The sequence below is a fragment of the Xiphophorus maculatus genome, chromosome 24, assembly GCF_002775205.1.
Source record: "Xiphophorus maculatus strain JP 163 A chromosome 24, X_maculatus-5.0-male, whole genome shotgun sequence".
NCBI classification, from domain to species: Eukaryota; Metazoa; Chordata; class Actinopteri; order Cyprinodontiformes; family Poeciliidae; genus Xiphophorus; species Xiphophorus maculatus.
The window spans coordinates 5,676,486-5,962,955 of NC_036466.1; the positions used below are offsets into that span (position 1 = coordinate 5,676,486).

At 38.1% G+C, this 286,470-nt stretch overlaps 13 protein-coding genes and 1 long non-coding RNA gene across 36 annotated transcripts in view; 6 read left to right on the forward strand and 8 right to left on the reverse strand.

Annotated features, from left to right (window-relative positions):
* Nucleotides 1-2,956: 2,956 nt before the first annotated feature.
* LOC111607680 (ETS translocation variant 5-like) lies at nt 2,957-6,626 on the forward strand. The gene is made up of 5 exons (XM_023329929.1): nt 2,957-2,974; nt 4,330-4,395; nt 4,484-4,565; nt 4,653-4,700; nt 4,875-6,626. Exons 1-5 carry the CDS (start codon nt 2,972-2,974, stop codon nt 4,982-4,984), a joined length of 309 nt encoding a protein of 102 aa, XP_023185697.1. The 5' UTR covers nt 2,957-2,971; the 3' UTR covers nt 4,985-6,626.
* A 2,188-nt stretch (nt 6,627-8,814) lies between these two features.
* On the reverse strand, nt 8,815-28,702 carry LOC102233017 (voltage-dependent L-type calcium channel subunit beta-4-like). 2 transcript variants are annotated; one of them, XM_023329912.1, is made up of 14 exons: nt 28,504-28,702; nt 27,373-27,456; nt 21,193-21,363; nt 20,449-20,571; nt 20,202-20,329; nt 17,801-17,877; nt 17,335-17,354; nt 16,240-16,320; nt 15,498-15,556; nt 14,471-14,580; nt 14,206-14,357; nt 13,703-13,798; nt 13,328-13,513; nt 8,815-13,112 (listed from the first exon to the last, which is right to left on the reverse strand). In XM_023329912.1, the coding sequence occupies exons 1-14, from the start codon at nt 28,564-28,566 to the stop codon at nt 12,852-12,854; spliced, it is 1,611 nt and encodes a 536-aa protein (XP_023185680.1). In that variant the 5' UTR covers nt 28,567-28,702; the 3' UTR covers nt 8,815-12,851. The 2 variants fall into 2 exon arrangements, with proteins under 2 accessions (XP_023185680.1, XP_023185681.1); XM_023329913.1 differs by lacking the exons at nt 27,373-27,456; nt 28,504-28,702 and adding an exon at nt 24,545-24,986.
* A 4,551-nt stretch (nt 28,703-33,253) lies between these two features.
* On the reverse strand, nt 33,254-55,649 carry LOC102236687 (semaphorin-5B-like). The gene is made up of 22 exons (XM_023329979.1): nt 55,526-55,649; nt 47,045-47,233; nt 46,064-46,163; nt 45,947-45,992; nt 45,514-45,576; nt 45,326-45,424; nt 45,016-45,229; nt 44,572-44,857; nt 44,301-44,436; nt 43,242-43,449; nt 42,940-43,147; nt 42,507-42,624; nt 42,241-42,425; nt 41,950-42,093; nt 41,710-41,857; nt 41,315-41,540; nt 40,435-40,656; nt 39,814-39,984; nt 38,978-39,127; nt 38,836-38,871; nt 37,947-38,158; nt 33,254-37,157 (listed from the first exon to the last, which is right to left on the reverse strand). Exons 2-22 carry the CDS (start codon nt 47,187-47,189, stop codon nt 36,996-36,998), a joined length of 3,279 nt encoding a protein of 1,092 aa, XP_023185747.1. The 5' UTR covers nt 47,190-47,233; nt 55,526-55,649; the 3' UTR covers nt 33,254-36,995.
* A 5,779-nt stretch (nt 55,650-61,428) lies between these two features.
* ipo5 (importin 5) lies at nt 61,429-73,953 on the forward strand. Its single transcript, XM_005811374.3, has 26 exons — nt 61,429-61,602; nt 64,145-64,225; nt 64,707-64,899; nt 65,026-65,128; nt 65,206-65,302; nt 65,385-65,489; nt 66,463-66,585; nt 66,667-66,787; nt 67,225-67,312; nt 67,386-67,492; nt 67,582-67,706; nt 68,410-68,499; nt 68,584-68,757; nt 68,834-69,052; nt 69,133-69,216; nt 69,291-69,423; nt 69,529-69,650; nt 69,761-69,857; nt 70,077-70,249; nt 71,005-71,116; nt 71,218-71,273; nt 71,366-71,488; nt 71,571-71,790; nt 71,867-72,095; nt 72,251-72,392; nt 73,003-73,953. The coding sequence occupies exons 1-26, from the start codon at nt 61,525-61,527 to the stop codon at nt 73,087-73,089; spliced, it is 3,282 nt and encodes a 1,093-aa protein (XP_005811431.2). The 5' UTR covers nt 61,429-61,524; the 3' UTR covers nt 73,090-73,953.
* A 1,625-nt stretch (nt 73,954-75,578) lies between these two features.
* On the reverse strand, nt 75,579-82,211 carry atg13 (autophagy related 13). 2 transcript variants are annotated; one of them, XM_005811375.2, is made up of 18 exons: nt 82,056-82,211; nt 81,039-81,119; nt 80,792-80,872; nt 80,566-80,685; nt 80,422-80,468; nt 80,210-80,350; nt 80,085-80,125; nt 79,708-79,804; nt 79,514-79,621; nt 79,336-79,429; nt 79,127-79,225; nt 78,743-78,811; nt 78,092-78,207; nt 77,873-78,014; nt 77,714-77,791; nt 77,513-77,620; nt 77,191-77,319; nt 75,579-76,569 (listed from the first exon to the last, which is right to left on the reverse strand). In XM_005811375.2, exons 2-18 carry the CDS (start codon nt 81,105-81,107, stop codon nt 76,492-76,494), a joined length of 1,617 nt encoding a protein of 538 aa, XP_005811432.1. In that variant the 5' UTR covers nt 81,108-81,119; nt 82,056-82,211; the 3' UTR covers nt 75,579-76,491. The 2 variants fall into 2 exon arrangements, with proteins under 2 accessions (XP_005811432.1, XP_005811433.1); XM_005811376.2 differs by lacking the exon at nt 79,127-79,225 and having other exon boundaries at nt 82,056-82,210.
* On the forward strand, nt 77,615-85,648 carry harbi1 (harbinger transposase derived 1). 4 transcript variants are annotated; one of them, XM_023329479.1, is made up of 8 exons: nt 82,337-82,455; nt 83,048-83,128; nt 83,678-83,843; nt 83,936-84,138; nt 84,215-84,302; nt 84,803-85,007; nt 85,090-85,265; nt 85,340-85,648. In XM_023329479.1, exons 3-8 carry the CDS (start codon nt 83,679-83,681, stop codon nt 85,538-85,540), a joined length of 1,038 nt encoding a protein of 345 aa, XP_023185247.1. In that variant the 5' UTR covers nt 82,337-82,455; nt 83,048-83,128; nt 83,678; the 3' UTR covers nt 85,541-85,648. The 4 variants fall into 4 exon arrangements, with proteins under 4 accessions (XP_023185246.1, XP_023185247.1, XP_005811444.1 ...); XM_023329478.1 differs by lacking the exons at nt 82,337-82,455; nt 83,048-83,128 and adding an exon at nt 77,615-77,686; XM_005811387.2 differs by lacking the exon at nt 83,048-83,128.
* Nucleotides 85,649-85,794: 146 nt separating this feature from the next.
* Nucleotides 85,795-117,960, reverse strand: creb3l1 (cAMP responsive element binding protein 3 like 1). 2 transcript variants are annotated; one of them, XM_014473439.2, is made up of 13 exons: nt 117,591-117,960; nt 106,272-106,404; nt 104,621-104,707; nt 97,956-98,110; nt 97,761-97,842; nt 97,209-97,402; nt 96,753-96,899; nt 95,895-95,953; nt 93,656-93,724; nt 91,098-91,200; nt 90,693-90,852; nt 88,492-88,660; nt 85,795-88,405 (listed from the first exon to the last, which is right to left on the reverse strand). In XM_014473439.2, the coding sequence occupies exons 1-13, from the start codon at nt 117,696-117,698 to the stop codon at nt 88,396-88,398; spliced, it is 1,476 nt and encodes a 491-aa protein (XP_014328925.1). In that variant the 5' UTR covers nt 117,699-117,960; the 3' UTR covers nt 85,795-88,395. The 2 variants fall into 2 exon arrangements, with proteins under 2 accessions (XP_014328925.1, XP_023185244.1); XM_023329476.1 differs by lacking the exon at nt 104,621-104,707.
* Nucleotides 117,961-123,576: 5,616 nt separating this feature from the next.
* Nucleotides 123,577-127,282, reverse strand: LOC102237470 (ras-related and estrogen-regulated growth inhibitor-like). Of its 9 annotated transcripts, none has more exons than XM_023329306.1 (7): nt 126,970-127,282; nt 125,877-125,933; nt 125,733-125,806; nt 125,124-125,187; nt 124,721-124,814; nt 124,556-124,627; nt 123,577-123,859 (listed from the first exon to the last, which is right to left on the reverse strand). In XM_023329306.1, the coding sequence occupies exons 1-7, from the start codon at nt 127,019-127,021 to the stop codon at nt 123,751-123,753; spliced, it is 522 nt and encodes a 173-aa protein (XP_023185074.1). In that variant the 5' UTR covers nt 127,022-127,282; the 3' UTR covers nt 123,577-123,750. The 9 variants fall into 9 exon arrangements, with proteins under 9 accessions (XP_023185074.1, XP_023185075.1, XP_023185073.1 ...); XM_023329307.1 differs by having other exon boundaries at nt 123,577-123,900; nt 124,721-124,802; nt 125,124-125,259; XM_023329305.1 differs by having other exon boundaries at nt 123,577-123,900; nt 125,124-125,259; nt 126,970-127,281.
* Nucleotides 127,283-128,323: 1,041 nt separating this feature from the next.
* Nucleotides 128,324-133,322, reverse strand: LOC102234132 (NADH-ubiquinone oxidoreductase 75 kDa subunit, mitochondrial-like). Its single transcript, XM_005811377.3, has 19 exons — nt 133,235-133,322; nt 132,286-132,362; nt 131,992-132,083; nt 131,702-131,809; nt 131,521-131,597; nt 131,345-131,426; nt 131,134-131,264; nt 130,868-131,053; nt 130,659-130,793; nt 130,466-130,580; nt 130,247-130,392; nt 130,040-130,168; nt 129,730-129,859; nt 129,478-129,638; nt 129,251-129,405; nt 128,999-129,174; nt 128,793-128,927; nt 128,638-128,710; nt 128,324-128,562 (listed from the first exon to the last, which is right to left on the reverse strand). Exons 2-19 carry the CDS (start codon nt 132,356-132,358, stop codon nt 128,471-128,473), a joined length of 2,196 nt encoding a protein of 731 aa, XP_005811434.1. The 5' UTR covers nt 132,359-132,362; nt 133,235-133,322; the 3' UTR covers nt 128,324-128,470.
* A 1,472-nt stretch (nt 133,323-134,794) lies between these two features.
* On the forward strand, nt 134,795-137,698 carry unc50 (unc-50 inner nuclear membrane RNA binding protein). 2 transcript variants are annotated; one of them, XM_023329942.1, is made up of 6 exons: nt 134,795-134,893; nt 135,608-135,880; nt 135,963-136,083; nt 136,158-136,297; nt 136,391-136,498; nt 136,615-137,698. In XM_023329942.1, exons 2-6 carry the CDS (start codon nt 135,613-135,615, stop codon nt 136,749-136,751), a joined length of 774 nt encoding a protein of 257 aa, XP_023185710.1. In that variant the 5' UTR covers nt 134,795-134,893; nt 135,608-135,612; the 3' UTR covers nt 136,752-137,698. The 2 variants fall into 2 exon arrangements, with proteins under 2 accessions (XP_023185710.1, XP_005811435.1); XM_005811378.2 differs by having other exon boundaries at nt 134,795-134,889.
* Nucleotides 137,699-138,027: 329 nt separating this feature from the next.
* LOC102234645 (inosine-uridine preferring nucleoside hydrolase-like) lies at nt 138,028-142,137 on the reverse strand. The gene is made up of 8 exons (XM_005811379.3): nt 142,064-142,137; nt 140,404-140,581; nt 140,145-140,324; nt 139,923-140,034; nt 139,707-139,843; nt 138,823-138,900; nt 138,633-138,749; nt 138,028-138,562 (listed from the first exon to the last, which is right to left on the reverse strand). The coding sequence occupies exons 2-8, from the start codon at nt 140,578-140,580 to the stop codon at nt 138,410-138,412; spliced, it is 954 nt and encodes a 317-aa protein (XP_005811436.1). The 5' UTR covers nt 140,581; nt 142,064-142,137; the 3' UTR covers nt 138,028-138,409.
* A 1,691-nt stretch (nt 142,138-143,828) lies between these two features.
* LOC102237728 (protein-tyrosine kinase 2-beta-like) lies at nt 143,829-161,804 on the reverse strand. Of its 5 annotated transcripts, none has more exons than XM_023329868.1 (31): nt 161,682-161,804; nt 161,536-161,580; nt 161,116-161,355; nt 158,792-158,970; nt 157,002-157,089; nt 156,780-156,859; nt 156,630-156,692; nt 156,435-156,489; nt 156,205-156,345; nt 155,918-155,989; nt 155,253-155,354; nt 154,347-154,464; nt 154,156-154,195; nt 153,853-153,884; nt 153,649-153,696; nt 152,925-153,019; nt 152,133-152,214; nt 150,280-150,380; nt 150,034-150,149; nt 149,627-149,727; nt 149,415-149,504; nt 147,804-148,008; nt 147,632-147,722; nt 147,213-147,251; nt 146,874-146,993; nt 146,683-146,715; nt 145,545-145,569; nt 144,908-144,948; nt 144,692-144,826; nt 144,507-144,587; nt 143,829-144,353 (listed from the first exon to the last, which is right to left on the reverse strand). In XM_023329868.1, exons 3-31 carry the CDS (start codon nt 161,317-161,319, stop codon nt 144,105-144,107), a joined length of 2,826 nt encoding a protein of 941 aa, XP_023185636.1. In that variant the 5' UTR covers nt 161,320-161,355; nt 161,536-161,580; nt 161,682-161,804; the 3' UTR covers nt 143,829-144,104. The 5 variants fall into 5 exon arrangements, with proteins under 5 accessions (XP_023185636.1, XP_023185635.1, XP_014328920.1 ...); XM_023329867.1 differs by having other exon boundaries at nt 161,116-161,441; nt 161,523-161,580; XM_014473434.2 differs by having other exon boundaries at nt 161,536-161,804.
* Nucleotides 161,805-165,068: 3,264 nt separating this feature from the next.
* LOC102234903 (rho guanine nucleotide exchange factor 7-like) lies at nt 165,069-179,895 on the forward strand. Of its 2 annotated transcripts, XM_023329817.1 has the most exons (22): nt 165,069-165,404; nt 166,916-166,999; nt 170,152-170,236; nt 170,329-170,453; nt 170,542-170,746; nt 171,910-172,001; nt 173,941-174,035; nt 174,122-174,217; nt 174,460-174,582; nt 174,659-174,797; nt 174,872-174,931; nt 175,030-175,176; nt 175,298-175,384; nt 175,514-175,592; nt 175,729-175,859; nt 175,958-176,173; nt 176,697-176,793; nt 177,175-177,264; nt 177,632-177,790; nt 177,984-178,080; nt 178,602-178,656; nt 178,999-179,895. In XM_023329817.1, the coding sequence occupies exons 1-22, from the start codon at nt 165,240-165,242 to the stop codon at nt 179,119-179,121; spliced, it is 2,550 nt and encodes an 849-aa protein (XP_023185585.1). In that variant the 5' UTR covers nt 165,069-165,239; the 3' UTR covers nt 179,122-179,895. The 2 variants fall into 2 exon arrangements, with proteins under 2 accessions (XP_023185585.1, XP_023185587.1); XM_023329819.1 differs by lacking the exon at nt 177,632-177,790 and having other exon boundaries at nt 165,070-165,404.
* Nucleotides 179,896-186,860: 6,965 nt separating this feature from the next.
* LOC111607682 overlaps nt 186,861-286,470 on the forward strand; it is a 113,338-nt gene continuing 13,728 nt past the window's right edge. For all 3 annotated transcript variants that reach the window (XR_002752416.1, XR_002752417.1, XR_002752418.1), the window contains exons 1-3: nt 186,861-187,357; nt 279,301-279,339; nt 280,098-280,171. This is a non-coding gene — a long non-coding RNA (uncharacterized LOC111607682). The remainder of the gene's footprint in view (nt 187,358-279,300; nt 279,340-280,097; nt 280,172-286,470) is intronic.

Below are 286,470 nucleotides of genomic sequence, written 5' to 3' on the forward strand. Positions count from 1 at the left end.
ACTTCCCGCATTCTCATAATCTTAAGGATATAATAAAAGGTAAGTTTAATAATAACAGCTTTAAGTGTTAGATAGCTGTTACTAATCATTGTAAATTCACCATTCTCTATCTGTGTATAAAATAAACAGCCTCCGATCGGAGAGTAAACCACCTAGCAGCAGCTTTAGCCACATTTAGGAAAAATATACTCTCTGTCAGCGCTGTAACGTTTAGAGGTTCATTTTCTGTATTAATGGAAAATAAAAACAAGACAAAAGCCACAAATAACAGTTGGGCTTGACGATATTTCTGTTTTTCCAGCAACAAAATGCGCATCTCCATGCACTGTTCATGTTTCTGTCACTGCTAACTGTCACAGAGTCTCTCCCAAAGACGCAAAGAAGGAATAAAAATAAATACACAAGAAAATATTAATGTGCAATGATTTGGATAAATAACTTTAATCTGATTACTGGATTTGAAATACGAACTCGTTAGATTATTCGTTACCGAAAAAGTGGTCCGATTAAAGGCATTACAAAGCAGCGGCGGCACCGGACATCTCTGCTTATAACAAACAAATCCCTATTTTATGGGATGAGTGGCAACTCCAGTCTATAATTTAATAATCTGATCAAGATTAGAGCCTAAAACGTTATAGTTCAAAAACAGTAAAAAGTTCTGGTTAAGGAACAGTTATGTCACGTAGTTAGCTAGCTAACAAAATTCACTAATGCTAAGCTAACGGTTACGCAAAACAAAAATACCTACCTTCATAGTCAAACAGGTATTGTTCGGTGAAGAATTTGTAGCCTTTGTCTAATTTAGATTTTTTTGTCAGAGAGAACTGGTTTGCAAATCGTGATATATCTTCAAATCTTATTTTAGGCAAATGTTTTAGAGACTGTGTAAACTCCATGCTCCGGTGATCTGTCTGATCAACATATGCTGTCAGATTTATACATCTCTCTCTCTCTCTCTCTCTCTCTCTCTCTCTCTCTCTCTCTCTCTCTCTCTCTCTCTCTCTCTCTCTCTCTCTCTATATATATATATATATATATATATATATATATATTTATATATATATATATATATATATATATATATATATATATATATATATATATATATATATATATATGAAATAGACAACTTTATCATTACTTACTATGTACACCGGAACTAAGGATACACAGCTTCGAGCCAAAACGGAAGTTGTGTGACGTCATGTGAAAAGGGTCTATAAAATGTTGGTTGGAAATGAGCAGAAAACTGAGAAAAACCTGAAAAAGTTCAAATCTGACCTAAAGTTTTACAGCTCAACTCATACAAAGGAAAACATGAAAATAAAGGTGTTAATTGTCACCTGGAAGGAGGCGGAGCCTCAGCTGGGTCAGGGGGCGGAGCCTCAGGTGTGTCAGCTCTAGTCAGGTTTGGATCAGAACCGGTTCAGACTCCATGCAGCAGCAGAGCAGAGTCTGTATATTTTTTGTTATTTAATAAATTATCTTAAGAAAACGAAATTGATAGAAAGCATATAAGGTTTCTTTTATTTTTCTTTTTTGGGGGGGTTGGGGGGAAATATATGTAGCATCCCGATCCACACTCCATTCCAGTTCATGGCGGTAATGCACATCAATAAGTTGCTTGCCAACCGCCAAAAAAGAAGAAGAAGAAGAAGAGCAGCGTCTGGATCAGGTGAGTGTTCACTTCTTGTTTTGCTGATGTTTTATTTACAATGTGAAATTAATCCACAGCATAAACAACTAAGCAGGTGTAAGTGAACCAGGGTGTGATATTATTTAAAACAATGTGGTTGCAAGGAAGTAAGTTTGGTAAGACTTTATTTGAAGGGGTGCACGTAAAAAGGACATAGGATTCTTTATAAATGTTGAATTAGGTTTGAATTAGGTCCGCTGTATTTTATATTTCTGTTTTTTTGTCAATGTTTTGGTAGCGATCTGGACAGGTAATGTCCTGTTCTGCAGTGCCGGGGGGCCAGACGGGTGTAAAGATAATTTTCTGGACCCGGACTCAGACCTCAGAGACGCAGAGTGATGGATCCTCTGGGGAGTCAGAGGCAGGAGGCTTAAATGAAGTGAGCTCTGCTACGTGAGCGCTGAGGATTAGAACAAGCAGAAACTATTATTAGTGGTTTATTGTGTTGCTGAGCAGAAACTTGGTGCAGCTTTGGCTATTTTATAAAAGTCTTGTGGAATAAAATTATTATTTACAGTGTGTTTACTTTTATTAGAAGTTTATTTAATATTAATCTTACAATGTTTAATTAGTTTATTATGTCTCACTCAGTCTTACAGAGTCATTGTTTCTCTTTTTAGCCTTCACAGTTTGCCTCAGTGTGTCAGAAGCTTAGCAACAGGCGATAAGTAAATAGTTGTCATACCTTGAGGAGGGACAAGACCAGACCGACGGCGGAGAGATTATTATTAGGCACAGAATATTCTGTCTGAAACCCATTTTTAACTGAAAGTTGCATTTTTCTCTGTGTGTGTATTAATCTGATTAGCTCCTTGGGAATGTTGTTGGTGACACTCTGTCTGCGGGAGAAGGACGGTATACAGTATATGTAGAGAGGTGATTCCTTTGTCTAGTTAGATCTCTTCTGAGTTCTCCATCTGTGCAGATGTAAAATAAAGCTGTGTTTTGTTCTTTCTCTTTAACAAGGTTTGGACTTTGTTAATTTTTCTCGCTCCACAATTTGGCGTCACGAACAGGATTCTTCCCGGTTCGTCCTTCCGGTGGACAGCCAGGAGAGGGCTGATCACCAAGACCCTCATCTCCATAGCAGGCCTGTCAGAGAGTGAGGGGATCCATTCATTTGATCAACTTTGGTGGAATTCCTGTTCCTCTTGAAGAAAGGCATCCCCACAGCATGATGCTGCCCCCACCGTGGATTAGAGATGAGACCATGACTAGTTGTGCCTATTCTCCCTCCTGAGCTGTAATATTTTCAGCTCCTCCAAAGTTACCATGGTAATTTTTGGCTTGGTCATAGGGCCAGTCCTGAAATTCTGAATCGGACGTCCCCAAAATCACAGTTTTTCTTTTTTAAATTACTTTTTAAATCAAACACAGATGCAGTATTGTTTCTTTTCCTAATACTTTTCTGCTTTGTCCTCCACTTTATGTTGCAGTATGTCAAGTTTTGCCTATAGTCCTTTTTTTTTTTCTTTCTCCAGGCTTTGAGCTCGTGAAATGTCAAAGCAAAGGGTAAATCTGGCTCCCAACAGCGCTCCACATCCATTTCTGATGTCATCATTAGACATGTGTGTCACAGATTAGACTGTCGGCCTCATCCGGCACACCAGCCTACAGCTTTTTATTCGGCAGGTGGGCTACGTGGGCCGCTTTCGCTGCCTCGTTGAGCAATTAAGATAAGCAATTCGTATCCAGTCTTGCTGCTATTTCTTTTTCTTTTCCTGCGGACAATTTTGTATTATTTGAACAATTTCAGTGAGTGTGTAATGGGTTCTGCTCTGCACAACCAGCCTGCTGAATCAAGCAACGCAAAGATCATGACTCAACTCTATGGAAATAGCCCTAGGCTTTCAAAGGGAAGATTTGCACATTTATTTGTATTTGCAGTCTGAGGATTCAGGAGGAATTTAAAAGGACAGCAACAATGATGGGGCTTTGTGTGGTGGTCTCCATCCAGTGCAACCCCCGTCTGTCCTCATCCCCATCGCTATTATGTCGATGTGAGCTTTTTTTTTTTATTTACGCGCGAGAAGAGAGTCCTAATAAGAACATGGCCGTGTGTTTGCAGGTGGTAGCGAGGCGCACTGTGAATAAGAACCAATCTGAAAAGTGTGGTGTGCGTTTGTTCTCCCTTCAGAAGTCGTCTTGTTAGTTAATGGCGATCATGTGGGTACTTCCATTTCAGTGTTAATGCAACTGTTCTGTTTATTGGGGAGAAACTGTACCATGAAGAACAATATTCATGTGTTCAAATGGCCTAGTCAAAGTTTACACCCAAGTCCTTTCCTAAAGGAAAGGGAAAACGCCTCATGTGCTGTCTGGATATGATTTTGCCCATTGACAGTGAGCACTTCAAGGCCATTGTGAACAAAACCGAAACACATCATGTTTTCCTGCTCTCTCTCGTGCTCATAACTCATGACGTCACACAGCTTTTGTTTGCAATGAGGCTACTAGAGCCACAGCTAAGCCCTACTGTCTGGTCGCAGAGGTCAGAACAACATAAACCAATTGAGTCACTTTAAGGGGATGATTGTTGTGTGAATGGAGGGTTAAATCAGGTGGAAACAGCCGCAGATCTGATGCATTGAAGTGTTTATCTAACAGCTCCCGCTTGTCCTGCCCTCCAGGGTGAACACCGCTGCAACATGGACGGCTTTTATGATCAGCAGGTTCCCTTTATGGTTCCCGAGAGTGTGAGTTTTTAACCTGCCAATTTTATGTCCCGTTATTTATTGGTGTGTGCGTTGCAATCTGATTTGTTTCTGCCGCTGCCGGCTGCAGAAATGCCACACAGAGGAGGAGAGGAGTCTCGGCGACAGGCGGAGGAGGTTCTTGGACACAGAGCTGGCTCAGGACACAGAAGGTATATCAGCTTGGTTTACTCTGTCTGGTGTTGACGTTTCCAAACGCAGCAGTTCACCTGTAAATTTACTCCGTGTTTGTCTTTCAGAGCTTTTTCAGGATCTGATCCAGCTCCAGGAAATATGGATTGCAGAAGGTAAAAAAAACAAAGGGGGTAAAAAAAAAAAAAAAGCAAAGCAAACATTTATTTAAAAATAGCAGCTACAAAAGCTACCTGCTATTAATAAGACCAAACACGCTGCATGTATTGATTATTTTTGGCTCGGCGTTTAGCAAGTCCTTAATCATCCCGTCTTCTGCCGTCTGACAGCTCAGGTTCCTGATGACGAGCAGTTTGTTACTGTATTTTACAAAACGAGGCGACGCGTAAAATTACTGAGCAACATTTCAGATAAGAATTTATTTATTTTTTTGTCTTGACAAGAAGTTTTGTTTTTTAAAAATTTCAATGCAACCAGAAAAGCTGGAAATCGGAGTCACTGAGACTGTTAAACCTGCTTCTTCAGCGAAGAAAACAAACTTTAGTTCCCATTCAGATGTCTGTGTTTAAAGGCATTTCAAGGATAAGTGTTTGAGCCGGCATGGGAAAGGTTTCGTTTTTAGAGGAAAAGTCGGTCGTTTTTTAATTGTTACACGTTGCTTTACGTTATGCAGAAAATAACTGCAAGAAATCTTAACATTGAAGAGGAAAACGCTGACTAGAAGATGTCCCAACGTTTAAAGATATGGTTTTAATTTTATACAAAAGAATTGCAAGTTTTGCCCCATAAACAAATATTCAGTGGCGTTTCTTGATTACTCAGTGGGCCAGCATGCATGCATTCATTGTCATTGTTTTTTTTTGTTCTCAAATAGAATATTACTTGACTTTCAGAAATCATTTTAAATAATGTTATCAGTATTTCACTTTTCAGTTAAACTTTGTATGTACTGCGGTTTTCACACTTGTCTCAATCTCAAACGTCAGCAGTTTTTTTTTGTGTGTTTTTTTTTACTCTTCTCTAACTGTCGCAGCACTAAGTTGGTTGAGGGCACAGTGGACTTAATTTTATTTTTGTTGCTGTTGCCTCCCCCTAATAGATTGACACCCTGGATGGTAAGCCACATTTTTCATATCAAAAGCCGCCACTGCTGCTAAGGAATCTGAACAAGTAAGGTCAGATTCTGGGAAAGAACGTTCTTTCAGCAATTTCTCTTGATTACATAATTGAAGCTGTAACTCTACGGCTAATGTCTGTAGCATTTTCTTCTAAAGTGGCATCTGCACTTAAGCACAGATATGCAGTTGTTTTGTCCCTCGCAAACCTTGTCATCAACTTTTTCTTAGTGTTTCAGTTGCAGCTTTTTCTTTTTCGTCGGTTTCTCAGTCCGTCTTTTTTTTCGATGGTGGCAATTTTGTAGCATGGCCACCGCTTTTGTTCTCAAATTTGTAAACTCTGGGACCCGTTTGGCAGCCAAAAACAAGAACCTTGAAGCCATGGCACTCCTTTTGTTAATTTAGTAAGCATATTACCCAGACTGCTCGAAAGGGACGCTCTTGTATTTTCTGGACCGTATAATCCTGAAACATCTATGTTGAAAATGTCTTTTTGTGTACATTTTTTTCCCCTTGGGTTTTAAAGCTAATATTTTTAGCATTATATGGACTTGTATGTATTTCCTATAACGGCTTATGATGAAAGTATTGCTTCTATTTTTTTGGATTCTGTACGACTGCCACTCATGCTTATGAAAGGCAAGTTTTTTTTTTCTTCGAAACGCCTCACCACTTAATGTACCGAGATAGGTTTCTGCATTTTTGTATAATTTGTTTGCTTCAGTGTGTAGAGAAAAAAAAAGTGTATAATTATATATGGATATATTTTTGCAAAAGGCTGTATTTGCTTGCAAATATGTTGCATCAGCTCTCCAAGGAGGAAGAACTCTCTGAATCCTTCAGGCAGAAGATGTTCCTCATATATTTTACTATAGATCCTGACGCTGGTGTGACCTTTACCCTCAGATACTGTATGTGTGCCTTCTGTTTATCTTTACTGATAAAATAAACTATTTTACTCTTTTATTTTTGCCTCAGTGTAGATCACAAAAAACATTACGCAAGCCCAATGAGGAGGAAGTTCTTGCATTCTCTGGACATCCTCTAGGGGGCGCAGCTGCTGGGTCAGAGGCTACAAAGACCGCAGGAGGTGCATCTCAAATTTTTAAATACAGCAGTTAATTCAACTTATTCAATTAAGCTCAAATTTCAAGCCTTTACTTAACCTAATTTAGATAATTATTAACTATTAAAGGATGCAACAACTAGATGTGGAAGCAATAGAGGCCTTTGTCCACTAGAGGGCAACCAAACAACCATACAAACGCCCATTCCCTGAAAATATGCTATTAACATTAAACAGGCTATTTATCCAGAAGCATCCCTCTTCTGTGTTTATTACTATTATTATTGTTATTACCATTATGATTATTATTATTATTATTAATTTCCACTAATTACAGTAAAAGAAAACAACAGTGAATACAACTGCAGAATAACTCCTTTATTTTGGAAAAAAGAAAGCCAAATGTTTTAAATCACTTGTTTTGAATGGAATACGTGGATCTCAGGTATTTTCCTTCTTCTTTTTCTTTTTTTTAATAATTACAATGGTACGTTATGCATGCAATACCGCATTAGCAGCTGAAGTTTTCATTTTTCACAGAAAAAAGCAAAGTAACACCACAAAATTCCCTCATGTCCAGATGAAGCTGCATGGAAAAGGGTGTCTTGGAGAAGCCACATCATGAGGCGATGTACACAGTTTGCGGTTGTACAGTACACGAAGTTCCTAATTTTTAAAACAGCATGCTGTTTTGTATTGCACATTACTGAAACTTTGTATACTGAACCTCGTCGTTGACTCACGTGGATTTTAGTCTCATTTTGGCACATGTACACAACAAATAGCAGCTCTTAGAGACATTATGTACATTTATTTGTTGTAAAAATAATCGCCAGGAATCAAGATTAGGGTTTATTTAGTCTGAACAAAAACATCCTGTTAATACAAAGATATTTGAGGCACTTTAACTAACCATTTGAGTCAAAAGAAACAAGTTAAAACGGTATTCAGGCAGTAATTAAAGCAAATAGTTATATTTCCTATTTCCGGTGTATTATTTTGAAGGAACTCGCAGGAAGCGTATTTATAATTTTACCAGCTTTATTATTGGCTGTAATTACCACTTGCAGCCACCAGAGGGCATAAACCCGCCGCTCAAAATGCGGTTGTAGCCGTAGACAGGCTGGAGCGCAGTAGTTGGTTCGTTTCCAGCTGGACAGCAGCGATTTAAGTGGGGACCCGGTTACATAAATTAACACGGATATTTATCCTGGGCTCATTTCAATGTCCAATGTTTTTATGAAATTCTTATATGTTTTGTTTTTCTGTACCCTGATTCTCATATTTCTCATTTCACTTTTGTCATTTTTACTTAAATCAATTTTAAAGTCATGAATTTATTTGTAAGAAAATATATTTCTATTTATGCACCTGTTTTACACCTGCACTTGAGTAATTATTAGTGAACAGAATGACTGATGACGCTCTGTGGATCTGCTTCTAATTCATACTTACAAAGAAAACATTAATTTAAGATTAAAAGAGACAGAAGAGTTAGGAAATAACATTAAAGAGCAACAAAATCTTCATTAGCCAATCAGGAACAGGAAACCAGCTAACTGCTGACCTCTGCCATCTAGTGGACACAAACAGGAACTGCCACACAATTTACATTATCTGCATTTCCTTCTACTTGAATTCATCTGTATATTAAATTTCTACACACACATAACTCACTACAACTCCTGCTGTTCACATAACACATTTAATTTTCTAATTATTTGATCAGAAAATAATTTAAGGGACCAAAGACTGCCTGACTCGTTAGTGGTTGTTAAGGTGTAATTTTGTGAAGAATACTTACCATTCACTTTCTGTGTCCTGTCACCGGAGCGAAGCAGTTCGGGACAGAGTTCTGCGATAGCAGGGAGTCAGAGTCATTCACTTTACTCAGTGCTAACAATCAGGAAAAACGTCTTACATCGTCTTACATTGTGAAACAAATTTAACACCAAAGCAAAACTTTGATTCGCAAACAAAAACCTAGATTCACAAGCAAAAGTTTGAGAAGCGCAAATAAAAGTTTATATAGTTCCAAAAAAATGTTATCACAATTTTATTTTTATTTTTTTAATTGACAGGTTTTTTTTTTTTTTTTTGATTGAATAATTGTGAAACAAATGTAACTCCACAGTTTCTGCTGCAGTGACTCAATAACGATGTCGTGGTACATTAACCACATCTTCCCTCTGCCGCCACCTAGAGGATAAAAGAGCTCCTACACTGCTACTTCAGTGACCCATTGGCCATACCTCGAAACTTCTGAAGCGAGGGACTTTTAACATTTTAAAAGCAAAGTTAATTTTTTATACGATATAAATTAACATCTTTCTTTAGTATAAGTCCAGGGCGAAGACCAAAGACTACTCCTGAGCATTTTACGTGGAAAACACAGGAGAGAGAAAGACAGGACACGTGACCTGTGTCAAGGTTCACTCAGTCGCGCGGCGCTTCTTTCTCACACAGCTGACTGCTAGTTTATCATTTGTATTTATTCATTTATTTTTGGTAATTAGGTTTTAGCTACAAACGGAACAAAAATAATAATAAAAAATCAGGACCCTGAAGTTTTCGAGGACCGGGTCTGACCATGAACTGTTTGCGAAGTGATAAATACAAAGTTCCACATCTGCCGACTGCTTGCGCTGCTTCCAATTAGCGACTCCGTGACTGGAGCCTCTGACTCTGGTAACAGGATCCGTCTTACACGCTGCAGACGATGCTGTATTTACCATCATTGCTGCTGTTTTGTTCTCCACCGACTCTGTTGTTTACTTGCCCCTTTGGGAAACATTTCCAGGTAATTGTCGTGACAGACTATTCTACAACACCTCAACCTATTTTTGGAGGTATTTCTGATTCCTCCGTGTATTAAAACGTTTTTCCGGGTTAACAGTTTTTAAGAAAACACGGAAGACTGATGTCCCACAGCAAGCAGAGAGCTCGGTGACGGTGGTCTTTGGACAGTAGGACAGCACTGGTGAGTTTGACTTGTTCTTAATTTAAAAGGTGTGGTGTCTATGTTAGTCATGTGCATTAATACCCAGCAGTTTTCAAGCGATAACCTCGTGGTGCGTTAAAGTACGCCTCGTACATTATAACGTTTTAAAATAATGTTGCTTAAACGATTTAATCCGCCACATTGTTATTTAAAACTTCTTAACTAACATGATTAATAATGTTTATTCTGACCAAAATTGCAATTACTTCTACATTTATTAGTGTTTTGAAAAAACCTGAAAAATATAAAGTCAAATCATCAAGAAATGTTCTTTTAGATATGACTAAAAGGAAATGTTGCGGACCTATTAATGATGCTGAAGAACACTGAATTCCACAGCCTTTCAGATTAAGTTTTATGTGACGTGTTAATTATATATGGGAAGATAGAAAACACCATAACAACTCTGTGACTGCCATTTCCTGCATGTCATGTCTTTTACACGTTCCATCTTTGCATATGTTTCACACAGGAAGATAATTGGTGGTGCGCCATCTGCTAGTTAAGACATTAACTGCTTCTGATCATTTTAACTTTGTGTCTTTTTAACTTCCCCTTTAATAACTTGAACACGTTAGCCTATATTTTGTGCCGCTGCTTCTCCAACTCAGATCCACTAAATGCAGGAAGATGAGGAGAATGTCTGGGCTTTGATTCTTTTGAGCTGCTTAGCAACAGCTAATTTGCTTTAAAATAGGGTTTAAAAAAATATTTCTTGAGCTTTACTCTTTTGTTGCTGGAGCATGTTGTCATTGGTCCTCTTGGGCTCATTAATTTCAATGAATGTTGAGTTGGAATAGATGAATTTTTGAACTCAAATATTCTTTACAGGTGCATGCTTGACATCTGTAATATGTGCACAAAAAATATATATTCTGCCACACTAGTACATTTCTTCAACCAGCTGCATGCAGACATTTGTCAGAAGAAATAAAGACAAAGTAAAAAGTACAAAAGCTCAAATAAAGTCTAAAGAATGTGCAATTAATCTGATTCATATTTTAATTTAAACGTTGTACTTTGTACACATATGTTAAAATAATTTTTGCCACATTCTGCTTTGCAGAATGTTGTTCAAGTGCAATAAATCCAAACTCAATAAGTAATCATGTTAAATAATCAGGATTTTTGTGTTCTTTTTTTCATAATCGGGCAGTTCTACTACATCCATATTGCATGCAACACCAGACTACAGTCAACCGTGGTTTAGTTTGGACAACCTTCTGAGCTGTGCAGTCCAAAATCCTCATCTAAAATCATGAAGGTGCCGTCCTTAAATGCAACTGATCTTTTTCTCTTTAAGTGAAGTTTGTGATTATCAAATGAGATCTTCATTTAGAAATCACTCCGTATAGACATCAGACAAAAAAAGTCAATTATAATGAAAAGAGAAGTTCAAAAATGTGAGCACATCCCTTCATTAAGGAGAATAACCAAGGAAGTGTTAATTTGACACATTTCTGTGAAAATTCATAAACCTCCTCGAGCGGTCATTTGAATAAATAATTTCCATATAATTATTCTTATAGGCAAATGATCTGTAGGACAAATGGGGAAAAACAGGATACTGAACATAATCAGAAACAGCAGCAGCTCTCTGTATTTATACAAAGCACCATATGGGGGTTCAGTAAACTCAGACTGCATGTGATGCCTTTGTGAATTTTCTGACATGGCTGAAAAGACAAAACTATGATTGCAGTGGCTCCAGTTTTACATCATGCAACATCCACATATATTTGTCCAGTATGCCATTTTTATCAGCTGGGACAATAACCTCATACATCTTGTTAAAGGTTTTCACCTGTTCTGCAGTTTGGGTCTGTATTTTTAATTGTTCTTTACTTTTTTTCCCCTTTTTTTCCAGTCAGAGAAGCTCCATAGTTAAAAAAAAAAATATCGGGTTGAGTACATTGGGGTTCTTATTGTACATCTGTAGGGAGCATGCTCTGCAGTCATGTTGTCATGCCAGCTACAAAAGTGAAATAAATGCAATGTAATGCCACTGATCCTGATATGGTTATTTTAACCCCATTTCAAGAAAGAATAATAGGGACAAACTGATAGGTGTGTGGTTAAGTGAAAAATAGCCACAAAAAATCTCCATATATGCTGATGATACTGTAATTGTAAAAGATTAAGGGAAATAAAACCAAACAAACATCCTGACTTGCTTCAGAGGGTCTCACCCTTTTACAAACAACACTAAAAACATATCACGTAGCATCTTAATATTGCAATTTACGTACTATCCTAGACACACAGAGATAGTGCTTCCTTTGTGCTACCTGTTCAGAGTAGAAGCTCCAAAGCGTAGCTCAGATCTGATCCCAACACCTTCAGCATCTTGTCCGTCTCTGACCGTGAGGGTCTTCACCTTAATGAGATGCTAAAGCTATGCTACAGAAAAGCTGGCCTTGCTCAAAGTGACTTGCAAATAGCAAAGAAATGTTGAGGGATATGGGGATAGGGAATGTGAAGCACCAGTTTTCATAGCTATCTGCACACCAGACCACAATCTCCACCATTAACTGCTGATCCACAACCGGATGATGTAGAAAATTGGACCTAAACCTTATCCAGAATGCTAGGTACAAAATATTAGCTAAGTGGATGCGGAGGTTGACCAACTATTGGCATGCAATAAGCTAAATGGTGAGAGGATTTATACATGGCCCAGGTTAGGGGCAGCAGCCTTTCAGTCAGCAGTTTATGTGCAGTGGACGTCCCTCCAGTTTGATGTGATACTCCAGGTACACAATGCCTTTATATCACCATCTGACCAGTATCCAAAACTAGCTTGTTGACAGACGCAACAAGCACAATCCGTGCTGCACATCTGCTGAGCATTGTGTTAGTACAATCCAAGAAGATCCTCCAAAGATAAATGAAAGTAATTTTAGTGTTAATTATTGTTGGCAATCAGAATCTTCTGACTTCTTCATGCTTTTGATTGACAGTTTGATTAAAAACAAATACCTGGTCAGTATTCTAAGAGAAAAATTGCCAGGCAGGCCAGAAAAGAAAAAAAAAGGTACAATTTGGGGACCATCTAGGCTCTATTGCAGGATTTATTTTCAGCGGAACCTGGGTCTGTAGGGTCCTGGTGGCAGCAGAAGTGGGCTCAGAGCCGCTGCCTGGAGTCATGGCTGTAGCTGCCCGGTGAACTTCGATTGCGATGGGGCTTGTAGGCGTCCTGATAGGGGTCCTGGTAGTCCTGGTAGGGGTCCTGCTGCTCTCGGCTGTGCTGCGAGCCTGAAGACATGCGGTTGCGTCCCTTATGCGCTCGCTCATTGTGGTAATTTTCGTCCGATGTCATCAGGTTGCGCCGCTCATTTGCGGTGGAATGGTCTCCTGTGTGGTTGCTTTGTCGCATTCTTTGGCTCTGATGATCACATGAATGTACCAAAGAGACAGATGAGCCACCAAAAAGAAAAGACTAGACAGTATTGCAGAGCCAATGTAGATAATATATGTACAACAGAAGCTCAAGGCACAAAGAGTTTCCTTTTCTGAGAATCAAAAATCCCCACAAGAGGACATTCAATTGTACTGTGGATACAATCCAATGGTGTTTCACCTCAAATGCACTGGATTTACCTGCAGACCAGAGATGCTGGTGGAATAAGGGGTGAGAGTAGTGGGCCCCAGGTTCCGTCCCATCAGAGGGTTTAGAGGTGTTGCCATCGAGGTATGAGTTGCTTTCCAGTAGGCCTCAAGGTATTCAGCAAGGTGTTCACAGGCGTCCTCCAGCTGGTTTTCATCCAGGATGATGTCAAACATTTCCTGTCGGTAACAGATGGCAGTAGAGGAAAATGTGCAGACCCTTTTTTTCAAGATAAACTTGCAATCAGGTGTCATTTAAGAAGATCTCATACAATCCATACTTGCGTCTAATATTTCATGACTGTTTTCCCATTGCTTGATTTAGACATATGAAAAGGGACCTTTTAAAGTCAAAGGCTGGATGCTTACCGGTGGACACTGAGACAGTTTTTCTGCTGCCACAAGCTGGACATTTAGGTGTTTGCTCTGTGACTTCCCTCTGGACTTCACTAACCTCTGAAGAACCTGGATGAGGGAACAGTGAAAGAGGTCCTTGAATAAGAAGAATGCAGAATCTAATCCATGACGAATAAGGAAACAAATACAAGTTTTCAGAGATCTAATTTAAGTACCCACTGCTGGTCTTTAACTGCATTTCTATCCTGGATGCAAATATTGGCAGAGTAAAGCCTGCCATTGACTTGATGTACTCTTTGTTGTCCATAGAAAGCACTCCTGGCTCAAAACTTTGACTTTTTCTTTCCAAATGTAGCGAGTGCAGTGAGTAACTCTGGTTTTTCCTTTTCTATAGAAAGTACTTCTGACCCAGTGTTTCCGTTTACCTGTGTCTCTTCCTTTGGATTAAGCCATTACTTTTTAAATTATAGGCAAAACAATTTTACTTTCCAGACTGTATTCTAGTCTCACTTTACCTTTGGTGAGGAGACTTTGACATGGACAATGATGGGCGCCAGTGAAGTCTTGAGGAGCTGGGCCGGGTGGTTAATGGTGTCAGCGTCCAAGACAACCAACTGAAGGGAGCGCGCCAACTCAAAGATTCTTTCAATCTCACTTTGCACCTCAGCTGTAGACAAACATTTCTCATTTGGCAGCGTTTTCTCAAGTGTAAACCATCATTTAGTTTTCTTGTGCTTATTAAGATGTTCTACTTGTATTAATAGCCAGAGAAAATCTTACCTAAGCTGGAACGAGTGTTGGATCTTTCAATAATGGCTCGTTTACTGGGGTTGTTCAGAACGGACCTTTTGGCCAATGAGATGTCTGCAGTTACTCGTGTTATAGTTATCCTAAAAAAAGGGGAGAGATATGGATGTTGGCACATATCTTCTAATGTTTTGGCACCTTTTATCTGAAAGCAGATGGTAGTGAAGCTTTTTAAGCACCCTTTATCTTAGATTGTGACTGAACAGTGACTTCCAATTTTCCCATGGTAAAAACATGCAACGGTGACACTTGTGCAGAATATTTCAATATCAGTTACTGTTTTATTTTTTTATATATGTAGGTTTTGTTGGCTCTAGTGACCTTTATTTGAAAGTAGTTCGATAGGAAACAGGGTAGTGAGAGAGGGGGAAGACATGTGGCAAATGTCACCAGGCCGGGAATTGAACCTGCGACCACCGCCAAGAGGACTAAGGCCTCGATACATGGATCGTGCTTTGCCCCTGCGCCCAGCACCCAATATCAGCTACTATTAAGAAAGATTTTCCTTTCTTTCATTTCAAAACAACTTCGCTGCTATTTGGAGCTTTAGCATCACACTCAAAGTATCAGTATTTGTATGCATGGCACTTCAAAAACAATATCCAACCTGATATTGCACCCATGTAGTCCAATTCCAATTCAGTATTTTGTGCAGCTCTCTGTCCATTTGTCCATTTTTGGACCAAACATTACCGGTTTATCACCCCCTAGTGGCCCAGCATTGGAACTTCACTGTATTTACAAATTTCTGCCTGAATCGCTCTAATCTGATTCCTTTTTGTTGTTGTTGAAGAAAGCAAAACTTTAGCAGTGCAGAAAAGACTTCACCAAACATTTTCATTTTATTTTCAATATAAATACTGTATGTTCAATTTCAAAACTGAGATGTCTTTTGGATTTTGCAGATGTTTTGCATCCATTTTTAAATTTTTTTAAATTTTCTCTTCAAAGTGGTGGGGACATGCAGCTATTCCAAATTATTCTTATATCTTTTTCTCACCTGCCATCAAATCTGTGCTTGAGGAAGTCAAATAGGGCTTTCTGCATCATGTCTGTCACCTGCAACAGAGAGGATTATGTCCAAGTCAGGCAACTCCTGAAGGCAAGCTGATGCACAGCAGCAAAGGGAGCTAAAAAATAAAAAGGACTCCACACAAATTTTTATGTGTGGAAAAAAAGAACAATAATATTTTTTGCACTGCACTGTATAAGTTTGCAGTCATACACTGACATCACATCAAAGACCTGAGGTCAGGTCACCAGAACCATCAGGAACTTCTACATAGAAATTTGAGACAATTTTAGTTTGCCATTACATTTTTTTCTTGTTTTAGGGTTGTTGAGATAAACCTCAACTTTACATAGGCAGGAGGACAGTGCAGTGGAGCTGTGTAGATGTTTAGCTCATATAGCAACATGAACTAACATCAAATCCAAATCAGTCCAGTTACTCAACATATTTTTATTTGACCTCCTGTTTTCCTCATTAGTCAGGCTCCAATCAGTTCATTACACGGCCAATAACACACTTGTAATTATCTTGACCAGCGGAAAGCTATTTTTAGGGATTGAGGGAAAGACCTGCAAGGCCTTATCTCCTTTCCTGCACTCTAATGCCGGTGAAGGCACATTGAAAACGGCCAGATCAGCGTTAATTTTCGCTTGTATTTGGTGGCAGAAGTGAGGAGTTGCAAAGTACAAAATTCCAATTTTAGATCCTGCCATAAGGAGATCCAGCTTACCTCGTAACCTTTGAGCGAGGGTCCCACCAGCACCACGGGCCTCATGGAGGGCACCACATCATACGGGGGTATGTGCTCCGTCTGTCAACACAGAGTGGCAGCAGCAGATTCGTCACAAACACTGAAAGCAGCCCAGAATAACTCCACAGAAGATTCACACAGCAGATGGTTCTAATCAGACGAAGCCAAGGAACAGTCACACATAAAAGTGGGAAATATGAGGCCATGCTGGCGCACGAAGCAAATGAAGTAATTTGCCTGTAAAACAAGCTGAAGCTGATCCACTTATAGGTGAAAATAAATGCGTATTAGATATTTATTGATCCGAAGCACAAATATTATATTTGACCCCTGAACATTTTTGGATCATCAAGCAAACCTTAATAAAGACAATAAGGGAGAAAAGTTACACAAATCTGCAGGGCTAAATGTGAAAATATAACTGTTCCTTTTACGTCATGAATGAGCTGAATTATTATAATTCTGCAAGGAAAAGTGGGCCAGAATTCCCATGGTGATTTAGACACACTGATTTTAATCTCTATCTTGCAGAAGCAGATATATTGGCACCAGGTATTAGCTTTTGGGAGAAATTTATGTTGTTTGGAGTGTTTCCCTCCACCCCTTTAATAAATAAATAAATCTCTCTCTAAATTCTTATCATTATATACTAAAATGTGAAGGTTAATTGAATGTCATGTTCTCTCGTCTTTACTTATAATTTACTATTCAAATATTCTGAGACATTCTAATCAAGATAAAAAGTAGAGTACTCAATATAGTACAAGTTTCTTATGTCCTTAAATCAACATTTAAAGTATAAGTAAATCAAAAACTATAATTTAAGATGAACAATTAGTTTAAACATTCAACTAAATATATTTTAAGGCTTATTATGCATTTTTGCCATTTTACCAGAGTCATCAGTAACTGAATCTGGTGCTGTATTGATAATTGTGATGATTTGGCTCGGTATGCGTCGCTATATTGCTCAGTGTGAGCTTGCCGTCAGTGCTACCAGCGCCTGTCACGTTACTATGATGCCGGCAAAAGTCGAGGAATGGTGAATGGATGAGTTTGCAGCCACCAACTTACCACTTTCTGTTTCTGCTTTCCTGCGGGAGGGGAGAGAAGACAAGGAGGAGACAATCAGCTGCAGCAACGTCTTAGAAACATTTAAACATGCCTCACATCAGCTGGTAGTTGTAACAGTTCATAAAAAATTAAACATGTCAATAATGTCTACAATGTATAAAATAAAACAAGAAGTATATCTACAGTCCTAAGGTTATATTCACAAAGTGCAGTTCAGAGGGGGGGGTCATAGTCTTGTCGTTGGTTAGCCCCAGTCTCAGAGCGCCTGCAGTCCTCAACTGGAGGAAGAGGAGGATCATGGGATAATGTACCAGCGACTCTATGCAGTAGCCTTAAGCTTTATGTGGAGACATGGGAAGGCTTTAGATTCGTATGCTATCTATGATTTTTGAGGTTCAGGGTGTTTGGCTGTAAGCTCGCAGGTGGGTTATTAACACCCTTCTCTCCCCCTGTCCGATGTTCTCACCTGCTGAGGATATGAGTGGTCGGATAGAGGCTGAGACCTCATCCTCCACACTGGAAGAGGAGTTTCCTCCAGACTTACTGAAAAACACAAGAAGGGATAAAAAAAAAAGACAGAAAAACATGGTGGCATTAATGTAAAAAAAAAAAAGAAATTACTAATTTTTTTATCTCAAAAGAATTGAGAATGTATATTGGTGTTCAATTAATCATCTTAAAGCTGTTTTTTTTTATAACCCAAGAAACCTACTTAAAAACTACCTACATTTTGAATTTGTCAAGAGTTTTAGTTAACTCAAGCAAACATTGTACACTTGTTATTTCAATTAACAAGGAATTTAAATGAGTTCAATGCAAAACAGACATTCTCATTGCTTTCTGCTGGAGGTAATTATTAATATCTTATCTATCTGAAGCACTGGAAAAAAATATTTCTGAGCTATATTGTTTCATGCCTAATCAAGTCACTTGTCATGTATCAACTTGTAGAGATGTTAACTTTGAAATCATCACCTTCCTAAAATAATGGCCTAAGTCATTTTTTTGCCAACCGTGACTCATTTTTTTGCCTAAATCATATTTTGGCAAAAAAAATAAATAAAAAGATTTATGCCATTATTTAGATGATCATTTGAAAGTTAACATCTACAAGTTGCTAAATGATAAGTGACTTGTTTAGGGCATAAAGAAATATAGCTAACCTATACTTTAGCTTATCTAAAAGTGAAAGGTCTGTTCAGTAACTTGCAAAATGTCCAGTATTTAATAATTAATCTGTCCACAGCTAACTCTGAATCTGATTCAAACTAAAACAAACCAGTAGGTGATTAAATAATTAAGGCTACCAACATAAAATGAACTCAGAAATCTGAAAGACTGAAGACCCCAATTCTGCTGGTTCTACAACACCAAGCAATCCCCTGGATTATTAATATTTTGCTCAACCAAATTTTACAGATATGAATCTTCATACATCTGAGTCAGCAAACACCACATCAGATTGACCATCTTACTCAGCAAACATGTCAATCAAACCTTAACAAATATAACAGTAGCAGCAGAAACTCAAAAAAAGCAACAGGAACAAACATATTGTTTATAGAGAAATTATCTACTGTAGCTTTAACTACTTTAGAGCATTTTGCATAATTGCAAAACTTTAAACTTATTTCTAGTAAAGTTTAAAGCAATACCCTATCAAAAGAAGACTAATTTTGAAAATAATGCAAAACACTTTTTTCTCCTGTTTAACTTTAACGTGAGACGTGCTTATAAGTATTTGTGTCCATCACTATCTGCCTCCCTTTTAAGCAAGACGCTGAAGCACTCCATTCCACTAAGATTACTATTACCCCGACCTGCACGGCTAGAGAATGTGAGTGAGTTATTGCATTAACTGCAGATGACAGAACATTCAAGAGCAATTATGCACACATGGAAATGGAAAGTGGTGATAGGAGTGCTAAGTACAGCTAATTGGAACAAAGCCATGAATAGAAGAAACAACGCACAAGGGTGAGTCGCAGTCAGGCCAAGATTGAGGATCACTTGAACAGACAGGCGCTGACGAACGAAGGTGATTACTGGTTGAAAAAAAATTCATTTGAAATTATCCTAAATTTGTATGTTGAACTCAATCTGTTCAGGAGCGCTATGGAGAGCAGAAACCAAAAGCATCCAGAGCTAAATACGCTAATGTTTTTTTCTTCCTGTTTAACATAATGTAAAAAAAAATAAAATCACATATAGCAAAACCTAAATACATTTAACTAGTCTATGCATTCATTTATGTTACTTTGTCAGTGTAATGTTTATAGATGGTGATGTGCTTAACTCAAAGTGTGGCCCCAAATCAATTTCTGCTCAGGGCCCCATGCATTGTTTGACCGGCACTGTTCCCAAAACCATCCAGGAAAAATAATTAAACTCAAACCAAGGAGAAATGAAAAAATGTAAAATTTAAATATAACAGATTTTACAAACAAATAAAAATAAAATGGATTTATATTTCATGAAGACTATTCTTAAATACAATAGAATATGTTGAATGTAAATATAATTGTTTTACATTATAGTTCAGGAAATATAAAATGCCTCATAAAGAGGATTTATTTCTGTTTTGTGTTTTAGAGATCTGGATAAATGAAAATCAAATTCTGAGATTTTTTAGTTAATTGCTAAACATTTTATGTAATGTTATCTTGCCATTTGTGATTTTTTTCCCCTCCTAATCTAAACAAAGAAACTGATTTTAAATTATAGCAATGTATTTTTTCCCTGCAAATGTTTTAACCTAAGGAGCTTTTCCTTTAAGAGCAACAAAGCTCCTATCACATTTAGATTTTTCTTTTGTGTGACCTTTTGTGGCATTGTTAGAGAGCGAGTGTGTGTTTTCTGTTGCCTACCCTTGGACTCGTCCTCTCTTTTGCTCCTGCTGGAGCCGGATGTTCTCGAGCTTCAGAGGGCTGGGAATGAAGCCGATCTCACAGCCCTCTTTTACCAAGCGCCCGATCCACCAGTCATTGTTGAACTTCTGAACACAGCAGAGCAACTCGTGAACAACACCTTTTCAAAATCTATTAGAGATAATCTGTATGACAGAAGTTTAGAATGATGTCAGGATACTTCTGGTGTTGGAATTTACAGACGTGCCTCTTTTATGTGGAGGAAGTCCTTGGCATCAAAGGAGATGGCTGTTGCCGGTACTGGAACATCCTCATCCAGTGCGCCACAGTAGCTGACATTGGTCCTTACAGCAAACGCCACAGGTTTACCCTGGAGGACAAAGGCACAACTAGATTCAATTGAAATCTATTCAGTTTTATACATCTAAACAACTGGTTGGAGACTCTGGGGGAGCTGTTGCTACCATCAAGTTTGGGTACTTTACCATAAAAAGTTGTCCTGGCCTTGTTGTTCACTGCTTAACTGGGTTTTTCTTGAACAGTCATTCATAGAAGCCTATTGTCATAAAGACCTCTTCTTGCATGGATCTATTGCTGCTAACACCTTTGTGTTTTCTTTCTGTTTTTCTCTCGCATAGAGAGTAGTCTTAGCTCAGAGTTTTTGTGTTTAGCTGTTTCAGCTTTAGATGGAGTCATTGATGGAGCTATCCTTCCAATAACCTTGTGGTTTCTGTTGAACTTTCCCATGGAAAGTAATCCTGACCCAGTTCTGACTCTCTGTTTAGCTGACTCTTTTCTAGATGTAGCCAATGATTTGTTTGTATTTTTCCAGTTGAAAGTACCCTCTGCCCAGTGCTTCGCTGTTTAGTGGCATTGCTGTATGTTTGAATTTCTTTATACTGGATTAAAATTTTTCCATAAATGATCTGGAACAATAACAAAATAAAGCATATCTTCTGAATATCAGCGATTTTTGTTTGAGGGTCACAACCTTGGCCCTCTCCAGTTGAACGGCAGCCTGCTGCTCCCTCTCCTGACGGCTCTGTCCCGGTCCTTGGCTCTGGCTGGGGCTCTGGCTCTGGACCTGGGCCTGCACCTCACGCTCCTCCTCCAGAGATACATCTGAGTCTGATGGTCTGCTAGTATACGAATCAGCTGAGCCCTACAAACAGAAATTGCACAAGTTAGTGAAACTATTAGACATATTTTAGATATCTTAGAGATGCACATATTTCTTAACATTGTTGAGACGTTTACAAAACCTAAAATTAATTTCTTACCCAGCCTTTGGTATCAGATCAAACTATGAAGCAAGGAAGCTAAAATTAGAGATGACTAGAGTTTTTTAAGACCGATGAGCATAAAAAAGCACAAAAGCATAAAATTCTTTAAATACATCATCACCTGTCTTGCCGATTTATAAAAGAAAGTTGCTAAGATAAGTGGTCTTTCTTGTTGGACAAAACGTATCCACAAGCAAAAGAGCCAACATCTATATAACAAAGGCACCAAGGGCCAAGAATTTACTCAGTTTTACATAAGGCACATCAATAAGATCATTAATGGAGGTTTTGAGGTTTGCAGATTGCCAAGTTTACAGTCTAATTTGGTTTAGTTACATAAAATCTGAAGTTACCATTTTTAAAACGGATTCAAAATGATTTTACCAGTGACTGACATACTGAAAAAGTTCTAAGAGGTTGTGCCACGCCTTCATGCATTTGTGATAACTGGGAATGAGTCCTTTTACTCCACTGTGGAGGAATTTCAACCCACTCTTCTTTGCAGAATTGCTTTAATTTAGCCACAGTGCAGGGTTTTAGTCAGATGAAAGTCCATTTCAAAGCCTTTAAATGGTCTTGTTTTTGAGGCTGCTAGTGTGCTGAAAATTGTCCTGACATGTAACGCAAATGAGGTCAATGTCGCAAACTGATTATACTCTAGAAATTTTTCCAGAGAGCAAAATTTATATGTTCGTTTTTCAGATCTGAAAGCAGCAAAGCAGCCTTAAGACCTGACGTAACTTCACACAGAATATTTCCCGACAGTCTTGATCATCATCTGTATGTTCTGTGACAAATATGTCAAAGGACTTGATGTTCTTTTTGGTCAGCTGTGGTTTTAGCTACTTCTACTGTTGAATCACAAACTTTGACAGTAAGGCAAGAAAGGCCTGCAAAGATTTGAGTGTTGTTCCTTTTGTGACCTCCTGCGTGAGTGTCATGCAGGAGTTCTCACTTTTGTTCTCTGGCGTTTGGAAAACTTTTCCTTTTAAGAGATAAAATCTTCATTTGGAAGCTGAATTTTGTAGGAAAAAATATAAGAAAAGAAAATAACTCTGCTTTTTCATCACACTGTATGCAGTTGCTGTAACAGAAAATACAACTGCAGATCCCGTCAGTAAGAGTGAATCTTGCTGAACTCCGTTCAGTTTGTCTTGTAGTGTCTCACACACAGTCAGGTAATTTCTTGAGGGATGCAAGCTTGCAGTCCCTTCATTCTGCATCCCAGTCAGAACCTCTTTATTGCCCCGTTTTAATGCTGGTACACGACTGGATCAAGTGCTTCCTTCTGCTGTTTTAATCTAAACAATCAGCCACTAATGATGATTCAATTAAGGAGGACCATTAGTCTCGAGATGATCAATCAAGTTAGTCATCACAGCTAAGCAGTTTTTTTTTTTTAGGCTAGCAAGCAGTAGAGGAAAACCTGACTTCAGCACACTGCTTCTCTGGATTGCAAGCATCCTGTCTCAGAAAGTTTCTGGGCATGTGGAGGATTTCCCCCCCCAAAAACCCAACTAAACGAAATGAGGGGCTGAAATGTTTCCGCTGGCTTTTTTTGGTTTCAGTTCTGTTAAATAGGACGTTATAACTCAGCACTGTCCATTTGTGTCTTTACAGTTTTGGTTATCTTAAATAAAGACAGTGCTTTTACAGTCGCAAACCTATCTCTTTTTTTTATTGGGATTTTGAGTGATAGAATATGTAGTAGAACCTATTTTAATTTGTAGGTAAATTAAATAATCTGAAAAGTAAATCTTAGTCAGTGCAATTACAGGTATGTCTCTATCAGCTTTGCATATTTAAGTCAATATTTTTGCCCTCTCCTCTTTATAATACACTTCAAGATCATCAGATTGGATAAAAAAAAAACATTTTTTGAATGTCAATTGTCAAGTCTTGTCAAATTGGTCTGGACTATAAGTACACCATTCAGACATGTGAATTACTTTGATCTAACCTATTCTATTGCAGCTCTTTCTATATGATTTTATACCTTACTGGGCAAAGGGTTTGTTGCTCTCTTACTAGAGGGTAAACGTTTAGTAAGCCCTATATTTAGCTACATAAATCATAAATTGTTTTTGGTAAAAGTTCAGTTTTGATCTCATTTTATCATAGCACCTTTGCTCACATGTTTGCTGGCAAAATGGACTTCTTATGGCTTTCGTCTTCACATTCTTCCATGAAGACTTGAGTTAATGGAAGGTGAAATTTAACACATATTCACTAATTTGTCGATCATCAAAAGAAGTTCAATTGGATTGTATTTTAATGTATACGAGCAAAAAGGGATGAAAACAAATGTGTGACGTATTTTTACTTGCTACTTTGCATTGATTGAGCTCATTATATGTTAAAGAAATGCTTTCAAGTTTGTGGATCCAGTGTGTCAAAACGTGAAGACCCCTACTGATATTTGTTCACCCTTCTCAATTGAGGTTCTTGTGGCATTACTCTTTAGTGCCAAGGAATGCACACAGAAGAGCTGAGGGAGCACTGTAGCATCCAAGCTATTATCCAATGGAGTAGCTTCGGCATGTGACTCATCAGCATCAGAGTCCACTTAATGACATCACGATGCATGTTTCTGCAAGACTCGTCAGAGCCAGAACACGGCGCAGCAGCTCGGCCGGATGAGAAATACTCTTCAGGAAAGTGACGGATGCAGGAATGTGACACACGATTTGTCGTCTCAGTGACGGCCCTTGACGGGGATGGCGAGGGGGTCATTTGCATCTTTCGGTTCTCCTCTGAGAAGCAAAGCACGGTTCTTCTCTTGCATGGGGAAATGTGGTGACTCCTCCTGGTTTCCTTCGCTTTACAGTCAGATTGCAGCCACATACTCAACCAATAAATAAGGATATATGCAGAAATCATCTAGCCATCTGCCTAATATGCATCCCCCTCCCCTCCTTTACACACCCACCCAACCCCCTTCCAGCCAAGCATAGCCCAGGATCACAGTACACTGGCTAACCCATCAAAGGCCTCTTACGTGTGTATGTGTGCCATCAATAAGCAAACAGCAGGAGAACACATAAGCAGATTTACACTCACCGCCTCCGAGTCTTCAAATCCATGCAGGTACAAATTGTCATACATGGAGGTTTGATATTCTAACGAGCTCCTCTAGAAAAATGAGGGGGGAAAAATGTGAGTGGAGGCGGAGGAAAAAGGAGGGGGCACCGGAGGAAAAAAAAAAGATGGTTGGGGAGGGGGGGATGACGACAATTCCTTTTCTCTACAGCAGAGACTAATTAAAAAATAAATATCCCCTCCTGTTGGATCACGCCTGGTCCTTTGGAGGCACCTCTCTAAGACGGATGCAGCTTCTCCCCGGTCTCCTCGCGCTGCTGACTGCCTCACATTACAGGATGGAGACGGTATCCCTGGAGGAAGCCCGATCCTGGCATTTCATCTCTATCAAGCGTCCGTACGTACAAAACCTACACACAGAGGCAGAGAGAGCAGCAGAGGCAGCAGCAGAGGGGCTGTGAATCCTTCCTCAATATCCAAGCCTGATGACAGAATCAGAATGCAAGGAGCCGATTGGCTGGATGGTTGTCCACTCAGCCTGGATGAGCACTTTTTTTTTTTTCTTCAGTGCAGTAAGGTAGACGGATTTGGGGAGAGGGAGCAGCATCCTCTTGTTCTTATTTTACCTTATTTATACCAAATCTGTTCAAAAATCAGAATTCTATACACAGTGGCATAAAAAGTATTTCTTCCTATTTCATTTTGCTTTTTAGCTACATTTCAATGTTTGATATCATCAAACAAAAGACAGCTTTCAAATGTTGATTTAATTAATAAGGGATTAAAAACTATTCAAACCAGCCATACCCTGTGTGAAACAGTAAATATCCTTTAGCCTAATAACTAGGTGTGCACTAACAAATCTAATCAAGCTTTTGTGATAACAGGCAATAAATTTGAACATCACTGTGGAGGAAATTCGGCCCACTCTTTGCAGGTTTGTTTTAATTCGAATTCATTGAACAGTTTTCCACTATGCCACAACATCTTAATCGGATTTCAATCCAGGCTTTTGACCAGGCCTCTCCTAGTCTTTCATTTAGCTTTTTTTGTCCATTTGGTGTCCCTTGACTCATCGTCCTGCTGCAGAGCCGTTTCTCTTGAGCTTGAGGTCACAAACTGCTTCTCTATCAGTACTTTCAGACAATGATGCAGGGTTGTATCAGTAATGGCAAGTTATGGATAGTGAGGGAAAGGAGTGAGGGCGTGTGGGGGGTGTTTTCTGAAAGTTAACCATCTGGACAGCAGTCTAGAATGGGTTAAATTCCAGGTATTTCTGATCTGTGGACCAGCTCATCGACCTCCTTCTGTTTGACTTTGGATGTTTGACTCCAGACACAAACCGTCCAAAAAGGTTCTCTTTTTTAAAATCAACAATCAAAATGATTACTCTGCGAATTTTAGGATGTTTTTGGAGCACTACATTCGCATTGTTTCTTCCTATATGAAGTTGACTGAGTTCACGGCGTTTTTTTTTTTCTTCTTGTGTGTACACCCTCACATTTTCTGTGATACTCTCCCAAAAACACCTGTCACTTGAATTGCAGTTTAGATGAAAGATTCTGTGGACAGAAACTCTCTCTCATACAATCCAATAATCTGCCTATTAAGGAAGAATGGTGATGAAACATTATGAAAGCCACTAGAAGTCCTGTTTGCCACAAAGGGAGCAAAGCAAACATTTTCATGAAAATCAAAGCATATTCAAAGCCATTGTTCAAGTGTGTTGAAGCTAGTTAAATGAATACACCCATCGCACTATTGCTTATATGCATTGCTTTTCAGTGGGTATATTTATATAACACTGTACCATACACAATATAATCACCACATGTTCTTTATGTTGAAAGACCCAACATTATGACCAACACAGCTGCCACCCCAGGGAAATCTTCAAACTGAGGAAGAGATTACAGGTATTTGTCTTTTGTGCTGATGGAACATAGTTTAGCTGTTTGCTTCGAAATGCAAAGTTAAGAAACATCACCTGACAGACGATATAAGGCGAGGGAAAATGCTGAGATCTGAATTTAAGCATATTCTTCCCGACTTCGTTAATAGACATCTAGCCTATAAAGGTTTATGCCTGAAGCAACAAACCTGCGTCGTCTTTGAGTGATCAAGAGCATGCATGTTGCAAAAATTGCATCTTTGACCCAATAATATTACATAATCCCATCAAACAATATAAATGCTCATTCTAATGAACATTTGCTCACCTCAGGATGTGAGATGCATGAAACTGAAAGTGAAATCTTTTTTCTTAGAGATCTGGCTAATGACCTGTCCACCTGGGGGCACTCATTGAGAATTGCCATTTAATTCCCAGACACCGAGGGACTTCGTAAATATGGAAAAACCACTCACCTAGATACCGAACAGTTGGACACGCTTGATCCAAATATACATACACTATTCAAGCTGGGCCTGCATCAAAAATGATACACACTCCCTTACTTCCTCTAGCGTAACATCCATATCCATTGTCTATACCCTCGGGGGAGATGCTGCCTACCTCCAGCGCCAATGGGTAGTAGGCATGGTACATCTTGGACAGGTTGCCAGTCCATCCCAGGGCAACACAGAGATACACATGAGAGGCAACCATGCATACACACACCTAGGGGCAATTTAGAAAGACCAAGTAACATAACAGTCATAGTTTTGGACTGTGGGAGGAAGCCGGAGCACCCAGAGAACATGCAAACTCCATGCAGAAAGACCCTATCTTTAAACCAAGGACCTTCTTACTGCAAGACAACAATGCTACCAACTGTGCCTTTGTGCAGCAAAAGGCAAGGAAACGGTATGACAGATTTACTTCCCAGGATTCCCTTGTGGTTCAGTACCTGTCTGAGGATGAAGCTCGTGGATGTGGTGCTTCCATCAGACCTCTTGAGCCGGCTTCTCCTGGAATAAGTCCCTCGGTTTACCTGAATGAAAAAACCAAATCGTAACCTGAATCCAGAGGTTTTCTCACCACATCTGGAGATGCGGTGCTAATAAATATCCAGATAGATTACTTCATGGTGCTGTTTTCTAACTAAGTCAAATACACAAGCAAAATAGTTGTGATGCATATAAAACCCCCAAGCAAATAAGACTTCATCCAACTTATTAATGTCTTTACCTTTGAATGTCTTTCTTTACCTCCTAAATGATCTAAATATACCAGCAGAGTTGATCTCAGGGGGACAAACTTAATTATCTGCCTGTGATTTGTCCCATTTCTCTTTAATTCTCCAGAGTTAGTGACAATGTCCCCTTTAAAAAGTCTGAGCCTACTTCCCTGTATCTGTGAAACGGGGCCACTAATCTGGGTCAACATCTTTCTTTGGCCCCCCAAGTAAAACAAAGTGAAGAATGAAGTCTGGTAATACAGTATGTTTCTATTAATATGTGCATATTACCCCAAAGAGAAAACAGTTATCTAGCAAGGAATGAGGCATTTCTTTCACTTTGACAGCAAGAATCTACTAATTTTAGATATACGCATAAGTAAGATGCTGTTGAGGAGTTTCTGCTGCATAAGCTATGCATTTAAATATATTTAAAAAATAGAGAAACAATATGTGAAAGAAGACTGATACATGTATAAACAAAGTCAAGATTCAGTTTTCTCTACAGTAGTTCTGCGCCGAAAAATATGTTTAATAAACTAATCAATAGTTGTTCAACCGAATACTTTGAAATAAAGTTTGGATGTGAGACTCATTTAAGTTAAAAAATATATTGAAATACTATCTTTTAAGCCATCGATTGAATGTTGTGAATATAATTATCAGTTATAAATTAATATTATTAGGTGTAAACATCCATGGAGATGCAAACATAGTATCAGCAACACTGTCAAAGTTGGAATGAATTATGTTAATGTTAAAAATAGTTTTCATCAAATAAGGTCTAATTTAAGATGACTCCTGGCCCTACTTTGAATCTGAAAACCCTATTTCTACAAAAACATAAAACTTAAAACCCACCTGAAAGATGGGCGCTTGGATGCCCTCTCCTATTTTGTTCCGGATGTAGATGTGTCGGGACATTTCGGCCAGAACATCGGTCCAGAGAGCGGGCTGCTCCGGCCCAGCCCAGCGCAGGGGAGGCGGGTTCCTGGCTGCGTGCTCCAGCTTCACTCTGCGTGGCAGAACATGAACGCTCCACGGCCGCTGCTTCCTCCACTGTCCGCCGGCAGACAGGCGCTCAGAGCCAGCTGCGCTCCACACTGGACGGGTCCACTACAGCAACACGAGGGGAGGAGGGGACGAGGGGCGCACAGTGGGACGCTCCAAATAACTGATTTGCTTCTCAAAGGAAGATATTTTCTGCTTGAAAGGAGCTTTTTGGTAACCACCATTATGATTTGACCTGTTTCTTTTGTCAAAATGGGATCCCGTAAAGTGCATAAAAGATGTAAAAGTCGTGGTTACTGGCCACTTTTTGAGGTATAACCGGGAAATGTTTGATTGAGAAATGTGGACTGTGGATACCATTGAACAGTGGATTCATTGTCATGCTCAAGGAACCAGTTTGAGATTATCTTAGCTTTGTGACAGGACTAGTTTAGCAGATAAATGTGTTGTTAGTTCTTAATGTTTCTGATAAGTTTAATTAAAAGGCACCAGCAGCCTGAGCTGTTGCTACAAAGCAGTATACATTTTTGCTTTCATGTTTATGCCCAAATTTTGACCCTGCACTCTCACTGTTGCTGCTGAAATTGAGACTAATCACTCCAGGCACCAATTTTTAGTCTGCTATCCAATTTTGGTGAGCCAAATCATAAAATTCAGTTTATTGACACAGGTTACAGGTCAAATCTTAAAGTAGTGACAAAAACACAAAATCAGGATGTTTTTGTTCCCATTTTTTGCAACCAATAATTGCATGCATTTCAATGATTTATATGTTGATCAAAGTAAGGAATTGTCACTGTTCAGAAAATATTGATAAAACGATCCTTCCCTTGTAATGCATATTTTTTTGTATGCTTTGTTGATGTTTTTCAACGTTAATAGCTTGCTACAGTCATCCCTTGACTGAGGGAGTGTTGTTTCTGGTTTTGTCCAGCAGATGGCAGTATTACCAAAATAAATGCAGCTGCAGAAATGCGCTGTATACTCAGTGTGTGCAGGGTGATAATTTTACAGAAGAAATAACATGTCTTCTTAGCAGACAGATTGGCATGTGTCATGCTTTATGCACTGATAAATTTCAACCATGCTTTAAATCCTAATAATTGTTAGTTGCGGTCCTGGTTATTAGCATGGGTAATTGTCGCAATTGTAGCATCATCCATTGTTCAGTTATCAATTGCTCATTCTTTTTGGAGGATTTAAAGCAAATATATAATTACAAATAATACTGCTCTCTATGTCTGTAGAGTCAGGTCATTATAATATGACTTGTTTTTTATGGCATCTGAACTCAAAATCTCCCCTGTCAGGTGGTGAGTCCAAGGAGCCAATCCCCAGGTGATCACTGGCAAGATCCCCAACAAAGACAAGCCAGGCAAGGTACGCCAATACAGCCCTGTACATAAGTCACAAGAACAGAAAATTGTTTTTGTAATACTCAATTTACACATGCATTATTTATGTTTTAAAACATGTAACAATTTAGTTACCAACAGTTGAGATTAATTAAGTGTTTTGTTCCTGTTACAATACTTTCAGTACAATTTACTTTGTGTGCTAGCAGTGTTAGTACACAAAAGTGGAAACGAACGTTACCAGTATCCCGTTTACACAGAACACTTGGGTGTTGCAGGTTTTTAATTACTTACAGGTAGCTCAGATGCTAACATAAACAAGGCTAACTTTCAGCAAAGCTCCATTTTTGGCTGCTTGTTTATTCTATCCAGGAAACAAAAAATATATTGAAACTTTAGGCATTGTTTAGTTAAAGTGAACACATCTGTTTTAGAACTGAAAAGGTCTGTTTTTTGATGGGAGTGATTATCACTGGCTTGTGCTTAATTTTGCAGATCTTCACCACTGCACATTAAGAGGCTGTTTGCATTTTGAAAATGCTTCATGTTTGTCAACAAACTTCTTTACTCCACAGAAACAACACTTGAGCTAGATGTTATAAGTACTTTAATAACGTATTGTACGTGAACAGTAGCATTGTTGGTGCATTTAGATTTTGAGGAGACTCTCGGGTGGACCCAGAACTCTCAACTGGGACCATTTCCCTTTTGAACTCCTTCGTACACCGGGAGAGGGATGTTTGTGCTTTCCTCTTGAACTTGTGATCTCTGCAATCTGGGTAGTAGATGAGTGGACAAAATATATATTGACAGATGTATTATGTCATTTTCATCTTTCAGGATGACGGTGTGAGGACAGTGTTGTAGGCTTTATGTTTTAAGAAAAAGTTGGTTAAAGTTGGGACTTAATCTTTAACAATCTGTTTGAAACGAGACCTTAAAACTTTAGAAAGTCCAGCAGGAAGCTCTTCCATTACTCAAACGTCTAAATTTTTGAGTGGCACTTATCTCCAGTTGCTTTTTTAGTAAAGTACCTTGCTGCATACACTCACCTGAACAAAACTGCAGTCACATATCACAGGTTTCAAGCTGTATTTTCACTTTGCTTTAAATAGCTACCTCTGTTTTCATGAAGGACCACATAGAAACCCCCCTGTTACTCAACACTGCACGAATCCATTTAGGAAGACCCAAAGATGTAAACATGCTGGTCCAGTGGCACAGATAACAAAACTAAGTGCAAACTTTATTTTTGGCTTGTACCGGTGAAGCATGTGATGTACAGCGTCCCAGAGGCAACACGTGTTATGTTAGCGGCTGGGCACTTCATATCATCCACTGAACAAGTGAAAAGGAGCCAATTTATCTCTCAGACTTATGTCAGCACATGTCCAGTCTTGCTTTGATCAGACTAATCTAACTAATGTGTGTGGTGGATTTTGGGACTTAAAACTGGAAGGATTAAGTTGCTCTTTCTGGAGCAGGTCAGAAAGAGCAACTTAGACCAATAATTAGGTCTTACTGACCTAATTTGTTGCTGGCAAAAATAATGATGGATGGAAACTTGTTTTGTATTGAAACTGTTGAATTGTTAGGTTTGTGTTACCGTAAGTTTAGGAATGATTAAGTAAGCAAAGATTTTCATGCTATTGCAAACAAACAATAAAAGAAGCCATCTTTTACACTCCCTTCTCCAGTAAGAAACTTAAATATAGAAATTAATAGGTGTACATACTTTAGTCTGTTTGGGCAAGCTGGTGGATTTGCAGGCATTTTAAATGGTCAGACAGTAGTGTGTCGCTGCTTGGTGGACTGTGAGCTAAAAACACTGCAGAGCTGTCTGTTTGAAGCCGTTATGTGGGAATTGTTTGGGGAGGAAGGGATAGTCAGTGGTGTAACTGTACAAAAAATGTGGCATAATCTGACTAGTGATATCCATGGAGTTATTGAAATGATCTAAAAGTTCAGTTGAAGTAATGTCCAGACCAAGGAGGAGTTCATTTAACCATGTTGTCTGGTAAAGTCTGAGCCTACCAAGTGTAGGTCTTTAGGCAGGAACTGGTTGGTACCATTGTGATTAAATGGCTGAACTGTCAGTGAAATATAAACAGGATTAAAATGGGTGTAGTGACCATGAAGACTTTTGACAAGAATTTCCCCATGTTTTTTTTTCCGCTTTCAAAGCTTTCACAACTCTAAAACTTTTGTTTTCAGTTCCAGTGGGAACTGAAAACATTTTTGAGAAATATACAAAGTCTAGAGATATGATTTTTCCTTTAAAGAGATTTTTAAGGGATCATGATGAAGCAATTTTCTCTTTGGCCTCCACAGTATTTCCTGGACAACATCTTGTTGGTGTTTTTTCATCTGACTTAAACAGTCATCCCACTAATTCAAACTATTTCCCAATCATCTTCTGCAGAAAGCATTCTCATTTAAGGCGTCCATTGTGTGTATGTTCACGTTCCTCATGTTTGGATAAAGACTTCAAGAGGAACCACTCAACTAGTTCTGTCTACTTTTATAATTCATCACTTCAGCACTTCTTACCTGCTTCTGGAAAGCGTAGCAACACAGTCAATATGCAGCACTAGACAAAAAAAAAGCCTAACAAACTAAAGCTCCATGTCTACCTGCATTTCTCGTCTCTTACATGTAGCATTAAATATTTAAGACATCATCTAATGGAAAAGAAGGAAGACAGATCACTAAATTTGAGTAGTTTGTTTCTTTTATGTTCATCCACACATTTCTTACTTTTCACCTTTCCCCTCTGGAGACTATTTGCTCTCCTGCCTGCCTAAGCTGGTCCGCTGGATTTTATGATTCAGATTAAAGTGACCTTGAGCTGACCTATAAGGGTCACTCTCTAGACAATATGCTGCTTTTAAAACCAGTACGCACTCTTAAAACTGTGTTCGTTCCATTTTACTTTTACATATTATGACTAAGATCATCGTTTATACTTTACTCTGCACAAATTATGTCTCTCAGAGCTGTTAAGAAAATCAAAATTTGGAAATATTTCCCAGTTTTATGTGGTGATACCAATGATATAGCTGTTTTAAAAGCCTCATGGCGTTATTGCGGTATAACGCTATGGCCCATGTTTTTGAAATGGGCCATTATTGACAGTTGCCCAGGGTGGCATTAGAAGGGGGGAGCACACAAAATAACACCTGTCTGTCTAAGAGATATGACAGTTTTCTGTATCGCACAAATAATACAAAATACTGGCATCATAATTCATTTATTCACCTGGATTTTTTTTTCACAGTATACATAATACAAAAATATAGAGTACCAAAAGTTTACAGTGTCCAAAAAAGGCAGTGTTCAGTCAAATTCACATCAAGCAAGTTTTTTTTAGGGCAAGAAAATTACTTTTAGGGCTCTTTGAGCAAAGTGTGAGGACGATACTGAATTAAGTGTTCAACAGTTCTCTATCCAAATTGGGTGTTTTCTGCTTCTTTTCTCAACACTTGCAAAAGTATTCACTCCTCTTGAACCTTTTTCACATTTATGAGGTTGTAACCACAAACTCCAGTTTACACAATAGACCGATACAAAGTAGTGTTCACTTGGGAAGTGAAAAGGATATATGTGGTTTCCAATGTTTTTATACATAAAAAACTTTAAAGTGTACCATGTATGTATGGTATTTATGCCTAACACGATAGAGATATGGTGCTTTACCTTAACTGGCAGCTTAAGGAGATTTTTAGTGACTACAGGGTGAAAACCTTTGCATGGCTCTATCTCTGAGAGGGTGTCTCATTATAGTCAGATTTCTGATTCAGACATACACAGTAATATAAACATGGCACAGAAATAAACAAAACAAACACAATTTCTTTTTCTCATTTTGATTTAGATAAAGGACACAAAAATTAAAAAAAAATTCAGTTAAGGGCAGGTATAGTACATGTAGGGGTTTTGCTACGTCAGCAAGAAGTGAACAGAATTTGTCACCAACTCAATTGTACTATGTTTTTTGCTATTTTACAATATGATGTAATTTCTAACATATTCGGAAAAGATATCTGTCAAAGAAACATTGTCATTTGGCACCAGATACAGAGAAAAATGTGTAATTTCAGCTAAAAGTGTGGAAATGTTCAGTCCAGAATATCTCTGGTGTTATTAATGACGTCTTTGCTTAATGAGTGCTAACGCAGAAATCCTAGGATAAATTCATACTTTATGAAAATTATATGATAATAATACAGAATGTTACAACCTTGAGTAAGGCACATTGCACTGAAACCATTTTTACCTCCTTTCAAATGTCTTCTGTTTATACTTTAAACCTTCCAGCACTTTAACCTTTTGTGGCAAATCTGCTACTAATGCCTGTTGATGCATATTCTCAACATACCAAGGATCATATTTTGCATCTTTCTAATTAAACCTAGAATGCTATTTGTAGTAGCTCTACTGTATTACTTTTCTTATGCTGTAATTTTGGCCTTACTGTACCATCTCTGGTTTTTATATTTACATTTAATTTTTTTAACCTTAGTCTGAATGTGCATGGGTCTATTTACCTTTAATTTGATGGTGGCACGCCTCAATTTCACTTTTATGGGAAATTAAAGAATTTTTCTATTATATTCTGTTTGATATAAAGTTTAAGCATTTTGCAGCAATTGAGTGGTCAGTATAGTTAGCAAATAATTTTTTTAATTTGCTAACTAAGGACTTGAAAATGTTTTTATTGTCTAAAAACAACAACAAAATGAAGCATTAAAGCAAGTTTCACTGAAAAAGCAAGAAAAGAGAAAATCTGAATGCGGCAAATACTTTTTCAGAACACTGTATCGAAAGGATGTAAAACTTTTGTTTAAATTAACATATGTTTGTGGTTGTTTCTCATTAATCGAACAATGAATGATCTCTAAGAAATAGCTTCAAATGTTTGAACATTATGCCCAAAAATGTATTAAGAGGCAGTACATAAAAACAATATTTACGCACAACAGATTAACTTGATTGCTTTTTTATTTATGACTTGATTATATTATTGATTTGTATCTACTCAGTTTGAGAAACAAAAGGTGAATTGTTTGTAATTTAAGAAAACGTGTGATTCATATTAAAAAAACAAAAAAAAAATCTTGAATGTGTCTAAATTTTGCTTTATCATCAGAGATATTGCTCGGAACCACAGATGGGGAAACGTCCTTAACCAAATAAATATTCTATATACAGTACAGTATCATTCAGAAGTTTATATGTACATTTACTGTAATAAATGTCAATAACTTGGGGTTTATGCAGATTTATTTGACCCGTTGTTTCGTAAATAAGTATAAAACCTGCAACTGCAACAGTATTTAAAATCTTTTCAATTTGCTATAGATTTTACCATTAACATTTGGTCTTCTTGAACAAGCTGCAGACAAACCACTACTGCTTTTGCTTTTAGCGTGTAAGTTGGATTCTCTGTGGATTAAAAGCACAATAAATTCAAACCTTACTCAGGATGTTTGTTGTATAACCCCTGTATTCTGGAAGGACATGTCAAATCCATTTTTAAAACCTTGAATCAAAGAAGTATGTAAACTTCTGACCAGGACTGGAAATACCTCAGATATAACTTGATTGAATTTTATGTTCACTTCCCCGAATATTCAACCACTGAACACCTGGGAGATAATTTATACATTCTGCTGATAAAAACAACATTTAAGTTTTCTATTTCGTCTTCTTTTCATTGCAGTTTTGACACAAAAATTAAAGCAAGTGAGCCACAGATCTGCACGTCAAAGCAGAAATCCATTCAGAGAGTCTGTGGCTCAGCAGGGTGTAAGAAATCCTGATGGTTCCTATTAAGATGTAGTCAATCCCCTTGTGTGGAGAGTTGAAACCGCTCTCTCACTCCGACAGAACATCAGTGCAGAACGTCAGAAGCCATTTTTAGTTTTCAGAGAGTTCATAAAACAACACATCCGGCTTGTGGAGTTCAAGGCTAGAGCATTTTTGTTTTGATTCCCCTGAGCCTCTGGCAATGACCTCTGGGTGGCTCATGGGTCAACCTGACCAAAGGCAGCTCTTTGTTTATGATTGACTTGGTGTCTGAGACCAGAGGAAGGTCTTCTTCTTCTTCTTCTTCTTCTTCTTTCTATGGGTGGATCTCTATGAATTTGGATATCAAAACCTTTGCTTCAGGAATTCCATTCAAAAAGTGAAAGTCATATTTTATATAGACTTATTATGCGCTGAATGTTTTTGAGAGTAGATTTCTGTTATTTGTGATGACTGTGGTTTACAGCTGATGAAAAACCAAAAAAAAAATTCTATTGAAGAGTATTTAAGATGGGGTTTTTTTGTTTTGTTTTTTTAAATACAAAAATGTCACCCAACTGAGAAGTATTCCCACATACTATTTGGTCAGGGCTCCTTTTGCATGAATTACTACATCAGTGCAATTTAGGCTGCTGAGGTGTCCAGGAAGCCCAGACTGCTTTGATAGAACTCACAATGTTCTCATGACTGCCATTTATTATGCCTTTTTTTTTAGTTGAACGTTTTCCTTCCACTCAACTTTCCAATAATATGTGGTGAAATATATAGTGAATAGGCAGCCAGATTTCCCTTGTTTCATAGGAATTATTTCATATCCTTATGAAATAATTATTTTTATTGGTCTAACGTAACAATCAAGTTTTCCGAAACTTTTGGATATTCTTTACATCTAGTATTATCAAATTTAAAAGAAAGAAATATTATCGTGCCTGTAGTGCCTCAAGATATCCACTTTTTGAATTGAATTTCTGAAATAAATAACATTTATTTTCAATGTTGTTCTTTATAATTCATAATAGTAGATTTTTCTGAAAACTGTTTGGATATTTGTCCTTAATTAGAATATTTCTGGTGACTGGGGAGAAACTGCACCTTGAATAAAAAAATTCCAATGGCCAGAAAAATGTTTTTAACTTTCAGGAAGGTTTTCCGGTTATGTTGGCATAGAAACGGCTCCTCTCAGCTGTGCATGTAGGACCTGCAGGGCGAGTCGGGGTGGAAGTCGTACTTGCTCACACAGGGAGGGTAGTAGGTGGCGGTGAACATGTTGCTGGACGCCATCGGGGAGGAGAAGTGGTTGCACGTATCGTCGTTCACATGGAGGTTGTTCTTGTTTAGCGTCTGCAGCATAAAGAGAGCATTTAAAAAACTTTCTCTAAATTAATATATAGTATACAGTGATGTGAAAAGTTGTGTGCCCTCTCATAGATTTGTGTTCTTGCTTTTTAGTCACAATTGAATGTTTCAATTGTAATATTAAAAGGGTAATCTCAGGAAAGCTACATAACTCAGTCTGGCCTGATGTGGAAATATTTTCTCCTCCTTGTTGAATCGTGAATTAACTGTAAGTAGCCACTTTGGTTCAATTTAACCAACCACACGCTTACCTGATTACCTGCAGGTTAGAGAAATCACTTGAGTAGAAACACTTTGACACCATGAAGTAGGCTAAAGGATCTACGACATGAACACATTAAAACTGAATCTAAAGAAATTCAAGAACAGTAATGGACATTTGTCAGACCCTTTTAGGGCTTTGTGTGCGAAATCGACGGAAAATTCCTGAAGCAATCCCAAGTTTGCTTGAGTTACCAGTCAAAGCCAGGACCTAAATCCAATTGATAAGATGATCTTTGATATGTTTAAAAATGCTCTAATGTAGCTAAATTATAATTCTGCAACAAATAGTGGGCTAAGCATCATCCATTGATGTAAGACTCACTGCAAGTTGTAACAAACACGTGATGGCAAATGTTGGTTGGTTTGGACAGCTTTTATTATTGTTCAAAAACTACTTTTTCCATTCACTAAGGCGATTTTTCTTAATTTGACAAAAAGTGACAAAAGCTCCAAAGCAGAACAAATCTGTAAGTGAGGGAAGTGCTAATCACAACACAGCAGCGGGCCCACCTTGAACTCCATGGGTATGTACTTCTCGTTCTTTGGCGCGACATTGCCCTGCTTGTTGTACGTCAGGTGGTTGGGTGTGCTGGGGTGGATAACGGCGGACTCTGCCGACGGCCGGTTCAGGTGGTGGCAGTATGAGTACGCCAACCCTGAGAGGAGAGCTGCAGCAAAGAAGCTGGCTAGGCCCACTGCCACCAACTGGAACAATGTGAAATCTGGAAATAAAAAGTGTAGCCCAGTGTGGGTGAAATCTCATGTCTCGTTTCAAAGCTATTTAGATAATATATAAATTAGGACGTGTAAAAATGTGGAATGACATAAGAAGTAAGTACTGAAGACATGGAAGCAAAGAAGTTGCCAAAATATCTAGAAGGCTAAGAAAATGAATTAAATCTATTTGTATTTAAATAGCGATACAGCCACTGTTTTCAGGGAATAGCATAATAAGTAACTTATGGTGGGCAAAAGCAAACAAGTCTCTCTGGACATAACTTCGAAACGTCTACGTTTTCCTGTCAGCATCGTTTGTGGCCATAATCCAGAAGTACAAATAACACAATTTCACCTTAAAACTACCATGACTGCATGATTTCTGACCAAGGAGTCTAAGATACTTTACTAGAAAAATCTGAGCAATTCATGCAGTTAGTTTCTCCATACAGAAAGCAACTTTTCTACTAAGTATTGAAGAAATCTCAGTAGGCCTGTTAAATTTTTATTTCCTGTCTCATTTCATTGTATCACAGAATTTATTTTTTTTTAAATTATTTTTTTACAGACATCTGGTTCAAATTATATGTCAAATATATTTAGAAATACATGACCTGAGAAAAATATGTTCGCTGCTTATTTTTCCCCAACATACATTTTTCTAATGTAACAACCGACTTACTTCCACAGCTCTGGTTCTCCTGCCCGGGTAAAATCACTGAAAACAGACAGAGTTAAAGGAAGAACACTGGTCACATTGATTGGGTCTCTGCAGAAATTTGGCATCTTTCTAAAGCAGTGTACTGGTAGAAATGCCTGCGTACCTGGTACCTCATGCGGCTGACATGGCCTGGACTGAGTGAGGTTTCCCTGGCAGAGGCTGGCCTCAGCCTCCTGCTCCTCCCGACAGCGTCGGCTGCGATGCTGCACACCCTCGTCGTCGCACTCGCCCCAGTCCGTCCATTCACCCCAGCCTGCAGAGCAGTGTAAAGAAACAATTTTTAAAAATCCCTTTTTTGCACAAAATACAGTGCTAGACCTGTTTTTCCCCTCTGTGTGTTTGTCCAGGCTCACACACCCAAATTATTTTCCTTCTCACTGCAAATATTGATCTGTTTGTGGTGAATTTCCCAGCAATGTTCATTCAAGCACCGTTTTTATATCCTTTGATGACATGTTGAAAAATGTGAAAAACCTTAGGTTATTTAAGGTCATATTAATTCCTCAAAGGCAGTTCCAGTTTTAATTGAATGAAAAGATAAATGTAGGTATTCATAGGGAAGAACTAGTGTGTAAATAATTTAAGAAATCATAAACTGACAAAACATAGATGATAAATTACTTGCTTTTATTTGATCTGGCAATAAAGATGAATTTTAAATAATATATGTGCAGTTTCACTGAAGAACTTAATCGATTTGAAAGAAATGAATTTGCAAAAGTTTTTTAAAGCATTCACAGCCTTTCAGTTGACTCTTATCCCTTTATCCTCTTCACATTCTGTCATGTAAAAACAAACTTCAGTGTATCTTATCTGAAAAGAGTCGTGTGCATTTGTTTTCAACCTCTTTGATTTAAATGTTGTCGAACCGCGTTCTTCTTGAATTCCGGCTGCAGGATCATTGAGGTACATCTTTTGCATTGCATATGCAGTGGATACCTTCACAGGGGTGTATGTTACAGAGGGCCTCCTCTGTATGCAGGCCAATGCAGATGTCCCCTCCGTTTGCAGGGGCCGGGCTGCTGCACGTCCGAGTTCGCTGATAGTGGCCGCCTCCACAGCTGGAGGAACACTGGGTCCAGGCAGACCAGCATGACCAGGCTCCACTCACTGCAAAGCATGCATATGAAGAAGTGGGGCTGCAGCTAACGATCGTTTTAGGAATCGAATATTCCATCGAATCGGATCAAGAAAACTCTGCAAATTTCTCATTCAACCACTTTTCCTTTTTTCATATAATATTAAAAACACTTTCTGTTGTTAAATAAGAAAGTAAACATTTTATTGCCTAAAATTCAATAATATAGCATTCCTTTAGTGAATTTGAACTTGAGGCATTTTGGCTAAAACAGATTTATAGACAAAAATGTTTTTTATCTTAAATGGCTTAATTACTGCTGAGAATGTTTTTTTCAGCAAATGACCTTTTTAATGGTCCAGTTAACAATTAATAAATTACTAAAAAAAGAAATTACTAAATATTATTTCAATAATTGATTCATCATGATTACTCTGCTCACTATGGCAAACTAGTGAACAGTGACTGAACTGCGGTGTTACCTGGGCAGGGGTGAGCGTTACAGTCCTGATACTCCACTGGAGATCCAGCACAAGCCGCCAGGTTGGTCCTTCCTTCTGACGTGGAGCAGCTACGTTTTCTGGTCCGAAAACCTCTGGAACACTGCTGGGAGCAGCTGGACCACGTTTCCCATGGTCCCCATCGGGCACCTTGGGGCTGGGACGTAGTTCTGCCACTAGTCCGCACCAGCTCTTCAACCAGAGCTACAAATCCGGGGAAAGTACTTTTACTTACAGTCAATTGAATTCCTAAGCTCTAAATGCAAAAAAACAAGTTCAATTCTTGTTATGAGCAGCGTCCAAACGTCATACGAGTTCAGAGAATCCAAGTGGTCCATGAGTTCAAATAAAGGGCCAGTATTTTCCCTGGCAGAGTCAGCAGACAGTGTTATGAAACATTAATTAATGAGGCGCGATATGGGTCAAACTGAAAGCACGAACAGGCACCCACAATCACAAATTATTTACATATGAATCTGAAGCGTTCAGGGTTTCAAATTTGAATTCACTTCTTTACTGCAGCCAAAGTAAGAAGAAAAACTGAGGAAGCAATGTAAAAATGAACAAAGAGAAGGAAATAAAGGAAAAGGGAATCATTTTCCAAAGATTCCCTTGGAAAAGGGAAAAGTCTCGATATACAAATATGTCTCCATAATTGTTTTTTTCTATACTTTTCCAGACCTGGAAAATCCAGGTTTTTCCACAAAAAGTGTCCAAGTGTCGGATAGAAACAACCCCAACAAGTAAACTGGCATCTGGATACGCCATCATTAAGGGACATAAAGGCCATGAGCTCACAGTCAGTACCAAATGTGTTTTACAGCTTCATCAGCATCGATTTGCTGTCGTGTCCAGTACTCACTGTCAGTCTGGCAAGCTCCGGAGCCGTCGTTTGGGCAGAAGCGGGTCTCCAGCTTCTTCTTGCCCAGCTGGAGCTGCTGGAGGTCATGAAGTGGCGCCCGGCAGGTGTACCTGAATCTCTGCTCCTGGCGGGACCCTTCGTGGCTGACGTTGACCGGCATCCAGGGTGTCCAGGGGGTGTTGCGGCGCACCTCAGGGCAGCTCTCCAGGTTGCAGACTTTATACTCCTGGAAATCAGTATAAAGGAATCTCAAAAGTATTTAGTTACACTTCACACTCCCTACACAAAGCTAACATAAAAGAAACAGCATTTTTTCAAAAGATTTTTTAAGTAATCTGTATTTTCTACAGATTTCTTCCCACAAACATCTGATTTTATTCAAAGCACGCCTGTACCATTGCACATCCAGGGCAGGTGTTCCCATTCTCACAGGATCTAGTCCTGGACTGGACCCCTCCACCGCATTCAGCGCTGCAATGAGCCCAGGGACCCCAGGCTGTCCACAACACAGGCAGGGGACACAGCTTTTTCTCATTGCACAGCCTGCAAAAAAAAAAAAAATCACAAAAACGAGCGGTTTCTTCACTGTCAGTGCTGACACATTTGTAGCAGCCGCAGCAGGGCGTGTTCCTCACCTCTCCTCCCGACCCTGGCCGACACATATTCGACCCCCGTGGCGAGGCGAGGGGTTGTTGCAGGACCGCTGCCTCACCTCAAATCCAATGCCGCAGCTGCTGCTACACTGACCCCAAGAGGACCAGGGAGTCCAGCCACCGTTTCTAGGTGAAGATTGGGATAATGTAAGCATTTTCGGATTTATTGGAGTTGATCTTGTGATCAATTTTTTTTTAATCCTGAAGTTGTTTTAATGGATATTTAGAGATTAGTGTTGAAATCCTGAAGATCTTCATGAAAATCACCTTTACCTGGAGCAGTTCGCCACTTGGATGGTTGGACCTTTGCATTCAACCCCTCCACATCTGGCCACCGGTCCATCACACGAGCGGGACCGACACTTGCAGCTGCTGAAAGTGCCCTCGCCATCGTCATGGTTACAAGGCTGCCACATTGCCCAGGGACCAAACCCACCATCCTGTGTCAAGTTCCTCACCTCCAAGGGAGTCACATGAGTTTTAGTCGCTATCATCCAGGAATGTACTGGGTTACTATAATATCTAGAACTTGTTCTTACTGGGCATTCGGTGATGTTTTGGATCCAATGGTTCATGTTAGAGCTTCCCTCAATGGTGGTGCATAGTTTCTGCTCCAGATCCCATCCGCAGTAAGGATCCCGAGCCTCCAAACAGCTCCTAATGCAGACAGAAGCCTCATCTTTGTTTTGTGGTTTGCACAAACATTCTCTTTAAATCTGAGAACTTAAGCGATTAAATTCTGGTGTAAATGGATATCTCAGTACACCGTTACACAATGCAGATAGTCCTACGATGGATTTGTTTAGCTCAAAGCATGTTGATGAAGGTGGTCTAGCCCCAAATCTAATTGAAATGTTATTGTCAGTCAGTTTACAGATGTCTTCAGCTGGTAACACTTTTCCACTTTTCCAAGGTACTCTACAACCTGGTAATGCAGAGTCTCATTTAGAAGGCAGGTGCTCAGCTTCGTACCGTTCGGTTTGATAACTTGAACAGCGTTCCAACGGGATCTTCACCAGTCTGTCATCGAGTCCCACGAACAGCGACCTGTCCTTCTGCAGGATTTTCAGACTCTTTATTGTTCCCCTTTGCCCCTCTGGGAGGATCCGGAGCTCTTCAAGGTAGCAACCATGAAGGCTTTTGTTGGTTGTGGCCAGAGCCTTCAGGATGCTGCCATACTCTGATTGGATCAGGCCACATGAAATTTAAAGTGAGAAACGTAGCTAGAGAATTATCACATTTATTTTACTGAGGAATAAATCTCCCTTTGTCACCTGTGCCAATGTACATGACGTGGTAGAGAGCGCTCTGGCCTTGCACGATGTCCACCACCAGCTTGGAGAAGCGGACATTGTCCTGGGTAAGAAAGGGGTCAGTGGTAATTGGCTGGACGACGTCGCTCATGAGGAAGAGCCGCTGTGCATCCTGAAGACTACGCTCTGTTAGGTTCCCACCGGGGCCGTCTTCCTCCAGTGTGCCGCACTGAAGACCAATAGTATGCAAACAGGTCAAAGAACACTTTCTCCTTCCACTCAACCTTACCATTGGTAAGATTAAGTTTTTACTTTTGTGCTACAAAAATAATAACTTAAAATATTTCACTCCATGTGTAATGAGTCTATATAATATTTGGTCTTCACTTTCTGGAATGGATATTGGACATTTTCAGAATATGAACATTTTTAAGCTGTACTTGTAAATACAAGAGTTCATCATGAATTCACAACAAACATTTCTGCAAAGGTTTGTGTAAAACTAAAGACCAAAGAGATGCTTTTTTCTCTTCTGTAAAAGATGATGTTACTATCTGTATTTTAAGATTTGGGAAATTGTTACATTTCTATTTTTTGCTGAAATATTTTACTTTTATGGTTTACTGCTTCAACAATTTCAACACTTATGAAATACCAGCAACGGTAAAGCTGTTTGTCTGACCATTGACCATTGTTTTAGTTGCTCATAGCTGAGGCTTTGTATGTAGAAGCTATCTAGTTGTGATTGGTTGTTTTCTGTGACTGGTTGAATTTATCACTTTGAGAAACACTCACTGTTTTCTTTAACTGTACACCAAAAAAATTCAGCAGTTTCATCCTTGTAACCCCGTGCTTATCACAACTAATATAGTTTTGTTTTGTTTTTTCACGAGCTGAGTGCTGCTTTTTAGTCAGAAACTTATTTATGAGGATTCAGGTATTAACATGTGGATAAAATGACAGGAATTCCTAAAATTGCTTATGGGAAATAATTGGTTTTGTAGAAATGAGGAGGGCGAAGCAAACAGCTGTCGTTTGGATTCAACATGAAATAGATTATCTTTGCTTTGGGGATTATACCTGGAAATTGGGAATAGGGTTTGGAGTAGAGAGCCAGGCAGTGCGGGGGTTCTCCTGGAAGCGAAAGGGTCCATTGAAAGTCAAAGTGATGGAGCTCAGATTGAAGGCACAAACAGCCGAAGCTGATATGCTGTTTCTAAAGGAAACAGGGAAGTGTTAATTATGGTTTTATCTGAGCAGCTTGACAAGAAAGAGAAGGAAAAGAGTCAAGATGTGAATCCAAAATTCACAGACTCAAAGTAAAACATGTCAAAAAATGAATAATCCTCACACATTTGTGGTAAAGATGCCATAAATGATGTCTTGCTCCGGCAAGTGGAACGTGCTCTGCAGCTCGTTGAAGTAGAAGGGGATTTCACCTGAGCGTGAGCAGTTCAGGCGAGCCTTCATGAAGGTGGTCCAGGTGTCTTCCAACAAGAAACGTCCCCCGACATCGTTCTTACAGACCCGCGCCACCCGAGAGAACACCATCTTCCCACAGTCGTTTTCCACGGCAGTCTCTCTCAGGAAGAAGTAGGCAAACCGGCCGATTTCGTAGGCAGACACGAAATGAGGCTCTGGTGAAAAATCAAACAAATTTTGTCAAAGTTGGCAAATGAACATGGTAAGCTAATTTGGACATTACTTAGGGCACTTTCAAGAGTCATATATTAGTAGTTAGAAAGAGAGTATTGTCAACTGGGAAACATCTAAACAGGTGTGGTTCTGTTCTAACCATTGAGCCACTTGGAGTTGTACTGGGCAGTCCGAAGAGGCGGCATGTTCCCCAGGCTTCTGTAGATGACCGGGTCGCGTCCGGAGAAATCGATCACCGTGGCGGCGTACAGTTCCCCCCTCTGCGTCACCATGGCAGTGGAGTTGTGACGGGGGTCATAGGGACAGCGTGCGACACCGTTCACTGTGTCCAAAATTTGACTGATGTTGGAAATCTAACAGAACGGAATAAACATTTCTATAAATATACAAACAAAACAATCTAGAAATGAAATATAGGAAACTGTTCAGAAAAGGCCATGAGTACCAACCTGCCTAGATACGCAGACGGGTGTGAAAGCATTTGTTCCACATGTGAAGAGCATTCTCCCATTGATAAGCAAAACCCGGATGTAGTTTTGACATTCGTCCTGCATGTCATTGAAGAGTGAAAAGTTTGTAGTGTTTGAGTTTGCTTGAGTGAAAGTGATCGACTCGGCCAGATTTTGTAACATATCACCTCAGATTTCCCCTTGCTTTGACACGAGCGCTTTGTGTCTTCATCAGGAGACCATTCTGTTGCCTGAGTAAAAAAAATAAAATATGTATGAATTTTGAGTATTTATATTATAAGTACTGGTTGCAATGTATGGAGCAGTTTTTGCAGTTTAGATTTTAAACATTCAATTGCAAGACTATGAATGAGGGGTGGACAATAGAGCAGGCAAGCCTTAATTCGAGGCTTTTTTAAATTTTAAGAGTGCATTCATGTACAAAAAAAAATCCATGTTGGAATTTCTTTCTCAGATTTTCTATGAGTTTCTATAATCTATAATCTTTTCAGCCCTAATATAGATCCTCATCTTAACCCAGAGATTTCTATATTTGGTATGTCGCACGGAATAAAACCTAAAAGGTTAAAACAGAGGAATTATTCTGCACTTCCTGCTTACCTGTATGAGGGAGGTGTTGCTTAAACTCAGCCGGAAGAGGAAGTTTCTGGAAAATAAAACTTCTGATTAGAAAACAGATTGTAAACAGTGGGGAAGCTGTGTAATGGTTGTACTGACCTTGCCCCTACAATGAGCTGGTTTCTGCTCATGTCCATGGCCAGCTGGGAGAAATCCTTCACTCCTGGAAAGGAGAACTCAAACATCCTCGTCCTCAAATCTGGAAATTGGAAGACATATCTCAGACGTAAATAGTTTTTAAAGACTAACATGTTTAAGTAAAAAAGAAATGTATCAAAATATAAAAATTTGAAAGGGGTTTCGGGAGATTTTCTTTTTCAGTAGAGAAAAAAAACATTGTGGTTTTGAAGAATCTCTTAAGGGTTCACAAGAGCACAAAATAAAACAGTGTTTTAGTCATTTTAACCTATTACATGAACTTTCTGCATTCAAAAATATCTGGTGTGTGTTTCAGAGCAGATTACTGCTACTGCACTGAAAGGAATGCACACATCTCACATTTGAAACGGGTAGAAAAAGAAACTAGAGAAAAAGTTATTTCGGACACCACTGACAACTGCAATCTAAATGAATTAGTTTATTATGTATTATGTAAATAAATAAAATATTGAAATATTATCCAATTTGATTCTCAGTTTCACTTTATTCCAAAAATACAAACAGCCCCTTATTATCATTTATTAAATGCAGCTCTTGATTTCTGTGAAAGCTTTTTATGAGATCGTGTCCATCAGGCAAAGTTGTGGCCCAGCTCTGATAGTTTCCAGTTTTCAAGAGAGTTGATCGCATAATGCTTTAGTGAACTTGGCTGCGAAGCAACCAAATGCGGAGTCCAAGCACACGCTCACATTCACAACACTAATCCTGCAGCTCAGACAGAAAAGTCATTTGTTTTCCAGACACAGACTTCTTCTAAGTCCTCGGACTTTGACCTCCGCAGTGCCAACACGGTGTGAGACTTTCAGATTGTGCTGCTGTAATACATCAATGCATCAAAAAGCCTTGCAGAAAAGCGCACAATGCATTTTGTCAGCTAATCTAAGCTTGAGGACTTTTAATGAGTAAAAAGGAAGAACTTACCTTGATAGGAGACAACGGGATGCTCCTTCCTGCTGCAGTCTGCAAGACTGACGTTCTGGCGCTGGGACAAACTCACAGACCAACCAATGACCAGCATGAGTCCACAAGGGGAGAGGGCCCATACCCTCCACCCTGTCGTTACCATAGTTACAACCACATTCAGTCCCAATTCAGGTCCGCAAGAATCACCTGCCGAAGACAAAAATGAAGAATTAAAACTCTTTTGTAAAATGTAGATGGTAAAATAATATAAAAAACATCTATCATGTAGCAGCAACACAGGTTTTTTTCTGCTCCATTCGGCATTCATCTAAATCAGCCTTGAGTCCCCATGCTGCCTCTGTTTGTCTGCTCCGACAGTCCGGCCTCTCACTGTCAGCGGGACACAGTCATGGCCAATTCACCTCAAAAGGGCCAGAACCGCCAATCTCTTTAAAGCCACCTCTAAAAACCGAAGGTGCCATTTCTGACTGAGGGCCTCCTCTGAGAGATTCGTCTGGGCTCACAGCCAAACGGGGGGCATGAACTCTTATCAAAATCCATTTATGCACATCAAATCTGCTCACTGATGATGACTTAAGGTTCACAAGGGGACTGGTTTGTATCAGCCGTGCCTGTTGGGAGCCGACAAACAGCTTCAGAAGTTTTAAAGCTGCAGTAAACCAACAAGGCGGAGTATTTTATGTGGATGTTTGCTTGTGTGCTTCTGGAAGAATAGTTTAGGATGCAGAAGTTTATCCAAGGAAATCATAACAAATGTGCAACTGTGTACATATGTAGACATGATAGAAATTTCTGAAAAAAAATGCACATCTTCAACAAACAGAAATTGTAATGGCTTTAAATTGCATCATTTCACACGTAAAACACAAATAAAGCTGAAACATTTACACATAATTAAATCTGAGAAAATGCAACAAAAAACAATTGACACCAGAACAAAACGTCTGACAATTAAATATCGAATTAAAATTGATTGATTTTAAAGTTAGAAAACAGGAATAATAACTTTGAAGAAGTTTGAATTAATTTGAGTTAACATTTAATTTCCCTTTGGGACCAGTAAAGTACTGTTTCAATTTGAATTTAAATTTGACATGACGGAAGATGACCGAAAGAACGAGATCGCGGATACAAGCGGCCGAAATGGGTTTTCTCCGTAGGGTGGCTGGGCTCTCCCTTAGAGATAGGGTGAGAAGCTCAGTCATCCGGGAGGGACTCAGAGTAGAGCCGCTGCTCCTTCACATCCAGAGGAGCCAGTTGAGGCTCGGGCATCTGGTCAGGATGCCTCCTGGACGCCTCCCTGGTGAGGTGTTCCGGGCACGTCCCACCGGGAGGAGGCCCCGGGGAAGACCCAGGACACGCTGGAGAGACTATGTCTCTCGGCTGGCCTGGGAACGCCTCGGGATTCCCCCGGAAGAGCTGGAAGAAGTGGCCGGGGAGAGGGAAGTCTGGGCCTCCCTTCTGAAGCTGCTACCCCCGCGACCCGACCTCGGATAAGCGGAAGAAGATGGATGGATGGATGGATGACGGAAGACAAATTAAGCTAAGACCAGTCACAGAGGAAAACATGAGAGACCAAACAAGCACACCAAACACCCTAAACATTGAGACCAGAAGTATATTATAATGGTTCAGCGTATTGAACTGGCCTAGTTAAAGTCCAAGGATAATTCTTGAGCTACATTTTGAAGACGAATTTGCAAAATATCAATCGAAACTGGTAGACCCACCAGATAAAACACTCACAATGAAAGTTGTTTTAGCTTGAATGTAAATTCACACCACACTTTTCATATTTGTATTATAAAGAATTTTGAAAACTATGTATCCTTTTCTTTCCACTTCGCAGCTATGCACTACTTTAGATTGCATAAAATCCCAACAATATGCACTGAAGTTTGTGATTGGAAGACGGCGAAACGTGAAAAAGTTCAAGCGATACGAATAACTTCACCAGACACTGGAATCAGTTGGGTTACGTTCCCCGTTATTGAACCATCAGAATGCCATTTATTTTACAGAGACGGCAACTCTCACAGCTTGTTGCAAACTATTGTTTTGCAACAGCACAATCTTTAAAAGAGTGACACATGACTCTACATGCAGTGAATGACCTACAATCTACAGGGAATATTTCCAAACTATGAAGTTTGTCTTTTTTAACAAGAGTAGCATTTTGTTGTCGTATTTGTGTCTGCCTGATCACCAAAGACTTTTTAAACCTGTACCTAAATTTGTGGTGATGTGTGTGATATGAAAACAGCTGAAATGGCTTGCAGCATGCTGTCAGTTTTCATCTTTAGTTGGCCACCAGCCATGGGAATGAAGGCAGTGAAGATCTGTCCGTCTGTTGCTCGCTGCGAGAACTGCGTGTGTGTGGAGGCAGAGGCTTTTGAACCTGCTGGTTTTTACATTGTTGCTCAATGAAGTGGGGAGGGAAACGCAGCTTCCACCGCTGGCCTCACTTTTGTGCTGCGGCTTTGCAAATGAGACGGTGCACGGCCCAGCAACAGAGAGGCCTGATGTTCTGGGATTTGTCTGTTTGGGAACAATGCATGTGTCATACCGATTCTCCAGGGCTGCACAGAAACATACTCATACGAACAATCAGTCTGTGTCTAGTGAAAGTAAATGACGGTCGACACATTTTTCATGTAAAAATCACAGACTTTTGAGGACTCAAAGCTGTAGAAGTTTTGGTATCCATTTTAGAACGAGGCTTTGAATTTGGAGTTTGGAAAAAACTGAAATAAGGAAGGATTGAATGAAAGAGGAAATGAAGGACACAAGAAAGGAAAGAAATGGAGGAAGGGGGAAGTGACTAAGGACTTTTTTACGAACCAGAAAGAAAAGACATGCACAGGGAAGGACTGAACAAAAAATACAGAAAGAAATGATTCAAGGAAGGATGTTAAGGAAAGAAGGACAGAAAGGATAAAGGAAGGAATTAAACAATGACATGAAAAGGAAAGACAGAGGGACACAAGGTGCAAAAGAAAGGGAACAAAGAGCACAAGAAAAGAAAGACATGACGAATGAACCAAATCAAGGTAAGGAAACCATAAATTAAAATTACATGAGACTTCTGCTATCCATTCTTGCAGAAACTCTGCATTTGATGTCTGTCTTGGACAACAGCGGCTGGAGCCTCTTGGTTGTCCAGAACCCTTCTTGACTCCAACAATCACTCTCACACTTTGAAGTTCTTGGTGATCTGGAAACCTGTTCGTAATGCTAATATGTCTACCAGCAACTTTTAGGCTATTTTGAAACAAAGCGATGATAGTTACACACATATCTTTGCAGAAACCCATTGCTAACATGAGACAGCAGTTATTTCAAGCACATTTGTGCTTTTTCATTAAATGAAGTTAGGTAAAAATTCTTGTGCCGTGGGAAAAGTGGAGTTTTGTTGATGTTGTAAACTACAATCTCTCTGCACAGTCCTTTTAAAAGACTCATGGAGGACAAATCTCATCCTCAAGGAATTGAAATATCTTTATGTCAATAAATGGATTGAGGGCTCATCCTGAGTAATGTGGACATTACTCCAAACTCAGCCACAAGGCAAAGTTTTCGATTGTATGGTCAATCTGTGTTCAGTCGTTTGTGGTTATGAAGTATGGATTATGAGGTAAAGAAAATCTGATTCACATGTTGCTAACATGAGCTTCCTCCATTGGATTGGTCACAATTGCAAAAAAACAAAATTACAATAATACACAGTGTAAAACAGAACAGTTATATCACTGTCAAAAGTTGGTGCCATGACGGTCCACCCGACATGGCCCAGCTGATCAGACTGTGTTTGGAGCAAAAAACACATTTTGCTGCCAGACCTGAATCAGCCTTGAGCTATTTTGGATTGACTATGCAACCAGAATCGAGGCGAAATAGGAAGTACGGCAGGAGAAATTCAGGCTCAGCACTGTTTCCAAAACCCACCGGCCCGTCAGAGGATTTATTTATGATGCTGCCCGTGCTGGAAAAACACCACAAAGCCATACCAGCTTGTGTGGAGATTAGAAATACAGACTCTTCAATTCATGTGACTTGTTTTGTGTTTGCATTGAGGAGGGAAAAAAATCCCACAGGACCTCAAAGTAAAACATGTGACCTCCTCATACAAGAAACCATGCCAAGGTCTTAATTGAGGAACCAGTTGCTGTAAGGTATAGTAAATAACACTAGTGAAAGACAGCTCTATGTTTCGGCATCTAATACAGCTCTGTATGCCTGCTGTTTTACTCAGTCGGGACTAATCTCGCTTCTTAAATACCTGGATTTCCACGGGGAGAGATTAAAACTCAGTCACACAGAGCAAAACCCAGATTAAGCAGTAATGTTAGCACTCACTGCTTTGATAAAATCAATGCTCACCAGACCAAAACAATCGACAGTGGTAGAACTTTACACTGAGAACAAGCTTAACTGGATTGTGAAATACATACTGTTGACCAAAACTAATGTGGACCGCAGGTCATTAGGCTGAGGCCTGTTGTCCATCATCTCCTCTGATGTTAACAGTTTCCTACACCAGAAACACCTCTGCTTGCTTCCTCTTTAAACCCAATGCCTATATATGGGCAATCCCTTTGTTCTTGTACTTCACCCTAACATTTGTTACTGCCACATCATTTGGATAAGTTCTTTAAATACTCATTTCTCTTTGGAGAAAAGATTAAACCCTTTCTTCAACCGTAGAGGTTGATGTCTTTACTTTGTAAATTAAATACTTGGATCAATATTTTAACTTTAATTTGCAAAAAAGCATTGATCTGGGAGGATGTGTGTGTGCAATGTAAACCTGGTTTTGCTGAGCAATAACACAGAGTCACTCTAGAGTCTGATAAATCACAAAGAAGCTCACATCTCCAGACCTCCGGGCTTCAAAAGGACTTGTACTTTTGAAGTTTACTAAATAAGTCTCCCAGCTGTGGAAATACCGGGAAATAATACTGTCCATCCCTTTATGCTCATAACCTATTCTGTTACATCAGTAATTAAAATTTGTCTGGCCATGAAAATTTGGTGTTATTGTAAATGGCTTGTGTAATCATTTCCCTTTGCATCAAAGCAAAGACAGACTGACTTTGGTGAATTTGTATAGATTTTTTTTTTTTTGTATATTGCCAATTCTCACCAGATGGGGGGAAATTTCACATCAACAACCAACAATTTAAAGCAATTTTCTATATCTTTCTCATAGTTTACTGTACGGAAACTTGGCTGTGTGACTCCATTAGATACCATGCACCAGAAGGTGGTTGCTTAGTGTATGTTTTTTTTTTATTTGGGGTTTTCTTACGTTGGGGGGTCCATTATTTGATGCAAGTATGAAATGATTTGATGGAAGTGGCAAGGAGCAAAATGGTAAGCCAGAGGTGTGAATTGAGTGTTCATATTGATCCGGAGCGACTCGTGTTTTGGAGTCTCAGTCTCATTTACTCACAAGAACTTTCTATCAAGTACCCTTGCCTTTGTCTTCAGAAGAAACTGTAGCGGAGAACATTTCACTCTTCTCATAAGCCAAAAGGATGGCCCTCCCTCAGTGCGTCTCACTTGAATACTTTCAGCCCACTGCTTGATTCTGCTTGATTATGAATGAAGGCGGGGAGAGTAAGGCATGGATGAACCTCTTTTGTGACTAGATGACAAGCTTCAATACATCAAACAAGCACCTACTGATGCAAAGTCGGCGCTATTCTTCTTTTTTTTCTTCCTCAGGATGAATTAGGCCGCTTCCCTCATTTCTTGCAGAACCGCCATTAAAGATAATCATACATGTCGCATGATGTCCACAAAAGATGGAGCAATTTTCAAACGGACAATCGCAGGGTCTAGAAAACGAGCCTGCTGAGACGCAGGGAGAACACGCTGAGGCGTGCTTCAATCAAATCCAAATGCTTTTCATTGTGGGGATGTATGACAGGGAAATTAATTACAAGTAATTATTTGTTCATTCAGCTGCCCTGTAATTTGTTCCTTGCAAGCATTGAAAATAAAAGCTGGGGGTCCCGCATCTGACCCTCGTATATCAGACTCTTGTTGAAACCAACCGAGTACTTGGACTCAGTCCAGATATCTTGAAAGGAAACAGTGAATCAACCCACTCCTCCTTACTACCAGAAAACCTGGGATTCCTACTCCAGATTCCTCCTTAATCTGAAAAAAGATTCACACGAAACCCTAAAAGCAGATTCCTGAAATTCTTTCAAAGCAAGCAACCCCTCAACCGTGACCAGCAGTAGTATTGATCACCACTGGAGTCGTTTTGTGGAGATTTTCGACTTAGAGCAAATGGATATTGAGAGGGCACCCGAAGTCTCTCCATCAAAATATTCAGAGAGGACCATTTCCGAGGCAGTGTTCTCAGCTCCTTCCTAGTGGGGTGAATGGCCTCTCTGTGCAACCTGCCAACTTTCTGCCAATGGCTGCTCTCTTTTACAAGTGAATAGACTGAGTTTAGCCACAGTTAAAAAGACACACTAACGTGCCATGGCTGCCCCAACAATGGATGCTCGGGTTGTGTGCCAAACCTAATGATGGCGGTTTGGCCCCGGCAAGAGGAGGTAGAGAGGAGGAATCCTAAAGAGGCGCACAGCTGCACGGATCATCTCATCTCTGCTCCTGCTGCCTTATCAGTAAACTCCTTTCCTTTTGCTTTTCTGGAAGAAACGGTCCAGCCAGGACGGTTGAAGAAGTGTTTCACAACTTTGTGGGAATACATCTTGGGGAAAATCTCTATAAGTCTCGTGCATGACTCCCAGAATATCTTAAAACAACTTGTTTTAGAAAAAAAAGTTCAGAGTCTTTGCAGTAACTTTGCAATAATCAGCAATGCATATTTCATATCACTGTAGAGGGATTTTGGCAGAATTATTTATGTTCAGTCACTTTAGAGCATGAAATTAGTCTATTTTAACAGGTGTTTGTCAACAAAATTCACATATTTGTGCAGAAACTTGTTTCAAAATAATTCTTCATTGTAAGAATTTTACTTCTGTGTATTCTAAGAAAGTATTCTTGATCTGGTTTTTTACTATTCCTTTTTACGTGGCTCCTTCCATTCCTTCTGGTTGCAGCAGGTGGCTGGTTACACAGAATCGGGTTCTCCTGTTGGTTTCTTTTTTGTTTAAAGGAACAATTTTCTCTCCACTGTTGTCACATACTTGCTCAGGATGCTGCAGAGTCAGTGGTTTCCGTGGATAACTGTGTACTAGTTGACATTTAAGTGATCAGCTGGATTGGACTGAATTTTTTAATAATTTGGATTCAACTGAGCTTTATGTAATTGGATCTGATTCTCATAATATCATTGGATTGCACTGGGGTACATTTCATCTCAACCTTGAGATGGCAGTTATTTTTTTAAATTGGGGATATATGAATAATCTATACTGAAGTAATGTTGAAGAAGAGGGTTAATCTAGACATAAGTCATCAACAAAGATGCATTTTCTGTCTTTTTTTGAAAAATTAAACTATCTTGTAACAGTATCACCAGCTGGAGTTGCTCAAATGTATCCTGACCAAACACCTCACTAGTTTGTAATCACAACTGCTTCACATACCGGACTGTCGTCGCCAAACACAGAGCAGGGACCGACAACATTGAGGAGCGCCACAAAAAAAGACAGAATAATCCATTCAAAGCCACCTCACATGACCAGTGTTTGGGTCACATGATGAGACATGACAACTGAGCAAACTTTGTCCATTCAGGAGGACCACAGGAAAGCAAACAGGTGCAGGGCTGCTTCCCAACCCCAGAATGAAGAGTTGTGTTTAGTTTGGTGATTTTATCCTTCTCAGCACTATGATGTTCAGATGTTTCAGTAGATTTTCTGTTATATCCAAGTAAAGTAAACATTTAAAGATGTCCATAGAAATTAATTTTGGCCTCATCTGACCAGAGTCTATTCTACTGGTATTTTATTGATCTGTCCAGGCGTTTTGCAGCAAACATTAAACAAGTTTAGCAACCTTTTTCTTCAGAAGTGGAGTCTTGTGCAGTGAGGTCATTGCAATTGAATGCACTATGTTGAATTACATAGTGTTTTCTTTAAAACAACAATACCTTATAACCCCAGGCCTCTCTGAAATGTCTTTTTTTTTATCCTCTGCTAAAATCTTGTAGAGCGTACCTGGTCATGGCTGGTTAATAGATAAATACCTACTTTGAATACCTGTTTCATTTAACTGCCTATGAGGAGGAAAATAATTAACAAAAACATCCACCACACATCACCTGATGTCTTAACAAACAGGTATCCGTGCTGAACGCAGCACATGGAGACACCGATAAGTTGAAGGCAAAGAGCTTGCAGGAAATGCGGTCATGCACAACAAGGAGAATTACATGAACGGACAGAAAAACACAGCATTTGAACAGCCAGTTTCTCATGGACCACGTGCCTGCTTAGACACTGCATATTTATAATAAAAAAATAACAATAAAAAAAAATCCTTACTTACTTGCTCATCGTTACATCCAGAGTCTGCAGAAAAAAAGATAAGCGGTGCAGATCCCGGTGCCTCACATGGCAGGAGGGAAAGAGAGAGGTATGAAAACCACGAGGGGAAACTTGGTACACATCGACACACAGCCGCACGCTGACCAGAGAGGGAGCGGGGAGGTGGAGGAAGGTAGCAGTGTGTGTGTATGTGTGGGAGAGAGATGAAGGGGGCAACTGGGAGGACTGGGCATTTCTGTTTGTGCTCAGCAAACTGCAAAGTTCCTCCAAAAACTGAGCAACCAGGTTTAGATTTAGTTGAAGATTTTGTGTTAAAAAAAGAACTAAATTCATGAGATTTGCAGAAAACGGATTCTCATGTAAATCCATACTTTCCATATCCATACATGTATCCATACATAAGATCATTGTGTGCATTGTTTTCTAAATGCCATTATAGTTTAGAGAAAGAATGAATGGAGACTGATTATGTCTGATTCCATGAACTTATCAAGATAATTAATCTATAGATGTACAATCTCTGCAGCCGCTGCCTCCTGCTGGAGTAAAATGTCTCTGCTTCAGGCTTTAGTTTTCAGAACAACATATTTATTTTCTTATTCTAAATACCACACTCTGTACTCAAGAAGCTGAATTTCTGCTTTCATTTCTGAGTTGGCTTTCTTGTGCAGTGCACACCTGAGATTTGACCTTTCATCTGCAACAACTATGCTTTTCACCCAAAAGATTTACTCCAAATAATTTGCAAAGTTGTGGGTTGAGCACATCTAAGATATTTCAAAGAAAATGCAGGTTAAGAAGCTGAAATACCTTGCCTCAATGCTATCTGATCCACTATTGTTGGCATTTGCAAAAGAGCCAATGCAGAAGCTCTATTTATTTTCCTTAGCGCCAATTGGCTGAACCAAGAGTGGAGATAAGGAAGACTGTACATGTTAGCTTCGGCTTTAGTGATAACTGTTCGCATTGACTCATGTCAAGGTAAATTTAGTGTTTGAACAATTCAAATATTTAGCCATTGTGGATTTCATCTATTTCCAAATGGATTAGGTACCTATCCCTATCCACTCATTTTACATTAAAAGCTAATAAAAATTAAAGTGAAACATTAATGTTCAGAGATTTTTACTGCCATAATTGGTTAGCTTCAAAAAGACGCCATTGTTGACAGTTGGTACGCCTGAAAGCCACTCTCTGTATCCACCAGTCTGAAGCCAATATAACTTATTGACAAATTGAACATGAGATTTATTATGACAGATCCATCTTTCCAATGTCACCATGAGAAGTCTCGATACACATTCTCTCATTCCTGGAGGCTTCTTTTGCTTTGTTGCACATTCGAAATATTTACCTAAGTAACTCAAGCCTATGCAAAAACCATAAGGAACCCAATTCCACCTAATTACTGCCAGAGAACTGTCACCTCTTTGACATAATGCGGTTCTTTGGAGCGTTGCATTGGACAGTGATGTTCCAAAGATTAGAAACCAAGCTTTAGGAATCCAAAATGTAAATTAGGATTAAAATTACATGTAGCATGTCAAAACTTAGCAGTTCGAGGGATATGACAACTTTTGCAGGGCACTGCATGCTAGATTTGCAATACTGCATCTTTACGCTGACATATTCATCAACCTGTGTCAACAAGCAGAAAATATGACACTTTGTCTGAGACATCAGTCGGGCCTGGCTGCAAAATTGGCTGTCAATCTGATAAGGGGAACAGCGGTGACCTACAATTCAGAAATTAATGACAGCAATAAATCATGTGGCAGGCTCGTTTGGCTCAACATGTGCGCAGTAGAGCATGAAAGACAAATAAGACTTCCTGGCCTCATCCTCCGCTTTCACAGGGTGGACATCCATCTCTCTCAGCCTCAGCCTCGCCACACCAGAGTCATCCCCATCCCCACTCCTCCACCTTTGAGGATGAATGGCTCGTTTCTGTGTAAACTTCAGGATGACCTCCTATGTTTCTACGGCGCGCCTGTCACCACAGAGGCTAAAGGATTACAAGCATGGTGAGAGCTGAGCGAAAGTCATGCTTTGACCAAAACTTCTCACTGGACTTAAATGAACCCGACAGTTTTTCACTTAAGCGAGTGAAAGTAATCATGGGCAACCACAGTTGTCCAAGAATAGATGAAATACATGAATACTTGAGACCTTCTCTAAAAACACTTGTAACTGCATATTTTAATAGTTCAAACACCAAACATACCTTAATATGCATTAATACGCACAATGGAAACCGTCTTAACACTACTGCAAATGTCTTCCTTACCTTTGCTCTTTAGAATACAACCAATCAGCACCAATGAAAATGAATTTTCATTGGTGCTACACGCACCAATGAAGTAAAGTAGCTACTAAGTGTAGCTACTTTACACGCTACTGCGTGTAAAGCAACCTCGGTCCTATCTTCCCAAGCCACATTTTCTACAAAAAGATCTGCAAGGCTAATTTTAAACAAATAATATGGAGTCACGTTCCACAGCAAAATCCATGATGACTGAGCTGTGTAGCTATAGCCGTAGTTTGTTAAATTATTGCTGGGACTATAAATAGGGACACATTCAATTGATTTTAGCTGTTTCCTGACTTTTAAGGAGCAACTCACATCTGCCTTATTTGACATGTTCTTATCTCTTTCCTATGTTGAAAAGCTGCGAAGGAAAATGGTCCTCTGCATCACATTTATACCTCAGTGAAACTGGAAGCCATCCATCTGAAAAGCACAAAACCTCTAGCTGGTTTTTGAGACCATAGGGCTGGAACAAGTCATCAATTAACCTGTCGATTATTCTGACGATTAATCGGATACAAAATATTGACACACTACAGATTTTTTCATTTAACCCTTCTTTATACAATGTAAAAGACACATTAAAATACTAAAATATTCATTGTTGTATGGAAAAAGCCCATCGATCTTACACAGCCTCATTAATCTATGATCGGGAGCACTGGAGGCATGAAGTGGCAACCCAACAACCCGTAACCCCCCACGTCAGCCCCCCTCACTTCCCAGCTTTCAATGGACGCCTTGTGCTGTACATAGAGCCGCACTGTGAAGCAGATCTGTGTGTCACAGAGAAATATTGACTTTTAATACTTCAAACATGCAGCTTACTTCGCGCTGAAGACTGGTTGTGTTGATCTTTGAAAACCTGACGGCCACTGAGGTCCACCTTTCCGCGGGAGCTGTTAAAACCCAGCTAGCAAGAGTCACACACCCACAATCTTTCACACATTCAGGGGGTTTCCACCAGCACAACAATATGCACAGTGAATCATAAATAAAAACTACATGAAATTCTGGAGAATGTTACGAGAAGCAAGCCAAAACCTTTACGTGAAGTCGTCAAAACAAAACATCTGCTCTGCATCTGCCAGTATATCTTTAGATTTTATATGTTGCTCTTCTCCTGGTTTGGAAATAAACATGCAAAATGGGGCAACTGTGGTTTTCGAGAGCAGGTAGTTTGAGCTATTTTTTGACTTTGGTTGGGATCTCATGCAGTTCCACTCGCTGCCTATTAACCCTTAAAAGGTTTCAGAGGCTGCAGAGAAAGCAGTCATACATTTTGTCTTCACATCATTAGATTATATTTATGTGAAAATACGTCATGAACAGTGATACACATTGAGACTTGACACACTTACATGTTTAAATCATTAAACACATTTTCAAACAATCTGTTTAACCTCATTCCACAACTTCTTAACGTTCTTACTTTTACTAGGCCACTCCAGAATCTTTCCTGGTCATTTTACAGGCGCTCCAGATTTTCTGTCCTTTTAAGGGGTGAATGCAGATTCAACGTGCTGAGAATTTCTTTAATCATATCTGCTGCTTCCCAAACACTCATTTCTATGTTCACATGCTGACATCAAAACTCTTGTTTCCTACAAGACTTACAAGAAAAAGTTTCAACATGTTTACTTAAACAAATAAAGGTCAAGCACCCCCTATTTGTTTTGGCCTTAGTGACCTAGAAAAGCTAAACACTCAGCTTCCTGTGAATTACAAAAAACAACTTCAGGCTTCCGTTTTTTCACCTCAGCTCGGTGTGATGCCAGCGTCCAGCTGTGCTTCTGCAAACACCGAGGCAGGACTCAACAGGAGGTTAAATAAACCCCATTCATGAATGGATTAATTTCAACTTTTATTGATTTATTTACCAACTGTCAAGCAAATACTTGCAGGATTCTATGTTCATATCTGAGGCAATATTTATACTTTTAGCTCGAAAAGATTAGAGAAACAACACAATAAATTCAAACCTGCTCACCTGGTTCTTGTTTTTAGAATCATTGAGTTTTACGTGGCATAATTATACACCATTTTCTATGATGAACCACAGCAGTTGCAGCATCATGCTGTGGCGATGCTTTTCTTCAGCAGGGATCAAAACTCGATCCAGTCAGAGGTGCAGTGGATACTTTAGATCTAGAATGTTCTAGTCAAAGCCCAGATCTGAATCAGATTAAGAATCTGTTGCATGTCTTGAAAATGGATCTTTACAGATGCTTCACGTCTATATTTGTTGTGGAAGATACAAAGGATTGACTCATGATGCGAAATAAAAATGCACACCACACTTTTCAGATTTTGTTTAATTGATTAAAAATTCAGATAAAATACTGCAAGGTTTATATTTCAGACTGACAAAATGACTGATAATTTAACCTGTCTGCTCTCTGCAACCCTGACAGTGGATTTTAGACTCTGCCACTAGAGGGTGCTGTAGAGTGAGGCTGAATTATTAAATAACACATTTTATAGACAGACCTTTTGATATGTTTCACCTTTCTCTTGTTAGAGATGATTAAAATGCTCATAGTGACAGTAGATAATGTTAAATACTGTTAAGCTTTACACATGTGGTTTTCAAAATCAGAAATATCCTAGACACCTAAACAAACTAAGAAATTTAAGATCTATTGGAATGTTTAGCAAAGAAGGGAGTTTATAAGTTGTTTGTTTTTTCTTGGACCAGGCAATCGGTTTTGAAAAACAATTGCAGGTAAGTGGCATAATTGAAGCATGATTTGCTACCATCTAGTGGATAAAAATATATAACATCATCTCCAAAAACCCTACAGATAAAATTAAATATAGAATGTTATCTAACCCAAAATTGAGTTTCTCACAACATTACAATGTTACATAAGACCATTAAGAAAATTGTCACTTCCTCCAGTCATTAGGATTGTAGATTATCTTCCTGTATTCAAAACACACCTGTTCAAAATTAAATTTTCACTTTACACATAGATTTGAACTGTTGTTAAATCTTGTTTCCTGATTTGCTTTTTAAAATCAACAGTTTTTGTTGATAATTTGTTTATTTGTTCTTCGTAAGGTGGCCTTGGGTTTTAGCAAAGCACCCAACAATAAAATGTATTATTGGTATTATTAGTCTTGAGACGGTCTTACAGCAACAATCTTCAGTCAGAGGCCTCTTCAGATGTGCTGAAAGACTGACCTCTACCTGAAGTCCCTGAAGTCCTTCTTGCCTACAATGACTGAAAATAATTTGATGATATGAGTTAGATAACTTTTAATTTTCTTTAAGGTTGAAAAATGATTTTTTTTTTTAATTGAAATAACAGATTCTACTATTTTGTTGTGATTTCTATGTGTCTATTGGAGTCCTGGAGACAAATAACCAAGTTATTATATTAACACCATTACATTCATGTTTTTATTCTCTTAGCATTGACGTAATAAACTCCCGCGCTTTGACAGTTCACTGGTAGCCAATGCAAACAATATATTCACGTTTCTGTGTCGCATCAGCCAATAAGGACATAGAGTCCCTATTGGCCAATAGCGAGCGCCCGCTGCTAAGTCCGTGGTCCAATAGCCGGTGCGTAGAGTTGCTAAAGCCAGCCAATGGTGCGGTCTCTAAATTGTGCGGCCAAAGCTGAGTCTGCCGGGTTCATTTCGCCGCTTCTCCACCCGGCTGGTCTTTTTTGGATCTAACCGCAATGGCGGAACAGCAGCAGTTCTACCTCTTGCTGGGGAACCTTATGAACGCTGACAACAATGTCAGGAAACAGTCAGAGGTAAGACGAGACACGATTTTCCTTCTGGAAGAGTGTAGAAAACAAGCTAGCTGCCGATAGCCGTTGAGCTTGGCCGCGCGCAGAGAGCTCTCGCGGCAGACTCAGTAGCCCACGTGTGATGTGAACCCGAGCAACGGCCAGCTAATGGCTAACTACTACCGTGTTGCGTAGTTAATGTGGACCTAAACATGTCTGGCACAGCATACTAGATATTTTATGCTGTGCTGGGAACGCGTCCGTGTTTCTTAGTGGCGCTAAGGAGCGCAGGTAGAAAGCGAAAGGAGCCCGTTTCTTACGTCCTAATCTCAAATCTCCAGCTGACAGGAAGTAGCGTGGAGCTAAGCGGCTACCACATCGCTTCTGCTAGCTTCGGTTAGCTCCAAGCACACTATTTACAAGCTGAACATGGATATTAAAGCTTGGTGTGACCCCATAGGTTAAAATAGGTTTATCATGATACACCACAAACCCACACATGAATGCCGTGATAATAGTCAGATTATTCAAAGGGTGACATATGCTGGCAATAATTAAGTAAACGGCCTTTGGTGTTTTTAGCTAAGAACTTTAAGTTTCAGGACGTATCCTCGCTTTTCACTTCATTGCAATGCTACTCATGAAGTCAGTGTGTTTCTACCCAGACCCGGTAGATTAGTTTGACTGAGGATTTTGCTGTGCCTGTGACTAAGCTGGCCTGTTCCCTTTCTCCCCCCACACACAGGCCATCACCATGAACCTCTTTACCGCGGCAAAGCATTGTTATGTTTCCCTCCCTGATAGCCGACTTTTGGATGAGGTAGTTGAATCTTATCACCCTCCCCCGTCACTGGGAGTCAGCGCTTTCCTTTATAAAGCACAGCCAGCCTGTCGCAATACTAAGCTCATTGGTATTCATCCCGGATGGAAACTTCCCCGTTCTGTCCTGCACACCATAATGGGGAATTGATCCAGATGTTAAAACACTAAAACATATTTTAATAGATGTAAACTAACTACTTAATATTTAGGTTTTAATCCTGTAGGTGAATGGGAATTGAATTATTTTTAATGTGCCTTTCATTTTTTATTTAAGCATGTTTGCTGAATGAAGCCTTTTTCATTTTTTTCAAAGAGGATATGCAAAAGTTTAGTTGGTGTGATATTTTGACCTTTACTCCAGACAAACGAATCTCTATAATAAAAAATTCAAAATATAATGGTACAGAAATGTTGAGTTGTTCAAAGAAAAGATTTGTAACCCAAATTAACCATTCATGGAAAATGTGAAAAAGTCTGCAAGAATGTTAACAGAAAACCAAATTTGTCCTACTTGTAACTAAGGCTGCTGCAATAAGAAACTAATCAATCGCATAATAAATTTAACTTGAGCTCAATAATTAACTTTTTCAATACTTTTTAATGGGATTGATTGTTTTTGATTGTCATGTTTATTTTCTTCTGTACAGAATTTAATTAGTCTTTGAGAGGGCGACCTTTATCATGCCATTTTTATCATTGTATTACTTGAAAATGGTCACAGAACAATCGCAGTAATTACCGGGACACTTAATCGTCCAGCAAAATTGATTGTGAGAGGCTTAATTGTAACAAAGAGAAGTGACGGGCATTGTGCAGCTCATTGAATGTCGACTGCACTTCTTCAAGGATGCAGACATTAAAAGAGTTTAACATGAAAACTCTTTGGTATCTTGTAACACTCTAACTTGTCTGGCAACCAAAAATCATGTGTTTTTTACTGCCGTTGTCCATTGTTTATGCGCGCTGTGATGGATGCTCACTTCAAAAACATTGCTTTTGAAATTCCATCTGCTTAGTAAGGAATCTGATTTCAACACAAAAGTGTCGTCACACTGGTGCCTCTCCCTGTTTGCAATGCAAACATATTCACTCTGCTGCATCTAGAAGTTAATCTTGTTTTTGTGTTTTTGTTTTTTTTTATCAGATAAAGTTGATTGAATTTACCTTAAACTCCACCCATATCTTAACTGCATCTTTAAAGCACTCATTCAAGGTACCACTGCATCCCCAAAGAGCCTCCAGTGTGCCTGCAATTCACATTTGTTTTTAATCAGGCTAACTGCTTGAAGTTCAAGCTAAACATGATCTAAATACAAAATCTAATCATATAAATGGCTCTTAAAGTTCAGGATCTGACTTATAAATATTTAGAATATTGTTCCATCCCTTAAGTACAAAAGAGAACAGAGCTCTACTAACTTGAGGGAGAAATTGAGCAAAAGAGGCCTACAGTTGATTATATTATGAATAAATACGGTCAAGTGGAATTTGGTTATCAAAGTAATTTCATGTCTGCATTTTTCCTGTTAAACAGCTTGTATTTTTTTTGTTTTTTAAACATTGTTTCAAAACACCAGTGATTGATGAAGCTTTCGTCTGGCATCCAAGCAATGAAAGAAACTGGATTTTTCTTTCCCCAAAGAGTTCAAAGGAAATATGTCCGACTTATCATTGTCGGGCATATTTCCGACAGTGAAATATGTCTGACAGTTTATATTGTGCACTTTCTTCTTTTTCTTCGCAGGAAACTTATGACAATATCCCAGGCCAGAACAAAATCACATTCCTGCTGCAGGCCATCAGAGATGCATCAGCTGCAGAGGAGGTTTGTACATCAAATCCAAATATGTCGAGTTGTTTCAGTCTGCAGCAGTGAGGACAAACCGCTGCTGTCTACAATCAAACTTGGTTATTAAAGTGTTCGGGGAGCACTAAGGGCATCTAAAGAATCCAGTTGTCACATGTGGGACCTCACCACAGCCTGACAGCGATGCCGCCTCATGACTCATCGTGTTACCATTTGGTTAAGTTGACTGTGACTCCACCAGCTGCTCGGCCCTTCATGCTTCCTCCCTTTTCCTTTACCTCAAGGCTGATATTTTTAGATTTTTTAGAAACGGGAGCAGGCAGCGAAGTGCTGGGGGAAGTGACTCTGCTTTTTAAGATGCTGGAGCTTCTCTCAACCTTGACGTTTTATGTTGAATGTATTCATTCCAGCTGTGTTCTAAATGAATTTACAAGTGTTGGTTTTTGGGTGGAGTTTTTGTTTGGTTTTTTTAGGTTGAGCTTTGTTTTTCTCTCTTCAGGTCAGGCAAATGGCGGCGGTGCTGCTGCGGCGGCTGCTGTCGTCCTCCTTTGAGGAAATCTATCCAGGTTTGACGCTGGCGATGCAGACGGCCATCAAGACGGAGCTTCTGTCCAGCATCCAGCAGGAGGCGTCGCCAAACATTCGCAAGAAGGTCTGCGACATCGCAGCTGAGCTCTGCCGCAACCTCATTGGTACAGTCAGACGTTTCAACACCTTTTTAAATTTTACTCCACAAGCCAGTTTGTCGTACATCTCAGTGGTCTGTTGATCAAATATTTTATCTTCTTACTGTGTCTCTTGGTAATTTTCAACTCTAGATGATGATGGGAATAACCAGTGGCCAGAAGTACTCAAGTTCCTCTTTGACTCCGTGAATTCTGATGACATTGGCCTGCGAGAAGCCGCCCTTCACATATTCTGGTGAGCTCCAGCTGCCTTCGCCTGCCCGTCCGTCTAGTAGGACGTCCCGGTGTCTGACGCTCTTCCCTGTGCTTTAGGAACTTCCCAGGAATCTTCGGCAACCAGCAGCAGCACTACCTGGAAGTTATCAAGCGCATGCTTGTTCAGTGCATGCAGGACCAAGCAAACTCGCATGTAAAAATCCAGCAACATGTCTGCTGCCCTTACAGTTTGACCAACAAGAGAGAACATGAGGGTTTTTGTTCTGTGCCTCCAGATTCGCACCCTGGCAGCTCGGGCAGCGGCATCGTTTGTTCTGTCCAACGAAAGCAACACAGCTCTGCTGAAGCATTTTGCCGACTTGTTGCCTGGAATCCTGCAGGTAGTATTCTACACTCCATGTTGATGCATTTTTTTCCTTAATTTTAGAGCAGCACAATATTTCTTATTGCAAACTTTTTCATAGGTCTGCTAGTATCCTTGAAAATGCTTAACTTTCAATAAGGTGTTTTCAAGGTTTGTAAACTGTTTGATTTCTGTATGAAATCCTTGAAAGTGGTCAATATTCAAACTGCACAGTTTTATAATAAAGTGAAATCTGAACATTTACAGTTGTCACCAGATATTTTAAGATGAATAAGAAGATACATTTTTTCTCACTGAAGTTGAACCAGACCAAATTTCTCTCGTTTTAGGTTAGTTAAAACAATTATAAAATTAAAAAGATTTGCTAATTGGCAGAGAACTTTGCTAAAAATTATTTCAAGATTGTTTTGTTGTCCCTGCTGTAGAATATGATAACAAGATATTAATAATGGATACCAGAAAATAGTGAGTTGAAGCTGTTTTCTTCAGTTCATTTGTATTTTTATTGCCAAAGTTTGGTGCTGTAAAACCTTTAAAAAACTTGCCTTGAAAAGTGCTTGAATTTGTGGGAACCCTGCAGTCAGTCTTCCAACTAATCTGAAGAGGCCTCTGACAGAAGACTTTTTATATTTTTATTTTGGGGTCATAGTTCAGGTTCATGCCCATAGTTCATCAACTGCTCCCAGTTGTAAAAACGCCTTGTTGCCATGGCTGTGCATCTACAAAAGTAAAGGGCAAAAAAAAAAATCATTCCAGCTGCACAGCATCCTAATAATATAATAATAATTGTAACATTAAACGCCTCAACCAAAAAAACTGAGCTAAAATCTGCAAAAAAAAATTAAAAAGAGCAAACAGAACAAACTAAAATGCTGCCACCAGACAAAACGTGTCAAAATTGCAGCTGCATCAATGCAGTGGTCTCACTATTAAATATTTTCCTGATAGCATGAAGCTCAAACTAGAATCTCTCTTTTTTTTATGGTCAGGCAGTGAATGAGTCATGTTACCAAGGAGACGACTCTGTGCTGAAGTCTTTGGTGGAGATCGCAGATACGGCCCCCAAGTACCTGAGACCCAACCTGGAGGCGACGCTGCAGCTCTGCCTGAAGGTGCGTTCAATTTGGTCGCCCTGACCAGAAACCACATCAGACCTCGATCCGTTTGCTTAACCCGTTGTCCTGTTCTCTCAGCTGTGTGCTGACGCAAACCTGACCAACATGCAGAGGCAGCTGTCCTTGGAGGTCATCGTCACGCTATCGGAGACGGCGGCGGCCATGCTGAGGAAACACACGGCTATCGTAGCGCAGAGCGGTGAGGATGCGGCTCATCGTCCAGAAGCAGTTTTTTTTTTTTTTTTGTCTAGTTTCTAGTGGAAATATCTTTGTACACTTGGAATAAGAAAAAACTAACTTGCAATTAACTTTTCAACAAGTAATTGATTATTTTAAGCCAATCATTCCTTAATATTGATGCAGATTATTTTATTTAAAATATTATTTCCTCCCTGCAATATTATTAATGCAGGGAGGAAATGTTTTGTTTGAAGTAAAATGTCAGTTGAAGTAGAACCTTTTAATCAATGTCAAGGAATTAATGACTTAAAATAATAATCTTCTTGCTCAAAAGCTACTTGAAAGTTATTTTTGTATACCAAGATACTAGACAAAAACACTTTGTAAGAATTTCAGTTTTTTTTGTTGTTGTTGCACTGGTCTTATTTTCTTGTTTCTAAAATCCTTTAATCTCAGTTCCCCAGATGCTGACCATGATGGTGGATCTCGAAGACGACGATGAGTGGGCCATGGCTGACGAACTAGAGGATGATGACTTTGACAGGTAGGCTGCAGCGCCACCTGCTGTGCAGGAACTGTAAATGGCTCATTTCTGACCATTTGTTGTTGCTCATCAGCAACGCTGTGGCTGGGGAGAGCGCCCTCGACAGAATTGCCTGCGGTTTGGGAGGGAAGATCATTTTGCCCATGATCAAACAGCACATCATGCAGATGCTGCAGAACCGTAAGTAAACCTACTCAATATAGATTTATTTTTTAAATTTGACATCTTAGTCTTGGCCTTAAGTTTTATTTATCTCCATCTGTCGACAGCTGACTGGAAGTACCGTCACGCTGGGTTGATGGCTCTGTCTGCTATCGGAGAAGGTTGCCACCAGCAGATGGAGGCCATTCTTCAAGAGATAGTCAGCTTCGTCCTCCTGTTCTGCTCCGATCCAGTAAGAAACAGCTGCATTCAAGTCTCCATACATTTGCCATGTGCAGATTGATGTTAAGTTAAAGGTGCTTCTTTTAGGGGTTAAATTGTGGGTTTCCCACTATAATGTAGGACAAATATTGTCTCAACTATGGTCCATTTAATTTTTAAATGGTGGTAATATTTATTGGTGGTTTAATTTGTTCTGACTGCAAACTGTGATTTTCTTAAAGCGAAAAACTTTGCTGCACACTTTGTTTTTGGCAAGAGACTCAAGACAAATCTAGAGTCAAACCTGCTCATATTTTTTAAAATATGAAAAATTAAATGCTAAAGGATTTTTTAAAAATGTAGTAGTTTGAACTCTGTACAAACTATACACAAAACCAAACGTTTTGGCTTGCAGGCAAAAACCGGCCACAAATGAGATTTCTTTTGTTTAGTTTTTTTTTTGTTTCACCTACAGTAAACAAAGCACACAATGTTTTAATTTTGTTGAAATGCCTTATCAAAACATTGTTCTAGTTTTCAGTTTTGAAATCTTGACAAGAATTATATTTGCATCACTCTTCAAAAGCGTAAGCGTATTGTCTTTTGCAGAGATAAATACTTGTAACTTAAAATTTTCCATTTCAATTGGTCTGAAAAATCTTGCCCAATTAAAAGTTAGTCTCCATCAACCACCTTGCTTCCTGTTGAGTTTGTCGTCTTTTCCCCATTGTCAGCACCCAAGAGTCCGCTACGCTGCCTGCAACGCCATTGGACAGATGGCCACAGACTTCGCTCCAACCTTTCAAAAGAAGTTCCACGATAAGGTATCTGGGAAGATGATTAACTTCTGCAAATGTTTGTTCCCGGAGGAATAAAAAGTGAATTTTAACAACTGTAACTCGTGGCAGGTTATCTCGGCTCTGCTGCAGACGATGGAGGATCAGAGTAACCCGCGGGTCCAGGCGCACGCAGCTGCTGCGCTCATCAACTTCACAGAAGACTGCCCCAAATCTCTGCTGATTCCGTACCTGGACAGCCTGGTGCAGCACCTTCATGTCATCATGGTGGCCAAGCTGCAGGAGGTAGTAAACAGCCCCACTTAGTGAGGACTGTTCAAACTGTTTGAAGTCTTAACGTTTTTACTCTTTGCGTTGCCAGCTGATCCAGAAAGGAACTAAGCTGGTCCTGGAGCAGGTGGTGACGTCCATCGCCTCGGTGGCCGACACGGCCGAGGAGAAGTTTGTGCCGTACTATGATCTCTTCATGCCCTCGCTCAAGCACATCGTGGAGAACGGCGTGCAGAAAGAGCTGCGGCTGCTGCGGGGGAAGACGATAGAGTGCATCAGTCTGATCGGTCTGGCTGTTGGCAAGGAGAAGGTATGTTTCGGGGCCTGAATGTGTGATCAAACTGCTTTCCATACAGCTTCAGACAATCCCGTTCATTTGTGCTTTGCTAGTTCATGCCGGACGCCTCTGCAGTGATGCAGCTGCTCCTTAAAACCCAGACGGACTTTAACGACCTCGAAGACGACGATCCTCAGGTGGGATAGTTCAGTGATTAATGTTTGGCGTTTTTATTTTTAAGCCATTCTGACATAATCTGTATGTGCTTTAGATTTCCTACATGATATCAGCCTGGGCCAGGATGTGCAAGATCCTGGGGAAGGAGTTTCAGCAGTATCTTCCTGTGGTGATGGGGCCCTTAATGAAAACCGCCTCCATCAAACCCGAAGTGGCTCTCCTCGACAGTAAGCAACCCAAAAAAATTTTGTTTGTTCCCTTTGGAGACGAGTTCTACTTTTATATTTCATTTCCAAAATGAAGAGGCATAACTGATGATACGTTCACTGTAGCTCAGGACATGGAGAACATATCTGAGGAGGAGGGATGGGAGTTTGTGAACCTGGGAGACCAGCAGAGTTTTGGAATAAAGACAGCTGGCCTGGAGGAGAAGGCCACTGCCTGCCAGATGCTGGTGAGCAGAAAACTATTTATGATTCATGCATGATGAGAAATTGTTGTTTTGATCAGCTTGATGGTTTCTAGTTTTCAGTTCTGCTAATAAGCTTCTTCTTCTTCTTCTAGGTGTGTTATGCCAAAGAGCTGAAGGAGGGTTTTGTGGAGTACACAGAGCAGGTGGTGAAGCTCATGGTTCCTCTGCTGAAGTTTTACTTTCACGATGATATCCTTTTTTGACCTTTAAAATTTCAAGTAATGTTGTTTCTTGTTTTTTTATTAGATGACTAGACTTGGAAAACTTGATTTCGTGGCTCCATTTTTGTTTATATTATCAACTAAATTAATAGTAAATATGTCTTTGCTTCAAAAATCGGACTAAAATGAGATCAGAAATGTTGAGAACATAAAAATGGACGATTTTATTTTTCTTTAACCGTATAACGTGTGAGAGTGGCTGCGGCCGAGTCCATGCCACTGCTGCTGGAGTGCGCCCGGGTTCGGGGACCAGAGTACCTCACCCAGATGTGGCACTTCATGTGCGACGCGCTCATCAAGGCCATCGGCACGGAGCCCGACTCGGACGTCCTTTCTGAAATCATGCATTCTTTTGCCAAGGTGAGTCCCAATGCCTCTGTTCCACTGACATGCATCAAAGAAACAAGTCAGGCTTTACCAACCTGGATGGTTACAGCTTTTTGCTGCTAAATTATCCAGTAATTTAGCAACGTCAAATATATTTCTCTTTAATCGATTTAAAAAAAAATTTTTTTTTAAAGATTTTTCAGCCGTTGATTGGTGCAAGGTTTCAGGTTTTGGAGAAAAAAAATTTTAACCACCTTTTCCAGCATCCCACAAATATGTTTTTTTTTAAACCAAAATTAACCAAGAGTTGCTTTGTTATCCATTTCTGGCACGCCCCTAGATTTGATGCACAAGTGACATTTGGAAACAGTACAAAGGTTCCAGACAAAAATGTGTAAAACCTAAGTTTGTGATGAATTGCATTACCATTTTTACACATTAAAGTTCCGACCCCAGTTTTAAAGTGATACTCGCTTATTGTTTTTATTCTGGAAAATCACTGCTTTTGTATATTTTACAGCTGGAATTTCTCTTCTCTCATTGCCAGATAAACTGCTGTTAGAAATCCTTCCAGTTACACATTTCCACAAATTTTGGCTTTTTAAGCCCTAAACTGCTATAAAACAGAGTAATTCTTTTGGATGGGTATTCCTATTTTTAATCGCATACTAATTCCTCCTTTTGCCTTGAAGTGGAAATAAACACAACTAACTTTAGGGGAAAGTTCTATAAGATCAAATATGCAGAGATGTTTGTGTGTTGTTTTGATGGGTATTTTGTCTGTTCAGTGTGTTGAGCTGATGGGAGACGGCTGTTTGAACAATGAGCATTTTGAGGAGCTGGGTGGCATCCTTAAAGGGAAACTGGAAGAGCACTTTAAAAACCAGGAGCTCAGGCAAGGTGAGGCTGAACCAACCAGATACAGTCTCCTGTTTTTAAAGTGTAGCTTGCGCTCCGGACGCCGTATCCGTATGTGATGTGAAAATGTTTTTGCTTCACAGCCAAAAGACAAGATGAAGACTACGATGAGCAGGTGGAGGAAACCCTACAGGATGAGGTTAATATAACATTTATAATTGTTTTTTTTATTTGTGAGAAAGTGTAAAAGATTTTCTTTCTGAACTGTTTATTTTTCGACTTGATTTTCAGGATGAGAACGATGTGTATATCCTGACCAAAGTGTCGGACGTCCTGCACTCTGTGTTCAGCAGCTACAAGGAGAAGATCTTGCCTTGGTTCGAGCAGCTGCTGCAGCTCATCGTCCAGCTAATAGTGAGTCCTTTGTTGTTTCTGTTGAGCGTTAAATGATCTAGACCTCAGCTGATTGGCTCTGACACGTTTTGCATCACTTTAGTGTCCCAACAGGCCATGGGCCGACAGGCAGTGGGGTCTGTGCATCTTTGACGATGTGATCGAACACTGCAGCCCCTCCTCTTTCAAGTACGCAGAGTATTTCCTGCGGCCGATGCTTCAGTCGCTTTGCGACACGAGCGCCGAGGTTCGGCAGGCCGCTGCTTATGGCGTCGGTGTCATGGCTCAGTATGGCGGCGACAGCTATCGTCCTTTCTGCACAGGTAAGGAGATGCCAGCAGATCTCGACTTGTTGCTGCCTCTACAGCTTTTAGTTTAATGTTCGGCTTGTTGTTGCAGAGGCCCTCCCCCTGCTGGTCGCCGTCATCCAGGCGGCTGATTCTCGGTCAAAGGAGAACGTAAACGCCACAGAGAACTGTATCTCGGCGGTCGGGAAGCTCATGAGGTTCCGACCGGAGTGTGTGAACGCCAACGAGGTTCTTCCCCATTGGCTTAGCTGGCTGCCGCTCAAAGAAGACAAGGAAGAGGCCGTTCACACGTTTGACTTCCTGTGCGACCTCATTGAAAGGTAGGCCTGTTGTCCATCATCCATCCACGTCTAGGTCCATTTTCCACATGTTTACCTTTTAAAACGGCCTAAAAGAAAAAGGCTAGAAAACTTGGGTTTGGAAAAATTTGGACTGTTTGAGGTTATCGGGTCAACCTATGGACTTCTCTTCACAGCAACAACCCAATTGTCCTCGGGCCAGAAAACTCCAACCTCCCTAAAATTTTCCTCATCATAGCCGATGGCGTCGCAAATGAATCTGTTAAAACTGAAGATGCCTGCACCAAACGGCTCGCAAACGTCATCCGTCAAGTACAGGTAAGGAAGAGCAATGTTCCTATGATATCTGAGGGTTTTTTTGCTTTCCTTTCTGGAAAAAAAAAAGAAAACTAATTGGAAATGACAAAAATATTTTCAAAAAGTAGCTTTCATTATCCTTTCCATGAGTGGTGCAATGTAGCATTAAATCCAGGCTACAAAAATTGTTTAATTACAAGAATATAGTCATCATACTAATAAAGATGCACTTTTACCAGAAGATTGTTGTAAAATTACAAGATAATCAATTTAATAAAAAAGGTTCATGTAAGGTTAACTAGCTTAGTTGTGTGGCTGGTTCTTTGAAATGCTCAGTTGTTGGCACAATTGTTTCAAGGTTCTGTTACTAAAAATATTTTAATGCTGGTGCGTTAAAAGATGAAGTATTTCCTCATCTGTAAACTCGATACCAATGTATAACTTCAATTTTTATTTTTCATCTTACGTTCTATTATTACAGCTTAAAACTTCATTCTCTCATATCATTTAAAATTTCTAGTTTCATTCTTGTAATATTGCCCGGCCCTACGTTCCTAAATGTTTGTGCGGTTCACGTCTAACGGGGAGCTTAAATGTCATCTGAAGTTGTTTGATTTTTTTCCCTCTCCAGGTATCTGCAGGATTATGGACGCAGTGCGTTTCCACCCTGAACGAGACGCAGCAGAAAGCCATCCAGGACCTCCTGAACACTGCCTGAAGCTGGACCTGTCGCCCTGTCATCTTCCTTTCCGTTCTCCAAAATGCCCATGAAGAAACGTAGAGCTCCTGGATCTCTTCCATACACTCCCCGACCTCCCTTCTGCTCTGTAGTGTATGGATGCCAGATTCACCCTCATCTTCACCTTCGCCTGACTAACATAAAAAAACCGAAGCTCAGCTAACTGGTGGGGGGGAGCAGGTTAGATCTTTGCGATGGGAGGACATTGGCCACCAACCTTAAAGACTTTCTTCCTCTACTCAAGGAAGTGAGAATAAAAGTTAAGCTGTTGCCCCGTCTCTTATCTGGATCCTTCTTTTCCAGCCATTCCCCAACTTGTCTTGCTTCTCCACCCAGGGGGGTCTCAAAGTCACCCAACTCATTGGACTGCAGACACGAGGGTGGCAGGACATTATTCTGGACTGAGCTGCTCAAAGAGGTGGAAATGCACACTGGGCAACCACTGCCTGTGTCCTGTGAAATTTCTTTTTGTATTTCTTTTTCTCGTTCCGTGTTCAGTCGCCTGAAAGGTGGAGGAATGGCCTCCGTCTCCCATGGTTGACCAGATGTATTTGAAACCGGCATGTTAAGTGGCTAGCTCAAGAAAATACAAATGGTTAGGTTATTTGCATCATTTGACGTCTGGGAAGCGGTTTTCCTTAATTGAACTGTTCTCGGACCCTTCGGGTAGCAGACGAAAGACGGGGGTGGTTCTTCAGAGACTCGTTCTGTAGTTGGTTGACGCCTCGAAGCAAGTTGACTGTAAAAAGAGTGCGACCTTAACTCCTGACCTTCTGGTTTTGACCCTTTGCAGTCCTGCAGATGTGAAATGGAAACTACCAATAAAATTATATTGAGGACTTCTGAGATTGTTTTATTTAAAGTCTTAGTGTGCACATACTCTGCAAAAAATAGTGCATATTATTAATATAAGGTTGTTGTTTTTTAAACACAGGCAACCATGATTTGTTTTTACAAAAAGAGGCACTGTATTTCAACATTTTTCAGGTTTAAATAAGTACTGAAAGCTTTTATTCCAGAATATTCAATTGCCAACAAGTTATCCATTCTTCTGTATGTTCAATGTCTCATTTATTTGGTTTATTTATATTTTTCCACTCTAAATTGTATTTCATGTTTTTCTGGTGCCTTTCATTTAATCTTTGGTGCTTAAAAGTAAGCATTTCTGCCGTAAATGCATGGTGAGCTTTAGTTTTTATATTAAAATTGGCCTAGGAATGAAGTCAGTCTAGCATTTTTACTGATATGTTGGAACCTTGAGCTGATGAGTGCCTGAAATCGACATTTTTGAATTTTACTAATACTAATAAAAATAGAAATGGGATTGGCCAAACAGTGGGCGTTGATATTTGAGGGTTACCCTAAGCTAAGCAAAATAATTTACATAGCGGGGATAAAACGCTTACAGATTTCAATTAAAATGTTAAAGTATTGTTTCAAAACAAAATTAACTGTATTCTCTTACTCTTTTAAAAACTTATTTTTTAATTGTCCCTTGAATGCATCATGTCAGACACGTCAAAATGAACCTGAAGTAGAAAGGAGTGGAAGTAAAGCGAAGATTACTTGACTTCAAAATTTGTGATAATTGGATATGTCATAGTTTGGCTTTTTTTTTGGTCAAGGAATCTTTCAGAAGATATTTTGTTCTCACTACACTTAGAAGCCATCTACCAGTTGAGTAAGTTAACTTTTCAGCTACCGTTTTGTTGCTAGCTTTACCTGCGGTGTGAGCATTAGCTGAAGGTCAATTAGCCTATTTCTTAGACACCTGGCGAAAGAACTGGGTCATCTTTCCATCACTTTCTCAACAAGGGGGTTCAGCGTTTTGTTTAAACACTGTGAAGCTAATTAAAACATCAGCGTTAAAGATGTTTTAAAGCTAAGCTAGCACGCTATACGTAGCACCGACGCTAGGTGGTGCTATAGCTCATTCTGGAGGAGACTCAGCACCTCCAACCAAATAGTATTTTCTATTTCAGTTTTATGTAATTCCGTTTCATTGTGAATATATTTAACCTAAAAATAAAAATAACAGGCTAAGAATATTTGAAAAAAACTAACAAAAAAAACTTTCACTGTCCATAAGAAATAAAATTCTCTTGCTGGAAAGTTAGGTGGAAGGAAACAAGTATTTTATTGGTCATGTAGCTTAAATTTACACATTTTAACCTCAAAAACACTAGTTTCACAGTATTTACTATGTAAAATGATCCTGTAACAATTCTGATCCTGCTGCCTGAATACAGTTTCCAGAGATTTTATGTAACCTTTTTAATTTGTATGCATAGATTTAAAAAAACATGCTACGTTTACTACGGGAGTCAAGTTATTTCAAAAATGTTAATGCAATTTTGTTTGTCTGGTATGAAATGGTAACTTTACCCCTGTGTAGTAATCATCCACTCTTTAATTAGAAAAGGATTTGAGTTTATTTCGAGCGAAAACCGAAGAAAAGACGCACAGTAGACGGAGCAGCCATGCTTTATTAGGACATCTACTTCAACAGAATGCTTTAAATTAAAGCTTTCGACCAACTCGACCATGAATGCTGTGGATAGTGGGGAATTCCTTATCCTTTTTACATATTTCACACAATATACATGAATGTGTTGGAACGGTTCTTAATTTAGTCCCAACGCAACCAGCCTGGGGTCAATCAGAGCTTCAGGGAGGTTATGTTTGAGCTGTTTCGAGGGTACCTGTTATGTTGAGTGTTTATTTCCATTTCTGAGTCAACGGGTTGAGCTTTCCGGCTGCAGTCTGACATGTGGGCTCTGCTCACAGAGAAACTGCAGCTTCTTCACTGTTAAATATGTCTGGGATCATCTGGTGCAATTCACAGTGGTCGTTTAAATCCCCAGACCAGCTGGGAACGCCAAGCTTTGCACAACGAATGAGTCTTTTCATTTCTAAGAAAAACACAGTGAGACAATGCTCTGCAGGGTTGTGAAAAAAAATACCCTTCTTAGACGTGTTAAAAATCTGTTGTGTTTTTTGTGTGTTTTTTTTTACATTTACAGGTTAAGAGAAAGGGAGAAAGGATTTATAATGAGGGCATTACTAGCAGAACCTGTCTGTGGATTTGCATGGCTGCCCCATGATCGTTTGACTACAAGAGCAGAATTATGCAACACATAAATTAAAGCTGTCAGTTTGATCGCAGCCACCAGACAGCAATGGTAAGTGAGCAAGTGTCACCAGATATTACAGTATTTACAGTGAAGCAGACTATAAGTGAACAGGTAAGAAGTTTTCAGACACAAACAGCTTTAAACATGATGTATTCTGAGTAATTCTCACACGACACACAGAGAGACCTCCCCCCTTCTTCTGATTAATTCAGCTTTTAGTCGCAGGTTGACTTTTCCTTCATTCGTCCTACTGAAGCATGTCCACAAACGCGTCAAATTCGTCAATGTTCTTCTCGTACACGCGCAGTTTCTCTGGCAGAGAGTCCTGCAAACGAACCAGTTCACATCAGTCCTTTGTTTAATGTTCTTTAACTAAAAATGTAGAGCAAAATTATGATGCCGTATTAGGGCGGTTGTAGTAAGAAGAAAGAGGTTTATCTCTGAAATTTTCGAGAAAAAGAAAGGTGGAATTTTTTGAGCTTCAAAAGTGAAGTTTGCTTAAAAAAACCCAAAACATTTTGAGACTAATCTGAGATTTTCTATAAAAAAAAAAAAGAACTGAGTTTCAAAAGTCAAATTTTTGACTTTTCAAAAAAATTCTTGGGATCTCAAAATTTGTGTTTTCTTCTAGAAATTTTCAACGTTTGTTTCTAGAAAATTAGATTCCTCTCAAAATTTGGGAATTTTACTAGAAAATTGTTGACTTCACACTCAAATTTTCTGATTTTTTTTCTTTCGTTTAATTTCTGAGATTAATGAAAAAATTTCAGTGTTTTTTTTTTAATTTATTTTTATTTTCAAACTCAAATTTCCAAGTTTTCTTTTCTAGAAAATGTCCAGTTTTTTGGTAGAAATAAACTTTTTTTTCTCTTTTGTTTTTTCCTTACAATCTACAATGTCCCCAATACGCCATCGGACAAAACAAAAGGGGAGAGGACGCGTTTACCAGGTCGTCAGCCATCGACTGGGAGCTGGTGTGCAGCGAGAGGCTGGCCAGCTGTGGAGGGTTCTGAAACTCTCGATAGAAAGTGCCCAGATCCATTGGCAAAAGGTCGTCTTTAGAGAAAGCTGGACGCTGCACACAGGTACAGATGAAAAAAAATTAATTTTAAAAAGAAAAAATCAAGACCATGATTAGCATCTTCGTCCTTTAATGTTACATCTGTAGTACAGAATAAATGACAAAAAACATATTTATTTAAAACTGGTCACTCTCTCAGTGGTTTGTGTGTTTTACGCTGATAGTTTTGAAGTCAGAAACCACTCACAAAGTCGACCATGACGAAGTCGTCCTGCGGTCCCGATCCGTCCGAGCCCTGAGAGTGAAGGCTGGCCTGCAGGGGCGACTGAGAGGGAGGAGAGTCCGGAGGACGCACCTGAACGCAAAAAAAAACACACGGTCACCTTCCAGAAGCAGGACACATGAGACTAAAGGCGCTGAGGTACGTTTAAAAACCAGATAAAATCACCATGGGATCGTTCTCCTCAGAGTCCAGGCCACGAGGAGCAAATGCAGCGAATGGGAGGTCCAGACTGGCAGCTGTTATCTACACAGGCACACAGAAACAAAAAAACTTATTTTTGCCAACTTTCATGGAGAGGATGGTGAGAGGAGACACATTAATTACCTGAGTGTTGGGTTTATTCACAAAAGCCCCAACCTTCCTTGTGAACGCGCTGAGTGACTCCACTGGGTCGGAGGGAGAGACGCTCCTCCTCCCATCCTCCCTTCTTCCCTCACCACTCTGCAGCAGGCCGTCTTCATCGCCACTGTTAGACAACGCCGTAAGAGTTTCCTTATCGATATTTTCCAAATTAAACTGAAGATGCTTGTGTGAAGAACTTACCTGCTGCTCGGTGTGTTTGGAGCGTTTTCTACCGTCAGATGGACATCCGCTCCATGAGGAGGCTGAGGCTGAGGCTGAGGCTGAGCCGGAACCAGAACGTTCCCGCCTTCTTTAACCTGGAAGAGAGAACGTCACTGAACAGAAGCTGAGGGACTCGAGTACTGATCCCTGGGGTTCTCTTTTTGTGACCTAGAATGAGAGTTTCCGCTTAAGTTTGGGGTTTCCAAAATTTGACCCATTGATGCTTATTTGTAAAAAGGGTAAAATGATATCTGATGTGATTTTCTGAGAATAGAAAGTGTTGATTACAACACAAAATATAAATCTTTTTACAACCAATCTCTTATAATAAATAGGGCCTCGTCTATCCAGAGACTTCTACTGAAAAATCTATATTACTGCACCCACGTCAGGCTTTGTCTAATTTATTAAACTTGACTAAATATAGCAAAAGTTTCAAAAGAAAGTCACCCAAACCCTGTTTTAATAACTGAGAATAAATCTGTTCAAGTAAACCCCACAAAATTTCTTTTAATCTTAATACTTATGACTCAAGGATTTTGAAAAACTCCTGGCTTAAGCTTTCATACCTCTTTAACTTTATTATTTCCCTGAGTAAACATCAGTTTGTCCATGAATACGTCTACGTACCTGGATTACGTTGAACTCAGCAGCTCCGCCTGTAGGTGCAGGCTGGTAGGAGAACCTGGAAGCATAGAGCTGCAGAGACAAAAAAAAACAAAACAGGAAATAATAACTAAGTAGCAAACACTAAGGTTCCTGTTGGTGCTGAAGGGATGTGAGAAGGTGTGTGTCAAGCATTATGAGTTAACTACGTTTCTACAAGTAACAGCGAACCACAACAAACTGAAGCTACAGGGATGCAAACTCTGCTAGAAGCTAGCTGCAAGGATTCCAGAGGTCAAGTGATGGAGAAGGTTGTGATGAACACAAAACTAGAGAGGTGAAGTCTGGCGGATGAGCTTCAGCGCTTCTCACACAAAAACACACCATCAAACACCACTGGAGACTCACATTGTGAGTGACAAGTCCTGGAGCCAATGGGAGCTGGAGACTGTCCAGTGGGAGGGGCTTGGACAGTTTGGAAGGGGACGGACTCAGAGTGCAGACACACTGAGTCCACATGAACAACAAAAGTTAAAGAAAACGGACGAGAGAAGAAAGTGAAATGATAATCAGGAGTGAGAATTGACAGACAGAGAGAGAGAGGAGTGTGGGCTCACCTGAGAGGGAGGGGAGGTGGAGAAGGAGGTGGTGCAGACCTCCTGAGAGTCCTGAACTCCAGCAAATGCTCTGCCGTCGTCCTCATCTGGGGCTCTGAAAATGCATAGACAGGAAGTGGTTTCGTTGAAGCACAGGAAGCTAGAGGATGACTAAAAAAAAGTAACCGTGAAGGTCTACCTGAAGTTGCAGGGCTGCCCCATTGTGATTGGACGCTGATTGCCGCAGGGCGCGTCCACAAAGTGATCCACGATGATCCCCATGATGGGAGCCGACCGTTCAAACTGCCTGCAGAGGAAATCCAGACCATTGTTAGCCTGTTGAGCTGACGGAAGGAAGGACAGACTGAGCTGCAGTGGGAATGTGCTGGTTACCTGCTGGACATGAACGCCAGGTTGGTGCGGTAGGCACATGACAGTGTTACCGTGCCGACCGGGGTGCCGACAACACCGACGCGCACCGTTTGGAAACCTTGATTAAAAAAAAAAGAAAAATAATCTAGAACTTAAGCAATTTGATATTTTCAGATGGATTAATTGATGAAGGACAAAGGGATGGGTGGACTAAGAAGAAAAAGATAGATGGATAGACAAATGAATGAAAAAAAATAAAGGGACGGATGAATCCATAAGTAGTAATAGTACATAGTTATTGACGGATGCACAAAAAATAGATGGACGGACGGACAAATTGATTGACCAAGGACAATCACACATTAAACAGATGCCACCCAGACCAGAACTAAAGTTACCTTCTCCTAATCCACCCAGCTGGACTTCCCCAAAGTAGATCCTACACAAGAGACAGCATTGAGATGGATATCTTAGTTTTATGTGGCTGAATTCAAGAGATCGGCGTCAGCGCTGATCAGGACACCTGTATAATATGACGTAGTCGTGGCCCTGCTTTCTGGACAGCTTATAGGCGGGAGTCACTCTGGTGATGGCCAGCAGAGATTTTAGGAGGACAGACAGCCGGTTATAGACAGTGTACGACACTTTAATGTCCTTATCGCACCTGCAGGAGAGCCAGAAATCACACAGGTTAAACGTGAAACGGTAGCTAAGCTGATTCTGAACGCTGCTTACTTCTCATTCATCTCCAGGCACCAAGTCTCTAACTCCATGGAGTCTCCCTAAGCAATGAAGATGGAGACAAAAAAGATCAACTTAGCAACAAAAACTCTTCTTGGTTATGAGGAGCTAACACTAAAGTGACTTTATGAGTTCTACCTCTGAGGTCTTTAGGGAGATCTCCACACACATGGATCGGCCGATGCCTGGAAGTTGGCCGGCCAGCGCCTTCTTGGCCTCATGAGTGACCTCTGGGATGTCTTTGATGGCCAAATTAAACTATACAGAATGTGGAACAGGGGGACAAAATGCTTCACATCAGAAGACCAACAAGGTAGAGATATAAAATGATTAAAAAAACATTTAAACGGAGCTTTAGTTTTACCCAGTCTGAGCCAGTGGGTGACGAAGACGAGCGAGTGCAGATCTTCTCCCCCAGACGAGCTTGAACGATCACCTGAACAGTCTACAGATAAAAACAAACAGTGGTGTGGGAATGAATCGGGGGAAAGTTGCTGAAAACAGGGATGTGGAGGTCTAAATGGATAATAACAAAAATCTGGAAAACTTTTGGATCAAGTGAAAAAGCCTTTAGATACAACATAAACGCAAGCCTTAGGCTGCCCTCTGACCTTTAAGGCAAAAAACTTGATGAACTTGTCCAAGTCTTTCTTATCCTGTGGACTCAGGTCACCGTCCATGTTGTCACGACCCTGCGGATCACAGGAGACACAATCTATTAGGAAATTTTTCTAAATCATTCATTTAAAAAAAAAAATATATGTATATATATACATATAAATGTAAAAGAATGTGAAATACGTAAAAATAATGTGCAAAGTAAGTCATAAAGCAATGTTTATCTTTTAAGTGTCAAATAAGAGCAATGTTAAGGCGAAAACATAGAAAAGTAAGAAACACACACAAAAGTGTTGCAAAAATAAAAGCATAAAATATTCCAATCTAAATTAATAGAATGTTCACAGTAAAACAGCAAATCGTGTAATTATTACAAATATATTACATTTTTAATACACAAAAGATGATGCACAAATAATTAAATGCAAAACCAAATGTACATTTTTGGATTTTGCACTATCTGTTCTATGCTCATCATGCTTAACAAGAATTATCAGAATAACTAAATTAGGTGCAAAACTTAGCTTTTTGCCGTAAAAAGCATCTAAAAATTTTGAACTACTTAAAATCCACAAACCAAAGCAAAGTTTGACCTACATAAACAATTTTGACTTAAACCTGATTTTGCTGCGTACTAATTTATTGTGTTTCTAAAGGAAATGAATGTAGAGAGAAAATGTTTGACATAACAGCGACATCCGTTGTCAACAAAGGCAGCTTTTAAACCTTACACAATCACTAGTTCTGGAAAACAAATGGGGCCTCCACGCTTATTAGAAATTAACCTGATTAAATATGGAGGTCATTCATAGTACAAAGACTGACTGAAACATTTTATCATCTACAGCGACCGTTGTATGAAAAGCGAAAACATAACAGGAGGATTTCTGGAATAATTACTGCTTGTTTTTCTGACAGAACAGTGAGTCACTGCTACACCAGCGTTAGCATGTTGCTAATGCTAGCCGACTGGCTGAATAACGAAGACTTTATAAAACACTAAAACTTACATTAGCCGTTTCCTTATCGATGGTCGTTCAGTATAATAGACATGAGCTTAAACACTTAACAGAATTAGTATTTTCTATAAACATTCATAGGCCATTTTCGGACACACATAACGTCAGCAGCTGCTGTGCCACTTTTCTGTTTATCTTCTCCATGTCGACGTGTTTATGTAGCAGCGATCTCCAACTCGCACTTTCGCTACGTCCTTCTTCTATAATATTTATTCACTTGAACAGCTGAAACATACAATTACACTATGCATCACTCTGAGGACACCTTTCGTGAACTACAAAATATTTATATATATAAATACTAAATTTGCTGTGTCGAATCTGCGATTGGATACCGCAAACGAAGTTTCCTTTGGCTTATTTTGGTTGCCAGATAATAGCTTATCTGAAGGTAAACTATGTTTTTTAAAGTTATTGAAAAGGCTTAGAGGTTGGTTTGAAGTCACATAGTTTCACCGAGTCTGCAGAGTTGTTAGGCGGACCATACTGAGCTGAGATTAGACCCAGTGGAACGAAGCTAGCTAAAAACTAGATAGAAAATTGGGTTAGCACTTGTGTTTATGTGCCTCTTTATGCTTAACATAGCTTTTCTTTGCCTGTTTAAAAAGCACATATCACGATGTTCATGCTGTATTGTACCAAAATGAATGCATATGCGTAATGCATACATTTAAAGCGTTTTGAGCAATGTAGAATCATGACAAAGCCTTAATGGAGCATCCTGAAGAGAAGTAGCTAACCCAGACACAGTACCTGTAAAAGGATTCATACTCTTTGAACTTCACATTTTGTCACATTAGAGCCAGAAGCCTCGCTTGATTTTATTGGGATTTTTTGTGATAGGCCAGACAAAGTAGTGCATAGTTGTAATGTAGAAGAAAAATTATGCCTTGTGTTCAGTTTGCAAGTGTTTTGAGTTATGTCTTAACCAGCTTTTTATGTTTAGAGACCCAATGTTTGACTCTTTCTTCTTTTCGAAATAGATCAAGCTCTGTCAGTTTGAATGGAAAACCTCTATGAACATCAACTTTCAAGTTTTGTCACAGATTTTTATCAGAATTTAGGTTTGTACTTTAACTAGGACATTTTAAAACGTGTATATGCTTTGATTTAAACCATGTTTAGCTTCATTGTTGTGCTGGAAGGTGGACCTCCTGTCCAGTCTCAAGTAATTTCCACCCTTCAACAAAAGATCTCCGCTTCCCTGTGTCTGCTGAAGAAAAGCAGCCCCACAGCATGCTGCTACCACCACCGTGTTTCATTGTGGTCAGTGTGACGAAGATACCAGTGCGGTGTTACTTTACTGCCTCACACAGCTTTTTGCATTTTGCCCAAAAAAGTTATGTTTTGGCCTTATCTGTGTCATATGTTGTCCTTTTGACATTTTTATTTCATTTATAAAAATACATTTTTCTTTTCATTTTACTTATTGTTGGGGTTTTGTTTTTTTTGTCTTTCCTTGTAACCTGTTAGTGCATGGCAACACAAACGCTTAAAGCTCATTTCTTCTGCAGGAAAACTGAAAATGACTCATCAATGTTTCACAAAAATATTTCACTTGGCATAAAATTAAGATTTTCTGCATGGTGCTTCTTCTTCTTCTGTTCCCTCAGCATGGCCATCCCCATAGCCATCTTAGACTGCGATCTTCTTCTGCACGGACGAGGCCATAAGACTCTGGAGCGCTTTGACCTGGACACCGTTTCAAACAGCGTTCTCCTCTCAAACTTTGGGTTTCCAAGAGACTTCATCTTGTATCTGGTGGAATTACTCAGAGAGGTGCGCACTTGATAATTATTGCTTTCCGTCTTAAAAAGAAGTGATGTTTGCATTTCCATGTTGCGCCACCTCTCGTAATTTCCATTCGGCAGACTCTTTCCAGGAGAACCCTGAGATCCAGAGCAATCAGTCCTGAGGTTCAGGTGTTGGCAGCGTTGGGCTTCTATACATCTGGCTCATTCCAGACGTCCATGGGGGATATAATAGGGATCAGCCAGGCGTCCATGTCCAGATGTGTGACCAATGTGACTAAAGCTCTGGTGGAAAAAGCTCCACAGTTCATCACTTTCAATAAGTACATATGTTACACTTTGATTTAATGCTCACCACCTTTATGGGAAATCTTAAAGTAATACATGCTGTTCAAACAGAGACCCTTCCAACAGAGAGTACTCCTTCCAGGAGTTTCAGAGGGTGGCAGGATTTCCAGCAGTCCTGGGCGTTCTCGACTGTGTTCAGGTTAGATCAAAACAAAAAACTCTCACCTTCACTTTTCTTTTAGCAATGCCTGGAAAATTGTGTCATATGGAAAAGATGAGCACAAAGTAGGGAATAAATCTAAAGCAGCAGGAGAGCAAGTTTTAGAACGGTTTAAATGTGATTTGCCTTTTCTATTCAGCTACCTCAGTTATTCTCTATATTCAGTTAAGCTATATTTAGTTATCCTCAATATACAGACGCATCAAAAAAATTACAGTATGAAAAAATAAAATTTTTGTTCTATTTTTCATTTCAGAAATTGAAACTCGCATATTATATAGATTCACTACACAGAGAGTGAAATATTTCAAGCCTTTATTTCTTGAAATTTTGATAACAGATGATGAAAACAGCGAAACTGACACCCTCAGTAAGAAGGGTAAAACATAAAAAGATAATTGCGAAAGAAGCTAGGTTTTCACTCAATGCAAAATTCAGAATAAAGTAGGAGGACATTTGTCTTGACCCTTCCTCAACAGGTGGCCATCAAAGCCCCGAACAGCGACGCCTCCTCTTACGTGAACAAGAAGGGCTTTCACTCTATAGCCTGCCAGCTGGTCTGTAACGCCCGGGGGCTTTTACTCAGCGCTGAAACGTGGCCCGGCGGCCTGCAGGACACCAAGATTCTGCAGAGGTCAGCCATTTCCAAACAGCTGCAGGACAACGAGGAGGGCTGGCTGCTGGGTGAGGCGCGCTCTCAGGAGCAGTCGCACGTTTGACGTTCAGACGTTCAGTCCGACGGTAATGCGGGTCTGCTCTTTGAAAGGCGATGGACGTTATCCTTTGAAGAAGTGGCTGATGACACCAGTGGAGAGCCCAGGAACAGCTGCAGAGTTTCAGTATAACCTGGCCCACACCGTGACGCATGAGATAGTGGACAGAACTTTCAGGGCCATTCAGACCAGATTCAGATGTTTAGACGGCATCAAAGGGAACCTGCAGGTAGGATTTTAATAAAGCCTCTATGTTCCTGTGTTAGCAAAATGACATAAAAGGTTTCTCTCCATCATGAGCAGTATTCTCCTGAGAGGAGCTCGTCCATCCTCCTGGCCTGCTGCGTTCTGCACAACGCCTCCCTGCATTCCGGCCTGGACGCCTGGACTCTGGAGAGGACAGAGCCACTGGAGCAGCCCAAGGGCCCTGAGCAGACGCTGGAGGACCGGGACAGCGAGGCGGAGGAGCTCCGGAAACACATCATACTGAAACACTTCAGCTAGAGACTCCACAGAGGACAGAGACCAGAAAAAGACTGGATGGATGGATCAATCAATGAATGGATGGATGAATGATTGGATGGATGGCTCAATGGATAGATGGATGAATGATTGGATGGATGGTAAGTAGACATCATGGATGGATAAATGGATGGATGGATGATGGATGGGTAAATGGATGGAAAACAAATTATGGATGAATCTCTCTCCATTCTTTTGCGTTAGACACAGAGAGGAATGAAGTCCACAGGCACAGAGTTGCTGATGCAGATTTTTAATATTTTGCTCATTTCTACTCTACTGACTACACTACGATAACATAGATATATATATGTATATATATGTGGAGGAACATGCAGGACGCTATACAACAAACAGAGACAACAACACATCCAAACACATTTCAAACAGCCTGGCGCCCCCTAGAGGCTCCTGACTGCTTTCTCAGGACAGTCAGGTAACTTTGCAATAATCAATCGCCTCCTGGAGTTTTTAGACTAATCAAACTGTGTGTAGTTGCCGTGTCATCTCAGTTAATTACAAATGGACCCCGCCCCCCAAGCCCTAAATCATAATTTCTTTTATTTTGATGCCCCTCACCCCCTTTTGTTTTCTTCCCCACAGGACGTTCCACAGGCTAAAATCTGGGATTATGACAGTACAAAAACAAGGCCCACTATTTACAACAACTATGCTGGAAGTTGTTATTAATTATGTACATTTGATATTTGGTCCCAGACAAATAAGAGAGAGAAAGAGAAAGAGACAGAGAGTGGATCTGGCTGCAGTCACATAATGCGTTTCTGTTCATTTCCGATGACAAAATGGAGACAAAATCAATGAACTAGACGGAAGAAAAGAAAGGAGGAAACCCGTGATGAAGTGAAATGCGTTATACACAGCTTTTGGAATAAAATGACTTGTTTGGGGTTTTCAGAACGCCATTGTGTTATAGATAGTGGTGATGAAATCTACAGATTTCTTTATAGTGTTCAATCAAACTGAAATTAGTGGTGCTTTTTCTCCTGGAATGCTTCTTCAATATTTACACACTTTCTACAAGCAATCAATAAATACAACAAACACTGCTGCTGCATGATAATTGGTCATCTATTTTTCTTTTCTTTTTTTTAAACTTTTTTTTTTAATTTGTTGCCAAGAAATAAAAGTTAGAAATGTAGAAAAGAATAATTTTTAAATTCTGAAGCACCCAATTCATGCGACAGCAGTTTTACGCCACGAAACGTCACCTCTTCTGAAATGCCAAATCATCTCCTTTTTTATTTTGCATATAATAAATATGCAAATTTTTCAATGCTCGTAATATATTAAAAGTTTTCTTTTTGTATTTTTTTTTATTATTTAAAAAACAATAAGATAAACTAACTTAAAAAAATCAGTACATGTATTTTTTTTCGCATAAATTAAATATGCATTTTTTTGATGCTGCAAATATATTACATATACAATTTATATTTTCCAAAAAAAAAAAACTTTATGTGTTGCTTCCTAGCCTCGGAACGGCCCCGTTTTATGAAAGAAAAGAACACGCCTCCCCAGAAATACCAAAATCTAAGAAAAAATTAGACATTTGGTCAGAATTAGAAGTAAAAAAAAATGCTTATTAAATGATCAAGTTGCAGAAATAACCTATAATTTGTGTTTTATTTTGAAAATCTAAAAAAGTGCTAGGACCTTTTAATAAATGCATGCTGCAGTTCTCCACACTTACTGGCACCTCTGGTAGACGTGCAAAAAGCCTTAAAATAAATACATTTTATTATTCAGAAAAAATCCCAAATTTTATTCTTCAGTACATTTCAACTTTTTAAATTTGATCTACATGTAAAATAATGTTTTATTTAATAATCCTGGGCTTCCTGTTACCCTGGGGTATGAATAAATATGACATGATGGAGTGGCTAGTTTCTCTTAGACACTTCAAAATGAGAAAGACAAGAGAACGTGCCACGTAGGAAGGCTAATTGGGCTTACCATGGCAGCTACTTATTTTAAGGCATTTTGCACATCTTTATCATAGATAGTTATGTGCGGTCAAATGGGCCATACTGGACCGCAGAACAAGGAAGGCACTTTAAAATGGCTCTGCTTCAATATCTGTAGCATTAGGTAAATAAACCTGGTTACTTCTAGACTTTAGCTGATTTTTCTGTTTATTTTATTATTTCTAAATGATCTTTTTTTGAGTTGAAATTTGAAAGCATACTTTGCAGCTTTGTAATACTGGCTATCCGTAATTCTAAAAATCAAGCATCGAATCATTATTGATGACTAATATAAGCCAACAATGACCCCTTTCTTATTAGGTGATGTCTTACAGTTAAAGCTCTGAAAACCATAAACATCACTTTGAAGGTTAATGCCACAATTTAATCTTTCAGATTTTGCTGTTTATGCTTAATTGTTCTTAAAAATGGGATTTTGAGAATTAAGTTTTTTTAACTGAATGTTTTAGTAAAAAAAACATTAAAATCAGATAGTAAAGATTGACTAAGACAACTTTGTGCTGGCCTATCATATAAAATAATGATGTGCCAAAATGTGGAGAAGTATTTTTGCAAGGCAATGTGTAGGTAAACTGATTCAGTGAAATGAGTTGCTTACTTTAAATTAGACTGTTAGTGCATTAAAGCAACAATAAAGTTGATGTTTACATCCAGAGTGTTCAAATACAACGTAAAGATGAAGGGTGCTTGACGTGGGTGTTGAAGCTGGGCTGATTTGTAGCCGGGGCGATGTGGCAACAGGAGGATGGTCGCTGGTTTCGGACCAGCGGGTGGAGCACTTCAAGCAGGAAGAGGATATAAGAGTCAGAAAACCTCCGAGACTCCGCCTGGTTAGGTATCTCTGAGGAGATGGAAGGGGCAGCAGTAGTTTAAGACCCGACACGGAGCCTGGGTGGAATCACTGCAGCTTTCGGGATTTGTTTGTACCTTTGGTCTAATTTGGGCCCGGTTGTCTGGTTGCTGTGGGCGTCGGCTGTATGCCGACGGGTCTGAATGTGAGAGTGGATCTCTGACTGCAGCCTCTCTCCTTCTGACGGTACCGAACTCTCCTCCAGGGGAGCCTGTTCATCGTAGAAGAGCAGGCTTCGGGAGCGGACTGCGACACACAAACACACTGCAGTTCAATCTGAGGGTTACCTTTGACCTCTAAAACATCCGTATGTAGCTGAAAAACTCATTACATTTCCCATTTAAATCCTTTTAATGAATTTTAATGGATTTGTGTGATAGAGCAACACAAAGTATGTTGAATGGAAAAGGATATATGTATTTATTTACCCTGTTTTACTCTAATACCCATAAATAAAGCTTAGAACAATATTAGGTTGTATAGAAGGATGATGGTGCAACAGCAAACCTACTAAATGGCTTCACACAAGGGTGGGGCGATGCAGGTCAATGCTTTTGGTCATAAGCACAAGTTTAGTTACTTTCTTTAAGATTCCAAAAAAGGAAAAATCAAATTATAAATATTTAGTTAGCAATACAGTTTCAAAATGAAAATTAACATTAAATCTGTACTATAATGAAGAGGATTAGGACCCCTTAAAAATAATTTTTACTTTTAGTTTTAATTTGGACCCTTTAGAGATCTTTGTTTGTTTTGTTTTCCTGAAAAAGTCAGAATTGGGACAGTTTTCTTAAGAATTTTAACAAAAAAAATCAGAATTCTGAGAATAAGCATTTCAGAATTATAAAATTTGTAAAAAAAAACAAATCAGAATTCTGAGATTAAACTAAATTCTTTTTTATTCTTTGTCACCCTTCCTAATCCGCCTCCATTCGCTTACAACGCTTTTAATAATTCCTTTTTCTAATAGTCCCTTAAACGCATCATCTCAGGTGCGTCCAAACAGACGTGAAGGAGAAAGCCGTTAAGGTAAACTGTCAACCTCCAAATAGCACAAAATAATGCATATATATATACACACATATATAAATGTCTGTGTTTTAGACTTTATATTCGACCAAGGAAGGTGTTTTGTCCTCGCTCAACTCAGAAGAAACGACACTTCAGCCTCCAGCCGCCTACCAGCTAATGATAAGGTAGCTTCCAGTTCCTGTTTCTCTGTTGAATTTGTTGCTAGCTTGGGTTGTGAGTATTCGCTGACGGTCTAATTCTAATTAGGAAATGAGAATTGCTTTTCTAATTAATATAAGCTATAAAATAAACAGAAGTCCTGTTTTTCGCTAACATAGTCATTGTCGTATTGGCGAAAACACTGAGCCAACTTCCTTTAGACCTTCAAAATAAGACAATTCGGGATCTATAACGCGCTCTTAAATTAAAATAACGTATTTTCTTTAAAAGCAGTTAATTTAAATGGTTATAAATCATCACAGTGTGAACGTTTGTTCATATTTGCTCTTGATATGGAATGTCATATCATCCCATATCCATGTAATTCTGAATGTCAGCTCAGAATTACTACTGTAAACAAGGACTTCCTGGTCCACAGGAAGTCCTTGTTTGCTTTAATTAAACTTCTACAAACTTTAGTCACTAAATTGCATATAGAACTAGTCAAATTATTCTTTAACTATTTACAATTAGTAAATGTATATTGTTTTTTAAAATGCAATTTTAAAATAATGTCAAAATCTTTTTAAATATTATAATTTTTTTTTCTAAAGAGAATTTGAAAGTATGGTTAAGAAAGGTGGCCCTTTGTTACTTTGTAGCCTCCTGAATATGTGGTGTGTAATCTGAGAGTAGCTCAATTCCAGGTTGTATTTAAAAGATTTATCATCGTGTCTTACTTTTTAAAAAAATGTCAATTTTGTCTTGGTTTTTTGTTTGCTTTGTTAGATTGTGGGCCTTGTGTTGGATTGTAATGTAACCTTTGCTCCAAAGGTCACAATCAAATATCACAAACTGGTACTTATGATAATATTTGCCATCCTGTAACCATAGCAACCATTAGAGACCTTCTACATGCCAACCAGCCTTCTTTTGTACAATCGTCGCAAACATAAATGTGGAATTTGCTAAATGCTATTGGGACTTTAACTGGATGTAGAAAAGCAGCTTAATGTTCGGTAGAGACACTATGTTGCTTTGGGAGTTTATCTCGGTGGCCTCTGGCAGGACCGTAGACTGAAACGGTTGAGCATGTTTATCTACCTACCCTGACTGGTCGTGTAGAGGTCCGCCGATGGTGAAGGAAGAGAAGAAGGTGGGGAGTGAGAGGATGATGAGGATAAAGAGGAGGAATGAGAGAAAAAAGACAGAGGAGAGAGACAAGGGGAGAAGGAGCCCAACACCAGGACGAAACACAGCGCCATCATCTGCGTAGAAACAGAACCAAAACCCCTACATTAACAAATAATGAGTAAAACTTAATCAGACCTGACTCTATTTGCAACCAAATTATTTGCTAACTAGTGTAGTGCTTTACTCTGTACAAAGATAAAATTAAGATAAGTATTTATCCCCTTGCCGATTTCTTTTGTTTTTGTTTTTTTATTAATTACTCGGGTTATCTGAGGAAGATAATATTTGTTAAACACATGTTAACAGCAATAACATTTACCATGAGGCACGTTCCTGTCTGAGTTGAGGCCATTTTACATGAACGGGGGATGACTTTCCCTGAAATTAGAGACTGAAGCTTCTGCAGCTGCTGTAGAAGAGACCTGGGCATAAAACAGACAAAAGGGATATAAACAAGTAGTAAGAAAGGAAATTTTACATAGAAAGTTATACTTGTTCTTTGTTGTCATAGCTATGTCTATGCAGTAAATTTCAGTCCATTTTATTTTATGCTAAAGGACATGAGAGCATGAATCTGGAGAGCAGGGCTCTGATGGTATCAATCATCCATAGCTGTGAGGACGCACTCCAACCACTAGGTGGAGACAGAGAACCGGATTACATGACTTTAAATGACTTTAAATACATAAAAAAAAGAAAATCAAAGCACTCACTCAGGTGTAAAATTGAAACAATGAGACAAAATTTAAAACTTGCCATTTTCCTATTGTCAGCTGTAACATGCAGCTCAAATTTAATGGACTTTGAAGTCCTTTCATTGTGAGTTACAGCTAACGTTATTGCTTCTTGAAGTAAATATCCAGCACTGTGATGCAAATCTTTCTTTGGCAACCTCAAATTTTGGTTTACTTAGGTTGGTTTTAGCTCTTGGTGCTAGGCTAAACCACACATTTCCTGAACTTTCCTCCATCTTTTCCCAGTCCTAGACACAAACAATAACTTTCATTTATGATTCATAGAGAAATCACCACATTCTCTTTGTCGCTATTGAAGAGACGGCACCCAGAGTTGATGTGCAGCACTTTCCAAAGAAATTGCACATGGGAAGAAAATGACCACTAATGGGTGCATTTTGGGACGTTTTTAGCTTGAATCAGGTTTGCTCATTTAGACCCTCTTTTTAGAGCTGCACACTGTTTGGATTTTAATGAGAGTGTGCGTGCTGACTCATGTTTCCTCGCTTTGTGCCAGCTCATTGTTCCACCGTGTGGTTGTTAAACATATTCATCAGCGTGTATAGTGGGAAGAGGCGGAGGCTGTGGGGGGTACCTTCCATGATGAAAGCTGCTTTAATGACAGACTCGGCGTTCAGACAGACAGAGACAGACCCTCTACCTCCTCCACACCCACCCACCCAACTAACCACCCACTCCAGGATAAAAGTAGACTGGTTTCATATCGTTATAATAACAGAGGACAGAGCAGAGGCTGGTTTAGCACATCTGAGCTCAATTTGAGTTTATACTCTTTTATATCTTGCAGTCACACTCTCAATATAAAATCTCAAATGATCTACAAAAGCCCTGATTCCTACTACATAAACCTATCAGATGCATTTGACGTGTCTTCGAACCTTCAGTAAATAATCCATGACTTTGTGTTTGCCTGGTGTATAGAAACACCATGAAAATGAGCCCTATTTCTTTGAAAACTAAAGTAAATGTGCGGAGATATTTATTGAACCAGGAAATGTCTATAAGCAACCACCATATACAGAGGAGGAGGTTAAAAAAATATCCAGAGCTCAAATTTATAGACTTACAGTGAAAAGTATCTCCACCTAGTCCCCTTAAAAATAATTAGATGCTATCTATATGTTAACGGATTGTTTTAGAAGTACAGAAAAAAAAAGATTTTCATCCCACTATCAAAACGTAAATGTTTTGGGTTTGCTAAACTCTACTGAGACGGTAATTCAGGTTTTCTGCAGGATTCACCACCTCACATTTAAGGATTTTTAAGACCATTATGAATGAGATTTAAGATCTGTATCACAACAGAAATGAAAAGGGAATTGCATATTTATAAGATGCACTGAAAATATTTGTAAGCATGGAAAACTATTGAGGAAGTAATGGTAATCCTTGTGAGATTAACTATAGCTATGTTGTCCAGGTAACCAGCAATAAATTTGCACTTACCCATACAGAGGCAAAAACACAAGCTAGCTAGCTATTAGCAGATAGTTGCCTCTCACAGAACTGCTTAAAATGGCCACAGAACATTTTAAGGCTCTTTTCACGCTCTGTAATTGGAATTGCGCTTTACTCAGACGAGACCAAACTTGAGCTTTACAGCAACAAGCACCCCAGGTGTGATTTGCACAAAACACAGGATGATTATGCAGAAAAGCAGCTTAAGCGTAGAGGAAGTCTGATACTGTGAGAAACCTAAACCCCCAACTTTATGAATATTTTACCCTTCTCTCATCATATTTTACCATTCACTTTGACCGTTTATGGTCAAAACTGTCCTCTTTTGCTTTTATTTTAAGTTACCAAATTTTCTTGTTATCCTCTTATTTGTTTTGGTTGTTTTCTGTGTTTCTCTGGAATATGCTGTATTGTGCTCTACTTCCAGGATTCTTTCACCATCACTAACGTGATAAACACAGTGTACCCACAGAGCAAGGTGTAGCTCTTGCATCCCTAGAGCAAAACATCATGCAGCTCTTGTTTTATCTGCCACGCAGTTGCTGATGATAATCCAAACATCATTACATAAATGGATAACCCATGTCACAGTTGTTTGGAGCACACAAGACACCTCTTGATGAATTGCGGTAATATCTGCAAGCCAAAGTGTGTAAAAGCTCACCTGTTGGCAGTCTCCAGGTTTTCTACTTTTCTCCACAGGTCGCTGTTTTCTGATGTGTAATTCTCCACCCTGATGGACACGCAGACAGATTATTGTAATATCTCTGCACATGTATTTGTTTGTTGTCGCCCTAAAAGATGCAGTCATTTATTAGCGCGGTAGTTATCCTAAAAGGGGAACAAAAATTGCTGCAAGACTTGCAATAAGCAGTAATAAAGTTTAAATTTGAACTTTCCAACGAATACATGAATAATTCTGCAAATACTTGAGCCCAAATCATTTTAATTAAAGTAAAGAGCATTACGTAAGTGTGGATGAACAATTTGGATTGAAACCTTTGTGCCTAAGATATCTGTTCAGTGTAGCATCAGCTGTAATAATCTTCCTTATTTCAAAAAGTGCTGAAATCAATCAGCAGAACACACAATTTCCTTTCTCCAATACCAAGAAATATTTGTTCGTGGATTTAAAAAAAATCAGTGAAGTCTTTTTTTTCTGCAGCACCCTTACAGATGTAAAAGTTCAAATCGGACCTTTTAATTCTATAGGGGCTTGAATCAAACAAATTCAACATGTGAAAAAAGCACAAAAATAAGCTTAATTCCAACAGCACATAGTTCTGTATTTTGTTGCACATAATGACATTTCATTCAGGGCACTTTATTTGTTTCTTTGCGTTAATCCCTGCTAAATCTGTTCCCTTGATCGATAAATTGCAGTTCTCTTGTGTATGCATGAGAGTTTTTCTAACAAATTGATCAGAGAACGCAGAACATTTTAAACTTATAAATGTTTCTGTGAAATAGTCTTGATAATATTTGTCATATCTGACATTGCAATTACAAGAAATATACATTTGCATAAAAGAAACATATTTGTCCATCCCAATGCTTATAAGAATAGAAACATAAAAAATATTCTACTACAGTACATTAAAAACATTTTTGTGAATAATCGTGATTAAATAGTTTAATTAATTGACAGCCCTAAAAAAAACTTTGTTTTGTGGTTTTCAGTTTTAAAAATTCTTTGGGTTATTGGCCTTGTGTCATATTCTAATATCTGAAAACTGAATTCTGGAGTTTAAAAGTATAATTTAACTGATATGCATTTGCAAATGGACATTAGAATGGACTTAAGCAAGTCTTGACAGAATCATGAATCACTCCTCACTCCCTTTTTTCCTGATCGCCTCTTTGCTGCAATCTCATTCTAATCTTATTGATCAGAATTATCAACCTAAATTCATCTCTTACACTTTCTAATCCTTATCTACCATGCCTGGTTTGACGCATTCGCTCAGATTTCATCTGGTAATTGTCTTTTTTTTTTTTTTTTTCTGAAGAGCTCGCAAAGAAGAAACTGTAATGTAGCAGGATAATAGAGTTGAACTGATTGAGTAAAGCGAAGCAGCGCTCTGATTCATACCACGTCTGTATTTATTCTGACGGGATTAATAAGACATTTTGCAACCATCTGCTTCAACTGTTCAGTGTTATTATTGTTCCATATTGTGATGAAGGGGTTATAAAATCAAATCCATATTTTCAGTTATTTTCCATGACAGGAGATTGAGTGAACCTGGGCCATGTGTTCAGAAAGTTACTGGAGCCTGGCCATCATTAGTACTGGCCAGAGTAAAGTCCAGCAAATTTGCATTGGGAAGTTCCGATTAATATTCTATCTTTTGCTATGAATCACAAAGTAGATAAAACGACTCTGTGGGTATCAAAAAGTAACATTGTTGACCTCAGGAGAACCTGAGGTTGCCTGCAGTTTAGTCCTCTCACTCCGCTCCACTTTACAGCAGCTGGGAAAACCTCTAAATACAAAAACTGGCTCCTGTCTGAGCGATCGCTGCCAAGTTCACTTTAGCATTACACAACTCGCTCTCTCTTTGGTCGGGTTGGATTTTTTCCTCCCCCCCTCATCAAGAGCAAGCAAATGCTTGTAAATATAAAAAGGCTCATGGGTGGAGTGAGCTGAGGGAAAACCTCGATATCTAAAGAAAGTGGCTTTTGGATTGAAGACAGAAGGAAAGGTTATGAATTCACTTCTCTGAAACCTCATTGGCTACGAAGATCTTTTCAGGATGTTTTTGGGTGTAAAATGTAAGAGGGCTGGCCTCACTTTTCTAGACAGCTATAGCGGATGATTTATAAGTTATGTAATTTGAGTAAGCTATAATGAAAAAAGGAGGGCTAAAAGGGGAAAAATCATGGAAAAAGGGAAGTCTTACTTCTTTTCCAGACATTCCACATACTCTTTCTTCTTTCTCCGACTCTCCTGAGCTGAAATCTAAACAAACACAGAGTATGCTTTTAATTTTCTACCTCAGTTACAGCAGAGAAGCTATAAAAGTCCGAACAAAATGAAAGGTGTTGAGTCGTGAGTCATTCCCACTCATCTGTCTATCCCCTTATCTTGCCACTCATCACCAATCCCTGTTTCCTTTTATCCCTCACAACTACCCTTTCAAATTCCCTTCATCCAACATTACCACACATTTTTATAATCAACCTTCATCTACCGTTCATTCAACTACTCATCCCGCTCATCCTCCATCACCTTGTAATCTGTCATTCTTATTTTCCATCCCTTTTTATCCTTTAATACTATCTTCTCCCCACATATACTTTTCATCCATCACAACTACCCTTTTTATCTATTTTCCTTTTATTAGAGTAATTTTTTTCTTTTTATTCCCATTATACTTGATAGCATTTATTACTCCTCCAATTTTCATCATTCTTTATCTGCAACCCACTCATCCAACTATTCAACTCAGTCCCACTCATCCTTCTTGTCTCACTTTACTACACATTTTATTCCCAACGTCATTCCATTCTCCTTTTCCCCAATTCTCATTTTTAATCTTCTCTTTATCCCCCTCATCGCTCACTTTTAATGTTTGAGTTATCCTTCTTGTCGTTCACTACTACTCCCTTTTATTCCACTCCTCCCTCTCCTTTATTACACCCCACTCATTTTCCTCTTACTTACTGGGATATTCTAGTCATTCTCCTCATCCAACATTTCCACAAATTTCTATCCCACCCATCCTTCTTCTCACTTAGCACCAAAATTCAGATTTCACCTTATTTTTAATCTTCCGTCGAACTCTCTTCAGTGCTTTCTCCTCGCTCTTGGTGAGGGGAAGTTTGTTTGGCACAGGGTAACCCTCGGCTACCAGGGTCCTCTTCTCTTCCTCTGTCAGCATGAGGGGTCCTGAGCCCTGCAGCTTCTGCATAATGCCGCCAAGAAAGATAGTAAACATTTCAAAAGCGAATGTTCCTTTATATATTTAGGGCAATCCAAATTTCCAACCTTTATTACAGCTTCACTCATGGTGAAGAACGTCTACTGGCATTAAATCACTACATATGTTTTATTTGATCTTAGAAATTCAGCCCAGCGAGTTGGACAATAGACAGAGAGACTTATTGAGCACGCTCCATACAGGCAGAAACCCAGAAGCGAATCTCAACCCGGCGTTCATCATCTATACAATGACGGAGACGTAACGGGGCGCAGACGATGTGACTGAACTCACATGTGGTGCCGTGAGGAGAGGTGAGGAGGAGATGGCTGTCGAGGAAGAGGAGGAAGACCCGCGACCTCCTGGCCTCTGTTGTGGCTGGGGTGAGGGCGGTGGGAGAGGGAGGTGTGGGGAGGACGGCGGTAGTGAGCCGTCACTGTCGCCATGGTTACTGCTGGGTGGGGTGGGCGGGAGCTGGAGAGCGTCATCTAAAAGAGAGGAAAGGGTTGCATGAATGCTTCTGCTTGGGGATGACTAATCATGGGATATATATTAATTTTAAAGGTGGGCAGAAGACAAACATGATGTGCAGTTAGTGAGTTTTTCTGTTTAGGATGTCTGTGGCTGTTTTTTATTTTATTTTTTGGTAGAAGTTATTCTCTTCATATCCCCTCACCAACAACCAAGAACTAATTTCTGATTGTTTGGCTATCATGGAAATGATGTGTAGTTGTGTGCATTTGCCTATTTTAAAGTTCTGCTTCACCGATTTTGTTGAAGTTATTTAATTCTTGCCTTGTGTGCATAAGTATCTAGTTTTAACTATATTTGAGTTGTTCTGAGTACCGTTGGGCAGGCTGAGATACTGTCCATTTTCTCTGGGTTCGTCCTTTATAGCTACTGACTTCACATCATCTAGACGGCGCTCCTAAAGGAAACACAAACACCCGAGAGTAGCAAAAAGCACTTATGAACATTTTAAACAAAGAATTATTTGTATTTTATATAGTGGCAGAAAATGTTGACCAGATGGATGCTTACTGTGCGTTTCCACGGTGACCCTGTGCGGGGAGGGGCAGGGCTTAATATGAGAGGCGGGCTTTCGAGAGGCTGAGGATCTAACCTTTGGCCAATTTCAGGCTCCTCCTGTTTCACCAGGATGGAGGACAGGTCCTGGCTGAAGTTCCAGTCAAATTCTGGAGAAAACACAAGGAAATAGCAGATTTTTTATGACAAATTTTTAGTTTGATATGTAAGACACAGTTTAGAGCTGCTCAAGTCTTAAACTACCTTGAAGGTTTTAACCACCCTTTCACCCCAGAAAATTGTCCCATCCTTCCAATACGGTAAATTGAAATTCTACAAGGAACCTAGGTAAAGATCCTCACATTTCCCCTTAGCGAGGCTTTGCTGTAGGTCTGCCAATGGGAAATAACAAGCAGCTTTTAAATCCTGCTTTGGGAGCGCTTCCCCAGAATATTCTAGCACTTCCTGTCGGGGCTGCTTATTACAGACTGCTGGACAACATTGCTTTGGCAACTGTGGTGCATAATTTGTTTCTCGTGAAGGAGTATTGACCCTGAAATAAAAGATGGGCTGAACCAGCAACTCGTCTTCATTATCCTTCATGGGAAAAAGAAACAGTTGTCGCCTTTAAACACTGTAGAAAATATGCATAATTGAGTGAACCAACTATAAGGTTCCATTGCAGTTCAGGCGTAGGCCACCAAAGCACAATGTGAGTGTAATGCTAAGGAGAATCTCACAGGTACTTCACTGTTTAGTCTACTCCACATAGCAAGAGGTATTTTAGTGTTGGTGTTTGAGCTTTCCATCACTCCAGAGACATCCAATCTCCTGAGGAGCCAAAACTGAAAGGGGAAGAGGCTAATTGTGTCAAAATCCCACAACTGCCACCTAAGTGAGAGCATCTAGCAAACACCAAAGGGATGGAGGAAAGTCCATGCAGAAAGAGAAACTTTAAGGAGTTATGAGGAAATAACCAGGATAGCTTCAAAGTAGCACAAGATTGGACACTTAGACAATTGCCCATCTATGCTCTCAGATTGGTTATGTGCAGAGTTTCATGGTCAGCCAATTTTCCAACTTATATCATCTGTCTCTGTTATCACAAGGCTATAAGGAGGGTAACATGCAAGTTAAAAGATTTGAAGGTCTCTTCCATTGTAACTATTCTTTAAAGAGATTATATTAAAATTACTTCTCCAGCTTTTTTACACTTTGTAGCATAGTACGGTGAACCTTATCTCAGTCACGAGTCTTTAGCTGCATCAACAGTCATTTTGTTTTAGCACTGTATTTATTACGCAAAATCCCATCAACTCTGACCATCGTTCCTTGCTGACATATTAAGGAGTAGCAGACCTCCGATTTAGGCCATTTTTGATTTAACTTATCAGTACGTTGATCTTCTGCTTATTTACTTTGTCCTCTGCAAGGTTTTTAGTATAAACAGGGGTGTCTTATCAGGAATCAACTCTTTCATTTCTTGATAATCTTCCATATAGATCAGATTTGTGAAGTGCAAGTGTCAACAGATTTCTCAACCTGTGGATTTCTGTAGCTCCTCCAGAGTAACCATTGGTCTCTTGACTGCTTCTGTGTATAATCTTAAGACTTTTTGTTGGCCTTTCACATAAAATCTGAATACCTTTTTGTTTTATTGTGACAGAATTAGGAAAAGTTGCATGGTACTTTATGAAAGGGCAGATAGTATTGACCACAAGGAAATTTAGTCATAAATGGCATCTGCCTTGAATCAAACCTCTTTAAAGGTGAGAGCCTCCAAAAGAACCTTGTTAGGACAGCAACATAAATCATTTTAAACTTTGCCTTTAAAAGTGAAACTGTGATAAGTTGTAAAGAGTAAAAAGTGACTTCTGGTAGAAAGGGAGGAGTGTTTTATCCTTGTAACATTTAAGACACCAGGTCAGATACTTTGATGTTTGTAATAGCAAACACGCACACACACAGACAACAAACATGCTCCCAAGGTGCAAGCAGTTCCTGAACGTCACGTTAATTGCCTCCTCGTTTCCTAGCAACATTTTGCTGGTAAAACGCTGTCAAGTTTACAAGCTTTGTGTATACGCGTGCATGTGTGCGGTGTGCGTCAACGTTAACGCTGTCCATCACTACCGCAGGGATCAGCGATGTGAGGATCCATCTTAAAAATGAGTCCCTGTGGATACTTCCTGCTGACATGAAGTCAATAGCCGCGAGCTCAGCGTTGCAATGTTTGGTGTCAGTATCAGAAAGGAACACTGTCCTCAAGCCTGCCAAAACAATAACTGGATTTAGGAGATGCATACTGGAAACAATTGAGGGGTTTTATTACCATCAGCTGCATTAATTCCACATCTGTTGTTTATTTCAGGCATAAAGATTGAGAACATCAGGCTCAAATATGACAAGTCATGTACAGTTAAAATCAAAGCAACTCATCAGGTTTATGTTATTGTGTCCATAAACCCACTGGATTATGACCGAAGGGAAATTCTGAACAAAATGTTGAGTTAGTAGAATTAGTGCTGTCAGACAGGTTATATGTCTCCTTCTAAGTGACGCCTAGCCTACCTAGAACCATGAAATCTGTGGTGTCTTTAGAGCCATTATATTGTCTTCACACACATTATTTCTAATGTATCTGAAGCTTATTGAGTGTTGATGCCAATACTAAGAAAAACACTTGATGCTCAATATTATTTTCATTTTTAATAAATGTATATTTTTGGAGGCACCTGATTCTTCTTAGTTAGGATTCTAATATGGCAACATTTTGGCCTCATTAATTTGGCCAAAACCATTTTATAGGGATAAAATTCAACCCTGTCTGAGAAGCTAGTATTTAGCAGTTCCCTATGATAATTGTATTGATAATAACTAAATCTTAATATTATATTAAGCAAATTGCTTCTTTCAATTTGCTATTAAGGTAATGCAATGGGAAGCAAAATAATTTCTGACATTCAGAGGTATTTCTTTTTTGGTGGCAGTGCACCACTACCTGCTGCCTGCGTGCTCTTTATCAGAGGTCGCCACAGAAGCCTTTGCTAATGAGGCCAATCCTGCTGTTAGCCTCAGCCTTGTTAAGCTCTCTGCCCTTGTTAAGCCAGGGCCAGATTGGAAACTCACTATGACATTTTTAATGAGTAGTAGAGGCTTCATGCAGAAGAAAACTCATTTTCCATGCAAGGCACCTATTGCACAATGAGAAACAACTTCCATCACTAAGGTCAAGAAGTTGGATTAAAACAAAAAAGATTACTACTAGAGAAGGAAAAGACTGTATTTAAATAAACATCTCCTGCTTTAGTAGTTCTGTCCAGTGTTAGGCGATTGTAAAAGGAGCTGCTGGTGATTAAAACTGCAGCTTAAACTTCCCTCTAACTAGTTTATGGGACTCCTTTGTGGGTACAAGGAGCTTTTTGTGCCGGTAAAAAGCTGAAAGCAAAGGTAAGAAAACTGTTAATAAGCAAAGCTCCAGGCAGTCATCACAGGGGGCTAATAGAGGAGAGGTGGTGACTTTGTTTGATCTCAGCTGGGAGACTGTAGTATTAAAACATTATATGGATCAGCGCAATGGGAGCTCAGCGTCTCCTTGACTGGATGAGAGAAATGCCTACTACGACTAAAGCCTGAGAGGAGAAAATAGCTATTAGAAAAAATAATTAATATTATAGGATATCACTGAGAAGAGGAATGCTACCAAATATACAAGATTATATTGGTGAAAAGTCTTTCCATTTATCCATCACATCTATCAACCCTGTGATACTCCAGCTCTTCATGGGGAATGCCAGGATGCTTTAAGGCCAAAAGGGATATACAGTCTCTCCAGGATGGTTCCGGATCTGTCCAGGGGCCTCTTTCGACTGGGAGGTTTAGTCAGACGTCCAAATGACCTTAACTACTTGCTTTTGATGTGGAAAAGCAATAACTCTTCTTCGAGCTTATCCAGAGCCCGAAGAAGCGCTCTGGATGAGCCTGGTAAACCTAGAGAGATCTTTTCAGCTGCTTGTTTGCTTTTGGTTATGATCCAAAATTCATGGTCATTGGTCAGAATTTAGGCAGAGCAGTAAATCAATCCTTGTTAGACTCAGGAACTGCTTGTTTACTACAGACAAGACTTCAGTTCAACTAGCTCCTACTCCATCCTCCTACGTGTTGTAAACAAGACACCAAGATAGTTGAGCTCTTCTGCTTGAGGCAGCATTCCACGTTTTTCTGATTGAGACCCGTGACTTCAGACTCCTCTCCTAGCCGCTTCACATACTTGGATGATATTCAATGCATGCTGAGGGTCATCCTGATGATGCCACCAGAAAAACATGATTTGCAAAAAGTACTGGGAACCCTCTTCTCCACAATTACACCCTCAGATCAGCCATGATGAAACCCAGTGCACATTGGGAACAAGCTTGACTTTATCCCTTGAATGTGCACACAACTCTTGCTCTTGCTTGGTCATTCAGAGTTTTTCTAGATTGATGCTGCTCATAATAGCAGCATGTTGAAGCAGTTCTGTTGGGTTAGCGCTGATTTATTATTTTTATAGACTTTTGTTCATAATTCTTTTTGTTGAGGCGTTGATTTTGGATGTTGTGCCATTGGAATAATTTTTAATTTTTTTTAATTTTTTACTTCATACAGTTGTGATTTGCTACCATAGTGTTTTTACAATTGGGAGCAGCTGATTAGCATACCAAAAGCTCAAATAATTTCTGAACTACAACCCCAAATCCCAGAGGAGTTGAATAGGAAGATCCATGGATCCAGAGAGATCACAATGGGCAGGAATTATATCCCCTTCTTCAACATCTTTCTGCCCGACTTTCTAACCATACGGCCAGACAGAGATTCTTATGCCTTTGAAGGTACTTGGATGATATGAGTTTTGACAACATTTAGCTTTCCTTTGAGATAAATAAAGTATTATTGAATTGAATTGAACAAGGACTGAATAACCTTTTAAGTGTCCCAGATACTCCATACTCCCCCATAATGCCTTGTCAGGGACAGAGTCATAATCCTTCTGCAGATCTACAAAACAGATGTGGACTGGACAACAAGTGCTATGACTCCCTTAGCAGTTCCAACTGGGTAAAGATCTGGATGCATTTTCCATAAGCCACACGGCTCCTCCTGAATCAATGGTCTGAAAATCCTTTCCAACACTCCAAAGTAAATGCTGCGATGTTAAGCAGTTAGAATCATTTTGTAAAATACAAACAAGAAGGATTTAACAATCTAATCAAATTTGCAGAATTTTATCCGTTGCCGTTTTGTCCGTGTGTGAGGAAGGTAACTTACTTCTTTCAAAACTGAATCCTTGTTAAACAGCACCACAACCCGCTGTCAGATCTCTTATCTCCAATGCATAATGAATCCCTTTTGCTCAGAGCGGACTGGGCTTCTGAAAGGTCAAGATCTTCTACCATCCGTAGGTGTCTAATTAATCTGATTCATCCTCACTAATAAGCAGCAGCTCCTGCTTTTAGTACTCTTGCTACATGCAAGTCTGGCAACAAAAACAGGACAAGGATCCTTAACTCCTCTCAAGCTCGGACCGAGCTTTTCAAGAGATTAAGTTCTCCAAAACTGGCAGCAACTTGAACATGTTAAGTTTACAGGCTGACACAAATCTGGAGTGGAATGCTTTTTTCATTTTAGGATGCAAAATGCTTTTGATGCCAATGCAAAGTTGATTTAAATCACAAATCTAACAAAAACGTTTAAGTGCCTTGCAAAGTGATCATACCCTTAGGAACCTTGGAAACACAAACTGCATGGACCACCTCTAAGTAGTGCATAATGTGATGAAGTATTGACTCAGGGAGACTGGAAACAAATACACACTTTTCAAATTTTTATTTGCACAAGTTTTCACTTTTTCTCTTATTGGTAATATAAAATCCAAATAAAATTCCTTGGAGTTGCTGTCAAGAGGTACTAAAATATTGTTTTATGTGATTTGTGGAGCCGTCTGTCATGCATCTGCACACTTGAGCACCAAACTAAAAAAAACATACTAAATATTATCTTTAAATCTTTTTATACTTAACTACAAGCTGATGTTTTACCAAGCTACCCATTTCTTAGCTAAATGCGGTCTTTTTGACTGAGCAGATAACAGATACTCGAACCAAAAACGTGGATTTAGTTGGATTAAGGGTGAGTAAGAAGTCCAGAAGAGCTGGAAAACAGTGAGATAACCTGACAGAGAAGAGAAAGAGAGTTTCCTTTGGCAACAGCTACAGCTGCAGACTTAAAACCACATGCTTGTCGTAGTATTGTGTCTGTCTGTGTGTGTTTATGCGCGCGTGTGTGTTAGGTGGGCAGGGCTTAGCTGGAGGAGAGCTGCTCAGACTGGGATCGTGCTGCTCAGACAGCTGGATCCCCAGGACAAACGGAGAAACAGACAAAAACACGGCGACAAAGACATGTGGGTAGAGAGACACACAAAAGATGACCGCAGGAGATGTTGAAGATGACTCAGAAAAGGGAAAGAAGCACCTACAAAGATGAATCTACAGTGTGTTTCTCTTGCTTTTCCCTTTAAAAGGCAGGCATTGCTTTAAATTTGATCTAAGTCGGACCCAGATAAGCTGGATCAGCATGAAGCTTTGGAGCTTTATCTGAATCTACAGGCACAAATTCTGAAAATATCAAAGTCATTGACCCACCAGACTCTTGGTCCATTTTGATTGACAGGGCTGGACTCTGGGGGGCGGAGTCTTCACTCAAAGAGTAGCTGTGCTCTGCTTGGATATCTGTGAGATTAAAAAGGCCCTCTCAGAAGGATGGAAAATGGAACAGCGTTCAGTACATCTACTGACATTAATGAAGATTTAATTCAGGAGTCGTGACATTATGCGCTTGTGTTGGACCCACTAATGACGGCCAAACAGAACGAAGCAGGCGCACAGCACAAACGGAGCCTTCAAAATTATTCATACACCTTGAACTTTTCCACATTTAGTCACATCACAACCTCAACCTTCATGTTTTATGAGGATTTAATGTGACAGACCAACTGGAAGAAGGTCATAATTATGAATCTGAGGGAAAATGATGTTTGATTTGAACATTAAAAAAAAAAAAAAAATCTGTGCAAAGCACAAGAATTGTCATTATAGACCCACATTTTACTAAAAAGTTTGTTGTGTGTAATTGCAAAATGGCTAAAGAGTATTTATGAACATCAATTTTCAAATTCAGACATTCTTATTTCTGTCTGGAAGGCGAACGTTTGGATAAAAACTTTGGATAAAAACATTCTCCAAATTTCATTCAGCTCAATTAAAAAATACTTTTGTCATCCAAAGGTAAACTAAGTGTTGTCATAACTCATGTCATCCAAGTATTTTCAAAGAGAAAGAAGGATCTCCAGTAGCAGTAATTAATCTGAAGAGGCCTCTGACTGAAGACTGTGGTTGTATGCTAACATCTAAATACTCAGGCAGCAGAGATGACATTCCACGTTTTTTAGGTTTTTAATTCACAATAATGTACAGCTTTGCTGGCCTGTCACATAAAATCCCAATCAGATCCAATTATGTTTTAGCATATGAAAGTGGAAGAGGTATAAATACTTTTGCAAGGCACTTTATAACACTATAGTGTCACTTTTACAGCCCCCCAAAGCAAGACTCTTATAGCTGCTAGCATGCTGTATGTAAGACATGTTTCATTGACATTTATAAATGCGTCCATGCGTCCGGTGTGAAAGATAATTATTTAAGAGGAATGCATCACAGAACTTTTGACAGGATGCTCATTTAAATTCAGCTCAAGCAAATTTGTTCTCATCTGAGGAAGCGTTCATGCTCATCTGGCAGTGTTTGATTCCAAGTTTTGCAGTGAGGTTTTGTTTTGTTCAGACATATTACAGTGATCTTATTTGTTTCGGGTATTTTTATCTTTTTTTTCCCTCTCGTTGTGACCATGGCAACACCTGACAGGGACACTGATTTGAAATGATCAGCTTGGATCGCAGAGCAGTGGGATGATGACAGCTTCAACAAACTGAGAGGACCTGTGGTACAATAAATGAGCAGATAAACCAGTAACAAAGGAAATGAATGTGGTTGAGAGTTTCAAAATCTGCCTTAAAGAGGTGGCTTTTTTAAAATTATGATTGTGGATTTTTACACAAAATGTTGACTGTAATGTGAGGCAACTGGATGCTGCATCATCCAAAGAAACAAAGATGTGTTTTTAGCAGATTACAACATACACTGGGGAGATTTGTGAGTCATTAAGCTGCTACGTTTTTATATCTGACATGTTTTTTTGTTGTAGTGATGTGCAAATTTTTGATTACACTGAACTCACCTGGGTTGCTGTCCATGTCGATATTTAGAGGTGAGGGTCTATCTGTCAACAGGGGGCGCTCTAGCAGATGGTCGTCGAAGAAACTGTTAAATAATTCACTGCTGAAGTCGTCCATTTGGTCACCTGAAAAAGGCTGGAACACACAAACGGCAAAGTTTGGCATAGAGGATTTTATCTCAACATATCAAAAACACAGCATGATCCTCCCACTGCCATGTTCCACAGTGAACATGGTGTGTTCATGGTGATGTGCAGTGTTGGTTTTCTGGCGTACAGCTTTTTCTATATAGACCAAGAAGTTAAATTTAATCTCAGCTGAGTACCTACATGGTTTTTTGCCAAATAAAACAATGGCTGTTGAAAATCCCTTTGCGGTATTTGTTGAAAAATACTTCAATAATCCTAAACTGAAATCAGATGTTGTTGTAGCTTATTTTACATAGGTATTCACGAGGGTTAGAGACCACTACTGCCTGCAAATATTTGGCGTCCACAGTTAAAATGCTTGTTACCACCAATTTTAGTAGTTCAAAATACCAAATATACCTTAATATGAATTAATACACACAGTGAAAGTTGTCTTAGCACTACGGCAGCAGCTAATATATACAGTCTTCCTTATCTTCATTGCTCTTCGGGGTTCAACCAGTCAGCATCAAGGAAAATGAATGCATGCCACTCACATGCCACTTTATCCTGATGGAACATATATTTATGCTTATATTTCAACCATAGTCACTACATGTAATTAAATATCCCCCCATCATGATGCTACCACCCCTTAGAATACCACACCTTTTTTAATTTAAACATTAACTGTGGGCACTGCTAGCTAAAAAGTTAGTTGCGGTAACTTTTTAGCAATGGAACCGCAGCATAAACAGTCTTCACCGACTTCAAAATAAGAGCATGAGTATAAATGCCTGCCTACTTGTAGAACTCTTAACATTAACCAATATTGATGTTCTAATAGTTTCCAGCTTATGACAGACTTCACCCTTGGTGTTTCCAATCTTTCTCTCCACCCTGACCTCGCGCCGCAACACAATTTCCATTCATCTAACAGAGACAGTTACGGTTTTCTTTCCCAACGTGAAAAACTGCTGAATAACTTGTACTTCCAAATCAGCTGTCAGAGCTGATGTTGTTGGAGTCTGAAGTTGTTTAGAAATTACTCAAAAATACTTTCCCAGCTTGTGTAAATATACAATTCCCTAGATCTAAATTAAATCCACTTAGGACTGTCAAACAAATCATTTTTATTCTGGAAAAAATATGTGTTATTGTTGCATGATCAATAAGCTTTTGAAAAAAGAACAGTTAGAAAACAGTAATAAAGAACCTAAAATAACATTAAATTCATTCCCATCATTACTTAAACTTCTGGAAGGTTATATTTATTGATGATCTTTAGTATTTATTCTTATTTGGGTTATTGTCTAGGTTTAATTAAAGAGTTGTATGACATTTAAAGAGAAACATATCATTTATTTTGTCTGCTTTTTAAAACTACAAGACAAAATCTATTATCTTTTAATGAAAAACAGTAGAATCAGTAAAACAGTACTTAAAAATCAACGTATGTTTTCAGTTCTGTAACATTTTATGTCTAAGTGCCAGAAAAATGACAATCTAGACGGCGTTGAAGCTATGAAGAGTCAATCAATTGGCAAAAAACAGCATCAACAGATTAATCCTCTGTTCTGATGAATGAGTCACTGAGCTGGGAGATGGTGCTTTGGAAGCTCAGGACGACATGGTGTTCTGGTTAACACACACACAGATCAGCACACACACAATATGAGTCACCCTGCTCTTGAGAAAACATGCAGAAAGCAGAACCAAAGCAGACACATGGGTTTTTTGGAACCCAAACACCCTCTGCTTAGAGGCTCTTTAGACAGACAGTGACAAAAATAACTTGATTTAATTAGCAGCATGTACAAAAAAAATATTTACATGCTTCATTCCTGGAAGACAGCTTAATCTCTTCACCAAGGAGAACCAGAAGTGTCAGAGCAGGAGAGCTTTTCTCCAGAGACGATGATAAAACTTAATCAGGGATAATAAATACAGATCTTTGTTTAGTGGTTTTTACTGCTTGTGTAAAGTTAAAGGGCTTTGTCACACAAACAAACCAGAGTCAGAAAGCTCTGTTGCTGGCTTTCACTCCCAAAATTCAATTTAGCTACATTTATTTAAAACAGTATAATTATTGGTAGTCTTTAAAAACCCTTTAAGTAAGTCTGACTCAATATTTTGAATTACTCTTTTTTTCTTTTTCTTTAACTTCTAATTAATCTAAAGGTTTTTGTTTCCAGTGATGTGAGTATTGGGTTCACTGCAGATTAAAGACAAAAAATAATGTGGGAATGGAGTGCAAACAAATTCACATTTATAGATTGATTTCACATATTTAATAGAAAGACGAGGATAGTCACTGATGTCGAACAGTACATTTGCAAGAAAGCCATAATGTTTCGCGGTTAAAAGCATACATTTACGATGTTTTCTAATATTGTAAATTTAGACATTTGTATGAAAAGAACTCATTTGCATTTGTAACATTTGTGACAAAAAAATGACAAATGTCCTCTTAAAGCTTGAGTGGGGAAAGCGCACCTGGATATTGCATAATAAACACCTCAGATGGTGAAGAAGGCTGAAACCTCCTGAGATTTAAAAAATGTTTTTTTTTGCACATTTCTGGCTTATAGATGTAAGAGGACATCTAATCTTTAATATTGTAAATTTATGCCTTTCATAAAAGAAAAATATATTTTTCCTTTGTCAAATTTACGACTTCTCGAGATTAGAGAATGTTTTTCTCCTAAATATCTGAAATTAAAGTAAAAATTTCTAAATTTTTTGTCTTCGTCCATAGCCACATTATTATTTTATTAATTTTTTAACACTCAGTGATAGTTTCCTTAAACAAAACAGAGACTTATTTGTCCATTTTCTGTGAGCTGTGCTTTAATTTACCATTTACGTCTCGTAAGGTACAGTATTCACTCCACCTATTGGACCATTTGTAAAGATGTATAAAAAGCCTCAAAGTAAATTAATTCTTTATAGCAATTAAATGGATTTAAAAACTAGACTAAAGCATTATTGTGATGGATTTTAAAAGCATCTCTTCGTCAACCCCTAGACTATAGCTTGTCATCAACAAGAAAAAAAGGAAAGACTTGTAAATGTGGTATTTAATTAAGATCTTCATAAATCAGAAAATGACTACGAGAAATTTTTTTTTAGTTTTGATGCTTTCATGCTTTCATTAACGGAAAATAAATATTTATGCTGTTGATTATAGATTGTAGCCAATCAATTGAAAATGGTTTCTTTCTGATCTGATTGACTGGTGCATCTACCAATAAAAGCTCTCTACATGTATTAAAGCTGCACCAACATGTGTCAATGTTTTCAGGAAGGCCATCCTGACAACATTTACACATTATCACATTGTGTGTGTGTGTGTGACTATACCACCATGTCATGGGTGTTTGTGGTGAAACTCTGGGACACATCCAGCTGCCTTTGGAAAACATGCGGAGCCAGTTCAGACACCAGGGGAGAAAAGCCACAGATGCTCAGTTAAATAATCAAAACGTGACCCCAGAGGGTCACTGAGGAGCTCAGAAGTGAGCCTGAGGAATTAGTTTGCGTTAAGCTGCTTCTATTTACACATTTTGCTGACGCGAAAGTGTGCTCATTCATAAACAGTCGCCCACATAAAAGAGTAGTGTGTTTATCCCGACAGAGCTGCCTTGTAATCCTGCTGCTCTAAATGTGCAGAAAAAGGTGTGTGACCTTAAACCGTGCTCTTCTGGGAATGTGGGTCACTTAAGGACAGCTTGGACTCAAAAATAAACAGTGGAAAGTTTCCTAATTGGGGCCATAATAAGAGAAAGGGAGAAAAGGCAGAGTAAGTTTCTATAAGTGGAACAATTATTTGGTCTAAAATTAGCTTTAAAAAGGCTGAATGAGTCCAACAGTGTCAGCCCCTGTGTAGAGCTCAAATGACTGTACTTAACTTTGTAGTATAAAGTTAAGTACTTTAACTTAACTTTATGCTGCTCAGCAGTATTTGGAGCTCCTACTATTAGCTAAATTCACCTGGGTTCAAAAGGTCCATTCAATCCATCTGCTGAGTTTGCATATTCAGGTTCACCTGCAGCGAAGCCTACGCCTGCTCAGGCCTGGACATGTGCAAGGCGAGCGCTAACCTTCAAAACTATTTACATTTTTCACATTAAGACCTTCAATCTGTTTCACTGCGATTCAAAGGGACGGGTAAACAAAAAGAAAGAAAAACATGGCGCATAAGTGTTGGGTGGAGGACAAAGGATGTGTGGGTTTTATAATTTACTGATGGTGAAGCATGGTGGCAGCATCATGCTCTGTAGGTGCTGAAACATTGAACAATTAATGAATAGTGACTGTAAAATAGCAGACACTGGGTCAGTTGTTTTCCTTCCTGCAGGATATTGATCCTAACAACAAACAAGGGAATGTTTGTTCCCTTGCTGAATTTTTTTTAATGATGGAACAGCCTAGTCAAAGGCCTTTACAATTCAAAGAGCCATTTTCACCTTTGGTGAGGCTTATAAAATCTTGTATAGAGCTGAAAATGTAACATAACTTAATATTTGACTAACATTCACTCCTAGAAATGTGTTGGCTTTCTTAAATAACTATTTTATTTATATTTCTGGGCTTTAAAATAAAGAAAAGCATAAAACTTTAGCTATTTTTAATGGAAATATTAAAGAGACACAGATTTTAACTTATACAGACAAGAAAATTTGATTTAAAAATATGTTTGTTGCTGGTACTTTTAGTGACATTCTCTTATGCAAAACCAATGCAATTATTCGATGAAAAAAAATAACTTGCTAAAACATGCATTTCTTACAATATATTTAAAAATATTGCGGAAGGTCCAGCGAGTTCCAAACTGAGAACGTTGTGAGAAAATGTTAACAAGTTCAAGGGGTCTAAACGAGTTACGTGTGAGGTCCTGGGTGTCGGGCTCCAGCTGCAACACTGATAGATGTGATTACGGTTCACGTTGTGGTAAAGCAGACATGCACCGTCACACTGCTGTGAAGCAATGGTTAAAAATGACCCCAACATTCCTCAGATCTTATAATTAGTGCAGCAGCATAAGGGCTTCCTCTGCAGTCTGCAAGGCTACATTTGTAGCCAAGTGCGAATATTTTTCTTTAGGAAGTCATTTTTACCACTTTAGTGACTTGCTTTCTGAATTGCATCAAAACATCTAATTATTTATCTTGTAAGGTCAACAAGCTGAAGATTGTTTTACATTCAATGTTGGGAAATGCAACAGGAAGATGTCTTCAGTGTCTTTCTTGTAACTGTTTGCTTATCTGCAGTGTAAACCATTCTGAGAAGTCTGTCAGTGTGAGCAGATGCAGTTCAAACTGGACCCACTATTACCTGAAACACCTCCTTTCTCCACAGGAGAGGGAGAAAATTGGTGTTGAATGGTGTATTTTTTTGTAGCTTACTTCAGCATGGGTGTCATTATAGATGAGGGATGTGATATGTAAAACCGCACAAAGGGACCTAGAGAAGATATACGCGGGAGGTAATTATGAATGCAGAGAGTGACTCTTTTAGGCCTGTAATTAACCATGTTCAACCCTCTCCTTTCATTTAGCTGCTTCTTACAGGCTCAGGTAAAGAAAAAGAAAAGATATGTTGAGTTTTAATCCATGAAGACCAACAGAAATGAGCAAAGCGTTCCTCCAGCATGTCTATACCCATACAGTAACAGATTTATATGTGCCCAGACTTCAGAAAATTTGATTTTTCTTATGAAGAAAAGGATGAATAAAATAAATTACTGAGACATTAGTAGAGATGCGTAGTTCAGAGTGATATCAGCATACTCAGGGCGGCCATCTTGTCTGATAAGCGTGTTTTACAGCTTCTATTTATTTTGACTTTGAATTCAGCTCAACTCTACGACAAAAATATAAGGCTCAGGCTATGATTTTTCAAATTTTTACAAGAATAAAATCACTGTTACCATAATACAGTCGCAGTAATACAATAATAAAGTCTTATTACCAGAATAAAGTCGTAATATTAAAATGACGAAGTAGTAAAAACCGGGATCGATGTCAGTTTGGATGTATGCCTCTAGAGGAAAAATAAAAAAGCCATATTTTAGATTTGAGCTGTTGATTATGTAAAAAATTGGCCAATTTTTTTTCCTCCCCCCTCCTGACTTCAGCATGAAATATAACCTGGAAACACGAGATCCAGGACTCAAGGCATCTAACGTAGTGATTGCTCAACAGTATTATGAAGCATTCGTTCTTTTTCTGTGGAACTATTTTCTTCGTTGTGATATCTTTCTGCAGCATCACTCCGAGCCACAGTTCAAGCAATACGTCATTTCATCTAATCATCACACTTGAGAACAATTGTACATGCTAAATAAGCTCTATTGATGAGAAATATTCATTCATATAAAATTACTCACAGTAATCTTGGTAGAATTACTCAAACCAGATTTGATCTGTCGGGGTTATTTTAGGTTATGAGTCAAAGATGACAAATTTTTTTTACCGTGCCAACAATGTATTGCTTTTACAAACATAAGTAACTGTTTAGCTTATCAATAGCTCAAATAATGCCTGAATTGCAACCCCAAGTCCCAGAGTTGAAGAAAAGGAGGCAAAGTATCGAGAGCGAAGAAGAAAGAGCAAAAAAATTTCTTCCATCGATTATGACATGCAAGAATCATATCCCCGACTCGCTGCTCAGCTGTTTAAGTCAAGATAACAAAAGGTGCAGCAAAATCAAATGAGGTGGATTATCAGTGCTTGCCTACATACAGGACATTACTGTGGAATATCTCTGCTTCCAGGACCCCATTGAAAAAGAGATTCTCAATCTCAATTGTGACTTCCTGACTAAAGAGCTGTTAGCATGTCATGCAACTGTCATACACCAACAGTCTTTAGTCAGAGGCCTCATCCGATTCGTTGCAAGACTGACTGCTATCGGAGACCTTCCTGCCCACAACATCACCGTCACCATACTGAAACCTTTTCTTTTGAAATCTAATATAGATCAGTCAGTGTAGCTGCAATTCTTTTTTCCAATTTACTCCTAGATTGTGTCATTGTTTTAAGCTTTGGAAAACCATTTGGAACATTCCCTGCTTTCTGTCAAAAGTTTTTCTTACAGATAAAAGTATTTCTGAACAAGAATAGAGCGACTAATATTGGTTGTTGGTCCACAAAGGCACTCCAAACGCCAGGTGTTTGTCACTTAAAATCAATTATTCTCTAACTTGAAATGTTTTTCACAACCCAAATCCCTTGAATGATATTGTAATTTCTTTCTGCACTCAAAGGAATTCATATGTATTTAAAAACCTATGATTGGTTGATCTTTTTGCCAGTTTATAACAACATTCACACCTCTTTGAATGCTGAAAACATCATGTCATTATCTGTAACCCTGGCTGCCAGATTTAAGACTAAAAAGGCAATGTTCTCGGCCTCATGTTGTGGTGTATGGCTGCTTTTGCTTCAACTTAAGCTACACACTCTAACTTGTGTGTGACCCAGAAGTGAATGGTTATAGCTCCCAGTAAAAGAGCAGAAGGGTATTTTTCCTTCTCTCACACACCAGTGCTGCAGGCCGGCACACATTCCTTCTGGCAGCTGAGCAGCCAATCGGATACGGGCATGCAAATGAGGGGGACGTGGTTCTTGACAGCTGGAGTGCAGGGTCTGAATGGAGAGTAGAATTAAATAAAATAGAGTAAAAATAGAGTAGAGGTGGAAAATGAGAGGAAAACTTTGGAGATGGAGCAAACTAATGAAGTTAAAGGGATGAAGTGTAAAGGGGTGTGTGGCCAACTGTGGAGAAAACCGGCTCTGTATTTCTATGCAACAGTGAGCGAGAGCAGAACAGAGTGTCCGCTTGACAGCTTGAATCTCCTGCGGCTCCAGCTGATTAAAATCAGACGTATATCATGACCTAAAGACAGATGATTTTCCAGCTAAAAAGTAATCATTCTCAAGTGTCATCTGCGCAAAACGTGAGCACACGCTGCATAACTCTGAAAAAGGAAAGAGGATTAAGAGGATTTTCAGGAAGTTCTGGAAATTTTTGAGGATTATTTTCTCCTCAATTTCTTTCCTATGCAAAACAACACATCAAATGTCTACTAATGAAGGCATTAACACGTTTCCAACTTAGAATTCACATACTTAATAAAAAAAGCTCTAACCTTGAAGAACTTTCATTGAAATTTCTGAGAGATTATGACATAAATAAGATAAATTTGCTTTTTTTTATTTAAACTCCACAAATTCCATCTTACTGCATATTTATTCCCACTAGGCATACAGGCACACCTTGTACTGGGAAAAGGTAAGCAAAATACAGAGCAAGAAGTTTGTGACTCCAGGCTGCACTTCAACACACAGGACACCTTTATTAACCCCTGAACTGAGGGGTCTAAGAAATGGGCTCAAAACTGGTATAAAAGCACAAATATTAACTTTCAGTTTTAGGCGTATGAATTATATGAAAAAGTCTGAACAACTTAAGATGCTAGTGTGCACTTTACTGTGAAAAGTTGGTTGGTTTGCATTGCTATTTTTGGGTATGAATATCTGAATTTCGATACATTTTGATAATGTTTGATATAAAAATTATTTTGTTCTGAAATATTTAAGGATGACATAAAAGCCAATCTGAAAGGGGGCAAATATATTTTCATGGCACTTTATGATGTATGAAAATAGGCTAAACAGTGAGTGACTGTGCTAACAAGAACACTCTTCAGTGTGGAAGTTATTATAAATAATAATCAAATATAAATAATTACGTCTGTATAATGTAATGTTGAATTATTCCCGGGGGTTAGGAAGCAGATACTTTACATTTGCTCTACAAAAAAAATCTGGGATTATGTTAGTAACCTCAACAATCTGAGGTTAATAAGAAGTAAATTAGATATCAGCAGTTATTTGTCAATTACTATAACTCCTTGCTTAGCTGCTGCATTTGACTCTAACAAATCCAATGATTTACGTCTTATTTTATGGGTTATTGCTGGCAATAAATGCATTATAAATCACTTCAGATTTAGATTAATTTATTTGATGGTATGTATGCAGTGAACTAGTTATTGTCCTCAGATGGACAGCTTTGTCTCCCACTATCAAACACAAATTGACATTAAAAGAGAGACAGACAGGAAGACATCATCCTGAATTACTGATAGTGAGCCATTGTTTCCCATTTCCACAGTGGTACAGCCCAGCCTAGTGGCTTCACAGCAGAGTGGACAACTTTATTTAGAACGGAGACAGGGGAGGTTTAAACCACAAGCAGACTGCATGGCTGACTCACTGACTAGAATAGAGGTCTACCTAAAAAAAAAAAAAAAAAACTTGCTCTGTTTAAAAAAAGAAAAGTCTGGGGAACACAATGTGGAAAATGAGAGAGTGAGGGATAGGAAACTGAGACATTCCTGCTGACATTAACCCCTCAGTGTGGAGCACTTCTCAGTCTTTCCACCTTAACGTCACTAATCAAGATTGCAAAGCTTGGCCAAGCATGGCATGTACTGAAAGCATGATATCATCAATTGAAGCAAAACATGACAATATTAATTTTAAAAAATGCATAAAATCATGTTGTTACTTTTACTTATGATGTCCTGCTTTAAAGAGAGAGAAATCTGTCCATAATGGTATTTTTCCTCAAATCTCTTTTGAAGGACTTTAAATTTTAGGGATTTGAAACCATAACATATTGTATTTATTAATCCAATACTTAGATGAAGAGTTAATAAGATAAAAATTCTAGTCACCATACGTTAAAATCATATAAAAGTAGAATAAACATAACTTAATGTGTAAATAGAAAAGCCTGATGTAAAACCAAAATCCTGGTATGATTTAATAGTAACAAATAAAACATTAAAATGGATCAATTTGACTACATTTCTACTGAAGAGTATCAAAATGAGTGTCCAGTGTGGGATGACCCTTGTTGACCTTATTAGAAAACCTGATTTGATGACTACATTGGGGTTAGTGGAGAAGTTGAACTTAAACTCCTTAAGACTGTGCTTTGATCTATAAACTGGCTATGTGTTAAAATGTGTACTCTTTTGGTCTAAAAAAATTTAAACTTAAATTGTGATGCTCTGAAAACTGTAAAAAATAAATAAAATAAAAACCTGAATAATTAATGATCAGCTCAATGTCTTGTCTCCTGTTTTCAGTTTAAATGGTGATTATAGCTGAAAGCTGTTAGCCTTCAACGTCTTCGGATGATTTCAAAGTGTCTCCCGTTCATCAGTATTGGAATGATTTTTAGGAACATTTCACGGATCCTTTCCTGTCATGCACTGCGAAGCAATTTAAGATTACGATTTGGTTAATCTGATAAACTTGGGACAGAAAACCCATTTCAGGTCAATTAGCTCCGCCCACTGACAAACCAGTTCTGGCGTCAGCAGAGCCAGAGATGCCTTTTATACTGCTGCTTTAGGCAGTACTCATTTTAAACAGTAGATATCACTACTGAGAACATCCATTCAACAATTGGTGGCAGAAGAAGAAATTCGTTTTTTTGTGTGTGTTCTGTTCATGTATTTGTTTTTGTATCCCAGATTGTTGCTTAGAGATCTTTAGTGGGGAGCAACATTTATTTTGATACATTATTATTGATTTATTTTTGCAGAGTAGAATTGAATCACTTTCTCCATCTTAAATTGGAAGGAACATTCCAATTTATCGGACTTAATGAACTGGTTTGTCTGTGTTCTTTGTACAACAAAAATATATTAAGTATGCCTACATATCCTTAACAGTTATGAAATTAAATATGCAGAAAAAACGAATACAAAAAAAAAATTATTATACAAAAAAGTGTCTATAGAGACCCATAATCACTTAAAGTCGAAGGAACAGTCAAGGTGATTTTTTTGACTGTGACTTTAAATACAGATTTTCAGTTTAAACTGTAGCGTTGTGTTAAAGGTGTACTGTTGCAGGAAAAAGCAGCACCTGCCAGTTGAACACGCAACTCGCCTGCTTGAGCTGGTGCTTCCAGTCACACTTATTAGTTTGCACAATAAAACACACATATATGCACCGGGTCTGAACCCCGGATGTGTGCCAGGATCTCATAAATCCACCTCCCATCATGAGGTCCGGCTCCGGGCGGAACAGTCGGTGCGGGGGGTGAGTTAATTCAAACGTAGCAGGAAGACACACAGACAATCAGCTAATTAGACCCACAACTCACCACGTTAGTGAGGAAATCACCGTCGCTGAGTTCCTCCAGGTCCAACAGGTTGGTTCCTCCGGAGGAATAGAGTTTCTCCTCTGTTAAACTGTCTAAGATAGACTCCATAATGACTGTCTGTGTCTGTCTGCTGCTCTTAAAAGACAGATGGACAGGGAAAAGTCTTCAAATCAACTCATTAAAAATAATACAGTTGGTTTTCAGATGGTTCCAGCCTCCTTTATTTACAGCCGGAGAGATGAGCTGAGTCCAGCCGAAGCAACTTGTCTCGGTGTCAAACGTGAAAATGGGATGATTTACACATCATTCCGCGTCTCTCCTCCTTGCGCTGCAGCGGAGCGGATCTCGGTCGTCATCTGTCCTCCTCTCCGCTCGCGTGCGCTCCCAGCCACGCGCCGATGAATATTCAATACAGCCCCGCCCCTTGACGTCAAATATTTAACACCCCTACAAATTATTTGCGTGTGCTAATGATTATTCAGTGTAACCCCTCCCCGTTGCGTCAGTTTAGGAAGTTTTAAGAAACTAGGATTACCGAAACTATTTCTATATGCTAAATTCAGGACTAATGACATATTTTTTTGTTTTTCTTTCTTTACATTTTGAATTCTAGATACTCTAATTTTACAATTTTATTCAAATTTTAGGAACGCACAGATAATATAACACTTGAATTAAACATACATAACGGTGGATGTATTTAAAGGGGCAGTATTATGCATTTTCTAGTGACATTTTATAGCACAATTAAGTAACTATGTTACATCCAGTTATAAAAATGCTATATAGATATAAAATATGACTTAAAATAAATTTTACTTTGTAATTTAATGCCTTGAAATTGGGCTTCTGTCTCTAAAAACTGCTCTTTCTGAATTTCCACCTTTGGGAAGTGAGCATAACATCACTCCTCTATTAAGGCTTTAACAACGGTTTTACTGGAGTTGTACTGAGAAATAGGCCATATGACGAGCTACCAACAGTTTTTAGTGCAATACTTTGTAATCCACTTAAAAAACATTGATGGAAACTTGGCTAGTGAGTGAGTTCTTTACTGACACGGGCTGAAAGGCCACCCAGAAAGGAAGAAGCCACACAGCTTTTAAGCATTTCAATCATCTTATTGCCATAAGGAATGAAAATTGAATGGTGGGCAATGGCTAAAACCAATATGCACTGGAAAATCAAAGTAATGTTTAACTAATGTTCTCTAACCCCTGGTTAGAGAATTGTTAAAATAAAGTTCAGTAGAACATTTAGAGACTTTCATGTGTTCACTATATAGTCAATAATCAATATCTGTCAGTCGACAGGCGCTGTTAGCATAGATAAGTTTTTAGTTCATTCTTGTGCAATATTTTTTGAATGAACCATCTAATTGAAGGTAAAACATGAAGTTGATAACTGTGTATATTGGATTACCACCATATTGTGCTGCATATTAAACAATAAGATTAGACAAGATAAAATTAGACAATAAATAACTCAAATGAACACATCCATCAAAACATGTTTCTTTGATTCATTGTCTTAATATATTCTATGCTGCTTTTTAAGCATATTTCAATCTACAAATGGTAAATTTGTGAATTATCATTTGACATAGTAAACCAGACTTACCTGAATGACTTGATAGAAAGATTTTCTGTATCCCTCATCCTGCTGTTAAAGGCTTAATTCCCTAATTGCTAGATTTTGCTCTTAGGTGCTATTCAACCACCAGACTTTTAGTGCAAAGAGTTGACCTTATGTAACAGAAAAGTTCAACTGCATGACAGGCTAACTCACCCAGAAGAGTTGAAGGTTTAATTCTAGATATTCATGTTCTCCAAAGGTTATGTGTTTTGCAAAACTTGTTTGCTTTGGCTTTGTCTCTGTAATACTGCAAAAACACAAAATCTTACCTTTTTGTCAGGGTTGCATGTCTAAATATCTTAGAAACGTGAAATAAGACAAAACTAACTCAAAAGTAACTTTTTAGCTAGATGTAATAGCTTATTTTTAGTCAGTAATTACTTAATATTGATAACAAAGTGCTTATTCTATAGGCAGATTATTTCACTTTTAACAAAGGAAAAATGTCTTGTTATAAGTGAGATAATCTGCCTATGGAACAAGCACTGTTTCATCAATATTAAGGAATTATTGACTTAAAACAAACTCACATTTCTTGCTGAAAAGTTACTTAGTAAGATATTGTGTTTTTGCAGTGTACAAACAATGGGTTATAAAAATCTCCATTATATTTTAAATACTCTATAAATCTTGAAGATTGTCAACATTGTTACCTTTGAGGTCCAAGTTATCACAATGTATTTTTTTTCCTCATCATAGATGGAGCTCCAATACTTTTACACCACTTCAGTCCTTTATTAACATTGGAACAGATTTCTCTCCATATTGAATCGGTTCTTAACATAATAAATCCCAGCTGGAAATGAGCAGAGCAACGCCACCTTGGCAACACTCCTGCTTGTGAGTCTTAAAAGGTCAAACAATAATCTGAAACAACATATTCCTGTTCATGCTCTGCTCATTGCAAGAACTGGCTGTCTCTTACTCTTATCTTACTGTTTCCTGCACATACAGAGCTGCTCACCGGAGGAAAAGTTGCATCTAGGTACATTCGGGATTACATATGAGATAGATTTGATTAATAAGACAATCTGCAACCAAACCATGAATGTCATGTTGTCAATGCGTCTGGGAAGGGATGAATGAGGTAAAGCTCCAAAATGTTTTCTGTTAGATGCTGAAAAACACTTAACACTGGTGAAGAGTTTTACCTTCCAACAATAATATGGCCCTGAACATCCAGCTAGAAGTTTAAATCTTATCATGGCAAATAGCTAATATGGACCAGTCAAAGTACAGGCCTAAAACCAACTGAGAAGCGGTAGCAAAGCTTCAAAATGTGACATTTGTGAGGCATGAAAGGTAAATTTTTGCCCACTTTTAAGTTGCTAACAAAGCCTGTTAGCGTTTTATTCGGTTTATGATAATTTACTGAGGACAAAATCCTCAGTAAGGAGGATTTTGGATGATTCTTCACAAGAATCATCCAAGTAGATGATTCTTGTCAAGATTGTTCATAAAAGGGTCAGAGAAGATTCAAAATTAGCTTTTTCTCTTCAGGCTATTGTCTCCACTTTCAGTCTTGCATTTTCTCCTTTCTACTCTTATCTTATGAACCATTTCCCCACTTCTTCGCTTCTACCCAGGCTAGTTTCGGCCTCCGCATATCAGCTTTCGAAGGTGTATCTGCCCAAGGGACAAGGCGTCCTTATTTTTTTTCCCACACACACCTCGGTGTTGTATAACCGAAGTGACCTTTAGCAATCCACAGTAGAACCTAATAAATCCTGAGGTTGTTATGATGGAGTAACAACAGGCATAGATGAGTTTTCTCAGCCACATACTTCTCAGATTATGAAAATTTTATCAGGTTGTCTGATCCTTCCTGAAAAAGATGTTCATCGAAGTCGTCTTTTACTGATTGAAAACAGTTTTTCACCATTCCCCGACACATGAAACATGACCTACTTATGCCTGAATCGGTCCCATTTCTGGTTATCCTCTGAATAAAAAAAATGAACCTAAATATCTGAGACTTCAGGATCATCTTCTAGTTCATTCTTGTTCTGAAGTATGTTCAGCTGATAAATGCTGTTCATCACCTATGCAGTAAATTTTCCTTTTGACTCGTTGGAAGTGAGTTTTTACAGCTGTTCTTAGGAAACCAGATGTGTGACAGGAGGCTGATGAAAGGACTTAAACCTAAACCAGGCACTTAGAGCTTTTCTGTTTGCAGAATTCTTTCGGCAGCATTTTAAATCATCCTTTGAGCAAATTTCTCATGAATCTGTGTCAAGAACCTCAGAACATTATTCGATCTTTAAACAAATTTTAACTTTAAAGGAAGACAACTTGAGAAAATACACAGAAGCTAAAATGTATACATATATTTTTGAGATATTTAGGTATAATTTTGTCATTTTAGTGAATAAAATTTTTTTTTCCATAAAGAATTGAAAACAGATTACTGAAATATGTAGGTATTTGTTACCCATGTCAATAAATTAAAGGAGTTCTTAATAAAATAATCCAATCTGTTTACAGATTTAAGCTGATTTTGGGGCTTTGCAGGCAATTTTGAAGCATCTTGTCTTTATGTCAACTTTATTTGTATAGCTCATCCCCCACAACTCATGCTGCACAACATTCAACTAAAAAAAACTAAAATAAAATAACTTAAAACAGATGTTAAAATGAAAATGTTCAGGTCAACATGTTAAGCTTTCTGCTCAATACTTGAATTCAATCTGAATTTCTGCTTTAGAAATATATTTGCTAAAATAAATGTTAAATTCTTATTTGACCTACTTTATTCACTGTTTCAAGACTTTCATTTGAATCTAAGTCAATTAATGATTGGATGAAAATTTTCTGACGCTTGCTCTGATCCTCCGCTCCTGATTGGCTGTCTGTGTGATGATGCGGGCATGACTCATCTTCTATTCTGAGCCAAAAAAATAGCTGACTTGGGGGTCCTGACCTTTTGTCTCCCTGGCGACTGCCCTGATGTCATCACCTCTTGTTGATCAACATCCTTCTCTTCCCTCTCGCTTGTTTTACTGCTTCTCTAATCCGTTCAGGTTTGTTGCACCGCAACTGAAAACTACTCCGAGGTGGAGGATGTGCGGATTGTGAGACGCTCTCTCAATTACCATTAATGCAACTAACTTTGTTAACTGGCTTTAGTAGATTCACTGTCACACTCTTTCATGGCACTGAATGTAAATCGATGCTTTGCCATTTGCTGTTATCATAAAAGAACTGATTAGAATGAGAACAATCAGCCCCCTGTCTCTGCTCGTCATGTAGCTTTAAAGAAGCCACATGACGAGCAAAACCAGATGCTTTCCTTAATTTTCTATTAAAATAGAAAGACTGTATCCCAGCTTACATATTAGAAAATTTAGCGTAAGAAAAAAATGTGACTGGATTAAAGTTATAGACTGCCTAAATGCCACAGCAATGCAGTAGTTCACTCAAAAAGAGCCCCGACCAAGTATAGACTTCATATGCTTCAGTGTATGGATATATCAATCAAGCTGAAAGTTTAAATCTGCAACTTTCTGCATAGTTTAAACATGTGTGTTTATATATACAACCAAAGGGCCTTGCGGTTTTTTGGCTTGGTGGCAACAGGGTGGAGTGACTGACGTATAATAAATGGCCATGGGGGTGGACAAATTTGTAGAGCCGCGGGTGAGCACACCTCCAATTTTCTATAACAAATAGTTAGAGACTGCTCACTCATTGTGGTTCCAATAAAAAAAGACCAAACTTCGACAAAGAAACCCCGATTTTTTTCCTCCTTTTTTTGTTTCCTCGTCAGGATTTGCCTCATATTCTGCCGTTCACAGTCTTCCCCTTTCTTGTCTCGCCCCTCAGATGCCTCGCTGTGATTGTGAAGTTCAGAAGTTCAAAGAAGGGCGAGAAGCTTGCGGGGGAAATGCAGGGACGCTGTCGAGCAGTGCCAGGTCGGTAATGAAAGCCAGCTTCATTCTTTACATGCTCTTACATCATCATCTGCACTGTTCAAGCAGCTGTTTTCCTCACAGTCCCACTGCTGAACTCTAACAACAAGTTCACTGCATGTCTTTTGAGTTTCTTGTGCTACTTTCTAAATGAGTGGCATTGAGATGATGAAATCTGCATCATAGAGCAAGATCATCATCATTTATTTCCAAGAATTGGCCATCTGATTTTGAAGTTTTCTTTTATTCTGGCGTTATTTCTATAAAATCTTACATTTTGATAAGCAAAAGTATTTAGAGGGTTAGAGTCGGGTCAGACAAGTCCCTCCACACCAAAGGAGTTCATGGGTCTGGCCAAAATCTGCAAGGTAAGATGGGGAGAAAAGTTGACTTCGCTTCCCTCTATTGGTGGAACAATCACATAACAATACAACAAGTAAATCTATGTAAGCAAATACTTCAGTTTTATTAAAAGAAAAGACACCAACAGAAGAAACGTAGTTAATTTCGCTTTTATCCTTACACAAATACAAATTTGATAATTTTGTTTTTATTTATAAAATGTCTCCAGATAAAATCACTTAAAAGTTAGATCCCGGCTGAATAGCTTGCTGCTGTCACCACTGCATTGTCTTTGAGCGCGTCAGCTTCCTGGTCAAAGCATGGCGGACTGTCAGCATGTAGGAGCGCCTGTCAGGTAGGGGGCGCTGCTGATCCAACGTCAGCCTGTCGCACATGAAACAACATAGGAGCAACGCCAGGGGAGGCTAGAGACATAAGAAAATTGAACTGTTTCTTAGCTCCCCCAAACCAGCAAAAGCTTTTAAAGTCTGAGACAGAATAAAGAACTAAATAATCTGGATTATTGTGGCTTCAGAGAGCCGTATGTTTATTTATTAAGAAAAAACCTTCCAAACCTAACACTGTCTGGCAATAAGATTTTTGCATTTGACAGCATAAGTGTCTGGTTTAAGGTCAAACCTCATCAATTTATTTTGATATTTTTTTATTTTATTTTAATTATTTATTTTGGTCATTTATATCTTTTCCATACACGAGTAAAACAAAAACATACCATGCTAAAAAAAAACTAAGCTAAAGAAAATAAAACAAGACAAAACTAATACATAAATAGACCAACAATATTTAAATTCCTGTCAATGACAAGTACATAAAATGTAGACCAAAAATGTCTACAGTTTTATGTAGACCAAGCATTTAAGTGACATTCAAAATATATTTTACATTGTTTAAACACAAAATAACATTTTAAAAAAGCTAAAAACCACAAGGGCTGCATAAAATTTCAACATCAGTGATGTAGTTTGATCTAACCATATAATGTGCATGACTGGTAAAGTGTCAAATTGAAATGTTTTAGCAGTTTGTGTTAAAAAATAAATAAAAAACGCAAAAACAGACCTGATGAGTTGGAAAATTACTGCTTCCACTGATAAAACTGCCTCAGCTACTGACAGCTCTCTGAAGCCACATCTGCACATGAGACACATAAAGAAAATCAGCAGGGAAACAAATTGAAATGTTACATTTCTAAAGAGCAGTTGTACAAACATAAGTATACAAAACCCTAAATCTTTGGCGAGTCTCTGTCCCTCCTCTGTTGTCACCTTCCTGCCGACTTCCAGATCTGCCTTATTGGCTACCAGCACTGTAGGAAAAACTGACACACAATAAAATGGCAGTAAAACAGCAGTGAGCAGGATGATGCCTTGGCATGCAGTCTGCCTACAGAGCACAGGATGGACTACCAAACAAGGAATGTGAGTTAGCTCCAGCTGCTCATGTGTGTAGGTGACAAAAGACAGATGTCAACCAGAGAACAAACTGTCTCTGGAGGGCAACATAATGAACACAGAAAGGTCAAAGGTTCAGCTGCATGTGTTCAAGGATCCTTAAAGAGACTTTATCTAAAATTAAGGCAAGAACAGTAACTTGAACGACTCCATGTAGTGAAGACGGTGATCGTTACCGAGACTTTGCTTGGTTTTGTCGATGAGCGTTTTAAGTCGAGGGATTTCCAGGAAGCTGGAGCGCTGAGTGATAGAGTAGAGCAGTAGGAAACCATCAGCCCAGCGAATGGAGGACTCAATAGAAGCCACAGAGTTCTAGAGCAGAATGTGTCATAAAATACTACAATTAAGCCATTGTTAGCATTATATGTAAGCCTTAGTTCAGAGACACATAGTCAAAAAAGCTCTCTGAGCTGTATAAAAGTTTGAAGCAAAGTGCTTAGCTTAGTTTCGCACAAATGCTAAGAGGAAGTAAGAAGCTAGATTTATAAATACAATTCACACACTCATTTCTGTAGTTTTTTTTTTTTTTTTTTTTACCATTATTCCGTGAGATTTAGAGGCTGGTGAAAGTAGGTTTGCATTTTTTGTAATTTGGAGACTTGCTAAGTACTAAACTAGCCTCCAAACTGACTTGGAAATAGCATCTTTTGCTTAAATGTTAATATGCAGCTTTTGTATTGAAGGTAGGAATAGTTGTAGAAATAATTTGCTTCGTTTCTCATTAAATCAGTACCACTTTCCAATAGATGCATTGTTACTTTTGACAAATAATATTTAAAACCTACCTTACAAGGTAAATCCAAGATCTCCAGATCAACAGTTTCCTGGTCCACTGTCCGACTACATCTGTATGTCACCTCTGCAGAAATACCTTAGTCATTACTGTATGCTCCATGTCAGAAATAGAATAATATTTACTGGAATCTCACCCGTCTTATGGTCATATTCGCCAATAAAACGCTTCGTTATAAACCGAACACACAGTGCTGGAGATACAAAACAGACATGATCATTGCACAGTGCCTAACCCGCAACACAACACATGCGGACTTACAAAAGAAATTTCACACATAAGGCAGTGCTTCTGAGAGATAATCCCATTAAATCAGGCTTACGAACACAGAAAGCATTAAATTGATGCAAAATCTTGGAAATTCTAAAGAAAACACTTGCAAACAACAAATCAACAAATTGAGAGGAGTAAGAAATTGTAAAGCAGTGCAAAGCAGAGCAAGATAGCATAAAAATCTAACTTAAGTTCTCATAAAGAAATGCAGTTAGAGATGACCAATTTATCTATTGGTATTTTACTTTGTGTATCAACACAAAGTAGTGCATTATTGTGCAGTGGAAGGGAAATGATAATAGATTTGCAAGAAACATTTAGGTGAGAAGAAATGTAATTTTTTCAAGCTGAAATAAACACTTCACTTTATCCTGTATCCATCATACCTACAGTCAAACATGGTGGAGGAAGCAACATTGTGTGGGGTGGGGGATACTTTTTATCAGAATGGATAGGTAAGCTCATCAGAGTTGATGCACTAGCATGTCCAGCTTTTCAGATTTTAAATGTGTGAAAATGTTAAAATTGGTTTAGATTTTCTTTCCACATTAAAATCAGACGTTACGCTCATAAAACACATTGAAGTTTGTGGTTCCAAAGGGGAAGAAATGTTTGATTTCAAAGACACTATAGAAAACAACAACAGCGACACAGAAGACAATATAAGACAAGAGATCCAGAAATGCAAACATCATATTTTATGCTAGATTTTTACTACTGAAGCAAAAATCAGAAACACATCCTTCATCTAACACATATAACCTGTCAATGCTCACACTAATCTGACAGCAAAACATTTGTGGGTCAACTTCAGATCCATGCCAAGTTTCCATTTTTCTCTGTCTTTTGAACCAGCACTTATCCTAAAACCTCTCTTGTTTAGCACTTATCCTAAAACATTCATACAATCAATCTGATTTCCGTTTCCCCTTGAAGTTTTAAGTTGTCCACTTTACCTGTTTTTCCAGTGTTCTGAGCTCCCAGAATGAGGAGTTTAACAGGAACCATTCTTTCCAATTTGCAGACTAATGTTATGTTATCAACTTACAAGAGATCAAAGCAAAAAAAAAACAAAAAAAAAAACAACCAAACTATCTAGGGGAGTAAAAGGAAAACAGAAATCAGCTTGCCTCCCAGTCAGACACTACACAGATGCGACTGTCTTCTCTCCTGCAGGGTGCCTGTGTGACTCTGCACTTGTGTTTGGTTATAACAGGTCTTTCTCTGTGGACAGGACATGACAGGAGCAATTTATCCAAAGAAACAGGGTCCAAGTCCAAACACAAATCTTATTTTGGCTCCATTAAAGAAATATGTACACCATTGCAGTGAATTAGAACCATGCAGAAACATTGTCTCATATAATATTGAGCTTCTGTAGTTTTGAATGTGCAAGCAATAGGAAAATGCTTATCTCATTATTATTACTTAAATATCTGTGGGCGTCTGATCAATGCCGTGCTTCAGTTATTGATCATCATGTTTCAGCCGACATTTTGGCGCCTGCTGTAGCCCAGCATCCCAATCCATTGCATGTGATAAATGGTAAATGGACTGAACTTATATAGCGCTTTTCCAGTCATTTTTGACCACTCAAAGCGCTGTACACTAGAGTCACATTCACCCAATCGCACTCACAAACATGCACACATTTATACACCGATACGCAGATCGGTAGGCAATTTGGGCTTAAGTGCCTTGCCCAGAGGCATGTGGCAGGAGGAAGCTGGAATCGAACCTACAACCTTCCGATCGCAAGACGACTACTCTACCAAAGAGCCACAGTCGCCCCGTTTGGCGTATACGTTTGGCTCCACTGTGTAGATAAATATCAATATCTATCAACAGATACCTTTAATTTCTACACCATCGCAGTCAGTCGACAGGTTTTCATCCCATCGCACGCAAAAACGCACGTTCCTACACAGATACGTTTAAAGGTTTGAGTGACTGCCCAGGGGCAAATTGTCTGGTAGCAGAACCGCAACCGACAATTCTACTTGCTAAGCCAGTGGTTGGATTGTAACTAGTTACAATATTTGTTTCTAGACAATTAAATGCCTGGAAGACAGGTTCTTGCAGGTCACATATTGCTGTTAAAGGTCAGTGACCAGTCTGCATTCTGTAATGAAGAGACAAATCATCTTTAGTTCTGCACTGATTTTTTTTGTTGTATTTATCTGTTGTTTTGTTATTTTTGGCTCTGTAAAGCAATTTGGTCTTCTTCATTGCAGTTGTGTAGAGTGCTATATAAACGATTGATTGGTTATGAAGATGCATTATAATAAATGAACAACACTGTAGACTGAATAAAGGCATCCTTAAGATTTTATTTATATTTCTCAGCATTATTGAATAAAGCTGCTTCACAGAGTGAAAACAATGTAATGTATACAACGAGGAAAAGTTTAAATTATAGAACAACAGAGACTTGTGTTTCAGGGCAGATGGAGGTGTTCAGCAGACGGATGGCTCGTCGACCGCAGCGGCTCCCTCTGTGAGAGCTTTGACACACTTGGCCATAGTTTGGGAAGCTCTGCTGATGGAGTCTGAACGAGGAAGAAGCATGTTTGGTTTGGCACATCTTTTCATTTTGTGGAGTTTTACTAATTCATTGAAATTACCGGTCATGTAGAAGTCCTTAGCGGTGACCTGAGGTGGCACCAGAGGAGCTGCAATGAGGTCCTGACTTACAGTCTGGGAATAAAGAGAAACATTAGAAAAACATTTATGTCTGAGAGCAAGAATGGCAGGAAGAAGAGGAAGAATCATTTCCAACCTTTGAGAGTTCATTGGCCTGTTTGAAGTAGTTCGCCTCCTCTACATCATCATAACGGACCAGGTTGGGAGAGACCTCTGCCAGCCTGGATCGGACCTCTTCCAGTGAGTCATAGGGCAGCGTCACACCTGCTAACTGCAATCAAAACAATCGCTCATAAAAATGTCACTAAATAACTTCTGAGCAATGATAGTGGACTGACTGACCTCAGATACAGCTCTGATAATTTTCCAGTCGTCTCTGGCCATGCCAGGGGGAGTGACAGCCAGCTTGGTGTGCTGGCTGCGGCCCTCAGTGTTGACATAGGTACCGTTTTTCTCCGTGTACGCAGCACCAGGTAGGATGATGTCTGCCATAGGAGCTCCCACATCCCCATGATGGCCTGGAGGAGTGAAAATTCATCTTAAATATCCAGGAATGGCTGAAATATTTGCGGTGTGATTTTTCTGTGTGCATACCCTGGTAGATGATGAGGCAGTCCTTCGGCAGGTCGGCTCTGGTGATGCAGCCGGCATCAGCTCCGAGCAGGAACAGGACTTTAGGTGGATTTTTCCTGATTGTGTCAACACCGGCCTTGTAGCCTAGATCTAAGGCAGCCACCTGACTGGCCACTCTGCACAAAAAACACCACTTACAACCTCATGTTCTTCATTCCACATTGATCTAGAGCTTTGGAAAGCCGTACCTGTGCAGGACGTTGAGGACCTTCCAGCCGTCCTCCACCCCGCTGCTGGCCCTGGCGGTCTGAGCGATGGTGGAGACGGCGCTCAGTATCGCAGCACCGTCTTCTCTCTGCAGTGCACTGCTTCCCACAACCACAGCCGGATGTGTTGCAGCTGCGAGGACCTGCAGACGATGAGGAAAGGAGAACCTGTGTACTGTAGACCAGGGATTTAAGATGTCCACAATGATCCGAGCGAGTTTGTGTGTCAGTCACCTGACTGAACGGATGCGTGCCATTTGCCAGCTCCTTCAAGACTGAACTCTCCTCTCCCAGGTGCTCATATGTATAAGTCAGATCAACCTGGTGGCCCACCAAGGCAACGCGCAGCTCATTGTGAAGCCAGCTGCATACAAGAAAGAAGAAAGTCATGCAAGGCCTTGAAAAAGTATTATGTCAAGCACTTTCAAGGATTTAGACAGAAATTAATCACTTTTCAAACCTTGAAAAACATTTTAAAAGGACTTCAAGCACCTATACAAACATGTGTAAACTTTTCCACACGTTTCTCCCTGGTCTGTTTTACCTCTTGCGGATTCTGGCATTGAACAGCGGGGCCTCATAGCGAGGGTTTGTTCCCACAAGCAGCAGGAGATCACACTCTTCGATGCCGGCGATGCGGGAGTTCAACAGGTAATTGGAGCGCAAGTCGGTGCTGAAGAGAGAGCAACGATTCAGTGCCGTTCGATATTAGGAATAATGTGAAGTGAAAGGGAAGCAGAGCCTTCCTCACCCTGCTCCTGCCATGGGGAAGACCTCCTCGGTGCAGAGGCTCTCAGAGTCGAGTCTGTTGAGGAGATCTTTGAGGGAAACCAGAGCTTCGGCATCTGCCATCCCTCCTACGATGGCCGCGACCTCGCTGCCCTGAACGCTCTGGAGCTGCACAGATAATCACATCAAATTAGAACATGTAGCTAAACAGAAACCAGTAAAGCAGCTGTAATAAACTTACAGCTCCTGCAACACGAGTGAGAGCATCCTCCCAGGTGGTTGGTGTCAGCTGACCTGAATTGTCCTTCACCATTGGTTGGGTCAGCCTCTGCCTCTTCAGCCCATCGTAAGCAAACCTGTGAACACATTTAATTAATTGATTAAACATCTGAGGGAGGGGGACAAGTTCCTGTTTTGGGGCATTGGTGCGTCACCTGGTTTTATCAGAGATCCATTCTTCATTAATGTCTTCATGCAGCCTGGGCATCACCCTCATCACCTCACCTCCTCTTGTGCTCACCACGATGTTGCAGCCCACAGAGTCCAACACGTCAATCGACTCAGTTTTCCTGCAAGAACGATGGAAATGAACAGAAATGTTCTGTTTTGCATGGTCATAGAGGAGCATTAAACCCTGCTCTACCTCGTCTCCCAGGGTCTGGCGGTGAAAGCGTAGGGTTTGGAGGTCAGCGCCCCGACAGGACAGACGTCTATGATGTTCCCAGACAGTTCTGACATGAACATCTTCTCCACATATGTCCCGATCTGCAGCTCGTTTCCTCTTCCTGTCGTTCCTAGGTCTTCCACTCCGGCGATCTCGCTGGCAAAACTGGAAAACAATTCAGAAAACCAATGATTGAATCCTTGCCATTCAGCTGACCTGGCCAGACGTATGTATGGTTCACTCACCGGACGCAGCGTGTGCACTGGATGCAGCGGGTCATGATGGTCTTGATGAGCGGTCCGATGTTTTTGTCCTCCACTGCTCTCTTTCCTTCTGTGAAACGGCTGCGGTCTGAGCCGAACTGCATGGACTGGTCCTGAAAACAGATTTCACTTTCCCACCATCTACAGCTTAAGATCCTAATAAAGTCTTTCTTGTGGACAGAGTCAAACTTACCTGCAGGTCACACTCTCCACCCTGATCACAAATGGGGCAGTCCAGTGGGTGGTTTGCCAGCAGGAACTCCATCACACCCTCTCTAATGGCACACGTTCACAAAGTTTATTTGCCATCTTCTAAACCCTAAAAGCATCGTACTGTGAAAATCACACCGTGGTCACTAAATCCTGTACCTGGCTTTGTGTGTCTTTTCCGAGTTTGTGAGGATATTCCAACCTTTCATGACGGGCATGGCACAGGCTGCCACTGGCTGGAGACCACAAGCATAAACACATCTGTTATAAACTTTGTCATAAATCATTTCAGGGCGGTGCCAAATAAGTTTAATACTCCTTCAGCCCAATGTAAAAATACCTTTGGGGCTTTCTCAATCTCCACAAGACACATCCGGCAGTTTCCTGCAACCGAGAGACGCTCGTGGTAGCAGAACCTCGGGATCTGAATTCCTGCTTTCTCACAAGCCTGAAAAGAAAACCAATCAGCCATTCAGACCTCAAGAAAGAGCTGATATCTGTATCGGCCTGATCGGAATATCTCTTTCAGTTGTTCAAAATAATCATCAGTTATAACATTTAGTAAATACTTAAATGCATCGCGACACACAACTCTTTTAGTTTGCATCAAAACCGTCTGAGGATTCTTACTTGCAGGACTGTGGTCCCAGGCTCCACCTCTACTGGTTTCCCATCCACAAACACTTCCACCATGTTGCTGGCAGCGCGCACAGCACAGCGCACTGAAGATGCACAAAGAAAATGAACGATTAGCTAAAACTGCTTCACTTGATCAGCAATTACAGAAACAAAATATTTGACACTTACTGCTATGCTGCAAAAAAGTGCTCAATTTATAATTATGATTAATTATGATTTTGTTTTTGTTTTTTAAATGTGATGTTCGGCAATGAAACTGAAACAGTAAGTGTTGTTGGATCTTACCGGGATTGGAAGGAGCCAGGCTGCCCTTTGCAGCCCCGGCTAGAGCTCGACCAACTGCTGGCAGTCGCAACATGACGCTGCAAGGCGAAATACTGAGGTTTATTGTGACATGCAACAGAATACACTGCATTAAAAAGTGAAAAAAGGAGAGAGAAGATTTGTTTCATAAAGTTCTAGAGATTCAGATCATTTTCCTAGGTTTCAGACTTTTCCTGACTCAAATTCAAGTCATTTTCTGAAGTTGCTAAAATATTATTAAATTATTATTATTATTAAGTATTACATTTAAGTAAAATTTTAAGAGACCAAGTTTTGTGTGTGGAAAAAGACACTGATACATTAAATTTATACTTGTTTGAATGAAGGGACAGTTTATTCTTAACAAAATATTATCGTAAACGTATTAAGACTTGAAATTGTATTCATTAATAATCAATGACAAGAAGCTCTTGTATAATGATAATAGCAGAACAGAGCAGAAAAAGGCAAAAGGTGCTTAAAAATGTCTCTGACAACCGCAGACTGTGCTGTAAGAATAAGTAATAGAATAAGTAATATTGACTAATGAAGCTGGTAACAGAGAAATATTATTAGTCTGGATCAATAGTTAGCTCCTGTCAACAATAACAAGTGTCTTTGCTCCCAAAGTGAATTACCTGACGTTTCTCTGACATTTGCAGGGGTAAGGGCGGACTTAATGTTCGTCTAAGTTTTAAAAATGCTACTTAATGAATAACAGTTTTTTTGTAATATGAAATGAGGTGGTTGCATGAATCTCCCAGGGAGCTAATAACGTTAGCTAACAGTACTCAAGGACACGGACAGTGAGGGTTGTTAGACGGAACCAAAATAAACGCGCTCCAAAATATATATATTTTTATCCGTCTTCTCCTTGCTTAACATGTTTGTCTGCACCTGCATCCATGTAAAATGTGTTGTTGATTCTCACCTTTTGCTATTTGGCCTTCTCGACCAGAACAGCTGTGATGTTAGTTATCTCACCGGAGAAGTGACTATGGCGTGAACGGAAACGCTACTGTTCACTTCCGTTGTACCGCCTGAATTTTCACAATAAAAGTCTCTTTACCTTTCAAAATTTTTATGCAAGACTGACACAATCTGAATTATGTTAAATAAGTTTTATGCTTATTATTATTATTATTATTATTATTATTATTATTATTAATAATAATTTGTAAAATATTTTTTCCTCTATGTGTTTTAACGAAAGAGGATTTTAAACAACTATTCTAACTTTATTCTCAATGTTCTGGTTTAGTCTGTGAGTAATGTAAGTAGTGAGTTTAATGAATGGTTTTACTATTATAGTTAAGCTTTACATAAAGTGTAAGCTGTCTGCTACAGGTTTGGATGGTAAAATCGAGAAGCGACGTGTATTAGGTAAAAATCTGCCACCCACTGGCCAAAAGGTAAAGGTGCATCACATTTTTAAAATTAAGACACTCAATCCAGCTGTCCGCAGAGATTTTTTAAATTAATTTTATTTGCTTATTTATTTTTTGCAGACTTCTGGCTTTAATCTCATAATTTTGACTTAATTTGGCCACTTAGCAGAATCACCTTAAACTGACATGTTGCTCCAGAAAGTTAGTTCTCATCCTGCGCAACTCTTATGATCTGCAATACCTTTTTTGGAAACGTGTGTGTTATGAAGTATGAATTATGGAAAAGTTCTTAAATTATTTCTCATCGTACTTTTTTAATAACAAAATATGTTTAGATGTGTAGGCTTTTGAGATCTACTGTATCAGAGCCATTACTCCCTGCCGTCCCCCCCTCCCACACATATCATAACCTCGCAGTCACACATATATATCCCCCACCCCCACACGGCCATATTGTTCTGCACTTTGCACTGTCACATTATCTGTACTTTGCCATAATTGGACCTGCTGCTACTTATTTGGTGTGGTTGAGTGCCTTTAGTTAATTTAGTTGTATATATTGTTATTATTATTATTGTGTGTTTGCTTATTTATACTGTATATATTTGACCTTTTGCACGGGAGCTGCAATGGAAATTTCGTTGAATTCTGTTCAATGACAATAAATGCTATCTATCTATCTATCTATCTATCTATCTATCTATCTATCTATCTATCTATCTATCTATCTATCTATCTATCTATCTATCTATCTATCTATCTATCTATCTATCTATCTATCTATCTATCTATCTATCTATCTATCTATCTATCTATCTATCTATCTATCTATCTATCTATCTATCTATCTATCTATCTATCTATCTATTGCACTGAAATCTCCTAAATTGTGTCCGAAACTCTTTGTTTTTCCTAGATTTTCAGCTTGACGCAACAGTTCCTCTGTAATGAAGCCTTGAAAGATTTTAACACACGTTTTTTATTAGTACGCGTCAGGTTTCACCAATAACTCTTTGGAAAAAGAGTTGTAGAACGGCTGGACCTCATACACTACATTTCCCATGATGAAGTGGGAAATTTACCGGAAGTAACTACGTGTGCACTTTCGCAACTGTCCAGGAAGCGTTTTCCAAGCAGCTACAGGGACGAGAAGGATAATTGTTTTGGTTTTTTTCCCCCGAGGAGAATTAAACCAAAAGTAGGTAATTATTTAAATTATTGATTTGCGAAACGATTTTTTGTTAATTAAAATATCAACCAGGTGCCAGTTTTAGATAGAACTTAGACAGGCCCTCTCTAATTCTCAGACTTGTTAGCAACAAGCTAGGTAGCTGGTGTTTGTTAACAAACAACGTGAAATAAAAACGATGTATAATATTTTAGGGCTTGTAAATGACTAAATTTTGATCCAGTACAGTCAACAAAAGATTTTAGTGGTATGTATATTATAAGAGATGCATAATTCTGAGGTTTTGATTAATGTAGCAGTTGTAGCTCGTGCTACCCCTCAGATTTAGTTTTTTAGATCCTTATTAATGGTTTTTATTTGACAGAATTATCAATATTTGAGTTGTGTCTGAGTCACAATGCGAGTTACATGCATAATGCATGTAGCTGGTTGTGTATTATGAAATTGTACTGTTGGAGGAGGTTTGTAAAACATGATACAGCTATACTGCAGATTAAATGTTCTACAAGATTTATGTAAGCTGCTTTAAAACTCAATTTATGTGATAAAAATACATGTTCTTTAGATTTTCAATTACGAATATCCACAGTGCAACTGGTATGCGAGTAATACGGCAAGACAAAAGTGACCTGAAAATGGAACCTTGAGGAATCCTGCATGAGATAGTTGTTCACTCAGATTTTTGATTGCTGTCTTTCTAAACCTGCGTTTTCTGATTTGTGGTCAGGCACCATGCTGCCGACTACCTCGCCACAAAGTAACGGCGACCCCAGCTCCAGGGATGCTGCCCGTCACACAGCAGGTGCCAAGCGCTACAAATACCTACGGCGACTGCTCTATTTCAGACAGATGGACTTTGAGTTCGCCATGTGGCAGATGCTTTACCTGTTCACATCGCCACAGAGGGTCTACCGCAACTTCCACTACAGGAAACAGACAAAGGACCAGTGGGCAAGGGATGATCCCGCATTTCTGGTCCTTCTCAGCATCTGGCTGTGTGGTAAACTTGAACTTGTTGTATTTGTTACATAAATTAAACATTTAAATTAGTGCAGTTACTTCACATTTCTTTGTTTTTGCAGTATCAACGATCGGTTTTGGTCTTGTTCTGGACATGGGAGTCGTGGAGACTTTGAAGCTGCTGCTGTGGGTGGTCTTTGTCGACTGCATAGGTGTTGGTCTGCTCATATCAACCCTTATGTGGTGAGTTACTGTGCTGATTAAAAATACCAAAGCGATCTCTGACAGACACGCTAAAATAAAATTTTCTTTTCCAGGTTTATCAGCAACAAATATCTGCTGAAACAACCCAGCAGAAACTTTGACGTCGAGTGGGGTTACGCATTTGATGTTCATCTAAATGCTTTCTACCCACTTCTAGTCATTCTGCATTTTTTGCAGCTTTTCTTTATCAACCGTGAGTATGTTATCTTCTTCTTCAGAGTGTTGCACTCTGTGGATCTGCAGACAAACTGTTTATGTGGATCTGTTGTTTTTTTTTTTTTTACAGATCTTGTGGTAATAAACTCAGACTGGTTCCTGGGTTACTTTGTTGGGAACACTCTGTGGCTTATCGCCATCGGTTACTATCTCTACATCACCTTCTTGGGCTACAACGGTGAGACTTATGTGTATCAAATTGATTCTGCCTGGCAGGAAACAAACATTTCTTTTTCTGCCACAAAGTAGAATTTAGGTGAAATTGTGTTTTTAACCATTGTTTCTTTCTTACAGCTCTACCTTTCCTGTCGAACACTGTGGTGCTCCTCTACCCCTTCGCTCTGCTCGGCCTCCTGTACTTCCTCTCTATATTTCTGGGCTGGAACTTCACATGGGGTCTCTGCTGGTTTTATAAGTACCGAGTCCAGTAGGAACCTTTTCAATTTCTAATCGGATGCAAGCTGGTTCCAGATGAACTCAAAACAAACAAAAAGACAAAGAGAAAAACTCTCAAACTTTCTGTTTCTAGCTGAATGTGGCTGAGAGACTTCTGGCTGACTCTTGGAGAACTGAGACTCTGGCTTGATTGAGGCTGAGCTGGCTCCTTTTGGTTCTGTCAGCTCTTCTGTTGAACTCCAGTAAATGGCGACGTGTTTGTACTAGCTCCAGACAAAAAACGGGACAAACCAGACTTTTATCAATGTCCTCCTTGTGTGACTGCTAAATACACAATACATATATAGTTGTAATATAAGCCGAAAGGTGTCATTTTGAAGAAAAAAAATGTTTGTCTTTAGTTGTGTTTGGAAAAAAAAAATTGATAATCCTGCTTGATGAAGTGGAGAAACTTGGGATGCAGACGTTTTTTCTTTTTTCCTTAAAGTGTACATTCCAAAGCACTTTCAATAAAGGGTTTTATTAACTTAAACTACCTCAGTTTGGGTGCTTGGAGGAGAAACCCACATTTCCCTGTAGTTCTTCAACATGTGTTAGCCTTCTACTGGGAATTTTTAAAAATGTTTTCTTGTGATATTCATTGCATTGGAGTTTCCATTAAATCTGTGGAATGTCAATGTATCAGTACACTAATTTAGACCTTTAAGAATTGATTGAGGTTTAAGTCTCTGTTCTGACTTCCTTAGTTATCATTGAGTCTTCGCCTGAAGGGTTCTCGAAGGATTTTACTTAAATTGTTTGTGATAAATTATCTCACTTTTGCATTATGGAGGATCCTGTGCAGGATTTTAATGCAAAAATAAAAGAAATTTGATGCACTTTGGAACTAGTCTCTAACATAAAATGTCCACAAAGTGAGATCCTGAGAATACTTTGCAAATGCACTGTAATTTGACAAGTTCATGCAAGGAAAAAAAAAAAAGGCTCACCTGCTATGAACTAATTTGTACTTATAATGGCAGATCCAGATTAAGAAAATTTTAATTTTGATAATAACTAAAAGTCTTGGCCAAAAGTTTGGAACCGACAGAAAACCTGTTTTAACAGTCTGCTTCAGTTTCAGTGGCTGCAGCTTGAAACAATATTAGGTTGCTATGAAGCGCGAGTACAATTTATTTCAAAGTTTATCTCATTAATAGAAGCTCATCTGCACAGAGATTAAAAGCTCTGATTAGATTCTTTTAGATCTTACAATCACAGAAAAGGTGATGGTCAAGGGAGTGGGTGTATTCATAAAAACACAAAAACATCTGTCTATGAAAGCAAAGGTTTATTATGCAACTATAGTTCTGCATCCTCCAAAACATTTTCTGTTCATTAAAACTCATAAAAATTTGTCAGTAGAGGATACAAAAATAAACTTTCACCTGGTTGTAATTTCTTAATGCTAAAATATAATCCAGAGCAACAAATTGCCTGGTTTTCAAAAACAGGGTTACATTTTAAAGTTTAACTTAAAAAGAAAACATAAAAATAAAATAAAAGACCCAATCAGTTGTTGGTGTAACCAAGTTTTTCCTCTTTATGCAGATTAATGTTGGCGGAAGGATTGGGAAAAAAGTTTGCTCTAAACACTGTATATTGAAACCCAAAAGCTCATTTCAGGTTCTCCTCGTGTTACATGGTGATGTTTCTACTGTACGGCGTTGTACAGCATTTTCTTCAGCTTCTCCAGGTCAGCTGTTTTCATGATGACGGCCTTGTGCTCCTTCTTCAGGCACTCTATGTAGTCCAGCACCATCATACCCCGGGTGTGTTTCCCATTCAGCTCCACTGTCACTGCCACCTGCCGGAGGAATCACTTTAACCAAGCTGGGATTTTTTTTTAAAAAGTAGCGACAGCGATGGAGGCTCACCTTCTCACTCTCCGTTATGAATCCGTCGTCTACCGCAGCGGCAAGCGCGAACACGTCGCAGGGATTGAAGCCTTGCCCAGCTATTACTTCTTTTTGATACTCAGCTGAACAAGCTTTCTGCGCACACATTAAACACGACAATGCAGCTGCTGCAAACAGTCGTAAAGACATTGAATAATAGTGAACTTACTTTCATTGAAAGATCTGATATCTTCCTGATGAAGGCAGCCTTCTCTGTCTTTACGGACAGCCACTCTTTCCAGAAAGACTGAAAAATTATTTAAATAAATATGTAATTGCATTCAGTTGTTTCCATCTTTTTATTAAAACCCACCAGGTATGACATTTGTCACACTTTTAACTATCCTGTATTCTTATTTGAATTGTATTCTTGCCTAACTTTGGTTGTGGTGATGCAAATGGCATTTTTACAGATTATGTATCTGTTTTTATTCTTCCAGTTTTCCAAATGCCTTCTAGACTAAATAGAATAATTTCTGTCCTTTGTCCTAATTTTTGAAAGAAGGTGATGTGTTAAGGTGGTTAGAATTGTTTTTTCCTTCTCTCAAACCTTCTTGGTTAAATAGAACATCAGTTGTCCAAACTCTGAATTTTCATATGAAACACGTTCCTTAAACTGCAGAGAGAGTGGTAAATTTTGTATTTATTGTAACAATTATAACTATAAATGTTTGTGAATGAATTTTGAAAACCCTAAAAACTGGCTGTACTGTCAGCTATTTTTTTCCCTGTTGGTTCCATTATAGCATCAACAAAATACAAAAATATTTTATGTTTGTGGAGCTTTGACTGCAGTGGCATGCAGTTGCCAAAAAAAATGACAGAAAAGAAGTTGTAAATATTTTTTTATTGTCTCTTTTACCAGTATTACAGTAAATAATAAGATCACCTAACCCTAATATCGGTATTTTAGTGTGTTAGTGGGTTCTTTATCATTTCAGCCAAAGTTATTAAGAGCCATTGTAGAAGAGTGTAAGGGCCTAAGAGCTGTTTGCAGTAATTAAAGCAGTAAATCTTATTTATGTGTAATTGCGTTTGTGTTTTAGGTCTCACCCAGGAGAGGCTGCTCCTGCAGCTGAACTCCCACGCAGCGATGTAGGTGGGACAGGTGTAGCGGTCCAAAACGATGAAAGCCGCTTCAGGATCGGCCACAAAGTTGAACTCTCCACACGAAGTGGTGTTACCCCGAGCTGTAAGCGTGGATAAAGCAGGTGGGTAAATAAAAGAGACTCAATGGGTTGAATTTCTAAAAAAAAAAAAAGTGCCCACATTCAGTGTTTCCTCCCATGATGTAGAGCGCTTTCAGTTTTTTGGGGAAGGAAGGGTCCAGCTGCACAGCGACTGCAAGGTTAGTCAGGGGTCCAGTAGCCACAAGGATCACCTGCAAGCCACGATACATATAAATTTGGAGCTTGAGGCGGACTGTACTGAAGGCGATTTTGCGTCTGTGGTGACAAAAAAGTGTGACTGTGTTAAAACTTATTTTCCCACCTCTCCTGGATTTTCCCTTGCAATTTTAAGCATCGCCTCTGCAGCTTTCTCCTTCTGCAGCAGCTCCACACTTGGAGCATCTGGGTCTGGGACGTCCCCGAGTCCGTCTTTCCCATGATAATCCGATGCGTGCTGTTTTCTGGCCAGCAGAGGCTTCGAGAAACCCTTATAAACTGGAATCTGTTGGACAGAGCGTGTAATTGGAAAACATCCAGCAAAGTCTATAAACCAGACTAAGAAAACCTGTTTGTCGACGTACATCCAGCCTGTTGCAGACTTTCAGGACACGCAGGGTGTTTGTGAGGACGTTCTCCAGAGGAGTGTTGCCGTGGCAGCAGGTGATCCCCAAAACCTTCACATCTTTAGCAGTGAGGGCAATCATGATGGCTTGAGCATCATCGACTCCAGTGTCAACGTCGAGGATCAGCTTCTTCATTCTACAGTAAACGTGTATGTATGTCTATTATAGTCCTTTTTGAAAAGTGCTTATAGGACTTTACAATTTTTACAGAAATTCTGAATTGACATATTTAAATGCAAAGTTCGCATAAGTATTTTGACTAGATATTTGAAAATGGCCATATTTAAGGCATTTTAATATAAGGAGTGCATGATACTAATGAGATTTGAAGCATTTAGATGCACAATGGATCTGTTGATACATATTTTGTAAGGTCATTTTAAATGTAAATCAGGTTCCATATGTAATTAAAATTTGAGACTTAAATCAAGTGTTGAGTTAAAATTAAATTTTGCATTTCAATTTACATCTGATAATTAATTGGAATTGTAGTTAGATTGAAATTTAAGTCAAATTATTGCAACTCTGTCATTAAACCTGCTTTATATCTTATACCTGGGCGAAGATGGGTTTAAACATAAATATGTATTAGAAATAAATATCAATTTTGCTGCATATAACTTTGTCTGCAGTGACGTCTGATTCACAGGTGTAAACAATCAGGTCGCCATGTTTACGCAGGTTGTGGAAAACTCACTAAGTAAGGCAGACTTGCATCATAAATAGCAACTTGGACTGCTGTGGTAGAGTGTAAAGCAGTGGAAGAAGAAGAAAGGTCAAGTGGATAAAATTGAGATAAAGATTCTTCTTGTTTTAGTTCAGAGTACGTTCTTTATTGCTTTAAATCACTTAGTTTTGTTTTGGGGTTTTAGTAAAAGAACAAACATTGATTTTACATTTTAAGTGTAAGCAAGTGATGTGATTTCTGGCCGTATGCATTTATTTACATCTGAAATTGTGAGGAAAATGTCACATATTTTTAGTGGGATGGAGTCCAATAAGAAAGTTACAAATTATCCTGTATAGTACGTCTATACAGTAAGTGAAGTAAAGGCAGGATGCAACATGCCAATCTAGTCTCGATCTTGTCAACAAAAATGACTCAAACTGTTTCTTTTGCTCAGAACAGAAGCAGAAGCAGTCGGCACTAAACTGGCTGACCTGGAAGACGATCCCCTCCCTCCGACTGAAATATAAGGTGAGAGAATTTTTTTTCTTTTCCGCCCAACGTTTAGGTTGGAATGTATTGCCTTACACGATTCCCTCTGGCTGCAGAGCAGCACAGGTAAAATGTCACTCCTCCTCTAAAATGAAGCCCCCAAATTACGCAGTAGGGTGAATATTCCCGCATTGTTCCTGAGCCTTAAAAGGTGAGGCATTGCATCGGCTTTGCACTATTAGAACAAATTCTATTATTTATAACTATTTTTAGATTTTAGTTGCTGCTATCATCCTATACGTGTAAAAAAAAAGAGAAAGAAAACAATTTAAATACCACAATCGTATGCACTGGTGTGGATACAGGAACATTTTACTGTCATAAATAAATTCTGGTACCAGATCACACCAAGCTGAGTTGTTTTAAGATGCCCTGAAATGATCAAAATAAAAGACTCACCTGCTGAGTGAGCGGACCAAAAAGACGAAGAATGAGGAAAAAAGAATGAGGCTTGGAAAGCGACTGAGCGTTGCTTTTATAAAGAACAGCCCAACCCTGAGGACATGTGAGAAGGAGCCAAACTCCACCCTTATTTAGTCTTTGTACGTTAGGAAACATTGGCTGACTTTTAGTTGCTTTCAGCATGTTGAATAATGGTGAAAAAAGTATTTGCCCCTTTACAGATTTCCTGTTTTTAGTCGTAGTCACACTTAAATTGAACCAGCTTTAATGTCATAGGTAACCTGAGGAAATACAAAATATAATTAACAAGTTGTTTGATTTATAACGGGGAAAGGCTGTTTAGCAGAAGTGATTAATTCAATCAAGTCATCCAATTCCTGAAGCAGTAAAGCAGCCCCACATAATCACACTAACAACATGTGTAGTTGTTTTTTTATGTATCTTTTTAATATAAAATTCAGTGAAATGACTATTTGAAAGACTTTCTTTTTATCTCTCCAGACTATTTTTCCTGATATTATAATGCATTTGATCTGAAAGAAAAGAAAAAATCATTTGGTCTTTCCCACAGTGGAGAGGTTGCAGTCTTGTTTTCTTTTCTAAGTTAAAATGCTTTATGTGGTTTGCGAATGTGAGCCTGTTTGGTGGCTTTACAAAGCCTGTTGGGACCTGTACCAGAAAGATGCAACTTAGAATTATAGACAAACATAATTATAGACATACTTTGTTATCACACACAAAGTATGTGATAACTATGTGATATGCATAAAGGTTTTGCACTACCCTCTCCAAACAATGTTTATGTACTGTCACCTTTTTATATGCCCATACCTCAAATCACGTGACATTTTCACGTAAACATGCAAAATCTCTAAAGGTGCAGGAGGACCAGATGGAACTTCTCAAACACAGATGAAGCCTCAAGGCCTGAAAATTGGCATTTAGAGACATTCCTCCCTTGTTATGCATGTCTATGCCTATGCACACTATACTTGGGTGGGGTTCCTTCTGCATGAATTACTGCCTCAATGTGGTGTGATATGGAGGCGACCAGCGTGTGGTTATGCTGAGGTGTTCAGGAAACAGCAATTGCTTTGATAGCAGTTGGTGGGTCTTATGTCTCTCATCGTCCTCCTGATGATGCCCCATAGATTCTCTCTGGGGTTCGGGTCAGGCCAGTGAAGCACAGTAACACCATAGTCATTGAACCAACTTTAGGTACCTTGGCTGTTTGGACCAATTCCAAACCCTGCTGGGAAAAAAAAATCCATTTACATTTAAATTGTTTGCATTTGTGTAGGGCTGCAATTAACAATTATTTTAGTAATCAGTTATTCTTATTCTTTGACGATTGATCAATTAAACAGATAAACAATTGGCACATTCTGTAGATTTTTATTATGAAATTCTTTATGAAATAGAAATTAATTATTTTTTAAAGAGGAACAAACTTACCTAAAACTTACCCAACCTAAAATGTAAAAACATAGCACTTAAGCTTTATTTTTTGTTGCAAAGGATGCAGCTAAAGCAAAAAAAAAAAAAACAACTACTTCTCGTTTTGGCTTTTCAACAGCTCGCAATATGTTGTACTTTTAGCAGTTTGCCTTTTTTTGCTTGTATCCTCAGTTCAACAATTAATCAAATACTAATTTAGTTGACGATTATTTCACAATGAATCCCATTAATCGTTTCAGCCCTACAAATTTGTGCTTACAAAATGCTTCTTGAAGTAAAATAAGTGACTGACAAAAGGAGATAGTATGTGCATATATTTTTAATTCAAGCATTTACAAAATGCTCAAACTCAGAACTCTGCCTGCAGAAAAAAATACTTGCTGTGATGCATCAATATTACAAAAATATTTTGCCGTCGAGTCAGGAACAGGAAGTGCTTATTATTACAGTGTTCTAACAATGAAACTAGAGAATAAGCAGTACAAAATCGCTGCTTTTAAAGTTTCACATATCCTGATAATTATTTCAGTTTAACTTCAAACATAAATCTTTATTTACAAAGCAGGGAATGTATTTTCCTTTATTCGTCCGGCACGCCTCCTCCTGCATCTTGGGAGTTGGGTTTGGGCTTGGCCAGGTTGGCCCTGACCCGAGCCTGGTCCACAGCGTCCAGCAAGTTTTTGGAGTCCAGCGCTAGTGTGTGGGCGGCGGCCAACATCTGTTTCTGACACTCCTCCTTCAGCGAGGTTACAGAGTTCTGCTGGGCGAGCCGCATCTTGTTGATGAGCTCGCCCAGATCTTTGTTCAGGAGTTTCTTGGTACCTTCGATCTGATATGGGTAGGAAATGAAGCGATAGTCGTATCACTCTGAAGATCATTTCAAAACCTTTTTTTTATCTATCTTATCCATTGTTCGAGTGACAAACAAATATCGTGATAAAGCTTTAAACCCATAAATGAGGCGTAAACGTCTGAAGTTTACCTCTGTGGTGACTGAGCTGTGCAGAGACGGCAGAATCTCATCAACACTTTGAATCAGACTGCGGAGAGTGATTCCTACAGCCTGAAGACAGCAAAGTGAGAAGAAGTGAAGAGCGCCCTCTTCTGGTCTTTTCATTTACAACCAATGATGAACATGGAGTCACCAAGACTCGGAGATGAGTGTACCTTGACAGCGGTGGGATACTCCGAGGCGGGCAGAGTGTTGACTTCGTTCTTCAGCTGCACCACCTGCTTCACCATCGCCATGACGCCGGTGTAGACCTCGTCTCCGGACCGGTCCAGCTCGGCTGTGGGCCGAGTCTGTGACAGCAAGACACAGAGCCTTGAAACCTTCCACCTCCTGAATCATTTTGTGAAAATGACATGAGAGTGAGTTTTTACCTGTGAGGCGGTGGGAGGCTTTGAGGGTTTCTCGGGGGGACCTGACTCAAAAAAACAAAAGTTAACTCAAGATTCTTTAAAATATTTAATAAAATGTTCGCTGCAGCTTTGATTTAAGCTGATTCATTGTAGCTCTGAGTGCATGTGTTTGGTTATAAGCCATTCATTTGATTTAGAAGTGCTGAATGCTGGTCTGACACTTGTGGGGGAGTATAGAAACTTGTCTGAGTCACACACAGAGAGAACTTTGGAAATCTTTGGCTCCACACGTCAATAACCAAATGACTAATTATAAAATGTTCTGAGAGGGAAACGCAGGCCAAGCGAGAGGTTAGATGACCTTGTTTTTCCCAACTGATCATTGAATTTTGACGTCATGACTTGTGTAAAAACCCGCAAGGAACGTATGATCGAGACTCTCTTTTCTGGAAACTACACGCTTTAGGGATGTGAAGCGAGTGAAACAAAGAGCAGTCCCTTGTGCAACCAAAAAACAGTCCTGGTTAAATTAACAATGGAGAAAAGAAGCTTGGTGATCTTCTGCTCTCTCAATAAATGAACATGCAACAGCCATATTCCTTAATACAGCTGATGGATTCAGGGAATAAACCAAATAAAACCGATGATCAGGGCTCACCATTTACTGGGCTTTTTTCAGGAAGCTGTAGAAAAAAAATAGAGAAGCAGGAAATTTGATGAGTTATATTTCTGTAATAAAAAAAAAAATCTTTTGAGGTAAAAAGTTGTTTGTTGGTGCAGCTCCTATGATGGCGAGCCAGACCAACTTTTACCCACACAAGGATGACCCAACTTATTTTAGGACTCTTATTCACATAAGGTCAAATAAAATCATACTACACCCTGACTAATATTTGGTTAAACTTTATATGAGTATATATGAATAAAAAAAAGATCATACCCATAGGTCAATTTGACCACTTGGGTCAAATTGACCAAGATCAAAATACTCATGATCCACATTTTTCCCCCCCCAATTAAAAATACAAAAATGATTATAGTGATTTTTGATTTTTAATGTTTAGTTGTTCAGCAGTAAATTTAAAACAAACAATATTTTAATAACAACAAATATTGGAGTCAAATCACTGGAGAGAAATAACCTGTAAATCCTCATAGATCCTAAACATAGAAAGAAAAGCAGACCGTTTCTGAAATTTTTTGAACTAGAATAAATTCAGGGAGACACTCTTATCAAAAAGAAAAAGTTTTAGTCTTTCCACTTCACAATAACTTTAAATAAAAATAAATTGAAATGATATTGCAGAAAATGTTTGAATTTAAGAAGATTTAAAAATATTAGTGAAAAATCTCTTGGAAAAATACATATTTTGTCCATCTGCAGGATATGACAGGACTTGAAATAAAATAAAAGGATTCAGAGGGCCTCACTTTAGACACCCCTGATACATTTAAGCTGGAAACAGTTTGGAAACAGTTCGTTTCTTTGGATGATATGAGATACAACATTTATATTTCTTTTGGGATAGATAAAGTATTTTTTTTTAATTGTCGTCTGCAGACATGTGATTATTTTGCACCTTGCACAGAGATATTTAACCAGATATTTGTGGGGGTGTATGCATATATCTGAGCTTATAAAATTACACCTTGTGCAGAAAATCCACAATGAATTCAAACTTCCACACTTTTTTTTTTATCTGGTTCTGTTGTATAAACTGCTAAATAAAAAAAAGCATAGTCCAAATTTACAATTAATATTACATGTGCTATTGAGAAAGTGGTGGAAAAAATACCTTGGTTAGTGAATCTTGTCTCACCATAGGATCCTATGAGCCAAAGAAAACCAACATGATTCTGCGTCAGTGAATGCAGCAGTGTGCAGAAGTTGAAAAAAAAAAAGGTTTCTAACGGTGGTAGTCAGTTTGTCGGCAATAGCTCAGGTTAAGGTGTACGTGTTTTGGTGCGAGCGAGCGACATGTCTCACCAGTTGTCTCTCTTCCTGCTCCAGCCACTGATGGTCCATCATCATCTCTCGCCTCTGTCTCTGTAAAGTGTCCTCCATTCTTTCTTTCTCCCACAACATCCTGCTGTCTTTCTCTGGAGCCTGAAAAGCACACGAATGCAAATGAAATGTCACCATTTTTTGAGGGAGGTATTTTAAGCCCACCACATTAGTTTGTTAGTTTCACGATTTGCCTCATTCTGGCACTTTTTCCACTTGCATTGCTATTTTTTTTTTTTAGTATTTTTATCTGGGTCACTTTCAGTCTAACTGTGGATTTTACCAGACGACTCTTAAATCAATTTTCTGCTTTTTGGTTACCTTTATGTGTGCGAGGGTGTTGCCTTGAGCTCTGGACGGCTGATGATGGAGAAACAGAAAAAGAGAAAATTAATGCTGAGTATTTAATAGTTAATTTAATTTGAACAGAAGAAAATTAGAGCATTAATACAACATCAATCTGAACGAATTCTTAAAATAAAGAATTTATGACTCAGAGGAAAATTGAAGATGCACCACCTAGTGGCCATTGAAGGTAGTGCAGTCACTTTTAATCTATTTCTTTCTAAAACTGGCAGCACCGAGGTGAGAAAAGTTGTTAGCTATTCAGAATCAGAGGTGAGAACTTTGGCTTATTTAAATATTCCATCACACAATAAAGATTAAAAATAAGCGTTGCTGTTTCAGTCAGCGTTTCACACCAACACAAGCTCATGTTGACACAGTTTGACGTCTGGTACCTTTGGCGGTGGCTCTGTGCGCGTGGAGGAGAAAGACTGGGACCTTACTCTTACATCCGTTTCCTGCTCCAACTCCATCTTATGGATCTCACTGTCAAATAGCAAGCATGTGTAAACAATCCAACCGCGACTGAAGTAAAAGCCCGACATTTGGAGGAGTGTGTGAGTGCACCTGAAGGAGAGGACGAGGTCCCTGAAGGTGGGGCGGCTGTGCGGCTCATAGGCCCAGCAGCGGGTGAGCAGGCCGTAGATGGGAGGAGGGCACTGCTGGGGTTTGTGGAGCCGGACTCCGGACTCCAGCTGGTTGATCACCTGTCCGTTCTCCAGCCAGTAAAACGGCTGCTGGGCCATCGAGAAGATCTCCCAAACACACACACCTGTTGAAGACACACCCATGGTTGACTTTGTCGGTGTTTAAATCTGGTAGAGTATCGAAAGACATAAATCAGGTGATGGGTTTAATATATTTGGTTTGAAAATTCTTCAATAAGAGCAGCAGCTTTACCAAGTAGTCATCTCTGACTTTTGATTTTAGTCCGTATCTCAAAGAAATGTTGCTTCAGTTCTGGTCACTCTATTCATCTTTATTCATCTGCTTCTTGGAGCTTTGGGAGCCGGTAACTCCTGCAGAATTGCCTTAGGCCTCTTAGCCGCTTCACTAAAAATGTTCTTGTTCCCCACAAACTTAGTATTGCTGGGTTTGTGGTTGTGCCGTTCTATTTATAGATTCAAAATGATGCACAGAACCAAAGTATTCTGACATTATCTTGTTGTAGCACAGGAAGAGAGACTCGGTCTGAATGTACGCCACACTTTTAAATTTTTACTTGCCAAGATTCTGAAAATTGTGCTGTTTTCCTTCTACTTTACAAATATGCTCTTATAAAAACTTACATTTTTTAAGAGGTTTGAATACTTTTTTTAGGAGCTGCACCTTTTTTCCTCTTAAACTAGGGCACGTTTTTCTCTTGTGTACGTTGACACACTAATTCTGTTGGAAGCCATTTTCTCAACAGCTGTTAGCTTTCCATCCTTTATAATTTACATGCAGTTTCTAAAACACTAATCAGACGTTTGACTAACAAACAGAGAAACTTCATCTAGAAACTTTCCAAGTTGCTAGATCAGGGGTGGGCACTCCTGGTCCTCGAGGGCCGGTGTCCTGCAACTTTTAGATGCATCTCTACTTCAACACACCTGAGTCAAATAATGAGGTCGTTAACAGGACTCTGGAGAACTTGACTGCACTTAGGGGGAGATTCAGCTGTTGGATTCAGGTGTGTTGGACCAGGGAGACATCTAAGAGTTGCAGGACACCGGCCCTCGAGGACCAGGAGTGCCCACCCCTGTGCTAGATACTATGAGCACTAATTTAGTCCCATTGCTTTTCTGTGGAGGAGAGCACACTCTAGGTGAGTGTTAACTAATGACAAAAAAAAAAGAGATTTCTTCTGGTGAGTTGTTGGGAGGAACGCTATGATGCATGTATGTATTTTTTGTCACTGCGGTGAGCTTCACACAGACTGCTCTGACCATAAAAAAAATAACATGATGTGTCAACATGAAGAGGCTTGATTCAGTGAGTTTTACGTGGGAGGGTTTTACTCCCATATGGTTTCAGTATTTAGAACTGATTTCACTTGTTCGGTTTCATTCAGGGTTTGCTCCATGGTTTTCTTTTACAGATCATGCCTACATAAATAGGTTTAAAAATTAAAATGAAAAGTGTAAAGAGACTTTTCATGAAGTCTCTAGTTAGTATGAAGATGTGTTTTCTCATTACCAAACATCCAGACGTCGCTGGCTGAGGTGAAGCGTCTAAAATTGATGGATTCTGGAGCCATCCATTTGATCGGTAATCGACTGACAGAGGCTGCACATAAAGGAAGAGAACAGGATTCAAAAATGCATTGAAAGTTAAATTGTGTTACTAACATTTATAAAACAAATAAAAAAAAACAGATGAATGCATTCAGGGCAGTTGCGTTTATGTACCTTTATAATATTCTTGTTCATCAACGTAACGAGACAGTCCAAAATCTCCGAGCTTAACACATTCAGCGGATGCAACCAGGATATTTCTTACGGCTATATCTCTGCGAACACAAAGAGTGGTAGAAAAATAGAAATAAAAATATAATTTCAGAAACATTGAAGAGGCTTAAAGATTTCTGGAAGACATTTGCTGAGTTGCTTATATGGAAAGAACAGAAAGCAAGAGTTATCCCTGTTGCTAGTGTACCTTTTCTTTCCACTTAACTTTCTTAAATACAGAACTTTCGTGGTTGTTAAAGGGATTATTGATTGCTAACTAAAGTCCCCGGACTTTAATCAACATAGAAAAGTAAGGTACAAATTTAAAAAAGCCTCAGTTGCTTGTTTCTTCACTTTAGCGATGTTACCTGTGTACCATGTTGAGTCCCTCTAGGTAAGCCAAGGCTTTGCAGATTTGTAGACAGTACTGTGTTAACTTTGCTGCGGTGAGGATGTACTGCTGCTCCACAAGGTAGTTTCCCAGCTTGCAGATAAACAGACACATGAGCATAACAATGACTAACTGTACTGGTTGTGATAATCAGACTAGATGCATGAGGAGCTGCTCATGTTGCTTTTAAGCACAGCTTTACAGTCTGAACTCAGAACCACACCTCTCCATGTTCGTAGAGCTCCATGACAATCCAGACTGGATCGACCTCAATGACTCCGATGAGACGCACAATGTGAGGGTGGTCCAGGTTTTTCATGAGATCTGCAATAAACGAATTAACATACATCAATAACACATAACATTTGTAAATTATCTGTAATACAGATGTTACCTATGGTGTTTTTTTTTGTTTTGTTTTGTTTTTTTTGACATAGTGGAAAACTTCTCAGCATTACCACAAAAGCTAACATCAACTTCTAACATCTTCCCTATTTTTACTCTTAATTTCTTTTTGGCATCCATATTATTGAAATTGAATTTGAAGGTACATCCAATCGGTACCAAGGGAAATAAACGGCTCTCCTCGATTGGCTGCTTTGGAAACAGCAGCTAATAGCACATCAGGTAGCATTATGCCTAGTTATTTCAGCTTCCCAAGCTGAATTTGTTTTTAAATATTTTAGCTCTTCGAAAAAGTTCTGCGAGTTGGCGGATTTTCTGCAAATAATTTGTAGATACCTCCAACAGAAGGTTCACCCAACCTTCTGGGTGAATCTGCAAATACTGAACTGCACATAGTTGATGGTTCATTACGGAGAGTCAGCCCGCCCAGAGTAAAGCCAAACTTGTCACCTTAACCGAGAAAAATGCTGAATTTGACCGAATGAACAACATTTACATCTAAGCACAAGAGTGAAGCATTTTTTTAATAATCCAAAACGTAAACCCATGGCAACAAAAGTTTATCCACCAAGTTATAAGCCAATGTTTTGGTGGACGCCATATATGATAGTGTGTTTGGCTAACCTACATAGCAGCAAGTTCTCAGTGTTAGTTGGTAGTGAAGCACTTAGCAGTTTACAGCATGATGAGCCCCACAATTAGCAGCCACAACCACAGCTAGAAACCAAAATTAAAGAGATGCAGGTGATAGATTCTAACCTAGAACTGTAAAAGTGTTATACTCGAGGTTCCTGTGAAAGTACTGAAACCGCTTCAAATGTTTCACATTTTGCTATATTACAGCCACAACAATGTATTTTATTGGAATTTTATATGATAGAATCAACACAAAGTACCACATATGGCATAATTGTGAAATGTTAAACAACTGTCACACTTTTTGCAATTAAAAATTAAGATGCATATGAAATTTTGCATGTAGGTGAAAACATTTTGAGCTCATTCTTCTATTTATTTGGTGTGACCCCTAAGTGGCTACTTAGGGTAACTACTGAAGAGAGTAGGATTGGATTTTATTTGGAGGTAGCAGAGTAAAGAAAGCTAAATAAATGCTACACTTTTCAGAAGTTTTAATTAATTTTGCAAAACCAATTTATCCTTTTTCTGCACTACTTTATCTTCTGTCTCAAAATTGCAATAAAATAGATTGAAGCTTATGGCAAGTAAGGAATCGGTTTAAATGAATCAAATTCTCTATCAGTTTGCTCTAAATTAGATGATCAGTTTTTAAAAACACCCACCTAAATTAAAGCCTGAAAGAAGCCTGTTTAGATTCTCCCCGCAGGAGCTGTGGTTTCTATATAAGCCTATTTCACAAAACCACAAGCAGACAACAGGAAGTCAGAGAAAACGGCTCTCTGATCAAGAACACGTAGCGTCCAAACAAGCAAACGGCAATGTTTCGTTTCACCTTTCCTTTTAAAATCATGTTTCTGCAAAATAAACACCTCCCTGATGTGTTTTCTATTAAAAGCAGCAGAAGAAGGTTGCTAATGTTTCGGTCTCATCATCATCAGCGTTGACATGAAGAATGGTTGAGACGTGAGTAATGGAGAAACTCTCTGAATGGGTCTGAGCAGGAAACAATCACTGCAGGAGCCGCGCACTCACCAGCTTCACTTAGAAACTTCTCCTTCACGTCCGCCGAGCAGTCTTTGCATGTTTTGATTGCCACGCGAGTTCTCTCTCCGCTCTGCAAACACACGTCATCACTATAGCAACTCATTCAGTGTTTTCAGAAAGACTTACAGTGCAGTTGAGGCAGTGTGGAGATTAGGGTGAGTTTAGTGCTGATAGAAAAGTACGTACAGAAGCGACTATGGCTGGGCGATTTGGCTTAAAGATAAAATCTCTTTAAGCCAAAAAAAAAAAAAAAAAAAAAAGAAATTACAAATGACAGAAAATATTTTCAAAAAGTGGCTTTTACTTCCATCATTCCTTCTTTGAGTTATATGATTAAGTGTTAGGACCAGGCTACATGAGTGTAACAAAACAAAATAACAAGAAAAAATTTGCTTTAATGAGAAACGAGCTTGAGTGATATATTTTTTTCTTTTTTTTTGTAAAATTAGTACTTAATTCTCCTAACAATACAACGTTTTTGTATTATTTTGACTTTATTGTTACATTATGAATCTATTTTTCTAAACAACAGCCTGATCTTTATGTTTCGTTTAGAGTTACCTGAATTCAAAGTCCAACTAAATAGAAGCTGTCAAACAAGATGGTGGACTTTTGACATGCTGACATCACTATGAACTATGGAAACCCAAGTTGGTGGAAAAACGCATTTTCCTCAAATTAAATCTTCAAAAACCAAAATTTTAATGAATCAATAAAACTGATTTATCGCCCTGCCCTAATAGCAACCTATGAAAGCACTTTAAAACAAGACAAACTCACTGGACATTTGTAAACTCCCTCTTGGACTTCACCAAAAAATCCCTCGCCGAGGATCCGACCTACAAAGATGTCATCTCTGGAGATCCGATGTTTGTCTAAGCACAAAAAAAGCAAAAACAAATCAAGGAAAGAAATTTCCTCGAATAAGATTATCCAGAAGAACCTTAAAGATGTAGCTGTGCTACCGAATGCCCTCCACACTTGGAGCCCCTTGGAAAAGCATCCACAGCTAAAGCAAATGAATTACAGTTGCATAATATTATGGTATGTATGAAGCGAGCTTCTGCTTTGAGGCTGAGTTTGAAGACTGTTGGACCGCTTTGAACAGAAATAGTTTTGAGATTGTGTCTCTAATTTATTAATATGCACTTGTAGATAGCATCTAACGGTCGTCATGGAGACTTGTTTAACTCAAGGGGCTTTTCGAGAATTTTGTTCAACCTATTCTTGCTTCGTCCTCCCACCGGTTAAACCTCAGTTGGTCTCCAGCGTTGCGTGACACGGTTGCTGTCGCATTTTTATGAGCGTCTTATAGCACAAATTTAAACATAATTTTCCTTAAGATTTTTTATATTATAGCATTTTCTTTATTTTGTTAAATTTTTTGTTGTTTTTTTAATTTGTACTCTTGGCCATTATGAAGCACTTTGTGATTATCTGTGAACAATGCTGCATGTGAATAATGCTACATTATTTGCCTAATTTAAGATGAATTATTACTTACCATCATACTTTGTGGTCTGTTCTGGGATCTCTGCATAAATATCTGAACCTAAAAATGAAGGGAAAAAGAAAATTAAAACAGCAGTAACATTCAGCATTTATTCATCAATTAAAACCTTTCTAAATGTAGTTAGAATAGGGAAATGCAAGTAAAAACTCAAGTCGTGAGAGTCTGTTCAGTTTATAAATGAAGATATTGACTTACTTAGACCGCTATCTGGGCCAGTGGGACCAGCCCTGGAATGACATGCAGAGAAAATCTTGGTTTGGTGTTCAATAAATAATATTAATGCAGCTGTTGTAAAAAGGAGTCAGTTGCAAGTAATGCTTGCATGACATTTTGGTCAAACAGAGAGGAACATGAAAGAAAATGTAAAATAAAATGCAGAGGAAAAGAGGAAGCACAAAACAAACAAAAAAACACCTACACAGTTTTTGCTTTTGGTGTATTTAAAAACAAAAGTTTGAGTGTCATGAACATTTTTGAAACTTGACTCATAATAATCACCTTTGAGGTATGTCAGGAAGCTTTGGTCTTGTGTCTCTTCCTGTGAAAACCAATTACAACACTTTCATTATGACTTAGTGACGTCAAGGCTGCGAAGCTGGACTTTTTCTTTAAGTACATTTTTTCTTTTTTTGTATTTATGCCACAGTGGTTGGATCGTGATTTTGCCCTGCGACCTACTGTGATCGTACCTTTGTTAGGTCTGATCATGAGCGATTTTTCGGCTTTTCCTTCCAGTCGGCAGTAGCCATCGATCAGGTCGGCCATGTTCTCTGCTACGGCCAGGGAGGAAATGTTCACTGCAAGCGGCTGCGGCATTGAAAACAAAAGATAAGCCGTTTATGGTGAACATGTTTTGTTTGAAAGCCACAAAAACAGTGCAACTCAGTAGCCACAGCAATTCTGTGGCTACTGATATTTCCTTTGCAAATGCAAATGCAAAGGAAATATGAAAAAACGGAGAAGCTTGGCTTGGCGCTCCTAGAACAGCAAAAGTTTTTATGACTGGAGGTTGTAGGTAGTGGTCCAAAAGTGGAACCATGCTGGTTTTTTGTCAAATTAGACATTAAAACTCCACCTTGCTTTCCTTAAAAAAAAGGATTCTTGGGCAGAATTACTCTTGAATCTTAATTTTTGTACCAGAAATACCACTGACACCTTTTTAAGGCTGTTAATAGCCATTCACATTCCTGTTATTCTTAGGTAAAACTTGTTTTTTCTAGTTTACCAGAAGTATATATTTTGTTTCTCATTTATGGATCTCAGAATAACCCTATATTGACCAATCCTAAGTATGTTTCAGCTCCTGTTTCTTTAAGCTTTGCTTGGTCAGCAAACTGACTCTTTCAGTGTCTCCTGGTTAGCTACTGAGTAATCATTAGATAAGCATGCGAAGACATGAGGAACTGGTTCAAACCAAAGAAAGAGATGCATTAATTTAGTTGCAGAGAAGAACCACATTTAGTATGTTTGCATGCACAAAAGTGTAGAGGAGGATCAGAGAAGCCATGCGAGTGCTTTGCGTTATACCCATCATTGCATGACTTTCTCCTGCTACTCTAATTGTGAAACTGCTGAGTCATGAAGTGAAGTGCTACCTGTTTGGATCCCTCTATGTGCACGGTGAGGAGAGCGCGGCCGTCAGGCTCAGCGGTGCAGGAGATGCTGCGAACGTCAGAGAACTTGGCCAGACAGACGGGCTGCAGAACAAATAGTATTTCTAGTTAAGACTGATGAACTTTGGAACTGATAGTGAAGTCGAAGCAATAAAGAGCTGAAGTTGGTGCCTTGACTAATTAAACCCCAACATCACACCTACATGTTGCCATTTTAGCCCAACTTACTTCCTTTTTCTTAACCATCAATTTTTTTTGTGGTAGTTAGTTTCTTTTTTCTTTCTTTCATGTTTTATGGAGGTAAATAGTTTGAAAAGGCATTTTAAGAATTTACACTCCATCATTTATCTCTTAGATGTAGTTCTGACTATGGCCCTTGAACAAGCCAAAATACGTCTGAGCAACATTTCCCTGTTGTTGACTATAAGTAAAGTAGATTAGAGAAAAACAATCAAAGCAAATATCCCAAAACCAGGAACAAATTGTCACTTAGTCAGCTTAAAAAGTCCAAATACTCCAGAGGGGTCGCAGGGATCCACAGTACAAGTGGAGAAATATTTAACATTTTAGAATATTGTTTGCTAAAATAATTGAAGAAATCAGCTGGTATGATTAATAAATTGGACGATGAGAAGATTTTCACTCACTTTTGAGTTATCCGTTTGTTGACTGATCCCACTGGCTCCTATGACCAAGTCTATAGCTAGATTCCAGCCGTGCTACAGAAAAGGATGAGGCAGAAACAAATAGTATGTTAAATAGCACTTTTCTGCTTTTTCTGAAAGGCAAACATCTTTTATATCTCTCAATACATACAAAATAAAACTCATTCATGGCTTTGAGAAAGTATGTCTTATGTTTATGATTTTGAGGGACACCTAAATGTTCCAGATTGTCCAGATTGATTAACGCATGATGTCATAAGACAGCTCACCACCAGCTGGCAGCCGTATCTTTCCTCAGTGATGCTGTAGCACTGAGACAAAGTGGTGAAGAACTTGGCCATGCACTGGTCCTGCTGAAACGTCGAGTAGCTCTGAAAGGTCTGCTGGATCAGCCGACGCAGCTGCTTGGTCTGGCCCGCGACCACACAGACAGACGGCATCATTCGTTGTTGAATTAGTGGTGAGAACAAAATGACCAGTGATCTGGAGGTGACTGTACCTTCATGCTCTCCATGAGCTCTCTGGGAAAGAACAGGTCCAGCCCTACTTCCTTCCTAAAGAGCGGAGTGAATAAATGTTGGTGTTTTTACTGCTACAATGGTGTACAATGTTATGCTTAGATCAAATGACTTCCAGATGCACCTCTGCCTGCTTGAACACTATTTTCCTGAAAGATCATAAAGTCTTTACTTACTCCAGCAGTTCAAAGTTGGACTTTTTCTCCAGTCCATTTGGATTCATGTCCTTGTAGAACCTCCTGCAGCAACAACATCGGGATTTAGCTGTCAGTACCAACACGACATTTCCGTCTTCTTCTTTAAACCTCACATCAGCCTTTCTTTACCTGATCTCCAAACAACCAAGCTGTAAGGCCATCCCATCGCTGACTTTGGAGGCATAATTTTGCATGTAATCACTTCGTACCTGTCGATCATAAAAAGCTTTTTTGATATTAACCAAACATTTTTAGCAGGATCTTAGTTTAACCCTGATGTTTAATGAATTTCCTGTCATGTAAAAAGTAATCTGGAAATTCTTAAAAGGTGGATAGCTGTAGATATTTGACCTGTTGGTAAAAGTAGAGCATGGTTGTTCTGTCATCCATAAAGGTCTCCATGAAGTCTGACGGGATGTATCTGATCCTCAGGTCATATCTGTATAGACAAACATCTTAATTAGCTAATCGGAAATAGAATATGCAGGACTCTGACATGCAAGCCCATATTGTTGTGTAAATCAATCAGGGATCATGAAGGGCTAAGGTGAGTCAGATACACACTGGATATAGCACTGATGAGGGAAAGAACAGTTCAAAACTTTTTTGTATGCTTATGCCCTGAAGTGTCTGAAAATCAAACTAGTGCCATTCCAGGCTGATTCTTCCATATTAACCTGCTGACAATTTTGCCGTTATATTTGTTCTCTCATTGAGCGCATATTTATATGTGCACAAACAATAATGTGTCAAATGTTCACTTAAATCGCGCATACACTTATAATTTGGATTTCCTTTTATTTAATTCATTTACTTAATGTTTAAATTTCATATCACTGAAGCACTTTAAACACTTTTCAATAAGTTCCCTACCTTGTACAACAGATAAGAACTTGTGTTCATTAAATTAAATGCATACAAGTCAACAGTGCATATATGGTCAGTGATTTTTTTTAAAAAAGTGAAATACTTTAAAACTGAAGTTAAATGTAAAAATATGGGTGCACCATACAACTTTAGTAGTGGTGGTGCAAATAAGAAAAAATAGCTACATGCAGCCAGTGCAAAAAGTTAAATTTAAAGCGCTGATATGTTTGAACTTGTTTATGAGCCGAACTGCATTACCAGGTCTGCATTTGTCAGCATCAGAATCAGCTTTATTGGCCAAATTTCTGCTCACAACCAAGAAATTTGACTTGCATTCACTGCACAGACATTTTAAAAATAACTATAAACAATATGGTTGTAAATAAAAAAGATTTTATTCCACTTTTATAGATTGTCAGGGTTTCTTTGAATTATGAGAATTGACCTAATAACTAAAGTATGGGGGGAAATGAACACAGATGTTATCTCATCTAAAAGATAAAAGCTTACATTTTGATAAAACTGTTTTTATAATGATTTCTACTTAGATGACTACCTTTTGTATTAGTTTATCACATCAAAACTAGCTTTTCTTTCCCATGTAGTCATGTTTGAGTTAGATAATGTAATTATTCTAAAATAAAAACTGCCCTTTTTTAAAATGTTTTTCAGCCTTTAGATCACTTTACTTGTATCTGTTTTTTTAAAGTCTAGTGTAAGGGTCTTACTTTAGATTTAGTTTAGAGTCCAAACAAAGCCTTTGAAATTTTATTTCTGGAAATTTGTTAAATTATTCTTGCTGATCACAAACTGCAAATTCAAGGATGTGTTTTCATTTCTTACCAGATCTATGCCAGATTTTTTAACATTATATATTTTATCTCATCCAAATTTGTCCAGAAAAAGAGAAGAAAAAAAACAACATTATAAAAGCACATTTGGTCAATCAGCAGCTAGCTTTAGTTTTTACTTGAATTGCGTAAAACAAGCGCTATACCACGCTATTCAGACCCAGATGTCCATGATGTCATCATTTTGTTTTTTGAAAATCTATAAAACTGAGTCTGAAAAAGTTTGAAATTTAGGAATGGAAACATCACACAAACCCTGGAGTGTTTATTTTAACCAGTATTATAGTAAAACTGTCAAGCTAAAAATATTTCACATTCATCAGAGCAAGCATTTGTTTAATGTTAAGAAATTTGAGTCGTTATCTGCAGTTTATATCAGTTCATCTCCACCAAATAAAACTAGAAATAAAAGCAGTCGCTGACCTCCACTCGGCCTCGATGTGCTGCTGTTCATAGCGATGTGTAAGCTCGGTCACGGTCAGATCGGGATGCAGCCAGTGCATCTCTGAAGACTTGAGGTGTTTGAGAAGAAGGCCGTAACAGAGGCTGTGCTTTATGTCCGGACCCACACAGCCACTGGACAGCACCGTATGGATGACGTTCTAGAGCAGAACTAATTATTAGCATGCAATTGTTCTTTGACATTTTGATAATGGCCACCAGAAAAAAAGGGATGAGGTAAATCCTCATCTCGGCTTTTTTCTCAACCCACAGCTTTGATTTTGACACTTTTCAAAGCTAATGGCGCAAATTGGAAACGTATTGACAGCAAACTCTCGTACAAGCAAAGCAACTTGGGTGCAAACGATCTCACAACCAAGGCAGAGATGTTATCAGTTTGCTGCAGAAGTTTGCAATAGAAGCAGAAGTAGCAGAAGATGTGCTGAGGGCTCCAGAAAGATTAACCCTTTGCAAGGCATCTACATCAAGTCTGAACTGAGGGAACTCCCTTTTACAAGCCGAGAAAAACAGTGGACAAACAGCCAGACAATGCTGAGATTATTGGAAATGTTTGTTTATAGGAAAAATTAATAACACAGCTGAATAAAGCTTAGAGGACAGCAGCGTAGGACAGTATCTATTCATCCTAACTGAGGAATTCAGGTAAGCTGGGGCTGCAGCCCTCATAAGGAAACCAGCTAAGCTTCAATGAACAACTTTTGATTAAGAAAAAATAATAAGAAAGCCTCCTGAAATCCAATTTTAAACTTGAAAAGTTATTTATTCCTTCAGCAACCTCAACTTCAACAGTCGGCTTCACTACAGTGCATTGATAATAAAATATTTTCAGTTTTACCTGAACGAGCATTTTGACAATTAAGTTATACTCATGTTCTCACCTGCACTGCTGATATAGAAGGGAACAGAAATAATGAAGAGCAAAGTTGAAGCTAAACAGAGCGCTTGTTGACGTACAAGCTGCTGTTAACGGTGCAGCACAGCTATCCGTAGCAGGGATTTGAAACGATACAAATTAAAAAATTTATATAAATTTCCATTTGTTTCTGTCACGTGGCACCTGTTTAAGCAAGTAAATGTTGTAGTGAGGATGCTCAGTAGTTTTTAATAGAGGTTTTAATAGTGTTGCTTTGAAAGTGATGATAAATAAAGCAGCCGCCATGACAAAAGTTCCTCCAGCAATGATGACTATGCTGCGAGTGTCAAAAACGTTTCTAAGAAATGACCAAATATGTACTTTCTAGCATAGATAATTTAACATACAAATTTTTATGATGCTGTGTGTGAAATGTAACCACACTGCCACATCAGGTTGAGTAATCAAATAGGCAAACGTTTTTCTGTGGTATCCAAATTGCTGTCTAAGATTGAATGTGCTGCATAGACTAGAGAATAATCAAACAACGTCATCCCTTCTGAAATGGCAAACCTCTCTTTAACTTGACTCTGAAATTATCCAAAATTATGTAATGTATTCACACTTTAACTATTTGGTGAAACTTTCTTCGTAGTGGACACATGGGAATTTATTTTCTTCCAACAATGGGAAACATTTTTTGGGGGGTTCCAGAGTGAAAAGTTTGCTCTCAGATATTTGTGTGGACAGTGAAAACACCTATTTTCTGAAAACACTGATGTATTAACTCACCCGCTAACCTGACCTATAATCCTAGACTTGCATGACACCAACAGTGCCGGATTGCATATTCGCCATCTTGTAGTGGATTAGTTGTATAATTCAATGTAACACAGAGAAGAAGCTTGACTTTGTCATCCCTTCACACAAAAGACTCCAGTCTCGCTTTGTTTTTTTTGCCAAAAATTGTGTTTTTGTCTCTTCTTTGAGTTTCTGTGTGGATGAAAACGTTCTCGTGTGGACGAGGCATCTTCCTCTTCCTGTTAAAAGTGAGTCGTTCCTTTCCGTTGTTGCCGCATGCTTGTTCACCACTGGGAATTACTGCTAGTTGAAGACTAGTCTCTCTGACAGAAATTCACTTTACATTTGGCAACATGACTTGAATTTAAATGAATTGCCTTGGATTGTGAGAAAGACCCAAACACTTCATGAGATTCTTATGTTTTAAGTTTGAAGAGCATCTAAATAATGTTTAGCTGCCATGCTGAAGTGAGCAGAAGAGCAGAGAGTCTTCAGAGATGGAAACCTGAAAGGTCGGTTAATGGTGCACCATTACACAACCTTTTGGCTGTTTATTTCCTCTATCTTGACTTACTTTTCACAGTGTGTTGCTGTAATTAAAGACGGGTTGGAAATAAACAGAGGAGCATACCTTGATCGTCCAGCCCTCCTCACAGCGGACCAGCTTGAAGTTCTTCCCCAGGTTGGAGCTGTTGCTGAGGAAGCAGACTTTGATAATCTTCACCAGGAAGAAGCTTTCCCTGCCCATGTGCATGGTGGGAGACATATCCGAGGAATTTGTCGGGCTGGTGGGAGACATGCTCCTCCAGGTCAAGGTGTTGATGTCGCCTGACATTGTTCACACAGAAGCGGACGCAGGGCACGTAGACTACTGCAGAAAGACGCACATGACTGTCACTGTTTCACTCTGATGCTTCCTTCTCCCTCATAAAGAAAACCTGAAGGGCGGCATTGGAGCTGAAAAGCACAAGAGAGTTGGTCACAGTTAAAATAAGTTAAGAGAGCAGATCACCAAATTGTTCTGTTTGCGCTGCGGACCTGTTGCTCTCACCCGTCGTCTTCTCCTTCCACGGATCAGAAAGCCCCTTCCAGATCTCTAAAACCGAACACAACTAAGTTCAGCGACACCGACCTCAACATCACTCGAATAAAAGCAGACAAGTAGCTCAGTTTTGCAGCTCGAAAGCGAAGAATCACCTAAAGCAGAGTGCTGAAGGGGAATAATATCAGTTGCTGAAAGAGGAAACGCACAGAGGGCTGAATAAGGAAGTTGAAGGGCAGCTACAGAAAAACTGACATGCCTGATGAAACCACTGTGACTGTCACAGCCTGTTTCTTATAACAGTGGCAGAGCTAAGCATCATACCTACAGCGGCACTCGGCACGGCCCATCTAACTTTCACTTCCGCTTGCAAAACTTTTGAAAATGTTTTAATTTCTTCTCATTACATCCAGACTTGAAGTTTGTGGAATTCAAACTTAAAGCCTCTTAATTGTTTCCTAAGTATATAAACCTAGCATTGTTCAGCTTGTTTGACTTTAATAAAGATAATTAACTGTTTGTTAGACTTGGAAACTTTTCCCTTGCACTCAGTTTTGTAAGTCGGTTATGAATATGTGCAAAACTCCTTTAGTTTCCTCGTCCACCTCGGTGGTTTTGCTTCAAAGTACTGACGGTGTGTAGGCCGCTTCACCTTAAAAGCCATTCATCCACCTCTGCTAATTAGGTCTAGTGGAAACAAACTTGAAATCGGGTGCGATGAACAAATTAAAAATTGTTTAAATATCTCAACACAATCTATATTTCTAGTAACTTCTGCAGATTAATTGTAAAAAGGCACCCTTGAAATTGTTGAATGCCTTCATTATACTAAAGTTAAATATTCATTAGAGCTTCCTTTTGTTGCTTTAACCTGCTGCAAGCCTTTTTCAGATTTTTTCAGACCAATGCTCCACTTGAAGGAAGGCTACACTGATGGCCACTTTAGCGTTTCCCATGATTTTTTCTCAATCTAAAATATGGCGTTTGCAATATTTTTTCCGTTGTGTGGTTCAGCTTCTTCATGGCATTTTCTCCCAGGATTTTCTGATATTTGACTGAATCCATCCTGCCCTCCACAAACTGCAGCTTTACAGTTTCAGAGGACCACCACTGTCTTCATATTTAGCATTCTAGTTTTGATCGACTCCTCTACTGAACAGAATCCCACAACCTCCTTGGTTTATCTGTATTGCTTTTAACAATTCTGCTTTGGCTATTCTTGTGCTTTTAGGTCAGTAGTATCACATATATCTCCCAGCAGGTTTGTTGTAGTCAATCCAGGGTTTTTGACCACCTCAAAAACCTGATGGCAGCTGTTGATAGCTTCCTCTTTCTGCCACCAGGTGGCGCAGCGACTGTTCTTTTAGCTTTAAGCTACTCTATTCCTCCAGACACATTTCTGGGAACATTCTCTACCTTTTCTATACATTTTTTCCTTTGTGATCTCTTTTGAGGCGTTTCTTTGAGTTCAACATATTTCTAACATGCGATGAAACATTATCGTTTGCCTTCTAAAGATTTCTGTTTTGGCGGTTTAATAATCATGAGTCCACAGTAGTAATTGAAAGTAAGGTTTGTGTTTTAATTTTCATAACATGGGATTAATATTAGTTTGAAATAGTTTTCTTATGTTTCAGTATTATTAGGACTTTCTGTGCAGGAATGTGTATTTGTCAAATTAGACCACTTTGATCCTTTTTTTAAAACACTTAGTTAATGTAATTTATGTAAATTTGATCCATAAGAGTGTTCATAATCGTTTTTTTTAAGTCCTTTATTATTTTCTCTTTGAGTTTCTCGAGTTTGTTTCTTGCTGGGCTATTCTCGTTTACTTTTTACCTTTTTTGGCAGAGATGAAGATAATGCAAATTACAAATGTTCCTTAAAGTTTCTGAGTTTTGCAATTTCAAACTACATCAAGAACAGAAACTGTGCGCTAACATCAGAAGCTATCTTTTTAAGTAGACTTCTGTTTTCTTCTAAGTGTTGCAGCCTTTGGACTTTTTCACATTTTGTCACGCTGCAACCGCTAATTTCACTTTACAAATAAAAGGTGAAATCTAGAGCGTGTTGCATGCGGCTGTGTTCATTTCCCTTCACTCTGAAATACAAAGGCAAGCCAAAAATATTCAGACTTTAATTTGTAAAACTTTTAACAGCCATGCATTAGGTCTGTTGTTTGAAGTCAAAATAAAATACATTAAGATCTGAGCTGAGGAAACGTGTAACACCTAAAGAGGAATAAAGATTTAATAGGTAATAGTTAAACACAAAAGGAAAACCAATCTTCATTGTTTTCACACAGGACTTCACACTTTGAAGCAATTAGGGTGTTTCCACACCTCCTGCCATCCTGTTGATTACTTTGAAACCTTTGCTTGTAACATTTATGCATCATCATATCTGTTAAATTAGCCAATTTGTCAAATTGAACCTTAACATGTTGCATTCATATTCCCTTCTATGATGTTTTGTATCTTAATGGCTTTTTTTTGTTTAATTAGAAGCAGAGTATTCAGGGATGGTCTTTATTTGAGAATTGATCTCTTTGGTCTTTCTGCAAAAAAAAAAAAAAATAAATAAATAAATAAATAAAACTGGCAGAAATGCAATCAGCATGACCATTGCCAGAGTCGTGCCTGGTGGTGGCAGCATCATGTTGTGAGGGTAGTTTTTTTTGGTCAAAGTTATATGGATGGAGCTAAATACATTGAAGTTCTGAACGAAATAGCTGCAGAAATGTCCAGGTTTCATTTTCAGTGGACTGAAAACATCTTCAAACTGTGATTTTCCTAGGAAACCTAAATGGTGTTTACAGAATTTACGCCAAAATCAAAATGAATATTGGGATGTGGAGTTGGAAAGACTACTTGCAGCAAGCTGTAGAAACCAAAGTGTCCAGCAGGGGGCGTAAGAGTCTCTTTTGTTTACATATTTTACAACTTTTTCCAGTTTATTCAGTCAGGCCACTGTTTATGTTTTTTTTTTTTTTTAATAACACAGTGTACATAAAACAAATTAAACCCCTGACAGTAATGAGCTCTTTAGCATTTTCTGCTCATTCCAATTTGTCTCATTATTTAATTAATAAATATCTTTACATTATAAATGCTGTATAAGAGATTTTGTGGTGCAAGAAATATGGATCATTTTCCATCAAAATATCAATGATTACATCTCTGTGTCTGTGCTGCATATGGAGAAAATTACAGCGCGACAGAACAGAAATTAGCTGAGTTCTTTTCAAATTAAAAGCACTGATATAAATCTTCATGGTTACAGATTTTGATGATTGTTGCTTGCCGTTAACAAAAACCCAATGTCCAGTTTTTCAGCATTGATTGACATCGCTAAGAACTCTGATTGGTTGTTGTTGGTTGGGAGTGTCGCATGTATTCAGACAGCAATAGTAGCACAGAGAGGAGGTGCAGGACATCGACCTCTTCCCAGATTTCCACTTTTACTTTGAAAACTGCCAAAGGAAGTCATTTCATGCAGCTTCTAGCTTGATGAACCTGCTGGCCGCTACAGCTGTGCACAAAGCAAGGTGATACCAACATCCTCAGGAAGCGAGGAGGGGAAGAAGGAGGAGGAGGAAGGAGCGATCTTATTTCTCACTTCCAGCTCCGTTCCTTCTGTTTCCAGGCTGCGGGGTTTTCACCCAGCCTGGACTGACTGAGCTGCTGCTGTAGGACGATCCGAGACGCCAAATCATGAATTCGGCAGAGCAGACGGTAACGTGGCTTATCACGCTGGGGGTCCTGGAGTCTCCCAAGAAGAGCGTGTCGGATCCAGAGGCTTTCCTCCAGGCGTCTCTGCAGGATGGAGTAGTTCTGTGCAGGCTGCTGGAGCGACTCAGACCCGGGACGGTGGACAAAGTAAGCAATCTAAAAATGGAAAAACACATAGAAGACTGATTTTCTACTATTCTGAAGGCTTTTTACGGTACATTACGATTAAAAATAATCAAGTTGTTAAAAAATAACTGGAGGTCCCAAATAGGCTGCAGTATGTTGGGTATTTTGCGCTCAGATCTAAATTAATGCCTATGTCCTACTTTTGTAAAAACGAAAAAAAAAAATCTAGATCACAATTATTTGTGAGGACTATTGTTACACTAGGCAATTAAAACAAAAATTATTGTTGTTTTGCAAAGTACTGCGTATGTAAATATGAAAAAGTGTAATTGCAAAATACTTTTGAAATCTTAAAAACAAGCAACAAGAAGAACATGTTTAATCTGGCTGGCAATTTGGGTAAACAAACAAAACCCAAACACAGATATGTAACTAAAGAGTCACAGATCCGTCTTTTTCTGGGTATCAATGGCTTTGAGGTGCAGATATTTCAACTGCAAGAGCTGTTTGTTTGATAGATGTAGGTCTGACTCCAACAAAAAATAAACAAAAGAATCACAAGTTTGTCCCTATATGCATCAAAGTCTGTGTCCCAAATTCCCAAAGATTTTTGTTTGCTCAATTCAAAGAAAGGCATTAAAGTGTATGAGATTGTTCACAACAACTGGTCTTCTGCAAGCTTAACCACAAAGGGAATTCAAACTCATAGAAAAAGCAAAATAAACTCTCTTGAATTGTTTAGAAATATAGGTAATTAGCTTTTTATTGGCTGACAACTTTTGTTTTGGTTTTTAAGTCTGACCTGCCATTTCTTATTTTGGCGAAGTTCACTTTTTCCTTTACAACAATCAGTAGTTAATCAGATCCTTTTTTATGTTTTTTTTTTTAAACATGTAATCTCACAGGTGTGCAAGGTTATCCTCATTTGCACCAGAGCACGCACTCTTACGACACTTATATCCAGCCACGCCCCCTAGACTCATGAACAATGAACTGTGGGTCCGTTAACGTCACATCCTCCTTCAGCTTTGCGCAGTTGCAGTGAAGTTTGACTGAAGATTTGATTTTAAATAGCTTTCGGTAAAACAACACAGTAAATAACAACAAAACTAAACCACGGGGTGAGAGAACGCGCTCTTCAAAATAAAATAAAGAACGATCATGTCACCAGATGTCAATGGAAACAGCTGTTTAATTCTTGAAAGCTTTACATTCATTCTGGGGGTATTGTAGATTACAAATGCATAAGCACTCGATGCAATAATGTCGAGTACTTAGTTATCGCTATAAAGCCAAAAAAGTCGTATTTTAAGCTTGTTTGGCAATTGTTTGCTTTTCTTTGAAAGGTAAAACCGGAAGTTGTGCTGATTAGGTTGCTTGATCCTGGCAGCAGCAAGTGTACACGCTGAGTGTCCGTGGGTTAAAAAAAAAGACGTCTGTCAGTCAAGGAAACTCTTTAAAATCATGCAATAGGGTTAATTACCGTTTTAGAAGAGTATTTGAAACTGAACCGGTTTTCTTTTAATTCATAGTTTATCCAGGAACCGAGGAGCGACAGCGAGTGTCAGAGGAACATTGCGGAGTTTATTAAGGGCTGCGGGGCTTTCAGTGTAGAGGTGAGTCACTCCATCAGTTGTGTATTTATTTAGTTACACTGCGAGGTAAAAAAAAAAAAAAAAAACACAAAAACAAGCATGTGTAACTCTGTGTTTTTTTGTGTGTAAAACCGCCTTTAAAATTCTTATTTTGACAATTTATAAGGCATGTCTTAAAGCTGCGAGACAGCAGGAGTAACGGGCTTTTAGATGGAAATTTATCATAAAAAGTGCCTTTGTTTTGACACTTTGAGTAGTTATCTACAAATAATCAATAATTTAACTACCAAGATTCTATGGTCATGATTTTAAAATGTCTCAATACTTCCCTTTCATTAGATTGTATTATTTTGCTTTTCTTTAATTTGCAGTTGTTTCTAAAACTATTTATATTATTCTGGCCCCAATTTGAGAATATTATTACTGCCTATTAATAAATCACTAATTGACTGTGATTAGCTAACTTTTTCAAATCAGTTTTATGGCCCATATTAAGCCATGATTGCTTTGAGACTTTTAGAATCAAGAAATGATTTATGAGCTGTATTTATTGCAACAATGAATTATGTCAAGGAAAATGTCTGGCTGTCAGTTTTAAGCTGGAGTACATTTGAGTTATGTGGCAGGATCGTGATTTAATGCAAACCAGCAAGAAAGACTCATAAAAGCCAAATGAGGGTTTCTGGAGTGGCCTAGTCAAAGTCAGGAGTTAAATCTAATTTAACTGCTGTAGCAAGATAAATGTTTGTTGCCCTCCAGTATCACTGACTTCTGCAAAGCAGTAGTCCTGCACCACAACTTATTCCAAATGTTTATTTGGGGAAAAAAATATTTTGTTTTCATATCGTCTAGGTAGAAAATATAACGACAACCAGAAATATCTGTAGGGTAGCAAATACTTTGGCTGCGGATTCAAAACAAGCGAGAGAGATTATTTTTGTCCTCACTTTGGCTGCTCCCAAAATATGTATTTGCTGCCTGTGGTTCATTGGTAGTTATGGAAACAGGAGGCACAGATTCACTTTGATAGGATGTTGATTTTTTTTTTTGTTTTGTACTTGACAGAAATGTTAAGTCTGTGGAACTGATTCCTAAATGAGCTCGTTTTGAATAGGATCGCAGTGCATTTTGATGTTTTTTAATCTTCTCTGTGGGGTATAAATTAAATTCAGGGACAGTTTGGTGTTTGTCTTTCTGTCACAGTTCAAAAGGACAACAGAGGGCGTATGCATCTGTCTGCATTTCTAAATGGGTCATGGCAGGTTATGACCTCCTTCTCAGTGAGAATGCAGAGAGATCCAGTGAATAATGTACAAAACGACAAACATCCTCTCACACAGTATTGATTTTAGCCGTGGGAAAAAGAAGAGTGGGATCATAATGTGCAGCATGTAGACTCCTAACAAGGTTTTGTGTATTTGTAAGATAGATGGGCTTTTTTTTTTTAAATAAAAAAATAAAATAAAATCTTGAATCCTTGAGGAGCGATGGTGAGAGCGTGAAATGGATAAAATGAGGGGGAGGGGAAGAGTGGGCTGATGTAATGTAGTCTGCCAGGCATCCAGTGGATTTTCCAATCAGCTTGATTAGAGGAATGGCAGCCATGTCACTGGAAGCCAAGGTCTCCGTTACGAGCAGTCGGGAGTAATTCCCCCAGACAGTCGTGAAGCAGGCGGAGGACAGGCCAGACCGAGTGTCCCACAGAAGAGGATTACAGAGAGGAGGGCGAGCGGCGACGACTCGGACTTTGATTAACGGAAGCAGCACAAGAAGCGGTCAGATAAAAAAAACGCTGCTGGATGTTTGACTGTAGCTGTAGAAAAGCTTGTATTCCTCATGGTAGCTGTAAATCATGTAAACTGTGGTGAAGTAAGCTGCTTAATCTAACACAAACTTCTGTTTTAAGCATATGGTGACAAAATAAAAATATTAGCAGTATTTAATCATTCTTACCTGTTTAAATGGGAGAGTGATTAAAAAACTGAACTTCAAGGTCATTTTTCTGAGTGTATGTAAGTTATGTTTTTCTACTAAAACTGATTGAAAAGGATAAAATTGCTCCTCTTTTCAGTGAAATTCATTTGGTAAAGTCATAAAATGTACAGGAGCTTTAAGCTCTCACTTTCACTGCATCACATTCCAGTCCTGCTTTTCCTTAGAGTTGCTTTTAACTTTAGCTTAGCAGATGTAGCCTTCGGTTAATATTTTTCAATTAAGTAGACCTTCAATTTTGTCTTGTAATTTTTTAATAAACAAATGGATGTTACTTGTTTCCATTTATTATATAAGGATTTAATTAATTTAATAGAAGCTGCAATAGCAAAAATAAATACCTAATATTTTTTATATCCCTCTCTAAAATCGAATGTTAAGACTAGGGTGTGTAGAAACAACAATTGACAAATTAATTGGAGCATAAGTAAAACTTTGATTCAAGCTGAGGGATCACTGTATAATTTTCTTTTTCTTTTACCTAATTTTAGCCTCGATTACCAGTTTTGGGTCATTGTGTGTTAGCTGTAGTCAGTTGGCACAAAGTCGCCCCAAAGTGTTTTGGTGAGATTAACAATCCAAGCCAAATGCAAAAGAATGTATCTTGAAGTGTTTGGCTCGTTATGCTGTTAAGATTTAGCAGTTTAATTTGCCACTATAACCTTTAAAAAGAACGCTACACTGAAAACAAACAAGCTATAGAAAGCTAAAACCTTGGTTTGCAAATGATCTGAAATAATGTATTAAAAGTTAAAATCCTCGTCACATATGGCTCCGTCTTCACAATTTGCTAATATAAACATGTTGGTGTGTGTGGTTTACACAGGATTAGGAGCTTCGGAGGCGTTTTGATTCTGGCTGTGTGTGTTGCCAGTAACATGTGTGATCGAGCGATTACAAGAGGGAAGCTCAGACTTAATCCGCCTTCAGACCAAAGTTGGATCAGAGAATTAATGCAGCGTTTGACTCAGTTTTGCTTCATTTTTAGGGTGATATACTTCTTAGAATGCAAACCAGATTCATTTATTGCATTTATCTTAACGAAGAGTTTCTCAAAAGGTGAGAAAAGCATTTTTTTGAAATTTTGGCCCGCTGTCCAGGTTGTTCAAAAACAAACTTTGACTAGGCAAAAAAAAAAAAGTTATAAAAAATAATGCTAAAAATTGCTGTTTGTTTTCAAGCCTTTTGTAGTGAGTGACCTCCTGCAGGGACTGAACTTCTCCAAAGTACTAAACTCCTTAGTTGCTCTTAACAAAGCCACTGAAGGTAAGAGTCAGGTGTTTGGGGCCATATTAAGTCTTCATCTCTTTTGCAAGTTTTCGGGTGTTATGGTTTTGTTTCCTGCTGTGTGCCTGCAGAGTTGTCCGTCCCAGGAGACGGCGTATGTGTGCCGCACTCCTCCAATATACGGATCAAATCATTCGACTCTCTGAACACTCAAAGTCGCTCCTCTAAGCTGCAGCAGCCTCAGTACCGCAGCCTGGTGAGTCATGCTGCCAACGCCGGCGTCGCAACTCCAGCCAGACGTTGCTGTGTTTTCCCACTAAAACGGCCTCTCTGCTCCATCGTAGGACATGTCGGATGGCGGCGTGTGCGGCCAGCTGCTGGTCAAAGCACGTTTCGCCTTCCAGCCAACCAACGAGGATGAGCTCTCCTTCTCCAAGGGTGACGTCATCTGTGTGACCAAGCAGGTGGATGGGGGCTGGTGGGAAGGCTCGCTGAACGACAAGACTGGGTGGTTCCCCAGTAACTACGTACGGGAGCTGAAAGGAGGCGGTGGGTGCATTACAAATACTGAAAGCATTTAGTTGAAGCTGTTGAAACATCAACATGCTATTTGGATTTTCACTTCTTTATAATAATTGGTATCAGAGACGCTGTAAGAACTGAACTTATATTTGAGTCTGTGCAGCTGCTTCTACAGTCAGGATGATCAGTTCCTCATGGCTCGTCTACAGCCAGTAGGTTTGCTGTGCTGCTTCCAAATTCAGGAAGCTTCGAGTGGACACAAAGAAAGGAAGTTCCTGAAGCTTGAAAAGGCTAAAAAAGGAAATTCCTGACAGAAAACAACAACTTAGAGAGCAGCAGGCTAAGCTATAGTAGAGGATACATATGCCCCGTTGAAATATTTTCATTCATTTTGAACTCTTTAAGTAGAGTAAGATACTCATTATCCAGAAAAGTCAGAGATTTATCCTGGCTTTACATTGCAGTGTGTATTTAACTGGAATGATTATAACAACATGCCTGTTAGTAGTCATGCAGAACTATAATGATCATAATAACATCATGGAATCACCTACGTATAACCTTTGATCGTCTACACAGACTAGTGAGGTTACATCATCAGTGATTTGACTTTTTGAGTCCACAACAAGAGCTTGATAAATGTACTCTTTGAGTGTTTCTTCAGCTTCACTTCAATCTAAAAAAATATAAAAAAGTTCAGTTAAAAGAAATTAAATGTATCATGGGTGTTCATTGCACACCCAGTGTTTATCATAGTGTGTTTAACTTTTTGAGTTGTTGAAACTCAAGCTCAGGTTTCTGATGTCTCTGGGACACGGCTGCTTTACATAAACAACAAAGCTCTAGAGTTCGCTTTGCTTGACAGTTTTCTCTCTCTTGCAGTTATAAGTGTGGTTACTTTTTAACCACACTTTTTCCTTTCACTTAACTTTCTAATGTTATGCTCGTATACAGCACTTTGTGATCACCTTCTTTTAGCAAAGACCTTTTATGTCTTACCCTGTTTTTGGCTGGTATAAATTACAATTTGCTGAATTTTTGTCAAGCTAGCCAGCTTTCCCATGACTGCATAGGCCTAACATAACACTTCTGTTTTAAATTTTTTTTTTTTTTTACTTTTGTTGATTTTGTGTCACATTCAAATTGTGTTGTCCTTTGATTGGAGCAGGAAGACTTTGTTCTGTTTTCAGACAAAACAACAGACAAGCCAAAGTGTGGGACTCTGAAAAGTCCCCCAAAAGGTTTTGACACCACCATCATCTCAAAGACCTATTACAACATGGTGAGTATCAGTGTGTCAAGAAATCTAACCTCCTGTTGTGTTCACTAATGTTTATTTAACAAGCTAGCTGAAAGTCTCCTACCACAATACATAGAGCGGGGTTTAGTCTGTAAGAATCCAGTTTGGTTTAGGTTACATGTTTGGCTATGGTTTGCGAAAAATTGAAAAATAAAACTTGTTTTATTTTGTTTGTTTGTATGTTTTTTTTTTCTGATGCAGCTTTTAAGGTTAGTGGTGACTCAGGCTTGGAGGATGATTTTCACATTGTGTGTCTGCCTTTATGGGCTGTCGCAATCAATTATCTTTGATTCACACATTTAATTGACTATCTCATAGCCATGTCTGTGTGTGTATGTAAGCATGGCATGATTTGTGGAGCCCACATGGCACCCATGCATGCATCAGGTCTGTGTTGACAGAGTGTGGCCAATGTAATGTAGGTTATTTCTTCCATCTCAGTGGTTTCTGGGGCAGCCTTGCCTCAGGGTAGGCTCTTTCTGGTTTGAGTGTTTTTAATAATGTAGCAAGATGTCACAGTCTCTGCAGACAGTCTTATCTCTGGTTGAGGAACCTCAGTGTTCTTTATACAATCCCATACAGGTCGTGCCTGGAGTGAAAGCTGTTCCTGGACACTAATGCAAAGACAAAAAAAAAATAGGATCCTGTTTTTATTTATTAAATAAACTAGCTCAGATGAAGATGTAGGCCTTTGGGCATTTTTATGATCACTAACTATAATGACCTCTTTCTTTCACCTACTCTACTAATACAATTTTTCATAAAACATGTTAAAAAATAAGCTAGTGTGTACCTTAACAGTATTGACAGATGAGTTGTTGCGTATTTTAAACCGCCACATACATATTTTTCCACCATAAATGCTACGTGTCTCTCAGAGCATGAAAAGTGACGTGCAGACCCTCAAAGACTTGATGTTCCATAAAATCTGCTTCACTTTGTCGGGTTTAGTCTAATAAGAGTTTTTCACTACACCAGCGTGAGTCAGAAATACGATTATGATGGCAGTATAGCATATGTTACTGTTTTAGATGGTTTCACACCTCACTTCTTGTTTCAGCTAAAAACGTACAGTTGTCGGAAGCATCATTTTTGCTAGATTTCTGTAGTTGTTGCAAGGTCTGTAAATTAACTTGTGTGGTCAAATGAAAATCCAGTATTAAAGGAAGCGTAAACTACACTACTGGACGGTGTGTTGTCACTCCCTCAGGACCCTTTAACTGCCCAGTTTGCTTTTAATTGACTACATTTCTGAAAGCCTTTGAGATTTATGTTGAACTTCAAGGATTTTCTGTATCTTTAAGAAGTTTTACAGCTTTTTCTCCCCAATAAATTAGGACTGGAACTAACAATTATTTTAGTAATTGATTAAACCATAATTTTTACTGTTGATTATTCGGATAAAAGATGGCACATTCTACAGATTATTTATTTAATTCTTTTTTTTTTTTTTTTTTACTAAATTAGAAATACATTAAAATATAAGAATAAAAAATAATTCAATTCCTTTTTAAAATGAGAAAATAAAAATTTTATTCCCTAAAATGCAACAACAAGGAAAAGCTACACACTCCCTCTTGAGGAGTTTTGGCTAAAACATATCTACAGACAGATGGGTGTTTTTAAATCTTAAATGCAAATCCTATATGTTTTGTACATTCTTTGCATAATTATTGCTCTGAATTTTTTTTCTTGCATTTTTTGAGAGTATACTGCACTTAATCACTTACTAAATTAGTAAGTATCATTTCAATAATTTATTAACCACAATTAATCCGATTAATCGCTTCAGCCCAACAATTAATCACAGCTGTCTTGATGTTTCTCTGTATAAATTTACGTTCATTTCCTTAAGAGATTCATGGAACACATGGAGAAGTGTAAAAAGGATTCCTTTTTAATAACTTTGTGTCCCTTTCAGGTCCTACAGAACATCCTGGAGGCAGAAAGTGAATATTCAAGGGAGCTACAGAGTCTCCTGGGGACATACCTACGTCCACTTCACCCCACAGACAGGTAGGTGTTCCTCACCCCAACACTGTATGAAGAAAATTTTACATTAAAGCATGTACGTCTCAAAATTATTTTCTTCTGCTTTACAGACTCAGCAGTGTTGACATTGGTCATATTCAGGGAAATCTGGAAGAGATCTCTACATTCCAGCAGATGCTTGTCCAGTCCTTGGATGAACAGACCAAGTCAGTTTGTTTTTGTCTTTGCAAAATTCCTTCATTTTTTGTTGGATTCAAAACTGCTAAGAGAAACACGTAGGACTTTTTTTTGGTATGTTTTAAAGTACTTTTAAATGAACTTCAAGTCAGAAGTAGATGTAGCAGCAGAGACATCTAGTGGTCAGCTGAATTTGTTGCATTTTTTTCTGTATAATTGCAGAAATAAACATTTTTCCATTCAGTCTGATATTACAGTGTAATTTGTGTAGGCTTCCAGAGAACCAACAGAAAATCGGGGGTTTCTTTCTGAACCTGATGCCTGAGATGAAGGCCATATATGTGGCTTACTGCTCCAATCACCCATCTGCAGTCAGTGTGCTCACACAACACAGGTATGGACTCAAACTCTGAACACGCTTTGAAACTACAAATACTTTAGACTAACATGTTAATGAATGTGTCTCACAGTGATGATCTTAGGGAATATATGGAGTCAAAAGGAGCGTCCAGTCCTGGCAACCTGACACTAACAGTCAGTCTGAGTAAACCCTTCACCAGAATGGAAAGATACCCAGCACTGCTGAAAGAACTGGACAGACATATGGAAGTATGAGTCTGTTTATAGACCCAAAACTTCAAGAGATGCACATTCTTGTTTTTGATATTCTGATCGTCTTTTAGGAGCAACACCCTGACCAAGCTGACCTCAGTGCTGCCATGGCAGCCTTCAAAAGCCTTGCAGTGAGAATGCTACTTTTCCAGTTGTGAATCAGTTTTACATCACATTTTGAGGAGTTTTTTTTTTAGAGCCTTAGTTACCAGAGTGTGTTTTAACGCAGGCAGAGTGTGAGGAGGTAAGAAAGAGGAAGAACCTGGAGCTACAGATTCTGACTGAGCCAATCAGAAACTGGGAAGGAGAAGATATTAAAACTCTCGGCCCAGTTCTCCACATGTCCCAAGTCAAAGTTCACACGCAGAATTGCCAGGTACAAAACTCTGTGAGGGAGGTGTTGAGTTTCACTTTTTACCTGTTGAAGTCCGAATTGTGATCTCGCCTGTGAGTTGAAATCAGCAGAATTTGGTGAACCACTTTTGTGTTTCTTCCAGGAGTCAAATGAACGCTTCCTCATCCTGTTCCCTCACACTCTGCTCATGCTCTCAGCTAGCCTCCGAATGAGTGGATTCATATACCAGGTATGTTTATAGCCATTGAATCATCATTATATTGCACAAATATTTATATGAATTGTTATTCAGGCTCACAAACATTAAAGGAAATGGTTACCAGCACTACGGGGAGCTACTCTGTGTTTCTGTTTGTAGGGGAAAATGCCTTTATCAGGAATGCTCATCTCCAGAATTGAAGATGGAGAAAACCTGAAGAATGCTTTTGAAATATCTGGTCAGTCCCTCTTTTCTCTCTATTTTCAAAATAAAATCATTTCAACAGAGCTCATATTGTTCCAGAAATAATCCACTTTATGAGCTTTATTATTAAATAACACATCATCTCTAACTGTGTGCCTGTTGTTGAGCAGGAGGCCAATGTGAGCGCACGCAGATAGCTTGTAGCAGTCAACGTGATCTACAAGACTGGTTGGACCTCCTCACCAAACACACACACACCACACCACCTCAAGTGTGCAAGCTTCAGGATGTTTGTTACACAGTAAGGCTCTATGTTGTATTATCAGCCAGCGAGTTAATGGACATCGACCCTCGCTGCTCATTCATTTGTCTTTCTTGTCTTCACTGTGTTGCTTCTAGTTGCCCTCCCATCCTGCCACTCACTCCAGATACTCTGAGTCTCGCGGGGCGAGCCCTTACAACACCCTGCCTCATCCCTCCTTAAATGGGACAATTTCCAGTAGCACCCCCATGTGGGGACCGCTGGAGCCACCGAGCACCCCCAAACCCTGGACCCTGAGCTGCCTTCGCCCTGCACCTCCACTACGACCGTCTGCTGCTCTGTGCTTCAAAGAGGTGCCGATCACAAACCCGTTCACACGAACCTTCTTATAGACCCACACAAAGTAAGACGTAATTGTGAAGTGGGAGGAACATAAAAGGGTTTTGAATATTTTTATAAACAGTGTGGAAAGTTAGCACACAGCTTCAGCTAGTTCAGCTAGTAATTAGTGGCGGACTCGAACCTGAGCCTTCAAAGACACATAAACCGTTAAAAAAAGTCAGCTTTCTATCACCTGAAGAACATTTAACCTCCTGTTTAGGGTTTCTTTTGATTCATAATGACCGGAGCATTGATTGATACATTTGATGTGTATTTGCTTGGATATTTTGATGATTGTGTTTGACAAAATATGATGTATATTGCTTGTGTCATTATGAGTTATTGTAAGATGTTATTATGGTGTAAAGCACCTTGTTAAAGAAATGTGCTGTACAAAGAAACTTGACTTGTATGTAAATTTGAACCAAATGTTCTTGCAGTTACACCTGTAAGTCTGTGCTTTTCTTTTTTTTGCACTGATTTTGTCTTTTAAAGGATGTAAGTAAAAGTCCCAAAAACAAGAGGCCGCTGCTCCCTACCATAAGAAAACCAGAGAGGAAACCATCGGAGGAAGATTTCACTGCCAGAAAGAGTAAGCTCAGCACAGGTGCCAGGGTTTGGAAAATAATCTTGAAAATGGTTTTAGTAACTTTGTCCAAATGTATATATTCACTGTTTTTCACAAAACCATGCCAGAATCAGAAAATTGATTAACAGGTTTTAGCAGAAAAGCCTAAAATTACTTCATAGCTACGGCCTTCTAGTCCAAACTGTTAAGATTATTAATGCATCTGTGTTTAATACTACGTGGTTTTTCAAATCATTTCATACATAGATTGATTATGTAAACACAGCAGCATAAGAGATGAAAACAAATGAGCTTTTTTACTGGTTTCTTCCGCATTAAAACTTTTGGATGCATCTTCAACATCTGTCATGTTTCTGTTCCTCCCATCTTCCTCTGGTGCGTCAGGCACAGCGGCTCTGGAGGAGGATGCTCAGATACTGAAGGTGATCGAGGCTTACTGCACGAGTGCAAAGACTCGCCAGACTCTAAACTCCAGTGAGTCACTTCACTTCTATGCATCCATATCCACACACAGTGTCTCAAACTGTTAGTATTATGAATCACTTTTTCTTCTAAGCTCTTTATACTAACAAGTTTTTCTCTCTCCTCTCTTTTCTCTGATATCATTCAACCTCTTATGTCACCCTCATCCATTCTCTATTTCCTTATTTGTCCCAAACAAACCATTCTTATTTTTGATTTGTCCTTGTGTTGTCATGCATTTTCCTATTTTGTTTGTGATTCTTGTCCAAACCGACTTTATGGCTTTTCCAAAACCTTCTTCATCCTTTATCCAATATGATTTGATTTTATTCCCTCATCCCCCAAAACATGTAATTTGGTGTTTTATGGCACCGTAAAGCATGGCAGGGAACTGACCTCATGCACAACCATGTGCTGGCTGAGACCAGCCTCACAGTGGCTGCGCTCCCTAGTAACCTGCTATCTTCTGACCAATCAGAAGACTCCGATTATGACAGTATCTGGACTAATCAGAGTCACAGGACCGCCTCGTTTTCTCGTAAGATGTTGTTGTGAACCGTTTCTGCTGACTCAAAGTGTGTGATAGATGCTATGTGGATGTCAGTGTGTTGCTGGAATCTTCCAAATACTTTTAAAAAATGTCTGATAATATCATTTAAGAATAACAATTAAGTGTAGATTTTTTTACTTGCTTAAGTTGTGAAATTCTTTGATTACTTTTATTGTCTTAGGCTCCAGCAGAAAAGATGTCCATATGCTGTTCCCAGAGGAGGAGAAGATTATTGTTGAAGAAACGAGGAGCAACGGACAAACTGTAGTGGAGGAACGGTAATAAATCTGATTATATGCGCATCATATTTAAACACAGGTCAATTGTTTGATGAACTTATGCATTGCAATGCATCAATGATTTTGTTTTAAATGTGATTAGTTCTATTTTACTTCACTTGGCTAATTTAAAGGGCTTAGTGACAGCTGTACAGGTACAAATACATTTCATTGTGATATCTTTTATAGTATATTAACATTATGTGTGTTAAAGTGTATGTGTAGACTAATACCTTTGCTGATTTTTATTAATAATATTCCTATATGTCTATATATGGATGGTTGGGAGTAGAAAAATATTAAAGCAGAACTCGCATACTTATTTTATTTTGCACCACTAGTTTTGGGTTAAGTTCTACTTAAAAAAATGACCTCCTGCAACTGACATTCAGCTTTTTGCATTGGTTGTATTTTTATTTTTGTGAACGTAGTTTCCTCTTTTTCTCCTTGTTTTGAATCGACATGTTCAAAATTGTTCAAACGTGTTGTGGGGTATAAATTATATATTTTTTCTCCTGCAGGAGTCTGGTGGACACCGTTTATAGCCTCAGAGATGAGGTTCAGGAACTCAAGCAGGTCAGTTTCCTCTTTCTGTCTTTTTTTTCCTGCCTATATTCTATTTTATCTCAGGCCCAAAATTGAGGTTGGATTGAAAAAAATAAAATAAAATTATCATTTTGATATCTAAATTTTTGTTGTTTTCAGTTTAGCATTATGGGATGCATACTAAACAAGCAGTTGGTATTGGTCTTACCAGTTTTCTTTCATTTTAGGTTACATTTTATGTGCATAAAATGTGTGGTGTAAATTCAAATGTGAGGTGTGATTTCTGCTTTGTTATAGTATTGGGGTTTTTTGTCCCATGGTTCCTAATTTTTCCTTTCTTTCTTTGTTAATCTGTCTCCTTCTGTTTTCCAGGACAACAAGAGAATAAAGCGAACGCTGGAGGAGGAGCAGCGAGCGAGAAAAGAGCTGGAGAGAATCGTCAGGCGGGTTCTGAAGAACATGAACGACCCAACCTGGGACGAGACCAACCTCTGAAACTGCTTCAGATTTGAAGCCAGGACCAATTTCTGTCATTTAAATCGTCATATGATGAGAGCTGTTAGCTGTGTGGACAGAAGCTGCCAGTAGTTTGTGCCACTCTTCATCATTTCATTTAACTTTAAAACCTTGAACTAATCCATGTGCCAAACCAGGGACCAGGAAACTTCCTTCCAGCTATCGATGAAGCCGTCCTTACTGTTCACCAAGTAATGAAGCCATAACAGCTGGTAGGCACGAGGATGTCACTTCGCTTCGTCTTTTCTTCTGTTATTGGACCAACAATTTCCTTTTTCTTTCCTAATGTTGTTGCTGCTCTTTTCACTGGTATCCAAGATAGTATTTTATTTGCTCTGGTCCATAAATATGACAGTTTTAAATGAACAAGATGCCATAGAGAAGTTCAATAGTTAAATCTTGATTTAAAAAAAAACCCACACACACACTGTCACTGTCAGTCAAAGTTCCTGTGAAAACTGCATTCACTCATAGTGATGCGTATAAATGCTTTTTTTTCCACAACGGAGTCATTACACAACATAACACTTAAAGCTGCAGTTTGTAACTTTAATAAAGATTATATTATGTACATATTTATTAAAAGTGTCACCATTTCATGACACTAAGTTACACTGATTACTGATAAACAGCTCTTCCTCCTTCTTTGCCACTGTTAATCGCACTGCAAGTGATGGACAGCACTAAGACCCGCCTCCTTGCTCTGATTGGCTGTTTCTAGTTAGCACTGGGAGAAGGCAGAGGAGCTTGATTATTTTTTTCCCACAGATTATCTGTCTCATACCATACTGTTATGACAATTTCAACAACTATATATATAAATATTTTCTACATACTGTTTGGTGTAGGCTTAACTTTAAACCAAATGTTAGTGGGTATATCTATAATTCTGGCTCCAACTTTCTAACTTTAGAAATCATTTTAGTTTTATGGTGTATAATCATTCAGTCCTGGAAAAAGAAGTTCGTGTGGTTCATTCCCATTAGGAGTTGCTATAAAACTTTTAACTGTATATTTCATCTCCATATGAAATAATGAACTTTTAAAGGAACCAACAAGCCAGCTATGAAGTTACCAAAAACACAAAAAATCAGCCATTAATGCACCAGCGTTTATAAAGGTTTATGAACTGCAAAAGAGTAACTAATAGTTTAAAAAAATGTTTGTAACTGATGGGAGCATTATGGGACCACAGCAAAAAAAAAAAATGAGAACAGTTGTATTTATCCTTGTTTTAATTTGATAAACTGCAATAAAACATCTAGAAAATGTTTGGTTTTCAGAAAACCTCAGGGCTTAACACAGCTAAAACCTTATGTTTCCAGCTCCAAATTAACATCCATTTCTACTTTAATTTTTCAAGCAATATTTAAAGGTGCTCATAATGTTATATTGACTTGCACTGCCTCTTAAGCAAAAAAAAAAACAACAAACTTTTATCAGTAATTTGGTTCTTTGATGTTTTAGAACCCCTGTAACTTAAAAACATATTCTTTCTGATCTTAAAATCTATTCCTTTCATCATTAATGGTCAATAAAAGTGCAAATTTGTTCATGGTAAGAGGAAAAACATCAGAAGAGGCTTCCTACTGAACTCTGTTCAATGGTTCCAACTTGGGTCTCATCCTTAATAATGCAATAAATGGGAAGTTTTTCATTACTGTTGTCAAAACTGAATATTTTTCAGATACTATTGAGGCACTTTAGCTGTTAGAGTTCTATAATCTATTGCAAAGTGCAAGTTTGTTTGGTGAAACACTAAAAATGACTAATAAAATAAAACTTAGTGCTAAGTTAGAAATGTACTAACAGTAAAAACCATCTGTCTCACTTTTTTGAGGTCTGCCTAAGCCATGAGACTGATGGGGGGGGTAAAAAAACTCAATGCACATTTGTATTTGCAAAGCCAAATTTAAAGCAATACTACACTGGAAAATGTGTTTATTTTTTGTCAATATGCAATTTACTGTTGAACAAGTCTCATATTTATCTTTGTTTAATTTTTTTTTACTTGCTTTCATTAACACCTGTTTTCTACTTGACCCTGGCTCACATCACATACGTGAGCCAGAGAGCCGTTTCTCATCAGCAGCAGATGTACTGCTAAAACAAATTAGCAGTGCAACCTCTGTTGTGTTAGTTGTACGATCAAATTTGGCAATGATTTAACTCTTAACTTATGTACTTAGCTGTAACTGATGTAAATGTGTTCTGTGCTCTGGTGTTAGAATGATGAAAAGGATTTCAGAGGTTACTATAACAACCATTTTTTTATTTCACCTATTGGTCTGCCATAAATAAAATGCTGAATCCAAATGAAACTTGAGTCTGTTGTAGAGAATAAAAAGATGATTACAGTGTGTTGTTCTGTCTCGACCAGCTTTGCTCTTCTTCACTATAAATATATTTTCCTCCTGGAAGGTGAAACTACACTTCATTCTCAAGTGGAAATGGATTTGCATTTTAATTGCATACACCTTTAAGATTTTTATTTATTTATTTTATTTAAAAATCATGCTTCGTTTTCATTCAATTTCTAAATTATGTCAGATAAAATCCCAGTAAATCAACAGTGTTTCAGTTTTTTATCCGGTAACCAATTCAGGCCGAAATCTGAGTGAAACAGCGCCGCCACTTAACATTAGTTAATTGCAGTGGTCGAAAAGGGTATTACACGTTTAGCAAACAGACGCAGGTGAAACTCGGCATGACTTGATTACTTCAGACTGACGAAGATTCTCTGGAACAGAGCATGGATAGCGCTTCCCATGAAAAAATAATGTAAGTTATAGCACAAGTTGCACTAAATGCGCACGGTAATGTCTGAAAAGAACACACTTATAACTTAATATAAACTGTGTTGGCTGACAGAGATATTTTCGCAGCAGGACTGAAGAAAGGCAGACTGGGCAGCGAAATATGTGAGTGAAATAATTATTTTTAGTTCATATAAGCTGCTGCGGTTTTATTTTTGACGTGAATGTACCTGCGCTGATACTGTTGGTAATGTATCTTCCTGTCGAATTGAAATGCGAGTCGAATTTAAAACTTAAATTGCCTTTTTATTTTGTTTTCACACAATATTTGTGTTGAAATTATTTTGTAGCAAAACACCGGAGTAACTTCTACAGCTTAAATCTATACCTATAAAAAATGACAGAATCTTTTTAACACTTGCTGAGTGCAGCACAAGTGTAAATCGACTCACCAAATTGAACACAAGATGCTTGAGAGATTTATGTAAATAGCTTTATTACCAATTAAATGATACCTACTGTCTAATAAAGTAATTATATTTTTTTATCCAACAGTGTAAATGTTCATTCCACCTCTAAATTATGTACCATGTCATATAAAATCCCGATAAAACTGTGTAAAATACTAATTTCCCCCAGTTCCAGTTTTTTTTACCCGACAACACAACAGTATCTAATCCAGGACGAAATTTAAGTAAAACAGCGCCCCTCTGTATTTGCACCGCAACTTAATGTTATATAACTGTAGTGGTCGAAAAGCGAATTACACCTTCCGGAATCAAACCCAGGTGAAAGTCGGTATAACTTGATTATTTCAAAGCGACTGAAACACGCAGGAATAAAAACAAAGATAGCGCTTCCTCAGAAAATAAACTCCAATGTAAGTTGTAACACGATGTGCACTAAGTGCGCATAGTGGAATCTAAAAATAACAAATAAAATAGTTATTAATATTAACTGCGAAATTTGTTAATTTCTCAAATTTTTTTTTTCTTCAGCCAGTAGGAGTGAAGAAAGAAGAGGAGACAGGATTTCCCGAGAACTTCATCTTCATGGGAGGAAACAGACAGTCAGTGAAATATGTGAGTGAAATTAATAACTTGTTTATGTTTATGTCTGCTGTTGCAGCTTAGGTTTCAACGTGAATGTATCCACCTGCACATGAAGTTCCATACTGATAGTAATATCTGTCCATCTATCTAAAAAAAATGTTAATCAAATTTGAAACTTACATTACCCTTTCTTTTTTGTTTTTATGCTACTTTATGACTAGATTCCTTATTTGTATTACAAAATATCCTCTGCACCATAATCGTATGTTGCAACAATCAGCTGCCCTGACCCTGTGCCTTTGTAGCTCACCCTCTAAAACATCAGCAGCCCTCCTCCGTGTTTCACAGTAAGAAAGTCGGACCTTGGTGCCTCTTCCAAATGTTTACGTTTATGGCTAAAAAGATAAATATTAATCTCATTACTTCATATGAGTTTGTTCCAGAGGCTTGTCTCTGTGCTATTTTTTTGAAAGCGTGATACTTTGTGGCATTTGCGTACCAATGTGTTTCTTCCGGTGACTCGACCGTTCAGCTCTAGTTATTTGTGGGATTTTCTTGACATTCTGAAAACTTTTCCTGGCCATTTTGTTTTGTTGGTCTACCAGACAGCAGTTTGGTTTCAACAGAATCCTTCATTTTTCACTTCTCAGTTAGAGTTTGGACACTCCTGACTGGCGTTCTCAGTTCTTTGGATACCGTTTTATGTTCTTTTCCTGCTTTTACCTTTTCCTGCAGTTGCTTTGAGATTTATTTAGCCTTACCCACGACTCAGAAATCAGAAATGTCAGTGCAGCACTGGATGAAAGAAGTAGCGGTCTGTCAGGAGCCAAGATATTGTTACCTTTAGTATCCATTCAGACCAGTTTGTGTCAACTTATGTGCAGGTTATAAGACCAAAATCAAGTAGACTCAATTCAGTCATCTTTCTATCTGAGTCATTAGGGTAGTTTCTGTTGTCAATATGATTTAAAACAAGCAAACATAAACAAAGTGTCTTGATAAGAAGTGGCAAATGAAAAAAGAAAGATTCACCATGGTGTGTAAACGTATGACTGTATATTCAACATCGAGTAACATGAATAAAAACTTACTGTATTTGTTTTGTAAAATCTTCATAAGTTTTTCCGCTAAATATGTGTTTGACGTTTCACCGTGCATCCGTTTGATAGTTTCCATGGTAGTCGTCTGTTATCAATGCAATCAATAACGTCGCATGGCCGGACTGCCAGGCGGCTTTGGCAGAACACCAGTGAAAAGCATTATTCTCGCAACAACAGAGAAGAAAGGAGTCTTTGTGGAGTTGTCCCTACCAAATTGACAAGGCCTTTTACAGCCTTTGATAGAGACTGGCTGCCTCGCACAATGGAAGGCATATAAATCTGCAGATGTCTTCTGGAAAGCTCAAATGTCAACGCTTTTCACAACAGCACCGGAGCCTTGCAAGAGGAATAATTGATTAGTTCACCTTTTGTCTTGAGCCAAATATTCATCCAGTCAGACATGAAAAGGAACCTGCAGGATTAAAAAAAAAAAAAAACATCTTCTGCGTCAATCAGCATGTACAGAAATGATTATTTTCATAAAACACATGAATTTCTCAGATTTGAACATTTGTTGTTAATTTATTGACTAAACTGATTCAAATCTTTCTAGCATTTATTAAGCAGACAGGGTTATCTCATTGACTATTATAACTAGGTAACGTACTGTGTAATACTACATCCTGAATCTTTTTCCTGAAGTGTTATTAACACTACTGAAATTTCTTACATCGTTATTTTAAGAAATTTGTCTTTTCGGTTGAGCTCAGTCTGATGAACGTGAAGGAAAAGGCAGCCTAAAGCTGTAAATAAATGATTATGGGAGGCCTGAAATATATAAATTACTCAACAACACACTTCTGGTTAATGAAGCTTAAATTATCATAACACCAGTGAAAATATGCAAAACACTGGTCTAAAAGCAGAAAAGCAGCCTCACATTATCATATAACACCAGCGTCATTAGTTTGTAATAAACAAGAACTAGTTCTAAACTCAATTCAGTCATTTAAAAAAAAAAAAAATGTCACCAATTGAAATAAAAATTGTGATGGAAAAGCTTCCTTTTAAACTACATTTGTGATTTTGGTCACTTAGAACTTTCTTATTTACCATCAAGTCTGCAAGTTTTACTGGAAAGTTGTTGTTTTTTTCAGACCTTTATTGTAAAAATTCTCAGTAATGGTGAAAAAGAGTCAAACATTGAAAATTTAAGTTGTTCAGAAAAGCACTCACTCTTTTGACTTGTTTTAATAATTCTGCACCATAAAATCAAAATAAATTCAGGTTTTCTATATATAATTTTGATCAGTCTGAGGTTCTACTTTTTGAACGACGTCATAGTTTTATTCCAGATGTGACTGGATGCACACAGAAATCTTAGAGATCACTCAGAAATATGAGATGGACATTTATTATCTTTTTGGTCAGCAGTGGTGTTTAACTTCTAATTTTCCTTTTGGTGAGATTTTCTGCACAGTTTCTCTTTCCTGTTATTGAATCATGAGCTGTGATCAGGCATGCACAGGTATAGATGTTGTTAGTGCAATGAGGGTTGGACAACATGGCTGAAAAACACATCACAATATAAGCATTTCATTATTGATTCGTTTTTTGTTTTAAATATCTGAAATACTGGCAAAGTGGCCTTTCCTGTTTTATCCACAGTTTTCACTCCACACTGTCGTGTTTTATTACTTTTAAGCAGTTGTGAGGCACGATGGTGAAAACATATATTGCTGCTGTGCAAGTTACTCAACATGTTGTTGCTAGGTAATGAAAGCGTGAGAGATTAGTTGAAGCCACCAATATTGCTTGGTAGGATCAACCAAGCAAGATTGGATGCCTACATCCCTCAGAGTGTTGTGAAATTATTGAATATTCTATCAGACTTTTTTATCCATTGATATTGATCACTTGTCTATCACAATATATTTTGTTATTGATTTAGTGCCCTGCTCTATGTTCTTTTAATTCCTGAATTAATGCTATTTTCACATAGAACCTGGTTGGTCTGGACTGTTGTATTTTTTTAACCTCAATAATGGAAATAATCATTTGAAAACTCCCATTATCCTTGTCTGATTTTAAAATTTGTTTGACAATCTGACTCAGAGCTGATTGCTCTGATGAAGTCATAACATTTGCTGACGCTGCTGTGAAGGAAACGACGGCGCGCCTCTGGGATTTTATAAAACCAACAGGTACATGTTTGGTGACGACTTCAAGGCTCTTTCTAGCTGCACTTTATCTTTGTCTGTGTTCAGTAGCCGGCGATAATTTATACTTGACTTGTATTGTTGCTTTGTGCGTTCCACTTCCCTCCAAAGCTGTGCCACTCATTTTCAGCCTCTGCAATTTTCTTCTCCAGTAGCAGAAAGGAGCACAAGAGAAAAAAGCCAAAGAAAGATGACAAAGACAACACAGGACTCCTCTCTTTCCCCGGCCCTGGTTATTGTACAAAACAGGCGAGCAATAATTTTTTGTCATTGGTTTACTCCTAAAAGCCCATTTTGATGTCGGCACTGAAAAGAAGGCAATAAAGAAACCTTTTCAGAGGAGCTGAATGAGAGAACGAAGAAGAAATGAATCCCTTTTGGATGTTGCGACCGGAGAGGCCTTTTTATTTTCTTTGCTCGGGTAATCAAATGGAGCTGAAATGAAAATGGAGTTTTCTATGAAAATAGGGGCCTTTGTTGGCTTTGGAAGGCTGGTAATTCATAAACAATAAGCCGGCTCCTTTTGTTTGGGTTATAATATATTCCTGCTGTTCTGAAAGAGGTCCCTCGCTGCACACACATGCACTCGCACACATTGAAGCCAGGGTAAAAGCCAAAGTGAGGCAGCAGGGGAAGAGAGAAAGAGGGAGGATAAAAGGAGGCAGAGAGGCTGACTTTCCATTCATCCTCCTGACTGAGAGAGAGACGGCAGGATGCTCAACTCCTCACCTCACTTCCTCCACTCGGCAACTTTTCCTCTCTGAGCATTTTGGTTCTTTTATTCCTGCAGGTGAAAATGGATCATTTTTGCCGGGCTGTTTGTTTTTTCTGAGTGCTTGGCGAGTCCTGAGGGTAGAAGTAAGGACGTGAGGCTGTTGATGGATCATTTTTTTAAAGGATGCAGCATCTGATTCTTTGGGAAGCAAAATATCAACGTGATTGAAGCAAGAACTGCAAAGGAAACAGAAGAGAGAGAACTGCACTTTACACCTTCAAGCGGTGATTTTTCAACATATTTACACCATACCAGCGAAATATCACCACTGAGTGAGGAGCGTGCATTAAGTGAGATTTCAAACCTTCTTGCCTCCTGTGACTGGAAAGTGCCGGAAAAACTTTCTTGAGTTGGAAAATGCTGAAGAAAGAAGGTACTGTTGGACTTTGACATGATGACTTCTGCATTATTGTAAAAATATATGACTGAAAATTTATCATAACAGGAGAAACGGGCCTTCTACCAACCTGATATCTGTATAATGTATCACAAAATAACAGATAGATAAAAATAATCTCCCAACAGAAAACATGATAAAAAGTAAAATAAGTAACCAAAAAATAAAAGAAAATGTACAACTGAAAAATTAAATAAGCAAAACCAAAATACATAAAGAATTTAGCTTTTAATTTGCAATCCTAAATAAATGTTTTTGCAAACAAGTGAAAAAAACTAATAAAAAATATTAAGTCTAACGTAGAAACGTTGGGGAAGGAGGCGGAGTCAAAAAACAATAACTAAGAAATAGATCAAATTAAAATCACAAAATAATACCAGTATTACACATTGGAAGTTAAAATAAGTACAAAATTACAAACAATAACAAATGACAAAACATATTTGATAAAAAAAAAAACATGAGAAAAATAAACATATTTAGAGAATAAACAATGATCCACAATAGAAATTGCATAAATAGCAACAGGTGAAATAATTTGGGATAAAATGCATCTAAATATGCTAGAAATAAACTTAGTTTATATTCACCTTGTGGTTAGGTTTTGCTCTTTATGTTATGAACGTATCCATCAGCAACTAAAACTGCACCCTATCTCGTAAAAATGGTTCATTGTCAATTATTTGCTTGGGATGAAATGTAAAGGCTGTGTGAATTTCAACAGGAAAAGTTGAAACCTTTGCATAATGGTTATTCATAAAATCATCTCCATGCTCCGTGGCTTGGAATAACAAGCTCTGCTCTTTAGATGTTTTTGTATTCATGTGGATTGAGCTCAGACTCAGCTGCGCTGCCCTGAGGCGTACCGCAAGGCTTCATTGTTGGACCTTTACCTTTTTCAACTTACCTGCTGCAGTTAGGAGCCATTTTTAAAAGCCTTAGCGTTTCTTTTGTTGACTTTATGTGGATAATTTTCATGTACATTTCTCTTTGAAAAGCAGAACACACTCTGTTAAGCCCCTCCTTGCTTGAGACCCCTCTAGAAATGCTTATATTAATAGTTCAAAAACAAAATGTACTTTAATATGCATTAATACATAGTGGAAGCCATCTTAGCATGACTACAGAAGCTAACATCAAAGGACTTCCACATCACTGCTGTTTGGGGCTACAGCTAATCAATGCCATTGATAAAAAACGGTGCTCCCGGATTGGCTGCTTTGCAAACGCCAACCAATAATCTGTCAAGTAGCATTAAATCAAAGTGTTTCACCTGCATTTTCAGTGAATATTTTAGACATGAAATAGGTGGGATTTCTGTGAATAATTCTGTGAATGTTCCTTCAGCTTGAGTGTTTAGCCGTCTTGATGCAGAGTGTGGTTGTGACTGCAGCTGGGAGTGACTCCTGCACTAGATGTTACCTGTGAGCCTTTAGGAAAGGAGAAGGAACCTACAGCAACACCTGCTCCTGAGGGGAGGTGATGCCTGTGTTCACACTAGTCGCTAAAGGTCACTTTTCTGAAAAGGGATTGCTTGAATGGGTCTGAAAATTCGCTAAATAAAACTGTGCTCATGAACGGGCTCCACTAACTCAACAATGAAAAGCATACATGTTCAGGTGGGACTGGAGAGATGAGCTTGTCATAAAATTAGAGAAATTACATGTTGGATTGATTTTATTGGTCTTTGTGGCAGATCTGTCATAGACTTGGTGTTTTGATGGCAATCAGTTTAACCCTGGCTGCTTTTCTTGAGTGCTTTGTTTCAGATTTTTATACTCAGATTTCCTCAAAAAGGTTTTATAAAATTAAACTTCTAGTCTAATTTCTGCAGTACAATAAATCTATGTATCCTTCCACTCTTCAGTGAAATGTGTGCATTAATGTTTTTATGGACTCTGTGGCAGGAAGCAGCTTCAATATGTTCAACTTGACTATATATGTTAACTTAGAACAAGTGAAACAGAATAACAGCATTTTGTGGTTGCATAATTTATTGTATTGAATGCCATAGAAACAAACTTTTAAAGTCCTCTTTGCCCTCTATTTGGGATGTCCAAAGTTCAGCCTTGGAACCATTTGCGACCCTGTGAGGCCCCTGACCACAAATATAGGATCTGGACACCATTTTGGATTTGTTTCGGCCAACATGTTCACAATCATAAGGTTGTTAAAGCGTAACAAAAGTCAGGTATAGGAGAAAACATTTGCCATTTGTTAACCAGGTTTCTGTATAAATTTGAATTTCATGATAAATAGAACCACAAAATTCCAGGAACTTTTACACAAAAGCAGACTTGGGTGGACCCCATCTCCACCAATTATCTAATGTCGGACGCATCTTAGAAGAAAGAGTGACATATTTATGTTTTTTGTTGCTGAACTTTGACTAGAAAGATTCTTCTAGCCGAAAAAACAAAACAAACAAACAAAAAAAACCCATGAGGAATCAACAATCCTGTCTTATGTTTTAGCTCTGTAATGATTTACAAATCCAATGTTTGGTTCACTCAATAAAATCTTACATGTTTAGTTTATTATTGTTTAGTTAAAAATAATTTAGACATTTGTTTAATTTTCACATTTTTAGAAAGATAAATAGTTTTCAACTTTATAATTGTGTGGCTCAACGTTTGTCCCAAATTACTTGATTATTGTTGTTTTGTGATTTTAAATGGCATTTTGATAAATTATACAAGTAAATTAATCAGTTTCTTAGAGACATGCTGTAACCTTGGATAAGAGAGAAAAAATACATGACAATTATTTATATATATTTATATATATTATATAATATATATTATATATATATATATATTTTTTTTTTATACATTTTTTTCATGATGTATTGATTAGATTAGAGGTGGTGCTGTTATGATATTAAACTCAAATTTTATTAATGTAAATTACCATGGAGACAGACCCAGGTCAGAAGTGTTGCTCCTGAAAATCCCGAGCTGAACTTGAAGTTACTTTGCCAAATTTATAAATCTGTGTGGGAGTGGATGATTTAGAGCATAGTTGAGGTTCAGCTGGTAATAGATACACAGTTGTGTTGTTCCAAACATTTCTCTAAGACTTGATGTGAAATTTGTACAATTCAACTGAACCCCCCGCCCCCCAAAAAACAAACAAAAAAATCTAATCTGTTAAAAATAAAAAAAAGCTAAATAAAATTATTGCAATAACCTTGTTGCATAAGCGTGCTCACCCCTAAAAATATACTTTGATTCATAAACTTGTTAGTCCAAGTTCAACATTTATTGCTCTTGGTTTGGGTGCACAGCTAACCTCCACAATATTAAATCAGACGAACCATAAATTACCTTTTTCCAGTTATTTGTGATCATAAGACTTTTTCAGAAGATCTCTTTCCAAATTTACTGGTCTGTGCAATATTTAGGTAATGAGAACCTTTTTGTAGATCAGTCAATATTAATGCAGCTGATAGCAATTTGCACTAAACAGCAGGGATACTTTCTAAATACTGACCAGCTAAATGCTGCCTTTCTTATTCGTGTGCTCAATATTTATTGTGTGATTGTGTTATTTTTTTTTACCCTGTTAAAATGAAAATAAGAAAACTGCTGCATAGTTTGACATTAATGTTATGAAACTGAACATAAGGTATGCAGATTTAAGGACAAGATTATTGCAGCTTTATACGCATATATCTCAAAATATTAGGATATCATTAAACATTTTAATATATCATGTCACTTCTTTCAGAAAGTGAAACTCATCATTATACATTCTCATATCTTTACATATAGAACCATTTTGGTTCATCCTGAACAGAAGGATACCAGTCTGTGAACTATATCAGCTTTTGAATTAATTTACTGCAATAAAGTACAACTTTAAGGATATTCTAATTTAAGGTGTGCCTGTATTCAGTCTACTGTAGTGTAATGAGTATTTTGAAAATGTCTTTGATTGCAGGGAGTCTAGACATTTAAAAAATGGAGGATCACTTACTGTATTTGCGCCGTTATTCTGGAATATTTAATAAGTTCATTCACTGAATGCTAAAACACTGAAGTCAGCCTTTCCACATGTGCTTAGGAAAATATTTAGTCAATTCTCAGCAGTAAGAGTAGGATTTCAATCATTCCTTTATTCAAAAGACATTTTGTATTAAGGCAAGTTTAATAATTTCATGCTTTTGAGTGAACATCACAGAATAGATGTTATTATTATAATAGATTATTATTATGATGTTAAAAAGAGGGGGGAAAAGTATGATTATTAAAAGACATACAGTTTTCCGTAATAGTTTTGCCCTAATGTGAAAAGGATCTCTATCTGTAGCAACTACTTGTGTTAGATTGCCAAGTCTGTGTTATTGTTGAATGGAGTTTGGGGGTTGCACAAAATCAGTCTAGAGTATTTGTGAAAATATGAAATGTTTCCTGCTGGTATAGGTCTTTAGAGCTGTATAAGTTCATTTCTGTCAATCATCTGCATTTTTATAAAAGAGCAGAAACTTAACCCCACATAGCTTTTAAAGGAAAAACAAACAGCAAATTTGTAAAAATAGATTCACATGTATAACATTTTCATTAATTTAAAGATGGCTGGAGTACATCTGGGTTGATTTAGGTTAAAACTGAGTTATTTTTTTCATGGTGATTCAAGTGGTTTCTATATTAAAGAACTGTAACATATCTTCATATTTAAAATTATTATATTAGATTCACTAAAACAGGCAAATGATATCAGACTGCATTTGTAAAGTTTTACCTTGAAAATATGTTCCTCTTATAAAATCAGTTGAGGGCTGGCTGATGGTGTGACACTTAATCAGGCCACTAGATGACAGTGTGGTGTAAAGGATAGAGTTATTGGTCCTGCTCTGCTTCACATTTATATATGTGCTTCGCTTTATATATTTGTTGGAATAAAACAAAAGTTGGTTTTAATTAAACATTTTTAAATGGTTTCATCTCTTCTAATCATCGGTTTTTGACCTTTGAGCTATTAGTACATCACCTAGACATTTGTAACTGTTTTTATTTACGTAATAAAAAATATCAACACTAACTTTCTCCGATGTTTGCAGATAGATTTTGTGCAGGTACAATTTCAAGCATGAGTCCAAAGATGTGCATGTTCTAGACATATAGCAACCTTAATCGACATAAATACTGTATGTCAGTCTCATAACTTATCAAAAAGCTGAAGAAAAGATGTTTTTATAAATCAGTAAAGCCATTTCTTTTATGTTTAAATATTAAAACCACTCAAAATAACAAACAAGGGATACTCTAGCTTTAGCATCTTTAAAAGTAGGGAAACTAGGCGAAGCTAGAAATATTAGGAAAGAAGCTCTTGACCCAGTTGTTGCTTGTTGCTGTCTGTGTGGAGTGTAGAAACCCAGCAGAGGGAGCCTGAAAACCATCTTTAGACTTCAAAAAAGCACAAAATTTGTGACATGTTTTCCACTGGCTTTAAAACCTCTTACATGCGTTCATTATTATCAGTCTATCATTAAGGCACTGTTGCTTTTCAGACTATAAGTCCAGAGCATTGCTGTTCTTGTTGATGTTTGTATAGAAAATTTTAATGTAGGACATTTAGCTTTGATTGCATAGTTTGACCACATGCCAAGTTGTAGATCATGTCTTAAAATTAAAATAAATCTTTACACTGATAACATTGAAATCAAAACCTCAACTTAATATAGCCTTATTAACAACATAATTGTAGTTTTTTCTGACATAATACAGAGGAAAAAAGTCCCATAACATGGCCTTTAATGCATTTTATTGATTATGTTTGCATTGCTCCATAAAAACAGAAAGAAATAAAAAGTGTGAAGTGATCTCACGGCTTTACCCTCCATCATAATGTTCATGATTTCCACTTTTATACTGGATTTTTATGGAAAACTCCATAGACGGACAATGTCTGGTCTCACACACAACATAAACAAGACTGGATTAGAAGTTTTTCTAAGAAGCTGACCGTTTAAAATAGAAATAGGAAGACAAGAACCGTCAGTCCTTCTGAGTGTGCATGCATTATGCCATTTCTTCAGCCGAGTCATTATGTCCAAGCGGAGAAAATACTGCCATTATGCGAGCTCAGAGTCTCAACCTGTTGATGCACCATTAGCTTTACTTTTTCTGAGTCGCTCCTTGCAGAGATGAACATCAACTGAATGTGAAGAGGAAGAAACATTCACAGGGGGCAAGCTTTGTTCAAAACGCTGCAGGGAGTTTTAGCTCTGAGCAATTCATACCAGTCATAACTCCGTATTATTGCAATACTTTATCTATTTCACCCTGCACACGGCTACACATACAGGACACATTTCATATTAGTGCAATTTAGAGATTTATCTGTATTGTTTTTTAAGCCACATTGTTTTAAAATGAGGTATCAAATAGATCATTGCGCAGAAATTTCCTTTGCAGAAACAAGCTGACATTAATAAGATTAGGAACACTAATCGCTAATCACATCAAGAGACGCACAAAAGCATGACCATTTTAAATAATGAGTCAATTTTTCTGTATACGATTTGTTTTATCTGTATTAGGATCACGTGCCGGCCTCATTTAAAGGAAAATAAACTAGAAGAAATATTGTTAAAAAGCGTGCAGTTGTTTCAAGAAATATTTTGCTCATCCTGTCTGTCTTTGTGATCAATCATAGCAGTTTGGCACAAATATGAAGCTACGCAAAGGAGAATTTTCCTTTTGATTAATTTGTAAATAGCATATGAATTTCATGTATCTGTTGGAATTTCTAAAGAAGTGGATTTATTGAAATATGTTCATAGATCTGCACCAGATGGAGATCTTATCTGGGCCCAGGTTGGGTGGTAATCATCCATATTTTTAAATGAATGTGGTTTCTTGTGGTTTTATTACTCAACTTGAAGTTGTGCAGCTTATTGTGCTAAACAGCTAAAGATTGAATTTACAACCTTTTGAGGGAAGCTGGATATTGCAGGTTGGTTCATAACACTGGCTTTATTTTTATACATTTAATTATGTTTAGGATGCATTTCTGTTATAATTCATTTTATGTGGGAAATATTCAATGGGAATAATGAAATGGTAGGATTTGGATTAGATTAGACTAGTGTTCATGTGAGAGTAGAGAGGAAGACTCATTTGTATATCAAATAATCACCAGATCTGCTGTGCTCCTCCCCTTGTGCCTGTTCTCCATGTCACTCAATAGCAAAAGAGGAGATGGTGTGTGAACTTAAGTCTGTGTGTGAAAAACATTAAAAAAGAGAAAAGAGACTACTAAAAGAAGAAGCAAAAGCAAAAGAATGGCTTGAAATTGCAACTCAGTTATCACTATCCATTTAAAACATCCAATCAGATTCAGTCTATTTCACATTTATCGTTTCTTTCTATTGGGAGTTGATTTTTGTTTCTTTTACAAGTTATTGTAAGGAACAGTGCTGAATATTCAGCTCTGCACAGAATATTTTTTTTAACCAAATTCAGGAGATTACTGCCACAAAATCTGCTGTGGATTAACAGAAGACTTAGAAAAAAAAACAACTAAAGCATAACTGGTCTTACATTGAGTTTCACATTTTATTACCTACTATGTATTTTTGTTTAAAGTGTGGACTTTATATAAGGAATTATATCCACCACCTGATAAGAACAGAGAAAGTGCTAAGGCGTCTTTACATTTTAAAAATTCACACTAGATTTTTCTTTTTAGGTTTAATTCAACAGAAATTTTGTGAATTTCTATTTAATTACTGCCACGCTTATTTTAATATTGAATTCAAGATCAATCTCCTTGCCCCCCAACTCCATCTGGCCACAGTGAAGCTACTCCTTTATTATTTAGATTTCTTTCCATCTCACTTTAATATTTTGATTTTTTATTGTTGTTAGTTTAGTAACAAATAGGCTAAAACATGTGAAATTAGTTTCTGATTGCAGAGGGGAAAAATATTCTCACATGTACAATGAAATGTATTTGACTTTAGCCAATGTAGATAATATAATGATAATTCCTTAATGAATTGAAATCAACTTTTGTTTTTTATCTCCATTTACTTTCATGACACATTTTTCAGACATTTATAAAGAAAAACATGATAGGAACTGTAAATGTCAGGTATAACAATAAACATTAGAGTTTAACACTTTCTTGTTTTGTGTGACTCAGTTTAATATCCTGCGTCTTAAATCTTCATGTCTTTGCAGCATTTCCTAATAAAACTGTCAGAATTATGTCTGCTCTTTCTGCACCACCCTGTGTTGACTTTGCTCTTTGCCATTGCTCTGGGTTTATTGCTGCCGGCATGTGTTCTCTCTGCATAGAGCCGTGGCTGATGAAAAGGCTCTGCTGACATGCATTGTGAGAAATATGAATCGTATTAGAAACCACCTCCACACAGGACTCAGACACTTTGCTGAAACTGTATTTCCTTATTTTTGCGTTTACTGCTCAGGCTGAAAATTGCAGTTGTTGATGTAGTTGTTAAAAATGGTAAAGTAAAGACGTCCGGTCAGCTGAGACCTGTGACACCATCACTGTGTTCATTTAGCTGCCCTATTAGCCTGCATTGTGTAGCGGGTTTTATTTAAGCTAACACTTAATTTTCAGGCAATATCTGTGCTGTAAAAGATAAAAAGATAAAAAAAAAAAAACCTGGAATGCAATAAGGCTGATCTGATGACAGTACCTTAGAAGAGTCTTGCTAAAAAATTTTCTTTATTTTGTGACATAGAAACATCAATTTCTAAGATATTTTATTGGGATTTTATATGATAAATTACAGCGTGGCACATAGTTTGGTTACATTTCCAGCTATTTGTCTTAACCAGCTTTGCACATTTAGATTCTGATTTTCTTTTACCATAGGAAAAGTAACTCAAGTGACTTTGTATGTGAACATCAGTTTCACCTACAATCACATGGCTGTGATTTTAGAATGATCTCAAGATCTCTGCAGCTTTCATAGCTTTTCTTCCAGGATTGTAATGGATCAGCACCAGTCATCTTCCAATCAACTCTAACCTTCTTTCCTGCTTATTTTTCTCCATGGTTCTCCATGGAGATGTGGTGTGCAAGGTGTTTCCACCCAAGCAGTGGATCTCTGCAGCTCCTCCACAGTAGCTTGATAAAAATAACATCAACAGAAATAAGAATCTGTCCGATGTGCATTTGTAATCCTCCCCTTTTACTCTGACACCTCTAAAAACGTGCAACTATGGCACATTAGAAAATTACAGACGCTACATATTTTATGTTTTAATAAAACGAGACACCAAAAGTTGAAGGCAGCTTCACTGGTTGATAAGTCTAAAAAAATAAAAAATTCTCCTAACCTTACAGTGCACTACTCCCCTCACCCCTTGCAGCCCTCAGCATAAAGGAACTACCACGCCATCATCACTCTGCTACAAGCATCACTCAAGACATTCAGCTCGACTAAATGGTTCGGCCAATTACATTGATTTTAGAGGAGCTATGTTGTTTGCATTAGTACAGGAAAATGGGCTGCCATTTCCCATGTTGGTGAGAATTAGGGTCTACTCGGGGTCTGTAATGGATTGAATACCAATCAGCAGGCTCTTTTTGACCACATATCACATTGTGCACTCACACTATTAGAAACTCCTTTCAATGTATTTCTAATTACTTGAGCAGATGTATTTTTAGCTCCAGCAGGGAGGGCAGAGACCCGGCGCTTTGACAGCGCTGCTTTGATCGGCTCTGCTGTTTGATTCCAGCTACATTATTAAATAGTGAATGATTGATTGGCTGTTTATTTATCAGTGTTTAGCCTAAAATATTACAGCTTAATTTTATTCATAAAACTTCCTTCTAGGAAGAGAAGTTTAAAAGCTGTGTGATGAGAAAGCTCTGTAGAGGAAATAACCTGACTGAATGACAGAGAAGAAATTGCTTATAATGTTTATATTCAGTTATTTGCTTTTTGTTGTCTGTCTGTATTAATTCAAGTCAAATTTCTGCAGGTGAATCAGCCAATAACACTCAAAGTAGACCTAAGATGCACAACAAACAATTATTATTTTTAAAAAACTCCCCCCATTCTACTATAATGCTAAACTAGGTTCCTTCTTTTAGATTCTCTGTTATGAATTAGGTGACTGAGATGAAGTTACAAATCACTGTTTGGCATCAAAAGTTTAAAGAAACTTTGATTTTCCTAAAGAGAGAGCATTTTGTTGTCAGCATAGGAAGCAGTGCTGCTCCTTGCTCCGCCTCTTGCTGTGCACTGCCAGTCAGCTGGTTAAAAAAAAACGTACTCTACTTTTCTGTCGATTACTAAAACATAAAAAGAATTGGGGAATAAATCTGGAGCCAAAAGACTCGGAACAGTCCTGTCCTTTAAATGTCAATAAGGGGAAAGAAATTATTTTCTAATTAATAACAGTTTGAACTGCTAAAATAACTGGACCAACGTAAAATACCAGGGTAGTTTGATTAAGTTCTCATAGAGTGAGAATCTCATTCTGACCAAAAATGACTTAAATTTGGGACATTTTTCTGTTAGGAAGTGACATTCAACTTGTTTTTCAGTTACTCACATTTTATTAAACATTTAATTGTTGCGTATTCCTTTACTATGATAACTTTGATCAGTTATATTTCTGTCAAACTTTGAGAGGTAAATTAAAAAGATTTCTTTTTGAGATTTAAAGTCTTCCAGAGCTTAACCTTTATTCCTCTCCCTGGAAAATGTTTTGCTTTGTTTGTGTTTAGCAATAAGAAAATCATTTCTTGCTGACTTTATCAAAACAGAATTGTCACAGCAGTGGCCTGAAAAGAATATTTTTCTGACCCGTTTTTGTTTTGAAAATAATCTGTAGGCACATTTAAAATGAGGAAAAATCTTATTTTTTATAGTTTAATTTACTTGCTAAGTAAATAATGGAAACTTGCCCCAAGGCAACAGTGAACCATAATGGTTTTCACCAAGGCAGTATTAAACGTTGGCCTGAATCCCAGCTTGAATCTGACAGAGAACAAGTAGAGGGAGTTACACATTAGGGTGATGGTACAGAGACTTGTAGCTCATCACCAAAGATGAATCATCAAACTTGCCATTATAATCAAACTAGGTTTAATTAAAATGGCAAGAAAAATTGTTCCACAGATTTTTGGAAAGTGGGTACATCAGTTTTTAAAATGCAATTTAAAAGAAAATGTAAACAAATTGTATTTTTTTTTAAATTTCCACTTCTTTTTAGTTGTTCAATCACCTATTAACTGGATGCTAGTGCAATTTAATCTCTGTAAATGATTTTCTAATTTTATTCATTTAGTTTTTATGGTTTTCAATCTAAACAATAAAGTAAAAATATTAATATCCATTTCGCTGGCACTGTACACACTTGGATTTATTTCTAAATGTCAGATACAGAATAAACGTCATCGTAGACACATAAACCCAGCGTGGTTAGATATACTCACACAAACTCCAAAACTCGAGCGCCACAAAGTAAGTAATCAAATGTCATTCTCTGGTTCAAGTCGATTCTCAATAACCATTTTCAGCTTTCTCCAAAATCTATAAAGGCAGCTCTTAAGACGAGGCTGAGGCCGGGTGCAGCGGGGGTTAAAGGTGCTGCGGGATGCTGTCGTTTTGGGGGTTAACAAATGCTTTTGCCTTCTGAAGTGATCTGTAAGCTCGTCGCTTTGCTGCCAGAGGATGTTTTGGATCACATCTCTCTTTGTCTTGGGATATAATTTAAGGTCTCCTTACCTTGCTGTATGATGAGGCTGCATTCAGGCCTTATGTAGTTGGCAATAAGCACAACAGAAATGCCTCTCCAGCCGCATATCATAGCTGTCTCACAACAAGCCTCGCCTCAAAATAATTTCTTAATCCATTAATTGGCGTGGAGCAGCATTCGGGGCCGGGCTTTTTGTTCAGTATGTTTTTCAGAGATGCATACTAATCATATAAAGTGATCCTTTGTGCTCAGGTTGACAGCAGCAGCAAGAGGTTTTAGACACACACGCGCTCCGTGAGGCATGTGTCTGGGAGCGCCGACGGCAGAACGAGTGTATTATTTTCCCTGAAGAGTGTTATTTTCCTGTCAAGGCTTGATGGCAACGTGCCAACAGATGTGACAGGGAGTGATCATCCCTCCTTTATACAGTAGGGAGAGAGAGGGACGGATGAGGACGGAGGGAGGAAGACAGACACACTCGCCGGGCTTTCATCGGGGGCATTTTTATGCAAATTCTGATATACAAGATTTGAAAAGCAGCGTGGAAGTGGCTAATTCTAATGAATTCCCGTCTCTGAAGGAAAACTTTTGAAGCAATTGAATCTGTTTGTCATATTTACATCCTCATCCGATCACCCAACAGGGGCAGTTTGTGTCTGTTCAGATCTTTGTCCAGGCTTTTCTGTAGATGCAGCGAAGTACTCAATGCTTCGATGTTTCTGTTGCTTCTTGGTTGCAATGCGTCTTGTACCTTTTATACTTCTTCATTAAAAAAATATTTGTTTTGCTGATTGCAGTGAGCTGAAGTTACGTAAAATTGATTTTTATAAGATACCAGTTGAGGCAGACTATCAGAGTTGAAATTTTCTGTTTATACATTTAGTGAATTCAGTATTTGAAGATTGAATTCTACTTAATTTACAAAAGTAAAGATTGTCAGGGGAACAACTTACTAAGGAAAACTTTTCTGATGATTTTCAGCTTTCATTTCTCAATTTAAATGTATATAAACCCAAATGTACTTATTTAGCTAGAAATATTAACAAAATTGTTTTAGAGCTGAGAGAAAAAACACTCTTCACCCTTATAAGTAAACTTACCCTCTTCAGTGAGACGTTTCTTGTAGCCATTTACCAGAATCTGACATGAATCTGAGAAAAACTTACCACATTTTTCAGGGTTCAGGTCCCTTATTCACCTTGTTTCAAGTCACGTCACAGCATTTCAGTGAGATTAAAATCTGGACTTGAATTTCTTAATCCTTAGCCAGTCCTTGATGGATTACCTGGTATGTCTTGAGTCACCAGCTGCGTTTCCATTACAAATGTTCTCAGATATTTGTCGATATTCCACTAACCTCAAAAAACGCAATTTTGTAATTGTGGTGTTTGTTTTAAATAAGAAACATAATTAAAATCATTTACATTTGTTCACATGTTAAATCATTAAAAAACATGCCACGCCATGATCCTCCAACTACTTTCTGTTTTCTTCATGGTTTCCACCAGTAGTAAATCCAGTTGTTGATCATTATTCCAGAAGATTTGGTCTTTCTCTGTATTCTCTCTGGCAAACTTCAATCTAATTTCTTTCTTATAGAGCAAATGTTTCCTTCTTGCAAACCTCCTATGGAAGTTAAACCTGGTCGTCTTCTTTCTGGTTTTTCAGACACACATTTTCCTATCAACAGTAGCAGGAGCCTTTCAGATAAATTTGGGGTTTTTGGAGACTTCTTTTAGGATCTTGCAGTCTCCTCTCTGGGTGAACTTGCTTGGATTCCCAGATCTGGGTAACTTGGTGGTTGTTTTTGGTGTTCTCCAGTGGTAAACTGTATTCTTTAAATCTTTGGATCTATCAATGCTTCAATGTTTCTGATCATTTTTGGACTAAAAAATCTGGTGTAAGCATGAGTAGGTATTAGTTTATTCTGTTGATATTGCAAGTATGGATCATAAAATTGCTTGATGGATTGGGAAAGTGCTCAACAGGTTAAAGGGGTGTATGATTTTTTTTTTTTACATCAGGTGCTAGAAATCAATAGAAAACTCTCTAATTCCACTTGAATCCCTCTCCAGATCAGTCCTCAGTAATCTGATCTCCTGAGCCCACTCTTGCTGAGAAGCAAAACGGCTCTCGCTGATGAGCGGCCTGATAAATAACAGCTCCCGCAGATTAAATAGGAGCTCATCTAGAAACTCTGTAGGTAAACCCCTTGTGTGCGTTCTGTCTCTCTTTTCTCCTTTTACCCTCTTCATTTACTTCTTTTCTGGCTAAAAACAAAGAAAAGCTAAACAAAGCAGAAGGAAAACAAAAGGAAAGAAAGAAGAACGTGTCATTACTGGTTTTGTTTCCTCAGTGGCACAATACCCTGACCAGCCTCATCAAATGATGGAGATTGCAAGCACGCATGCAGGCAAGTAGGACGGCCTGATAGAGCCCCCCCCCCCCGTGTGACAAAAGGCAGTTTAATTTAGATAATTATCTCACAAATTAACCACAAACTCCTCGGCTGTTAATTACCTGTCTGTGGGAGCGACACAGTAAAACAAAACCAGAACCAGAGGAGCTTTTGTTCACATCTTCTTGGGGGGGCCCATAAATTGGTTCCGCCCCTGCTGAAAGGCCAGATAACCCTTTGAAGGAACAACCACTAAAGCATTTGATAGGCTAATGGGAAATATTGTTAGCATCCCAGTTTGTAATTGGACGTCATAAATCTGGCCCAAGTGATGGGGCAACAAAAGAGGGGTTTTGTGTCGGTGTCAAGGCCACTGCGCGACTTGTAAATCCTTCCCCCCGCTGAATGGCGCTATCTGACGGCGCACCTACGGCTGCAGCACAAGACGCACGGCCGCCGCTTCCTCTCGCATCGATCCATTGTGAGTGCGCGAGGTGTTTGGATTTCTGGATGTGTGTATCTGCTCCAGCAGTGCTAATAAAAGCGTCGTTCTTATCTTTGTGTCTGCTGAAGGTGATTCTGTCAGACGCTATTAACCTTGCCTTTATAATGACGGCTCGTCTGATTAGTTTCAACTCTTAAAAGTGCGACATTTTCAATTTCAGAATTTTCTGCGGCTCTCTGTGACACATTTGATTCATTTTGTCTCTTCGTTGATCTGCAGCACCTTGCAAACAAGTATGTGCAACCCTTGAACATGCCACATGTTTCAGATTTTAAGTTGTGTTGCTCTGTCGCATAAAATCCCAATAAATGCATTGAAATTTTCCAATATGAAGAGATTACACTACATAACGTGACTCATGAAGTTGTTTTGGTAAAAAAACAAATGACAAAAAGCGACAGAATTTAGTCCAATCTATAAAAAAATGACAAGGTGTGGTTTAACAAATCCTACTTTCTGTCTAATTTCCCTTTATGTCTTTTTAAGTGCTATTAAAAATAGCCACCTTTATCTCCGGTCAGTGTCAGGGAGGGGTTTTTTATCTCCTCATTTCAATGATTTTGGAGTTTCAGTACGATTAAACGCAGGAAGCAATGACGCCTGACACTTTCATCCTTGCGTTTACCTTCAGTCTCCTCTAAAAGCTGCAGAAGGTTAACGCCAGCGTTGAATGAAATGTGTTCCTAGTTCTGGTTAAGATTCTCCATAAATGGGAGATTTTAGTTGTTCTAGGTGTTGAGGTGAGAGGATGTAGTCACCCCTTATTTCAGGGAACCTGAGATGGAAATAAATAATACATAAACTCTGAGGAGATGCCTCTCACTGCAGCTCCATCTCCAAGTCTTTTCAGAGTTTTCTTTACCAGCTTTTACATGAAAAGACTGAAATTTTCACCTATTTGTCTTGGCAAAGTAGCTCACACTCAGCCAATTGGATGAATTGGATGAAAAACATCCGTGAACATGATATTTCAAGTGATGCAGATTCTCAATCAAATTTAAGTCTGGACTAATAAAAACACTTTGATTTAAGCATCCCAGTTTATCTCTGTGTTCATGGCGGTTTGATGCCTCTAAGAGATTTCCAGCTTCATTCATCCTCCACTTTGCTCTGAACAGTTTTTCTGCTCTTGTTGAAAAAAATGCCCACAACATGATGCTGCCACCACCATGCTTCACTTTAGGATAGGTAATGTTAGTTTCCTGCCTCACATGGCCTTTTTCTCCTTGTTTACTGTAAGTGCGGCTTCTTATTGCTTCCTTCGACAATAAGTGCCTAATTTTACATTTTTACATTTTTATTTCCACTTGAGGAACACTTTTGGTGGAAAAGAGAGTAGACATGGAAAAAAAAACGAAATACAAGAACACAACTTTAGAAAGAGCTTACAGGGGCAGAAGCACAACGTCTTGAGGGAGGGAGAAAGGATTTAGAATGTCTTTGTACTGAATGAATGTTTTACATTGCAACTTATATAAACTCACAGTTATTTTAATATTGTTACATTTTTATTAATGTATGCAATGTATTTGTTTTTATGGGATAAGGGACCAAAATTGGCACCATCCCAGGGGCCCTTTTCCTTCTAAATCTGGCCCTTGTTGTAATTGAAAGATTTTTGCACACTTTCTGACTAAATTGTTTCCTTCACAACTGAGAAAAATTCATCCACATTGGCCTTCATATCCTCTCATAGCAAGAACAACAAAGTTGGATATTTATTAAACATGCAAAACAGTTAAAAGTAATAATTAAACATAAATCTACCTAGCCTTTGCTTTTTTTTTTAGCAGCTGTATTAACACCAGAGTGTGGCCAAGCTGTGGCCGTGTTCTCCAAACCAGGTGTGAGAAAACAAGGACGCACACACGCACACACACACCATGAGGGGAGCGTCAGAGCTGCACCAATATTTGTGTTTTGCGGCTGTCACATATTTGTCCAAGTCCTCATCGCTGCTCTCCACATGCACGGCTGCAGGTGTGAACAACTCTTATGCTGAGAGCGACGCTCTCTGCCGTCACACCACCAGAAACAGAGAGGCACACACACACACACACACGCCATCTCCACGGCTGGGGGAGGAAGAGGAGGAGAACGGGGAGAGATCAATAGTAGTGAGTGTGGAGTTTGGATAATTACAGTTGTTAGCAGGGAGAGGAGAGCTGCTATAGTGGCCTCTCCACTCAGAGTCTCTTATCACTCTCTGGCCTGTCATTACAGCTTTAAATGCTGCTGTGGCAAAGTGGCAACTCTCGTCTGTGTGTGTTTTCCATCCACGTAGTTTCCTCTCCTTTCTGATGCCTCTTTATCGCTTCTTCCATTTTTCTCTCGTCTGCTCTCACTTTTTGGGTCCCTTCCTCGTATTATTTACCCTTTGACTATCTGCACTGCATTTTTCACCTCTCCTACCTATCCATCTATTATCTCTCTCCTTTAACCTCTCTAATAAAGTTTCTATATCCTGATAAACAGCTCCACTAAACCAACACAAGCCTCTCCTGTAGTGATGCATGAAGCTATTGGTACAAACTGTCAGCTCTGGTCTTGTTTGGCCCAAAGAGATTTGGCTGAAGCATTATTGAGAGCTCAGTTCAGAGTCAAGATTTGTAGTTTGTAAATTAAGAAGGTTCTTGCAACATGGCAGGATTTCAAATACTTTTAAAAGTCTCCGTCTTTAACTGATCATATCCTATTCATTTGATCCGAGCTGTAGTTCTTTTATTTTTGTCACTGTTTTACTTTGTAGATTTGAAAATGAAACGAGTCATTTTTAAAGTTTTCAACCTTGTACAAAAAGAAATGTACACTGCAGGATTTCTGAACATTCTTGGTTAGGCTCTCAGGACTCTTGCCAGAGACTTCCTGGTTGTTGAACTTTGACAAAACGACACCAAAAACAGGCCAGAGAAACTGGACTTAAATCCCCTTTGGAGGATTCTGGTTGCTTCACCATTTCCATTTTATGGTTCTGTTGGTTTCCACTCCCGTTGAGGAGTCTTGTCAGACATAAAGAGATTAGAATGATGGAGAGAAGGATTAGATGGTGGCAAAACAACAGCATTTTGTCCCCTCTGGGCTGTTTGTTCTGATTTAGATGGAGCAGGATTAGCTGAGGATGAGGAGATCAGTTGCATCTTTCAGAATGCGTCTGTGTGTGTGTGTGTGTGTGTGTGTGGGCGTGTGTGTGTGTGTGTGTGTGTGTGTAAGAGAAGTAGGCCAGTGATACATAAATGCTTGAAGCAAAGCTGTCAGATATTCAGCTTGATATTCCTATGGTCTGTAGGTGGTGCATAGTTTATCATAAATAATGTATAGATAAAAATAACACACTGATTGTGATAAGAATGTGATCAAATGCAGCGGAAAACTTTGCAGGAATGTCACAGCTTTAGATTATTTTGTGAAACGAGACTTTATGGTGTAATGGATTTCATGGAGTTCACTTGAATTGAATAGAGTTTAAAGGATGTACTTATATTGGCCTAATAAAGATTTTACAAACAAAAATGAGGAAGGAGTTAGGACACAGTTAGTCTTACTCCTTTAGCTTAATACAAGATGTTTCCTGGAGCAAATCTGACAGAATTCATCATCGATTTTCCCCAAGCTTCTCTGCTCTCATCTGTCTCACATCAACACATCAAGTTTTTAAAGACAAAATAACTGTGCAGCAAAACTGCACAGTTTTGACAGATGACTGTCGTGCAGTTTTGCTGCACAAAATGGCAAGGATTGCTTAGGAAGCACATTTATTATTTTTTTTGAGCATCCTCTGGGTTGTTGTTCATCTTCTTCTTCTGAACCATGTGACATAGTTTGAGCTGTGTATGTCCAGTAATAGTTCTTTTAGCAACTTGCAGTCTGCTTCTAGGGTGAAACTGCTGGGACCACCAGGTTTGTATTTGTCTTTCACTAGTAGACTAATTTTTAAACCTTTTTTAATCATTTTTTCTAGACTGACTAGTTGCTAAAGTTTTATTTATGGTTTTAAATAGAATAAATGTGCGACTTCATAATTTATTCCTCAAAGTTTTTTTCATATTACCTGAATTTATAAGTATCCATATATCCAAAACAAGACTAAAAAGGTGAACAGATCTGACCCACTAACCAGGGGAAAAGGTTAGAAACGTGTAGCTCAGCATGAAAGAATAGCATCTCTTATTCTTTTCTACCACATTGTTTCCAAGAAAATTCATGTTTACAGTAGAAACAAACCAATATTGAAGATAAAATTATATCCAGTCTTAAGCTGCTTCAAACTCAATATTCCAGTCATTGTTGTGAATTAAAAGCCAGGCTTGTATTTCACATCTAAAGTTACCTAATTTATTATTTTAAAACCATTTTCCTGAATTTCCAAATTAGTTGAATACAATCTAAATTTTATCAAGCATCCATTTTTTAAAAGTGCCAGAAGAAAACTATTAAATATATGTGAACCACCAGATGTGGTTGTGTTTAAATTGTCACGTCTAGCTCTTAGTGCTTGCAGATGGTGTAAAACTGTTGGTTTTGAGTAAATAGTCGTCATTCAGCCCAGTAGTGAAACAGAGCTGCTGTCTGTGAATGTGTTTTTGAGCTTCAGGAAGTGCTACATGGCCACTCGTGCAGCTGTGTCTCAAAACCCGCTCTCCCTGTGTGCATTACAAGCATTGAGTCGGGTATCACAATGAAACAGGAAATCACAGCAAGGATAAAAATCCTCTCCCTCTCTCTCTACCCCTTTCCCATCCTCATACAAAACACTCACAAATAACCCGCTAATCTCTGCCACTGCCTGCGCGCCATTCAAGGCTTCCTCCAATTAAAAAGCATCAGGGAGTCGAACCCGCCATCTTATTTATCATATTAATTAGAAACTCCCCTGACAACAAAGACAGACCCACAGCTGTGGAGGAGAAGAGAGAGGCCTGGGAAATGAAGGATGGTTTGATTTGTTGTCTTGCTAATGTGACACCTATTATACAGGTTAGTCCTCGAATACAAAGATGCTGCAGCAGCATATGGTAATGGAGTACGCACCATGCACGCAGGTGTGTTTCATACATGTGTGTTGCTCCTTTCACTAAACATTTCTCCATGTATTTATCCACAGCTTTTTGTTTATCTCATTAATCAGTGCTTGTCATTAGTTGTTAGCCTCAGTTTGCGGTTTTAGCACGGATTTGCATGTATGAAATATCAAGTATTAGGGTCTCCTTATTTGATTGTGGGTTGATATCCCGACTTCAAAGAGTGGAAGATGAGGGAAGAACACCTGCAGGTGTGCTGTCTGGTCTGGCACAGATGAAAAGACATGAAGTGTGGATCCACACTAAACCTGTTTGGTTGGCTTTAATCAAACTATAGTTTGTTTGTCTAGAAAGTCCGGTTTGTTTGGGGAGGTGTGGGGAAAAAAGCTAATTCTGATCCACCTTCAAACCTTGGTCTCGATTTGGTTCGAATACATGTGTGACCAGAAACCGCTCCAAAAGCAGAACTACAACACATGGTAGTGTGGGTAAACACAACCAAAACAAATGCAAGAGTCTAACGCTAATGTGAGAAATCCTATAAGTGCCAGAATATGACGGCGCCGCTCCATTTTTGTTTACATTTTGTGATGAAGGAAGTTGCGTTGTTTTGATAGAGCAAGGGACGGATTTATCCGACCTGTTGCCTTCGATAAATCAAGTGAGTTGAAGTTGGAAGAAGGAATTTCATCAGAAGGAGAAACTGGAACATTTTGGTATCTGCAGCTTGCAGTAAAAACCTAAAGACACTTCACCTCCAACTTCATCGTAAAAATATGATGAGAGAGATAAGAGGAGGTGGAAACGCTGCGAGAGGAGTAGGACAGGCAGATCGGGGTGAACAGGGGTTGACGCACTCTGTAATCATGGGTCTATTAGCCTGCGCTCCGTATGGCAGTGATGGTGCTGAAGTGCTGCCCTCTGAAAGATAAATGGTCAGGATATTTAACAGCTGACAGGTGTGTACATGTGTGCATTTAGTGCTGGGATCCCTTGTGTGAATCTTTCTTTGTGTGGTCTCTTTCTAAACATCTCAACTTCTTAAAAATATTTCTTACTTGTTTCTTGATGCGGTAATTGAAGTTTGGTCCATACATCACTGAATATATTTGTTAAACATACACTGTTTTCTCATTTTATTTAAATTTTTAATATGCTCTGGTGAATATTTCAACAATAGACATGAGGAGCAGAGTGCTTAAAACTTTTTCTTTCAAATCTGCTTGAACTGAGAGAAAAGACTGTAAAGTTCAGTCAGTCGATTTCAAGCCCTGTTTTCTGTACATTATGAGACTTATCTCTGGTTTCGCATAATAAAATTGGTAAATTGACTATTAATAGCAGTGAGTTACATATTCTTTAATTCCCCTTGTACCAATGATCATACATGTTAATTAGGATCATAAGTTGTAATTCTTACACTTCAACATTTGCTGAACTGTTTTTTTTTTTAGTCAAATATTTACATAGTCAATGAGATGAGTAGGAAATATAATGGATTCACTGGCCGTGGTGCTGAAACGGGGACATATGTGGTTCTGAATCTTATCTCTGTTATTGGGGCCTGCCATGCAAAGCAATGGCAGGAACCTATTGCTATTGTCGGAGAAAGTGTTTCTTTATTGGGGCCTGCCATGCAAAGCAATGGCAGGAACCTATTACTATTGTCGGAGAGAAGCGTCTCTTTAATATTATTATTATTATTATAGAACTTTATTTTTCTTCCGTAACCGTTAATGCGGCTCATACCGCTGGGTGCACACCTACAAATGAGGTATCAAAACGTGCAGAAAATTCACGCCATTGGAGCTATTATTTTTGGTGGGATTTGGGCTTAACGTGGCGACATAATTCGCAAAAAACTACGAAAAAAACCCCATTATAACTCAATGGGAAAAATCCTAGAAATACCCTATTTTTGAGGATTTGCTGTGTCGTCACAAATTCACCTAGAAATGCCATTCAAATTTCATTTTGTAGATACGTCTGTGATCTCTTCGAAAGTGAAGACGGCTCGTCGATACCAGTTACGGTTTGTCCACAATTTGCCTCTAAGCGACCCAAACTTTCTCATTTTTGCTGAAATTACAGTGACAGCCCATCTCGGTTCATATCTGGGCACAACATTTCTTTCTCTCATCGCTGTAAATGCTCTGAGTGAGGTACAGATATGAATCTCGGGACTATCGCAGAAGACACATTGAACTGTCATACGCTCGAAACGCTTTTCGAATATGTATTACGGTTCCCGAACAAGAAGGATTTGTTTCCAATGCTTTTTTTCAGTAAAGTGTGTTTGCTCAAACACACTTGTGTGTTTGAGAGCTCACAGCTCAGAGCTCACACCTGCTGAGACCATTATTTGCCATAGCAACGGAACTCAAGAGGCTATTGGCTGCTGGTTAGGACTACGAATACGCATCACTGTAGTTCTATCTATCCTCAGTTGAAACAGATCAGGACTGAGAACTGGCCTTTAGAACTACTGCTGCTATGGGCTGTATATAACTGATTTAACTCAGTAACTGTTACACATGGGATTAGTTTGGAACTTTAAAATGGAGCATAATAATAATTTCAAAATAAAAGCCTTGAATATTTTTCCATCAGGTAATTGCTGTTTTTGGCTTTATTTGACGTTTTCATCCAAAGCACTGTTACACATGGGATTACTTTGGAACTTTAAAATGGAGAATAATAATTTCAAAATAAAAGCCTTGAATATTTTCACATCAGGTAATTGCTTTTTTTGGCCGTATATGACTTTTTCATCCAAAGCAATGTTACACATGGGATTAGTTTGGAACTTTAAAATGGAGAATAATAATTTCAAAATAAAAGCCTTGAATATTTTTACATCAGGTAATTGCTGTTTTTGGCTTTATTTGACGTTTTCATCCAAAGCACTGTTACACATGGGATTACTTTGGAACTTTAAAATGGAGAATAATAATAATTTCAAAATAAAAGCCTTGAATATTTTTACATCAGGTAATTGCTGTTTTTGGCTTTATATGACTTTTTCATCCAAAGCACTGTTACACGTGGTATTAGTTTGGCCCTTTGAAATGAAGCATAATAATCATTTCAAAATAAAAGCCTTGAATATTTTTACATCAGGTAATTGCTCTTTTTGGCTTTATTTGACTTTTTCATCCAAAGCACTGTTACACGTGGTATTAGTTTGGCCCTTTGAAATGAAGCATACTGAAAATTTCAAAATAAAAGCCTTGAATAATTTTACATGACGTAATTGCTCTTTTTGGCTTTATTTGACTTTTTCATCCAAAGCACTGTTACACGTGGTATTAGTTTGGCCCTTTGAAATGAAGCATACTGAAAATTTCAAAATAAAAGCCTTGAATATTTTTACATCAGCTACTTGTGTTTTGAGCATTATATAACTATTTTAACCCAAGGACTATTACGCATGGGATTAGTTTGGCCCTTTGAAATGAAGGTTAACAAAACTTCCAAAATAAAAGCCTTGACAACATTTTAAATCGTACCGAACGGTGCACGTCCGCCTCGCTTAACGTTCTTGCGGTTCTCCGCGTGCCACTGATCACGTCGCGGCGTCCTTTGGCGTCGACGCCGATTTGTGGCGCGACGACGCCGGGACCATGCCCGACGGGCGCGCCTTGGCAGGCCCCGGCTAAATTTCTTCCGAAATTTTCTAGTTGGGGCCTGCCATGCAAAGCAATGGCAGGAACCTATTACTATTGTCGGAGAGAAGCGTCTCTTTAATATTATTATTATTATTGGGGCCTGCCATGCAAAGCAATGGCAGGAACCTATTACTATTGTCGGAGAGAAGCGTCTCTTTAATATTATTGGGGCCTGCCATGCAAAGCAATGGCAGGAACCTATTACTATTGTCGGAGAGAAGCGTCTCTTTAATATTATTATTATTATTATTATTATAGAACTTTATTTTTCTTCCGTAACCGTTAATGCGGCTCATACCGCTGGGTGCACACCTACAAATGAGGTATCAAAACGTGCAGAAAATTCACGCCATTGGAGCTATTACTTCTGGTGGGATTTGGGCTTAACGTGGCGACATAATTCGCAAAAAACTACGAAAAAAACCCCATTATAACTCAATGGGAAAAATCCTAGAAATACCCTATTTTTGAGGATTTGCTGTGTCGTCACAAATTCACCTAGAAATGCCATTCAAATTTCATTTTGTAGATACGTCTGTGATCTCTTCGAAAGTGAAGACGGCTCGTCGATACCAGTTATGGTTTGTCCACAATTTGCCTCTAAGCGACCCAAAGTTTCTCATTTTTGCTCATATTAGAGTGACAGCCGACCTCGGATCAGATATGGGCACAACATTTCTTTCTCTCATCGCTGTAAATGCTCTGAGTGAGGTACAGATATGAATCTCGGGACTATCGCAGAAGACACATTGAACTGTCATACGCTCGAAACGCTTTTCGAATATGTATTACGGTTCCCGAACAAGAAGGATTTGTTTCCAATGGTTTTTTTCAGTAAAGTGTGTTTGCTCAAACACACTTGTGTGTTTGAGAGCTCACAGCTCAGAGCTCACACCTGCTGAGACCATTATTTGCCATAGCAACGGAACTCAAGAGGCTATTGGCTGCTGGTTAGGACTACGAATACGCATCACTGTAGTTCTATCTATCCTCAGTTGAAACAGATCAGGACTGAGAACTGGCCTTTAGAACTACTGCTGCTATGGGCTGTATATAACTGATTTAACTCAGTAACTGTTACACATGGGATTAGTTTGGAACTTTAAAATGGAGCATAATAATAATTTCAAAATAAAAGCCTTGAATATTTTTACATCAGGTAATTGCTGTTTTTGGCTTTATTTGACGTTTTCATCCAAAGCACTGTTACACATGGGATTACATTGGAACTTTAAAATGGAGAATAATAATTTCAAAATAAAAGCCTTGAATATTTTCACATCAGGTAATTGCTTTTTTTGGCCGTATATGACTTTTTCATCCAAAGCAATGTTACACATGGGATTAGTTTGGAACTTTAAAATGGAGAATAATAATTTCAAAATAAAAGCCTTGAATATTTTTACATCAGGTAATTGCTGTTTTTGGCTTTATTTGATGTTTTCATCCAAATCACTGTTACACATGGGATTACTTTGGAACTTTAAAATGGAGAATAATAATAATTTCAAAATAAAAGCCTTGAATATTTTTACATCAGGTAATTGCTTTTTTTGGCCGTATATGACTTTTTCATCCAAAGCAATGTTACACATGGGATTAGTTTGGAACTTTAAAATGGAGAATAATAATAATTTCAAAATAAAAGCCTTGAATATTTTTACATCAGGTAATTGCTGTTTTTGGCTTTATATGACTTTTTCATCCAAAGCACTGTTACACATGGGATTAGTTTGGAACTTTAAAATGGAGCATAATAATAATTTCAAAATAAAAGCCTTGAATATTTTTACATCAGGTAATTGCTCTTTTTGGCTTTATTTGACTTTTTCATCCAAAGCACTGTTACACGTGGTATTAGTTTGGCCCTTTGAAATGAAGCATACTGAAAATTTCAAAATAAAAGCCTTGAATAATTTTACATGACGTAATTGCTCTTTTTGGCTTTATTTGACTTTTTCATCCAAAGCACTGTTACACATGGTATTAGTTTGGCCCTTTGAAATGAATATTAACAAAAATTTCAAAATAAAAGCCTTGAATATTTTTACATCATGTAATTGCTCTTTTTGGCTTTATTTGACTTTTTCATCCAAAGCACTGTTACACGTGGTATTAGTTTGGCCCTTTGAAATGAAGCTTAACAAAAGTTTCAAAATAAAAGCCTTGAATATTTTTACATGACGTAATTGCTCTTTTTGGCTTTATTTGACTTTTTCATCCAAAGCAATGTTACACATGGGATTAGTTCGGAACTTTAAAATGGAGCATAATAATAATTTCAAAATAAAAGCCTTGAATATTTTTACATCAGGTAATTGCTGTTTTTGGCTTTATTTGACGTTTTCATCCAAAGCACTGTTACACATGGGATTACTTTGGAACTTTAAAATGGAGAATAATAATAATTTCAAAATAAAAGCCTTGAATATTTTTACATGACGTAATTGCTCTTTTTGGCTTTATTTGACTTTTTCATCCAAAGCACTGTTACACATGGTATTAGTTTGGCCCTTTGAAATGAATATTAACAAAAATTTCAAAATAAAAGCCTTGAATATTTTTACATCATGTAATTGCTCTTTTTGGCTTTATTTGACTTTTTCATCCAAAGCACTGTTACACGTGGTATTAGTTTGGCCCTTTGAAATGAAGCTTAACAAAAGTTTCAAAATAAAAGCCTTGAATATTTTTACATGACGTAATTGCTCTTTTTGGCTTTATTTGACTTTTTCATCCAAAGCACTCTTACACGTGGTATTAGTTCAGAACTTTAAAATGAAGCATACTGAAAATTTCAAAATAAAAGCCTTGAATATTTTACATGAAGTAATTGCTCTTTTTGGCCGTATATGACTTTTTCATCCAAAGCAATGTTACACATGGGATTAGTTCGGAACTTTAAAATGGAGCATAATAATAATTTCAAAATAAAAGCCTTGAATATTTTTACATCAGGTAATTGCTGTTTTTGGCTTTATTTGACGTTTTCATCCAAAGCACTGTTACACATGGGATTACTTTGGAACTTTAAAATGGAGAATAATAATAATTTCAAAATAAAAGCCTTGAATATTTTTACATCAGGTAATTGCTGTTTTTGGCTTTATATGACTTTTTCATCCAAAGCACTGTTACACATGGGATTAGTTTGGAACTTTAAAATGGAGCATAATAATAATTTCAAAATAAAAGCCTTGAATATTTTTACATCAGGTAATTGCTCTTTTTGGCTTTATTTGACTTTTTCATCCAAAGCACTGTTACACGTGGTATTAGTTTGGCCCTTTGAAATGAAGCATTCTGAAAATTTCAAAATAAAAGCCTTGAATAATTTTACATGACGTAATTGCTCTTTTTGGCTTTATTTGACTTTTTCATCCAAAGCACTGTTACACGTGGTATTAGTTTGGCCCTTTGAAATGAAGCATACTGAAAATTTCAAAATAAAAGCCTTGAATATTTTTACATCAGCTACTTGTGTTTTGAGCATTATATAACTATTTTAACCCAAGGACTATTACGCATGGGATTAGTTTGGCCCTTTGAAATGAAGGTTAAGAAAACTTCCAAAATAAAAGCCTTGACAACATTTTAAATCGTACCGAACGGTGCACGTCCGCCTCGCTTAACGTTCTTGCGGTTCTCCGCGTGCCACTGATCACGTCGCGGCGTCCTTTGGCGTCGACGCCGATTTGTGGCGCGACGACGCCGGGACCATGCCCGACGGGCGCGCCTTGGCAGGACCCGGCTAAATTTCTTCCGAAATTGGGGCCTGCCATGCAAAGCAATGGCAGGAACCTATTACTATTGTCGGAGAGAAGCGTCTCTTTAATCTTTATTTTTCTTCCGTAACCGTTAATGCGGCTCGTACCGCTGGGTGCACACCTACAAATGAGGTATCAAAACGTGCAGAAAATTCACGCCATTGGAGCTATTACTTCTGGTGGGATTTGGGCTTAACGTGGCGACATAATTCGCAAAAAACTACGAAAAAAACCCCATTATAACTCAATGGGAAAAATCCTAGAAATACCCTATTTTTGAGGATTTGCTGTGTCGTCACAAATTCACCTAGAAATGCCATTCAAATTTCATTTTGTAGATACGTCTGTGATCTCTTCGAAAGTGAAGACGGCTCGTCGATACCAGTTATGGTTTGTCCACAATTTGCCTCTAAGCGACCCAAAGTTTCTCATTTTTGCTCAAATTAGAGTGACAGCCGACCTCGGATCAGATATGGGCACAACATTTCTTTCTCTCATCACTGTAAATGCTCTGAGTGAGTTACAGATATGAATCTCGGGACTATCGCAGAAGACACATTGAACTGTCATACGCTCGAAACGCTTTTCGAATATGTATTACGGTTCCCGAACAAGAAGGATTTGTTTCCAATGCTTTTTTTCAGTAAAGTGTGTTTGCTCAAACACACTTGTGTGTTTGAGAGCTCACAGCTCAGAGCTCACACCTGCTGAGACCATTATTTGCCATAGCAACGGAACTCAAGAGGCTATTGGCTGCTGATTTGGACTACGAATACGCATCGTTGTAGTTCTATCTATCCTCAGTTGAAACAGATCAGGACTGAGAACTGGCCTTTAGAACTACCTGCTGCTATGGGCTGTATATAACTGATTTAACTCAGTAACTGTTACACATGGGATTAGTTTGGAACTTTAAAATGGAGAATAATAATTTCAAAATAAAAGCCTTGAATATTTTTACATCAGGTAATTGCTGTTTTTGGCTTTATTTGACGTTTTCATCCAAAGCACTGTTACACATGGGATTACTTTGGAACTTTAAAATGGAGAATAATAATAATTTCAAAATAAAAGCCTTGAATATTTTTACATCAGGTAATTGCTGTTTTTGGCTTTATATGACTTTTTCATCCAAAGCACTGTTACACATGGGATTAGTTTGGAACTTTAAAATGGAGCATAATAATAATTTCAAAATAAAAGCCTTGAATATTTTTACATCAGGTAATTGCTCTTTTTGGCTTTATTTGACTTTTTCATCCAAAGCACTGTTACACGTGGTATTAGTTTGGCCCTTTGAAATGAAGCATTCTGAAAATTTCAAAATAAAAGCCTTGAATAATTTTACATGACGTAATTGCTCTTTTTGGCTTTATTTGACTTTTTCATCCAAAGCACTGTTACACGTGGTATTAGTTTGGCCCTTTGAAATGAAGCATACTGAAAATTTCAAAATAAAAGCCTTGAATATTTTTACATCAGCTACTTGTGTTTTGAGCATTATATAACTATTTTAACCCAAGGACTATTACGCATGGGATTAGTTTGGCCCTTTGAAATGAAGTTTAACAAAACTTCCAAAATAAAAGCCTTGACAACATTTTAAATCGTACCGAACGGTGCACGTCCGCCTCGCTTAACGTTCTTGCGGTTCTCCGCGTGCCACTGCTTACGTCGCGGCGTTCTTTGGCGTCGACGCCGATTTGTGGCGCGACGACGCCGGGCCCGAACCCCACGGCCGCGCCTTGGCAGGCCCCGGCTAAATTTCTTCCGAAATTTTCTAGTTTTCTAGTTATTATTATTATAGAACTTTATTTTTCTTCCGTAACCGTTAATGCGGCTCGTACCGCTGGGTGCACACCTACAAATGAGGTATCAAAACGTGCAGAAAATTCACGCCATTGGAGCTATTACTTCTGGTGGGATTTGGGCTTAACGTGGCGACATAATTCGCAAAAAACTACGAAAAAAACCCCATTATAACTCAATGGGAAAAATCCTAGAAATACCCTATTTTTGAGGATTTGCTGTGTCGTCACAAATTCACCTAGAAATGCCATTCAAATTTCATTTTGTAGATACGTCTGTGATCTCTTCGAAAGTGAAGACGGCTCGTCGATACCAGTTATGGTTTGTCCACAATTTGCCTCTAAGCGACCCAAAGTTTCTCATTTTTGCTCATATTAGAGTGACAGCCGACCTCGGATCAGATATGGGCACAACATTTCTTTCTCTCATCGCTGTAAATGCTCTGAGTGAGGTACAGATATGAATCTCGGGACTATCGCAGAAGACACATTGAACTGTCATACGCTCGAAACGCTTTTCGAATATGTATTACGGTTCCCGAACAAGAAGGATTTGTTTCCAATGCTTTTTTTCAGTAAAGTGTGTTTGCTCAAACACACTTGTGTGTTTGAGAGCTCAGAGCTCACAGCTCACACCTGCTGAGACCATTATTTGCCATAGCAACGGAACTCAAGAGGCTATTGGCTGCTGATTTGGACTACGAATACGCATCACTGTAGTTCTATCTATCCTCAGTTGAAACAGATCAGGACTGAGAACTGGCCTTTACAACTACTTGCTGCTTTGGGCTGTATATAACTGATTTAACTCAGTAACTGTTACACATGGGATTAGTTTGGAACTTTGAAATTAAGCATACTGAAAATTTCAAAATAAAAGCCTTGAATATTTTTACATCATGTAATTGCTGTTTTTGGCTTTATGTGACTTTTTCATCCAAAGCAATGTTACACATGGGATTAGTTCGGAACTTTAAAATGGAGCATAATAATAATTTCAAAATAAAAGCCTTGAATATTTTTACATCAGGTAATTGCTGTTTTTGGCTTTATGTGACTTTTTCATCCAAAGCAATGTTACACATGGGATTAGTTTGGAACTTTGAAATTAAGCATACTGAAAATTTCAAAATAAAAGCCTTGAATATTTTTACATCATGTAATTGCGGTTTTTGGCTTTATGTGACTTTTTTATCCAAAGCACTGTTACACAATGGAATAGTTTGGCCCTCTGAAATGAAGCATACTGAAAATTTCAAAATAAAAGCCTTGAATATTTTTACATCATGTAATTGCTCTTTTTGGCCGTATATGACTTTTTCATCCAAAGCACTGTTACACATGGGATTAGTTCGGAACTTTGAAATGGAGCATAATAATAATTTCAAAATAAAAGCCTTGAATATTTTTACATCAGGTAATTGCTCTTTTTGGCTTTATTTGACTTTTTCATCCAAAGCACTGTTACACGTGGTATTAGTTTGGCCCTTTTGAAATGAAGCATACTGAAAATTCCAAAATAAAAGCCTTGAATATTTTTACATCAGCTACTTGTGTTTTGAGCATTATATAACTATTTTAACCCAAGGACTATTACGCATGGGATTAGTTTGGCCCTTTGAAATGAAGCATACTGAAACTTCCAAAATAAAAGCCTTGACAACATTTTAAATCGTACCGAATGGTGCACGTCCGCCTCGCTTAACGTTCTTGCGGTTCTCCCCGTGCCACTGGTCACGTCGCGGCGTTCTTTGGCGTCGACGCCGATTTGTGGCGTGACGACGCCGGGCCCGAACCCCACGGGCGCGCCTTGGCAGGCCCCGGCTAAATTTCTTCCGAAATTTTCTAGTTATTATTATAGAACTTTATTTTTCTTCCGTAACCGTTAATGCGGCTCATACCGCTGGGTGCACACCTACAAATGAGGTATCAAAACGTGCAGAAAATTCACGCCATTGGAGCTATTACTTCTGGTGGGATTTGGGCTTAACGTGGCGACATAATTCGCAAAAAACTACGAAAAAAACCCCATTATAACTCAATGGGAAAAATCCTAGAAATACCCTATTTTTGAGGATTTGCTGTGTCGTCACAAATTCACCTAGAAATGCCATTCAAATTTCATTTTGTAGATACGTCTGTGATCTCTTCGAAAGTGAAGACGGCTCATCGATACCAGTTACGGTTTGTCCACAATTTGCCTCTAAGCGACCCAAACTTTCTCATTTTTGCTGAAATTACAGTGACAGCCCATCTCGGTTCATATCTGGGCACAACATTTCTTTCTCTCATCGCTGTAAATGCTCTGAGTGAGGTACAGATATGAATCTCGGGACTATCGCAGAAGACACATTGAACTGTCATACGCTCGAAACGCTTTTCGAATATGTATTACGGTTCCCGAACAAGAAGGATTTGTTTCCAATGCTTTTTTTCAGTAAAGTGTGTTTGCTCAAACACACTTGTGTGTTTGAGAGCTCACAGCTCAGAGCTCACACCTGCTGAGACCATTATTTGCCATAGCAACGGAACTCAAGAGGCTATTGGCTGCTGGTTAGGACTACGAATACGCATCACTGTAGTTCTATCTATCCTCAGTTGAAACAGATCAGGACTGAGAACTGGCCTTTAGAACTACTGCTGCTATGGGCTGTATATAACTGATTTAACTCAGTAACTGTTACACATGGGATTAGTTTGGAACTTTAAAATGGAGCATAATAATAATTTCAAAATAAAAGCCTTGAATAATTTTACATCAGGTAATTGCTGTTTTTGGCTTTATTTGACGTTTTCATCCAAAGCAATGTTACACATGGGATTACTTTGGAACTTTAAAATGGAGAATAATAATTTCAAAATAAAAGCCTTGAATATTTTCACATCAGGTAATTGCTTTTTTTGGCCGTATATGACTTTTTCATCCAAAGCAATGTTACACATGGGATTAGTTTGGAACTTTAAAATGGAGAATAATAATTTCAAAATAAAAGCCTTGAATATTTTTACATCAGGTAATTGCTGTTTTTGGCTTTATTTGACGTTTTCATCCAAATCACTGTTACACATGGGATTACTTTGGAACTTTAAAATGGAGAATAATAATAATTTCAAAATAAAAGCCTTGAATATTTTTACATCAGGTCATTGCTTTTTTGGCCGTATATGACTTTTTCATCCAAAGCAATGTTACACATGGGATTAGTTTGGAACTTTAAAATGGAGAATAATAATAATTTCAAAATAAAAGCCTTGAATATTTTTACATCAGGTAATTGCTGTTTTTGGCTTTATATGACTTTTTCATCCAAAGCACTGTTACACATGGGATTAGTTTGGAACTTTAAAATGGAGCATAATAACAATTTCAAAATAAAAGCCTTGAATATTTTTACATCAGGTAATTGCTCTTTTTGGCTTTATTTGACTTTTTCATCCAAAGCACTGTTACACGTGGTATTAGTTTGGCCCTCTGAAATGAAGCATACTGAAAATTTCAAAATAAAAGCCTTGAATAATTTTACATGACGTAATTGCTCTTTTTGGCTTTATTTGACTTTTTCATCCAAAGCACTGTTACACGTGGTATTAGTTTGGCCCTTTGAAATGAAGCTTAACAAAAATTTCAAAATAAAAGCCTTGAATATTTTTACATCAGCTACTTGTGTTTTGAGCATTATATAACTATTTTAACCCAAGGACTATTACGCATGGGATTAGTTTGGCCCTTTGAAATGAAGTTTAACAAAACTTCCAAAATAAAAGCCTGGACAACATTTTAAATCGTACCGAACGGTGCACGTCCGCCTCGCTTAACGTTCTTGCGGTTCTCCGCGTGCCACTGCTTACATCGCGGCGTTCTTTGGCGTCGACGCCGATTTGTGGCGCGACGACGCCGGGCCCGAACCCCACGGCCGCGCCTTGGCAGGCCCCGGCTAAATTTCTTCCGAAATTTTCTAGTTGGGGCCTGCCATGCAAAGCAATGGCAGGAACCTATTACTATTGTCGGAGAGAAGCGTCTCTTTAATTGGGGCCTGCCATGCAAAGCAATGGCAGGAACCTATTACTATTGTCGGAGAGAAGCGTCTCTTTAATATTATTATTATTATTATTATTATAGAACTTTATTTTTCTTCCGTAACCGTTAATGCGGCTCATACCGCTGGGTGCACACCTACAAATGAGGTATCAAAACGTGCAGAAAATTCACGCCATTGGAGCTATTACTTCTGGTGGGATTTGGGCTTAACGTGGCGACATAATTCGCAAAAAACTACGAAAAAAACCCCATTATAACTCAATGGGAAAAATCCTAGAAATACCCTATTTTTGAGGATTTGCTGTGTCGTCACAAATTCACCTAGAAATGCCATTCAAATTTCATTTTGTAGATACGTCTGTGATCTCTTCGAAAGTGAAGACGGCTCGTCGATACCAGTTATGGTTTGTCCACAATTTGCCTCTAAGCGACCCAAAGTTTCTCATTTTTGCTCATATTAGAGTGACAGCCGACCTCGGATCAGATATGGGCACAACATTTCTTTCTCTCATCGCTGTAAATGCTCTGAGTGAGGTACAGATATGAATCTCGGGACTATCGCAGAAGACACATTGAACTGTCATACGCTCGAAACGCTTTTCGAATATGTATTACGGTTCCCGAACAAGAAGGATTTGTTTCCAATGGTTTTTTTTCAGTAAAGTGTGTTTGCTCAAACACACTTGTGTGTTTGAGAGCTCACAGCTCAGAGCTCACACCTGCTGAGACCATTATTTGCCATAGCAACGGAACTCAAGAGGCTATTGGCTGCTGGTTAGGACTACGAATACGCATCACTGTAGTTCTATCTATCCTCAGTTGAAACAGATCAGGACTGAGAACTGGCCTTTAGAACTACTGCTGCTATGGGCTGTATATAACTGATTTAACTCAGTAACTGTTACACATGGGATTAGTTTGGAACTTTAAAATGGAGCATAATAATAATTTCAAAATAAAAGCCTTGAATATTTTTACATCAGGTAATTGCTGTTTTTGGCTTTATTTGACGTTTTCATCCAAAGCACTGTTACACATGGGATTACATTGGAACTTTAAAATGGAGAATAATAATTTCAAAATAAAAGCCTTGAATATTTTCACATCAGGTAATTGCTTTTTTTGGCCGTATATGACTTTTTCATCCAAAGCAATGTTACACATGGGATTAGTTTGGAACTTTAAAATGGAGAATAATAATTTCAAAATAAAAGCCTTGAATATTTTTACATCAGGTAATTGCTGTTTTTGGCTTTATTTGATGTTTTCATCCAAATCACTGTTACACATGGGATTACTTTGGAACTTTAAAATGGAGAATAATAATAATTTCAAAATAAAAGCCTTGAATATTTTTACATCAGGTAATTGCTTTTTTTGGCCGTATATGACTTTTTCATCCAAAGCAATGTTACACATGGGATTAGTTTGGAACTTTAAAATGGAGAATAATAATAATTTCAAAATAAAAGCCTTGAATATTTTTACATCAGGTAATTGCTGTTTTTGGCTTTATATGACTTTTTCATCCAAAGCACTGTTACACATGGGATTAGTTTGGAACTTTAAAATGGAGCATAATAATAATTTCAAAATAAAAGCCTTGAATATTTTTACATCAGGTAATTGCTCTTTTTGGCTTTATTTGACTTTTTCATCCAAAGCACTGTTACACGTGGTATTAGTTTGGCCCTTTGAAATGAAGCATACTGAAAATTTCAAAATAAAAGCCTTGAATAATTTTACATGACGTAATTGCTCTTTTTGGCTTTATTTGACTTTTTCATCCAAAGCACTGTTACACATGGTATTAGTTTGGCCCTTTGAAATGAATATTAACAAAAATTTCAAAATAAAAGCCTTGAATATTTTTACATCATGTAATTGCTCTTTTTGGCTTTATTTGACTTTTTCATCCAAAGCACTGTTACACGTGGTATTAGTTTGGCCCTTTGAAATGAAGCTTAACAAAAGTTTCAAAATAAAAGCCTTGAATATTTTTACATGACGTAATTGCTCTTTTTGGCTTTATTTGACTTTTTCATCCAAAGCAATGTTACACATGGGATTAGTTCGGAACTTTAAAATGGAGCATAATAATAATTTCAAAATAAAAGCCTTGAATATTTTTACATCAGGTAATTGCTGTTTTTGGCTTTATTTGACGTTTTCATCCAAAGCACTGTTACACATGGGATTACTTTGGAACTTTAAAATGGAGAATAATAATAATTTCAAAATAAAAGCCTTGAATATTTTTACATGACGTAATTGCTCTTTTTGGCTTTATTTGACTTTTTCATCCAAAGCACTGTTACACATGGTATTAGTTTGGCCCTTTGAAATGAATATTAACAAAAATTTCAAAATAAAAGCCTTGAATATTTTTACATCATGTAATTGCTCTTTTTGGCTTTATTTGACTTTTTCATCCAAAGCACTGTTACACGTGGTATTAGTTTGGCCCTTTGAAATGAAGCTTAACAAAAGTTTCAAAATAAAAGCCTTGAATATTTTTACATGACGTAATTGCTCTTTTTGGCTTTATTTGACTTTTTCATCCAAAGCACTCTTACACGTGGTATTAGTTCAGAACTTTAAAATGAAGCATACTGAAAATTTCAAAATAAAAGCCTTGAATATTTTACATGAAGTAATTGCTCTTTTTGGCCGTATATGACTTTTTCATCCAAAGCAATGTTACACATGGGATTAGTTCGGAACTTTAAAATGGAGCATAATAATAATTTCAAAATAAAAGCCTTGAATATTTTTACATCAGGTAATTGCTGTTTTTGGCTTTATTTGACGTTTTCATCCAAAGCACTGTTACACATGGGATTACTTTGGAACTTTAAAATGGAGAATAATAATAATTTCAAAATAAAAGCCTTGAATATTTTTACATCAGGTAATTGCTGTTTTTGGCTTTATATGACTTTTTCATCCAAAGCACTGTTACACATGGGATTAGTTTGGAACTTTAAAATGGAGCATAATAATAATTTCAAAATAAAAGCCTTGAATATTTTTACATCAGGTAATTGCTCTTTTTGGCTTTATTTGACTTTTTCATCCAAAGCACTGTTACACGTGGTATTAGTTTGGCCCTTTGAAATGAAGCATTCTGAAAATTTCAAAATAAAAGCCTTGAATAATTTTACATGACGTAATTGCTCTTTTTGGCTTTATTTGACTTTTTCATCCAAAGCACTGTTACACGTGGTATTAGTTTGGCCCTTTGAAATGAAGCATACTGAAAATTTCAAAATAAAAGCCTTGAATATTTTTACATCAGCTACTTGTGTTTTGAGCATTATATAACTATTTTAACCCAAGGACTATTACGCATGGGATTAGTTTGGCCCTTTGAAATGAAGGTTAAGAAAACTTCCAAAATAAAAGCCTTGACAACATTTTAAATCGTACCGAACGGTGCACGTCCGCCTCGCTTAACGTTCTTGCGGTTCTCCGCGTGCCACTGATCACGTCGCGGCGTCCTTTGGCGTCGACGCCGATTTGTGGCGCGACGACGCCGGGACCATGCCCGACGGGCGCGCCTTGGCAGGACCCGGCTAAATTTCTTCCGAAATTGGGGCCTGCCATGCAAAGCAATGGCAGGAACCTATTACTATTGTCGGAGAGAAGCGTCTCTTTAATCTTTATTTTTCTTCCGTAACCGTTAATGCGGCTCGTACCGCTGGGTGCACACCTACAAATGAGGTATCAAAACGTGCAGAAAATTCACGCCATTGGAGCTATTACTTCTGGTGGGATTTGGGCTTAACGTGGCGACATAATTCGCAAAAAACTACGAAAAAAAACCCCATTATAACTCAATGGGAAAAATCCTAGAAATACCCTATTTTTGAGGATTTGCTGTGTCGTCACAAATTCACCTAGAAATGCCATTCAAATTTCATTTTGTAGATACGTCTGTGATCTCTTCGAAAGTGAAGACGGCTCGTCGATACCAGTTATGGTTTGTCCACAATTTGCCTCTAAGCGACCCAAAGTTTCTCATTTTTGCTCAAATTAGAGTGACAGCCGACCTCGGATCAGATATGGGCACAACATTTCTTTCTCTCATCACTGTAAATGCTCTGAGTGAGTTACAGATATGAATCTCGGGACTATCGCAGAAGACACATTGAACTGTCATACGCTCGAAACGCTTTTCGAATATGTATTACGGTTCCCGAACAAGAAGGATTTGTTTCCAATGCTTTTTTTCAGTAAAGTGTGTTTGCTCAAACACACTTGTGTGTTTGAGAGCTCACAGCTCAGAGCTCACACCTGCTGAGACCATTATTTGCCATAGCAACGGAACTCAAGAGGCTATTGGCTGCTGATTTGGACTACGAATACGCATCGTTGTAGTTCTATCTATCCTCAGTTGAAACAGATCAGGACTGAGAACTGGCCTTTAGAACTACCTGCTGCTATGGGCTGTATATAACTGATTTAACTCAGTAACTGTTACACATGGGATTAGTTTGGAACTTTAAAATGGAGAATAATAATTTCAAAATAAAAGCCTTGAATATTTTTACATCAGGTAATTGCTGTTTTTGGCTTTATTTGACGTTTTCATCCAAAGCACTGTTACACATGGGATTACTTTGGAACTTTAAAATGGAGAATAATAATAATTTCAAAATAAAAGCCTTGAATATTTTTACATCAGGTAATTGCTGTTTTTGGCTTTATATGACTTTTTCATCCAAAGCACTGTTACACATGGGATTAGTTTGGAACTTTAAAATGGAGCATAATAATAATTTCAAAATAAAAGCCTTGAATATTTTTACATCAGGTAATTGCTCTTTTTGGCTTTATTTGACTTTTTCATCCAAAGCACTGTTACACGTGGTATTAGTTTGGCCCTTTGAAATGAAGCATTCTGAAAATTTCAAAATAAAAGCCTTGAATAATTTTACATGACGTAATTGCTCTTTTTGGCTTTATTTGACTTTTTCATCCAAAGCACTGTTACACGTGGTATTAGTTTGGCCCTTTGAAATGAAGCATACTGAAAATTTCAAAATAAAAGCCTTGAATATTTTTACATCAGCTACTTGTGTTTTGAGCATTATATAACTATTTTAACCCAAGGACTATTACGCATGGGATTAGTTTGGCCCTTTGAAATGAAGTTTAACAAAACTTCCAAAATAAAAGCCTTGACAACATTTTAAATCGTACCGAACGGTGCACGTCCGCCTCGCTTAACGTTCTTGCGGTTCTCCGCGTGCCACTGCTTACGTCGCGGCGTTCTTTGGCGTCGACGCCGATTTGTGGCGCGACGACGCCGGGCCCGAACCCCACGGCCGCGCCTTGGCAGGCCCCGGCTAAATTTCTTCCGAAATTTTCTAGTATTATTATTATTATTATTATTATAGAACTTTATTTTTCTTCCGTAACCGTTAATGCGGCTCATACCGCTGGGTGCACACCTACAAATGAGGTATCAAAACGTGCAGAAAATTCACGCCATTGGAGCTATTACTTCTGGTGGGATTTGGGCTTAACGTGGCGACATAATTCGCAAAAAACTACGAAAAAAACCCCATTATAACTCAATGGGAAAAATCCTACAAATACCCTATTTTTGAGGATTTGCTGTGTCGTCACAAATTCACCTAGAAATGCCATTCAAATTTCATTTTGTAGATACGTCTGTGATCTCTTCGAAAGTGAAGACGGCTCGTCGATACCAGTTATGGTTTGTCCACAATTTGCCTCTAAGCGACCCAAAGTTTCTCATTTTTGCTCATATTAGAGTGACAGCCGACCTCGGATCAGATATGGGCACAACATTTCTTTCTCTCATCGCTGTAAATGCTCTGAGTGAGGTACAGATATGAATCTCGGGACTATCGCAGAAGACACATTGAACTGTCATACGCTCGAAACGCTTTTCGAATATGTATTACGGTTCCCGAACAAGAAGGATTTGTTTCCAATGCTTTTTTTCAGTAAAGTGTGTTTGCTCAAACACACTTGTGTGTTTGAGAGCTCACAGCTCAGAGCTCACACCTGCTGAGACCATTATTTGCCATAGCAACGGAACTCAAGAGGCTATTGGCTGCTGGTTAGGACTACGAATACGCATCACTGTAGTTCTATCTATCCTCAGTTGAAACAGATCAGGACTGAGAACTGGCCTTTAGAACTACTGCTGCTATGGGCTGTATATAACTGATTTAACTCAGTAACTGTTACACATGGGATTAGTTTGGAACTTTAAAATGGAGCATAATAATAATTTCAAAATAAAAGCCTTGAATATTTTTACATCAGGTAATTGCTGTTTTTGGCTTTATTTGACGTTTTCATCCAAAGCACTGTTACACATGGGATTACTTTGGAACTTTAAAATGGAGAATAATAATTTCAAAATAAAAGCCTTGAATATTTTCACATCAGGTAATTGCTTTTTTTGGCCGTATATGACTTTTTCATCCAAAGCAATGTTACACATGGGATTAGTTTGGAACTTTAAAATGGAGAATAATAATTTCAAAATAAAAGCCTTGAATATTTTTACATCAGGTAATTGCTGTTTTTGGCTTTATTTGACGTTTTCATCCAAATCACTGTTACACATGGGATTACTTTGGAACTTTAAAATGGAGAATAATAATAATTTCAAAATAAAAGCCTTGAATATTTTTACATCAGGTAATTGCTTTTTTTGGCCGTATATGACTTTTTCATCCAAAGCAATGTTACACATGGGATTAGTTTGGAACTTTAAAATGGAGAATAATAATAATTTCAAAATAAAAGCCTTGAATATTTTTACATCAGGTAATTGCTGTTTTTGGCTTTATATGACTTTTTCATCCAAAGCACTGTTACACATGGGATTAGTTTGGAACTTTAAAATGGAGCATAATAATAATTTCAAAATAAAAGCCTTGAATATTTTTACATCAGGTAATTGCTCTTTTTGGCTTTATTTGACTTTTTCATCCAAAGCACTGTTACACGTGGTATTAGTTTGGCCCTTTGAAATGAAGCATACTGAAAATTTCAAAATAAAAGCCTTGAATAATTTTACATGACGTAATTGCTCTTTTTGGCTTTATTTGACTTTTTCATCCAAAGCACTGTTACACGTGGTATTAGTTTGGCCCTTTGAAATGAAGCTTAACAAAAGTTTCAAAATAAAAGCCTTGAATATTTTTACATGACGTAATTGCTCTTTTTGGCTTTATTTGACTTTTTCATCCAAAGCACTGTTACACGTGGTATTAGTTTGGCCCTTTGAAATGAAGCTTAACAAAAGTTTCAAAATAAAAGCCTTGAATATTTTTACATGACGTAATTGCTCTTTTTGGCTTTATTTGACTTTTTCATCCAAAGCACTCTTACACGTGGTATTAGTTCAGAACTTTAAAATGAAGCATACTGAAAATTTCAAAATAAAAGCCTTGAATATTTTACATGAAGTAATTGCTCTTTTTGGCCGTATATGACTTTTTCATCCAAAGCAATGTTACACATGGGATTAGTTCGGAACTTTAAAATGGAGCATAATAATAATTTCAAAATAAAAGCCTTGAATATTTTTACATCAGGTAATTGCTGTTTTTGGCTTTATTTGACGTTTTCATCCAAAGCACTGTTACACATGGGATTACTTTGGAACTTTAAAATGGAGAATAATAATAATTTCAAAATAAAAGCCTTGAATATTTTTACATCAGGTAATTGCTGTTTTTGGCTTTATATGACTTTTTCATCCAAAGCACTGTTACACATGGGATTAGTTCGGAACTTTAAAATGGAGCATAATAATAATTTCAAAATAAAAGCCTTGAATATTTTTACATCAGGTAATTGCTGTTTTTGGCTTTATTTGACGTTTTCATCCAAAGCACTGTTACACATGGGATTACTTTGGAACTTTAAAATGGAGAATAATAATAATTTCAAAATAAAAGCCTTGAATATTTTTACATGACGTAATTGCTCTTTTTGGCTTTATTTGACTTTTTCATCCAAAGCACTGTTACACATGGTATTAGTTTGGCCCTTTGAAATGAATATTAACAAAAATTTCAAAATAAAAGCCTTGAATATTTTTACATCATGTAATTGCTCTTTTTGGCTTTATTTGACTTTTTCATCCAAAGCACTGTTACACGTGGTATTAGTTTGGCCCTTTGAAATGAAGCTTAACAAAAGTTTCAAAATAAAAGCCTTGAATATTTTTACATGACGTAATTGCTCTTTTTGGCTTTATTTGACTTTTTCATCCAAAGCACTCTTACACGTGGTATTAGTTCAGAACTTTAAAATGAAGCATACTGAAAATTTCAAAATAAAAGCCTTGAATATTTTACATGAAGTAATTGCTCTTTTTGGCCGTATATGACTTTTTCATCCAAAGCAATGTTACACATGGGATTAGTTCGGAACTTTAAAATGGAGCATAATAATAATTTCAAAATAAAAGCCTTGAATATTTTTACATCAGGTAATTGCTGTTTTTGGCTTTATTTGACGTTTTCATCCAAAGCACTGTTACACATGGGATTACTTTGGAACTTTAAAATGGAGAATAATAATAATTTCAAAATAAAAGCCTTGAATATTTTTACATCAGGTAATTGCTGTTTTTGGCTTTATATGACTTTTTCATCCAAAGCACTGTTACACATGGGATTAGTTTGGAACTTTAAAATGGAGCATAATAATAATTTCAAAATAAAAGCCTTGAATATTTTTACATCAGGTAATTGCTCTTTTTGGCTTTATTTGACTTTTTCATCCAAAGCACTGTTACACGTGGTATTAGTTTGGCCCTTTGAAATGAAGCATTCTGAAAATTTCAAAATAAAAGCCTTGAATAATTTTACATGACGTAATTGCTCTTTTTGGCTTTATTTGACTTTTTCATCCAAAGCACTGTTACACGTGGTATTAGTTTGGCCCTTTGAAATGAAGCATACTGAAAATTTCAAAATAAAAGCCTTGAATATTTTTACATCAGCTACTTGTGTTTTGAGCATTATATAACTATTTTAACCCAAGGACTATTACGCATGGGATTAGTTTGGCCCTTTGAAATGAAGGTTAACAAAACTTCCAAAATAAAAGCCTTGACAACATTTTAAATCGTACCGAACGGTGCACGTCCGCCTCGCTTAACGTTCTTGCGGTTCTCCGCGTGCCACTGATCACGTCGCGGCGTCCTTTGGCGTCGACGCCGATTTGTGGCGCGACGACGCCGGGACCATGCCCGACGGGCGCGCCTTGGCAGGCCCCGGCTAAATTTCTTCCGAAATTTTCTAGTATTATTATTATTATTATTATAGAACTTTATTTTTCTTCCGTAACCGTTAATGCGGCTCATACCGCTGGGTGCACACCTACAAATGAGGTATCAAAACGTGCAGAAAATTCACGCCATTGGAGCTATTACTTCTGGTGGGATTTGGGCTTAACGTGGCGACATAATTCGCAAAAAACTACGAAAAAAACCCCATTATAACTCAATGGGAAAAATCCTAGAAATACCCTATTTTTGAGGATTTGCTGTGTCGTCACAAATTCACCTAGAAATGCCATTCAAATTTCATTTTGTAGATACGTCTGTGATCTCTTCGAAAGTGAAGACGGCTCGTCGATACCAGTTATGGTTTGTCCACAATTTGCCTCTAAGCGACCCAAAGTTTCTCATTTTTGCTCATATTAGAGTGACAGCCGACCTCGGATCAGATATGGGCACAACATTTCTTTCTCTCATCGCTGTAAATGCTCTGAGTGAGGTACAGATATGAATCTCGGGACTATCGCAGAAGACACATTGAACTGTCATACGCTCGAAACGCTTTTCGAATATGTATTACGGTTCCCGAACAAGAAGGATTTGTTTCCAATGCTTTTTTTCAGTAAAGTGTGTTTGCTCAAACACACTTGTGTGTTTGAGAGCTCACAGCTCAGAGCTCACACCTGCTGAGACCATTATTTGCCATAGCAACGGAACTCAAGAGGCTATTGGCTGCTGGTTAGGACTACGAATACGCATCACTGTAGTTCTATCTATCCTCAGTTGAAACAGATCAGGACTGAGAACTGGCCTTTAGAACTACTGCTGCTATGGGCTGTATATAACTGATTTAACTCAGTAACTGTTACACATGGGATTAGTTTGGAACTTTAAAATGGAGCATAATAATAATTTCAAAATAAAAGCCTTGAATATTTTTACATCAGGTAATTGCTGTTTTTGGCTTTATTTGACGTTTTCATCCAAAGCACTGTTACACATGGGATTACTTTGGAACTTTAAAATGGAGAATAATAATTTCAAAATAAAAGCCTTGAATATTTTCACATCAGGTAATTGCTTTTTTTGGCCGTATATGACTTTTTCATCCAAAGCAATGTTACACATGGGATTAGTTTGGAACTTTAAAATGGAGAATAATAATTTCAAAATAAAAGCCTTGAATATTTTTACATCAGGTAATTGCTGTTTTTGGCTTTATTTGACGTTTTCATCCAAATCACTGTTACACATGGGATTACTTTGGAACTTTAAAATGGAGAATAATAATAATTTCAAAATAAAAGCCTTGAATATTTTTACATCAGGTAATTGCTTTTTTTGGCCGTATATGACTTTTTCATCCAAAGCAATGTTACACATGGGATTAGTTTGGAACTTTAAAATGGAGAATAATAATAATTTCAAAATAAAAGCCTTGAATATTTTTACATCAGGTAATTGCTGTTTTTGGCTTTATATGACTTTTTCATCCAAAGCACTGTTACACATGGGATTAGTTTGGAACTTTAAAATGGAGCATAATAATAATTTCAAAATAAAAGCCTTGAATATTTTTACATCAGGTAATTGCTCTTTTTGGCTTTATTTGACTTTTTCATCCAAAGCACTGTTACACGTGGTATTAGTTTGGCCCTTTGAAATGAAGCATACTGAAAATTTCAAAATAAAAGCCTTGAATAATTTTACATGACGTAATTGCTCTTTTTGGCTTTATTTGACTTTTTCATCCAAAGCACTGTTACACGTGGTATTAGTTTGGCCCTTTGAAATGAAGCTTAACAAAAGTTTCAAAATAAAAGCCTTGAATATTTTTACATGACGTAATTGCTCTTTTTGGCTTTATTTGACTTTTTCATCCAAAGCACTGTTACACATGGTATTAGTTTGGCCCTTTGAAATGAATATTAACAAAAATTTCAAAATAAAAGCCTTGAATATTTTTACATCATGTAATTGCTCTTTTTGGCTTTATTTGACTTTTTCATCCAAAGCACTGTTACACGTGGTATTAGTTTGGCCCTTTGAAATGAAGCTTAACAAAAGTTTCAAAATAAAAGCCTTGAATATTTTTACATGACGTAATTGCTCTTTTTGGCTTTATTTGACTTTTTCATCCAAAGCACTCTTACACGTGGTATTAGTTCAGAACTTTAAAATGAAGCATACTGAAAATTTCAAAATAAAAGCCTTGAATATTTTACATGAAGTAATTGCTCTTTTTGGCCGTATATGACTTTTTCATCCAAAGCAATGTTACACATGGGATTAGTTCGGAACTTTAAAATGGAGCATAATAATAATTTCAAAATAAAAGCCTTGAATATTTTTACATCAGGTAATTGCTGTTTTTGGCTTTATTTGACGTTTTCATCCAAAGCACTGTTACACATGGGATTACTTTGGAACTTTAAAATGGAGAATAATAATAATTTCAAAATAAAAGCCTTGAATATTTTTACATCAGGTAATTGCTGTTTTTGGCTTTATATGACTTTTTCATCCAAAGCACTGTTACACATGGGATTAGTTCGGAACTTTAAAATGGAGCATAATAATAATTTCAAAATAAAAGCCTTGAATATTTTTACATCAGGTAATTGCTGTTTTTGGCTTTATTTGACGTTTTCATCCAAAGCACTGTTACACATGGGATTACTTTGGAACTTTAAAATGGAGAATAATAATAATTTCAAAATAAAAGCCTTGAATATTTTTACATGACGTAATTGCTCTTTTTGGCTTTATTTGACTTTTTCATCCAAAGCACTGTTACACATGGTATTAGTTTGGCCCTTTGAAATGAATATTAACAAAAATTTCAAAATAAAAGCCTTGAATATTTTTACATCATGTAATTGCTCTTTTTGGCTTTATTTGACTTTTTCATCCAAAGCACTGTTACACGTGGTATTAGTTTGGCCCTTTGAAATGAAGCTTAACAAAAGTTTCAAAATAAAAGCCTTGAATATTTTTACATGACGTAATTGCTCTTTTTGGCTTTATTTGACTTTTTCATCCAAAGCACTCTTACACGTGGTATTAGTTCAGAACTTTAAAATGAAGCATACTGAAAATTTCAAAATAAAAGCCTTGAATATTTTACATGAAGTAATTGCTCTTTTTGGCCGTATATGACTTTTTCATCCAAAGCAATGTTACACATGGGATTAGTTCGGAACTTTAAAATGGAGCATAATAATAATTTCAAAATAAAAGCCTTGAATATTTTTACATCAGGTAATTGCTGTTTTTGGCTTTATTTGACGTTTTCATCCAAAGCACTGTTACACATGGGATTACTTTGGAACTTTAAAATGGAGAATAATAATAATTTCAAAATAAAAGCCTTGAATATTTTTACATCAGGTAATTGCTGTTTTTGGCTTTATATGACTTTTTCATCCAAAGCACTGTTACACATGGGATTAGTTTGGAACTTTAAAATGGAGCATAATAATAATTTCAAAATAAAAGCCTTGAATATTTTTACATCAGGTAATTGCTCTTTTTGGCTTTATTTGACTTTTTCATCCAAAGCACTGTTACACGTGGTATTAGTTTGGCCCTTTGAAATGAAGCATTCTGAAAATTTCAAAATAAAAGCCTTGAATAATTTTACATGACGTAATTGCTCTTTTTGGCTTTATTTGACTTTTTCATCCAAAGCACTGTTACACGTGGTATTAGTTTGGCCCTTTGAAATGAAGCATACTGAAAATTTCAAAATAAAAGCCTTGAATATTTTTACATCAGCTACTTGTGTTTTGAGCATTATATAACTATTTTAACCCAAGGACTATTACGCATGGGATTAGTTTGGCCCTTTGAAATGAAGGTTAACAAAACTTCCAAAATAAAAGCCTTGACAACATTTTAAATCGTACCGAACGGTGCACGTCCGCCTCGCTTAACGTTCTTGCGGTTCTCCGCGTGCCACTGATCACGTCGCGGCGTCCTTTGGCGTCGACGCCGATTTGTGGCGCGACGACGCCGGGACCATGCCCGACGGGCGCGCCTTGGCAGGCCCCGGCTAAATTTCTTCCGAAATTTTCTAGTTGGGGCCTGCCATGCAAAGCAATGGCAGGAACCTATTACTCTACACCCAACAAGCGTCTCTTTAATATTATTATTGGGGCCTGCCATGCAAAGCAATGGCAGGAACCTATTACTCTACACCCAACAAGCGTCTCTTTAATATTATTATAATTCTTTATTTTTCTTCCGTAACCGTTAATGCGGCTCGTACCGCTGGGTGCACACCTACAAATGAGGTATCAAAACGTGCAGAAAATTCACGCCATTGGAGCTATTATTTTTGGTGGGATTTGGGCTTAACGTGGCGACATAATTCGCAAAAAACTGCGAAAAAAACCCCATTATAACTCAATGGGAAAAATCCTAGAAATACCCTATTTTTGAGGATTTGCTGTGTCGTCACAAATTCACCTAGAAATGCCATTCAAATTTCATTTTGTAGATACGTCTGTGATCTCTTCGAAAGTGAAGACGGCTCGTCGATACCAGTTACGGTTTGTCCACAATTTGCCTCTAAGCGACCCAAAGTTTCTCATTTTTGCTCAAGTTAGAGTGCGTTTCTGGCTGCTTAGAGTGAGAGATGAAGACAACTTTTTCAACCCAAATCATTTTTGAAATCGCCATCACGCCCACAAATATCGCACGATTAGTATCAAAATCGGTCCTGACATTGATACGCCTGTCTGCTCCGGTAAAATGTTTTCGAAATTTATCTAGACCGTACGGTTTTCTGTCACGGTGCTTCAGAGCAAAGTCATGCGACAGGATTTTCTGAGGCTGTCTGAGGCTCTCTCCCATGTATTTGAATAGAATTTCAGATCTGGGCACAACATTTCTTTCTCTCATCGCTGTAAATGTTCTGAGTGAGGTACAGATATGAATCTCGGGACTATCGCAGAAGACACATTGAACTGTCATACGCTGCAAACGCTTTTCGAATATGTATTACGGTTCCCGAACAAGAAGGATTTGTTTCCAATGCTTTTTTGTCAGTAAAATGTGTTTGCTCAAACACACAATTGTGTGTTTGAGAGCTCAGCGCTCAGAGCTCACACCTGCTGAGACCATTATTTACCATAGCAACGGAACTCAAGAGGCTATTGGCTGCTGATTTGGACTACAGATACGCATCGCTGTAGTTCTATCTATCCTCAGTTGAAACAGATCAGGACTGAGAACTGGCCTTTAGAACTACCTGCTGCTATGGGCTGTATATAACTGATTGAACTCAGTAACTGTTACACATGGGATTAGTTTGGAACTTTAAAATTAAGCATACTGAAAATTTCAAAATAAAAGCCTTGAATATTTTACATGACGTAATTGCTCTTTTTGGCCGTATATGACTTTTTCATCCAAAGCAATGTTACACATGGGATTAGTTTGGAACTTTAAAATGGAGCATAATAATAATTTCAAAATAAAAGCCTTGAATATTTTACATGACGTAATTGCTCTTATTGGCCGTATATGACTTTTTCATCCAAAGCAATGTTACACATGGGATTAGTTCGGAACTTTAAAATGGAGCATAATAATAATTTCAAAATAAAAGCCTTGAATATTTTTACATCAGGTAATTGCGCTTTTTGGCTTTATGTGACTTTTTTATCCAAAGCACTGTTACACAATGGAATAGTTTGGCCCTCTGAAATGAAGCATACTGAAAATTTCAAAATAAAAGCCTTGAATATTTTTACGTCATGTAATTGCTCTTTTTGGCCGTATATGACTTTTTCATCCAAAGCACTGTTACACATGGGATTTGTTCGGAACTTTAAAATGGAGCATAATAATAATTTCAAAATAAAAGCCTTGAATATTTTTACATCAGGTAATTGCGCTTTTTGGCTTTATGTGACTTTTTCATCCAAAGCACTGTTACACATGGGATTAGTTCGGAACTTTAAAATGGAGCATAATAATAATTTCAAAATAAAAGCCTTGCATATTTTTACATCAGGTAATTGCGCTTTTTGGCTTTATGTGACTTTTTTATCCAAAGCACTGTTACACATGGGATTCGTTCAGAACTTTAAAATGGAGCATACTGAAAATTTCAAAATAAAAGCCTTGAATATTTTTACATCATGCAATTGCTGTTTTTGGCTTTGTATGACTTTTTCATCCAAAGCACTGTTACACATGGGATTAGTTCGGAACTTTAAAATGAAGTTTAACAAAACTTCCAAAATAAAAGCCTTGACAAAAATTTTAAATCGTACTGAATGGTGCACGTCCGCCTCGCTTAACGTTCTTGCGGTTCTCCGCGTGCCATTGATTACGTCGCGGCGTTCTTTAGCGTCGATGCCGATTTGTGGCGTGACGACGCCGGGCCCGAACCCCACGGGCGCGCCTTGGCAGGCCCCGGCTAAATTTCTTCCGAAATTTTCTAGTAATTCTTTATTTTTCTTCCGTAACCGTTAATGCGGCTCGTACCGCTGGGTGCACACCTACAAATGAGGTATCAAAACGTGCAGAAAATTCACGCCATTGGAGCTATTATTTTTGGTGGGATTTGGGCTTAACGTGGCGACATAATTCGCAAAAAACTGCGAAAAAAACCCCATTATAACTCAATGGGAAAAATCCTAGAAATACCCTATTTTTGAGGATTTGCTGTGTCGTCACAAATTCACCTAGAAATGCCATTCAAATTTCATTTTGTAGATACGTCTGTGATCTCTTCGAAAGTGAAGACGGCTCGTCGATACCAGTTACGGTTTGTCCACAATTTGCCTCTAAGCGACCCAAAGTTTCTCATTTTTGCTCAAGTTAGAGTGCGTTTCTGGCTGCTTAGAGTGAGAGATGAAGACAACTTTTTCAACCCAAATCATTTTTGAAATCGCCATCACGCCCACAAATATCGCACGATTAGTATCACAATCGGTCCTGACATTGATACGCCTGTCTGCTCCGGTAAAATGTTTTCGAAATTTATCTAGACCGTACGGTTTTCTGTCACGGTGCTTCAGAGCAAAGTCATGCGACAGGATTTTCTGAGGCTGTCTGAGGCTCTCTCCCATGTATTTGAATAGAATTTCAGATCTGGGCACAACATTTCTTTCTCTCATCGCTGTAAATGTTCTGAGTGAGGTACAGATATGAATCTCGGGACTATCGCAGAAGACACATTGAACTGTCATACGCTGCAAACGCTTTTCGAATATGTATTACGGTTCCCGAACAAGAAGGATTTGTTTCCAATGCTTTTTTGTCAGTAAAATGTGTTTGCTCAAACACACAATTGTGTGTTTGAGAGCTCAGCGCTCAGAGCTCACACCTGCTGAGACCATTATTTACCATAGCAACGGACCTCAAGAGGCTATTGGCTGCTGATTTGGACTACAGATACGCATCGCTGTAGTTCTATCTATCCTCAGTTGAAACAGATCAGGACTGAGAACTGGCCTTTAGAACTACCTGCTGCTATGGGCTGTATATAACTGATTGAACTCAGTAACTGTTACACATGGGATTAGTTTGGAACTTTAAAATTAAGCATACTGAAAATTTCAAAATAAAAGCCTTGAATATTTTACATGACGTAATTGCTCTTTTTGGCCGTATATGACTTTTTCATCCAAAGCAATGTTACACATGGGATTAGTTTGGAACTTTAAAATGGAGCATAATAATAATTTCAAAATAAAAGCCTTGAATATTTTACATGACGTAATTGCTCTTATTGGCCGTATATGACTTTTTCATCCAAAGCAATGTTACACATGGGATTAGTTCGGAACTTTAAAATGGAGCATAATAATAATTTCAAAATAAAAGCCTTGAATATTTTTACATCAGGTAATTGCGCTTTTTGGCTTTATGTGACTTTTTTATCCAAAGCACTGTTACACAATGGAATAGTTTGGCCCTCTGAAATGAAGCATACTGAAAATTTCAAAATAAAAGCCTTGAATATTTTTACGTCATGTAATTGCTCTTTTTGGCCGTATATGACTTTTTCATCCAAAGCACTGTTACACATGGGATTTGTTCGGAACTTTAAAATGGAGCATAATAATAATTTCAAAATAAAAGCCTTGAATATTTTTACATCAGGTAATTGCGCTTTTTGGCTTTATGTGACTTTTTCATCCAAAGCACTGTTACACATGGGATTAGTTCGGAACTTTAAAATGGAGCATAATAATAATTTCAAAATAAAAGCCTTGCATATTTTTACATCAGGTAATTGCTCTTTTTGGCTTTATGTGACTTTTTTATCCAAAGCACTGTTACACATGGGATTCGTTCAGAACTTTAAAATGGAGCATACTGAAAATTTCAAAATAAAAGCCTTGAATATTTTTACATCATGCAATTGCTGTTTTTGGCTTTGTATGACTTTTTCATCCAAAGCACTGTTACACATGGGATTAGTTCGGAACTTTAAAATGGAGAATAATAATTTCAAAATAAAAGCCTTGAATATTTTCACATCAGGTAATTGCTTTTTTTGGCCGTAAATGACTTTTTCATCCAAAGCAATGTTACACATGGGATTAGTTTGGAACTTTAAAATGGAGAATAATAATTTCAAAATAAAAGCCTTGAATATTTTTACATCAGGTAATTGCTGTTTTTGGCTTTATTTGACGTTTTCATCCAAATCACTGTTACACATGGGATTACTTTGGAACTTTTAAATGGAGAATAATAATAATTTCAAAATAAAAGCCTTGAATATTTTTACATCAGGTAATTGCTTTTTTTGGCCGTATATGACTTTTTCATCCAAAGCAATGTTACACATGGGATTAGTTTGGAACTTTAAAATGGAGAATAATAATTTCAAAATAAAAGCCTTGAATATTTTTACATCAGGTAATTGCTGTTTTTGGCTTTATTTGACGTTTTCATCCAAAGCACTGTTACACATGGGATTACTTTGGAACTTTAAAATGGAGAATAATAATAATTTCAAAATAAAAGCCTTGAATATTTTTACATCAGGTAATTGCTGTTTTTGGCTTTATATGACTTTTTCATCCAAAGCACTGTTACACATGGGATTAGTTTGGCCCTTTGAAATGAAGCATACTGAAAATTTCAAAATAAAAGCCTTGAATATTTTTACATCAGCTACTTGTGTTTTGAGCATTATATAACTATTTTAACCCAAGGACTATTACGCATGGGATTAGTTTGGCCCTTTGAAATGAAGTTTAACAAAACTTCCAAAATAAAAGCCTCGACAACATTTTAAATCGTACCGAACGGTGCACGTCCGCCTCGCTTAACGTTCTTGCGGTTCTCCGCGTGCCACTGCTTACGTCGCGGCGTTCTTTGGCGTCGACGCCGATTTGTGGCGCGACGACGCCGGGCCCGAACCCCACGGCCGCGCCTTGGCAGGCCCCGGCTAAATTTCTTCCGAAATTTTCTAGTATTATTATTATTATTGGGGCCTGCCATGCAAAGCAATGGCAGGAACCTATTACTATTGTCGGAGAGAAGCGTCTCTTTATTGGGGCCTGCCATGCAAAGCAATGGCAGGAACCTATTACTCTACACCCAACAAGCGTCTCTTTAATATTATTGGGGCCTGCCATGCAAAGCAATGGCAGGAACCTATTACTATTGTCGGAGAGAAGCGTCTCTTTAATCTTTATTTTTCTTCCGTAACCGTTAATGCGGCTCGTACCGCTGGGTGCACACCTACAAATGAGGTATCAAAACGTGCAGAAAATTCACGCCATTGGAGCTATTACTTCTGGTGGGATTTGGGCTTAACGTGGCGACATAATTCGCAAAAAACTACGAAAAAAACCCCATTATAACTCAATGGGAAAAATCCTAGAAATACCCTATTTTTGAGGATTTGCTGTGTCGTCACAAATTCACCTAGAAATGCCATTCAAATTTCATTTTGTAGATACGTCTGTGATCTCTTCGAAAGTGAAGACGGCTCGTCGATACCAGTTACGGTTTGTCCACAATTTGCCTCTAAGCGACCCAAAGTTTCTCATTTTTGCTCAAGTTAGAGTGCGTTTCTGGCTGCTTAGAGTGAGAGATGAAGACAACTTTTTCAACCCAAATCATTTTTGAAATCGCCATCACGCCCACAAATATCGCACGATTAGTATCAAAATCGGTCCTGACATTGATACGCCTGTCTGCTCCGGTAAAATGTTTTCGAAATTTATCTAGACCGTACGGTTTTCTGTCACGGTGCTTCAGAGCAAAGTCATGCGACAGGATTTTCTGAGGCTGTCTGAGGCTCTCTCCCATGTATTTGAATAGAATTTCAGATCTGGGCACAACATTTCTTTCTCTCATCGCTGTAAATGTTCTGACTGAGGTACAGATATGAATCTCGGGACTATCGCAGAAGACACATTGAACTGTCATACGCTGCAAACGCTTTTCGAATATGTATTACGGTTCCCGAACAAGAAGGATTTGTTTCCAATGCTTTTTTGTCAGTAAAATGTGTTTGCTCAAACACACAATTGTGTGTTTGAGAGCTCAGAGCTCAGAGCTCACACCTGCTGAGACCATTATTTACCATAGCAACGGAACTCAAGAGGCTATTGGCTGCTGATTTGGACTACAGATACGCATCGCTGTAGTTCTATCTATCCTCAGTTGAAACAGATCAGGACTGAGAACTGGCCTTTAGAACTACCTGCTGCTATGGGCTGTATATAACTGATTGAACTCAGTAACTGTTACACATGGGATTAGTTTGGAACTTTAAAATTAAGCATACTGAAAATTTCAAAATAAAAGCCTTGAATATTTTACATGACGTAATTGCTCTTTTTGGCCGTATATGACTTTTTCATCCAAAGCAATGTTACACATGGGATTAGTTTGGAACTTTAAAATGGAGCATAATAATAATTTCAAAATAAAAGCCTTGAATATTTTACATGACGTAATTGCTCTTATTGGCCGTATATGACTTTTTCATCCAAAGCAATGTTACACATGGGATTAGTTCGGAACTTTAAAATGGAGCATAATAATAATTTCAAAATAAAAGCCTTGAATATTTTTACATAATGTAATTGCTTTTTTTGGCCGTATATGACGTTTTCATCCAAAGCACTGTTACACATGGGATTAGTTTTGAACTTTAAAATGAAGCTTAACAAAAATTTCAAAATAAAAGCCTTGAATATTTTTACATCATGTAATTGCTCTTTTGAGCTTTATTTGACTTTTTCATCCAAAGCAATGTTACACATGGGATTAGTTCGGAACTTTAAAATGGAGCATAATAATAATTTCAAAATAAAAGCCTTGAATATTTTTACATCATGTAATTGCGCTTTTTGGCTTTATGTGACTTTTTTATCCAAAGCACTGTTACACAATGGAATAGTTTGGCCCTCTGAAATGAAGCATACTGAAAATTTCAAAATAAAAGCCTTGAATATTTTTACGTCATGTAATTGCTCTTTTTGGCCGTATATGACTTTTTCATCCAAAGCACTGTTACACATGGGATTTGTTCGGAACTTTAAAATGGAGCATAATAATAATTTCAAAATAAAAGCCTTCAATATTTTTACATCAGGTAATTGCGCTTTTTGGCTTTATGTGACTTTTTCATCCAAAGCACTGTTACACATGGGATTAGTTCGGAACTTTAAAATGGAGCATAATAATAATTTCAAAATAAAAGCCTTGCATATTTTTACATCAGGTAATTGCGCTTTTTGGCTTTATGTGACTTTTTTATCCAAAGCACTGTTACACATGGGATTCGTTCGGAACTTTAAAATGGAGCATACTGAAAATTTCAAAATAAAAGCCTTGAGAATTTTTACATGAGATTATTGCTGTTTTGAGCACTATATAACTGATTTTATCCAATGACTGTTATTCATGGGATTAGGTTGGCCCTTTGAAATGAAGTTTAACAAAACTTCCAAAATAAAAGCCTTGACAAAAATTTTAAATCGTACCGAATGGTGCACGTCCGCCTCACTTAACGTTCTTGCGGTTCTCCGCGTGCCACTGATTACGTTGCGGCGTTCTTTAGCGTCGACGCCGATTTGTGGCGTGACGACGCCGGGCCCAAAACCCCACGGGCGCGCCTTGGCAGGCCCCGGCTAAATTTCTTCCGAAATTTTCTAGTTATAATTGGGGCCTGCCATGCAAAGCAATGGCAGGAACCTATTGCTATTGTCGGAGAAAGTGTTTCTTTATTCTTTATTTTTCTTCCGTAACCGTTAATGCGGCTCATACCGCTTGGTGCACACCTACAAATGAGGTATCAAAACCTGCAGAAAATTCACGCCATTCCAGCTATTACTTCTGGTGGGATTTGGGCTTAACGTGGCGACATAATTCGCAAAAAACTACGAAAAAAACCCCATTATAACTCAATGGGAAAAATCCTAGAAATACCCTATTTTTGAGGATTTTCTGTGTCGTCACAAATTCACCTAGAAATGCCATTCAAATTTCATTTTGTAGATACGTCTGTGATCTCTTCGAAAGTGAAGACGGCTCGTCGATACCAGTTACGGTTTGTCCACAATTTGCCTCTAAGCGACCCAAAGTTTCTCATTTTTCCTAAAGTTAGAGTGCGTCTCTGGCTGCTTAGAGTGAGAGATGAAGACAACTTTTTCAGCCCAAATCATTTTTGAAATCGCCATCACGCCCACAAATATCGCACGATTAGTATCACAATCGGTCCTGACATTGATACGCCTGTCTGCTCCGGTAAAATGTTTTCGAAATTTATCTAGACCGTACGGTTTTCTGTCACGGTGCTTCAGAGCAAAGTCATGCGACAGGATTTTCTGAGGCTGTCTGAGGCTCTCTCCCATGTATTTGAATAGAATTTCAGATCTGGGCACAACATTTCTTTCTCTCATCGCTGTAAATGCTCTGAGTGAGGTACAGATATGAATCTCGGGACTATCGCAGAAGACACATTGACCTCTCATACGCTCGAAACGCTTTTCGAATATGTATTACGGTTCCCGAACAAGAAGGATTTGTTTCCAATGCTTTTTTTCAGTAAACCGTGTTTGCTCAAACACACAATTGTGTGTTTGAGCATGTATGACTCACAGCTCACACCTGCTGAGACCATTATTTACCATGGCAACGGATCTCAAGAGGCTATTGGCTGCTGATTTGGACTACAAATACGCATCGCTGTAGTTCTATCTATCCTCAGTTGAAACAGATCAGGACTGAGAACTGGCCTTTAGAACTACCCGCTGCTATGGGCTGTATATAACTGATTTAACTCAGTAACTGTTACACATGGGATTATTTTGGAACTTTAAAATTAAGCATACTGAAAATTTCAAAATAAAAGCCTTGAATATTTTACATGACGTAATTGCTCTTTTTGGCCGTATATGACTTTTTCATCCAAAGCAATGTTACACATGGGATTAGTTCGGAACTTTAAAATGGAGCATAATAATAATTTCAAAATAAAAGCCTTGAATATTTTTACATCAGGTAATTGCTGTTTTTGGCTTTATGTGACTTTTTCATCCAAAGCACTGTTACACATGGGATTAGTTTGGAACTTTAAAATTAAGCATACTGAAAATTTCAAAATAAAAGCCTTGAATATTTTACATGACGTAATTGCTTTTTTTGGCCGTATATGACTTTTTCATCCAAAGCACTGTTACACATGGGATTAGTTCGGAACTTTAAAATGGAGCATACTGAAAATTTCAAAATAAAAGCCTTGAATATTTTTACATCAGCTACTTGTGTTTTGAGCATTATATAACTATTTTAACCCAAGGACTATTACGCATGGGATTAGTTTGGCCCTTTGAAATGAAGTTTAACAAAACTTCCAAAATAAAAGCCTTGACAACATTTTAAATCGTACTGAATGGTGCACGTCCGCCTCGCTTAACGTTCTTGTGGTTCTCCGCGTGCCACTGATTACGTTGCGGCGTTCTTTAGCGTCGACGCCGATTTGTGGCGTGACGACGCCGGGCCCAAGCCCGACGGGCGCGCCTTGGCAGGCCCCGGCTAAATTTCTTCAGAAATTTTGTTTTTCTAGTTCTTTATTTTTCTTCCGTAACCGTTAATGCGGCTCGTACCGCTGGGTGCACACCTACAAATGAGGTATCAAAACGTGCAGAAAATTCACGCCATTGGAGCTATTATTTTTGGTGGGATTTGGGCTTAACGTGGCGACATAATTCGCAAAAAACTGCGAAAAAAACCCCATTATAACTCAATGGGAAAAATCCTAGAAATACCCTATTTTTGAGGATTTGCTGTGTCGTCACAAATTCACCTAGAAATGCCATTCAAATTTCATTTTGTAGATACGTCTGTGATCTCTTCGAAAGTGAAGACGGCTCGTCGATACCAGTTACGGTTTGTCCACAATTTGCCTCTAAGCGACCCAAAGTTTCTCATTTTTGCTCAAGTTAGAGTGCGTTTCTGGCTGCTTAGAGTGAGAGATGAAGACAACTTTTTCAACCCAAATCATTTTTGAAATCGCCATCACGCCCACAAATATCGCACGATTAGTATCAAAATCGGTCCTGACATTGATACGCCTGTCTGCTCCGGTAAAATGTTTTCGAAATTTATCTAGACCGTACGGTTTTCTGTCACGGTGCTTCAGAGCAAAGTCATGCGACAGGATTTTCTGAGGCTGTCTGAGGCTCTCTCCCATGTATTTGAATAGAATTTCAGATCTGGGCACAACATTTCTTTCTCTCATCGCTGTAAATGTTCTGAGTGAGGTACAGATATGAATCTCGGGACTATCGCAGAAGACACATTGAACTGTCATACGCTGCAAACGCTTTTCGAATATGTATTACGGTTCCCGAACAAGAAGGATTTGTTTCCAATGCTTTTTTGTCAGTAAAATGTGTTTGCTCAAACACACAATTGTGTGTTTGAGAGCTCAGCGCTCAGAGCTCACACCTGCTGAGACCATTATTTACCATAGCAACGGAACTCAAGAGGCTATTGGCTGCTGATTTGGACTACAGATACGCATCGCTGTAGTTCTATCTATCCTCAGTTGAAACAGATCAGGACTGAGAACTGGCCTTTAGAACTACCTGCTGCTATGGGCTGTATATAACTGATTGAACTCAGTAACTGTTACACATGGGATTAGTTTGGAACTTTAAAATTAAGCATACTGAAAATTTCAAAATAAAAGCCTTGAATATTTTACATGACGTAATTGCTCTTTTTGGCCGTATATGACTTTTTCATCCAAAGCAATGTTACACATGGGATTAGTTTGGAACTTTAAAATGGAGCATAATAATAATTTCAAAATAAAAGCCTTGAATATTTTACATGACGTAATTGCTCTTATTGGCCGTATATGACTTTTTCATCCAAAGCAATGTTACACATGGGATTAGTTCGGAACTTTAAAATGGAGCATAATAATAATTTCAAAATAAAAGCCTTGAATATTTTTACATCAGGTAATTGCGCTTTTTGGCTTTATGTGACTTTTTTATCCAAAGCACTGTTACACAATGGAATAGTTTGGCCCTCTGAAATGAAGCATACTGAAAATTTCAAAATAAAAGCCTTGAATATTTTTACATCAGGTAATTGCGCTTTTTGGCTTTATGTGACTTTTTCATCCAAAGCACTGTTACACATGGGATTAGTTCGGAACTTTAAAATGGAGCATAATAACAATTTCAAAATAAAAGCCTTGCATATTTTTACATCAGGTAATTGCGCTTTTTGGCTTTATGTGACTTTTTTATCCAAAGCACTGTTACACATGGGATTCGTTCAGAACTTTAAAATGGAGCATACTGAAAATTTCAAAATAAAAGCCTTGAATATTTTTACATCATGCAATTGCTGTTTTTGGCTTTGTATGACTTTTTCATCCAAAGCACTGTTACACATGGGATTAGTTCGGAACTTTAAAATGAAGTTTAACAAAACTTCCAAAATAAAAGCCTTGACAAAAATTTTAAATCGTACTGAATGGTGCACGTCCGCCTCGCTTAACGTTCTTGCGGTTCTCCGCGTGCCATTGATTACGTCGCGGCGTTCTTTAGCGTCGATGCCGATTTGTGGCGTGACGACGCCGGGCCCGAACCCCACGGGCGCGCCTTGGCAGGCCCCGGCTAAATTTCTTCCGAAATTTTCTAGTTGGGGCCTGCCATGCAAAGCAATGGCAGGAACCTATTACTATTGTCGGAGAGAAGCGTCTCTTTATTATAATTCTTTATTTTTCTTCCGTAACCGTTAATGCGGCTCATACCGCTGGGTGCACACCTACAAATGAGGTATCAAAACGTGCAGAAAATTCACGCCATTGGAGCTATTATTTTTGGTGGGATTTGGGCTTAACGTGGCGACATAATTCGCAAAAAACTGCGAAAAAAACCCCATTATAACTCAATGGGAAAAATCCTAGAAATACCCTATTTTTGAGGATTTGCTGTGTCGTCACAAATTCACCTAGAAATGCCATTCAAATTTCATTTTGTAGATACGTCTGTGATCTCTTCGAAAGTGAAGACGGCTCGTCGATACCAGTTACGGTTTGTCCACAATTTGCCTCTAAGCGACCCAAAGTTTCTCATTTTTCTTCAAATTAGAGTGACAGCCCATCTCGGTTCATATCTGGGCACAACATTTCTTTCTCTCATCACTGTAAATGCTCTGAGTGAGGTACAGATATGAATCTCGGGACTATCGCAGAAGACACATTGAACTGTCATACGCTCGAAACGCTTTTCGAATATGTATTACGGTTCCCGAACAAGAAGGATTTGTTTCCAATGCTTTTTTTCAGTAAAGTGTGTTTGCTCAAACACACTTGTGTGTTTGAGAGCTCACAGCTCAGAGCTCACACCTGCTGAGACCATTATTTGCCATAGCAACGGAACTCAAGAGGCTATTGGCTGCTGATTTGGACTACGAATACGCATCGCTGTAGTTCTATCTATCCTCAGTTGAAACAGATCAGGACTGAGAACTGGCCTTTAGAACTACTGCTGCTATGGGCTGTATATAACTGATTTAACTCAGTAACTGTTACACATGGGATTAGTTTGGAACTTTAAAATGGAGCATAATAATAATTTCAAAATAAAAGCCTTGAATAGTTTTACATCAGGTAATTGCTGTTTTTGGCTTTATTTGACGTTTTCATCCAAAGCACTGTTACACATGGGATTACTTTGGAACTTTAAAATGGAGAATAATAATAATTTCAAAATAAAAGCCTTGAATATTTTTACATCAGGTAATTGCTTTTTTTGGCCGTATATGACTTTTTCATCCAAAGCAATGTTACACATGGGATTACTTTGGAACTTTAAAATGGAGCATAATAATAATTTCAAAATAAAAGCCTTGAATATTTTTACATCAGGTAATTGCTGTTTTTGGCTTTATTTGACGTTTTCATCCAAAGCACTGTTACACATGGGATTACTTTGGAACTTTAAAATGGAGAATAATAATAATTTCAAAATAAAAGCCTTGAATATTTTTACATCAGGTAATTGCTTTTTTTGGCCGTATATGACTTTTTCATCCAAAGCAATGTTACACATGGGATTAGTTTGGAACTTTAAAATGGAGAATAATAATTTCAAAATAAAAGCCTTGAATAGTTTTACATCAGGTAATTGCTGTTTTTGGCTTTATTTGACGTTTTCATCCAAAGCACTGTTACACATGGGATTACTTTGGAACTTTAAAATGGAGAATAATAATAATTTCAAAATAAAAGCCTTGAATATTTTTACATCAGGTAATTGCTTTTTTTGGCCGTATATGACTTTTTCATCCAAAGCAATGTTACACATGGGATTACTTTGGAACTTTAAAATGGAGCATAATAATAATTTCAAAATAAAAGCCTTGAATAGTTTTACATCAGGTAATTGCTGTTTTTGGCTTTATTTGACGTTTTCATCCAAAGCACTGTTACACATGGGATTACTTTGGAACTTTAAAATGGAGAATAATAATAATTTCAAAATAAAAGCCTTGAATATTTTTACATCAGGTAATTGCTTTTTTTGGCCGTATATGACTTTTTCATCCAAAGCAATGTTACACATGGGATTACTTTGGAACTTTAAAATGGAGCATAATAATAATTTCAAAATAAAAGCCTTGAATAGTTTTACATCAGGTAATTGCTGTTTTTGGCTTTATTTGACGTTTTCATCCAAAGCACTGTTACACATTGGATTACTTTGGAACTTTAAAATGGAGAATAATAATAATTTCAAAATAAAAGCCTTGAATATTTTTACATCAGGTAATTGCTGTTTTTGGCTTTATGTGACTTTTTCATCCAAAGCACTGTTACACGTGGTATTAGTTTGGCCCTTTAAAATGAAGCTTAACAAAAATTTCAAAATAAAAGCCTTGAATATTTTTACATGACGTAATTGCTCTTTTTGGCTTTATTTGACTTTTTCATCCACAGCACTCTTACACGTGGTATTAGTTCAGAACTTTAAAATGAAGCATACTGAAAATTTCAAAATAAAAGCCTTGAATATTTTACATGAAGTAATTGCTCTTTTTGGCCGTATATGACTTTTTCATCCAAAGCAATGTTACACATGGGATTAGTTCGGAACTTTAAAATGGAGCATAATAATAATTTCAAAATAAAAGCCTTGAATGTTGTTACATCAGGTAATTGCTGTTTTTGGCTTTATGTGACTTTTTCATCCAAAGCAATGTTACACGTGGTATTAGTTCGGAACTTTAAAATGGAGCATAATAATAATTTCAAAATAAAAGCCTTGAATATTTTTACATCATGCAATTGCTGTTTTTGTCTTTGTATGACTTTTTCATCCAAAGCACTGTTACACATGTGATTAGTTCGTAACTTTAAAATTAAGCATAATAATAATTTCAAAATAAAAACCTTGAATATTTTTACATCATGTAATTGCTGTTTTCAGCATTATATAACTATTTTAACCCAAGGACTATTACGCATGGGATTAGTTTGGCCCTTTGAAATGAAGTTTAACAAAACTTCCAAAATAAAAGCCTTGAGAAAATTTTAAATCGTACCGAATGGTGCATGTCCGCCTCGCTTAACGTTCTTGCGGTTCTCCGCGTGCCACTGGTCACGTCGCGGCGTTCTTTAGCGTCGACGCCGACTTGTGGCGTGACGACGCCGGGCCCAAAACCCCACGGGCGCGCCTTGGCAGGCCCCGGCTAAATTTCTTCCGAAATTTTCTAGTTCTTCTTTATTTTTCTTCCGTAACCGTTAATGCGGCTCATACCGCTTGGTGCACACCTACAAATGAGGTATCAAAACCTGCAGAAAATTCACGCCATTCCAGCTATTACTTCTGGTGGGATTTGGCCTTAACGTGGCGACATAATTCGCAAAAAACTACGAAAAAAACCCCATTATAACTCAATGGGAAAAATCCTAGAAATACCCTATTTTTGAGGATTTGCTGTGTCGTCACAAATTCACCTAGAAATGCCATTCAAATTTCATTTTGTAGATACGTCTGTGATCTCTTCGAAAGTGAAGACGGCTCGTCGATACCAGTTACGGTTTGTCCACAATTTGCCTCTAAGCGACCCAAAGTTTCTCATTTTTCCTAAAGTTAGAGTGCGTCTCTGGCTGCTTAGAGTGAGAGATGAAGACAACTTTTTCAGCCCAAATCATTTTTGAAATCGCCATCACGCCCACAAATATCGCACGATTAGTATCAAAATCGGTCCTGACATTGATACGCCTGTCTGCTCCGGTAAAATGTTTTCGAAATTTATCTAGACCGTACGGTTTTCTGTCACGGTGCTTCAGAGCAAAGTCATGCGACAGGATTTTCTGAGGCTGTCTGAGGCTCTCTCCCATGTATTTGAATAGAATTTCAGATCTGGGCACAACATTTCTTTCTCTCATCACTGTAAATGCTCTGAGTGAGGTACAGATATGAATCTCGGGACTATCGCAGACGACACATAGGCCTCTCATACGCTCGAAACGCTTTTCGAATATGTATTACGGTTCCCGAACAAGAAGGATTTGTTTCCAATGCTTTTTTTCAGTAAACCGTGTTGGCTCAAACACACAATTGTGTGTTTGAGCATGTATGACTCACAGCTCACACCTGCTGAGACCATTATTTACCATGGCAACGGAACTCAAGAGGCTGTTGGCTGCTGATTTGGACTACAAATTCGCATCGCTGTAGTTCTATCTATCCTCAGTTGAAACAGATCAGGACTGAGAACTGGCCTTTAGAACTACCCGCTGCTATGGGCTGTATATAACTGATTTAACTCAGTAACTGTTACACATGGGATTATTTTGGAACTTTAAAATTAAGCATACTGAAAATTTCAAAATAAAAGCCTTGAATATTTTTACATCAGGTAATTGCTCTTTTTGGCTTTATTTGACTTTTTCATCCAAACCACTCTTACACGTGGTATTAGTTCAGAACTTTAAAATGAAGCATACTGAAAATTTCAAAATAAAAGCCTTGAATATTTTTACATGACGTAATTGCTCTTTTTGGCTTTATTTGACTTTTTCATCCAAAGCACTCTTACACGTGGTATTAGTTCAGAACTTTAAAATGAAGCATACTGAAAATTTCAAAATAAAAGCCTTGAATATTTTTACATCATGTAATTGCTCTTTTTGGCTTTATTTGACTTTTTCATCCAAAGCACTGTTACACATGGTATTAGTTTGGCCCTTTGAAATGAAGCATACTGAAAATTTCAAAATAAAAGCCTTGAATATTTTTACATGACGTAATTGCTCTTTTTGGCTTTATTTGACTTTTTCATCCAAAGCACTCTTACACGTGGTATTAGTTCGGAACTTTAAAATGAAGCATACTGAAAATTTCAAAATAAAAGCCTTGAATATTTTTACATCAGCTACTTGTGTTTTGAGCATTATATAACTATTTTAACCCAAGGACTATTACGCATGGGATTAGTTTGGCCCTTTGAAATGAAGTTTAACAAAACTTCCAAAATAAAAGCCTTGAGAAAATTTTAAATCGTACCGAATGGTGCACGTCCACCTCACTTAACGTTCTTGCGGTTCTCCGCATGCCACTGATTACGTAGCGGCGTTCTTTAGCGTCGATGCAAATTTGTGGCGTGACGACGCCGGGCCCAAACCCCACGGGCGCGCCTTGGCAGGCCCCGGCTAAATTTCTTCAGAAATTTTGTTTTTCTAGTTCAGCTGTATAATGTTGGGTATATCTTTTAAATTGCTTGTGGTATTTATGTTGTTGATTTATAAATTGTTTATTTTGTTTTAAACTCTGTTTATTTTAGGCATTTTTATTCAAATTTTTACTGCACTAATAGACCATTTACACAAATCTTGTAACCAGATAGAAAATATTCAATATCTTCTTTAAATGTCTAAGAATAGCTCTTCTGTCATCAGTGCAGACAGAGTGTTTACATAGTGTTGAATGAGATCTGAGTAATATTATGAGTTGCTGGTGCAACTTTTGAGTTGCAGTTGTATGAATGCTGTAGTTATGATGCACATGTGAAATATTAAAAGCATTTTACAGCTGCAGCACTGAGAGGTTTTCAACATCTCCAAAATCTATGGCAGCTTTGGTTACCTGGTGATCAACTTAATCATCCTGCAGTGTTAAATATGTAGATTGGTTGGTCCTAGAGTATTGTGTACCAAAGTCTACATATTTTACTACAGTATTATAAGCATGGCAGATGTAGGACAGTGGAATGATGGTATAACTAGTAAATTATAAATGGGATCTTAAGTAGACCTGACATATTTGACCTGATAATTAAGCAACATGTATATATACAGCTTGTTTGTTAGTTTCATCTTCCATGCAGGTTAATTTTGATCTGTTAACAGATTTCTATGTGTTTTCTGCTCAGAGGCAGTACCACCACAGTCTAGTAAGTACTCACGCAGCATAGAGATCTTTATATACTTCCTGTCTCTTTTGTGTTTGCATGAAAAAAACATAAAAGTGAAAGGCGCTGCTTTCAGACACTCCAGACTCTGCACACTTGATGTAAGAGTAAACATGTAGATGTTATTGCTCCCATGGATCTTCATGTCTTTCTTCTGCTGAACCTCTTACGCTCAGCCCTGCTTCCCGCTGCAATATGTGGAGGCTGTACTCCACACTCCCTTCCTCCTGTCTCTGATCTACTGCTTCTGTTTGAGCATCAAAGATGGTGAAGAGGTTTGCCATCTCACCTTCCTCCCCACTTTTTCCTTCATCTTCAAACAGAGGAAAGTGCAAAGACTAACTGTGGGTTTAGACATCTTCTGTTTGTTTTTTTCACTTTACCTTGTTTTGTGTTTCACCTTCATTTCTTTGTTCTATGGGATGTTACCAATGTTTTGTGTGTAGAAACAGTTGATTCCACTCTTCTAGTATCAGTTTAAGTTAGCTTTTTAGCTTTGACAATAGTGGCCTCTATATGGATTTATTATTCTGTGTTACCGTATCCCATGTGGTTATAATTAACTAAAAATAAGAGGATGTTTGGACTTTTTGACAATTCTGTTAAATTGTTGGGGAGGAATTTGACCACAAAAAATACAGTCGGTCTGCTTAAAGTCATGAAACAGAATCACAATTGAATTTATGTCCAGGCTTTATCTAGGCTTTCATTAGCTTTCATTTTTAGTTTGTTGTTTTTTTAAGTTGATTTTAAGTTGATGTTGATTTCCTGGTGTGCTTTTAGGTCATTGTCCTGCTGCATCACCCATGTGCACTTTAAGGTCATGAACCGAGGTCCTACTTGTTATCAGACAGGTTCTGTTATAGTAGTGATTTATTGATTCTACAGGTCTGGCAGTAGTAATCAGACCTCCATCCATCCATTTTCTGTAAACCCTTGTCCCTAGTGGGGTCAGGAGGGGTACATGTTCCGGGCGAGAGGCGGGATCACCCTGGACAGGTCGCCAGTCTGTCGCAGGGCAACACAGAAACAGACAGGACACACAACCATGCACACACACACACACACACACACACACACACACACACACACACACACACACACACACACACACACACACACGCACACACACACACACACACACACACACACGCCCACACACCTAGGGAGAATTTAGAGAGACTAATTAACCTAACAGTCATGTTTTTGGACTGTGGGAGGAAGCCGGAGAACCCGGAGAGAATCCACTCATGCACAGGGAGAACAAGCAAACTCCATGCAGAAAGACCCTGGACCTTCTTGCTGCAAGGGAACAGCTCTGTGCCACTGTTCAACCCATAATCAGGCCTCAGTTTGGCTTTTCTATTCAGTTGAGTTCATTTCCATGGAACTGATCCACAATAAATGGGATCTTAAGAAACTTTACTAAAGAAATGAACCCATCAGGTCACTGACTTTAAATAGATGATAAATCACTGTTAGTTGGCCTTCCTCTTCCTAATCATGTTCTTCTTTGTGTTGGTGTATCACATTAAATCCTGATAAAACACTGAATTTTGTGGTTGCGACGTCACAAAAATATGAATCTGTCCTCAAGATGTTGTAGGAGAGTTCATCTCTGGTTTCTTTAAACTGCTCCTTTAAGAAGCAGCTGTAAGAGATTTAAAGAAAACACCAGATCTGTATAAAAATACTGACCTTCCAGAACAGAAAACTGAAAGTGAGGGATTATTTTGATGTTTACACTCATATTTTTGAGGGATTTTATGGGATTAGGAGATATTATATGCTCTTCTAACATCATGGATATGACTCTGAAAGGGACTAAAGTCAAAGACCTTGCAAGCTACCATAAAATCACACACTCACACCCACACAGAGCATGCACAGCACCACGACCATGACCTAAAACTCATTCCTCATTTTGCAGAAGCAGACTGACTAAATGGCCTTGCTGAAGGCTTTTTAATAGACTGCTTTGTGTGGGGAAACTCAGGGTGACGGCAGGAGTCCCAGGAGAGACACAGGAGGGAGGGATGGAGCTGGAAATCTGGGAAGAGAATGAACATTTCTACAACTCCACGTCCAGTCAGATTTGGATCTGTGACGTTTCATGAAAATAAATTTTACTGAGGTCTTCCATACACCATCGTGACTGACATATTATTGGAATAATTAAAACGTTAAAGGCTTGGGAATGCTTGACATTTTCTCCTAGCAATTTTCTTTCTGATCTCAGAGATTATTCAGTAAAATGTAGAGATAAACAAAGATACAATGTCAACGTCAAAATAGGGAGCTAAGAGAAGAATTTAATATAAATGATTCTCTTTCCTTTTTTATTTAACAATAATCACTTGTAAATAAACCAATAGGTCAATATTTATTAGATCACAATATTGGTTTCAGTTACATACCCTTCTGGGAAAAAAGTTAGAGTTGTTTCCTTTTTGCTGTTTTGTTGCTGTTAACTGGTCATCATCATGTTTTAATATTTGATCAAATTAAGCTGACTAAAAATAACAAAATCATTTTCAAATATCGCCTTGCAAAAGCCACATTCTTTGGTTCAACTTCATTTGGCATTTTTTGATGCAAATCAAAACATTATTTTTGAAGTACCATATCAAGCATCTAATTCCCTGCACTTTATAAAGTCATTTCTAATGCTTTGATACTTAGCAAAACTTGCATCTTTAGAAGAGTTAGAAAGATCGAAACCAGTCCTGACTCGACACACATTTATCGAAAACATCTTAAAGATCTTCAAGAGTTTTGGGAAAATATGAGGACATATGAGATAAAAGTAGAACCTTTTGAAGCATGTGCATCTTGTTATGTCTGGTGTAAAAATAAAAAAAACTCATACCCTGCAACTCAATCATGGTGTTGGTAGTGTGGCTGCTTTCCTGCCTCAGAACCTGGATGACTTAACTAAATTTACGGAGCCATAAATTCTGCTATTACACTTTTTCACAAAGAGAAAGAGATGGTTTTTGGCTTTGTTTTCCTTAACAAATGTAATAAACAGCTTTTAGTATTTACTCTGGGAATATTCAAGTTTGCTGGATCATCTGAAACCCTGGGTGTGATAAAAAAAAAAAAGGGAGCAAGTACTTTTTCCAAAGCTCTGTACGTGATTTTATGATGGAGGATGTGTTGGTCAGTCCAGGACGAAAGAATTGTTTTTGGGTCAAGGTGTTAAACTTCCCCTTCCCAGGGGATGCGATATGTTTGCACTCGCTGCGTCTTCCTTCGCTGCAGCCTGTGTGAATGAAGACGTTTATTACAACAGAGACACAGGGGGATTAGCAGGGGGCTTAAACCATTCTCATGGTAATGCCCAGAGCTGGGAGTGCACAGATAAACACAAACACTCACCTTATCAAAACACCCAGACCTGAAAGGCAACTCCTTAACTGCACTGACAGACCGGGAGAGACGCAGACAGGAAACCTGAAATACACCAAACCTAAGAAAATGATGTCAGTCAGGAGCAGATGGGCTCATCCAGGAAAAAAATGTCCTTTTCAATCCAACTTTGAAGCAAAAGTAGGACTCCATTGTTTAAGGTAATGCAAAAACAGACAAGCACAACTTTTTACACGGGATACAGCAAAACTTGGCTTCTGTAGTTTAAGTGAGACGGGGCACTTTGACATTGTAATGAGCGAAGTTTAACACTGCTAATCAGGTACTAGATACACATGAACATCTAAAGATCTGCTGAAGTCATCACTGTATTGTTAGACAGATTACATTACTTAATATAAGTAGTCAAATCTTCCTTTGATACCTGGAAATCTCAGTTTTGTGAAATCTCCAGTTATTTTAAGACAGGATTCAGAACAAAAGGTTTTTTTAAATTAATGCGTTTGGATGTTTTCAGCCCAAAAGTTAACAATACCCATGGAAGATGTTGATTTAAAATTACTTTCATTCAACCAATAATTTTGTCGGGACTCAAGAAAACTAAAGGTAGAAGGAAAAAAAGGTTTCTGTCACTTTAAATCCAAATATCCTGCTGATGGCCAAGCTCCAAACTCAACATTTACACTCACATGTGAAAATGGCTGCAATCAGATGCACAATTATACAACATTGAAAAGCATAATTGTACATCTTTGAAAAGCATAAGTCGAGCCTCATGCACAACCAACAAGAAGGTGATTCGGGATAAGTCAACGGCAAAACACTTGTCTTTTCCAAATGGAAAAACGTTCAGAATGTGAATTTTTCATGATAGAACCCCTTTAAAACTAAGTTCACAATTTTGCAAATACCACTTAGTAAAAATAAGCTCACCAACACTCAGACATCAGACCTGTTTGTCATTTGAACTGGATTGTGTGGAATGAGTGGAGATAAAGGACTCAGGAATGTTGGAAGTTGGATTTTAAGATACTCAAGCAAAGTGTCCTGTGAGAGCGTCAGTAACGTCCAGCAGCCACATCCATCACTCCTGTCATCATGTTCATACTAGGACACAGGTTGTTTTCTCCTCATCCGCTCCTCATCCTCCCTCAGCTGCCAGTCTTCCCCACAGCGACAGAGATGTTGTTTCCAGATCCCTCCCCTGCCACCTCTGATTAAGGCCGCCATGAGTGAGACACACCTGTACAGCTGACGGGAGACAATGCTAGCGCTTCCTCCTTGAGATTGATTTTCTCCATTAAAACAGCCCCTTTGTCTAAAACCCCTGCACCGTCTTTGTTATGCTAAGCAGAAGATGGAAGATTTCCAATTCAATTTGGGCTGAACCAAGGGCCGGTCGGCTGTTCGGGTCTCCATTGTCCTGCCGGAGCCCATTGGGACGTTTGCGTCTCCCAAACGCCAATTAAACTGGACGGAGAGACGGGCCGAGATAATTGACAGGCGGGAGAAAGGTGGTATTCTCTCTCTCTCCACTCTCTCGTTCTCTCTCTCTCTCTCATCATTGAAAAAGAAAATCAAAGAGAAGGAGTAACAGAGAGGAGGTGAAGTGTGGGATAAGAGTGAGAACAAGTAGCAGAAGAATAAGAGTCTATAATATACAGCCTCGAACAAATTTTAACGCGGCTTTGAAGGTGACGTTTGAAATGTCGAATGTTTTTGAAACGGGTATATTGAAATGAACATCTGTAACGCAAAAAGTTTTATGTTACTTGCTTTGTGCTTGATTCAAACCTGCTGGCTATTACAAGGCATGTGGTCGTTCTCTCTCCCCAGACGCTAGGAACTGGAATTATGGGAATCTGTCTTTTCTTTTCTTATATGTTACATGAACCAGCTTTGGGTTTGATCATAAAGGCCAAGTTTCCTCCTCAGCTGTAATTCTTATAGAAAAATACATTCAAAACCAAATGTGGTCTAGAGGTTAAAAGAAGAAAATATCGAACAATTGTTGAGTTTGTATTATTGAATCACCTTAGCTACAGGCTCTGCAGCTCTTCAATGTGAAAACCATGTAAGACATATTCAAGTGTTTTCTGCAAACATTGAAATGTAAAAATACCTCTTTACAGAAATAACCACACATTTCACTGAACTTCACATTTAATAGCAGAAAATGAAAACGTTTAGTCATTGACATTGCTTGATTCAGGCTTTTATTTTTAGACTGCTTTTTAAAAAGGCATGTTTCTACCATCTGTGCATATTTAGGGAATGTCATGGTTTTCTTCTTTGCAAAATATCTCAAACTCAGTCGTATTAGATGGAGATGATTTATGAACATCAGGTTTTAAGACTGACCACAGGTTTAGGACTGGATTGTTTATGTTGCTTTCTTATTGACATTGTCCATAAAGGCTGTATTTTTGCTGAAACATGTAGTTGTACTGTTCACACCTGCAGCTCCTCCAGAGTTAATGCAAGTCACTGGTCTCTCAATTTAGGTCAGGGGTCTCCAGAAGGTCACCTGGGTCCAATTGTGGCCCTTAGGGTAATTTTCTGTGGCCCACATCAGCAGTTTAACATGTTCTGCCCTCCAGCAAATGGAGCTGAATTGGACTTTGTTTTTTTTTGTTTTTTTTAGGATTTCAATTGAATACCTTGTTCAAAGAAACATTTTTTGTTTTTCTTTCATGTTTTTTTTTAGTTTAATTTTAATGTCATTGTAAGTGGAGCAACAAACAAAGTATTTTTTTACTGAGCAGTCTTGGGTGCTTATTTATCAAACTTGGCTAAATGAAAGGTTTTTATAAAAAATCTTTTTTGTTTTCTAGAAGTGATCATTTCTAATTGATAAACAAAAATTAACCCTAAAACATTTTAGACCTCTCTTTTATTAAGGCAAACAAATTAAACCCTTTTTGGAACCCATAATACTTTTGTTTTTTATTAAAATATTAATTAAAATACTACATGTTTTTAATTAAGTATGTGAGTACCTTAAAATTATTGAGTTTGGACAAAACCATGTTTTGGTTAGTTTGCATGCTAACTCCTGCATACGTAGATTGTATTTATTTTTTTAATTAGCTGACTTCTGAAAGCAATTGGTTGCATAGGATTTTATTTAGGGCATCAGAGTAAGGCGGGTTGAAAACAAACAAATCAAATTACAATGTGTTTGAGCAAGCAGGGTGCTCATTTAATCTGGTGTGTATTCAAAGCACATCAAGGACACAAGTAGCTAAATAAATGTGCCACTTTATTAGGAACACCCAGCCTGTTTCAGGTAGTCCCTCTAATGTATTAGTAGAAGATTCAGCAAGATGCCCGCAGAGATTTTTGCTCCACATTTACACTATGAGGTGTACCTAACAGAACAATCAGTGGGGGTATTCTTTTTGAGAATAAACTTGTAATACTTAAGCATCCTTTCTTAAATCTTATCTTATTTTTCCTCATACTATCACTCATTTCCTTCCTTCCTCTAATTGTCATGTTGCCTCCCTTCCTCTGACTCTCTCCCTCTGCCCTCCCTCTGCAGGCTGGTGACGGACGGCTTAATAGGATTTAATAAGCCCCATTTGCATGTCAGCCTTTTAAGATTTTCTGTAAGAAAGAAAGGTGATCGGGGGGGAGAGGAGAAGGAGGGAACGTGCAAAGGAGTTGAAAAAATTAAAGACGACAGGGAGGGGGCATAACGATAGACAACTGGTGATAAAAGTAGAAAATTAATACACAAAAAGATAATTTATTGTAACACTGGCTTTCGTTAAATAGGTATATTTGATGTTATCTGGGCAGGAAAATCATTTATCTGTGCTACAGTGGAGGTAATTGTGCTTTATGATGTGTCTGAGGTGGGAAGAATGTGATATTCAGCTTGAACCAATGGCTTCGTGTCACTTCTGCCAAGTGGCTTTTGGGCTTTTTGTTTGGATTTTATTATTTAGAGCAAATGTGGAGAACATGGTGCAACAGAAAGTCAAGATTCTCAAAAATCAGTCACAGCACAATGAGTTTGACGGCATTGCATGGAAATCAAATGTCATCATGTTGGAAGAGCTCATTGTTCCCCCCCAACGTTGGCACTTTTTTCAATTTTATCCTCTTGAAAGCTTTTGTTGCAATGCTTAAAACAGTCCTTCACAGGCACCATGGCTTTGAATGGTGTCTGTTCTTTCATTTAAACAAAGGCAGTCATAGTGTGATGTTATGATGTTCCACCTCTATAGGACTGACAGACTGGCAGGTTGTGGGTTAAAGTCAGTCTTTCCGCCAGGAAACAGAGCATTTATGGTCATACTGGAAAAACAAACCGATTTTAAATCTCTAATCCAAATTAAATTGACATTTTTTCAGTTATTTAAAAAGAAAAAAGAAATAAAGTAAATTTGGTAATCACCTGTCAACATTTTTACAGCAAGATATTTTACAGAATCATATTTAGATTGAAAAAAGATTGAATTATCCAGATAGATGGGGATCCTAACAAGTCTGGGAAAATTATGATATACTTTTGAGTTAACAATGAGGAGAATGATATACTGTTTGTAAGTTATAGTCTTAATTTTAGATGTGTTTTATATTTAATTACAAAATATAAGATTTATTTTGTAATTATTGAGAAAGGGGCAGGTGTTTATAAGGTTTTTCTTCTTCCTGCTCCCTTTCACTCATGTAGATGAAATGTTACAAGACAATGTTTTTGTGCATTGGTGATTAAATGTTTTGCTTAGTGAATAAACTTGATTGATTAAAAAAGAAAATATAGTCAGAAACCAAATGTATTTCCAGGGTTTATTTCCTACTACGGTGTCTACATTACAAATATCTAGATTTTTTTGGTTTTTGAGAAACCAAAATGCTTTTCAAGCTGTTTTTAAGTAAAAAAAAAATCACATAATCACCATCATATGAACATACAAACTTTTTTCTTTTTCTACATTTCATTATTGAGTTGATCATATCACAACAAACAAGTTTCTTTGTTCAATTGAAAAAGCACAAGAATTAGAGTTTATCTTGGAATATTGGATTCAATTTGAACAAACATCAGACAAACGTTCACAACGAACCGAACAGAGTCCTGCTAAGTGTGGACGGGTCGGTGGAAATGTTACAGAGAACAGAGAACTGCGTAACATATTTGTCAGTTTGAAAAATGACAAAGTCTGAACATTTTGAGATTAACATATAAAAATGATGAAGCCTGGATTTCATGAATTTAAAACTGTGAATTTCCCGAATTCACGTTGAAATATATTTTGAAGAGATTCTTCTGTTTTGAAAAGTAAAATGTTTTCAAACCTCCTCACTGAAGGTGGACATGCTTCTTTAAACAACCAAACAGATTTACGGCGTGCCAGCGTCAGACAAAGATAGGACTGCAAAACACAGCATGTGTGTATAAATGGGTGTTTATGTGTGTGTGTGACAAAGATTGTGGTTCTCTGAGGATTATAAAAGGTCCAGCCAAAAACCATAAGTGTGCGCACACACACTCACACGCGGTAATCCCCATGTTGGTAGCTGATGTTTATTGCCATGTAATAGGATCAGGAGGAGGGAGCGTTAGTATCAGTGCAAACATCTCACACTCTCACACACACACACACCATCACTGATCAAACATAGCCAATGAAACATTGTGATCCAGGAGAGATGAGAGGGCTAATCCTTTTAGCCCTCTAAGAAGACTCTCCTCTTTCCTCTTCCAGCCTCGCTTTTTCAATCATCCGTCTTCTTTCGCTCTCTTTCTTCCTCTCCTCTTGCTTGACAGCATTGTTTTCCTCTTTTCCACTTTTACTGACGAGGACAGACTGAGGAGAGAGGGGGACGGCTAACCGAGCTAAATTTACATAGCGGGGTGCGTGTGTAGGTGTGCGTGTGTGTGTGTGTGTATGTGTGTGTGTGTGTGTGTGTGTTAAGAAGAGCTTGATCTGCTTGGTTTGTGGAGAGATTAGGCTCAATAAATCCTCCTTTAAACCAAACCAACCTTACTTCTTCAGCTTCCTCCCACTTCCACACTGCATCCATCTCACACAGCACCAGAATTTTTATTTTTTTTGGTCATTTCAACTTGTTTGTAAAACATTGAAAATGCTGCAAAAAGTGTTTGTCCTGTTAAATTCTGGTTTCTGAGTTTTTGCACATTCATGGATATTTTTATTTCAGATCAAACAAATTTGAAAATCAGACTAAGGAAAGCTGAGGAAATAAGAATAATAAAAAGTTTTTGCATGATGATTACATTTATGAAGGGAAAGTTTCCCAAAGTAACCTGTGAAAAAGTAACTCCATTTACACATAATAATCAGTGATCCTTTGTTCCACTCTTTTTTGCAGAATTGTTTTAATTTTGCCCCATTTGAGGATTATGAAACATGAATATCCTGTTTAAGGTAATTCCACTCTGAATCTAAATTTGACTAGGCCACCTTCATTTTGTCTTTTTAAGTCTATCAGTAATTTGCTTCCTGGTGTTTTAGGAAACATTACATTTTTACAAGCTGGGGCCATTCAGGAAGAATTTTTGTATTATAATTGGTGTGAAACAGGGGCCTGACTAGGACACCAGTCATGCAAGAATCACCATTATAACCCTTTGAATTTTGCTAATAGCATGATTAGTTGTTAGTTGGTTGAACACTTTATTAGCATCCAGGGTGCCAATAATTTTAACATCATTGATCTTTTTTTTAAAGTGTGTTTTTCCCCTCTGGATGCAGTAGATGTACAAGTTTAAGGTAAAAATTCTTTCCAATCCTAAAGGTGTAAAGTGATGTTTCTGATAAATTTTTAGCTTGTTCACACAACCTTATCAGGGGTGCTAATAATTGTGTCCTAGTGTATCTAATCTCCCCCAAATATGAAACCCAAAGGCCTTTTCTGCTTTAATCCCGTACATCTCAACTGGATTAGGAATACTGCAGGATTGTACACATCTTTAACTCCCTTGCGGATGACAATTTTGAAACTTTTGATCACAACTGGCTAATTTAAAAAAAGGCCCTGTGATTTTGGTTCAGATTTCCTGTGGAAAAAAACAGTCAGGTTAATTTCTGACGTAGTTGTGCCTTTAACATGGACACAAGTAGCATGCTTTACTTTAATTTCTGAAGCTCTTTTACCAACACAAAACAGACCTCTGGTGTGTGCCACGCAGTGGGATCTAAGACAACAAAACACACTTTTCTTTCATATTTTGTCAGCCTTTGTGTGCTACAGTCTGAAATTGCTCAGCATGCACAGGCCTTTAAGCTGCTGCGCTATCAGGCAAAATTTTTTCCATTTGTCATTCCTGCTGTCATGACTTTTCATGTCATGAAATGCAGCAAAAAACAAGCCTTAGCCTTTTAAAAATCTGTTTACTTCACTGCATGAACTAATTTGGGGTCATTTTTCAGTGACAGAATATAAGACAAAGGACTGCTGTGCCATGAAAAACAGTACTGAAGGAAATGTGACTGAACAAAAGTCAGTGGAAACGGATAAATTATAACATTTTCACACGCCCTCTGTAATTGCAGTGCAGGTGTTCTCAAAGAATAATTTTGTGATTTTGTATCAAAATATATTTTCTTCATCTATTGTTAGGAATGCAGGCATTTTCTGTTTTGGGAATCGGTAGAGGAACTCGATTTTAAAAAATTCATGTGCCGCCTTTCTCCAAACATTTTGGAAATATATTAATTAAACCGATGAGACAAAAGGGCAAGGAAGTCTCTTTACTTCAATGTAAGTAAGTAAAAACTGAACTTTGTATCAAACTAGGTTGTTTCAGTCCGATATTAAAATGAACATATAACATATATGGCTGTTTACATTTATATGCTTTGTTAATGTGCCCTTGAGCAAACTGAAAATGCATACAAGTGTGTGTCTTCAAACAGAGCCGTGAGTGCTTAATGAATTTACTTAGCGCTGATTGAAAATTAATTAAAACCACCTCAAACAGACAGCCGCCCACTGAGCAGCACTGGCAACACACTGACACACAGATTACTGCTTCAAGGAAGGAAGGAGGCAGCAACGGAGGCGGCAGGGAAGAGAGTCTATAACTATAACAAACTATCTGACGTACTTTGCACAACTCTGCATGTCAGGGGTTATAACAACGCAACCCTAACCGAGTCACTGTAATTTGTAAATTATTCAGAGTATCGGTCTAAAAGCAGAAGGCTCGACCGTACATGATTGCATCTCCTCACAGAAGGCTTTTCACAAACGCGTAATAAATAATTTAGAGAGAAAATATTGAAAAGTTGAAAACATGTAAGAGCCTGTTAAAGATTTCCCTTATGTCGGACTTTTAGACCCAAACAACAAACTCATTAATAATGACAATTATAGTTTGGAATATGTAATTAGGGGATCAATTTTCAAAAATAATTTCCAATCACCAATGAATTTAAAATGAGATTTTTAAATGCTGTTCTGCATAGTTTTATAATTTGTATTACAGTCCAAAGTCATAAAACTGGTATATTTAAAAGGTGAACGTTTTACAGTATTATGTAAAATCAACTTTGCACCATTTTATAATATCTGCTCATCAAAAATATACCCTTTAGTGTTGCCTTGATTCTTTTATGCAAGTTTGAGAAAAACGTTAGTCTCCATGGCAACCATTCAGCCGTGCAAAACGCCGGGTTGAACCCAGCTCTGCCTTCTAGGCGAAGTTCTTCCTCAGAGCTGCAGTCTCCAAGCTTCAGAGCTCCCGCCTCACAGAGCAGCCCTCCACTGCAACTCCCCCATTCAGCTCCTTCAGACTAGCCAACAGCAATTAGCAAACACCTGGTGGAGCTGTACATCCACTGAGTTCATTATATGAGCGACTCCTCAGTGAAACACTGGTAAAAACGTTGTTAGACGTTGTGACGACTTCCTGAAGGCCGAGTTTCAGAAAGAGCAGGAGTTTTTAAAGAGACAGGTGTTATTTCAAGGTGTTACACTGCTAAGTCAATCTTCTTTTAAGTTATATTTGACATATATAGCATTTTCCATAACATTTTAAGGTAACATAGGTAACAGTCATTACATGATTGTGTCATAAAATGCAACTCTATGCTTGAAAACGCATAATATTGGTTAGTTACAAGGCTAACTAGCAAAGGCTAGTTACAAGGCCTATAACAGTTTTCTCAAAATACCCCTATTTGTGAAACAAATACAGATATGAAAACCACAATTTTACTTTATTTGAAAATAAATTAAATCTATTATTTTATTTAATAGGCATGTAATGACTTTATATGATTTATTAGGCTTGAAAATCAAATTCACTGAGTCAGAGTTGAATTACTTTAATGGTGTCCTGCCGTACAGGAAATGAAAGTCAATGCAAAAAAAATACTAAAAAAAAAATCTATCAGATTTTACTTCATTTGTTTACTGAATTGTAAAGTTGAAATCAATAGAAATATAGAGAAATGTATAAAACTCAAGTTTTTTTTATCAGTTGTGAAGGCAGCAGCATTTTGCCTGATGTCATTATTTAGACATTTATTTACAATAAGCATCACCAATATTAGTGACATTAAGATGCAAGACAAAGGTACAGATGTTCCTCCTCCACTCCACATCTTCAAAAGTCTTTTTTCAGTCAAACTGGGCTTTAATTAACTTTTAGAAAATAATGAATTTCCTGTCATGATGCTGTAATGTACTTTATTTAGTCGGAAGAATCTGAACTTTGAGTTTCTGTTCTGCGTCTGGTTCAGCAAGTATTAACAGGTCCAGTTCCCTCAAAGCAGGCAATGATGTTAAAGTCTAATTGATGCACACTTTAAGTAAGTCCTAATTAGAGCACGGCTGGTAATAATTGGGCAGGCGGTCTGAGCACTAATTAGTCTTTTTTTTTAAAAACCCTCTGTATGTGTGTGTTAGAATGTGGATAAATGATCTCCACAGGGGGGCTGATGAAGCCCATACTTCCAAGAAACAGACAAAGCTGCAGAGGTAGAATCAGAGTGCAGCAGGGAGACAGAGAGCAGTAAACCTCCTGGGAAAAAAGGAAAACCTCTCTTTTGTTATGCCATACGGCCTGCGGGTGGCCTTCGCTGCATGAGGGAGTCGGAGGTGGGGGTGGGGGGTGTCAGCAGGTGTGTGTTTTTCTGAGAGAGGGAGCTGAACTTCCTCCTAACAAGGCTAATTGATTCTGTAGCGCTCTCTTTATCCGTCCGGTCTTCCCCCTCGTACTCTCCCTCTCTCTCTTTCACTCCCGGCCTCTCATTGTTTATGCTGAGAGGCGTCTAGAAAACCGCAGAAATAAGATTTCCCACCTGCTGCATGCTGGGAAACATTAGCAACACGCTCAGAGTTGAGTTGTTTGTGCCTCACCGCCTCTCGGTTTAATGTTTACTGCTGCCTCTTACTCAGGCTGCTTGGAAATACCAAAGCAGGAGGAAGAATCCTGGTTAATGTAATTGTATGTCAGTTTTTAAATAAAAATAATGATTTTGATTTTTCAAAAATCAAATTTCTTTGTGACATGTTAATCTCTTTTTGGTAGTCAGATCATGAAACAAATTTTAAAACAAATACCTGAATTTATACAAAATGCAATATGCAAAATCCTTCCTTTTCATTTTGCAGTTATGTCTCAATTTTGTTGTAAGTTATTTAATCAAAATAAAGGAAACCTCACAAAACATTACAGGTGCACATGGCTCTGATATCACGAGACACTAACTGGCACTTTTGATGCATCTTCTTGTTGTTTTGACTTTATCTAGATTTTTTATTTAATTCCTTCTCCAAAATTGGTACTTCTGTCTAGTTGCAACAAAACATACCAACGAAATATGAGTATCCAGATTGTAACATTTAGTTTAAAAATCAAACAAACATTATACCAATCGAAGTTTAAAATTGGTGCATTTAGCTTAAGGGGGCTGAAAGTTTATAGCTAATTCTGCAGGACTTCTTTATCACCTGCTTTCTCAAATTTTCTGCATTTAAACAAATGAAAAGACAGTTTAATTTGTTTCAGTACTTAAAACCTCACAATGTTTCTTACTGAGGCGACTGCTATCTTGCGAATGGTCAACCTGATGGAGTTGAAAAAGAAGATTCCCCAACTACTCTTATTGGTTGGCAGCATTTTGAATCTACAGTAGGAACTATAAATAACTACAAAATAAAGTTTTTTTCTTTAAAGTAATCTTAAAATCTTCTCTCGTTCTCGTGAGCTCAGCATTGTTTCTTGTCATGTCAGTTTTATGTATCGTTATACACTAAATGAAAGTAAAAGCCAAAAGTCACTTGATCTCTGTCGTGGTAACTAACCTCGATTTTTGTGCACACAGAGCAGAATAAGTTTTTACTTAAGTTCCTTTAGTGAAATCACAAACTTTACTATCCAGTCATAATTGCCTTTCTAACATCTATTGGTGATTTAAAATATCACCAATTGGAACAAACATTAAATTCTTCCAAGTCTCGCAGAAGAAAATAATAATAATAATAAGCAGCCAAAAATTAAGACTAAGACAAATAAATGTGTTGCACTGCAACACCAATAGATTTTAAACTGACTGAATATTTTTTCCTGGACCAGAAAAGTGGAAATGAAAGGTTGATACATAACGGTGATAAAAAGTTTCAATGCTCCCCCCAAAAAACTCCGGCTTGTCGATGTTTTGACCTCTCGACCTACCTCCTTTGTTTGGACCTGATTGAAACGGCTAACAGTGCTGGATTAAACTTTTGTGACATTTTAAACTGTGATCACAGCAGGTCGTTGAGACGCGGCGTTCAAGGTGGCCTTCAAGCTGCACTGTGATTTTGCTGATCAAACCTTTTTGAACCTAAAATTGGGTCCTCCTGGACTCCAACGCAGCAGGATTCATAATTTTTACCGATTTGGATTTGAAAAATACCTCCAATAGTAATTAATGGCACAGCAGCTCCAGTTTGAAATTGTGTGGTTTGAACCTGCCAGCTGCAGAGCTGCTGTTCTCTAATTGGTGGTTAATTAATTAAATATCCAGCGGATTAGAGGAATTATGGACAATTGTCCTTTAACAACCCTTAACGAGGTCTTGATTAGTGTCCTCAGCCATACCCTGTGGCTAAAATGATCCTTCAATTAATGATGGGAAGCTCATGAAGAGAGAGCTTCACATGATTGGCAGCAGGAATGATGTTTTAGAGCTGTCACTTCAACCAGAGGACAAGAGAGAAAAGTTGGAAGTGAGGCCAGAGGAAGGCCTGAGTTGAGTTACCAGGCTGGTTAGTTTTGTCTTCTATGGTTCAAGCAGGCAGTGGAGCCGCATGAAGGCCAGATATCAGGTTTTTACCAGACTTTAGTGATTTACTGTCTAAACAAGGTCTATTGAGGCAATCAACAAAAGGCTAATTTATCTTTATTCAAACGTAACTACAGATTATGTTTGAATAAACTGAAATCCTGAGATAGAAATGAAGCTTTATCCTGACTTTACCTGGACCATTACAGTCAGATCTAAAGGTTTAGGATTTATACGTTTACATTCTTTAAAGGCCATGCATTTTTCAAATTATGATTTCATTTATCAAGGTAAAAGCTCTACAGACCAGCCAGGCTCTGTGAAAAAGTAACTAACTTCTTCAAATGGATGAAAAATGTACCAGAGTATATGTGTTTGATATCAGTTGATATTGATAATTATAGATCAGATTTTTGTTTTAAATACTGAAATACCAAACAGGTGACGTGACCTTAAGTCTTTTATCCACAATTTCCTCTTAAGCTGTTGTACTTGTCCTTTCCCTCCACTCTGATTTTTTCCCCATTCATAAACAGTTATAGGAGACTGTCACAAAACATTAAACTGTTCCCCCTCTTATGTGCTTACATACAAAGGGCTTTGAATGTTTTAAGTAGGGTGCCGGTTAGGTAGGTCTCCATCTACTGCATTTCTCTTGGTTTATTGGACAAATCTTCATGCAAGCATTTATTTGACACCCTCACATTTGAGGTGGAAATGTTGCCATCGCTGCTTCACTGGAAGGTTTACATTGTGTTCTGTGTTTCCTTCACAGTCTGTGACTCACTAACTTTCTGCTGCATCGTTGGCTGCTTTCTGATTGCTTTCTTTTGTGCCTTTTTTTGACTTTTGACATGAAAATGTTTCTATTGCAGACTACAAACCAGAATATACCTGAAACAGAAAAGTTTCAAACAGAATCTATCATTTTCTTTCAAACATTTAGATATTGCAACAACCTGGACTTTCAACGTTATAAAGAAACATTTTTTTATAACGTTTTGGACCCCAGATTTCAAGACTCTTGACAGTGACGGGGAGCCTGCACAAGCTACATGGAGATAGGAAGGTGGCTGACATTTGTGGTGTCTTGGTGGAGGACATGGCCTTTTCTCCTCATTTCTCGTGGCCAATCACCCACACTGAAAGCAGAAGGGAAGATAAGGCCTTTTGTCTGGCCTGACAATGTCCCACTGATACTGCCACGGCTCGGCGTGAGTGTGTGTTGCTTTCACTCCATCCAGGGAAGCCCTCTGAAGTCATCATTACAGCATCAGAGCCACCACATTACAGGATCACCCACACGCGATTACAGAGCTGACACGCAGTTTAACACCCTGTCTGCTCCATCATGGAGGAGGGCTGCAGCAGCAGCAGCAGGATCTGTAGCAAACACAACATCTTAACTATGCAACTGGGGAAAACGTTTGCTGTTGAGCTATTTTGATTTGCATTCTAGGAGTATAAACACATTTTGTAATTCGTACATTCGCTTACGGTTATATTTTAAATGCATATAGTGACAAAGTGAAAACATTGTTGCTTGCTGATGGAGAGAAAACCTAAACGGGTCTAAAATGTAACTTATCTCATTTAGATTTAATTATTTGCTTATTTCAGTCATTGAAAGTTTAAAGTGAACTTTAGACTTTAAATTCACATAACTGTCACATAAATGTTGACATAAACACAAGTTTTGAATGAAAGGAATAGTTTGAAGAAAATAATTTTATAAAGTCTCCTCCTTCCCTCCAAAGTTAATTTGTAATACCAGAAGCAACTAAACATCAATGAAGAGAAATCTTTAAACACAAAACTGACAATGTGTGTATATATAAAGGTAATAATGACCAAAGAAAACACATTTCATCTTTGTAATGATATAGCACTCAACTGAATCAATACCTTGGTAGAATATTATATTTTATTATTTCCTTAAAAGTAAAACTTGATCTACTTTCTTTGGTTTCTTTAGACAGATTGTTCCACAGATTTGTTCCAGATATAACAACTTAAAAAATTGAAATGCTTAAACGTGAGACAAGAAAAATGGCAAAAATATAAAAGTGCTGTTACAGTTTGAAAGTATTCATATCTGGTTGTTTGTGCACCATTATCTACCACATGTTTTCCTTCCACTCAACTTTAAATGAATATACTTGGATGCAACATCCTGCTTCTTTAGCAATGACCTTTTGTTGCTTACCCTCCTTTTGGATGTATTTAATGACTTTCTGCTTGAGAAATGTCATGTTATGGACTGTCAGCTGAAACATTTCTATATGAAACATCCCATTTTATTGTTCTTATATAAGCCACAATCATTGATATCGACAAGACGAACACATTTTAAATAAATCACTCTGCTTTTAGTGAATTTTAATAACATGTTTCACTTTTTCAGTTGAATTACTGAAATAAATAGTTTGATTGTAATTCATTGAGCATCTGAATTTCCTCGTGGTTTTCTTTTTTTAAACATCGCAAACACGACTGACTTCTTACAAATCATCTCCTCCACAGGAATCCAGATTTTGTTTGAAACCCCTATAAAAATACAGTAAAACCAGCAAGTTGCAGTCCTGCATAACTGGATGGAAAGACGTAAAAATGCAAGCAGCGAAGGGTTTTCACGAAGTGTTGGGTTGGAAGGTGGGAAGCATTTATTAAAGACGACTCTATCCCCCAAAAAAGGGGCCAAATGCGAAAGGGTTGATAATTTAGCCAAATTGTCAGCAGCACTTTGAAGTCGTGTCATCAGCAGCTGAACATCTTAAAGAAGATCTGCTGTAATATATGAAACCATCGTCATAATGTATCAAAATGGAACAACTTTGATGCCACTTAAAGTAGTGCTGGTGTAATTGGTGCTCAAAAGTCTTAATAGTATCATATATCTTGAGCTGGGCTTTTAAAAGGGATCTCGCCTTCATCTTCTTCCCATCTTTCGCTCATAAACACACACCTGCACACACACACACGGTAATGCATTCAAGCCATCATTTCATCTTGGAATTCCCAAGCGTTTTGGGCACCAAGAGCTATAATGATCTGCCATAAATGGCTCGGTTGGACTGCTAACTTGTGTAAATAGTGCAGGCAGAGACTAATGTACCGACTTGTAATAGTGGGAAATTACCTGCCTATTACTGTGAGATCCTCCAAGAGAGGAGGAGCAGGAGGAGGAAGCAGAGGATAAAAGAAAAGTTGGAGATGCAGTGCGGGAAGAAAGTGTGGTTAATTGTGAAAATGACAGAACAAGCAAAAAGTAAAAAAAAAAAAAGTTTAACAAAAAGGAAATATAGATATTGTGTGATTAAACTTTTTTTTATTTCAGAAATTGTGATCTGTTGTGACATATCTGTCCATTTACTGAAAGTCTATTAAACCGGTGCTAAAATTTCATTAGATGGATCCCAAGACAAATACTTTATAATAGTACAGAAATGTGTGAAACCACATTGTCAGACATTTGTCTTATTATCTGGATTAGTTGGAGATGCAGTTTAATCTGTCATCACAATATTAATCAGTTTTAAACATAACAGGGTTCCCAAGATGTTTACATTTTAAATGTCACCAACAACAAGCTCAAAATCAAATATGGCCGCCTTACATTCAAAATTGGCTCATAGTAAAATAACACTTTTGCATTTTGCATTTTTTTTTGCATTTTGACACTTTCATTGTCTTTTTTATAATTAATTTGTAATAGTTGCTTTTTAATCTTTTAACATTAAATTCATCATTCCAAAACAAAACAAGCGCGAAAGGCTTGTTTATATAATTTAGAAAATTTTTCATAGAATGTAATATTCAACATAAATGTCCATTTATGTTGATCTTCTGAAGGAATCGACCAGAAAAATATTTAAAGTGGAAGAAATCCTTCATCAAACCTGTTTTATCCCTGATGCTTGTTAGTATTTGATAGTTGTGTGTAAAGGAAATTCATGCAGTGAAGAACAGTTTCTGAGCACAATGTATGGATGAAAAAGGATGAATTTATGCAAGTTTTTTTTTTTTTTTACAGAAGCACTTCTTCAACAAATACAAAGGAGCGTTTCCTAATACTTCAGCTAATTTGGGTCTCACTCTAAACACAATAACATATCCAATAAACCTCCCTTTCAAACGGGAATGTTGTTGGTCGAAACATTCAAGCTTTGTTTTTGTAGCATAATGTTTTGTCAAGTCTGCTTAAGAAAAATTAATTGAAAATCTCCACAGAGTTGATTGTAATGCACCCTAATTTCCTTCAGCTATCAGTGGAGCATAAACAGGCAAACATTTCCATAATGTGTCCATGTGAATAGACAGTTTAGATCGCTGTTTGTTAGCAATGTTTGTTTGCCTGCTTATTGTGTTCATGGAGACAAATACGAGGCATGTCTTTTTATGCAGCTTCTTCATTTCTTGTTAGTTGTTTGCCATTATGATAACAAGGATCCATTTGATGTTAGCGGGCCTTTTATCTTCAAATGAGCCATTTAAATGTCATTACTGTTGGGGCTGTGTGTCGGCGTGTACGCGTGTGTGATCATTACACTTACAAGGCCCATTCAAGTCTTGTCATTTTTTTTTTCCCCCCTACAAGCTGAAATTAGTAGCATTCACTATGTGATGCTGTAACAGCGACAATATTCAGGTTGAAAGATGATTTCTCAGAAGTAAACTTCAGCTTTTGTCTGTTTCCCATTCTGTGGTTGTTTAGAGAGAAATCAATAAGCCAGAGTATAATAACTCAGGAAATTGATCCTATTTAGCTGCATTTTTTTAAGTGGTAAGACATAAGTGGTTTCTGTATTCAGCAAACAGCTTTAATTACTTACAAAGAATCTCCCAGCTAGTCAGATTTGATACTGAAACGTATCAAATATTCTGTGATTCACATCAGAATATCTATAACAAAAAGTAAAAACGAACAAAAAACAGATGATAGACTGAATATATATTGGTTTATACTTTTTGTTTGAAAAATGTTCTCTCTTTTCTAATAAGTCTGACAAAGTATTTATCTTTTAATTACCAAGCTTTTATAATTTCTTGAATTTCATAGTAAGTCTGACCACATTTGACTTGAATGCATTAAAATCTACATTTTATTAATTTATTAAGCTCAATCAAACACTTCAGGTGTTTTCAGAGAAAGAGTGACACAAATGTTTTTCTCGTGCTGCAAATAGAATCAAATTTTGTATATTTATTTTACAAATAGTCCCAAACCGAACGCCTATTTTTTAGTGAGGCAAAACCTTTTCAGGTTTTGGCTTAACATTAATCTACATAACACTTTCTTTTGTACTACTTTATTTTATAAACATATAGATATTGTTGAGCAGGCTTAAAAAGAAATGACAAATTTTTTTTGTAGCGCTTTCAAAATGTTGTTGGCTTTGCAGACTACAGATGTGGAATCATTTCTAGATTTTCGGCTGAATTTCTGACCCCCTGCCTGCTAAAGCTCTGCAGTGATTGGTGTAACATCTCCACATTACTATGATCTTTACTGATAGGATTTGGCTTGGAGTTAGCCTGTCTGAGTGGGGGTCATTTCTGGTGGAAGAAGTAAGTAGAGGTGTTACTGCTGCCAAATTATCCCAAAATTATCGCAGTAGCTTAAATATTTTCCAGTACACATCAGCAAGTTGAGTTTGCAATTAAAAACAGTCGAAAGAAAAGAAAGACGCATAAAAAACTACAAACTGATGGTCTGAAAATGATGATTTGTCCCGTATGAAGCATGTGGGTGTCTCTGTTTTTGTCTCAATCAAGAATTTACAAAAGACATAAAACAAGGCTGACTGACATCCTTTCTCATACGTGAAAAACTAGATCTCTCCATGTCTAGAAGCTCTAATTTGAACTTTCCAGTAAGGCCTGGTTAGATGGTGTATTGCACTGTATCCAAGTTTTGGCCTTCAGGTTTGTCGAGGTCTCTGTTTCCTGCAGTGGCAGACATGGCATAGGACAGCCCCTCTAGTGGACTACTAGTAAAATAGTAAATCTTTCCTGGCAGGCGGAGATGACAGGACACCGTCTTTGTGTCCGTTCTATGTAATTTGCTTGTTTTCCACTCTGCTATAGAGCTGGCGCACTGCAGCAGAGAGACAAGCCAAGGAGTGTGTCTCTTCCTTTCACTCTGCATATCTTCTTGCCTTCCTCGCTCATCCATCTTATGTGGGTTTGTTCTCTCCCATTGTTGCCATTGTGTCCTCCAGCTCAGCTCTGTGGCCTCGGAGTTAAAAAGAAAATGATAGGCTGCAACCAACACAGGAAGAAAAGTGGAACGTTTAATGATTGTGACCTATAAAATGAAGGAAATCTGTATCTAGGCTTGGTTTCAAGTGTAAAAGTTGGAAACTGGGAGGAATTTAGATTTACTGATCAGTAAAACAAATGAATCCATAAATTAGGTTATTCTTTGGCAATATGTTTAGGATCATTGCACTGCTAATTAAATATCAGGGGTTTTGTAAACACTGACAGATTCAGCTGATTTCTATATTTTTTCACCTCCTCTTTTCTCAGGTTCCTTGTGTCTTTTCACTGTTATTCACATAATTTATGTATTCATTTGTTTTGATTTCTTTGTATATCTGAAGTACTTTTTAAGTCACTGTAACTTGATGTGATTTTAATGTAAATAGCAACAAGAAAAGCAAATTTTTTCTACATTACTTACAAATGACACTTGGCACAAAATTTGCAGACAAACTTACTAAATTAGGTTACAAATCCAAATGTAGAGCTGAATGAAAAACTATAAGAACATATGTAATACTCTTAAATTATGCTCAGCTGTGTCACAGTTTTGTTTTTTAACAGTTCTGGTTCCTGAAACTGTCAAAAAGAGAGAGAAAACCATTACAAATTCACACATTTTTTTCCTCTCAATATCCATTCAGATGTAATGTAAGTCTAAATGCACCATTTGTTTGAATGGTAAGAAGAGGGGACATTAGTAGCAGGTTGAAGTGTGCATGCATGTATGTGTGTTTCAAGAGAACTTTGACAAACAGCTCTCGTTTATCATGGCGGCGCTGCGGCCCGTGTTCTCCTGTCTCTAAGGTTACGGCAGTCCTGGACGCTTTCTTATTGGCTCAGCCGCCGAACACCCAGCAAGAGACAAAAGAGAAGGACCCGGCGCTGGTAATTTCTTATCACCAAATCCCATTAGGCTCAGGGTTTTTCATTTTTTTATTAGCCTACACAAAAGTAAAGTGGAAATCACCATACCCAGTCAGCTCAACCCCTACTGTGAGCCTGACTGGGTCTTCTAATAACATCACTCTACTCCAGGCAGTTCTGTACTAATAACAGAGACTTTTCTAAAAGTGCATTATTAGACTGAAAATATAAAGCATGAAAAGCTTTTTACTTTTAGTAGATAAATTTAATAGTCTTCATGTGCTTTCATTGATACTGTTAATTAATAATTAGCTTATTTGCAACGCATGCAGCAGTCCAATACTCTGGATCTTACTAACTGCATTACGTTCTCTACTTAGAAATTTGAGCTGATAAAATGTCTAATAGTTTTGCTGAAACAGCAATACCCTGTAAAGTTTAGATAGTAATGGGTCGGTATCTGACTCTAAGTAAAAACACCACAAATTTATAGTATTTACACAAAAATGTTGAACATGGAAGTATAACTGCTTGCTTTTGTTTTATGAAGTCAGCATCTTTTCACATTACAGTGGACCCCCATCTATTTGCAGGTAACTAAATTATTTTCATGTCTAAAATATTTTAAGGAATATGTACTATGGAAGCTGAAATACCTAGGTAAAATGCTACTCAACACATTATTGACTGCATCTGCAAAGCAGCCAGTGAAGAAGGGACATTTATTTTCCTTGGTGCTGATTGGCTGTACCCACAAAAGCGTTAATAAGGAGGACTGTAGATATTAGTTTCTGTGGTAGAGCTAAGACTGTTTCCACTGTTGGTATTAATACATGTTAAATTATATTTGGTGTTTGAAATTAGCCAATCATAAGTTTTCTTACTGGGGGTCTGAAGTATTCAGGAGTGGCTGGGGTCCCTAAGTCTTGAAGCACCAAAGGAGCGACAGATAATAACACTCCCAGCCCCATGTTAGCCCAGTTTCTCTTTGTTATTGTCTCACCTTCAAGTTTGACTGTTTAAGCCTGAAGTGAGGCCTGCAGAGCTTCACATGTTGTACTGGACTCTTTTATAACCTGGTTAAGGTTTTAACGCGATTGGCCACCCACTGCTGAGAATGTTTACCACTGTTCCATGTTTGCTCCATTTCTGGATAATGATTCACTGGAGCCCTTTCCACACTGATAAATGTCAGAGCCTAAGTGATGTGATACTTTTGAAGATTTTGCCTACTTCATCCTGTTAGACAGGTTCTATTTAAGTCATTTCTTGACTGTGCAGTCCTGGACAATCAAGGACTGTCTTTACCCAGGCTATTTTTGTCTGATATAAATGTTTAAAAAAATTGTGTCAAAAAAGTAAAAAAAATATTCCTAGAAATACAGAAAGAGCAGTAAAAATTTAAATGCACTTGAACTCATAAGTGTTGCTTAGAAAGTTCTCAGAAAAATCCATTTGGAAAACAGGGGAGAAATGGAACCAGCTGATGGAAGTCCATATACCAGTAGATTTCAGCTTATCAAGTCATAATTTCAGCTCTTAAATTCTTTCACCTGTCATCTTTCGTCCAAGCAGCTGTGTGCTTGTGGGACGGCCCGAAGCTGCACTGACACCTCTCAGCGTACTGAAAGAGCCTGATATACCCAAGGCTGTAATCACCACAAAAGTGCAGTTGGTTGTGGTTATAATGTGTGTGTGATAAGCACCCCATATGAAGGCAGATTGACAGACAAAAGGGCTAATCGCTCCTCAGCTGCAGCCGCCAAACACCTCAGAGGAAGTATTGACCCAAAAGCATCATAATCCCCTTCGCCTAACACTGGCAATTTCATGTAATACCTGTAATAACACGCATTCAGCTCAAAGTAGTCATCAAAAGAGCTCCGAGCATCTGATTTTGAGAGGTGAGCTGTTTGAATAAAAGGGGACCAAAGTGTATATCAATCTGTAATAACAACATTGTGGCCCAGACTCACATTTCCCCTAAGGAGTGCGTTTTTATCATGTTCACTTCGACTCTTTGTGGCTTTTCCTCTTTTTAAATGGAAAAAAGAAACATTTTTATGGTATAGGAGGCTGTGAACATTTGAAGGGGTCTTTTATGTTATATGCTTATTTTTACATTGCAGTGAACTTTGCCACATTTAGTCACGTTACAACCATAAATGCCAGCGTATTTTTGAGAAATATTAGGGGAAAAATAAAGATCTGAAAAGTGAGGCAGGAGCTACATTCAGCCTTTCAGTCAATACTCTTCTTTTTACTTTAGCTACTAGCTTTGCTCATTTAGAGACTATAACTCTTACCTATTGCTTCTTGAATCTCAGTCAGATTGGATGTTGAGCGTTTTGTGAACCTTGATGATCAAATCTTACTCCAGATTCTCAGATTTCTGCCTGGACTTTGATTGGGTCAATACAGCACATGAAATTTAGCATCAGAATTGTACCAATATAGTTGATTTGTTTGGTCATTGTCACTTTCATAAAAAGAAACTGCTTAAAAGTCCTTTAATGTATGAAGACTTGCAAATGTATTAAAGATAATGATTGAAATTTCCAGCAGATTCATTCTGGTCTTGCCGCAAGACGGCTCTGGGTTTGAATCCCAAGCTGCATTTGAATAATCATCAAATTGTCTGCAACATTCTCCTTTTGGACAAAGAAGTCCAAATAATTTTTAACATATTTAGTGAAATGTATATTACTTACATCAGCTGATAGAGAGCTTACCAGGGTCTAGAGTGACGTGGCTACAATCATGTTAACTCAATGTTTGAACCAAATTCAAGAGATATGCAAAAATATAACAACCTTAAGTAGAGAAGATCAAAGTTTTTCCCAGGAGGCTTCTGCAAACATATTTCAACTATTTGGTTGTTTGTGTTGTTTTGTTTATTTGAAGACTATTTAATTTCAAAACATATTAAGAACGAGGTAGTTATTTAATTTTATCCAGGAAACATAAACTCTAAGAGTTAAAAAGCTTTGAAAAATTCACATCGAGTGAATCACACACTAACAAAACATTTTATATATTTACATTTCTGAACTCTTCCTGAGTTAAAACACTAGTAAAAGCACTGCATCTTTTTTTGTTATTTTGACCATTTCTCATTTTCTGCAAATAAATACAACATTTTTGCTTGGAGACATGTTGTCAGTAGTTCATAAAATAAAAGAACAGTGTTCATTTCAATCAAATATATACCTATAAAAAGTAAAATGGTCTCTTAATTTTTTCCAGAGCTGTATATTCACACTTGAAGTTTCCTTTGCAGTTTGGAAAACTGTCAGAAAAACAACTTGAGTTTTTGCAGATCTGAGTTGATCAGCTGAACTGACTGCGGTTTCATATCTCCTAATGATTTCAGTGAGAATCTGAAACTCAGACTTTGAAGAACCAGCGCGTTCAGTCCAGAACGTGATCTAATCGAATGTAGAGGGGATGTTTGCATCACACGTACACGCTCACACACCCGCCATCATTGTCATTATCATCACAGCCTCAATCATCCCTATCTGTATTCACTCACACTTTTCAGCCTCTGATTTGGTATTCATGTCACAGAGATTAATCAACCTGCTCATCCCATCTGGTGTTGCACACTGATACACACTGTGTCCTCACACTCTACCTGCCTCTAGGTGTGTGTGTGTGGGGTGGGCTGGGGGGTTGGCACACAACTGACAGACAGCGAGAGAGGGCTCTGTCAACCCATCTGCATATCTGCATATTAACCGCGGACCGTCCCTTTAATTTCCTACAGCAGCTGATAACCGTCGCCTCCTCTTGGCCTCTTTGTTGCTCCCACACCAAATTCATGTGTGTGTGTTTGAGGAAAAGGCCGAAACAAAGTCTGTGTTGCATTTCTTTCTACTTCCCATTCATGTTTTAGTGTTTACTCAAGTTGTTAATCTGCAGATTTTTAAAAGAAAGCATGTTTTATAGAAGGGAATAACAAAAATGAAAACGGTGATTCATAATACATTTTTGTAACACATCCCCACTTAGACAACTAAAGATTTAAAATCTCCTCATAGTCTGCAGTAAGGAAATGTGACTTATTGACTCCAGTAATTAAGTTCTTGCAAAAATAAATCTTTTTTTTTCATTTGTCAAAATGTTAGATGTTGTAAGGATAAATTACCCAAACAGGGGAACTGAACCACAAAATACGACCGTATAATTATGTTTAGTAAATGGTGTACAATCTGATTATTGAAGACAGACGTTACTTCACAATTCAATACCTTACAAGGTCAGACTCAGGTTATGCCATGACAGATATTCACATAAGCTTACAGTATTTAACCACATAAAAGTGTCTCTATAGTTTCATTGTTAAATCAGATCTTTGACAGGATTTTGATCAGTGAAAATATAAATCTGAACTAAACAGAGATCTTTATTTCTAAGTAGGGTTTGACTTTATATGTGTATATATATAATCATCTTTGTTTTGTGTCATATTTAAAATAAATTATAATGGCCTCATTTCACACACAGTGTAAATATGTGGCCTTGAGGCATGAAGTGTGTGAACCGATTCACTCTGAATGTTGATCTGATTATTCCTGAGGATGAAGGCAGAGACAGCAGAAGAAAAGCAGTACAGGCTCAGAGTTTCTCTGTTCCTGTAGTTAGTAGGTAAAAGGAGTTTGAGTCGAATTGAGACGTTCGGAAAGGAAAGTATAATTTAACAGCTGCACCTCTTGAATAAACGGACCTTTGCTCGAGCTTCACCTTTGAACCCTCTGAAGCTTTTGTTGAGGTTTAACTGCTCTTACAAAGTTGGACTGAATTAGAGATGATTGGATGCCTTGAAATGCCTTGAAAATGTAGTGAATTAGAAGCAAAGAAGAAGAACAGCATATAACATTTCTTAAACGCCCAAAATGATTTTTATTTCTAAGTTCATGATGCAGGAAGAAATATCCAGGCTGGCTTCTTCAGACATTCATCTTTAGGCTGTTTGTGATCTGCTTTGCACCTTGATACATTTCATCTGTCAGATTGACTAATGTCTGTAATTTTTGTTTTTCAGAGAAAACATCAGATGATGTCATATGAATTTTCCGAAAAGGTAAGAAATATTGTTTATATTTGACAGAGTGAAAGATTTAGGTAGAGATATAGAAAATATTAGAAAGTTGGACTTGTATATATCACATCAATAGTGCAGGTTGTGGAATTACATTAATATACTCAAATAACTGCAAGAAATGTGGTTGTTTAAGTCAAAGTTATGTTTATTTATTTATTAGGTTAATTTGATGGGCACAGGCACACATTAACACATTAACATAGACAAACTGAATAAAGCAGCAGTCCCGTGCTTGTATCATGGTGCTGTTAGCACATGCTAATCTGTAGCATAGATGGGTTTTTCTAAACAAATATCTAAAAACTATTAAGAAGTGAAATGGTAAGACATATAGAACAGTGCCAGAACTGTTTTTCGGGGATTTTATTTTCCCAAAAATACACTTAGATTCGCTGTCAAAGTGAAAGAATGTTATAGACATCTCATCAGCGCAATTTGACAGCATGTTCTACCATATGGAATGACGTTGTGTGTGTGTGTATGTTTAGTTCAGGAGTGATGGGATGATGATGATGGTGGTTGGTCTTCATGTTGGAGAGACACAGACTGATGAACAAATCTTCTTCTCTTATCCTGATCATCTGTCCATGTTGACTGATAGAGTTGCTCTGCAGTTTTCACCCTGTTTCTTCCCAGTCAACCTACATTTCTCTGTCACACATAAGAACAAGATTTGTTTTAGGATTATATGGAAAAAGACATTATTTTGTTCTGAAAAAGTCTTTGTCTTCTTACAGATTTGTGCTTTTTGCTCTAATTACACCAAGGCATCCTGAAGCTGATAATCTCACCACTACCACCATGTTTGACGGTCAGTATATTGTTTTTCTGAAACGCTATACTTGTTTTATACCAGGCGCAACAAGATGTTAACTTTCCAAATATTTTCCCAGGAGTCTTGGAGATACATCTGATTTAGAAAATCAGTTTTTTGTTCTTGTTAGTGATTTTTTCCCAGTCTCTCCATCTTATTGTTGAACCAGTGGATTTATTTCTCATTTGTTGTTGGAATTTATTTATTGTGGCATAATGAGTTGCTATTGGACAAATGTTAGCCTGCTTTGTGTTGCAGGCAGGTTCTATATACTAAAGTACTAGTTCCTTTGGCAGATTATTTCACTTATAACATGGGGGAAATGTCTTATGGGTGAAATAATCTGCCAATGGAACAAGTACTTTGATCAATATTAAGGAATTATTTACTTAAAACCTGCTCCTCTATTTTGCTGAAAAGCTTCTTGCAAGTTAAGTCTTGTCATTTCAAGTGCACCAAGATATTTCCACATACCTGGCAGCTTTATTTTATACTCAAATATAATGTTAATAGTTATATGGATGGAAATGTTAGATCTTTATTCCCAACCCAGTTTCCTTTTTACTACTTCCCTTTTGCCCAATACAAACTCTGCAGTCCTTTCACTTCCTTTAACCTCTTATCTCCTCTTGTCGTCCTCCTGTCTTGCTCTTGAACTCTCCATTACCGTCTTGTCACTCGTTTTATCTCATCACCCAAAGCAAGCCCTTCATCTTATTGTCCAGCTGTTGCGATCTGCTTCTTTCTTCATTGTGATGTGGGTCAGCAGGTCAGCCGGGGGGCTTGTCATTAGCTGGGACTGTGCATTTGTTCTGATCACAGGTGTAGACAAGATAATAGGAGTCTTTAGTGGTCAGTGTGAGGAGAGCAGTACAGTCTTAGACAGAGGAACATCATAAAATAGAGTAATAAAATAGGAAACTGTTTAAAATAAATTAAAATTCACAAAAAAATAAATTGATTTGAATAATTTTATTAAGTATTTTTGTCCAGGTTCAATGAAAACACCTCATTTAGAGATAATTATTCCAACTCAATATGCATTTCTGTGCTGCTACTGTTCTTTACTAATGACCTTTTCTCTGCCTCATGACGTCAGGCTTTGACTTTCTGATGCTTCTGTGCTGAACAGCTGTTCTCTTTCTCTTCATCTCCCAGAGAAACAATAGCAGCTAATGTCAGACTGCTGATGCTGAATCCAGAGATCTCCACCAGCCTCTATATCTACTCTACTGTGTTCCACTGCATGTGTAGAAAAATGAACTAAACAGATTATATGAAATGGTTGCATTGAGGAGGTTTTAGTGCAGAAGCAGATTGTGGAGAGTTCTGTTTTTTTCTGCATGTTGAACCTCTGTGGGTTGACTCAGTGGCTCCTTTTGTGTTTGTTAGTAATGAGAGCTGCAAAGTATGCTGCTGCTTTGTCTTTCTGTACATGTGTTCATTTGTGTTTGGTCACTACTGTTTGTTCAGCTTTGAGGTTGCCTCTTTGCACCCAGGAGACGAGTAGAGTAGTTTTTGTGTGTATTTTTGTCTGGGGGGGAAGGATCTAATTTAAACAGCTAGAGTTGGTTGAATTAAACATGTTGTGCTCATTTAAGAAGTTACACATTAATGACTTTTTTCATGTTTTTTTTTTCTTCAGCTTTCTGACAGTATTGAGACAAACAAGCATCTATTGAGGTTGGTTGGCATAGTCAGTAAAGTGCTGTGCTTTGAATCTGGTGATTGTTGGTTCAAACCCTGGTTGTGGCAACCTCTGAATGCAATGTCTGAGTCAGTGCAAAAATGTGCTGTGGAGACCGAACATCAGGAGAGTGGGGATGCATCCATCCCCAGTTTTTAGAGAGAGAAAGACCTCAATCTCAAGATTTCCATGATGTGTGAAGATCGACTGATGTACCCAGACTAAAATAGGAATACATCCTGGCTCCATTTGGCACTCTTTTATTATTGAAAAGAAAGTTTCTACTTCTACTCTAACAGGTTACGGCATCAGACATCAACTATGAAGAACAAGGGTTCAAATCCTGGAACGAATGTCTATTTTGTCAGCCTCTTTCAAAGTCACTATTGTTACAACAATATAAGAACTTTCCATTTGTAGATTCATTTGCTCCGTGTTTAAGTTTCTGACTTTATGGTTGTTTTGAAGGTGGACATAAAAAAATTAAGTCATGGACGAGGAGTGAAACTACATAATACAACTTGTTTAGAAAGCACAAAGTTTAGAAAGAGTGGTGTGAAAAGCACCTGATCCAGCATTCAATTCCAAGTAGAGTTATCTATATTTTATCAATAATTGCATATAAAAACACAAACGCTCTACAAGAAAACATCAATATAAAAGAGAAGAATCTCATAGAGTAGCTGATATGTCATACAAACAAAAAAAGTCCAAGTTCAATGTCTGGAAGAGCAAATAGTGAAGATTTAACAAGGATTGTAAATAGAGATAAATGCGCTACAACTCAAAAGGGAGCCGGTCCTTGTGGTGTGGAGGGATTGTCATCAGTGCTCAAACCGGAAGGTCATAAGTTCAAGTCCTGGCAGGTATTCTGAAAGGCTTTCTGAATTGTTTTTACCTTTTGTCAACATTGACACCCCAAAAAATAAATGCGCCAGGAGAAACATCCAGCGTTTAGATGGTCGTGTGGTCCACAGGTTATGCTCTCAGACATCAAGTATGAAGGCCAAGGGTTCAAATCCTGGAGAGGATGTCTATTTTTTCAGTCTCTTTCAAAGTCACCATTGACAGCAGAAAAGATAAATGCGCCATGAGAAACTTGTAAAGTGTGGAAGGTCATGTGGTCCACTGGTTAAGGAATCAGGTACAAAAGATGTGGGTTCAAATCCTGGCCGTGGACTGAAAAAAGTAGATATTCTTGATTAGTTTGGTATTAAATGGGATTTTTAGATTAAATCCCACAAACTTCATGGTAATCAGTCAAAAGTAAGGCCAATTTCTGCTTAAATGTCTATTTTTTACCATTCTATTTTGTCACTCCAGGAGTGCACCGATTTCAAAGTTTTTTGCTGATACTGCCGATATTCCTTTTTTGTGGTTTTTAAGCAAAAACAGCAAAAAAAGGAATATTGGCAGTATCAGCAAAAAACTCTGAAATCGGTGCATTCCTGGAGTAAAAATGCACCGATTTCAGAGTTTTTTGCTGATACTGCCAATATTCCTTTTTGCTGCTTTTTAAGCAAAAACAGCAAAAAAAGGAATATCGGCAGTATCAGCAAAAAACTTTGAAATCGGTGCATTCCTGGAGTGACAAAATAGAATGGTAAAAAAAAGATATTTAAGCAGAAATTGGCCTCAATTTTGACTGATTATTATGAAGTTTGTGGGTTTTAATCTAAAAATCCCAAATTAATCATGAAGATCCACTTTATTAATAGACCAAGATCAGGATTTGAACCCACATCCTTCGTATCTGAGGTCTGATGCCTTAACCAGTGGACCACATGACCTTCTACACTTTAGAAGTTTCTCGTGGTGCATTTATCTTTTCAGGTGTCAGCATTGACTGAAAGAGGCTGACAAAATAGACATTCTTTCCAGGATTCAAACCCTCGTCCTTCATACTTGGTGTCTGATGCCATAACCTGTGGACCACTTGATCGTCTAGCCTTTAGAAATTTCTCGTAGCGCATTTATCTTTTCTGCTGTCAATGCTGATTTTGAAAGGCGCTAACAAAATAGACAGTCTTTCCAGGAGTTGAACCATAATACATAAAACATTGAGCAACTTATTTGATGTGCAGTGATGGTTTTTGTGATGCCATTCATCAAAATGTAATGTTACTGGTTTTCTCCATTTTTTACTGGGTGGTGTTTTCAGGATTGTGTAGTTTTGTGTCTTTATGATGTAAAGTACTATGAACTGTCTTGTTGCTGAAATGTGATATAGAAACAATCTTGAATGATAATTAAAGCTCTGAAGAGCCTGTTTGCTTGCAGAGCATCTAATTAAATCAGTCAATCCAGGTGTGGTGGTGCAGGTAGTCACACCTTTAAACTGAGAGTCGTTAGTTAAACCTGTCACTCAATGGGCAGTGAAGCTACCCTGAAAGTCATTCATCTGTCACTTGTTACACTAAAACTGTGAAAGATCATGTGGTCTACAGGTTAAAGCATCACACTTGAATACCCACTTTATTTACAGACCGAGCTCAAGATTCGGACCCACATCTTTTGTACGTGATGGCTGAGGGCTTAACTTGTGGACCACATGACCTTCCACACTTTAGAGATTTCTCATGGCGCATTTATCTTTTCTGCTGTCAATGGTGCCTTTGAAAGAGGCTGACAAAATGGATATTCTTTCCAGGATTTGAAACCTTAACCTTCATACTTGGAGACCACATGATCTTTCACAGTTTTAGTGTAACAAGTGACAGATGAATGACTTTCAGGGTAGCTTCACTGCCCATTGAGTGACAGGTTTAACTAACGACTCTCAGTTTAAAGGTGTGACTACCTGCACCACCACACCTGGATTGACTGATTTAATTAGATGCTCTGCAAGCAAACAGGCTCTTCAGAGCTTTAATTATCATTCAAGATTGTTTCTATATCACATTTCAGCAACAAGACAGTTCATAGTACTTTACATCATAAAGACACAAAACTACACAATCCTGAAAACACCACCCAGTAAAAAATGGAGAAAACCAGTAACATTACATTTTGATGAATGGCATCACAAAAACCATCACTGCACATCAAATAAGTTGCTCAATGTTTTATGTATTATGGTTCAAATCCTGGAAAGACTGTCTATTTTGTTAGCGCCTTTCAAAATCAGCATTGACAGCAGAAAAGATAAATGCGCTACGAGAAATTTCTAAAGCCTAGACGATCAAGTGGTCCACAGGTTATGGCATCAGACACCAAATATGAAGGACGAGGGTTTGAATCCTGGAAAGAATGTCTATTTTGTCAGCCTCTTTCAGTCAATGCTGACACCTGAAAAGATAAATGCACCACGAGAAACTTCTAAAGTGTAGAAGGTCATGTGGTCCACTGGTTAAGGCATCAGACCTCAGATACGAAGGATGTGGGTTCAAATCCTGATCTTGGTCTATTAATAAAGTGGATCTTCATGATTAATTTGGGATTTTTAGATTAAAACCCACAAACTTCATGATAATCAGTCAAAATTGAGGCCAATTTCTGCTTAAATATCTTTTTTTTACCATTCTATTTTGTCACTCCAGGAATGCACCGATTTCAAAGTTTTTTGCTGATACTGCCGATTTTCCTTTTTTTGCTGTTTTTGCTTAAAAAGCAGCAAAAAGGAATATTGGCAGTATCAGCAAAAAACTCTGAAATCGGTGCATTTTTACTCCAGGAATGCACCGATTTCAGAGTTTTTTGCTGATACTGCCAATATTCCTTTTTTTGCTGTTTTTGCTTAAAAACCACAAAAAAGGAATATCGGCAGTATCAGCAAAAAACTTTGAAATCGGTGCACTCCTGGAGTGACAAAATAGAATGGTAAAAAATAGACATTTAAGCAGAAATTGGCCTTACTTTTGACTGATTATCATGAAGTTTGTGGGATTTAATCTAAAAATCCCATTTAATACCAAACTAATCAAGAATATCTACTTTTTTCAGTCCACGACCAGGATTTGAACCCACATCTTTTGTACCTGATTCCTTAACCAGTGGACCACATGACCTTCCACACTTTACAAGTTTCTCATGGCGCATTTATCTTTTCTGCTGTCAATGGTGACTTTGAAAGAGACTGAAAAATAGACATCCTCTCCAGGGTTTGAACCCTTGGCCTTCATACTTGATGTCTGATGCCATATCCTGTAGACCACATGATCTACTACACTGAATAAATTTCACGTAGCACATTTATCTTTTCTGCTCTCAATACTGAGTTTGAAAGAGGCTGGCAAAATAGACATGCTTTCAAGGATTTGAACCCTTGTCCATCATAGTTGATGTCTGAGAGCATAACCTGTGGACCACACGACCATCTAAACTCTGGATGTTTCTCCTGGCGCATTTATTTTTTGGGGTGTCAATGTTGACAAACAAATGTTTGTCATCCTCTTTCAGTCAATACTGATACCTGAAAAGATAAATGCACCACAAGAAATTTCTGAAGTGTAGAAGGTCATGTGGTCCACTGGTTAAGGCATCAGACCTCAGATACTAAGGATGTGGGTTCAGATCTTGGTCTTTAAAGAAAGTAGATATTCATACTTAATTTGGTCTTTAATGGGATTTTTAGATTGGAACACCCAATCTTCATCATAATCAGTCAAAA

Excerpts from the sequence above, each read along its gene's own strand:
- ipo5 (XM_005811374.3), top strand. The coding sequence starts at position 61,525 with ATGGCGGAACAGCAGCAGTTCTACCTCTTGCTGGGGAACCTTATGAAC. Across the intron at positions 71,117-71,217 it reads AAACCAGGAGCTCAGGCAAG|CCAAAAGACAAGATGAAGAC; the intron begins GTGAGGCTGAAC and ends TTTGCTTCACAG. Across the intron at positions 72,096-72,250 it reads CTGTGCGACCTCATTGAAAG|CAACAACCCAATTGTCCTCG; the intron begins GTAGGCCTGTTG and ends TTCTCTTCACAG.
- LOC111607680 (XM_023329929.1), top strand. Across the intron at positions 4,396-4,483 it reads CCTTTATGGTTCCCGAGAGT|AAATGCCACACAGAGGAGGA; the intron begins GTGAGTTTTTAA and ends TGCCGGCTGCAG. Across the intron at positions 4,701-4,874 it reads GGAAATATGGATTGCAGAAG|CTCAGGTTCCTGATGACGAG; the intron begins GTAAAAAAAACA and ends GCCGTCTGACAG.
- LOC102237470 (XM_023329300.1), bottom strand. The coding sequence starts at position 127,021 with ATGGTTCCTGTTAAACTCCTCATTCTGGGAGCTCAGAACACTGGAAAA. Across the intron at positions 125,934-126,969 it reads TCAGAACACTGGAAAAACAG|CACTGTGTGTTCGGTTTATA; the intron begins GTAAAGTGGACA and ends TTGTATCTCCAG. Across the intron at positions 125,807-125,876 it reads CGAATATGACCATAAGACGG|AGGTGACATACAGATGTAGT; the intron begins GTGAGATTCCAG and ends GTATTTCTGCAG.
- unc50 (XM_023329942.1), top strand. The coding sequence starts at position 135,613 with ATGCTGCCGACTACCTCGCCACAAAGTAACGGCGACCCCAGCTCCAGG. Across the intron at positions 136,084-136,157 it reads CTCATATCAACCCTTATGTG|GTTTATCAGCAACAAATATC; the intron begins GTGAGTTACTGT and ends TTTCTTTTCCAG. Across the intron at positions 136,298-136,390 it reads GCAGCTTTTCTTTATCAACC|ATCTTGTGGTAATAAACTCA; the intron begins GTGAGTATGTTA and ends TTTTTTTTACAG.
- LOC102234903 (XM_023329817.1), top strand. The coding sequence starts at position 165,240 with ATGAATTCGGCAGAGCAGACGGTAACGTGGCTTATCACGCTGGGGGTC. Across the intron at positions 170,454-170,541 it reads AGCCTCAGTACCGCAGCCTG|GACATGTCGGATGGCGGCGT; the intron begins GTGAGTCATGCT and ends GCTCCATCGTAG. Across the intron at positions 174,583-174,658 it reads AGTGTGCTCACACAACACAG|TGATGATCTTAGGGAATATA; the intron begins GTATGGACTCAA and ends TGTGTCTCACAG.
- LOC102234132 (XM_005811377.3), bottom strand. The coding sequence starts at position 132,358 with ATGTTGCGACTGCCAGCAGTTGGTCGAGCTCTAGCCGGGGCTGCAAAG. Across the intron at positions 130,581-130,658 it reads TGGATCTCTGATAAAACCAG|GTTTGCTTACGATGGGCTGA; the intron begins GTGACGCACCAA and ends ATGTGTTCACAG. Across the intron at positions 130,393-130,465 it reads TCACTCGTGTTGCAGGAGCT|CTCCAGAGCGTTCAGGGCAG; the intron begins GTAAGTTTATTA and ends TTATCTGTGCAG.
- creb3l1 (XM_014473439.2), bottom strand. The coding sequence starts at position 117,698 with ATGGAGTCTATCTTAGACAGTTTAACAGAGGAGAAACTCTATTCCTCC. Across the intron at positions 97,843-97,955 it reads GGTCACCGTGGAAACGCACA|GAGCGCCGTCTAGATGATGT; the intron begins GTAAGCATCCAT and ends TGTTTCCTTTAG. Across the intron at positions 91,201-93,655 it reads AACCTGGAGACTGCCAACAG|GTCTCTTCTACAGCAGCTGC; the intron begins GTGAGCTTTTAC and ends TTTTATGCCCAG.
- atg13 (XM_005811375.2), bottom strand. The coding sequence starts at position 81,107 with ATGGACGGTGACCTGAGTCCACAGGATAAGAAAGACTTGGACAAGTTC. Across the intron at positions 80,351-80,421 it reads TGCCTGGAGATGAATGAGAA|GTGCGATAAGGACATTAAAG; the intron begins GTAAGCAGCGTT and ends GCTCTCCTGCAG. Across the intron at positions 76,570-77,190 it reads AGTCGATGGCTGACGACCTG|GACTCTCTGCCAGAGAAACT; the intron begins GTAAACGCGTCC and ends GTTCGTTTGCAG.
- LOC102236687 (XM_023329979.1), bottom strand. The coding sequence starts at position 47,189 with ATGGTAACGACAGGGTGGAGGGTATGGGCCCTCTCCCCTTGTGGACTC. Across the intron at positions 45,993-46,063 it reads CAGCTCATTGTAGGGGCAAG|AAACTTCCTCTTCCGGCTGA; the intron begins GTCAGTACAACC and ends TTTATTTTCCAG. Across the intron at positions 42,094-42,240 it reads CAAGTGGCGAACTGCTCCAG|AAACGGTGGCTGGACTCCCT; the intron begins GTAAAGGTGATT and ends ATCTTCACCTAG.
- LOC102237728 (XM_023329868.1), bottom strand. The coding sequence starts at position 161,319 with ATGTCAGGCGACATCAACACCTTGACCTGGAGGAGCATGTCTCCCACC. Across the intron at positions 156,346-156,434 it reads AGCTCATGGAGAGCATGAAG|ACCAAGCAGCTGCGTCGGCT; the intron begins GTACAGTCACCT and ends GTCGCGGGCCAG. Across the intron at positions 145,570-146,682 it reads GACAAGATTCACTAACCAAG|CTTCCTGAAAAAAGCCCAGT; the intron begins GTATTTTTTCCA and ends TTTTTTCTACAG.
- harbi1 (XM_023329477.1), top strand. The coding sequence starts at position 83,182 with ATGTTTAGCTTCATTGTTGTGCTGGAAGGTGGACCTCCTGTCCAGTCT. Across the intron at positions 83,844-83,935 it reads TGGTGGAATTACTCAGAGAG|ACTCTTTCCAGGAGAACCCT; the intron begins GTGCGCACTTGA and ends TCCATTCGGCAG. Across the intron at positions 84,303-84,802 it reads GCGTTCTCGACTGTGTTCAG|GTGGCCATCAAAGCCCCGAA; the intron begins GTTAGATCAAAA and ends CTTCCTCAACAG.
- LOC102234645 (XM_005811379.3), bottom strand. The coding sequence starts at position 140,580 with ATGAAGAAGCTGATCCTCGACGTTGACACTGGAGTCGATGATGCTCAA. Across the intron at positions 140,325-140,403 it reads AAGTCTGCAACAGGCTGGAT|ATTCCAGTTTATAAGGGTTT; the intron begins GTACGTCGACAA and ends TCTGTCCAACAG. Across the intron at positions 138,563-138,632 it reads TCATAACGGAGAGTGAGAAG|GTGGCAGTGACAGTGGAGCT; the intron begins GTGAGCCTCCAT and ends TTCCTCCGGCAG.
- LOC102233017 (XM_023329912.1), bottom strand. The coding sequence starts at position 28,566 with ATGTCCCGACACATCTACATCCGGAACAAAATAGGAGAGGGCATCCAA. Across the intron at positions 16,321-17,334 it reads GAAAGCAGAAACAGAAAGTG|ACGGAGCACATACCCCCGTA; the intron begins GTAAGTTGGTGG and ends CTGTGTTGACAG. Across the intron at positions 13,799-14,205 it reads TCAAAGTCTCCTCACCAAAG|GTTCTTCAGAGGTTAGTGAA; the intron begins GTAAAGTGAGAC and ends TCCCTCATCCAG.